This window comes from Macaca mulatta, chromosome 7, assembly GCF_049350105.2.
Source record: "Macaca mulatta isolate MMU2019108-1 chromosome 7, T2T-MMU8v2.0, whole genome shotgun sequence".
Lineage (NCBI taxonomy): Eukaryota > Metazoa > Chordata > Mammalia > Primates > Cercopithecidae > Macaca > Macaca mulatta.
Genome location: NC_133412.1, coordinates 73,099,082 through 73,387,439, shown reverse-complemented (window position 1 = coordinate 73,387,439; position 288,358 = coordinate 73,099,082). Strand labels below are relative to the sequence as shown.

At 41.8% G+C, this 288,358-nt stretch overlaps 1 protein-coding gene and 2 long non-coding RNA genes across 9 annotated transcripts; 1 reads left to right on the top strand and 2 right to left on the bottom strand.

The window, feature by feature from the left end:
• The first annotated feature begins 113,415 nt into the window (after positions 1–113,415).
• SH3GL3 (SH3 domain containing GRB2 like 3, endophilin A3) lies at positions 113,416–279,140 on the top strand. Of its 7 annotated transcripts, XM_077940158.1 has the most exons (11): positions 113,416–113,618; positions 150,938–151,088; positions 170,581–170,902; positions 219,048–219,116; positions 224,947–225,019; positions 228,329–228,472; positions 232,723–232,856; positions 237,107–237,265; positions 247,490–247,593; positions 249,171–249,280; positions 278,478–279,140. In XM_077940158.1, exons 4-11 carry the CDS (start codon positions 219,108–219,110, stop codon positions 278,681–278,683), a joined length of 939 nt encoding a protein of 312 aa, XP_077796284.1. In that variant the 5' UTR covers positions 113,416–113,618; positions 150,938–151,088; positions 170,581–170,902; positions 219,048–219,107; the 3' UTR covers positions 278,684–279,140. The 7 variants fall into 7 exon arrangements, 6 of the variants coding, with proteins under 6 accessions (XP_077796284.1, XP_077796285.1, XP_077796286.1 ...); XR_001446053.3 differs by lacking the exons at positions 150,938–151,088; positions 170,581–170,902 and adding an exon at positions 269,963–270,159; XM_077940159.1 differs by lacking the exon at positions 150,938–151,088.
• LOC144330053 (uncharacterized) lies at positions 227,788–229,675 on the bottom strand. Its single transcript, XR_013395906.1, has 2 exons — positions 229,381–229,675; positions 227,788–228,954 (listed from the first exon to the last, which is right to left on the bottom strand). It is a non-coding gene; the product is annotated as an uncharacterized LOC144330053 (long non-coding RNA).
• A 1,029-nt stretch (positions 279,141–280,169) lies between the features above and the next one.
• LOC114679265 (uncharacterized) lies at positions 280,170–286,778 on the bottom strand. Its single transcript, XR_013395904.1, has 2 exons — positions 286,698–286,778; positions 280,170–283,899 (listed from the first exon to the last, which is right to left on the bottom strand). It is a non-coding gene; the product is annotated as an uncharacterized LOC114679265 (long non-coding RNA).
• Positions 286,779–288,358: the final 1,580 nt, after the last annotated feature.

The window sequence follows — 288,358 nt, the reverse complement described above, 5'->3', positions numbered from 1 at the left end:
GTGGCATGGCATAGGGCCAGAAGAGGACATGGGGGTGATATAAACTCAAGACAATGACAGAACAAGATGCAAACAGCATGTGAGAGACTTCTTCTTCCACATACAGCTGAGAGCCTCAGTGGGGGCAAAAGTGGATGCGAACATCAGAACCCACTATGTTGTAGAGCATTTGCATTACAGCACATATATATATATATATATATATGATTAATCATTCTGGAAGCTGCATGGGGCACATTTTACAAGATGAATTTAATTCTCAGTAATATGAAGTGCTTGGGTAAGAGCAAAGAGCAGCCTGATAGATAAAAAGACCAAATGGAGTAATTCTTTCTGCTGCCTTTAAAATTCTGACAAAGTTCTGTCTCAGTAGATTTCTAAACAAGATAGCCTCTACTCAGTGACCAGAGCCCATTATGTAGACTGGCATGCCTGCAAGGCCCTGGTCTGAGAGTAAAGATCCCATGATACAGCAACAAGGAGCATCCCCAAATGTTCTCTCTCTGGGATGTTCTTGTCCTACCAAAGACCAGCCCCTGAAATACTACGAGGCTCTGGAAAGTCACTCTGCTGGCAATTGGTATGTGTGGACAGTGACCACCAAGAAGGAAAAGTCTACCCTTTTCACACATGGCAAAGCATGCCCTCTCCCTCCTATTTGTAGGAATTTTTGGTTACCTATGGAGTCCCATGTTGCCCAAGTCCTCCTGGAAGTGCTAAACACACAGTGGAAGTACAAAAACCCACACTCCCTACTCTAAGCCAAAGAGCTCTACATTTAGTCTTTTTATACAATAGCCTGGTCTCACTTAAGCATTGCATTTTACAGATGGAGAACTGGGGGTGGAGAAACTGGCCTATCCAAGGTCCCATTGAGCGTCAGTGCTGTACTTGGGCAGAAGCAGCCCTGGTTCCGTGGAGATTCCTTCTTCAGGTCTCTTCCATCAGCACTGCCTCCTTCCTGTGGGTAAGGCCCCCTTCCCCTGCCCCCCAAAACTCAACCCAAATCCTTCCCAGTGGTTGCTTTCACATCTAAAAATACAAGAAAAGTGGCAAAGAGGCTAATCCTCCAGAAAAGGTGTGTCCATGTTGCTAAGATGAGCATACCTCAAGTCAGTTCCTTGCAACAATGGGGATTTCTGAGAGAGGGCAGCTGGTCAGGCAAAGTGGGGAACTGTGCCCATTCAATCTAATGAAACAGCTGCTGAAGTTAGATATATGGTATCCGAACACTTAGAAGGGTTTAATCCTCTCTTCTGCAGCCTTTTCCCTTGGTATTTCCTGAGGACTGAATGGGGCCTGCAGCAACTAGCTTTGGGTCTGACTAAGCGGTTTTTTTTTTTTTTTTTTTTTAACTGGAGAGGAGCAAGCTGCAACGAGGGCCTTGTTCCTGGTTGGGTGTAAGACCTGGGAAGAGGCAGAGCAAGGCTGAGAGCTGGGGTTCGTGGCCTGGGGCCTGGGTGTCCTTCAAAGAGGGGAGACCTAAAGGCATGTGGCTGTACATTTACAAATGCATGAACACAGCTGCAAGATACTGATGGGCTTCAAAAACAAGAACAAATCCAGAATTCTCCCTCATCGCTAAAGACAAAAAAAATTTTCCTCCAGGAATAGGTTCTTCTTCAGTTGTGAAACACTGGATATAGGAAGAGATGATCCCCACATGCTGGAGCAGAGTGCTCCAAAACCTTTTCACCTGAAACTTGACTTTAAGTCCTTCATGCAAGTGCCTGGAAGTTTATAGAATGTTATGATGAGATGTCTGTTAAACCAGTAAGACCCCAAAATAAAAATGCCTCTGTGGTGATAGAGACCAGAACAGTGAGAACCTTGGCGGGTGGGCTGTCCACCGTGAAGGGAGGGGAATAAGGGAGTCTCTGGAGCGCTGGGAATGTCCTAAACCTTGGTCTGGGTGGTGGCTCCTGGGGTATGTGCATGTATAAAAAGTAAAAAGTCATCAAGGGGTACACTTGAGATTTGTGCATTTTACTCTATGTAAGCTATGCCTCAATAAAAAAAGAAAAACATTTTAAATGCTGTTTTCATTGCTTTGCTATGCCAGCAGTTTGGGAAGGTGCTTTTATTTCCAAAAGCTAAATCATGTATAAGTTATATGATATTTCAAGCCATCTCTGGGGTTCTCTCCTATAATACCTTTTGTGCCCAAGCTCTTACCTTATAAAATGTGACCAACTTCTAAGGGTCAAAGATGATTTTTCTCCATCTGTCATCCTTGTCCGTGGCAAATGTGGACATGTCATTCGGAATGTAGCATGGAGGCCCTGATGAAACTAGAAAAGCATGTGGAGATAAAATTCACTCTGGGATGAATCCAGACACTTCCTGCCATTGGCCAGATGTCACAGCGCTGGAAGCCACCCTCCCAGGGGAAGCAATTCAACCAGCATAAGCCAGATGTGTAGGAAGCTGCCTCGGACCCACATGCTAACACTATCCCAATTGTGTGGAGCATATGCTTTCAGTCAAGAGTGAAAAATGCAGGCAGGGGCACATGCCAGGAGTCTTTCAAGCATGGCCCACCCGTCAGCCTACAGCAGGATGCACTGATGCGTCCAGTCAGCAGATGTGTGTCACCACGACGCAGGCTGAGGCTGGTTAAACAGTAACAGAGCTCAGTGACCTAATGCTCACACTCAGCCCTTCCTGAGAACCTCGCGCCACAGTTATCATGCTGTGGGATGTGTCAGCTTGATTCTGAGGCTGCCTGGAACCATCTGTGCTTAAACTACGTGGAGTGGCAGAAACGCCCCTTCCTGTACCCAGCAGTGTGTCAAGAGACCTCAATGAGCTGCCAGGGAACATGGGTGCAGTGCGTTTTTGCTCAGTGTTATTTTGAATAATCTCAAATGCAACTGCATGGCAGGCTGTTTGGGAAAAACTGTTTAGTGACTGAGTTTTGTGTCCTGGTGTGGCTTTCCAGGAGCCCACACTGCCTGCAAGGATACCCCTCTGTGCCTCTTGGTAAGCCTCCAAGACCTCTACCTGCCCCTCCCCTTTATAGAAAGCTCTGAGTGTAGAATTTGTCCAGATGTTCTGAACTGAGTGAGACAGACTTTGCAAGAATCCTGCCTGCTCTGATTAAAGAGAAAGAAATGTCTATGCCTACTTGCTCACAAGTGCATGCGCGCACACACACACTTCTGTGTGTTTGAGAGGAAGCAGGCAACCACACACAATGTCGTTCAGAGAAAGACACATGGATGAAGAGACAAGGACAGAGACACCCCAGGGCAGCCTATATGTGCACACAACCCCTTGGTTGACCAATAGCAGCAAATATTGTACTGAGGCAGAAGTCATGGAATGTAGTTTGCAGACCTCCTAGCCTCTGCAGAATTCACTGATACTGCATGAGGACACCCTCGATGGACTTGTTAGGCTGCCATTTTTGGCAAAGACACACACCTGTTTTCCTCCTACCTAGATGCTGGGAAAGTCAAATCGACTTCAGTCATCACTTCACCTCATCAAAAACTATGGCCTTCCTGTCTACCCAAAGATCTTCCTTTATATAATCACAGTTCTGGTTGCTTAAAAGCTGATCCTTAGAACTGCAAGCACCAGAGAAACTATCATCCATAACGTATCTCTTTCCTTTAGGTCATCAGCAGTATGTGTGCTTGGACTGTGTGCATTGACCTGTCTGCCAGTCACCATTTCAGTACCAAGCACTAAAAATAGTCACCAAAAAGTTGTCTAAACCTCATATTTTTGGGGTGGATTCCCCTCCCTTCACAGAGAAAATTCACAGGGTAAAGCAATGGTCACGATAATACATACCTGTGGCTCATCACCAGTCATTTACTTGGCTTTAGAATTTGTCTTTGTGCTTACACTGGAATATGAGTCTGCCTAAGGCTGTGGGAATTCACAGCACTTTAGATAAACTAAATGATCTTCCCTTTAAAGGCCTGACTCAGGCAGAACCAAAGGTGGTTTAGTCTCCTGTTCTGCCTCCCCACTCAAAACCAGGCTCTGCACGCTGGATTCAGACACGTTGGAGCTAGAGGCAAGATGCCAGCCTAGGAGGAGCTTCCCTGATCACCTAGGTGCAATGGACTGAATAAATCCTTTTAGAGTTTCAGCTAATCTGCAAAGTGAGAAGCTTATAGTTAACCTTTTCTCATGCTCCCCACCCCTGTCCCATGGGTCCCTATCTACAAGTTTCTGTTTCCTCACTGTCATCATCCCAAGACTCCTTTTCATGCTGTTAATACCCATAGGACTTCAGTTAATTTTCACACGTGATGGTTAAATTTTATGTATCAACATGGCTAGGCTATGGTGCCCACTCGTTTGGTCAAACACTAGCCTAGATATGCTTCACATCTACAATTAGTTGACTTTAAGTAGAGGAGATTGCCTTCAATAATCTGGGTACCCTCATTCAATCAGCTGAAAGCCTTAAGAGTAAAGACAGATTTCCCAGAGATGAAGGATTCTGCCTCAACACTGTAACATAGAAATCTTACTGTAGTTGCCAGCCTGCCAGCCTGCCCTACAGATTTCAGACTTGCCAGCCCCTACAATCACGTGAGAAGATTCCTTAAAAGAAATCTCTTAATGTACCCACACACTCCCAACACACTATTGGTTCTGTTTCTCTGGAGAACCCTATTAGAACACAGTTCCCATTCCTATTTCCTCAACTTGTCTATTTCCTCCATCTCCACTGCCAGGTCTTCTTTTTGTTCTCCTCCCTAGACAATATGCACAGTCCCTTTTCCCCCTCTCTGTATGCATATGCATTTTAAGATCTCAGAGTAGTCTCCAAGAAGGTCTGGGTTTTACTTTTAGGAAACTTTCTTCTTTCAGCTCAACCTCACCACCTGGCTGAGCCATGAGTGGCCTCTCAGAGATCAGCTTCCATCTGGACTGCAGTGAGGGAGGCCCCTGTCTCCACATTCCAGAGAGTACAAATGGAGATGTCCAGGCTCTGGAAGCCTGAACCCTGAAGGGCATGAGATGAGGGCGGTGCCCTGTCTTTCCTTGGGTGGTTCAAACCATCTTTGGCTGCCATTGTGTCTAATGAGGTGATCAGAGCTCAGGGAAGGTCTCACTCACCATCTTACTGTCTGCTCTCCCTGCACTTCGAGGTTGCTGCCTTCCTCTGACACCTTGTCTCCTAAAAAACTCCTTAGTTAACAGCATGGATTTTGGGGGGGCACTGAAAGGTCAAAAAGGGGAGTCTACTATTTTACATATGTATTTATTTTATAGTTGTACCCTTGTTATTTTGTTTATTTGGTGGAAACTGGTTAGATGGTTTGTTGTCTTCAGGGAAAAGGGCTAGAGAGGAAAATATAAGGTAGGAAACTACGGAGGAATGCCAGTACCTGAGAAAAAATATCACCACTAGTATGTTTGTACCTTGAGAGCAGGTTTTTGTCTTTTTTGCTTCCCCAGCACCAAAGATAGTGCCCCGTACATCACAGAAAGTCAAAAAATGTTCACTTAATAAATGAGATGAATCATTTCATTAAAACACCCTGCCTGTCTCCAGAAATCCTAAGATGTCGTTTTCTTAAAAGCAACAGACAAACAAGAAAAAAAAATACCTTGGAGTATTAACTCTTGATTTTCTGAGGAAATGGTAAAGAAGGGCCATTTGAGTTTATTTGTGCATTCAACATACATTTCTTACACTCCGGTCATGTGCCAAGCACTGGGCCCAGAATCTCTGGGACTTAAGCTGATGAAAGAATACAGCTCCAACCTCGGGGAGTTCCCATCCAATGGCAGACAGACGAGGGCCCTGATAATTCCTACACAATGTGATGAGTGTTCTCAAGTCCTGGAGAGGGTCTCCAGGAGCCAGGGAGGGAGTGACTAACTTCTGACTGCCTGGGGGCCTGAGAGAAGGCTGGGACTTGAAGCCATAACAGGAGTTCACATGCCTGACAAGGGGCAGGGTGAGGGAAAGAGTCCAAATTCTACCTTGGACCATGGTTCCATCAGATTACACACTTACCAGAGTTGCTGATGGGGAGCCAGATGGACAAGCAAATGTTGGCTCTCCTTTCCTTTTTCTCCTCTACTCCTGGGAGAGATGCTAATGAACAACAGTGGCCAAGTGGCAGGTGAGAGGAAGGAAGAAACTGGATCATGGGCCAACTGGATAGCCATCCCCTCCAAATCATGTGGCCGTGGCTGTACTTGAAGTCACCAATGTGGAGCCAGGCCGATAACCCCATGGCAATCCCACGGCTACCCCATGAGGGTGGGCCCTTGGAGGAAGAGGTCCCATCTGTGACATTTACTTGGTTTACCACCTTGCGGAGAGCCAGCCACTGGGGGCTGCTTAATCAGGACAACTTGATAACACAATAGACAGGGATTCTTAAGACAAAAGGTAGCTGCTCTGAAGAGAGTGGGTGCTGCTAAAAACCTGTTGCCTGTTAATTGCTGTGGAGTGGAATATGCCAAGGTATCTTAATTCAAATCTTACCTCACCGTCCTGGGGACCTTTTGTTGCTGTAAGTAAGGATGGTCGTTGGTTCCAAGAAGAAAATTAAAGGCTGCTCCTGAGATGAGCACAGTCATTTGGATGAAAGAAAACACATGGTTGCATTTAGAGATCAGATCTCAACAAGACAGGGCACCACCTCCTGCCCAGAGAGGAACAGGCCACAGGATGCAAAACTGGAATTTATATGAGAATACTTTGCCCTTATTATAGCACCTCTAGCAGAGAATCTTGACACACGTTTCAGGCACTAATTAGTTCTTGCATCTATTGCCATGGGTGCACATTGTATTAATATGTGCCCATTTTCCTGATGGAAGAACTGACAAGGAGGAGATGGGCAGAAAAGATGTTCTTAGAGGAAGTCTGCTTGAGTGTGTTCATCCAGGGAGAACTGTGCCTTATTTCTTTTGCCTGAGGGCATTGTTTGCTGCTGAGCTCAGAGTCTCTGTCCTCCAGGGTTTGGCTTCATAATGTGCCCCTGAATTTGGAATAAAAATGGCAAAGCCCTACATTAGAAGCGAAATGTTCACTGGATCACTGCTTCTGAATAGTAGTGCAGCTATTAAGGGCATGATCTCTGAAACCAGCCTTCCTGGGTGTGCGTGCACTCACGCTGTGGCACTTAACAGCTGTGTGGCCTTGGTGAGTTATTCTTTCTTTCTTTCTTCCTTCCTTCCTTCCTTCCTTCCCTTTTTTCTTTCAAGATTTTATTTAAGATTTTTTTGGAAGGAAGGGAATGAGGTTTTTACAAATATTTTCTATAACATGTATATATGCTCATTTTAGACAATTTGATCAGTATAAATATTAAAGAAGAGAGTAGGCCGGGTGCCGGTGGCTCACACCTGTAATCCCAGCATTTTGGGAGGCCAAGGTGGGTGGATCACTTCAGGTCAGGAGTTTGAGACCAGCCTGGCCAAAATGGTGAAACCCCCTCTCTACCAAAAATACAAAAATTAGCTGAGTGTGGTGGTGGGTGCCTGTAATCCCAGCTACTCAGGAGGCTGAGGCAGGAGAATTGCTTGAACCCAGGAGGTGGAGGTTGCAGTGAGCCGAGATTATGCCACTGCACTCCAGCTTGGGTGACAGAGAGAGACTCAGTCTCAAAAAAATAAAAAATACAAAGAGTAAGAAAGTTAAAAACTCACTTGGAATCTTAGCTGTCAGAAGTAATCACTGTATTACTTTATTTTGGTGAATATCCTTTTGATGGTGTGCATATGTGTGTGTTTGTAACTTGAATTTTTAAAATTTGAGAATATACTCTAGTCATCTTTTTATGTCAATGGATTTAAGAATATATTATATCATTTTTGGTGTAATATTTGAATACACCACAATTTATTTAACCATTCCCCTGTTAGTGAATATTTAGGGTATAAAAATATTTTACAATGTGGTTATGAAATGTACTTTTATATCTATATTTGCCTACTTACTCAACTATTTCTTCATGATAAATTCCGAGAAATGAAGTTACAGAAAATGTTTGTTTGGCGGATGGATATACACACACACTATGTGTATGTGTGTATATACATATATTCACACATACACTCATACATACATGTGTACATGTACATATATAGTCATAAAATATATTTTAAACTTAAATATAGCCATTACTTCTTGAGAAGGGACTTGTATTGGGGATGCAGTCAAAGAGGAATTTGACTAAATCTGTAATGCTTTAGTTTTTTTTTCAGAGGGAGAAAATATATATGTAACTTAAAATTAGTTAAAATTAAATATAATAATAACAGAGGACAAAATAAGTAGTTATCAACTGACAGTCACATATCATATCAACTGACAGTCACATATCATTGGACATAAAACTACTTGCTTTGTTTGCTGAAAAAAAGGTAACTGTCAGGCCTCTGAGCCCAAGCTAAGCCATCATATCCCCTGTGACTTGCATGTATACATCCAGATGGCCTGAAGCAACTGAAGATCCACAAAAGAAGTGAAAATAGCCTTAACTGATGACATTCCACCATTGTGATTTGTTCCCGCCCCACCCTAACTGATATGGAATATTCTTCCCAGCCCTTAAGAAGGTACTTTGTAATATTCTCCCCCACTCTTAAGAAGGTACTCTGTAATATTCTCCCCGCCCTTGAGAATGTACTTTGTACACCTATCCCAAGCCTATAAGAACTAATGATAATCCCACCACCCTTTGCTGACTCCTTTTTGGGACTCAGCCCGCCTGCACCCAGGTGAAATAAACAGCCTTGTTGCTCACACAAAGCCTGTTTGGTGGACTCTCTTCACACGGACGCATGTGACGGTAACTACTAGACGAATAGAAATAGGATATGTCATTGTGAAACTGCCAAAACAGAAAAAAAAAAATCAGAACACCTAAACCCTTGATTAATCCAACAAAAGTAAGGAATGGAAAAAAAGAAAAGAAATAATAAGAAAGCACAGTAAATAAAAAGTACAAGTGTATGAAAAAAATAAGTCCAAATACACCACTATTTAGAATCAATATAATTTGGTTAATATTTCCATTAAAAGATAGCAACTCTCTGGGTAATAAAACAAAATGCAGTTGTATGTATCTCAAAAAAAAAAAAAAAGAAAAGAAAAATATATATTAACTCGGGAAATGCTAGCACCAAGAAACAGCTGTGTCAATATTAATATGAGATAAAAATGAATTCAAAGCCTAAAGAGTTAATGGTCAAAGAAGAATTTTTTTGTTTTGTTCTTGTCCATCCATGAACCTTTGTATACAGCTTCAAAATATATAAAGAAAGCACAAGTAGAAAAAAAAAACCCAAGGATTTAGAGGTGCACTGTCCAATATAGTAGTCACTAGCCACATAGTCACTAGGTTATTGACCATTTAGATATGGCTAGTCCAAATTGAAATGTGCTCTGAGTTGGAAAACATACATTGATTTCAAACACTTGGTATGAAAAAATAAAGTAAAATATCTCATTAATATTTTAAATATTGATTACATGTTGAAAATATCATACTTTAGATATGGTTAAAATTAGATATGGTTAAAATTAATCTTACCAATTTATTTATTTATTTATTTTTATTTATTTATTTAATTTTTTTTTTGAGACGGAGTCTCGCTCTGTCGCCCAGGCTGGAGTGCAGTGGCGCTATCTCGGCTCACTGCAAGCTCCGCCTCCCGGGTTTACGCCATTCTCCTGCCTCAGCCTCCCCAGTAGCTGGGACTACAGGCGCCCGCCACCTCGCCCGGCTAATTTTTTTGTATTTTTAGTAGAGACGGGGTTTCATTGTGTTAGCCAGGATGGTCTCGATCTCCTGACCTCGTGATCCGCCCGTCTGGGCCTCCCAAAGTGCTGGGATTACAGGCTTGAGCCACCGCGCCCGGCCCCAATTTATTTTTACATATCTTAAAGTAGCTACTAGAAAATTTAAAATAACATGTGACTTTGTTGGACAGCACTGAAGAGGATTTAAATTAATACAAATAAAACATTTGGACTAATAATTATATAAAAGAAACATTTTGACTTTATCAGAAATGTTATATTATTTTCAGTCATGCGACATTTATAAATTCATCAATTACCTGATCATAGGAAGATCTCAAAAATGTTTAAAAACTAGCTATTGCAGAGGCTCTGATATCTTTTTTTCTTTAATTTATTTTTTATTTCAATAGGTTTTTGGGGAACAGGTGGTGTTTGGCTACATGAATAAGTTCCTTTTTTTTTTTTTTTGAGATGGAGTCTCACTGTGTCACCAGGCTGGAGTTCAGTGGCACGATCTCGGCTCATTGCAGCACGATCTCGGCTCATTGCAACCTCTGCCTCCCGGATTCAAGCGATTCTCCTGCCTCACCCTCCTGAGTAGCTGAGACTACAGGTGCGCGCCACCACCCCTGGATAATTTTTGTATTTTTAGTAGATACAGGGTTTCACCATGTTGGCCAGGATGGTCTCCATCTCTTGACCTTGTGATCTGCCCACTTTGGCCTCCCAAAGTGCAGGGATTACAGGCGTGAGCCACTGCACCTGGCCTTTAAATATTATTTATACAATGATCATATTTATAATAGTTTATTATTGTTGTCAATTGACAACTTTATTATTATATTTATAATATGGGTTTATAAACTGTTCCCGTGATAGTGTATAAATCTCATGAGATCTGATGGTTTTATAAAGGGGAGTTCCCCTGCACATACTCTCTCTTGCTTGCCTGCTGCCATTCAAGACGTGACTTTGCTCCTCTGCCTTCCACCATGATTGTGAGGCCTCCCCAGCCGTGTGCAGCTGTGAGTCAATTAAACCTCTTTCCTTTATAAATTACCTAGTCTCAGGTATGTCTTTATTAGCAGTATGAGAGCAGGTTAATACAGATAAAACAATATTCACCCTCAATGAGTTGAGACTCCTTGGTGAGCCACTTTCTCACAGCCTTCTCTGTTCCTTCCTGTGAGCTGTGAGGTAAGCACTGTTATTATTTTCATTTTACAGACAAGGAAACTGAGTTTTAAGAGTTTAAATGATGTGCTCAAGGTCACCCACCTACAAGTGGTGAAGTTGGGTGTTCGAAGCAAGTTCTTTTGACCTTAGAACCTAAGCTTTGATCCTCTTCCTCATGGAGGATGTCAATATGAAGCTCACATACATGTTGCCATTTTTGGTCTAGTTGGCCTATGGAAGAAGATACAGTGTAGAGCTATGATATGAGGGAGAAAGGTAAGAAGATTCATGAAACAGAGGTGCATGTGATATTTTGAGTGGGTGGAGGATAGATAGACTCAAAGTTACAACTCCTTAAAATAATTAAAAAGGACAGGACTAAGAACACTACTACACATTGCAAAACAGTAATGGTGATGACACCATTTTCAGCCTTTACATAGCACCAGATTCAAAGGAAGGCTTAGTTAACCTAAGCTTCATGGTAACCTCAGGAGACAGGTGATATCTACTCCATTTTGTGGATGAAAACCCAAAGCTCACAGATGTTAATCGACTTACTCAAGGATGCACAGCTCATAAAGAGGTAAGTACAGATTAAAATCAGGTTTGGCTGGTTCTAAGCCTAAACCCTTTCCTCCAACATATGGCTATTTTCAGAGCAACACTGTCGTCTCCCCTCATTTGATTCTCATGGGGATCTGAAGCAGAGGAGGGACTGTTATTCCCACTCTACACAGGGCATAGCACTACAAAGGCTGTGCCCAAAAATTCTCTCCGGAGCTCAGACCTGCAGATACAACGGTCTCATGCACATTTCTCCACTCAGATATCCCACAGATTCCTTAAGCCTACCATGTCCAAAACTGAACACATCATTTCATCTCCTTTGATAATGATTGTCCGTATTCTTCCATTCATTCATTGATTCATTTAATAAATAGTTCCCAGGCTCTGGGAATAAACAGTGAACACCTCAGTAGCAAGAGACTCACTCTTCAGCCAGTTGCCTAAACCAGAAACGTAGAAATATTCCTGCATGACCCCAACCCTCCACATCTACTAATTCATCAAGTTTTTGTACGTCTCCTACTAAATATCTCTAAAATTTATCCATATCTCCCAGGCTTCTATTATCTCTCCACTAGAATTCTTTTTTTTTTTTTTTTTTTTTTTTAGATGGAGTCTTGTTTTGTTGCCAAGGCTGGAGTGCAATGGCGCGGTCTCGGCTCACTGCAACGTCCGCCTCCCGGGTTCAAGCAACTCTCCTGCCTCAGCCTCCGGAGTAGCTGGGACTACAGGCGTGTGCCACTGCACCCGGCTAATTTTTGTATTTTTAGTAGAGATGGGGTTTCGCCATGTTGGCCAGGCTGCTCTCGAACTCCTGACCTCGTGATCCGCCCGCCTAGGCCTCCCAAAGTGCTGGGATTACAGGCATCAGCCACCGCGCTTGGCTTGGCTAGAATGCTATATCAGCTTCCAGATGTCTCATGTCTCCCTATTCTATTGTTTGTCCTCCTCTTCCTTCTCCTCCTCCAATACATATTCCCTGCTACAAGTCTGAATGATCTTTCTAAAATGCAAATCTATGTCAATCCCCTCCACTGAATGCTCTTCAATAGCTTCTGAAACTGCTGAGGATGGCTTACAAGGCTCTGGGCCTGGCCCCACCCACCTCTTAAGCCTCAGTTGTAACTGTTCTTCCCTGGCATTTTCTACTCAAGTTTTGCTGCACTCATTTTGGTTTTTGGAGCTTCATCACAGTGGCTCTCACTCCCAGGATTTCATACATCCTGCCTCCTCTGGCAAAACATCCTTCTGATTTCTGTTCACCTGGCTGATGTCTACACATCCTTCAGATCTCAGTTTAAATGTCTCCTCCTCAGGGAGGTCTTTTTTGACCCCATGTATTAGGTATTTGTTCCCCTGTCCCAGCACATTCCCTATTTCACCAGCCATTGTTTGTTGATATACTGACTTATTTAACACACTTTTTCTGTGAAGATCAAGTTGTCCTGCCCACCAGTGATACATACTAACTGAACATAAACAAATGAATCAATTAATCCATGAATAGATGAATAGATGAGGGCCTAGAGTTACTAAAGAACATGGCAAAGTCTGGAAAGACAAAGTGTCTCTGGGGACTCCAGCAGGGAATTTCAGAGGCCAATGACAGCAGGTGATACTGGAGAAGTCATCAGGGACTGGAATAGGGTGGACCTTGTGTGCCTGTCCCTTTCTGGATCATCCCTGAAGGACAGTGGTCAAGGGAAGTCCTCCCAGTGGGCATAACTTTGAGTGATGTACCTGGTTGTTCACTTTGGTTGAAAGGAGGAATGGTCAGACATGTGGTTCTATACTGATTCATGGCTGTGCCCATGGTTTGGCTCGATAATCAGGGACTTGGAAGGAACATGATTAGAAAACTGGTGACAAGAAAATTTGGGGAAGAGGTATGTGGATAGACCTCTGTGAATGAGCAAAAAATGTGAAGATATTTGTATTCTATATTAATGCCTATCGAAGGGTGGCCTCAGCAGAGGATTTTGATAATCAAGTGGCTAAGATGACTTGTCTGTGGATATCAGTCAGCCTCCTTCCTTAGCGCCTTCTGTCATTGCCCAGTGGCTCCTGAATGAAGTGGCCATGGTGACAGGGATGATGGTTATGCATGGGCTCAGCAACAATGACTTTCATTCAGCAAGGCCAACCTGCCTAGAGCCACCACTGAGTGCCCAATCTGCCAGCAGAGGAAACCAACACCGACTCCTTGATATGGCACCATTCTCTGGGGTGATCAGCCAGCTACCTGGCAGCTGGTTGATTACACTGGACCCCTTCCATCATGGGAAGGCCAGCATTTTGCCCTTAATGGAATAGACTCTTACTCTGAACATGGATTTGCCTTCCATTGCATGCAATACTTCTGTCAAAATACCATTGGTAAACTTACAGGATGCTTTATCCAACATCAGAGCATTACACACAGCACAGCTGTGAGATTGAGGAACTGCTTCACTTGAATGAAGTGCGGTAATGAGCCCCATGCTTGTGGAATTCACTGGTTTTACCATGTTCCCCACCATCCTGAAGCAGCTGGATTGATAGGATGGTGGAATGGCCTTTAGAAGACTCAGTCACAGTGCCAGGTAGGTGACATTACCTCGCTGGGCTGGGGCAAGGTTCTCCAGGAAGTTGTATATGCTCAGAATCAGTGTCCAATATTAGCACTGTTTCTCTCATAACCAGGAATCGCAGGTCCAGAAATCAAGAGGTGGAAATGAGAGTGGCACCAGTCACTATCACCCCTAGTGACCCACTAACAAAATTTTTCCTTTGTCCCTGTGATATTTTGCTCTGCTAGCCTAAATGTCTTGGGTCTAAGTGGAGGAATGCTTTCACCAGGAGACAGCAATGATCTCATTCAATGAGAAGTTAAGGCTGCCACCTGGCCACTTTGGGCTTCTCAGACCGCTAAATTAATAGGCAAAGAAAGTTACTGTGCTTGCGGAGATGGTTGATCCTGACTACAAAGGAGAGATTGGACTGCTACTCCATAATGGAAGTAAGGAAAAGTATGTCTGGAATACATAAAATTCCTTACAGCATGTCTTAGTATTAGCATGCTCTGTGATTAAAGTCAATAGAAAATTATAGTTAGTCTCTGACTTATGATGGTTTGACATATGACTTTTTGACTTTACCATGCAAAGCAATAGGTATTCAGTGCTTTCCTCAACTTACCATGGGACTATATGCAGATAAGCCCATTGTAAATTGAGCACCATTATAAAGCCAGGAACATTCGTACAAAAACCCAATCCAGGCAGGACTACTCATGGCTCAGACTTTTGAGGAATGAAAATTTAAGTCAGCATCACCAGGTAAAGAACCATGACCAGCTAAGGTGCTTGCTGAGGGTAAAGGGAATATGGAATAAGTAATAGAAGAAGGTTGTTTATAAATACCAGCTGTGACTATGTGGTCAGTTACAGAATGGAGGACTGTAATTGTTATAAGCATTTCCTCCTTATTTTGTTATATGTTTATGTGTGTGTACAAATATCTTTCTTTCTTCCTCTTATTCTTTTTTTCTTTTTTGAGACAGACTCTCACTCTGTCGCCCAGGCTGGAGTGCAGTGGCAATATCTTGGCTCACTGCAAGATCTGCCTCCCGGGTTCATGCCATTCTCCTGCCTCAGTCTCCTGAGTAGCCAGGACTACAGGTGCCCGCCACCACGCCTGGCTAATTTTTGTATTTTTCAGTAGAGAGGGGGTTTAACCGTGTTAGCCAGGATGGTCTCGATCTCCTGACCTCGTGATCCACCTGCCTCAGGCTCCCAAAGTGCTGGGATTACAGGCGTGAGCCACCGTGCCTAGCCTCTTCCTCTTCCTCTTTGATCATGTAACACAAGATGTACTGACTTTATATCATAGAATTTAAGTATTGTTAGCTTTCCATCATAGTATTTAAGTTACAGAATATCAAAGAGTAAACATCACTTGAGGAGTTTGTATCATTTTCTGGGGAAAGGGTTAGTGCCTCTTTGATTGTATGCAGGATAGTTATATCATGTTAGGTAGAAGTATGACCTTTTACTGTCTTTATTTGGAGATAAAGTATGGTTCAAGGAAATGTGTATGGGTGCCGAGTTGACAAGAGGTAGACTTGTGATGATTAGTTTTCTGTCAATTTGGTTGGGCCATGGTGCCCAGGTATTTGGTCAAACATTATTCTGGATGTGTCTGTGAGGGTATTTTTTTGCGGGGTGAGATTAACATTTAAGTTAATGGACTTTGAGTAAAGCAGGCTACCCTCCATAATATGGGTGGGCCTCATCCAATCAGTTGAAGGCCTCAGCAGAACAAAGACTGACCTCCCACAAGCAAGAAGGAATTCTGTCAGCAGTGAACTTCTGACTTGAACGCCAACATCAGCTCCTCCCTCAGTCTCCAGCCTGCTGGTCCATCGTGCAGATTTTGGACTTGCCATCTTCCATAATCTATGAGATTTATTTTTCCTTAAAATAAATCTCTCAGCCAGGCATGGTGGCTCATGCCTGTAATCCCAGCACTTTGGGAGATTGAGCTGGGCATATCACCTGAGGTCAGGAGTTCAAGACCAGCCTGGCCAACATGGTGAAACCCTGTCTCTACTAAAAATACAAAAATTAGCCAGCGGTGGTGGTGCATGCTTGTCATCCCAGCTACTCAGGAGGCTGAGGTATGAGAATCGCTTGAACCTGGGAGGCAGAGGTTGCAGTGAGCCAAGATTGTGCCACTGCACTCCAGCCTGGGCAACAAGAATGAAACTCCGTCTCAAAAATAAATGAAATAAAGTAAAATAAAATAAAAATTAAAAAACTGTCTCACTCTCTATACATTCTATATGTCCTATTTTTCTGGAGAACTCTAATATAAGGGCCCCTGAGACAATGGGACAAGCTGACTCCTCATACTCTGAAGTAGATAAATGAAGTAGGGGTGAGGAGGCTTTAGAGTCACCTGACGACATTGCTGCACATCAGGGTATTTAAATACAAGGAAGAGGGGCTTTTGTTTTCACATCCCCTAGTCTGCCCACCTAACTCTAGGGCTAGCAAGGTACCTATGGGAGGCCATTTTCCTGGGGGCCAGCCTTAGGGAGTGAGTCTCCACTGCTTTCTCCACTAAGAGGAGATGTGCCCCTGATGTTGAGCTTAGGTAGACCCCTCCCTCAGAGATCACCTGGAATGTTCCTGTCAGGTCTCTCAGATGAGGAAACTGAGGCCCAGCAGGGGAAGGGACCTACCTAAGTTTGCTCAGTTACATTTAGAACTAAGGTAATTACGTATCAGAACTAAAACTGATTGTCAGGTTCTTACTCTAGTGCACTGAGCATGAACACACTATACTGTTCACCTATTTTTTACCTCAGTTTATTTATTGTATTATTCAGAAGAGGGCCCCATGCTGAAAAGCACGGAGATAAAAGGGAATTGATTTAGTTTTTTTGTACTCAAAAGGTGAGTTTTAAAATATTCAAGGGATGGTTATTGATCTAAAGGAATTTACTGTCCCATCAAGGTAAACATTTTCATGAACAGTGTGATTGTAAACTGTAATTCCTAATGCCGTGAGATGGTTAACAAAAATTTGAAAGATTATCAGTGACAAGTACTCTTACAATGGTTATTGTACATGCTTACATGCTCCATTTGGTGTTTTAATTGCAGAGGTGTTCAAAATTAGTCACATAGCACAGTAAAGACTTAATGCTATTTAGGCTATCACCAGAAATATGTACAAAAAATTACAAGGCTATACTGACAGTTTAATTGGTGACTGAGGAAATTTGGGGTGCTATAGTCTCTTCTGTAATATTTTCAGGTATAGTCAACCTTAAAGGTGAGGTCTAGATAAGAGGCTCTCAAGCTTTTTGGGCTTCTATACTGTATAATTTTTGGGATTTTTAATCTTTTCTGAAATCTGTTGATGTCCCTAGTTTACCAGATATTATATGCTGTGAGAAGTTTATTGAGTACCTTATTAAGCCAGGGTTAATGAAGTAAAATTTATATATCTAGGCTCCCATCTTAAAATAGAAAAAAAGCTGTTGAGGTCTTCAAGTAATTCTGCCATTTTTATTTCTATTTAAAATGTTTTCAAATTTAGCATCATTATTTTATATCATTAGATTGAGAGATTGCCTTGTTGAGAATTTTCATGCCTGTGGCAACTATAGTGATGTATCTTTTTCATTCCAGATATTGGTTTATTCGTGCCTTCTTTCTTGATTAATCTTGCCACACATTTATGAATTTTATTGTTCTTCTTATAGACTTAGCTTTTGGTTCTATTGATCTCTCAACTGTTCTTTGTTTCTTCATTAATTTCTACTCTTATTTTCATCATTTCCTTCCATTTCCTTCCTTCTACTTTTTTTTTTTTTTTTTTTTTTTTTTTTTGAGATGGAGTCTCGCTCTGTCGCCCAGGCTGGAGTGCAGTGGCGCAATCTCAGCTCACTGCAAGCTCCGCCTCCCAGGTTCAGCCATTCTCCTGTCTCAGCCTCCGGAGTAGTTGGGACTACAGGCGCCCGCCACTACGCCCGGCTAATTTTTTCATATTTTTAGTAGAGACGGGGTTTCACCGTGTTAGCCAGGATGGTCTCCATCTCCTGACCTCGTGATCCGCCTGCCTCAGCCTCCCAAAGTGCTGGGATTACAGGCGTGAGTCACTACGCCTGGCCAGACCTCTGTTTTTCTAATATATGCATTTAAAGTCATAAATTTCCTTCTAAGCCTAGCTTTAGCTGCATACCACACATTGTGATGTCATATACTTATTATCATTTAATTCAAAATATTTTATAGTTTCCACTGTGGTTCTTCTTTGACCTATAGGTTATTTAGACGTATATTACTTAATGTCCAAACATTTGGGAATTTTAAAAAGTTATGTTTTTGATACTAATCTATAGGTAATTTTTACTGTGATCTTAGAACATGTCCTGTATAATTTCAACACTCTGGGTAGGGTGTGGTGGTTTACACCCGTAATCCCAGCACTTTGGGACGCCGAGGTGGGAGGATCACTTCAGGCCAGGAGTTCAAGACCAACCTAGGCAATGTAGGGAGACCCCTGTCTCCACAAAAAATAAAAAAAAATTAGATGGGTGTAGTGGCACGCACTTGTAGTCCCAACTACTCAGGAGGCTAGGGTGGGAAGATTGCTTGAATGTGGGAGGTTGAGGCTGCAGTGAGTCATGACTGTACCACTGCACTCCAGCCTGGGTGACAGAGTAAGACCCTATCTCAAAACAAAAAACAAAAAAACAAAAACAAAAAACATGCCCCAAAATGCTGGAATTTGTTGAGACTTAATTTTTGGACATACCGGGTGTGGTGGCTCATGCCTGTAATCCCAGCACTTTGGGAGGCCCCAGCAGTCAGATCACTTGAGGTCAGGAGTTTAAGACCAGCCTGGCCAACATGGTGAAACTCTGTCTCTACTAAAAATACAAAAATTAGCCAGGCATGGTGACGCGTGCCTGTAATCCCAGTAACTTGGGAGGCTGAGGCACGAGAATCACTGGAACTCAGGAGGCAGAGGCTGCAGTGAGCCAAGATTGCACCACTGCACTCCAGCCTGGGCAACAGAGCAAGACTCTGTCTCAAAAATAAATTTTTTTTGAACCAGCATTATATGGTCAATTTTGGAAAAGTGTTCCTATGTACACTTCAAAAGAATGTGGATTTGCTATAGACAATAGGAAAGACATGAAATCAACCTAGGTGCTCATCAACAGTGGATTGGATAAAGAGAATGTGGTAGATATACACCATGGAATACTAAGCAGCCATACAAAAGAATGAGATTATGTGCTTTGCAACAGCATGGATGCAACTAGAGGTCATTATCCTAAGCAAATTGACATAGAAACAGAAGACCAAATATCACATGCTCTCACTTATAAGTGGGAGCTAAACATTGAGTACACACTAACATAAAGATGGGAACAGTAAACACTGGAGACTCCAAAAGAGGGGAGGTAGGGAAGTGGGGCAAAGGCTAAAGAACTTTCTATCAGGTACAATGTTCACCATATGGGTGATGGGATCAGTATAGCATAAGTATATACCCTTGTAACACACCTGCGCATGTACCCCCTAAATCTAAAATGAAAATTTTAAAAAGAATGTGCATTCTGCATTTATTAAAGTGCGTCTGTAATCAGATCAAGTTTGTTAAAACCTTCCCATCCATATTGTTACTTACCTTTTGTCTACTTATTCTATCAGTTACTACTACAAGAAGCGTGTTACTATCTTTTACCATGAGGCAAGGCTGGGCTCTTGTCTTGGTGAGTGCTACCTTATTTCCAAGTCTCCTTTATTCCTAGAGTCTCAGTTCTTCAGGGGCTTCAAATGAAATCCTGAGTGTTTACCATGCATAGCCGTTTCTTCCTGGTGGTCCTGAATATTTACTCCTCCCAGCTGTATGAGACTGCAGTAAGCTCTACCCAGCTTCTCAGCTGTTCCTTCATAGCTTTCTGTGCAGTGCCGAGTGCCCAGTCTCTCAGCTGTTGCCTTAGAGTTAACAAGAGCAAGAGTGGTGCCTCCACCAGGCTTGCTAGTCTATGTCTCCCTCCTCTCCGGGATCTTGGCCTCTCCGGGATCTTGGCCCCCCGGTTCACTGCCTGCATGGCTCTTGCACAACTTCAAACAGGTTTTATTTTCCTTACTATTATCCAGTTTTAAGCAGGTCTCCCCTTGCTGGAAGTGAAAAATCCTTTTTCAGAGAATTTTTATCTCTTTTAAAAATATGGTAAGAATTTAAAATTCAAAAAATTAAGAGTAAGTTGACCCCCAGTGGAAAGAAATACCTTCTTTACAAGGTTCAACTAAGAGCCCAAACCACAGATATGATTAACCGATAATTCATCTAGTGAGATTTTTCACTTTGTGTTCCTCCTCCCCAATTTTATTTATTATATGAATAACAGTAATAAAGAAGCAGTTAATAACCCATGATCTCATTCTTCTAAATAAAAACACACCTCTGTTTTTATTTTTATTTTGGAGTATGTACTTTTATAATATGCCCTTTGTTCATGCATAAATTCTATCTATGGTGCCATAGTTGATGTATTTTTTCCCTTAACATCACTTCATAAAAATATTCTATCAGGCCAGGCGCCATGGCTCATGCCTGTAATCCCAGCAATTTGGGAGGCGGAGGTGGGCAGATCACTTGAGGTTGGGACCATCTTGGCTAACATGGTAAAACCCTGTCTCTATAAAAAATACAAAAATTAGCCAGGCATGGTGCCACATGCCTGTACTCCCGGCTACTTGGGAGGCTGAGGTAGGAGAATTGCTTGAACGTGTGAGGTGGAGGTTGCAATGAGCTGAGATTGCGCCACTGCACTCCTGCCCAGTGACAGAGTAAGACTTCATCTCAAAAAAAATATATATATATATATATAAAATATATATAGATATATATAAAATATATATATAACAAAAAAATATATATATGTAACATTCTATCAGTCTATATAATCCTCATTTTGATAGCTATATCACATAGCCTGAATTATCTTATATACTTGTCTTGAAACTTGTCTTGAAACTCAGTAAATTGCCTGCATATCTACTTATTTGACCAATATTTATTTTTAAAATCGAGTCTATCATAAATACTTAAAAATGGCTTTCCTTAGGCCAGGCATGGTGGCTCACGCCTGTAATCCCAGCACTTTGGGAGGCCGAGGCAGGCAGATCACGAGGTCAGTAGGTCGAGACCATCCTGGCTAACAGGTGAAACCCCGTCTCTACTAAAATTGCAAAAAATTAGCCAGGCTTGGTGGCGGGCACCTGTAATCCCAGCTACTCGGGCGGCTAAGGCAGGAGAATGGCGTGAACCCAGGAGGCGGAGCTTGCAGTAAGCCGAGATCGGGCCACTGCAGTGCAGCCTGGGCAACAGAGTGAGACTCTGTCTCAAAAAAAAAAAAAAAAGAAAAAAAGAAAAGAAAAGAAAAGAAAAAGGCTTTCCTTTTAAATCTATGCTATTTTATTTCTCAAAGATTTTCCCCCATACAGTTAAATTTGAAATTTGTCACTCTTTTTCCCCTTGTGATTTCTTATATTGCAGAAAAGCCAAACCATAACTGGCTCTTGCATTCGCTGAGAATGTATTTTAGAGTGCCCACACAGCAAGAGTCTATGGTTATTGCACTAAACCACACCAAGCATTGTAAGGAAATGAGGATGAGGATATGCTCTTGCTCTCCAGTGGCTTGCGCCCTCAAGGGAGTGCTAAGTGTTCCTTGCACATAAGCTACTTGTGTTATTCCAAGTGTGATGAGGGGATTAATAGAGGCATCAAGAAAGGACCTGGGAAACAGTGTGAAAAGTCTAGGGGAAAACAAAGTAAGTATTCTCCTTCTTAACTGTCCTTCATATCTGGGGGAATCAGGCAAGACTTTGCTGAGAAGTTAAGTGAATAGAAATTGTTAGTAGAGAAGACAGTTCTAGGCAGAGGGAAACGCACATGTCACAATGTGGAAGCTTGTGAGAGCATCAAGTGTCAAGGAAGCAAGGCATGCTTAGCATGTAGGAGAATGGAGAGGAATGGAGAACAGTGGCCGCAAAGGTGGCCAAGTGAGGTTGAAGCCTTTCTTACTTCTTTGCCCAATCAAAATTCCTCTTCTCTGAGCGCTGATATCAGCAAACAACTGCCTGGAATGAGGTTTTTTGAGGGCTTTTGAATTTTCAACTGGATTAATCTAACTGGTATAGAGCATATGGAAAATCTTTTTTAAGTAGGGAACTTCTGTACCTATTCCAGACCATCAGCTCCTCCTCGCTGGGATTCCATTCCTATCCTTTCCTTTCTTTTGCAATTTGGCCTCAGTAAAAATAAGTATTTATTGCTTAAATTGGCACAGAGAACCATGAACATTTTCATCAGCCGGTTAATGAGAACTTCTGAATACCTCTTTATTAAGAGAACAGAAATTAAATATGAACTCAGATCAGTGTTCTCAAGTTGCATGTGGCTGTTTCAAGAACTCAAACCTCAGCACTACACCATTATGCTAGATGTGGAGCACAAAGAAATCATTTGATTACTGTCAATTACAGTTCTGAACTCTTAAGTTATGATAGCAGAGTATCATTTATTTGTTCTTTATGGAGCAAAATTTAAAAGGAATCAGGCCGGGCATGGTCACTCACGCCCGTAATCCCAGCACTTTGGGAGGCAGAGGCAAGCAGATTACCTGAGGTCAGGAGTTCGAGACCAGCCTGGCTAACATGGTAAAACCTTGTCTCTAGTAAAAAATACAAAAATTAGCCGGGTGTGGTGGTGCACACCTGTAATCCCAGCTACTTGGGAGGCTGAGGCAGGAGAATGGCTTGAACCTGGGAGGCAGAAGCTGCAGTGAGCCAAGATCATGCCATTGCACTCCAGCCTGGGCAACAGAGTAAGACCTCATCTCAAAAAAATAGAAAATAAAAATAAATAAAAGGAATCGGCACTGCATCTTTCACCCTAAAGGTAAACTTTCATCATTCTTAATTCTTGCTTTTTTCCCCATAAATACTATCCTACATGTGTCATGCCAATTATCCCTTCCTGTGTCCATGGCAGAAATTACCAGTTGATCCTGAGGACTTTACAGTTGAGCCACAATATGGCCTTAAAGCCTTCCCAACCTGAGTCCTAGGCATCACAATTCATGGATTGTATGTGTTTGTGAGATGAAACCTATTTACTTCCCCAGCATCATTTCTACTTTCTCCTTTTTTTTTTTTTTTTTGAGACGGAGTCTCACTTTGTTGCCAGGCTGGAGTGCAGTGGCGTCATCTCAGCTCACTGTAACCTCTGTCTCCAGGTTCAAGCGATTCTCCTGCTTCAGCCTCCTGAGTAGCTCAATTATAGGCACGTGCCACCAAGTTGAGCTAATTTTTGTATTTTTAGTAGTAATTTTGTATTTTTGTATTTGGGCCTCCCAAATTGTTGGGATTACAGGCGTGAGCCACCACACCCAGCCTCCTTATTTTTTCTGACAGAAACCCTATGCTTTGAACATAAGTCTCCAGCTCTGTGGCATTCATACATTTCTTCGCAGTTCATGACACATTTACAGTCTTATTTTCCTCCTCAATCTTTAGCAATGGAGGACTCGCCTCACGTCCCCATAACAGAAACATCAATGGCAAAATATCCAGCTTGGGAATTGCTATACCAGGAACAAATCACCTGTACAGCAGTCTTTTCCAAATGAGGAGAATTCTAAAAAGGAATTTGGAGAAAACAACACCGTTCCCAAAATTTTCTTATCTGTGAGATTTCCTGAAAGTTTTTTTTTTTTTAAGTGTAAATGATGGTAAAAAGATGGCCTTGAAATGGCCCCAACCTTCTGGCACAGAAAGCTTTTCTTTGTAGAGCTTCTGTTTGAGCTCACAGCAGACTATTTACACTACAAAAATAGCATATGCTTGTTTATTGTAAAAACAGTCACAAAATACAAAGCAAAATGTGAAAGTCCCCACTTTCCTTTCCAACTCCCTAAAGGTAATTACTATTAAAGGATTTTAAAGACAGTCTTCTATGCTTATATAAGTCTATGTGTCTCTCCGCATGTAATGAGAGCAATTTTTTAAACAAGAATGAGATCAGTTGGGCTTGGTGGCATGTGCCTGTAGTCCCAGCTACTCAGGAGGCTGAGGCAGGAGGAGCACTTGAGCCCAAGAGTTCAAGTTTAGCCTGGGCAACATAGTGAGACCTGCATCTCTAAAAAAAAAAAAAAGAAAGAAATATTATACCAGACATTATTCTGTGATTTGCTTTATTCCTCATATGATACACATGTGTACAGATATATATTGTATCTTTCCATGTCAATATATACAATTATACTCCTTTCTCTCAGTAGCTGAATAATTTTTCATTATGCGGATGTACCACAATTATTGAACTTTCTACAATTACTAGGCTTTATTACTATGCGTTATTAAATGGCATGATATGTTAAATATATTTATAAAATATATATTTATGTATGAAATATAAAATCTCTCTATATATTTAATGTTACATTTCCTTGATCATTATTAAGGTTTAACATTAACATTTCCCCACACACTGATTAACCATTTGCATTTCTTCTATAAACTGCTTGTTTATATTCTTTGCTATTTTTAATTTTAAATTTATTTTTATTTTTTGAGACAGGGTCTTGCACTGTTGCCAAGACTGGAGTGCAGTGGTGAGATCAGAGCTCACTGCACTCTCGTCCTCCCAGGCTTAGGTGATCCTCTCACCTCAACCTCACTTGGCTGAGTGTAGTCAGCTGGGACTACAGGCGCACACCACCACATTTGGCTAATTTTTGTATTTTTTTGTAGAGATGGGGTTCCACTATGTTGCCCAGGGTGGTCTCGAACTCCTGGGCTCAAGCAATCCTCTTGCCTCAGCCTCCCAAAGTGCTGGGGTTACAGGTGTGAGTCACCACACCGGCTTCTTTGCCTAATTTTATATAAGGTTGTCATTTTATTGATTTGAACTTGCTTGAGTGTGTTTGCAGTAATTTTCAATCATGGCCACACACTAGAATCACCCAGGGAACTTTTAAATAACAGGCCCCACCTTGTGAAATACTCTGATTCCAGTGGACTGTGGTGATGTCCAGGTGTTGAGTTTTAGATTTTCTGGGTGAGTCTGATGTGTAGTCAAGGTGGAGAGTCCCTAGTCCAGGTGATTTAGATAGCAGTGGGTGACTAGGTAGGATGGAATGCAGGGTCACAGGGAATAAGAAGACAAGGAGCTAAGAGGCCAGGGTGTTGGAATAATTGTGTATATGGTTGTATCAGTCTGCTTGCGCTGCCATAAGAAAATACCACAGGTGGATTGGCTTCAACAATAAAATTTATTTTCTCATAGTGTTGAAAGCTAGAAAGTCCAAGACCAAAGTCTGGCTGTTTTCCTAGCTTGCAGCCAGACACTTCTCACTGTGTTCTCAAATGGCAGAGAAAGAGGGTGCTCTGGTCTCTCTTTGTTTTCTTCTGAGGACACTAATTCCATCTTTGAGGTCCTACCCTCATGACCTCATCTAAACCTAATTACCTCTCCAAAGCCCCATCTCCAAATACACATTGGTGGTTAGGGCTTCAACATAATACATTTTAGGGGGACACGCACTTTCAGTCCATAACAGTGGTATCCACTGTTTCATTACTCATGTTGTAATTTTGAGCTTATTATCTTTTTGTTCTGAGACTTGTTGGTTTTGCTATGTTAATCTTTCTCCTATTGTGCTTGGTTTTCACCTTTGTTCTGAATATTCACTCCACTTTCATTTGCTCCTCTTCACAGTCATATCAAAGTCACAGGTTCAGAGGGCAGCCCATTTGTAGGACCCCGTTCATCAGTGTTTACCCCCAAATTAGGAGTAGAAACCACATCTAGACATTGGAGATTCATGGATAAAATGCTTTTATATTGCTTATTCTCAGGCACCCTCATTAGACCTTTATAGTACCCAATTTTTTGGAGAGTTTTTAGGAGGCTGGGTCAGGTAGGAGCAACTAGTTTTGAAATAGAAGTAGGTGTGCATGCCCTGGAAGCACAGGAAATCCTCAGATCTGACAAGTGATTTCATAATTTGATCCAAAGTGCCATAGGCTGAAGGCAAGGAGAACAAGTGCAGTGAAAATCAAAGGAAGAGGCAATATGGGGATGTGGTATGCACCCTACAGAGAAAAGTAGAGGATCATCCTATCCCAGTCTTGCCACCAACTTGCCAAGGGGACCTAGGCCAGCACTGGCCCACCCTGGACTCACTTTACCTTTTGGTGATAGAAGGGGCTGGAGAGGTTTCTGAGGTCTCTTCCAGCCCTACGTGCCTTTAACCAGCAGAACAACATCAAACCCCAAACTTTGCATTTAGAATTTAATTGTCCATGGATACAGTAAAGTCTCCATGGGTATCTTCTCTCTGGTTTATAAATCTTTTTTTTTTTTTTTTAAAGTAATTAAATTCTTAAGTCAGGAGAAAAGAATTGGGACAATTGGGTCTAAAGTGCGTAGCTTCCACATCTTTACATCTGCCTGTGGTCCTAGCCGTAGAATATTTGCCAAACAGTAACCACTTCGTTGAAGGGCATTTGACCAGGTAATGGTGTTTAAAGTGCAGCATAGTGGCGTTTAAACATGAATACTAAAACGTTTAAAATATGCACACATGACATATAGTTCTAGAAAATTTCAGAGAAAGGAGAGTTCTATAGTACCAAAATTTATTCACCAATTTCTTGCCTTCCTTCCTTCCTCCCTCCTTTCCTTTCACAAATATATCAGCATCTTCCACGTGCCAACCGTCTTAGTTTGCCCAGGACTTTCCCAGCTTTAACACTGAAAGTCTCGGGTCCTGGGTACCCTTTAGTTCTCAAGTAAATGGGGACAGTTTTGCAGGCACTGCACAAAGTCTAGAGCAGTAAACAAACAACCAAATAATTACAATAGCTCATCTATCCCAGGCAGTATTTTAAAGACAAAATTTATGAGTAACATAATACATCATCCTTTACTCTATCATATGCTTTTCCACAAAGAGCTCCTAAATTTGACTTCAAATACAAGTTCCCAGATTACCAAAAGGTAGTTCTATTGTATTTGAATAGGGTAAAATTAAAACACTGAGATTTAGGAAGTAATAATTAACAAAATGTGGTATTGTCTCAGTACAGTGAAATGGCTAGTTCCCATATAAACTCAATATCTATTCAAGACTGTATTAATGACTTAAAGCTAACTTTAAATCATTCTTTCACCTTTTTCTTCAGCAATCAGTTTTAACAGCCATGCAATTGAAAATGTCTGAATAAAGTGCTAATAAAGAACCGTTCACTGGCCAGGCGTGGTGGCTCACGCCTGTAATCCCACCACTTTGGGAGGCCAAGGCGGGTGGATCACGAGGTCAGGAGATGGAGATCATCCTGGCTAACATGGTGAAACCCCGTCTCTACTAAAAACAATACACAAAATTACCTGGGAGTGGTGGCAGGTGCCTGTAGTCCCAACTACTCGGGAGGCTGAGGCAGGAGAATGGCGTGAACCCAGGAAGTGACACTTGCAGTGAGCCGATATCGCGCCACTGCACTCCAGCCTGCAGCCTGGGCAACAGAGCGAGACTCTGTCTCAAAAAAATAAAAAAAAAAAAAGAAAGTAAAACCTTTCACTAAAATATAATATACATCCACATTTTAACTGTACAGCTCAATGAGTTTTACACGGTGCAAGCACTGCACCATTTTAAAGTACTTGCGTGTACACCATCTCACTTAACTTTCACAGCCATTCTGGAGATAGGCAAGCCAGATGGCATTATTTACAGTTCAAAAACTGAAGCCCAGGCTAATTCAATGGCTTGTGCAGGATCACTCAGCTAGTAAGGGGCATAGCTGGGATTTGAACCCTGGTCTCTGAGCTCTTATTGTCAACTCCTGGTCTCTATTTTCTATACTGGAGTAATAGGTAAACAGCAGAAAGAATGAAGAAGGAGGGAGGGAAGACAGAGAAAATTACCAAGTCATATTTCTGGGTGATAGGGCACTAAAGAGAAGTGCTCTGCTTGTTTGCTTTCAGTCAAGAAAAATGTTTAGATATTCAGCACAATCAGACTTAACATTAAGACTTCTTCCATTAAATTTCATCATATTCTATAAACAGTAATTTGTCCTCAAATATTCCCAGGGTGATGTAGACAGAGCAAACAAGACAGAGTCCTTCTTCAGTGTTAAGATAATAGAGGATGAAGATTATTAAGAATGCACAGTCTTTCTCATGAGGACTTTGCAATTTGTAGGTAAGACAGTATGCAAATGGCTGCATTTCAAGAGTGACGTAGTGCCAGAAAGGAGAAAGAAATTACCTCTAGAGAATACCATAAAGGTGGCCCTTATGGAGGTGAGGTAGCATGTGAGCTGGGCCTCAGAGGCATTTCATCTGAGAAGGCAGGGAATGGAGGTTCAGGCAACAGGCCCTGAGTGGGTAAAGGCATGGGAATGGGGGTGAGGGTGGGGAAAGAAAGTAAAGGACATTTGTTACAGAACAGTGACTTGTCAATTTAGCTGGGAAGTTGGGCTGAAGGAAGACCATACTTTGGTTCCTTTAGCACATCAAATGCTTTGCCTAGCTGCTCTGACTCGAGTTCTCGCTATACACACCTTCGTTTATGCAATCTACTTTCTCCCAAGAAGCTACTTGAGGGAACCATGGAATTATATACCTGGCAGTTTGAGAACAAAGGTAAACAAAGGGCAGACACAGCCTGAGGTGATACAGTGAGCTGGTAATAACATCACAAATTCCTAAAGGGAAGGGTAGTCTGATTGCAGCTGCAAACGCCTACAGGAAGGAGGTAGGCACCTACTCTGGTTCCAGCACGCTCCATTTAATATGCTTTTTCTGACCATGGCAGCAGATCTGGGTACCCAGGTGAGTCCTTCCTTGCATCTAGGTTTGAGTTATCAGTAAGAATCAAATTTCCTGCAAGGAGATTCCTCTCAGGGACCCAAGGGCACTTACAAATCATCAAAGTCATGAGCAAATTGTCTTCCTCCTGTTCCTTATCTGTCATGAAATAGTTGCTAATTCTGTCTCCCTTTAGTAGATAACCTTTTTGAATTAAATTGAGGGCATCTGTACAGCTACAAATTTAAATAGCCATGCACGTGAGAGAGATAATGATGATGTACATATATGTCAGGCAGTGCGCACTTCACTGAAAAACAGAAAGTAGGCCAGGTGCAGTAGCTCACGCCTGTAATCCCAGCACTTTGGGAGGCTGAGGCAGGCAGATCACGAGGTCAGGAGTTCGAGACCAGCCTGGCCAATATAGTGAAACCTTGTCTCTACTAAAAAAATACAAAAATTAGCCGGGTGTGGTAGCACAAGCCTGTAGTCCCAGCTACCCGGGAGGCTGAGGCAGAAGAATCGCTTGAACCTGGAAGGCGGAGGTTGCAGTGAGCCAAGATCGTGCCACTGCACTCCAGCCTGGGCGACAGTGTGAGACTCCGTCTCAAAACAAAAAACAAAATAAACGCCCCCACCACCAGAAACTAATATAGAACTCAGGGTTCATTAATGCAGCCCATGATAAAGTATTTTTTCGGCATCCATAAATAAAGTTTTATTAGAACACAGCCATACTTATTCATTTACGTATTGTGTATGGCTGCTTTTATTTTTATATTTTTTTTAACTTTTAAGTTCAGGGGTCCATGTGCAGGTTTGTTACATCGGTAAACTTGTGTCGTGGAGGTTTGTTGTGCAGTTATTTCATCACCCAGGTTTTTTTTTTTTTTTTTTTTTTTTTTTTGAGACGGAGTCTTGCTCTGTCGCCCAGGCTGGAGTGCAGTGGCGCGATATCGGCTCACTGCAAGCTGCGTCTCCTGGGTTCACGCCATTCTCCTGCCTCAGCCTCCTGAGTAGCTGGGACTATAGGCGCCTGCCACCACGCCCAGTTAATTTTTTTGTGTTTTTAGTAGAGATGGAGTTTCACCGTGTTAGCCAGGATGGTTTTGATCTCCTGATCTCATGATCCGCCTGCCTCGGCCTCCCAAAGTGCTGGGATTACAGGCTTGAGCCACCGTACTCGGCCCATCACCCAGGTATTAAACCTAGTTCCCATTAGTTATATTTCCTGATCCTCTGCCTCCTCCCACCCTCCACCCTCTAATAGGCCCCAGTGTGTCTTATTCCCCTCTATGTGTCCTTGTGTTCTTATCATTTAGCTCTCACTTATAAGCAAGAACTTGCTACCACATGGTTTTCTGTTCCTGCATTAGTTTGCTAAGGATAATGACCTCTAGCTCCATCCATGTCCCTGCAAAGGACATGATCTCATTCTTTTTAATGGCTGCATAATATTCCATGGTGTATATGTATTATAGCTGCTTTTATGCTGTAACAGTGAAGTTGAATAGTTGCAACAGGCCTACCAAGTATAACATATTTGCTCTGTGACCCTTTGCAGGAAAACTATGGTAACCTTGGTCTAAGAAAACAGTCAGTTTCAGTTAGGATCCTGTTTAATTCTCGTTACTTTACAGTTAAGTGGTATTAAGAACATTTTGTAAGCCTGGCACAGTGGCTCATGCCTGTAATCCCAGCACTTTGGGAAGCCAAGGCGGGCAGATCACGAGGTCAGGAGATCGAGATCATCCTGGCTAACACAGTGAAACCCCATCTCTACTAAAAACACAAAAAAACATTAGCTGGGCGTGGTGGTGGGCGCCTGTAGTCCCAGCTACTCGGGAGGCTGAAGCAGGAGAATGGCGTGAACCTGGGAGGCGGAGCTTGCAGTGAGCTGAGATCGCACCACTGCCCTCCAGCTTGGGCAACAGGGCGAGACTCTGCTTTAAAAAAAAAAAAAAAAAAAAAAAAAAAAAAAAGAACATTTTGCTAAAGAACAGGGTGAATAAATTGTCCAAGGTCACATAGCTAGTAAGGGGAAGAGCCAGCCTATCCCTACAGCCTGTTATCTTTCCAATATATCCCATTATCTAGTACTTATTGATTTTGTGGGGGTGTTATCTTTAAAAAATTTTAGAATTGGGAGTACGTGTGCCTAAGTTTTAATAGAATAGGAAACCAGAACTGAAAGCTTATATCTGTGTTCATAATAACTCTAAGCTTCATGGGCACATTCCCTGCTGTACCCTCAAGGCTTAATGAATGGTTGAATTACTGAATAATTCTAAATAGTGGAAATGATTCTAAGTAGTAGGAACACAGGGGCTCTAGTCCTTTCCTGACGCTTGAGGCTGGTGAGAACTTTTGGTTAGATTAGAACACATTCCATTATTCCTTTCCCTCCTATTTTCACTCAGTGGTTCACAGGCTTTCCATGATAAAACCAGTGTTTTGGGAACATAAAAAAGCATGTGCCGACTGGGTGGAGTGGCTTATGCCTGTAACCTCAGCATGTTGGGATGCCAAGGTGGGAGAACTGCTTGAGCTCAGGAGTTCAAGACCAGCCTGGGCAATATAGCAAGACCTTGTCTCTATAAAAAATTTGAAAATTAGCAGGGCATGGTGGCACGTCCCTGTGGTCCCAGTTTTTCAGGAGGCTGAGGTGAGAGGATTGCTTCAGCTTGGGAGGTTGAGGCTGTAATGAGCCGTAATTATGCCAGTGCATTCCAGCCTGGGGGACAGAGTGAGATCCCATCTTAAAAAAATAAATAAATAAATAAAGCATGTACACCACACCACACAGACAGGCATTCACACTCTGTCACGTGTTTCCAAGACTGGAGAGGTTGGAGTCACTGCTTAGTGGTGGTTCACATAGGATCCTATTTTTTTTTTTCTTTTTTTTTTGAGACTTAAGTCTTGCTCTTGTCCCTCAGGCTGGAGTGCAATGGCGTGATCTCAGTTCACTGCAACCTCCGCCCCCTGGGTTCAAGTGATTCTCCTGCCTCAGCCCCTGCTGAGCAGCTGGGATTACAGGTGCCTGCCACCATGCCCGGCTAATTTTTGTATTTTTAGTAGAGACGGGGTTTCACCACGTTGGCCAGGCTGGTCTTGAACCCCTGACCTCAGGTGATCCACCCACCTCGGCCTCCCAAAGTGCTGGGATTACAGGCGTGAGCCACTGCACCTGGCCTACATAGGATTCTTGACTGCCCAGCAGGGATGTCTGATTGGGATTCCTGGACACACTAGCTGCAATCAGAGAGCCTGACCTGCATGATGACAAAGGCTGACTGCTCACTCGCGAGAGCCAGCAGCTCCTCTGGGTTCCACTCAGGGGCATATAGGATCAAGGCTCTAATTCATGCCCCATAGGAGCCAATTCCTCACATTATTCTCTCCAGACCCAAGAAGATGCCCCGCCTACCCCCAAACTGAATTTAAAAATAGTCCAAAAAATACACTTCTTATTTTTCTTTCACATCATCCCGCAATTTTAGTTCATGCACATAGCACAGCATAATTAAAACCAAACTTAGGCCTTGCCTGAAAGTCGGCCCGATTGCTCTGAGTCATCATCCCCCAGCTCAGCTAACAGACCTTCATCTGGTGAGGGGTCCACCGGGAAGGGTTGAGGCAGGAAGGCAGGAGGAAGCATGGGTCGGGCTGGAGCCTCACAATCAAAGCCTCTGTTCAGTCCTACCTTCCCCTCTTCCCTGCTCCACCATCCTCTTCTCTGGTTGGGACTCTCTTAAAGCAATCATGTCTTCTATGAAAGGCAAGGCCTGTTGGGACATGAAGCAGCCACGGAAGGTCCTCCAGGCAAGACTTCCCATAGATAGTTTGGCCAAATTCATAAATTAAGTTGAAAATTCGATCCTGTTTGCTGCCAAGTGGGGCTAATTAATTTCTGTAGAGACTGATGAACAGGAAGCACACTATTCACATTATTTCATCAACAATTAATTCACTAAGCTCAGATTCATTAGTTTCCTGGCATTTGCCATCCTAAACAGTGTTGGGAAGGCATTTGTGGAGGGAGCCGGGCTATTTTAAGCCTCGTGGAGAACACCTTCGGCTCAGCTGCCTCCTTGCAGGTGACTTCACCCTCCCCTGGAGAGGACTCATTAGGGATTGTTTTGCAGCCCCAGGAGGCAGGCCTGGGTGGTGCCCCATTCCTCCCTGGGACGTTCTGGAACTTTGTGGCCTCCCTGGCAGGAAGAAGCCAAGCTCTGGGCCCCACATTAATTGCTACTTTACTAATGAGCTTCATAAATGCCCCAGGGCACTCCTAAGGACAGGAAACTGGAAAGAATGGAGTTCCAGCTCAGTCTCCCCCAGCCCCTCCTACCCTCAGACTTCCTTCAGACCAGAGGCACAATATTCTAGGGCATAAGGTCCCCAGGTAAGAGCTGTTCATTGGTCAGTCAGCAGGCACCTGATATAATTATGGTGCAGTCAGGGAAGGCTTCCTGGAGGAAGAACAATATACATGTTTCACAAGAGCAGGGACTCTCTTTTGTTACAGTTGTATACCCAGCTCCTAGCACAGGTCCTGACACAAAGTAGGTGGTCAATAAATGTGAGAGACAGGAAGAAAGAGAGGGAGAGAAGGAAGAAAGGACGATGGTCAGAAGGAAAGGAAAGGTAATGACTAAGCTGAAAACTGAGATGAGTATGAGCTACACCCAGATAGGGGAAATGGGGTGGAGATGGCAGTTGGAGCCATGCTGTGCAGTTGTATAAGTTGTACACTCTACATCTCTGAGGGCATCATATACATTTATGTATATAGATCTAGAATTATGCGGCATGAAACTTGCACAGCTGTACACGGCAGTCCTAGTAACAGGGCAACAAAGAGAGCATTTCAGGCTGAGGCCACAGCATGTGCAAACCTTAGAAGTAAACAAGAAAAAGGAGAAGCATTGAGTAACTAGAAGCTGAGATTAGCTAGAAATCCTGAGGGTGGAGACTATATTTTCTATATCTCTGTGTCTTCCGTGTGGTACCTCCCACATGGTGACAGGTTAGGGATGGTCCCTGAATCCAAGCGAACCTCAGGTGTTTTGCCAGTACAAAGGGAGCCCAGGCCTCCATGCTGATGTGCGGCCCCATGCCATGCCCAGCCCCATCAGGGAGGTGCTCACTGTATCATGGGAGACACAGATATCACTTCTAGCACTGTGCAATGGCCCTAGGGGGAGAAAGAGAACTTCCAATGGTGCCACATTTTCCCGTTTCCTCTTAGAACGGTGATTTAGGTGACTGTGAGTTTTTATGCACTGTCCTATCTTAGCGGGTCAGAATTATACAAGGCCGTGAAAATCATTTTGACTATTACCTATTTTACTATTGAAGAGAATGTGGCCCATAGAGGGGAAGAAAGTCACCTAATGCCACCCACCTAGTTAGTAAAGGAATCAGGGCCCCAAGCTTATCCTTTGGATGTTCCTGCACATCAAACGGCCTCAGCAAACATTTCTGTATTCCAGTGCCTGCCTCCCCGTGTTGGTGCATGGTCTGCCTGAAAGTGGGCAAGGTATAGTAAGGGGTCAGGCTCAGCCAAATACATAAATTAAGTTGAATTTGGCATGAAAGGAAAGGAAGATGCTCAACTTCCTGAGAAAGTAGCAAAGACCTTCTATTCCATGAGTTTCTCTTCTGTCATATCACGTAAATGGGTTCTATCTAGTCTAAGCCCAGAGGTGCTGACTGTCCTTAAGCTCTGGGTTACACTGCGTGGCTCCACCCTCGTTATGTGGGCCCTTAGTATCTTCCCCAGCAAGCCTCTTGACCTGAAAGGGCAGATGCTATGCAGACTGGCTGGACAGGCATCACAGGAAAAAATAAGGTAAAACAGTTTGGAGAAAGCCATGTCCAGCTTCCACACCCTACAAGGAAGGCATACGTATCTTCTGCCTGCACACCTGGATGGGCAGACTCACAGCATACACACAGCTCTGTGACAATGGGCATCCTCATTCAGGCTGAGGAGCCATAAGCAGCCCTTGCAAGCACTCACTTTCCCAAGCAAGCCGCACACTTGTACACAGAGGTGCTCAGGTTGGTTCACCTGGCCCAGCTCCACCCTCGTGAAAGTGGAAAGGCCAAGGAGAAGCCCGACCAGGAGATTCTGGCTCTCATTCTTGGCAGTGGCCATACACTTGACATGCTCTCTGTTCATGAATTTCCTTTTTTGTCTGGGCATAGTAAACTATTGTGGCTAAGGCAAGCCTTGGCCCACGGGGCAGGCAAGTCAGAGCCCTTGGCAGCAGCCTCCCTCAGAAGCCCTGACTTGCTTGGACCCTGCATCAGGGACGAGTAACCACTCACACTTCATCTCCTGTGCTCTCTTCCCCAGCAGAGTTTTACTCATTACTGCTTCCCCTAGGTGTTGCCAGAAATGGGATGTTACTGAGTCTCCAGTATTTGAAACATTTTGCAAACAAAATGTTACATTTCTCCCTCCCTCACAACTGCAAACAGGAAGACAAGCTGTGTTTCAAAGTTGAATAAGCGAAAAACATGGTAGACTCAGTTTTTAGGGCGACATGGCCCTTCTTCCCAGTCTAAAAGAAATGATAGAAGATACATAAAAATAGGGTAAGTCTGGATTGGTACTGGTAGCTGGGTAAGGGACCCAGCAAATATGGGAACATTTCAAGAAAATTCTGTTAGGTTGAAAATAAATGGTACAAAATCAAAGGAGGATGCCCACTTTCAACTTGTAACTCAGCTTCCTGAGAAAGTAACAAAGCCCCATTCTCTGAGTTTCTATTCTATCAAGTAACATAAACCGGTCCTATCAAAAGTTAGGTTTGAGGTATAGTTATTTTTTTTAGGAGGCAGGACTCTTAGAGGGATTTACCTTTCTTCTAAAAAAGAAAAGTTCAATACCTTGCATTTTCTGCAGGGCCCATGCCTCCATCGCCCTCAGCCATATGCACTGGCTGGATTTCCCTCCACCCCTCACCTTCCAGCTCCCGGGGTGGGCACTGGTTGTCTTCAGCTCCCTTTTCACTACGGGATTTAAAGCTGAGCTGCAGCAGCTGCCTTCTGACCCCGAGGGGAGATACTGTCTGAGAACAAAGTCAACACATGGGAAAAACAGAGCTGTGCTGAGTACTAATAATATCGTTTGACCCCCACATTAAGTTGCGCCTGACACTTAGCCCTAGCCCAGGACTATCCAGTCACATGAGCCAGCAAATTCCTTCTTTGCTTAATCCAACTTGAGTTGGGTTTTCTGTCACTTGTAACCAAGAGTTCCAACTGATTTGGTTAGGCAGAGTACATCAATAATACAGTCTAAAGGTAATCTTACTTCTCTGAGAATCTGCAGGCGTTGGATATTGATATGATTTAGCTTTGTGTCCCCATCCAAATCTCATCTTGAATTGTAATCCCATAATCTCCACATGTCATGGGAGGGACCCAGTAGGAGGTAATTGAATCATGGGGGCAGTTTCCCTAATGCTGTTCTCATGATAGTAACCGAGTTCTCATGAGATCCAATGGTTTTATAAGGGGCCTCCCCCTTCACTCGGCTCTCATTCTCTCTCCTGCCATCCTGTGAAGAGGTGCCTCCTTCCCTCTCCTGCTGCCCTATGAAGAGATGCATTCTGCCATGACTGAAAGTCTCCTGAGGCCTCTCCAGCCATGCAGAACTGTGAGTCAATTAAACCTCTTTTCTTTATAAATTGCCTGGGTTTGTCTCAGGCCTGTCCTTATAGCAGCATGAGAACAAACTAATACAAATATAACATTAATATTAACAACTGTGCTAACAATAACATTCTATCTTCACAAGATAGAACAACCAACAGAAGGGAAATCAATGAGCTGTACATAAATGGCACCTACATAAGCAGAACTTCTTCATTCATGTGTGCTTTTAGTATTTTAATTTTCCCGAGAGCTGCCTTCATAACCAGGTTACTGACCCTCAGGGCCTCAAAGACCAAAGGAAATAGGAGGCTGAAGGAATCAAAGGTGACATGAAGTGCTCCCCTGCCCCACTGCCAACCCCACCCAATCTGAAGATGAACCTTTTGGTTTCCAAATGGGCAGAAATACTCCATCTCCCACAAGACATTCTATGGCTATGTTAAGGAGAAAGAGGAAAAAAAAATGGGAAAACTTCCTTTGCTCATTTGACAACATTCTCCCACTCTCTCATTGTGCACACCCACGGCCTCCTTCCAATTCCTTAGATTTGCTATGCTTTTCCCTTCACATCTGTTTACCTTCATAGCACCACCTACCACCATAGGTCATAAAATGCTTGCCGATATGTTTTTTTGTGGAATGTCAGACTCTTTTCTCAGCTGTAGGGTGTGCAAGGCAGCGGCCAGGTTGGTTTTGGCCCTTACTGTATACTCAGAGGGTGGCCTAACACCAAATAAGTACTTGTTGAATAAATGAATGAATGAAGGTATGAATGAGTGCTCGTAACTTTCCTGGGTTAAGAGGGATCAAAGAGTGTGTTTCATCATACACGATTTTTGTCTGCAATGATTCTTTCTTCCAAAGTGTTTTATTTAATAAAAGGCTGTATTTTGTCAACTGATTCTGATCCTAGTTTTTTTTTAGAGTGGGGGGAATAGGGGGAGACCAGTAGAGGAAGGAAGAGGGGACTTGGTACTACCTAGAAACTGGTTCTGTGCATTGATCTTTCTTTGGATGCAGGAGTGGGCTGCTTAGAGGAAGAAATGAACGCTATGTTGATTCTACTTCTGGAAGGGAATTTAACAGCTGCTGCCAGGAGTCATGAGGCAGTGGCATCTGGTTGATGGTCCAAATTCTGATTTAGGGTAAAAGAGCATGAATGTATCTATCTTGCTTAGAGTGTTCCAGTTTTACCATTACCTGGAGACCATGGAGAACTACAAGGGGAGTGGAATGTGAAGCAAGAAGGAAAAAAAAAAAAAGGCTCTTTTTTTTTGTTTTAAATTTTTGGTAGATTCATCTTCAACAAAAGGGGCACAGTTAAGTCAATGATGCCTCATCCATTGGGGGTATATTATATATCCATTAAAATCATTTATATTAATATGACACAAGCTTATGCTATGGTATGACGTGCAGAATCTAAAATGAAATAAAACCAGAAAGACTCAGGACCCAAAGTTGTTGCTACAGAATATTAATAACTGGGTTGATAAGCTCCCTGCCTGGGGCCTGGCTTACCTCTGCAGCACCATCTCTTATCACTCCTTCTTCTGGAGAACCCTGCCCTCTGCCCTCCAGTCACCCCAAAGCCATGTTTCACTCACACCTTCCCCCCATTGCCACCCTTCCCATCTCCTGGACAATTTCCCTTGATTCTTTAGGTCTCAACTTAAATATCTCTCCCTCTGGAAACACTTTCCTAAACCCAGAGTCCTTGGAAGTGCCCTAAGGTCAAGTCCCTCCTGCTTACTTTTTGTACTTCCGGGTACATTAAGTCATCACACTTAATACAAGGTCTCTAAGCTTGAGAGGAGGATGCAGTCATTCATTGCAGTGTCACTAGCACAGTGCCTGGCAAAGTCTCAGTTAGTAAGAATACAGACCTGAAGGAAATAGGCCAGAATGTTGCCAGTAGTTGCCTCTAAGTGGGGCAACTCATGCAGATTTTTATTCCCTTTTTCAAGTTTTCTGTATTTTCCAAGATTTCCAAAATAATCATGTATTACATCATATTGTTATGATAGCAAATAACAATAACCCTTTAATTATCAAGTATCTGGAGAAGGCATAAATATAGGCAACATCAAACATGTTCTCTATTTTAACGGAACAGTGGGATTTCACTTGCACTTTTTAGGTCTTTATCTGGGGCAAAACATACAAATGCATCTGAATTACAAACCCATGAGAGAGTGTGGTGAGACCAGCGGGCCATGCAGGGCTGTGTCCTGACATTATGCCAGTGAGCTGCATATACCAGGGAACTTCACCCTGTTAGGGACCAGGCTTTTCATCTCTCTGTTTTCAGCAACTCTCCCAGGGCTGGGGCAGAGACATAAATGTTTGCTGAATTCCTTGATAGCAGAAGCTAACTTAAATTGATGCACAGAAAAGTGGAATGTATTTTGTGCCATTGTTCTGGAAATTTAGAGATGCACAGTAGGAAACATTTCCCTCTGCCTTGGAATAGCACAATTGGAAGGTGTGTATGCGTAGTTATACTCCATTTATCTAGAGATAAGGTTTAAAGTGACCTCAATTTTCCAGACTATGACCGAAAGCAAAAACGAGCCAAATAAATAAATAGGAGTGAGAGAGAAACAACAACAACAAAAAGAAGCCTGTGAGCATCCTAACAAGTTCACAAAGGCTGTCAAGTTCATGACCTGGAAACCTCCAAGAGCTTCACACAGCCTCCCTCAGAACATGTTTACGGGTACCTTGGACACAATTCTAACAAGTGCAGCCTTGATCCTAACAAGGGTCCCAGGTCCACGTTGTAAAGGTACTGGGACTTTACTGATGGCACAACGTAAGCAACAAACATCAAAACTAGAACAGGCCTTTAAAGAACTTCTAGTGAAGTCCACACCCTCCTTTTACAGATGAAGAAGCACAATTAGCGGGTTAATGGCCCCAAATCACACAGCAATAAAGATGAAACTGTGACATACAATAAACACACAAGTAAACAAAAACCTCCCAGGCACGACTCCCTGTATCAAAGCAACTGTAGTCAAGGGTCATCATGACCAAAGGAAAGGAAGGCAGAGGAGTAAGTGCTATATTTTAGAATGATTCCCAGCAAACATTCTTTTACAATTTTTAAATTGGTTCTTAAGAATGATTATCCTCAGTTATCTGAAGTACTGACTTCTGGCAAAGTTCCATTGCCCGATATTGCTGGACAGAAAAATAGCTCCCTTATATATATTTCCGCCTATTGTTGCAAAATAGACTCAGTACTCTAGCTGGCTACCAGCTACACACACACACACATTTTCATATCATCCCATTGAGCAGATAGCGTGCTTTGTGAAGGCAGGCAGACTTGTTCATTTCTATACAGTGCCTGGGGCAGTAGTTTTTCTGGCTGAATGAATAAATGAACAAATGAATGAACCTCAAGATTCAGTAGTCAAGCTGTCCTATTTAACTTTCAATGCAGCACGCCCATGTCTTAAGGCCAATTCTTAAAATCCATATGGTAGATGCATTTGGTATGACAGGAAGTAATTAAAACAAACCGTAAGCATTGAGGGAATGGTTGTCAACGCTTATTTTGATAACCAACAAACAATGTGGAAACTGCATTTTTCCCTGTAAATCGAGGCATGCTGAAAGGTGGAAACCCAAAAAAAAAGAAAAGAAAAGAAAAGAAAAACTTCAACACACTATGTAAATCCTAAGAGGGAAGAAAGAAATCACACGAAGCATTGATCTTTTACTTTTTTTTGATGCAAGATTTACACACATGTAGTTTTGTGTTTCTCTTGCTAACTCACCTGTTCCTCCAAGGAAAGCTGTTAAAATCATTCTCCCACTTAGTTCCCTTATTTAGTACCTCCTTAAAATTCAAGCTATTATTTCTTTTAAGGAGCAAAATTTGCGGATATTATCCTACTCATCTGCATCTTCTCCGAGACTATAAATTATCAGGATGCACCTCATGTCTAGACACCCGCAGGTGTCATTTGAATCCCTGATTTAAGCTGTTTACACCCCACGTTGTTTTATTTATCCTTCAACATCAGGTCTCTGTTTAATTAAAATTTACTTTGGTCCTCCTGGCGCTCGCCCGCACTACTCCATAGCATCACAGAAGTGGTTTTGCTCTTATTAATTCCACTTTTGCCTCTGTCTGCTCTAACCCAAGAACACTCTGCCCGCCCAGATCTCCAGCTTGAGTGTTGCAGTCAAAAACCACAGGCGAGGGCCAAGGATGCCTCCCGTTTACAAGCTGTTCTGCAGGCTAACGCTGATCTTCCCCAGACGCTAAATCATAATCTTCGTGTTTTTCGTATTTCACATTCTAGCCACAATTTCAACATCCCATCCCCGTGACATTAGGGAATGATAAATCAGCAGGCGGGACAGCTCCCCTGTACAGACTGGTACGGGCGGACCCGGCTTTGCCAACGCCCTCGCTCCTGCCAGATGTCGGCGCCCGCGGGGTTAACCCTTTCCGGCAGCGCTGCCTTCCCCTGCGTCGGGCGGCTTCCCCAGGCAGCTGTTTTTAAACACATCCGCCTCCCAGGTTCAAGAGCGAAACTCCGTCTCAAAAAAAAAAAAAAAAAAAAAAAAAAAAAGTTCGATAGCTTTTGTTTCTTTTCCAACTTTCCTCCTTTTTACCCCCTTCTCCCTCCTTTCCTTGCCTTGCCAGACTCAGCGTACTTGAAAGCAAATAAAAATGAAATGGTAGCAAACGACCGGCAATGGGAATATATACTTCTCTTAAATAAGTGAGTGTGCCTTAAAACCATTTTGCTTCTTCGTCTTCACCGGATATTACTAGAAAAGGACAAGGGTGAAATAACTTATTGTAAGGTGGAGAAATATTTAGTGCTAATTTTTTGGTTATTTGCTATTTTTAAGTAGCTTTATTGAGGTATAATTTACATATCAATGAATGCATTTATTTTACCAGTGCAATTAGATAGTTTTTGAATATATTTATAGAATTGTGCCACAATAAGAATAACCTAATTTTAGAACGTTTCTATCCCCTCCCCCCACCAAAACCCCGAAGTGTCCATTTGCAGTTATTTCTCTCTCCCACCCCAGGTAACCGCTAATTTACCTTCTGTCTCTATAGATATGCCTTTTCTGGGCATTTTATACAAATGGAATCATACAATAGGTAGTCTTTTGTGTCTGGCTTCTTTCACTTAGCCTAATGTCTTTGAAGTTCAGTGCTAATGGCTTTTACTGTATGGCAAAGCCCCTTGGAATGGCCAAACTGTCCCAGAAGGCTACATAATCTAACTGCACTAAGTGAGCTGTCATAGTACACACTGCATAGACATATGCCCTAAAATAGGGTGAGAACTTCGATTAGGGTCCAATTCTGAGGTGTGTGTCTGGGGATGGTGGGGGCAGGTCTGTCAAGGGCCATATGCAAATACAAAGCATCTCAATTAGTAGTTGTATTGGTTTTGTTTTAGAGACAGAAATCCAAAACATTCAATTTACTTGTTATTAAAATGGCATATCAAAGCCACTTAGCTTTCAGAATACAAGGACTTTTAAGCTATCTCCTTTTCATATTATGTAATAAGATTCCATATGTTAAAACTAAATACAGTGGACCCTTGAACAATGTGTGGGTTAGGGACACCTACTCCCATGCAGTTGAAAATTTGGGTTTAATCTTTGACTCTCCCAAAACTTTACTGTTGACCTGAAGCCTGATACCAGAAACAGTTGATGAACATGTATGATGTATGTTATATGTATTAGATACCATATTCTTACAATAAAGTAAGCTAGAGAAAATGAAATGTTATTAAGAAAATCATAAGGAAGAGAAAATATATTTACTGTTCACTAAGTGGAAGTGGATCATCATAAAGGCAGGCCTTCATCCTTGTCATCTTCACGATGAGTAGGCTGAGGAGGAGGAAGAGAAGGGGTTGGCCTTGCTGTCTCGGGGTGGCAGAGGCAGAAGAAAATCTACCTAGAAGTGGACATGTTGTTCAAGGGTCGACTATACATTTCAGTGTTTTACATACTAAAATGACATGCTCCTGTGGAAAGTGTTTTATATTAACTACTATATAATTAACATATAGTTATATAATTAGCTATATAGTTATATAATTATAACCAATTTTTAAATTAACTAATATTATATATCATTAAGGGGAGCGAAAGAGAAACTGAAAGAATGAGAAGTCAAAGGCAAGCAAAAGGAAGAGAGATTTGTGAGGTGAGCGGGGAGACGCATGAAAGAGAGTAATCTGCCTGCCCCTGCTCCAGTTCTGTTCTCAGCAGGTAGTGATGGCTTTGCAGCTTTTGGCTGCTCTTTCAAACTTCCATCGCAGAACGTTCAAAACAGTGTCCTGATGGGGAGCTCTCCTAACTGAGGGTGATACCTACAGCGGTGGTTCTCAGGCCTGGTTGCACATTACAATCACCTGGGGAGCTCTGAAACCATACCCATGCCCTGGCTCATTCCTAAATGAAGTGCATGACAGTGGGACCTGGGCACAAGTACTTTTGAAAAGCCTCTCCAGGGGATTCTAATGTGCAGGCCCAGGCTGGGAACCAGTAGGTTAGATAGAGCAGTGCTTATCAAACTTTTACACACATAAGGATCACCTGGAGAACTCGTTAAACTGTAGATTCTGGGCCGGGCGCAATGGCTCACGCCTGTAATCCCAGCACTTTGGGAAGCCGAGGCGGGTGGATCACGAGGTCAGGAGATCGAGACCATCCTGGCTATCATGGTGAAACCCCATCTCTACTAAAATACAAAAAATTAGCCAGGCATGGTGGCGGGTGCCTGTAGTCCCAGCTACTCGGGAGGCTGAGGCAGGAGAATGGCGTGAAACTGGGAGGCGCAGCTTGCAGTGAGCCGAGATAGCGCCACTGCACATCAGCCTGGGGGACAGAGCGATACTCCGTCTCAAAAACAAAAACAAACAAACAAACAAATTGTAGATTCTGAGTCAACAGAATCTGTGAGGTGGGGGCCTGAGAATCTGCTTTTATAATAAGCTCCCAGAAAGCTGTTGCTGCTGGCCCCTGGAACACGTTTTAAAAGGTGAGGAGCCAAAGGAAATCCAAGGTTTTTTTGTTTTTGTTTTTGTTTTTGGCATGGCATGGAGTATTGCATCATCTACTTCTGTTGCTTCTTAAAGTGGGGCCCCCAAACCAGCAGCATTAGTATCACCTAAGAACTTGTTAGAAATGCAAATCCTCAGTCCCTACCACAGATTTATTAAATCAGAAACTCTGGGGGGTAGGGCCCAGCATTTTGTGTTTTAACAAGCCCTGCAGGTGATGTTGATGGACATTTAAGTTTGAGAGCCACTGATCTACTTTTTCTTCCTAAGCATGTTATGCTTCTATATATGTATTCCTTCTAGCTGGCATCCCTCCCTTCTTCTTACTGCCTACTCCTCCACCCAAAGCTCTCGTCAAACTGAGATTTCCATTCTGCAAAACTCACATTCTCTCTGATGCTTCCTATCCAGTAGTATGCTGGTGTTTCATAATTGGCCTTCCTAGAGCCCTGATGCATAGCATTTGCTGATTTCTGTGGTGTGAGTACTCCCACCATGGCCACCTTCAAGCTATGAATGTGAAGATGCTGAAAGCAGAGTTGGGAAGAGATGCACACTCACGGTAGAGATGGGCTCTGGCTAACTGGTTCCAGCACACAACTATTCTGCTAGAGTTATCCCACTGTCTTACATATTTGGTTGTCTGTCTGTCTCCTGGCTAGATGGTGCATTCCTTAAGGTTAGTTTCATGTCATTTCTCTCTGCCCTCCACCATCTCTAGAATGGGGCCAATACATAGGTCTTTCATATCTCTTTATTGAATTGAACCCAATCTCCATTATGACATCATGAACTCACACCCACAAGTGAACTTTTCAAAATGAAAATTGTTCAATCAGGAGATAAGTGTTTTAGCTTTAAAAAATTAAAATTTTGATTGAGCATTATAAAATTTACCATCTATATTTTATTTCCAGGATTTGGACACATGTTAAAGTTAATTCTGATGGTGTCCATTAAGAATGAGCAGTACTGCTTTTGTTCAGTTTAAAAGTATGCATGGAGGCTGGGCATGGTGGCTCATTCCTGTAATTCTAGCACTTTGGGAGGCCAAGGCGGGCAGATTGCCTGAGCTCAGGAGTTCCAGACCAGCCTGACCAACATGGTGAAACCCCATCTCTACTAAAAATACAAAAATTAGCTGGGCATGGTGGTACATGCCTGTAATCCCAGATACTCGGGAGGCTGAGGTAGAAGAATCACTTGAATCCAGGAGGCAAAGGTTGCAGTGAGTGGAGATCACCACTGCACTCCAGCCTGGGCAAAGGAGGGAGACTCTGTCTCCAAAAAAAAAAAAAAGTATGCATGGAAGTAGAAGGCTCCAGATGATGGCCTCACATAGGGGAGCTCACGTAGGGGAGGGCTCTGGGACCCCAGGGAGGTACTGCTAGCTCTGCCATTGACCTGGGCTCACTGTTGCCCCATTCCACACTCATCTGTAAAGCTGCAATTGATTGCTAGCTCTAATGATCTGTTTGTTCTATCTCTGGTTATTAAGCTTGAATTTAGGACTTCAAATTCTCTTTAAACTGAGAAGAAAACATGAATTGTTTATATTTTATGATAAAGGGGTAAGTACCCACTATGCCCTAAAGAGTGAAGGCTTGTCTTGGCTTCTTGTCCTCCTTCTTCCTGATAAATTGCTTGACACTTCCCTGATCCTGTGGCTCTTTTCTTTAGAAAATAACATTTGGACATTTGGTTCTGGTCATGGAGAAGCTTGGGCTTTGCTGATTTAAGGCCATAAAGAATATAACAGCAAATATAAATGCTTTCATATCTATAAAAGCACAAGTCTTGAAATAACAAATGTTAACATAAAACACTCGGTGTTGGGTCTTTACTATAAAGACTCTACTATAGAGTTTTCTTTAATCATCAGTGGTTCAGTTGCTAGTTATTTCTAATTCTTTTGTAACTTTAAACCTTGTGTTCTGTTATAATTTTCTATATTGCTAGATCGTGTTAAGACTGAACTATAATTTTAGGGTTCAGATTTCAATGGATTAACTTCATAGTATAAACAATTAGGAAACACACTTTTTCTCTAATCTTGCATTTCAATGACCATGGCATTGATTCTGTAGAGGCAGACTTTATCAATACATTGTGTTGTCTTATTTTAAAATACAGATAAACATCTGTGCCAATACAAGAGACCATTTTCAAGAGACTCTCCAAGAAGACTTAAATTTTTTTGGCAAGTGGCAGGTGAGAGTTCAGGGGTACCTATCCCTTTTGCAATTCAAAAACATAAATTAGGATAATTGTTTTAGAAAATACTTAGAGAAAGAGATGTGCTGATAAGTTTGAGCTCTAATTAAGCAGCTTCTTTTACAGCTCATGCTTTAATTCAATTCCAGGTATTCTCCCCTTCTGCTAGTCAACACTGACACAGATCTGTCTACTTTAAGATCATTTGTATTATCCCTTCATTTGGGTTTACAACTTGGGTTTTAACATTAGGTGAAGGAAAACAATAAAAGATAGTTTTGAATTTACACAAGTGATTTCAGAAAGGACCTTGGCAATGTTTTTCATTCATTTTCTACTCAGGTCTCCTTAGCGTGGCAAACTGAAGGTGAAACAACCAAATCTAATGTCTTTACCCACAAAAAGTCATTTTAGGGCTCATATAGTTAACTCACCGGTATGTCATTCTCCCAGCCTCAAATTCTGGAGGGCTTGTCTTTCTTCCCTCTCCCTCACATTCTGTATCCAGACAATTGTTAAATCCTGCCCACTGGTGCTTGTAATTCATCTAGAATGTATCTTCTTTTTTTTCTCTTGTTCTCAACTTGAGAGGGCATTGTCATTACCTGGCGAGCTTCGTAAAAATGTACAAACAGGGCCTTCCCTCTCAAAATTTGAAAAGATGTTTGAGGTGGGTCCTGAAAGACCTTCATTTCTAACAAGGCAACCAGCTAATTTTGAGGGGCCTTCCACAAGGAGGCCCAAGAGGATGGAAAATAGGAGCCAGTTTAAGAGGGAGGAAGCCTGTTCCAGACAGCAGGGACAGCAGGCAAGGGGGCTGGGAGGCTGGGGAGCGAGGAACAGAGACCAGGAGATCGCCCTGGGTCTCCCAGGCCTTAGGAAAACCACTCTAAAACCCACCAAACCCATGAGAGAGTGTGGTGAGACCAGCAGGCCTGTGGAATCCGACAAGTGGAATCTGAGGTGCCCTGGGTCTCAGTTGAAAAGTCCCTTGGAAGCAGGAAATGAGGGTCAACAGCTGAGGAGAGAGATCTGGGCTGGATTTGATGGTGAACTTTCTTGGAAAGAGTCTGTTAATTGGGATGAGAAGAGAGTCAAGATGGAAGTCCACTTAAAAAGTGACTGGGCAAGATGAACCTGCAGAAGAGACGGGAGGAAGAGAGGAAAGTGCTGTAAAAGTCAAGAGCAAAGGGAATTTTAAGAAAAAGGAAGTGGGCCTGGGGCGGTGGCTCACGCCTATAATCCCAGCAGTTTGGGAGGCTGAGGCTGGCGGATCACCTGAGGTCAGGAGTTTAAGATCAGCCTAGCTGACATGGTGAAACCTCATCTCTACAAAAAAATAGAGAAATGAGCCGGGCATGATGGCAGGTGCCTGTAATCTCAGCTACTCTGGAGACTGAAGCAGGAGAATCGCTTGAACCCTAGGAGGTGGAGGTTGCAATGAGCCGAGATTGCACTACTGCACTCCAGCCTGGGCGACAGAGTGAGACTCCGTCTCAAAAAAAAAAAAAAAAAAAAAAAAGAAAGAGGAAGACAGTCACTTAAGGATTTCCTGTGTCCTGAACAGGGCAAGTATATAATAAATGTTTCCTGAACTGAACAGAAATGCTGCCCAGGCCAGGGAAGGTAAGAAGTATGTATGGAGAGGCTATGGGTCCCTATGTGGCCTTGGCAAGGACAGCCTTAGAGGGGTGGGGGAGTGGGCGAATTGGTTGAGGAGGGATTAAGTGGCAAGTGAGTGTAGACAGTGTAGACACCAAATAAACGTCACTGAACAAGGTAGAGGGGGAGGTGGGATGGTAGTTGAATGGGGAAGCAGGGTAGGGGGCAAGCTGGAAGATGGGAGAGTGGCAAAGAAGAAGAAGTGTGACCGCCTTCCATCTGTGGGACATGGGCTTTTAATACCTGAGCTAATGAGAGAACTTCCCACGTGGCTTTCCTAAATTGGTGCTAACTTGCATTATTCAAAACGTTACCTCCAGGATTTCCTTTTTCAAGAAATATTTTCCCTTAGGTAAAGCCATGGTTAAGCCTGTGTTTTCTCCATAGTGTTTGGCATTCTGCTTTCCTGACCCAAGGGATTCCTGACCTACTGTTGCCTGAGAGTGATAGGTGCTTCTGAGCAAGGTGCCTTGTCTGCACAATCTCATCACAGTCCCCAGGGTAGCTGTTATTATTCTGACTCCTCCAATGAGGCAACCAACCCTCACCCTGCCTCAGCTAACTGGTCAAGCTGGGATTCAAGCCTAGTTATGCTTCACTCAGAAACCTCCCCTGCTCAACGCAGGCTGCACTTGCTTCAACTATAAATTCCAAAATGACTTGACTACTTTCCCCCAAAGTTCCTGACCTTTCTACATTCCAGACAGTTCTTTTTAATTGAGGTGTCATTTCTTTAGTTGCTGAAGGCAAAGCTCTTACAATTCTGCCCTAGCCTCCCCCTCCTGCCTCAACCCCTTCACAAACCACATAGAGATCCAAGATTCAGCAAGGGGAGCTGCCTGCTGCTCACCCACTAAAACCACGTGTCTGCCCTGCCTTGCCCTGCACTGTGCCATCTGCTGTCTCTGCCTCACAAATGCAAAAGCATGCCCGAGCCAGCCTCGTGTGTGGTCCAGCACTCCTACAGAACCCCTTCCAGCTTAGGGAGAAATCACATCTTCTTAGCACCCTTGTTGAAATGCTAGGCACTGTGGTGGGTGCGTGGTGGATTGTGTCTGATTTAATTCATCCAGTATTGCAAGCTGGATGCTGTCCTTTCCATCACACTGTGCCTCAGAGAGGGGAGGTGACTTCCAGGGACTCCTACCTGGGGGTGTTGGAGCTTGGACTCAGCATAGGTCAACCTGCACTTTAAGACCACCTTATGACGCCATCTCCCTGCACAAGGGTGAAGTCACAGCAGCGGACCTTTTCAGGCTCAGAGCCAGGCTGTTCCAGGATCAGGAAAAGTGACTAGTGAACAGAATCTATTGCTGCTTTGCATGTTTTGATGAGAATTTAATGATTTAAATGATGAATGTATTAAATTCCACATTCCCAGTAGTAAAGGTTCCACTTAGCAGAGTGTCTCTGTGTGTCTCTCTCCATGTTGGTATTGAACCAATTAGGGATTTAAAAATACACAGTTCTAATTCGAGATGTTATGGATAGCTTTCACTGCCAAAAACATTTGTACAGAAGCCTCCAGAAAGCTGCCCACAGACCTGAAAACTTTAGCTTGAAGAGGAGACAGAAGTAAAACTACTGGAGGGGAAAAAATAATCTTCAGGTCAACAAAGCTGAGTTCCTGGGCTACCCTCAGTCTGGCTCATGCTAGAATTAGAGCAGAACTGCATGGCTCACAGCCTTTGCAGGTACAAAGACTCAGTGAAGATGCAGCTTAGATGGATGAAGGTGTGATCATGTTCCCTTCTCCTGGGGGGGTGCCAGTATACTTGGTCCCAGGACCCCTGCCTAATGCTGAGTCTCTCCCTGGCAAGCATGCGGCTGCCCCAGACCCAGAGCCCCCATTCCTGGCTTCCCTGCCAGACTGGCAGCCTCCTTTCAGCCAGTGGAGCAGACAGTGTTCAGAGCTGGGGGGCCAGACAAAATCCTCCATCATCTCCACCCACGTTTCAGAGAGATGGGGTAGGGCTGGGCCTAGTCACACCTGTGGCTGATTGAGAACCAGTTCCCAAACTTTTCTCTCCCCTAGGAAGCCCTTATGGATTTAACAAGGGAAGCAAGTAAATTTGTGAATTTGATAAAGCTTCCTTCCATGGGCTTTCTTTGAGCAATGAAGGAGTTTCTTAGGAATCTTCCAGACAACGTGTATTTAAGGCACCCTCTTTCTTGCAGTAGTAGTTGTGATTCCTAGCCTTGAGGTCAGGGATTTGTGTCTGAGCCCCGTTTGATTGATGTAATATTCTGTGCATCTGCGTATTATAGGCAGTTTCCCTTCCATAACTACCGTCAGGTTATCAAGGGGTTCTTGGACCAAAAAAAAGGTCAAATACTACTTGCCCTTGTGTTTCTGAGGCAATGACCAGGTAGGACTTTTTGGAGGGAAGAAAGAGGAAACTTTCAGAAGACTTGGATCTTCATACAAAGTATGATGTTTTGCTACACGGTCTTCCTTCTGTTGGGGGTCAGGTGGGGTGAGGAGGCCGGCCCAGGGTGATATTTCTGGGTGCATTTTGTTAAGCTGACTTCACTTCTGTTGTTTAGATGCCAGGTAGGGGAAGGAATGGAAGAGAAGGGCATTAGAAAAATGCCAGATGCCCTGAGAAATCCTGCTCCCTTTCTCCCTTCACAATGAAGCTTCTTCAAAGACTTGTCTATCCTGGATTCTCTACAATCCTGGTTCCCCATTTGTCTCCCAACCCACAGAGATCTGATCTCCTCTCTCAATAGTCCTCCTGAAACTGCCCTTCTCCCAGATCAACAGTGACCTCCGTCTGAAATATCCTAATGATGCCTTTCAACTCCTGCCCTACTTGATTGTAGTTCTTTATATGGACTTAAGTAATTAATCTTTATGTATCTTAGGCAAAGGATGTTCTATCTATGACACTATTAGCTATTATTAATATACTCTCTAGGAAAAGCAGGGGATTTTAAACACAGATTCTGACACTACTGAATGAGCTTGATGTCAACACTGGTATATTCCTTAAATATTTATTGAGGACCTACTGGGTGCCTATCACTGTGCTGGGTCCTGATGATGCAATGGTAGTTTGGCCTGTGCCAACAAGGTAGCTTTCTGGTTTTTTTTTTTTTTTCTGAGACAGTCTTACTCTGTTGCCCAGGCTGGAGTGCAGTGGTGCAATCTCAGCTTACTGCAACCTCCACCTCCCGAGTTCACGTCATCCCCCTGCCTCAGCCTCCCGAGTAGCTGGGACTACAGGCGCCCGCCGCCACGCCTGTCTAATTTTTTTGTTTTTTTAGTAGAGATGGGGTTTCACCATGTTGGCCAGGCTGGTCTCGAACTCCTGACCTCAAGTGATCCACCTGCCTCAGCCTCCCAAATGCTGGGATTACAGGCATGAACCACCATGCCAGGCCCACAAGGTAGCTTTCTACATGCTACAGGAAAGGAACAAGTGAGGTCCAGGAGGTCCAGGAGAATTACTTTGTGGTTAGGATTTCAGTTCCTCCTATTGGAACTACATTATTCATCTGGGGTGGTCTAGGGTCCCTGCAGACTTTAGTCCTTCACAAAATTAAGACAATCCAAAAGTACTTTCCCACCACACACACATACACATAGAGTCCACAGCCATTCCAAAGTTAGACTAAAATGATCAGCAGGACAGTAATTTTCTAAAGTGGGGTTAGACCCATGGTGCATATATACAGAAGAGAAATCTGACCCCAAGTACTAAAATAGTCATTAAATATTGCATAGTTGCACCTCCAACTTGCAAGTTTTCTAATCTGGCAGGGAGAGAAAGCTGAACATGCAGCTAGTGTGACTCTGAATATGTACCCACAGGTACAAAAGATAACTAATCAAGGCATTAAGATGATGAGAGAGAGGGATTTTCCTGTTGTCTTGGAATTGCAGTTAATAAGCATCTCAATCTTGAGTGAATCAAGATTGGGGGGCTGCCAGCAAGGGTGGCCACTAATCTTGGGACGTGCAAGGACCAATCCTGCTCCTGGAGACTACCTCTTCCTCCATCCCTCAGCAGAAGGAGCCATGAGAAGGTTGCTGGCCATAAGGGGAGTATTGTCTGCACCGGCTGTGCCTGCCTTTCTCCATGTGGAAGGGGAGGGGTACCTCCCCAAAGAAAGTTATGGAGACTCTAGAGAGTCACTAGTGAAGACTGCAGGTTCAAGGCAAAGGGAGATGATTGGCTTCCTAATTCTTTGGCTAAACTGTAGAAACTGTAGGCAGCGAGTGGGTGAGGGAGGGCCTGGGAATAGAGGTGGTGAAAATCCCTAGGAGAGCATCCTGGGAACCTCGGAGCTTGAAGTGTTGTCTTCTGCATTCTTATAAACCCACTTTTCAAAGTCCTCAAAACCTTAAGGTCCTATTCCCAGGCTATCAGCCATCCCCAGTTGAGAAGAGGCCATTCTACACAACTCTTGGGGTACTTCCACATAGACTACCACAGGAATTATATAACACGGTGGCCCTGCCCATTGTATCAGTTAGGATGTGTTCAGCTGGAAGTAACAGCTAACTCACCAATGGCTTAATCAAAAATCAAATTTATCATTTACTTAACAAGAAGTCTAAAGCTAGGTGGTACCAGGACTGGTGCAGCTCATCCATGCCATCGAGGACCCTTGGTCTTTCTGTTTCTATACTTTCCCATTCCCAGCACTTTGAATTTTTGTCCATTGCTTGTCTCCCTGCGGTTGCAACAAAGGCTGCTGCAGCTTCAGATACCATGTTTAGTTTAGTTTAGTTTTTTTTTGTTTTGTTTTGTTTTTTTGACACGGAGTCTTGCTCTGTCGCCCAGGCTCGAGTGCAGTGGCATGGTGCAATCTCTGCTCACTGCAAGTTCCGCCTCCTGGGTTCACGCCATTCTCCTGCCTCAGCCTCCCGAATAGCTGGGACTACAGGTGCCCGCCACCACGCCCGGCTAATTTTTTGTATTTTCAGTAGAGACGGGGTTTCACCATGTTAGCCAGGATGGTCTTGATCTCCTGACCTCGTGATCCACCCGCCTCGGCCTCCCAAAGTGCTGGGATTACAGGCGTGAGCCACCACGCCCAGCCCAGATATCACATTTTGACACTAATGGCCCAAGGTGGAAGGAGAGAGTAGACACAAAAAAACAAAAAACCCATGTCTTTTGACTGAAGGGCTGGGCGCCAGAATTCATTTATGCCTCATTGACCAAAACCAAGGAGAACAGCATTACTCTAAATGGTTTAGGCCAACCATGATGTTTGTCCTGAGGTCAAGGCACTGGGGTCCTTCTATTAGCAAACAGGTTTAGTAGACAATGATCAGAGTCCCCTACATCTGTCTTCAGTGGTTTTCTAGAGAATAGGTTCATCTCATGTATTCCTTCATGCATGCATCAATAAATATTTATGGGATCACTACTACATGCCAGGCTCTGTGCCAACTCCTTGAATTGGTGGTCAATCTCTTTAACAACACAATGAGAATTCTCTCTCTTAGGCCTGTCTCGTCCTCTAGCACCTCCCACTTTCAGACTAGCCCCATTATTTACCTTCTTAGCTCTCACTCCTAACTAGAACACTGTTGAGTGGCTCATTAAAATATTAGATTTTCAGCCTAATAACTGGGCTCTGGACAGATCCCATTAATTCTTATTCTTTTCCTGGTAGGTTTCTCTCCATCTCATCTCATGAAACTGAAGCCTACTCTGCTCATCAGACTTTTCTCTTTCTCTTTCTCTTTCCCTCCAAGGGCATTTTCTCTTTCCCTCCTTTGTCTTAGCTTTTCTCCTTCTACAGACATGCTTAGTTACCATAACTTCACTTAGAGTCACCAAGTTACTCTCTTTTTTGCTCCTTGTCCTCCTTTAAGCCATGTCACCTTCTCTTTAATACCTTAACAAGAATGCTCCTTTAACGAGAATCACTAATATTCAGTATCTGGCCCTGGCTGAGTATTTAACATAAATTATATCAATTTCATCTCACACCAGATTATGAAGAGGGCATCGTGTCCATTTGGTAGACAAGAAATGAAGTGTAGCTTAAGTAACTTGCCCAATGTTATACCAGGGTGGAGCTGACATTCAAGCCTGGATCTGCCTGGAACTCACAAAGTCCTGCTCCTAAGCACTGGGTGAGGTCTCCTTGGGCTCACACAGCCCCTGTCACTTGTCACTTGTGTCCCCCTGCACGGGCATGCACATCCTGTCCCCACACAGTTCACCCCACTGATGACATCTATCTCTTGTCCATTTTCCCCACTGGACTGGGAATGCCCAGAGGGCAGAGATTCTGTCTGACTCACAGTATCTGCCCCACTACCTGCCATTCCTGCAGCATGACAGCCATCAGTGGAATTTTATTTTATTTTATTTATTTATTTATTTTTGAGACGGAGTCTCGCTCTGTCACCCAGGCTGGAGTGCAGTGGCGCTCACTGCAACCTCCTATTAATGGCCCAGGGGATGAGAAGGAGTGGCACATGGCAGAGAGCTGGGCTGAGTCAGGGACTAGCTCACAGCAAGATGGTGACTCGGCTGAGAGATGGAAATAGGTGGGTCTGGAGGTTCTCCTTCCTTTTCATTCATTCATTCAACAAATAGCTACTGGGGGTCTTTTATTGCCAGGCACTATTCTAGTTGCTGAAGACACAGCGGTGAACAAAGCCTCGGGAAGCTGCAGGCGAGTGCTGGGCCTATTTGCTTTCTCCAGGCGCTTTGCTCAGATCTCAGTTACTGTTTCCTTCCCTATTTTTCCTCATTGCTTAGAAGAGTTACATCTTTTACACACATCACTCAGGTTAAGCATCTAAGGAACCAAAAATAAAAGCAAGTACTAAGCAGACAAAGTCTGAAGGCTTAAAAGTCACCTTCCCCTAACACCTCTGCCCAAGCATCAACCTCCCCAGGGTTCATTCTCTAGTCTGAGACACTCCATGCTCCATTTCCTATTTTTCTGTGACTGGAAGTTCTGAGTTGCCTTCCTGGGAGAGCAAGAGTGCTTTTACTACCTCTCTCTGCCAGGTCAGGTCACCGCTGACTCCACCTCTGCCCCTCCTACGTGTTGCTGGAGGAGTCAAGGAATTTGCTCCTGGCCCCTCTACCCTTCCAGGACTGGAAGATATGGGGAGGCTGCTTCCCCCACCTCTCCAGACCTGGACTGGAGGCAGGGAGGACAGTCAGTTCATCAGTCTATCTGTCCATCCTTAGGTCCATCTGTCTATTGTTGCATTCCTGCCACAGGCCAGTAGAGATCACAAACATGGAATGGAAGCCCACACCAACTGTAGCACTCTCTAAGCCCAGTTTGAGAAAGGAAGGCTCTTGTTTTGCGCCCTGCCCCACAATTCACCTCCGATGCTTAGTGCCCAGTGGCTTCTGTCATCTCACCGGGAAGGGGAGGGACCAAGGAGGACTGGAGAGCAGGGGTAGGGGTGAGGAGGAGGGAGATGCTTGCCCGGACAGGCCTGGACCGGTCTGCACTGAGGCACACACACCACCTGCACCTGGGAGTGGTGGGGGGAGGGGACAGGGCTTGAGATACGACCGCCTTTTCCAGGAGGCTCCCCTACCACGTCTCGTTCCCACTGGCACCCCCTCGCCTACCACTCGCCGGGCGATTCCAGGAGTAGCTGGCAACACCACCGACTGCGCGGCCCAAGCCAAGCCAAGCCAAGCTTGGAGACCGCGCAACCCCGCCCTTGGCCCCGGCCCAAGTGTCCCGGTCGCAGTCCCCAGTCTTGCAGGGAACGTTCCCGCGCTGAGCAACTCCTGATCGCGGACTCTTGAGTTACAGGGAACTGCCTGGTCCAAGGCGAGGACAGGGAGTGCACCAGCAGAGGGAACCCACTCTGCCTCCAAGCCCTGCGGAACTTGGGCTGCACGGGAAGGAGCTGGTTTTACAGCCCTGTGGGGTGCGGGATCCGAGTTCCCCTAGGCACCTGCAGGAGAGCCCAAAAACCTTACATGAGGACATGGAAGAAGGGGTTGGATGAGCGGTGGCCCGACTGAACGGGATCCTTGCTCTGGAGTCTGCAAGTAATTAAAGCTTCTAAACCTCCAGAGATGCTCCCCGCACCCTCCTCTGAGGAATCCGCGGGCCGTGGCCTCGGCCCTGTCCTGGGACAAGGCACTGCGTCTCTGAGATTAACCCCTGTCGGGCGCGGGCGTGCCCTAGCACTGTCAGCATGAAGTCATCCTGCCAATAGGAATTTCCTGTTCCTTCAACACTGACTGGAGACAGGCCCCACCCTATGCCCAGTCCTCGGGCTCCCGGACTTACCAAATACCTGGGTCGCTCATTGCCAGGCAACACCAGGCCCTGCCCTCCAGGCCTCATCGCTGCCGCAGACGTGGGACAGATTTCCCGATCAATGGCCGAAAGGGAGCCCAGGTCGGCGGGCATGCTCTCTGGCGGGCATTCTCTGCACCAGAGGAGCCTGCTTTCCTGAGCACTGGCCCCACTGTGCCCCGTCTTGGGTCCACCTTTCCAGTGCTTGGCAGTTAGTGTAGGAACCGAGATCTCTAGGGAAACTGAGGCCTGTTGGCAACAAGGTGTCCTGGGGGCTACCCTAAGGAAGGCACAGCTTCCTTGGAGTGAGGAGGTGTCACCTAGCAAAACTTGGACAACATTAGAAGATGCAATTAGCAGGTGAATCTTAGGCTAAGAATGTGGGTATTCACCACAAACTCTGTCTCTCCCTAGCCAGATGATGAATGTGACACAAACACCTCCCTGCTGGGGTGTGAGTCGGGTGGAAGTTCCCCGGGGCTGTGCTCATCCCCATGTCCAACGTCCTTTGCAGACAGTAGGAGTGCAATAAACCTTTGTCCACTGTCAAACTGGGAGAGTAATCATACGATTTTTCCTAGTGCTTGTGCCCTGTCTTTTCTGGCTACGGGACAGAGGGGTCTTAAGCCAGCATGGGAGGTGGGGGGGCGGGGCGAGAGGGAGGGTAAGAAGGTCTCAAAAACAGCAGGCTCTGATGGGGCTGGACTTCAGCACCCTTGTGTGAGGTTCATCAAAAGAAGGGCTGAGGACTGGAGTGGGAGGAATGTTTGGGGAGATGGTAGGGATTCTGGGGGATAATGGGGTCCAAGTGTCAAAGTGTGACCAGAGTAGGACAGAGGGACATCTCCTCACTTCTGGCAGGGGCTCAGCAGGTGAGGATACCAGGTGCCTTGGCTTGCTATTTGGAGCTCAAAGAGATATCGTCCCCAGGCATGCATCCTGTTTGGGCAGGTCCCTTTGGTCACAGTGTCACAGTCACAGTGGGGAGGCGCCCTCAAGTGGCTTCACAGCAGCAGACCTGGACGGGGATGGAGCTCAAGAAGGTGAGTCCCTGTGATACCCCAACTCTCTTCCCAGAAGTAACTCCATGAGGAGGTTTTGAGGGAACCAGGAAGAATAGCTCAGCAAACAGGTCCAGAGACTTTGAAACAGGAATGATGACTCATAATGTGTCTCTATTTATACCCACAGGTTGCAGAGATCTTAGAGAACTGGAATATTTAAGAGTATGACATTTTATTTCTCAAATGTTTGGTATCTCCAAAAATAGTAATTTTTCAAATAGCGGCCAGGCACGGTGGCTCAGGCCTGTAATCCCAGCACTTTGGGAGGCTGAGGCAGGCGGATCACCTGAGGTCAGGAGTTCAAGACCAGCCTGACCGATATGGTGAAACCCCGTCTCTACTAAAAATACAAAAATTAGCTGCATGTGGTGGCGGCACCTGTAGTCCCAGCCACTCAGGAGGCTGAGGCAGGAGAATCGCTTGAACCCGAAAAGGAGGAGGTTGCAGTGAGCCAAGATCACGCCACTGCACTCTAGCCTGGGTGACAGAGTGAGGCTCCATCTGAAAAAACAAACAAACAAAAACCATTTACTACGTATTTTTTGATTACAAATCAGTATTTATTTATTTAAAAAATGGACAATGTAAAGAAAATGCAAAAAGAAGTAAAAACAACTGGCTCCCCAGAGGTAAGCACTCTTTTACATTACATGTTACACATATTGTTTTGTAATTTATCCATGTAAGAATATATCATGAATCTTTTCACATGGCAGTAAATTTTCTTTTACATTATTTTTTAATGGTAGTTTAGTATTCCTTCCTGTAGGTCTGCCAAAAATCATTTAACCAATCCTACTATTGGACATTAAGCTTGCTTACAACTGTTATCCATAAACAAATCTACGCATGCATACATGATGAATTTCTTAGGATAAGTTCCTAGGAAGATAATTACGGGTCACAGGTCAAATGGTATGCACATTTTTAAAGTTTTTAAAAGATGTTGGCAAATTGCCCTCCAGGAAGATTGTTTTAATCTCTACCCTCACCTACAAAGCCTGAGAAAGCCTATTTCTCCACACCCCCACCCAAATTTGGTATTCTCAATCTTTTTAACTTTCTGTCAATGTGAAAGTAGAAAATAATAATCTTTAATTGTTTAAATTCCCATTTATTTGATTATTAGTAAGGGTAAGCAAAACATCTTTTCACTATTTTCATTTGTTAGTCTGTAAATTAACTGTTGATATCATTGTTCATTATTATTATTATTATTATTATTTTTTTTTTTTTGAGACATAGTCTTGCTCTGTCTCCCAGGCTGGAGTGCAGTGGCGCGATATCGGCTCACTGCAAGTGTAGCTTTCCGGGTTCACGCCATTCTCCTGCCTCAGTCTCCTGACTAGCTGGGAGTACAGGCGCCCACCACCTCACCCGGCTAGTTTTTTGTATTTTTAGTAGAGCCGGAGTTTCACCATGTTAGCCAGGATGGTCTCGATCTACTGACCTGCTGATCTGCACACCTCAGCCTCCCAAAGTGCTGGGATTACAGGCATGAGCTACCGTGCCCGGGAGAGAGAGAGAGAGAGAAAGAGAGAGAGAGAGAGAGAGAGAGGGAGAGAGACAGAGAGAGAGACAGAGAGAGAGAGGAGAAAGAAAGAAAAGAAGAGAGAGAAGGAAGGAAGGAAAGGAGGGAGGAAGGGAGGAAGGAAGAAAGGGAGGGAGGGAGGGAGGGATAAAAATTCCTCTCCACCTCCATGCTCTAGAAGAAATAGGAGGGCCGGACGCGGTGGCTCACCCCTGTAATCCCAGCTCTTTGGGAGGCCGAGGTAGGCGGATCACGAGGGCAGGAGATCGAGACCATCTTGGCTAACACGGAGAAACCCAGTCTCTACTAAAAAAAAAAAAAAAAAAAAAAAAAAAAAAAAAAAAAAAAAAAACCAAGAAATTAGCCGGGCTGTGGTGGCGGGCGCCTGTAGTCCCAGCTACTCAGGAGGCTGAGGCAGGAGAATGGCGTGAACCCGGGAGGCGGAGCTTGCAGTGAGCCGAGATTACACTACTGCCCCCCAGCCTGGGCGACAGGGCCAGACTCTGTCTCAAAAAAAAAAAAAAGAAGTAGGACCTGGCATCAGCATTTTGGGAACTGTAACGAGCATATTTAGGTTCAAATTCAGGTTCAGGATTCAGCTCACTCTCTCAGCCAGAGAAGATAAAAGAACCAAGATGGAGGAAAAATATTCATGTGGGCAGTCGCGTTTTCACCTGTATTTATTTATTTTAAAAATAGGCTGGGCACGGTGGCTCACACCTGTAATCCCAGCACTTTCAGAGACCGAGGTGGGCGGATCACGAGGTCAGGAGATCCAGACCATCCTGGCTAACACGGTGAATCCCCGTCTCTACTAAAATACAAAAAATTAGCTAGGCGTGGTGGTGGGTGCCTGTAGTCCCATCTACTCAGGAGGTTGAGGCAGGAGAATCACTTGAACTCAGGAGGTGGAGATTGCAGTGAGCTGAGATCGTGCCACTGCACTCCAGCCTGGGCTACAGAAGGAGACTCTGTTTCAAAAACAAACAAACAAACAAACAAACAAAACTGTTATCTTGGATCCAAGAACTTAACATTATTTGAGTCCACTGTAGGGCTCTGGCATGAGCCTTGTGTGCAAAATACACATGATGGGGAGGCTGCCTACAACACTGGAAAGTCACCTTAAGGGATTTAAGAGAAAGGTAGACCCTAGGCTTTCTGAGACCTTAATCATCATTTATGGCCAGGATACTGACATGTCTGAGAAACAGCAGGGCTGCTGCTGCCAAACAAGACGACATTTATAAGCAAACGGGGCATTGCTATGACAGTGTCAAACACTGGGCAAATTAAGTGTATTGTTAACTATTGAATCTCAGAGGCCTTAGCCAAGCCTCTTCTTCCTTCTATCTGCTCCCCAGACTGTATTTAGTCCTTTATGCAACACGTATTTATTTGAGGAGAAAGCACTCCGAAAGCCCACAGGGTCTGAGTACCCATTTTAGCTTCTTGAATTTAGGGTAAAATATGTAATTTGTTTGCTCAGACGTGATCTTTGATGGGGATGTTTAACTTGCCTGTGAAATGTTTGGAGGTAGGAGGTGTCCTCAGAGGTCAATTAGCCCTGTCTCTTTTCCAGGAAAGGAATCCCCCGTGTATAAGTTTTGTTCAAGGTCAAGAAACAAAAAGCCCAACTGAAAGTAGCCCAAACAATAAAGGGATTATTTGACTTTTGTAAATTGAAGACTGGCAGTAGTGTGGTGGGCTTCAGGGCTGGTTCGATCCAGTGGCTTGGTGAAGAAACGAAGAACGGTGTTTCTTGCTATCCTTATACTCTGACTCCACCCTCTCTGAAAGCTTTGTCTTAAATCTGGTCTCCTAGGTTTAATGCTTACTGCATTAGAAGAAACTTCCTAAATGATGACAATAGTAACTGGTAGATAGTAAAGTCCTTGGGAGCAGGCATCATTTTTTATATGAGTTTGTATCCCAGCACTTAGCATCTGGGAGTTAGTAGATGCTCAATAACTGTTGAAGAGGAAGAAAAGAATGAAGGTAGGAAATAGAGAATCTCTGTTTTGTTCCTTTGCCTAGAGGGACTACTTCTAGCTTTTTGCCATTTAACATAATTTTGGCTTTTGTTTTAGAGCAGACATTCTTTAAAGTATTAAATAAGTGCTTTTTATCAATATTTATGTATTTATTTTCTTTAAAGGCAGTCCCTTGATTGTATAAAAACGGATAGAGTAAAGTAAAAACACCTGGGCTCTCTCCCATATTTTTATTAAATACCCATGAAGATTTATAAATAGAACAAAATCTCCATCAGCTTCAGGAACTCAGGATAAGAATTAAGCATGTGTCAGAACCTGGGAGGAGTTGGTACTGAATACAACTCCAGTGGGGCTGGATTTACAGCGAATTTCTCTGTGCCTTTTAGTGTAAAAAGAACCCTAAGTGGGAAACAGCCTTGGCTGGTCCCCCACCAACCGCCCCTAGCTCACTGCTTTGCCAGCAGGACTAACCATTTCCCTCCCAGCGGCGCCTTGCCTCTGGCTTTCCCGCAGCATGTAAATGGCTGTCCCTACCAAAGAAAGGGGAGGTGGGAGGGTAAGACTGTTCTCTTCAGTAGAGGATGCCGGGGCTAAGATAAAGGAGACACCTAAAATCTACCCTTGGATCTTCCTTGCTGCTTTATGCACAGGCAGGACTTAAGCCCCAGAAGAGCATTCTGCTTTTTCTTCCTGATATTCTGAAAACAATATTCATACTTGCAAGGGAACATTTCTCCCTAGCAGTGCTGGGTTGAGGATCTTCCAGTTGCCTAGAGAATTGGGTTGGGGGCCTGCAGAGAACAAAGAACAGGAAACTTGCCCCCAGCCTCAGGTGTGAAAGGGAGCAGCTGCAGCCAGCACCCATGGGGCATGAAGGAGCTCTCCCAAGGGGCCGAGGACAGACAGCCCTGAACCCAGCCACTCTCCACATTGCAACACTGTTTGTTAAAAGATGGCCCACCAGGAAACAAAGAGGACACAGAAGCATTAGAAGAGATATGTGAACCCTAAAGTCTCAGAGAGAAAACTAAAGGCTTTCTCTAAAATACATCAATTGTAGTAGAATTGAAGTTCCCAGGGGCAGATTCTTTTACAATCATTGTTTCATCCCAACCTCTAGTACTGGGTTCGACACATACTAGTCATTTTCTAAATATGTTTTGAAAAAAGAGTGCCACACAAAAACAGTTCACAAAATACCTGCTTTATATTTATTTTATGTTTTTTAGAGATAGGGTCTCACTCTGTTATCCAGGTTGGGGTGCAATAGTGTGATCATGGCTTACTGCAGCCTTGACCTCTTGGACTCAAGAGATCCTCCCACTTTGGCCTTCTGAGTAGCCAGAATTACAGGTGCATGCCACCACACCAGCTATTTTTTGTTTTTATTTTTTGAGATGTGGTCTTGATATGTTGCCCAGGCTGGTCTTAAACTCCTGGCCTCAAGTGATCCTTCTGCCTCCACCCCACAAAGTGCTGGGATTACAGATGGGAGTCACTGCACCTGGCCATTAGTCACTTACTAAACATGTTTTGAAAAAAGAGTGGCGCACAAAAACAGTTCACAAAGTACTCGATTTGTATTTTTAATAAATGGCAGAAAGTCATTTCCTCTAATAAAAAAAGATCAGGCTACAGAAAGTAAAGAATGCCTGAAAAGGTCCAATCTTGGGACCTACAAAGTTGACCGTTTGTTAAAATGTGGGTTTTGGGCTGGGTGTGGTGGCTCACGCCTGTAATCCCAGCACTTTGGGAGGCTGAGGTGGGCACATCACGAGGTCAGGAGATCGAGACCATCCTGGGTAACACAGTGAAATCCTGTCTCTACTAAAACTACAAAAAATTAGCCAGGTGTGGTGGCAGGTGCCTGTAGTCCCAGCTACTTGGGAGGCTGAGGCAGGAGAATGGCATGAATCCAGGAGATGGAGCTCGCAGTGAGCCAAGATTGCGTTATTGCACTCCAGCCTGGGTGACAGAGCGAGACTCCATCTCAGGAAAAAAAAAAAAAAAAAAAAAAAAAAAAAGGGTGGTTTTATTCAGTAGATCAGGGGTGAGGCCCAAGATTCTGCATTTCTAACAAGTTTCCACAGGAAACTTAGAACCTCACAGTTTAAGTAGAGAGGATTTAGCATTCCTAAAAGTAGCTCTGTGCAGGAAACATTATTTATTTATTTTTTTCAGATGGAATTTTGCTCTTGTCGCCCAGGCTGGAGTGCAATGGCGCGATCTCGGCTCACTGCAACCTCCACCTCCTGGGTTCAAGATATTCTTCTGCCTCAGCATTCCAAGTAGCTGGGATGACAGGCACCCATCACCACACCTGGCTAATTTTTGTATTTTTAGTAGAGATGGGGTTTCACCATGTTGGCCAGGCTGGTCTTGAACTCCTGACCTCAGTTGATCCACCCACCTCAGCCTCCCAAATTGATGGGATTACCAGTGTGAGCCACCGCACCCGGCCAGGAAGCATTACTTCTGTTCTCATCTCTTCAGCACCAAGGTGAACAGCACACATTCCATGAGATACAGAGAGTCAGAGTGATGGGCCAGTGTGGAAGCCAATTACTCTAGAAATTCAACAAATATATAGAAAATGTATATTTTCTTTAGAATACAAAGACAATGATGTTCTCGGGCAGCCTTGCTGTTCAGAAACAAAGCTTTTCATCACGCTAGATCCATCCACTGAGCAGCTGGACAAATCTCAGTTTGGAAAATTATTGCCAAATGTTGTAGAATCTCCCTTGCCATGCTGGTTCTACAATTTGGTTGGAGTTCTGTACCTGGGACAGATGGATGTTTGGGAAATTACTTTGCTCCACTGAACATTGCAGACCCTGGGACTTGTGTGTGATTATTACCAAAACCATCGTTAACAAACACTTTTCCAAATTATGACTCATTCCCCTGAGCTGGCTCTTCACAGCGTCTGCTTAGCCGTACCCGTCCTGATCACCCCTTTTGTCATCTGACTTGCAGACGGGTGCCTGATCTCCTTTGATATACTGTACATGACATCCTAACAAACCCTTCTCTTTAATCAAAGGAATCAGACATATGCCACCGTCAGAAGTCGGGGTGGAGCGAACACGGAGCAGATGTGTTCCTGCAGGTCAGATGGAATGAGGGGATTTGGAACATACACTTGGCATAATCTTTAAATTAACCAGAGGATCTAATTTTAAAATAAAACCCCACATTTTTTGCGGGGCAGAGACATCAGAGCCAGCAGCTTTTAGCAGTAGCAAGAAAGCAAACGTTCTGAGGCTTTTCATAAATCCATTTAGAAGTATAGCATTATGTGTGGAAATTTTTGGGCCAGAGGGTCTTACCTTTTTAGATGCCTACGGAAGAAAGAAAACAATTCCACATTCAAAAGTCAAAAGGGATATAGATCTCTGGGTCGTTGTTTTTTTTTTTTTTTTTTTTTTTTTTTGAGACAGGGTCTCACTCTGTCGCCCAGGCTAGAGTGCAGTGGCCTGATCTCAGCTCACTGCAACCTTCGCCTCCCGGGTTCAAGTGATTCTTCTGCCTCAGTCACCTGAGTAGCTGGGATTACAGGCATGTGCCACCATGCCCAGCCAATTTTTGTATCTTTGGTAGAGTTGGGGTTTCACCATATTGGCCAGGCTGGTCTCAAACTCCTGACCTCATGATCTGCCCACCTCAGTCTCCCAAAGTCCTGGGATTACAGGCATGAGCGACCGCGCTGATCTCTGGGTTTTAAAGCAGCCTTTGAATAAAGGCAGTATACTACTTGTCTACACATGTTCGTTTTTAAAAATCACATTTCTAGGTGTACATTCACAGCAGAATAAAAATATGTGTGTGTTTTATTTTCTCTGTGTGTGTTTTATTTTTCACAATTCAGCAGGGCTGTTTTCTTTCCAAGGGGGAAAATGTGCTCAACAAAGGGCCTGTAATGATGGACATGCTCAAGAAGTGCTGGGATAAGATGCAGGTGTTGAGCCAGAGGTTGGACTAACTATTTAGGACAGACCTTGTAAGCCTGAGATGTCTGAGAGTCTGTGTCTGACACATCCACCTGTCTCCACTCCAGCTCAAGGTGCTGCATGGCTGAGGAAGGGCCATGCTGGATGTGGTTCCCTGGGTCCAGTGCCCTCCCACACGACCTGTCTGTTCTGGATCCCGGGTGCTGCCTGCCAAGACTGTGCCAGTAGACCCCCATCCTGCCCTGCACTGGCTCTTCACCCAGACCACCCTTCCTGGAAAACAATATCTGCTTCCTCCCAGTTCCCTTTTGGCTGTCAGTATCAGTTCTGGGAATGAAGAGACCGATTAAACTGCTCTCCCAGAATTTCTCTCCTTTATCCACAAATAGGTGCCTTATTTCCATTATTTTCACCGCTAGGAGACGGGGTAAGAAAATGGAAAGACTAGGCCGGCCACAGTGGCTCACGCCTGTAGTCCCAGCACTTTGGGAGGCCGAGGCAGGCAGATCACGAGGTCAGGAGTTCGAGACCTGACTGGCCAGCATGGTGAAACCCCATCTCTACTAAAGATACAAAAAATTAGCCAGGTGTGGTGGTGTGTGCCTATAATCCCAGCTACTCGGGAGGCTGAGGCAGGATAATCGTTTGAACTCGGAAGGTGGAGGTTGCAGTGAGCCGAGATTGCACTCCAGCCTGGGGAACAGAGCAAGACTCCATCTCAAAAAAAACCCAAAACAACAACAACAACAAAAAAACCCAAAACAAACAAAAAAAAAGAAAGAAAGAAAAGAAAAGAAAATAGAAAGACTATCTTTGTTTATATAGATTTCAATTCTAGCTCTGCCACTTTCTGTCCAGTGACTTGAAGCAGGTCAGGCAGTTTCTCTGAGCCTCTTAGCTAGCCCCATTCTTTATGCATCTATGTAATGTGTATTGAACTTTCACTGCATGTCAAGCACTGTGCTGGTTTGAAGGATGTGACAATGAATAAGATGTCATCCCTGCCCCAAGGAACTTATAATCTAATGGGGGAGATGTAAATAAACAGAAAATACCAATGCAGGGTGTAGGTGACAACAGAGTCAGTATAGGACAGAAGACAGCGCAAAGGAGGGGCACCTGTCCAGCCTCATTTTCCCTGAGGAGGCAGCTTCTGGTGAGGATGAAGGACCAGCAAGCATTAATTGGATGAAGGGTGAGGTGCAGTGAACAGTGAGAGTATGCAGAGTCCAGGGACCTGCACCGTGTTCACTGTGGCTACAGCTTGCATTAGGGGAATGCATGTGGAAAGGGACCAAGGGAAGAGGTGAGAAATGAGGCTTTCTAGGCAATTAGGAGCCAGAGGTTGAAGGCCCATGCAAGGTTTCACATAAGGAGTTTGGACTGAAGGACCTGGAGGGGGAAATGAAAGGTCTTGATTCCTCCCCTTCTCCATCCTGCCTCATTCACTTCCTTTTCAAGTCCTGTTGTTCCATTTCCAAAATACCATCCCAGATCCTTCAACTTCTCCATAGCCACTACCTTCTTCCTCTAGTTGATTATAATCCAAACAAGCCAAAGCTTTACTTCTCTGGCACAAGTGAGAGAAGGTTCTGGTCTGAGCTAAAATCGTGACAGTCGTGTAAGGAAAAGTGGATCCATTTGAGTCCTAAGAAGATAAACTCTTCCCATAATGAGTGAGGCACTTGGGATACAGATATGAGTAAAAACTGACACGGTCTCTGCTGTTACAGATGTTATCATCCTCTTGGGGGGACAGAGGTTAACAAATGATCACACAAATGGTAAAGTTGCAACAGGAACAAGTGTTATGAAGGTCTTGCCATGGTACCTGGTATCTGGTCCAATCAGGGCCTTTAACTGGAAGAGAGATCCTAGTGAAGACTGTCAGAGAATGTCAAGTTGTGCTTGAGCTGAAACCTAAGAATGAGTAGCAGTTCATTAAGCAGTTAGCTTAGGTGGGAAGGGGTGCCCATTCTGGTTAGGAGCACCAGGCAGTGAAGAGGACACTGGGCATGGGGGACTAGGAGAGGGGCAGAGAGAGCCAGGAGAGGAGGGATCGCTTGGTGCAAGACGAGGCTGGAGAGGAAGGCAAGAGGAGACTGTCAGGCTTCACAGGTCATGGGAGAGAGCTTCACCTTTCCCCAAGGAGCAACCGGAAGTCCCGAAGGATGTTCAAGTCGGCAGTGTGGTGGAGGTCGGTTTGTATTTTGAAAGGCACACTTTGCTCCTGTGTTGGAGACTGGATTAATCTACTTGAATGAATGACAGAGAAAATGACAGAGGAGCTGAAAAATTTCCCAGAGACAGAGGGATAATGCTCACAGCTATGACCTGGTTGTTAAGACTGGAACATACAGTACGTGTCACCGAGTTATGGTAGAAAAAATGGACAGAGAAGTAGTTGGTTCAGAGGGGAAGCCTTTGCAAAATCCACTTAGTGTAATAGGCAAATCAGCTGCAAAGAATATACTCTTTTTGCCTCTCTAAGAAAAACCGTGGGGACTCAATTCTACTATATGGAAGCATTTACAGATTACAAAAATTTTTCAAGAAAACAAAAAATGGTTTTTGCTAATACAGTAAAATGCAATGTAGATTTCCAAACACTGCTAGAATCACAAAATTTATTCGAAATTAAAACACATCCTAATAGCTTAAAAAAGAAAACCCAGGCCAGGCGCGGTGGCCCACGCCTGTAATCCCAGCACTTTGAGAGGCTGAGGTGGGCGGATCATGAGGTCAGGAGTTCAAGACCAGTCTGACCAACATAGTGAAACCCCATATCTACTAAAAATACAAAAATCAGCCAGGTGTGGTGGTGCGAGCCTGTAATCCCAGCTACTCAGGAGGCTGAGGCAGGAGAATCTCTTGAACCCGGGAGGCGGAGGTTGCAGTGAGCCAAGATTGCACCACTGCACTCCAGCCTGGGTGACAGAGTGAGAATCCATCTCCAAAAAAATAAATAAATAAAAAGACAGAAAGAAAAGAAAACCCATTTGGAATGGATAGGAGAAGGCAGAGAAAAGGTAATAATCTTTTTCTGTTACTTTCAATCCAGAAATCCCATGGCTGCTGCTGTTTCTATCCTGGAGCTGCAGCATGAGAAACTGTCTGCTCAGCATCTCCATGAGACTAAAATTTCAAAAAGTGAATACAAACTCTCAATGCCCAATTACTTTGTTTGTAGAAAAGATGACACCTGAAGCTTTGGAATGGAGTGGGGGACCCAACTATACTCTTGCAAAACCAACATACGTTTTCCAGAACACCACGGTCAATAGTGGGAAATGCCTGCTGGCAGGAAGCTTTTAAATTACTGATACCATTAGGCACAGCAGACACGATTCGAGCAAACATCTCTTAGAGTCAAAATATGAATGGATAATGGAATCTATGAAAGGAAGGATCAATGAGTATTGTAATTTGCAAATACAGAGAGATGGGCAGATGCCTAGGGAGACAGTTGAACATTGGGATTACACGTCATCCCCAGGTTTTTACAAAATCTTTGACTTGGGAGTAAATAGCCTGGCTATAGAGTGTGTAATAGTTACAAAATGTTTAAAATGTTTTCTAAGATTTCAGTTTAAGATGGTGGTTCTCAACCAGAGGCAACTTTGCCCCGAGGGGATATCTGGAACTATCTAGAGACATTTTTGGTTGTCATAAGTGGTGGGATTTGAGGTGCTTCTTGTATCTAGTGGGTAGAAGCCAGGGATGCTGCTAAACATCCTATGATGGACAAGATCTCTTCCATTCTCAGCCACAATGAAAGATTATCCAGCCCAAGATGTCATTAGTGCCAGGGTTAAGAAGCCCTGGCATAAGAAGAATGGTATGAAAGATTTTAAAAGGGACCGAAGTCCATAACTCCTTGAAACAGGATGTGTACCCCACAGCAGGAAGGAGGGCCCTGTTAAGGAAGAGGGAGGGAAGCTGTGTTCCTGCTGTAAAACTTGCCGGGACCAAGTGCAAAGAAAAGCCTGGAACCTCAGGCAGTCACTGTGACTGAATTATGTTGTTCCCCTCAGCCCCACTTTTTGTTGCTAGCTGGCTCTGATAAAATCAATTAGTTTTGAGAATCTTGAATATACAAGAAAGTAATAGAGAAAAATGTATCAATAAAACATGAAGAGTGTTGTTGTCAGTCTACATGGGCTGCTGCCAATCCCTCAGATTCAGGTTCAAAGGCAGACTGGAAAGTGACAAGAGCTGAGCTACTACATTGTCCTGATTCCAAGACAAGTTGCTCGCTGGGTTGTGATGTTGGAAAGGCTCACAGCTCTGCGTGGGGTTTGGGAGCCCAGCCAGGACTTGTGACAAGCCCACTCTTCACCAACAAGTGTCAGGGCCTCACCGCACACCACCTCTGGCATGTCTAGCTCCTTACCATGTCTTCTGTACCATGTGAAAGAAACTCACCTATGTTCACAAGTCACAAAATGAACTGGGATTTGGAACGGCAGAGAATTTTGTCTCAATTCAAGCATATTTTTAAGCTTTTAGATGTCCAAGAATCTGCAGCCCGATTTCCTTGCCTGCTATTTAAAAGTGCTTTATCTTCACTTTCCTGCTTAGCTTGGAAATGCATCTGCGTCTTCCTAAGTCTGTCCTCACACCTGCTTCTGAACTGGGTCTCTCTTGAGGATTTGTTATAACGATTCTGTTTTCTGTAACTTCTCTTGTTTCTTCTCCTGCCTTGGCTTGTTCCTTTCTGTTTACCAACAAATCTAAAACCCCAACCCTAAAATCAAACACGACAAACAACTCCCTTTGTCTGGATCAATGGTATCCACTGGAGTTGTGCAAGATGGTGGTACTGTATCTACCTTATGGAGTTAATGTAAAGATTAAATGATTTAGTATCTATAAAGCTCAAAACAATGCTTTGTAGATAACAATAAATGTGAACTAGTTACTGTTATTTAAATGATTTCGATGCTCAACATCAATCCTCTCGACATATTTTTCTATTCCTGGGTTGCTTCTTTTGACTCATTTCCTGGGTGTTATAATTCCTAAGTTTTTGCTTGTGTGCTTGAGAATGTTGCTCTGTTACTTTTTTATTTAGAGGACATTCAGGCTGGTTATAAATTTGTCACTAAATTTTTCTTTTCTCTACACTTTTGTAGACATTTCTCAAAAAAGTGTTTCTAGAGAAAATAACTTCATAGGAAAAAAAAGTTGATAGACACCTTCTTAACAAAGTGATCATAAGTTAACATCAATATCATCAATACTGGGACAGCCTGACTTCCTGTATCCATCCATGTTTATGATTGGCTTTTGCCATCTGGATGCCTATAAGATTTTTTTTTTTTTTTTTTTTTGAGACGGAGTCTCGCTCTGTCACCCAGGCTGGAGTGCAGTGGCGCGATCCTGGCTCACTGCAACCTCTGCCTCCCAGGTTCAAGCGATTCTCCTGCCTCAGCCTCCCAAGTAGCTGGGACTACAGGCGCCCGCCACCAGGCCAGGCTAATTTTTTGTATTTTTAGTAGAGACGGGGTTTCACTGTGTTAGCCAGGATGGTCTCGATCTCCTGACCTCGTGATCTGCCCGCCTCGGCCTCCCGAAGGGCTGGGATTATGGGCCTGAGTCACCGCGCCCAGCCAAGATTCTTGCTTTATAATTCCAGTTTATTATCTTCACCAGCATATGTCTTGGTATTAGTCATTCTGTATCATTTTCTTCCCTTGCGGGGGGGTCTTTGCATCTCAAGATTTATGTATTCAATGCAGACAGAAAGTTTCTTTGATATCTTGATATTGTTCTGTTCTCTTTTTTAGGAACACCGAATTAGTTATATGTTTGATTTCCTCTGCTTTTCATATCTATATTTCTGCAATCATTTTAAATATCCTTATTTTTTCTGTTTCATTTTGGATGATTTCCTTAAACGTATCCACATGAACTCTACCACATTTCAGCCAAAATTACATGGCCCTGTGTTTTTTTTTTTTTTTTTCATTTCTTTCCCAAGGTCTGCAGTTCATTTTTCATCTTTCTTTGTTGTCTTGTCATCTGCACTTTGAATGCTTCTGTCTGTTGCATCTCTTCTCTTCACTTTCTTTCTTTTCGGAGAAAGCATATTGTTCCGTAATTTTATTGAGATAATGGAAGACTGTTTGTAGAAACTCTTCCCCTATGTCTTTGGATAATTTCTATTGTGATTTACTTTGCATTTTTTATGCAAAGATCCTGTTTATATTTCATCTTTTTCTTTGAATGTAGTTATCTAACTACCAAAATGTAGTAGAAAGGTTAAGGGTCTCCAATTTTCTCTCATTTAATTTTTTTTTTTGCCCTTGGGGCAATTCTCCCCGCAGCTGTCAGCATTCAGGAGTCTGTGGTTATTAATGGAGAGTGCTTTAAGTCCCAGTCTCCCTCTGTTGTGATCCGACCATCACTGCTTTCCTCTATTACCTTCCTCTTCTTGTCGGCCATGTCATCAACTTAGGATGTAGAAATGGCCCATGGCATTGAACTAGAACCCTCTGGACTTCCACCTCTATCCCAAAGGACCTTTTCACAACGATGACACTTACTTTTGGGAGAATATATACTCTGCTCATTCAGAGGTTCTAAAAAACACATTGTAATGGACATGCCATCCAGCTCCCTGCTCAGGACTAAAGGACTTGTTTGTCCAGTGCCTAGGAGTGCTGCCAGCAAGCAGCCCTCAGCCATCAGCTTTCTTTGGAATTGCCTTGTCTGGAGAGAGTTGCAGTGCCCAGGGTCATGCCTTCTTCCTAGGGAAGCTTGTATGCAATGGGTGGTTGATGCAGGGATATGAAAGTCCAGCCCCAGCTGGGCCCAATGGCTTATACCTGTAATCCCAGCACTTCGGGAGGTTGTGGCAGGAGGATCACTTGAGGCCAGGAGTTCAAGATCAGTTTCAGCAATGTGGTAGGCACCCCCTCCAACCTCCAGCTTTACAAAAAATAATAATAATTTAAAAAAAAAAACAGCCGGGCGTGGTGGCTCACACCTGTAATCCTAGCACTTTGGGAGGCTGAGGCGGGCAGATCATGAGGTTAGGAGATGGAGACAATCCTGGCTAACACGGTGAAACCCCATCTCTACTAAAAATACAAAAAATTAGCCTGGCGTGGTGGCGGGCGCCTGTAGTCCCAGCTACTTGGGAAGCTGAGGCAGGAGAATGGTGTGAACCCGGGAGGCGGAGTTTGCAGTGAGCCGAGATAGCACCACTGCACTCCAGCCTGGGTGACAGAGCGAGACTCCGTCTCAAACAAAACAAACAAACAAACAAACAAAAAACCAAATTAGTCAAGTGTGGTGGCACTCACCTGTAGTCTCAGCTGCTGGGGAGGCTGAGGTGGGGGGATGTCTTGAGCCCAGGAATTTGAGGCTGCAGTGAGCTATGATCACCACTGCACTCCAGCCTGGACAACAGAACAGGACTCTGTCTCTTTAATAAATAAACAAACAAACAAACAAATAAAAAGTCCAGCCCCCTCACCTGAACTCAGGACATCTCTGAAGGGCCATCCCAACTCCAGACATCCCTGTGGGTAGAAATGAGGCCTTTGTCAAGACAGCATTACAGTCCAATTCCCTTCTCTGCCCTGTCTTGCTCTTTTTTCTCCCCTTCCCCAGGTGATGATTCCTATAAAAACACTCCCCAGTAAAGGTCCTGTATTTTCTTTTCTTTTTTTTTTCTTCTTTCTTTTGTTTGAGATGGAGTCTCGCTCTGTTACCCAGAGCAAGACTGCCTCAGCCTCCTGCCTCAGCCTCCTGTAGCTGGGACTACAGGCGCCTACCACCATACCCGGCTAATTTTTTTGTATTTTTAGTAGAGATGTGGTTTCACCATGTTAGCCAGGATGGTCTCGATCTCCTGACCTGGTGATCTGCCCATCTCGCCCTCCCAAAGTGCTAGGATTACAGGCGTGAGCCACCGCTCCCTGCCAAGGTCCTGTATTTTCAACCCTGTCTCAGATTCTGCTTCCCGGGAAACCCAGCTGGAGACTCTCATGTGTTGAAATACATGGTGGCTCTCGGCAGGATCTCTTGTCTCTATCTAGATTCATAGACTTGGACAGCGTGGACTCATCGAAGATAACCTCTTTTCTTTATTTTTTACCCCATGAGTTTGGAGGTATGGGAATGGAGTAAAAAAAAAAAATTCATTCTTGCTATATGTAAGAAGAATCCAGAGTCAAAAGAACTAATTTTAAAAACTTTTTATTTTTATATAATTTCAAATTTTCAGAAAAGTTGCAAACATAGTACAAAGAGCTTCTGTATAGACTTTAGATTCACCAACAGTTTGTACATTGCACCCATTTGCTTAATCACTCTCTCTCATATATGTATTATATATATGCTTATTACTATTATTATTTGAACCATTTGAGAGAAAGTAGCAGACACGCTGGTTTCTTTATTCCTAAATGCTTCAGTGTGTATTTCCTAAGAACCAGGACATTTTCTTACATGATCGTATTATAGTGATAACAATAGGGAAGTTAAACAATGTTACAAAATTATCTATCAATCCACAGTCCGCTTTCACTTTTGTCAATTGTCCCAACTACGTCCTTTGTAGCTATTCTTTTCTGGTCCTGAATCTAATCCAGAATCATTCTTTGCACTTAGTTGTCGCGAATCTTTAGTTTCTGTAATCTATGACAGTTCCTCTGTCTTTTCTGCTTTTTGTGACTTCGACATTTTTGAAAGGTAGAGGTCAGTTATTTTGCAGAATGTTCCTCCATTGAAGTTTGTTTGCTGTTTCTTTGTGACTGGATCTAGGTTTTTCATTTTTGGCAGACGCGCCACAGTATGATGCTGTGTTACTGTCTGTGTATCATAACATGATGTCAGTTTGTCCCAGTATTCATGATGTTAACTTTGGCCACTTTGTTAAGAAGGCGTCTACCAACTTTTTTTTTCCTGTAAAGTTATTGTTTTCCTTTTGTGATTAGTAAGTAATTTAGGGGAGATATTTTGAGATTAGGTAAATATCCTGTTAGTTATCAAACTTTCACCCAATAATTCCAGCATCCATTGATAATTTTAAAACTCTGTCTTTTCTTCCATGTTTATTATTTCCTCTATGTGTAAGGAAACATTGTCTGTGTGTATATATTTAAATCAGAGTGGACTTGTGGGTTCTTATTTTATTCAGTGGGCAATAATTCATCCAATTTGATGCTCAAATTGTTTTCTCATAATTATTTAGTTTGATTCCCAAGTTGTTTAATATTTGGCCAGTGGGAGCCTCTTCAGGTAGGCTTCTGTGTCCTTTAGACATGTTCCCATCATATTTAGAACACATCAGTCTTCTCTGTTGAAACAAGATGTTTCAGGTCCATATTACACTTTCCCTGCCCCATCCCTGAAATTAGCCTTTTCTCCAAGGAGCCATTATTTCTCTCTCTCTTTCTCTCTCTCTCTGTCTCCCCCCACCCTCCTATCTACCTATCTACCTACCTACCTACCTACCTACCTACCTATCTACCTATCTCTAACTGTATATTTATATCTATAAATTAAAAGGCATATAGTATAGATCATTGATACTGATACCTCTATTCCAATCCAACACTACAAGATTTATTCTGGGATTTCCCTTTCCATATTTGTAACTCTCTTCAGCAGTGAGAAATCTGGCTTTCATTTTCCTCAATAAATTTACTAATTTTCTCCAGCCTAGAATTCAGAAAGTAGCTTCTGAATTGCTAACATATCCCATTGTGAAAAAGCCAATCTACTAATTAGAATTAAGTATGTGTTTAATTCTAATTAATAGATTAGATTAATAATTAAAAAGGGTCTTTTTCTTTGCTAGGTAAAATTTACATACAGCAAAACTGAAGAGATTTGATCAATGTCTATACCCATGTAACTATCATACAATCAAGATATAAATAAAATATTTCCATCGGTCCATAAAGTTCCCTCATGCCTTCTTTTAGTAAATTCCTGTGCCCCAAGGGTAATTACTGTTCTGAATTCTATCACCACAGGTTAATTGTGTCTCTTCTATTTTTGTAGAGACAGGGTTACTGTAAGCTGGAATTCCTGGGCCCGAGTGATCCTCCTGTCTCAGCCTCTCAAGTAGCTGGGACTATAGGAACACACCACCATGCTCAACTAATTTTAAAAATTTTTGTAGAGAGAGGATCTTGCTATGTTGGCTAGGCTGGTTTTGAACTCCAGGCCTCCAGCAATCCTCCCACCTTGGCTTCCCAAAGTGCTGGCATTACAGTCATGAGCCACTGCGCCCCACCAATTTATGCCTGTTCTTGAACTTCATATAAATGGAAAATATTGTATGTGCTCTTTTGCATCTAGCTTTGTTTATGCAAAATAACATTTTTGAGATTCAGCCATGTTTTGACATGTATCAGTTGTTACATTCATTTTTATTACCAAGATATAGTCCATTATGTGAATATATTACAATCGGCTTATCCATTCTCCTATTGATGGACATTTGATTGTTTTGGCTATTGAAATAAAGTTGCTATAAACATTCGCATAAAAATCTCTTTAAGGAAAAGTGTTTTTGTTTTTCTTGAGTAAATACTTAGCATGTCATAGAATGGTTGTATGTTTAACATTATAAGAAACTGCCAAACCAGTTTTAAAGTAGTTGTTTCCTTTTATCTTCCTACCCACAATGGATGAGAGTTCCAGTTGCTCCACATTCTTGCCAAAATTCGGCAGTTGTAAATCATTTTCACTGTAGCCATTCTGGTGGATGTGCGATGTTATCTCATGACGACTGTCACTGCATTTCTCTGATGGCAAATGATGCTGAGCATCTTTTCATGTGCTTAGTGGTTATTTGCATACCTTCTTTTATGAAATGTCTGTTCAATTTTTTTTTTTTTTTTTTTTTTTTTTTGAGATGGACTCTCGCTCTGTCACCAGGCTGGAATGCAGTGGTGCGATCTCGGCTCACTGCAACCTCTGCCTCCTGGGTTCAAGCAATTCTCGTGCCTCAGCCTCCTGAGTAGCTGAGACTATAGGCGTGTGCCACCACGCCCAGTTAATTTTTGTATTTATTTATTTATTTATTTATTTATTTATTTATTTAGTAGACACAGAGTTTCACCACGTTGGCCAGGATGGTCTTGATCTCTTGACCTCATGATCTGTCCGCCTCGGCCTCCCAAAGTGCTGGGATTACAGGTGTGAGCCACCACACCCTGCCTGTGTGTTCAATCTTTTGCCATTTTTAATTGGGCTGTTTGCCTATTCACTATAGATTTGTAGGATTTCTTTATATATTCTGAATATGTCTTTTGTCAAATATATGTATTGTAACCATTTCTCTGAAAAATAATTACAATACAGTGGAGAAAAATAATTACAATACATATATTCTCCTTTTCATTTCATTTTCTCAGTGGTGTCTTTTCTTTTCTTTTCTTTTTTCTTTTTTTGAGGCAGAGTCTCACTCTGTCACCCAGGCTGGAGTGCAGTAGTGCAATCTCAGCTCACTGCAACTTCCGCCTCTTGAGTTCAAACAATGCTCCTGCCTCAGCCTCCCAAGTAGCTGGGATTACAGGTGCCCGCCACCATGCCCGGCTAATTTTTGTATTTTTGTGGAGAGGAGGTTTTGCCATGTTGACCAGGCTGGTCTTGATCAATGGTGTCTTTTGATAAGCAGATTAGTTTGATTTCAATGCTGTCCAGTTTTTCAAAATTTCCTTTTATGTTTAGTGATTTCTGTGTCCTTTCTAGGAAATCTTTACCTATTTTTTTTTTTTTTTCATACTAAAAGCTTGGTAGCTTTAGCTTTTATATTTAGAGCTATAATCAATCTCAGTTTAATTTTATGTGTGGCATACAATAGGGGTCAAGGCTCATATGTTTTTCTGTACGTTTATCCCATTGTTTCAGCTCCATTTATTGAAAGATTTTCTTTGCCTCCATTGAATTACCTTGGTGCCTTCTTTGAAAATCAATTGTCTGTATATTTGTGGGCCTATTTATGGACTCTGTTCTCTTCCATTAACCTATTTTTCCCTTATTACATGACTACCACATTATCTTGACTCCTGTAGCTTTATAGTAAAATTTGAAATCAGGTAGTGTGTGTTCTAAAGCTTTGTTCTTTTTTTTGAGACAGAGTCTCGTGTTGCCCAGGCTGGAGGGCAGTTGCGCAATCTTGGCTCACTGCAACCTCTGTCTCCCGGGTTCAAACCTTTGTTCTTCTTTTTTAAGATTGCTTTAACTACTCTAGGTCCTCGCATTTCCACATATATTTTATAATTAGCCCATCTGTTTCCACAAAAATGTCCTTTGAGATTTTGATTGATATTAATCTATAGATTAATTTGGGGAGGAATTAAAATCTTAATAATAATGTCTTCTAATTTATGAACTTGATGTAAGCTTGAGTTACAGCAAGTTTACAGACTTTGACCCTTTGACTTTCTCTCGTGCAATGCATATATGCATGCATGTATGTATATGTAAGTCTATATATGTTGGACAGCTGTAGTCAGTAGACAGCTGTAGTCAGTAGAAAGTTCTTTGCTCTACTTCCATTGAGTTGAAAATTATAACTTCAACCTCCAGCAACTGGATAAGAGCAGAGAATCAGAAACAGGGATATTGTGTATATAAGCTGATTCTGGGAAAAGTTGGCAATAAGGATGATGAGGAGAGAGGCATGGGCTCCTCTGTACTTGGAGGCAGCATAGAACCTGGCTCTCCTAGCTGTTGGTCCAATGTGGCTCACGGCACTGGTGGGAAAGTGATGGTTAGAAATGGGGAAAAACATCCAGAGCTGATATTATGGAATGCTTGGAGGAGAGATAAATGGCCTAAATTCTGGCTGAAGAGGCTGGTTATTTCAGGAAGCTGATGAGAAAAGTGGCCATCATAGACAGATACGTCCCATGTAAATAAGTCTTCCCTAGAGTAGCATATGTCCCATTCAGGACTAGGCTGAGTCTTTGAGTCTGAATGATAAACAAATCTTCACTTCTCAGGGCTGGTAAATTGTGTGAATATTTCACTGCCGTAGAACATATCAACAACAACGTAATCTAAAAATAACCACCATTGATTGGGTAGTCATTTTGTGCCAGACTCAATACTACCAATTTACATATATTTCATTTTTCACAACAATCTTTTGAGTTAGGTAACATTAGCTATATGTTACAGATGAAGAAACTAAGGATTTGAATGGTGACGTGGACCAGGACCACATGCCTAGCAAACGGGAAAGCCCTTATGTTAACCCCCATACCTCCCAGTCTCTCTGCATAGCATTGATCTATAGTCACTTCCAATCTCACAGTCTTAATGTCCCTGAGACCTTGTCATCCTGGGGGAAGCCCCATTGATGTCTAATTTGCCTTCTTGGCAACTTCTCTTCCCCATAAATCTAGACTAAGGCCAGGGTGAGCCTCTCTGTCAGATTCTGTCTCCACCGGGCCCTAATTAGCCCAATGGAGATGGAACACCATGCCATCAGGGGTGGAAATTAGACTTGGGAAATCCCTGGTGGTGTTTAGGCCATTATTACTCAGCCAGGGCTTGCTTCTGGGCTTTTAAGTGCATTAGTGCACTCTGCATTGACTTGACTGGCTGCTCTGTGCTGACTGACTTGTCAAATTACCTCTCATTTGTACAGCTCACCTGATGTTGTTGAAGCACTTTCCTGGCATTGGGACCTCCTGGTTCATCCTGAGGGATCTGGGGACTGGGCCTAGTTTTACAGATGGAGAAGCTGAGACAGAGCTCTTTTGAGTAAGTGTGTGGTTGGTTTCCTTCAAATGTTTAATGTTTGCAACTGCAGTGATTTTTTTTTTTCATGTGGAAAGATCTAAAGTTTCAATTTGGCTACATAATGAGCCTTAGAATGAGGCCATGTTTCAAGGTATCAAAGTGAAGCATAGAGGGGATCAATTTGTTATTGAATATGTAAGCCACCCAAAGGAATAGCCAGGATCTAGGGGTTGACAGCCATTATCTCCATCATCTGGAGTCACAAGCTAGTGGTCTAAAGTTACACAGCTGTTCTTGTTGCCCTAATGGAAGTGGTTTACCAGAGGCTGCCCAAGAATGACAGCAGAACCAATACAGAGCTATGGTCTTGTGAATCCACCTTAGATCAATGCCATGTCCCCACCTGGTAGGCAAAGGGGCTAGTTAGAAGGGAAGGGAACTCATCAATTCATCCCATCAACCCATCCATCAATTCATCCATCTATCCATGCATCTACCCATTCCTGCACCCATCCTTCCCACACATTTGAATGAGCAACTACTAAGTACTAGGTTTCACACTTGATAGGCACTTAGGATGAGGCTGGTTGGATGGAGTCTCAAGCAAATATTCAGCCAGGCAAAGAACAGTCTCCAGACGTGGTTCAGATGAAAAGAACTCCAAAAGGCAGCAGTCGAGGCCAGGGCATCAGCTCCCCTGCACCAGCAGAGAGACACACAGAATGGGAGTCAAAATAACCCACTCAACAAGCTGGAGCAAACAGCCCAGCGTTGGCATGGGAGTACCTCATTGTAGGCCAGTCTTCCAGGAGGAGTGACCTTACTCTAAGTCCCTATGTAGTTGTGGGAGGAGAATCTGAGGACTTCCCACCTCATGTCTGGAATGCAGGAGTCAAACTGAGCCCTGGGTAGGAATACCAGGAGACCAGGAATGGGGAGCTTGGAAAGGCTATGTTTCGGGCATGAAGCAGGGGTTTATGGACAAAATTTTCCAGCTTTGCTATATTGGAAAAGTATTTCTCTTGATTGCTGTTTTGATATCAAGACTACCCCTCTACCTAGGTGCATCTACTTACTTTCTCTGAAGGTGCAAACCTCTACTTCAGAAAAGTTCTAAAAATTTGCATACATAAAAATCATTGTGGGGGTGCTGTGACAATGCTTTTACTTGAGCCCTGACCCTACAGATTTGGATTCATTGAGTCTGGTTGGGGAAGGTGGCTCTGGATGAGGGATAGCTCAGGAATCTATATTTTAAATAAGTCAACCAGGAGAATGAGAAGCCATCAGGGGATCCATGGAGACATTTTTAGAAGCACTGCCAAATCCCATCAGCACTCAGCTTCAGTCAGGGCTAGGTGCAGAAGGGAGTCCCTGCCATACCGGTCTCGTTTTCTCAAATTCTTAGCCCTGGTTCCTTTGACCCCACCCCTTACCCACTCCCGTCACCCTTTTTGCCATCATTTGCCCTAGTTGCTCTCCTGGGACTTGACCACCATTTAGGTTTAGGTCCATTCTCAATCTGCTTTCCGCAGCTCCATCCTAATGGATGATCAGGCCACATGAAGTTGGCTGCTACTTGTTACAAATAAAACCTTGAAATCAGAAACTTCTAAAAGCTGGTAATCTGGGAAAGACAGGGCTTTTGTACCCAACTTTAAATTGGTGGTAGGAGATAGAAGCTCTATATTGTGATATTTCTTTGGCTTTTTCTTTTGGGGAACATAGTTAAATTACAGTACCAAGAGAGGCACAATTATAAAGAACTTGTGAATTTTGCTTTTTGCAAATCTAGGAATACATCAGGACCCCTAGATTAAGGTGCTGTTTCGAATGAGAAGTCCACATATTGATGATGACTCTGTATTTTACACGAAAAAATCCTTTCCAGGACTTTTTCGTGCTCAAAGAGTGAGGTAGTCCAATGAAAGTTTTAAGTTTGTGAAACTCTTGCACCTCACTTCCCTTTTGCTTGGACTTTCCCCACAGTCTCTAGGACTCTCTGATTCTCCTACAGAGAAAAAAGAAGGCAACCAAGAAATTAATAACATAGTAACAATTAATTCCACCTGCGACCACTACTAGGTGTGTGTGTGTTTTAAAAGAAGGTGTATAGCAGGAGATGCTCTAAAAAGCAACATGCCAAGAGTATATTTGAGGCATAGTGAACGGTTGTGGTCAAGTGGGACATTTTGGGACCTTGTATGTCTTCCTGGATTTCCAGAGTCCACTGGTCATTGACCGTCTCACCTGTTCATGTAAGTGGCTCTGCTCTGGGTGGCACTTTGGAATGTCAGAGAGTAACAAATGTCAGGTGGGAACTCTGGCTTGTTTTTTTTTTTTATTGTTGTTGTTGAGAGGGAGTCTCCCTCTGTCGCCCAGGCTGGAGTGCAGTGGCGCGATCTCGGCTCACTGCAAGTTCCGCCTCCTGGGTTGACACCATTCTCCTGCCTCAGCCTCCCAAGTAGCTGGGACCACAGGTGCCCGCCACCATGCTCAGGCAATTTTTTTGTATTTTTAGTAGAGACGGGGTTTCACCGTGTTAGCCAGGATGGTCTCGATCTCCTGACCTCGTGATCCGCCCACCTCAGCCTCCCAAAGTGCTGGGATTACAGGCGTGAGCCACCGCTCTGGCCTCTGACTTTTTTTGTTGTTGTTGTTTTGTTTTGTTTTTGTTTTTGTTTTGAGATGGAGTCTCGCTGTGTCGCCCAGACTGGAGTGCAGTGGTGCGATCTCGGCTCACTGCAAGCTCCGCATCCCGGGTTCACACCATTCTCCTGCCTCATTCTCCCGAGTAGCTGGGACTACAGGCGCCCACCACAGAACGCGGCTAATTTTTTGTATTTTTAGTAGAGACGGGGTTTCACGGTGGTCTTGATGTTCTGACCTCGTGATCCGCCTGCCCTGGCCTCCCAGAGTGTTGGGATTACAGGCGTGAGCCACGGCGCCCGACCCCTCTGGCTTGTTTTAAAGTAGCAAGTTGAGTGTCAGTGGCAGGTAGCACCTTTGGTAGAGAGTGTGGGCATTTTACCCAACCTGAGTCAATCAGCCTGCAACACCCTTCAAGTGATTGGTCAATCAATGGAGATTTGACCTATGTTGGACCCACCTGTACCCTTTTTTGGGACACAAAAGTCGCCAGTGGCCATTTTTCTAGGAAAGTCAACAATTGGGAGACATGAAGATAGAAGGTGAGAGTGAGTCTTGTGTGATGTATTTTTGTTGTTGTCATTGTTTTTTGAGAGGGAGTTTCGCTCTTGTTCCCTAGGGTGGAGTGCAATGGCGTGATCTCCGCTCACTGCAACCTCCGCCCCCTGGGTTCAAGCAATTCTCCTGCCTCAGCTTCCTGAGTAGCTGGGATTACAGGCATGCGCCACCATGCCCGGCTAGTTTTTTGAATTTTTAGCAGAGACGGGTTTCTCCATGGTGGTCAGGCTGGTCTTGAACTCCCCACCTCAGGTGATCCGCCAGCCTCAGCCTCCCAAAGTGCTGAGATTACAGGCGTGAGCCACCGCGCCCAGCCTCTTGTGTAATTCTTTAGGTCAAATAGGGCTGCTTCAGGGCTCTATTTGTTTACCTGGACTGCCATCACAACGTGCCAGTGTGGGTGGCCTAAAACAACGGAAATTTATTTTCTCAGTCTTCCAAGCTGAAGTCTGTGCTGCAGGTGTTGGTAGGGCTGGTTTCTCCTGAAGCCTGTCTCTGTGGCTTGCAGAGGGCTGCCTTCTCTCTGAGTCTTCACATGGTCTTCCTTCTGTGCATGTGAATGTCCAAGTTTCTTCTTCTCGGAAGGACATCAGTCATACTGGATTAGGACACATCCTAGTAACCTCATTTAAACTTAGTTAACTCCTTAAGGACACTATCCCAAATACAGTCATATTCTGAGGTACTTGAGGTTAGGACTTCAACATATGAATTTGGGGGGAAGGTGGGCACAGTTCAGCCCAGGACAAAGGCCCAGCGATAAAGCATAGCTCATGGATTCTCCCACCTCCACCTGTTCCTCAGCCTTTCTCTGGCGCTCCGATGCACCAGTGGCTGCTGCAAGTGGTATTTCTTTTTTCTTAGTATATTACTACTTAGATATTGTTGGTGTGTAGAATTTTTAGGGTCTCGATGTATTAGGCATGGAAACCCACTGTCTGTAATAAAAATTGCAAATATTTTTCCAGTTTGTCTTTTTTTTTTGAGACGCCGGATCTCTGCTCACTACAAGTTCTGCCTCCCAGGCTGGGGTGCAGTGGCATGATCTTGGCTCACTGCAAGCTCTGCCTCCTGGGTTCACACCATTCTCCTGCCTCAGCCTCTCGAGTAGCTGGGACTATAGGCACCCACCACCATGCCTGGCTAATTTTTTTGTATTTTTTAGGAGCGATGGGGTTTCACCGTGTTAGCCAGGATGGTCTCGATCTCCTGACCTTGTGATCCTCCCGCCTCGGCCTCCCAAAGTGCTGGGATTACAGGTGTGAGCTACCACATCCAGCCCAGTTTGTCTTTTTTAATTTTTTTATCATACAATTTTAAAAAACAATTGTAAAATTATAATTATTTTTAAAATTGCATCTGGATTTTGAGTGATAGTTGAGTTCTTTCTTGTGATAGAGGAAAAAGTATAAATATAAGTAAGATGCCAGAGAATGTAGGGAGATAGGCATAGCCAGATCTGAGAATACCAGGTGGCTGGGAGTGACTTGGCTGAAGCAAGTAAACTTCTGTGGGCCTTGTTTCCCTTCCCACGTGATGGATGCTCCCCCTCTTCCCTGTCCCCAAGCCCACACTAAGAGTAACTTTTTTAAAAAAAGCCATAAACTCTCAGTACTGGTAAGTGCTGTTTTATACCCAGGAACATATAGGAAAGCAGGCGGGAGTGGGTGGGTGGAAGATGGACCATGAATAACAACATAGTTAACAACATGCCAAACTTTTCCAGTTTTCCATCCAAGTGAGAGTGGCCCAGAATGCAGATCCTGTAATGGGAGATGAGTTTGGGTTAGGGTGGGAACCAAGCTTGGAAAATCATTCGTTGCCCTCCTGCTTGCTGTCTGGGATTGTTAGATATGAGCAGAACCTGCCAATATGCACTGTTCTCTTAAGTAGGCTCAGCTTGGGGAGAAATAGTGATTATGACCACAGTTGTCCCTGTTTCAAAAGTTATTTTACGTTTGAAAGAAGTGATACAGTTGATGAAAGAAGATAAAAATATCTTTATGTGATATGACTTTGTGTTCGTGAAACCGTGTCCTAAAAAAAAAGAAAAAAAAAAAATACTGCTGGAGTTGTGGTGATTGCTGTTGCCTCTCAAATAGTCCCTTGGGAGGGGTCTAGATGTTTATCCCAAGAGGCCGCCTCACTTCTCAAACTGCTCCTTAAAAGTAATGTGTTCACTCTGATGTTGGTTTCTTTTGCTGTGCAGAAGCTCCTTAGTTTAATTAGATCCCATTTGTCAATTTTAGCTCTTGTTGCAATTGCTTTTGATGTTTGAGTCATGAAGTCTTTGCCCATGCCTATGTCCTGAGTGGTATTGCCTGACTTTCTTCTAGGGTTGTTATGGTTTGGGGTTTTACATTTAAGTCTTTAATTCATCTTGAGTTAATTTTTGCAAAAGGTGTAAGGAAGGAATCTAGTTTCAGTTTTTGGCATATGGCTAGCCAGTTTTCCCAGCACCATTTATTAAACAGGGAATCCTTTCCCCATTGCTTGTTTTTGTCAGGGGTGTCGAAGATCAGATGGTTGTAAATGTGTGGAGTTCTTTTTGAGGTTTCTGTTCTCTTCCTTTGGTTTATATGTCTGTTTTGGTACCAGTACCATGCTGTTTTGGTTAACATGTCACCAAGTATTATCAACCTTGTTGCTGCCTCTCCGCACCCACTGCAGGCCCCTTTCTCTTCTCATTCTGTACCGTCACCCAACCTGCTCCAAGAGACACACTCTTCTATACAATCTGTGGTTTGTGTGAGTTTCTTGGTACCGCAGAAGAGTTTTTAAAGTCATTTTCCAGTATCTTGGCTCCTGTACTTGCACAAACAAATGACGCTCAGAGACCACTAAGGTACTTAGTCAGGGACGGTGCTGGTGCCCTCATAAGGAGGAAGCATGAGAGGGATTTGCCTGAACAAAGAAAAATGTCTCTGAATCTCAGACAACCAAGAATAGTCATCTTTTTACTTTTAAGTAAGAGGCTATCCTACTTCTCACATTATTCTTTCTGAAAGGTATAAAAGCCCAAAGCGAGTGAAAAGCCCCTATTCTGTACAAATTCATTTTTGGATCTTTTTAAAAGAAATTGGGAGCCTATCACCTGAGGACCTTTTACTGTTTCTTATGTCTTTCAGGCAACCTATAGATTGGGAGAAAATTTTTGCAATCTTCCCATCTGACAAAGGTCTAATATCCAGAATCTACAAGGAATTTAAACAAATTTACAAGAAAAAAACAACTCCATCAAAAAGTGGGCAAAAAATGGAACAGACAATCTCAAAAGAAGACATTTATGCAGCCAACAAACATATGAAAAAAAGCTCATTATCGATCGGGCATGGTGGCTCATGTGTAATCCTAGCACTTTGGGAGTCCGAGGTGGGTGGATCACGAGGTCAAGAGATCGAGACCATCCTGGCCAACATGGTGAAACCCCATCTCTACTAAAAATACAAAGATTAGCCAGGTGTGGTGGCGGGCATCTGTAATCCCAGCTACTCGGGAGGCTGAGGCAGGAGAATTGCTTGAACCCAGGAGGTGGAGGTTGCAGTGAGCCAAGATCATGCCACTACACTCCAGCCTGGCGACAGAGCAAGCCTCAGTCTCAAAAAAAACAAAATGATGATGTTTTGCTATACATATATTATTATGAAATGATTAGCACAGTCAAGCTAATTAACATATCAAGTACCTCACATAGTTACCTTTTTGATCATGTGGTGAGAACACTTGAGATCACCCTCTTAGCAAATTTCTTTTTTTTTTTTTTTTTTTGAGATGGAGTCTCGCTTTATCACCCAGGCTGGAGTGCAGTGGCACAATCTTGGCTCACTGCAACCTCCACCTCCTGAGTTCAAGTGATTCTCCTACCTCACCCTCCCAAGTAGCTGGGATTACAGGCGTCTGCCACCACGTCCAGCTAATTTTTGTATTTTTAGAGAGACGTGGTTTCACCATGTTTGTCAGGCTGGTCTTGAACCCCTGACCTCAGGTGATCTGCCCACCTCGGCCTCCCAAAGTGCTGGGCTTACAGGTGTGAGCCACAACGCCCAGCCAGCAAATTTCAAGTATACAATATTAACTGTAGTCACCATGCTGGACATTAGATCTCCAGAACTTAACCATCTTACAATGGAAAGTTTGTACCCTTTGACCAACACCTTTTCCCCTAGCCCCTAGTAACCACCATCCTACTCTGTTTTTTTATTTGACTTAAAAAAAAAATTCCACATATAAGTGAGATCAGGCAGTATTTGTCCCTCTTTGTCTGGCTTGTTCCACTTAGCATAATGTCCTTCAGCTTCATCCATGTTGTTGCAAAGGGCAGGATTTCCTTCTTCTTTTTTTTTTTGAGATAGGGTCTTGCTGTGTTGTCCAGGCTAGAGTGCAGTGGCGTGATTTTGACTCACTGCAACCTCTGCCTCCTGGGTTCAAGTTATTCTCCTGCCTCAGCCTCCTGAGCAGCTGGGACTACAGGCGCGTGCCACCACATCCAGCAAATTTTTGTATTTTTAGTAGAGACAGAGTTTCACCATGTCGGTCAGGCTGGTCTCAAACTCCTGACATTGTGATCCGTCTGCCTCAGCCTCCCAAAGTGTTGGGACTATAGGCGTGAGCCACCGCGCTTGGCCGATTTCCTTCTTTTTAAAGGGTAAATAATATTTCTTTCTTCTTTTTTTTTTTTTTTTTTTTTTTTTTGAGACAGAGTCTCACTCTGTTGCCCAGGCTGGAGTGCAGTGGCACCATCTTGGCTCACTGCACCCTCCTCCCGGGTTCAAGCAATTATTCTGCTTCAGCCTCCTGAGTAGCTGGGATTACAGGTGTGGGCCACCATGCCCGGGTAATTTTTTTTTTTTTTTTTTTTTTGTATTTTAGTAGAGATAGGGATTCACAATGTTGCCTAGGCTGGTCTCGAACTCCTGAGCTCAGGAGATCTGCAAAGTGCTGGGATTACAGGTGTGAGCCACCACGCCTGGCCAATATTTCATTGTATATACACACCATCTTTTCTTTATCTTTTTTTTTTGAAACAGAATCTTGCTCTTCTACCCAGGATGGAGTGCAGTGGCATGATCTCAGCTCATGAAACCTCCACCTCCAGGGTTCAAGTGAGTCTCCTGCCTCAGCCTCCCGAGTAGCTGGGACTACAGGCGCCTGCCACAATGCCTGGCTAATTTTTGTATTTTTAGTAGAGACAGGATTTTGCCATGTTGGCAAGGGTGGTCTTAAACTCCTGACCTCAAGTGATCTGCCCACCTCGGCCTCCCAATTTCTTTATCTGTTCATCCACTGAGGGACACATAGCTTGATTCCACATCTTGGGTACTGTGCATAATACTGCAATGGACATGGAAGTGCAGGTATCTTTTGAGATCATGATTGTATTTCCTTTGGATTTATACCTACAAGTGGGATTGCTGGGGACATGGTAGTTCTATTTTTAATTTTTGGAGGAACCTCAATACTGTTTTCCATAATGGCTGTACTAATTTACATTCCCACCAACAGTGTGTGAGGGTTCCATTGTCTCCACATCCTCATCAACCACTTGCTATCTTGATTTTTTGATATTTTGATAGTAGCCATCCCACCAGGAGTGAGGTTATCTCATTGTGGTTTTGGTTTGCATTTGTTTCAGTTGTCAGTTTGTTGCCTCTCAGCTCTCACCCACCCTTCTTTGTTCTGCCTTATGATCCTGGAACCAGACCCTGTTAATATGGCTCCTTTACCAGCTGGCATAATGTGGAGTTTTGCCAGAGAAGGAAGCAGGAGGACAAAGGAGCTTCTCTTCCTGTTTCTGGTGCATTTTCTTATTTTCTTATTTCTGGGGCTTTTGGCCATACCCCATGGTGCTTAACCCAGCAAGTTTCAGGGACATCCTAGTGGGTAGCTTCCAGTGAATTCCAACAGGGTTGACAAGGGGTGGACTTGTGATGGTTAATACTGAGTCATCTTGATTGGACTGAAGGATGCAAGGTATTGTTCCTGAGTGTGTCTGTGAGGGTGGTACCAGGGTGCCCAGGTACCCTGATAGGCAACCTCCCAGTACCCACTGTGGGTGGCTTCCCAGCAAGTCTAGTCCACACTTGGGCAGGTGGTTTTACTGTTTGCCAGACTGGGCCTGTGACACCTCAGCAAACAACACCAGTCAGTGGGCCACACCCACGGCACTCTCTATGGAGGTCTGAATCTCAGCCCTGCAGGGGTTCTTCCAAATTTGTTTTTTTCCATGAGTACTCTCAGCTCTGGAGGTCATGGCTGTGCTCTTTAACCATGATCCCTGTGTTCTTTAGTGTTCTCTTTACCCCTTAGTGGTTAATCACTCTCTGTATTAAACTTTACCTGTCCAAATCCTTTTGTGAATTGTTCCTTCTGTCTGAACCTAGATTAATCTAGATATGTATGAGCTCTTAAATTTGAATTGTTGACATTTCCTTTTCCTTTCTAACTGTTTTTTGTCCTGTGTTATTCTTTTTCTTAAAGAGATATAAGAGATGTAACTTTCTCAAGTTATATAAGCTTCAGGTCCATGAAACCTGGATCTGCCACCGTGAGGCTGGAAGGGGCTCCGGGAACATCAGATTGTGTAGAGTGGCTGCCTCAAAGTTTCCATAGAGCCTGATCAGATTTAGTCTCTGGTGTCAGAGCCAGTGGCAGAGACTACAGAACGTGGCTCACACAGGGGTCTGACGGATCGTGGGCCACATCACCCCAAACAAACATCACAGTGTACCTGCATCCCACCTCACACCATGAGGCATTGGAGGAAGACACCACATGGGAAAACAGGCTCCCAGTGGGGAGGGGACGCACATGCCCAGGATCATGGGGAAGGTTGGGGAAGGTAAGTGGTAGGCTCTGGGCAAGGATTTGCGTCTCCTGACTCTCAGAGCTCAGTAATTGCTGTGAGGGAGCAGAAAGAGAGGGAGAGAGGGAAATCTCTGAGCTGGACACAGACTACGTAGGCTGCATTTTCCATTTCAGGTAAGGACAGGCCAGGCAGCCTAGGCCAAACCTCCCCCATAGACAACTAGAAAAACTCGACTAAGTATAAAGTTTTCTTGAGGCATTGGAGACCCCCCAAAAAGCAGTGAAAAATGACAGTGCCGAGATCTTGGAGGCAAAGGAACACCTGAAACATGAGCTTAGCATCTGGGGCTACTTTTCCCTTTGGAGGATCTGCCTGTTCCAGAAAAGGCAGCTGAGAAGGAGAAAAGCTGAGCTAAGCTCTTGGCAGCCTCAGGGGCGAGGAATCATGGCTGACACCCCCTTTCCTTCATTCAATCCATCACCAAATTCTGTCACTTTTACCTGAGACTGTCTCTGGAATCCGTCCACTTCTCTCTACCTCCCAGACTGCCCTGGCTCAACTCACCCACCCTAATGTCTGAAACATTGCCTCCACACCAGCGCCCCTCCAATCTGTTCTCCATCCCAGAGTTCCTCCACAGAGGCTGCCAATAAGATCAGGCCACTCCTCTGCTTACTGCTTTACAATTTTTCAATGATTTCCCTTTATATTTTGTGATCAGACCCAGGTCTTTAACGGGACCGATACTGTCTGGCTCCGTCTACTGCTCCAGCCTCCTTTCACACCATACTTCCTCTGACTTTGTGGCCCAGGACGCTGATTTTCCTTCAGCTCTGTAGCCTTTTCTGCCACAAGGCCTTTGCACGTGCTCTACTTCTGCCTGCAATGCTTTCCAATCTCCATCTTTCAGATCATTTCTTAGCTCTACTGGGAGGCAGGGGTGAGCATACTTGATGGGAAAAATGAGTATTTCTCACTCATCTAATCTGCTTCCCATGATGTGTGAACCATGGAGACAAAACTAAGACACCATCATCCACCTGCTGCAGGGGATCTTAAAGGAGGATTACTCAGAATTGAAGCGAATCCTGTCGGGTTCCACAATGAGACAGTAAATATTTGAAGTGGGTTCGCCTTTCTTGGGAGAGGTCTGGTATTCCCTCTGAAAGTCAATGGTTGTTGTTCACAGAGTGTTTGTTCTCTGCCCAGATAATCGGGTTGATCTGAATTGTCCTCATCCCAGTTGAATTAACAAGGCCCCTATCAGGTTGTAGGGTTGCAGGTAGAGCAAAACGTTGCAGGAAGCCTGATAGGTACGTCTGCAATGGAACGTTAAGGAAGAAAATTAGGTGAATTAAATACTCCTGGTTCTTTGTTTGGCTCATGGGATTTGGTTCATTGTTAAGGGATTTGGGACATGTACGAAATCGGGAGGAGACTTCATATTGGGCAAAGTTTTATCTAATAAAATCCTTGTGAATGTTTCCCTCTTTGAGGGCTTGAGTTTGTGCTGGGACATTGCTGCCTTCTTCAGGAAGAGGCAGCACACTATGGGCAACAAAATTTTCTAAGACCGTGCAGGTCAAACAGTAAGGCACACTGGGAAATGAACAGGCCACAGCGACTGTTGTGAGAGGGAGAGCAGGGAGGCAGGAAAACTCACAGGAGGAAATGGATGATCCACCCAAACCCGTAAGGTGACCATGTGTGTGCACCTTAGGGATCGTGCTAATTGGGCTTAATGAGTTTGGTATTTTTGGCATGTTCGTGTGTGCACATGTAAGTAAGGATGCTCACATCCTTAATAGAAAAGCAATTGACTGTGCTGTTGCCCAAATGCAGTCCTCTGTGACTAAACTCTTAGGGGGATGACAGAAATCACTTGGAATGGGACAAGCAGGTCTTGATGAATTACTGAGACAAGAAATAAATGGACACAGCGTTGGGAAAGAACAGTGCCAACACAGAAAATTAATGTTTCTAGGTGTCAGATTTTTCTATTCCATTCTAAAATTTTAGTATCCTTGCCATTTTCTCTGAGTCTACTGAGAACTGTTACACATCCGAATGGGAGCATTAAACCAGTGTCTGGCTTTCATTCACTCTTCATTTGGGACATCACAGTTTTGGGCCCTCAGAGGCACGAGGGCCAGTACCCTCTCCCACAGTCATTTGCTTACAGCACCGCGAGCTCTCAGTCTAGAGGCACAGTCCACACAACCTATCACATAGGTGGCTGGTCCAGCCTTGCAGATTCTTCTAACAGTCTTTTGAAGGTCATCTAGATGTTTGTCTCCTCACTTAGGTGCTTAATCACATTTTTTTTTTTACTTCATTGATTCCTTTTCCATGGATCAAGTCCCATCTTCAAGCAGTACCTACTAAACAGCTGCCAGACTCACCAAAATGAGGCTACAGTAGATGCAACTACATTAGCATAACAATGGAACAAGATTGGACCAGGTTAAAGGATCACAGTCTCCTCATCCTACCTGAATTATAATCCCCTCAACCTGATCCTGAACTTTCTACTCAGCTCTCTCCCTCTAAACGACTTCCCATTTCCTGAACGTGCCTCTTTCCAACTTTCTAGTATCATTTCCACCACCTGAGGCCCCTCACTCAATTTATATGTATGAAAAGCTGCCTACTCTTCATACAAATTTACACATATGTGTGCATATGTACATGTGTGCACAACAGGAAAGTGTAAAAAGTCGGGCAGACTCACTGCAGTTAGGGCTTTTTATTTGTGGCAGTCATGGCAAAAACCATGTTTCTGGTTTGGGCAGCCAGACAGTGACATTTACTGAAATAGAATCAAGTTTGGGAGAGAAGATGATGAGGTCATTAACAGACATGTTGGGTTTGAGATGCTTATGAAACATCCAAGTAGTGATATACAGCACTCTCGCACCTGTAAATTACAGCTCAGGAGATCGCTCAGAGCTATGACAACAACAACAATATTAATCATGCCTAACGCTTATGTAGTACGTATTAAGAGCTAGGTATTAATTTGAATATTTTGTTAATTCTCTTAATTCTTACTATGTCCCCATGAGATAGTACCTCCAATTTACAGACAAAGAAACAGAGAACAGGAGATTTAAGTAACTTGCCTATTATCACCACCAGACATATAGATTTGTGAACAGTGAACAGTATATAAATAACAATTAAGGTCCAAGAAATAGATGAGATGTTTCCAAATAATAAGAATATAGAGTGAAAAGAGCCAAGGAAGCATCCTGAGAAATCCCAATATTTTAGGAATGGAAAAAGAAAGAGGAGCTTGTGAATGAGACTAAGAAGGAGCAAGCAGAGAAGGAAGAAAAACACAGAACTCGAGGGAAATTTGCATTTCAAGAAACAATAAGGAAGCTTAGCAGGTAAAAAGCAGAGAACAAGATAATAAAATTAGTTTGAGTGTGGTGGTTCACGCCTGTAATCCCAGCACTTTGGGAGGCCGAGGCAGTTGGCTTACTTGAGGTCAGGAGTTTGAGACCAGCCTGGCCAACATAATGAAACCTCGTCTTTACTCAAAATACAAAAATTAGCTGAGCATGGTGGCAGATGCCTGTAATTCCAGGTACTTGGGAGGCTGAGGCAGGAGAATTGCTTGAACCCAGAGCAGAGATCGCACCACTGCAGTCCAGCCTGGGCAACAGAGCAATACTCCATCGAAAGAAGAAAAAAGAAAAAGAAAGGAAGGAAGGAAGGAAGGAAGGAAGGAAGGAAGGAAGGAAGGAAGGAAGGAAGGAAGGAGGAAAGAAAGAAAAGAAAAGAAAGAGAGAGAGAGAAAGAAAGAAAGAGAGAGAGAGAAAGAGGGAGGGGGGGAAGGAAGGAAGGAAGGAAGGAAGGAAGGAAGGAAGGAAGGAAGGAAGGAAGGAAGGAAAAGAAAGAAAAGAGATGGTAAAATTAGACCCAGGTATGCCAGTTGCTATAAGTTTAAATGTACAACTAAATGTTAAACTCCTTTATCAAAATATCGATTCAATACATAAAATCCAATTTTGTGCTATGACAAGAGACAACTTAAGGTATGATGTATTATGAAACAATTAATAAAAGGGTAGGAGAATATATCAGGCATTAAAACAAAGAAAGGGTGAGGGTCTGTGGTTTCCAGCTACTTGGGAGGCTGAAGTGGGAGGATCGCTGGAGGTTGGGAGGTCAATGCTGCAGTGAGCTGTGATTGTGCCACTGTACTCCAGCTTGGGCAACAGAGCAAGACCCTGTGTCTCTCTCTCTCTCTATATATATATATGTAAATAAATAAATAATCAGAAATGTGAATATCAGATAAAATGGCATTAAATGCAACACATTTTAATGGAGCAGGCTGGGCATGGTGGCTCATGCCTGTAATTCCAGCACTTTGGGAGGCTGAGGTGAGTGAATCATGAGGTCAGGAGATAGAGACCATCCTGGCTAACACGGTGAAACCTCATTATAATACAAAAAATTAACTGGGTGTAGTGGCACACGCCTGTAGTCCCAGCTACTCGGGAGGCTGAGGCAGGAGAATGGCATGAACTTAGGAGGCGGAGATTGCAGTGAGCCGAGATTGCGCCACTGCACTCCAACCTGGGTGACAGATCGAGACTCCATCTCAAAAAAAAAAAAAAAAAAAGTAATGGAACAAAGAACATATTTTCACATAAGTAAATGGTGTAATTGCAATGAAGATGTAAATTATAGAAGGCCATGCATTACATAATTGTTGGACAGAAGATAGAAATCTTAAAAAATAATCAGAAATGCAAGGTAGTAACTTTTTTTTTGAGAAGGAGTCTGACTGTGTCACCCAGACTGGAGTGCAGTGGCATCATCTCAGCTCACTGTAACCTCTGCCTCTCAGATTTAAGTGATTCTTCTGCCTCAGCCTCGGAGTAGCTGGACTATAGGCATGTGACACCATGTCCAGCTAAGTTTTCTGTTTTTTGGTAGAGACGGGGTTTTGCCATGTTGGCCAGGCTGGTCTCAAACTCCCGACCTCAAGTGACCTGCCTCCCTCGAACTCCCAAAGTGCTGGGATTATAGGTGTGAGCCACTGTGCCTGGCTGCAAGATGGTAACTTCTGGTTCAAAATTAATGTCTGGTCAGCAATTCCCAATGCGGCCTCTACTGGCTTCTCGTTAAAGTATTTTGAAAAGGCTGGGCGCGGTGGCTTACATCTTCACCCCCAGCACTTTGGGGGACCAAAGTCGGTGGATTACCTGAGGTCAGGAGTTCGAGACCACACTGGCCAACATGGTGAAATCCCGTCTCTACTAAAAATACAAAAAAATTAACTGAGTGTGGTGGCACATTTCTGTAATCCCAGCTACTCGGGAGACTGAGGCAGGAGAATCACTTGAACCCGGGAGTCGGAGGTTACAGTGAGCTGAGATCGCACCATTGCTCTCTGCCTGGGTGACAGAGTGGGACTTGATCTAAAAAAATAAAATAAAATAAAATAAATATAAATAAATAAATAAATACATTGAAAATTTGAAAAAATGGGGAAGGAAAACTCACCACTATATTGAAAAAAAAAATTGTGCAGAAAACTCAGTAAATGATTCTAAGAAAAAAAATCACTCTAGCTAGAAGGCAGACAGAATTGCACTGAGAAAAAGCCTGTGAGAATTGTGTAATAGGAGTTGCAGAAAGGGAGAGGGCAATAAAAAATATTTGAAGCAATAATGTCCCAAATTTTCCAAATTTATTTAAAAATATAAACATACATATCCAAGAGGTTTTGCGTTATGTACTGAATGTGTTCCCCTCAAATTCCTATACTGAAGCCCTAATCCCTAATGTGATGCATTTGGAGGTGGAGGCCTTTGGGAGATAATTAGGTTTAGATGAGTTCATGAGGGTGGGCCCCTTATGATGGGGTTAGTGTCCTTATAAGAAGAAAGTCACCAGAGTGGGCTTGCTTTCTCTCATGTGCAGCCTCTCTTTCATTCTCTCTCTCTGTCTCTCTATCTTCAATGTAAAAACATTGCAAGAAGTTGGCTGTCTGCAAATGAGGGAGAGAGCCCTCACCAGGAACCAAATCTACCAGCACCTTGGTCTTGAACTTCCCAGCCTCTAGAATAGGGAGAAATACATGTCTTTTGTTTAAGCCACCGATCTATGGTATATTGTTGAGCTAATACACTCAACAAACCCCAAAAAGGACAAAGAAAACTACAGTAAGGAGCATCAGAGTAAAATTGCTGAAAATGAGGGATTAAAAAAATTCAAAAGAAATTAGAGGAACACTACAAACAAGGGAACAAAGCTAGGAGAAGAAAAATTGTAGACTACTGGGTTATAAAATATGCAAGCCAGAAGAAAATGGAATGGTTTGTTTCAAGTGCTGAAAGAAATCTGTCAACCTAGAATTTTATACCCACTGAAGGTATCTTTCATAAACAAGTATGGAATAAAATTTTTTCCCACACAAAAAAGCTGAGATAATTCATTGCCAGTAGACCTGCACCACAAAAGATGTAACAGGAATTTTTTTAGACAGAAGGAAAATGACACCAGATGGAAATTGAGACTTGAACAAAAGAAAAAGAAAAAAGAGCACTGGAAATGGTAAACATGGGTAAATATAGGATACACGGCCGGGCGCGGTGGCTCATGCCTGTAATCCCAGCACTTTGGGAGGCCGAGGTGGGCGGATCACAAGGTCAGGAGATCAAGACCATCCTGGCTAACATGGTGAAACCCAGTCTCTACTGAAAATACAAACAATTAACTGGGCATGGTGGTGGGCGCCTATAGTCCCAGCTACTTGGGAGGCTGAGGCAGGAGAATGGTGTGAACCCAGGAGGTGGAGCTTGCAGTGAGCCAAGATCGTACCACTGCACTCCAGCGTGGGCAATAGAGCGAGACTCCATCTCAAAAAAAAAAGAAAAGAAAAGAAAAGAAAAAGATACAATTTTTTCATTAAAAATTTATTTTGAAATAATTGACTGTTTAAAGCAAATAAAATAAAGTATATTATGGAGTTTATGATATATATAGACATAAAAAGTAAGAAAAGAAGAACATGAAGGATGGGAGGGAAAAATAGAAGTACCCTGTTGTAAGTTTCATACGTAATATGTGAAGTGGTAGATATTATTTGTAGGAGACTGTGATGTTGTTAAAGATGAATATTATAAACCTAAAGCAGCTACTAAAACAAAACACAACGAAAAGCTATAGTTGATAAGCCACTTGTTGAAATGAAATGGAATCCTAAAAAGTAATAATTAACACAGATGAAGATGGAAAAAGAGGGAAAAGAGAATGAGGAACAAATGGGAGAAATAGAAAACAAATAGAAAGATGGTAGATTTAAACCCAAACTTATTAATGATTACATTAAATGTAAATGGTCTAAGCCTCCAACTAAAAGATATTGTCAGATTGAATTTTAAAAAGGAAGAACCAATTATATGTTATCTATAAGAAACTCCCTTTAAAATGAATATATATATGGGTTAAAATCAAGGATGAACAAAATACTGTGTAAACACTAATTAAGCACCCAAGAAGCCCACTTAGTCAGTACACCAGCAAAAGTGGAAGGCCAGCTCAATTTTGTTTATAGATTTGCCATCCTTCTAGAAGTTGACTCAACTTTTAAAAAAGAGTTACACCCTACAGTGAAGTTGTACCCACTAGTTTCTATGGACTACTTCCTCTTGCATATGTTCTGGGAGGCCTGTGTGGGAAGCATCTTCCATATTGCAAAATAAGGTGTGATCCCAGTCTTCAATTGACACATCCATTCTCAAACCAGGTGCCTTTTCAGTAGCTCTAGCACAGATACCACTGCTATCTCTAAATAATCTTTTCTCCTTCCATGCAACATTACCACCTGTCCTGGGGCTATTTTCACCCCTGAGAACCAATCTGTTTAACTTCCGAGGCAGGTACCGCTTGGCTCAGTTCGATGGAATTCAAACAAATACAGCTAGACCCTGCAACACAGCTCTCTAATTCTAGGCAGCTATGCACTTTAAGTTATAGAAAAGGAAGGAGTAGCCGGCAGACCAAATCAGTCTTACTGGTCCGCTGCTAGGTTGGTCACATGTTGTGGTCTCTTCCAATCCTCCTCTTATACCATGAAGAACTCCACACATCTGCTGGTGATTAGGAGCAGCAAAGTAGTGGTCTAATTCTTTCTCAACCAAAAGCACACATGCACGTGCACACACACTTAATTTTAAAAAAGCCTAACAAATTCCCTTTTAAAAAGTAATTTAATTCTGACCAAAGCAATATATGCGTATAATTTTAAAAGACAAATGATACTGAGTGACTTATAGGAAAGTAGGTAGTCCTCTACTCTAGTCTCCTGGAACCTCAGTTTCTGCTTTCCATCTTCCCTACTCAGAAGAAATGCTTTAAACTCTTCTAAGATTTTCTTCTGTCTCTCTTTTTCAAATCTTAATATTTCTGTACAACATGTTTATACTACTGCTTATGATTTTTGAAATTTTAGAAATCATCTATTGACTTTATGATTGGAATTCTATTATGCTTTCTAAACCACCATACATTCCCTCTCCCCATCCTCCCAATGAAGTTATATCACTTTTATTTTGAGACGGAGGCTCACTCTATCGCCCACCCTGGAGTGCAGTGGTGCTATCTCAGCTCACTGCAACCTACACTTCCTGAGTTCAAGTGAATCTCCTGCCTCAACCTCTTGAGTAGCTGGGACTACAGGTGCCTGCCACCACACCTGGCTAACTTTTTGTATTTTTAGTAGAGATGGGGTTTCACCATGTTGGCCAGGCTGGTCTAGAACTTCTGACCTCAGGTGATCTGCCCACCTTGGCCTCCCAAAGTGCTGTGATTACAGGCATGAGCCACTGCTCCCAGCCTATATCACATTTTTTTTTTGTCAAGTGAAGATGTTGTGTTGTCATTATGATTATGAAAATACTGTTCATAGCTAGAGCATGTATTATGATTTTATTTAACTTATACCATTTTAAATAATTGTCTTACTTTTTATTTGCTGAGTTTTATAGACATTAATTATCACTGATTCAGCCCCGAACATTCTGAAAAAAGTCTTACACATTTCTGATGCTGTCACACACACTCAAGTAACATCCGAGTTTCCTGGTTTTCCCTTACAGACAGCCCTCCTGGAGTGAGTTCTGCTTTTAGGGACTCACTCGCACTGCTTAACCTGTCCTGTCCTTTCCCTTTGCAAATGCTTGTGTCTCAATTCCTGAAACTTCCCAGGCTTCTGGGCTGGGAGTCAGTTCCTTTTTACCAGTTTCTCTTCCCCTGCAGGCAGTCAGATTTCTGCTTTCACAGCTAAGTCGGTACCATTCATACAACTGCTTTACATTTTCCCAAATTTGATTGACATCTCTGGTCTGTCATCTCTCTCATTCTCCTTCTTATTCCTTTAGTGTCCTTCTATGAGATTTTGGGAAGAAGTGGCGGTAAACATGGTGTTCCATCTGCCTTGGTTAAGTGAAAAACCTCCTTCAATCAATTCTTAACTTCATTGTTCAAGTGATAGAATCAGTCTAAAGTCATGCTTAATTAACAATGAGGTTCTGAGAAATGCATCATGAGGTGATGATGAGGGTATGCGTGTACAAACCTAAATGGTCTAGTCTACTATACACCTAGCCTATACAGTGTGGCCCATTGTTCCTAGGCTACAGACCTGTACAGCATGTTACTATATTGAATACTGTAGGCAATTATAACACAATGGTAAGTATTCGTGTATCTAAACATAAATAAGGTACAGTAAAAATACAGTATTAGGCCTGGTGCAGTGTCTTATACCTATAATCCCAGAATTTTGGGAGGCGAGGGAGGAGGATCGTTTGAGGCCAGGAGTTTGAGACCAGCCTGGGCAACATAATGAAACCCCATCTCTGCAAAAATGTTTTAAAAGATTATCTGAGTGTGGTGGCTTGCACCTGTAATTCTAGCTACTTATTGGGAGGTAAGGTGGGCAGATCGCTGCAGGCCAGGAGTTGGAGGCTGCAGCGAGCTGTGATCACATCACTGCATTCCAGCCTGAGTAACAGAGTGAGACTTGTCTCTAAAAACAAACAAGCAGCAAAGAAACAAAAACAGTATTAAAATCTTATGGGACCACCATTGCATATGTGGTCCATTGTTAACCGAAATGTTGTTTTGTCATGATTATATTTGGGGTAAAAGGAGTGGTTAAGGATTAGTCTACTCAGCTTATCCCCATGTACCATTTCTGAGTAGTAGGCCTTATTCCAAGTTTGGGGGCATCCTTTATAGTCAATCATATTTCTCTGTCTCCTCAGTATCTCTTCCACATGTGCCCATAGTCCATAATGACTCTGTCAGGGCAGAGGCAGAAAGAGATGCCCTTGGATCTCTTCCGTTCCATCTCTTGCTCTCAGCCCTTTTACCCCTCATCTTTTCCCTGGGCCCTGGCCCTGGCTGTGCATTGTCAATCTGTGGATTAGCCCTTTGGAGTGGGTTTTCCTGTTTTGTCCAGATCCACTGCTGGAGACAGGGTAAAGGGAGCCTCAGATCCTGCAGGTGGGATGGAAAAAGGCCATTATGGTCATCTGGTTTCCAGGTGGATTACCTAAAATATATCAGATATCTTGTGCTGTTGGCATATCTCCTGTGTTTTATTATCCTGAAAAGTGTCTATCTTCTTCTAAGACTTGGGTAATATTATTAGCATCTTGTTCAATTATCTTAGCCTAGAGGGAGTGGGCTCTAGGAAGAAAATAGAGGAGGGAAAAAAATTACAAAAATATTTTTAAAATTTAAGTAAATAATGTTGGATGTATCAATTTAGAATTTTATGATCCCTAATTCTTTGTTTTTAAAGGTACACAAATAAATAAATAAAAGTGCAAAGGAGCTGAATGAACTTATGTGATAGCTCTTGCCTCTTTTCATTCTATTTGGGCAGGCCTCATTAATTTGGTATAAACCCTCTGTATGCCACGACTTGCTTAATAGTTTTCTAAGGTGTAGCAAGTTCTATAAAATCAATTTTTAGGCAGCAAAGTGGAAGTAAGACACTTCAAAGAGATATATCTGATATATTGGATATAAATTCTAGGAATTTGTTAAATGTGTACTAGAGACAAAAGTTGAAGTACCCTTAGAAGGATTGGCTAAAAAATAGTCATTGATATGATCAAAAGTTACCCAAAATCTCCAAAAGCATGGGTTGTGCATTGAACAAGGTGCCTACTCAAGGAAGCACACTTACACTTCACTCCCTAGGTTAAGTGCCTGTGGGAATCTTATGTCATATGTGAACTAGATCATACAACTGTAAATTTTAGAAAAATGTGTCATTAAGGGAATCGATGCTTTGGCTTTTACACGAACAGCTTCTCCAGGGCCCTCCAGCAAGTTGGGACCCAGATCGGGTGGCAACTAGTACTTCTCTCCTACGCACTTTATCTGGGTCTTGCGAAGAACAGAAAAACAAGAGCCGGACCTTGGACTCTGAGACTGCATAGCCAAAGTACTCAGTTTAGAGAGTTAAGAAGTTTCAGGTATTCAGGGAAACTCGAGTGTTTCAGTCCATTCAATCAAATTATTTGCAAGAGCCTGAACATCCAAACTTCCAGAGCCACTTAAAATAGACCCCATATTGGGAAATCAAGAAAATGTAAGACAAAAATCAAAGGGTCAAGATTGTATAAAAGATAAACTCACAAATCCCAGGAAAGAACCCTACCAATGTCCTTCAAAGGTAGAGAAGAGTCTCAAATTATTTTCCTGAAATTGAAGAACTTGGAAAATGAGCTGGGGCCAGGTCTGGAACATTCAGCATTTGTTGCCTTAGGGTGGGCGTGCTCCCCTCCTAGGGGGAGGTGTGAGGGCCAAACTTTCCTGGAAATGAGCTGCAGAGAGAAGATGAGATGGGGGTCCCTTTCCTCACAATCAGAAGGAAGTATCAGAGGAAAACACGCGTTCCCAGGATCACATTCAAGTGGAGATGAGCGGGCTGGAGGGAACTAACACCAGCTGGACACAATTTTCTATATAGAAATCAGGTGAGGTCATCCAACAAGTATCAGTCGGGGGAAGGGCAAAAGCAGAATGGAAAACAGGAGAGGACGGGTTGTTTTTGAAGTTTTGAGCCTTAAATGTATTGCACGGGGTGGCCAGGATTAGGTGATTGGTGATTTGTTTTGTTTTTAAACAGAAGTGATGGACCTGCAAAGGAGAAAATTCAGGGCATTTGTGCATTGTCATTGATTTAAGCATTGTTATTTAATTCCTCTTTTAAAACTTGCTGCTAGATCTAGTCAAAAGCTATGAACTTAATGTAGTTTCTTCACGCATATAGAAAAGCGCACATATTTTAAGAATAGGACACAATGGACTTTCACAAAATTAACCCTCGTGTGCACACAGACTGAGAACTCAAATATTAGCAGCACCCACGGCTTCATCCCGACCCGTTCCTGTCACGACTGCCTCCCCTAAGGGTAAACAGTATCCTGATTTCATACAGCTTACATCAGTTTTCCCTAAAATGAAATGAACTTTAAAGTCAGTCCCTTCCTGCTCTGCAAACCCATGGTTTAAGTCATTCAACGGCTTCTCAAAAATTGTTTTGTGTGTGGGCAGAGTTTGTCAGGTTCTGTACTAGCTAGGGGTGTGTGTGTGTACAGAAGCAGGCAAGGTAAACTTCGTCTTCCAGAAGCTTGATCAAAGTGAGCTGGCAGAGCACGAGGAGGCTGGGTGTGGAGTGTGTGCGTCGGCACCCTGAAAGTCCTCCATCACTTCACCTGCACTGGCTCTCCTTCCCCAGTGGGAGTGGGTAGGAAAGGGTCAGGAGTCAGGCAAAGCCACAAGGATAGGACAGTGCCAGTGGGTCTAACACAGGTTTACTAAGCCAAATTTTCCAGCTCAGGGTCTGGTAGGGAGGAGAAATAAAGTGAAATAAAGATCACATTAAGGCACAAAGTAATCCAGTCTCCAAATACATACCATGTAATACCAAATGAATAGTCTTGCATTTCTCTGGTCAGGGAAAAGCACTTGAAGGAGTCAGAGGCAGGGACTCACTAGACTCCAGCCACTTCTCTAGACTCTTGCTTTTCCTAAGACCACATGGGACACTTTACGGAAACCTGCCCATGTGTTTCAAATGTGAGCTTCTATAGAATAAAAACCTTCATCTCTACTGACTTGGCTCCCAGCACAAGGCCAGACACTTTTAGGCGCTTAATAAATGTGTGTCAAATAAATGAACCAATGAATGAAACCTAGTGTGCTTTAGAGCAAGGAATAATCAAGTGCACCCAGGTCCTGGTTCTCTCTAGGTCAATGTGCGGGCTTCTGTAGCCACAGCCTGTGAGGCAGGTCAATCACATTTTGTTGCGTAACATTTCATCTTTCTGAGCTCTGTCTCCTCATCCCTGACTTGGTCACGCATATCTCAAAGAGTGGCCATGAGAGTGCACCATGGACCTGGCATGTTCTGTGCACACTGTGAATTCTTTCCCCTCGCACGTCCAGGGGCCTCCTATGGCCTGGGCTGTGGAAGGTGGCTGCAGGCCACTAGTTCTGTGCTTCATGGGTTGGGGCATATTCTATTCCTTGGAAAAAATCTGGCAAAATCAGGCTCAGAATTTTATATTCACCAGGGACAGAGTGATGATGATATCAGCCTCTGAAGTTTACCAGCAGAGATGCTAACCCAGAAGAGAGAAAATGCCATCCCCATGGCCAAGGGAAAGACATATCTGGTACTCAGCTGTTTTCCATCCAGTCAGTTTATTGAACTCAGGAGCTCTTGGCTGTGCATGTTCACTATTCACGTAACGAAGGTATGTTAAGTAGAAAAGCTGCATCCTGGGTTTCTGTGAGACTGATAGGGACTTGTCACATACAACCTTGCTACTAACTGTGGTCCCGGGCCGGCAGCACTGTCATCACCTTGGAGTTTGGTAGAAATGCAGAGGCTTAGGCCTTGGGCCCTTGTGCAGACCCAGGGAATCACAACCTGCATTCTAACCAGTGCCCGAGGGAATCCACGTGCACATTAAAGATTGTAAAGCACTGCTTTAGAGAGCGATGGAATCACCCCAGACAGTGTGCATTTTAAAGCTCCACTGTTTCACTTTCAGGTCCCTCGCTGCCCCCTATAGACCATAATCCTAACAGCAATAGACTAACTAAAATGCAAATCAACCCAGGGATAGACACAGTCTAAACTTTTCTTGTATGATTAGAGGCACACATAGCACAAGGGGGAGATTCTTGAAATACCAGATGCTAAGTACATTGCTGCTACCTTTGCAAATGCCGCAGCATCTTACACTAAAAGAGAACCACAGTTTCTTTTCATAAGGACAGTTGAAAAGAGAAATACAAAGTCAATCTGGGGATTTATTTATTTTTTCTATGACTCATAGAAAAATGGGTGGAAAAAGCACACTTTTTAGTAGCTCAGCAAGCATTTTGGCCTTAAAATTAAATGTGTCATTCTTTCTGGATTTTCTTAGAATAATTTAGTAAAATACAATTCCATATCTATTGCCTCTGAGTCTTGATGATTGGTGTCTTCAATGAATTCATTTAGCGTATTTTATAAAAAGAATTTGACATTTTTTCTCAAAGGGAAATGGGGACAATGGGCACAGTTAAAGCATTAGTCCCAGTTGGTGCCTGGAGTAGACAGGTAGAGGAGTTTAGCAAGCTTGGACTGTTGGGATCTAGGGCAACAATCTCCCATGGCCAATGAAGGCTACAGATTTCTATGCAACCCTGACCAGTGACCTGAGAAGGATCAAGCCATAGGTAATAATGCTACTAATTAAATGTCTCGTGCATTTAACAGAACTTCCTTGGGTCCTACACCACCTGTGAGGACACTGTTATCAATCTCATAGTGCTCTTAAGGGGCCAGGACTCCCACAAGATCAGGGACAAGGCCACATTAGATGGGAACTTCCTGTTTTTCGTGACGGCTGCTGTGGACACCTAGCCAGATGTTCCCATGAGAAGACCCTATTTCCTGTGTTCCCTCCCCTGCTGACCATCACGGCAGGATTCCCAGCTGTTAGTGCAACCTCTGGCTGCAGAGCAAACACACCGTTCCATGGAGGTCAGTACTAGCAGGACCACTGCTCACATCCCCCTGAATGCACAACATGACAATGACCTCTCACATTTTCTTGGCCCTTCAACACCACCTACTTTTACCACTACTCTTCTTTAATCATCACTCTCAACTTCATGTTAAATCTGATACATTACTTTAGGTGCTCATCTGCTCTATTCGTGGTTAGTTACTTATTCATTAACTGAATATTTATGTTTATTGAGCAGCTCTAGGACTCCAGCTATTCTCTGGTATTGGGAGGCTGCAGTAAATAAAGCAGATTAATTCCCTTGCCCTTCTAAAACTGCGTTGTCCAACACAGTAGCACTAGCCACGTGTAGCTATTTAAATTTTAATTAATTAAAATTAAATTAAAAATGGAAAGCCTCCATTATCAACTTTTCAGTGATTGATAGCCACAGTTGGGTAGTGGTTGCCAGTATTGGACAGCAAAGATAGGGAACATTTCCATTATCATAGAAAGTTCTATTGGGCAGTGCTGCTTAACAGTGCTTTCACTCACTCTGGTAGTGGGACATAAATGACAACCTAAAATATATATATATGTATGTGTATATATGTACATATATATACTAAAACATCAGGTAGATAAAGTGCTACGGAAGGGAATAAAGTGAGTAGAAGGAATAGATAGAAAATGATGGCATTGTGTGCTTTTTGTTGTTTTTGTTGATTTTTAGAGACAGAGTCTCTCTCCATTGCCCAGGCTGGAGTGCAATAATAGCTCACTGCTGCCTTGAACTCCTGGGCTCAAGTGATCCTCTTGCCTTGGCCTCCCAAAGTGCTGGGATTACAGGTGTGAGCCACCTCACTATACCAGGGGCTGCTGTTGTAACAATTGACTCTAGTAGTCACTTCCTTTTTCTCGGAATTCTTCCTCTGGTAGCATGACACCATTCTCTATGTGTTCTTCTACCTATCTGGCTAATGCCACAGGGATGGGACAGCCCTTCTTGAGATTCTTCCAGTAAGAACTGAAAATTTCTGTGGCAACGTTTTTGCACACCACACCATTAAAATGAGCTGTTGTGTCAAGACTCAAGATGCTAGTGTGCTTTTTTTAAAGGTAGAAGTAAATGTCATGAAACTAACCACTATAGACTCATGGTTCAGAAAGGCTTACCTCTGTCGCTTCTCAGCAACACCACAAGGTGGCAGCAGGGGTTTATGAAGGCCATCTGCGTCGCTCGGCTAATTCCTGATCCCCAACACAAACTTGATGCTTCTCTATTAGAAGTGAAAAATAAATCCTCTGGGGTAAAATATGGAAATGTAAAACGGCACCTATGTAACTGACAAAGGCTAGTTGGAATTACAGCATGACCCAGAATTCTAATTGAATGTTTGTTTATAAATTCCAGAAAAGCAGAGTCAAGTATTGTAGATAACTGTGATATGCATTAATTCCCTTTTGCCTTTACTATTGAGATGCATAGCAGTTGTGCAGGGTGCCCTTTACCCCATCCTTTGTTTTTTTTTTTTTTTTTTTTTTTTTTTTTGAGACAGCGTCTCGCTCTGTCACCCAGGCTGGAGTGCAGTGGTGCTATCTTGGCTCACTGCAACCTCTGCCCCGGGTTCAAGTGATTCTCATGCCTCAGCCTCCCAAGAAGCTAGGATTACAGGCAAGTGCCACCACACCCAACTAATTTTTTTTTTTTTTTTTTTTTTGAGACAGAGTCTCGCTCTATCACCCAGGCTGGAGTGCAGTGGCGCCATCTCGGCTCACTGCAAGCTCCGCCTCCCAGGTTCACGCCATTCTCCTGCCTCAGCCTCCCAAATAGCTGGGACGACAGGCGCCCGCCACCACGCCCCGCTAATTTTTGTATTTTTTAGTAGAGATAGGGTTTCACCTTGTTAGCCAGGATGGTCTCAATCTCCTGACCTCGTGATCTGCCCGCCTCGGCCTCCCAAAGCGCTGGGATTACAGGCGTGAGCCACCACACCCGCCCTCACCCAATTAATTGTATTTTTGAGTAGGGACAGGGATTCGCTATTTGGCCAGGGTGGTCTCGAACTCCTGGCCCCAAGTGATTGACCTGCCTCGGCCTCCCAAAGTGCTGGGACTACAGGCGTGAGCCTCTACACCCGGCCCCATCCTCATTTTTAAACAAATAAAAATACTTCAGATTTTTCCTCTACATTTTAAAATGAAAAGTCTTTCTGGCCTTTTCTTAACAGTCAATTGATTTTCCCTCAGCTTCATGTAAAACAATAAGCAAAGAAAATCTATACATTTGCTCCCAGTTGTGATCTTGTGAGTTCAAGGCAAATTGCCATGTTCAACATCTGGGATTCATCATGTCTGCTGTTACCTCATCGGTGGGCACACATCTTTCCCAGATGTTGGGGGGGAAAAAAACCCACTTACGAAGTTACAAGGAAAGCAAAAACGGTATCTGTGCTTTCAGCTTTCTGCTGCAGCCAGGTATGTAAGGGAATTCAACTGAGAGAAATAATGCTTCTAGATCTGGTTTATCTAAATACTTGGCACACTGCACAACTGTTATGCAGTTAGTGGGCCAAAGCCCCACCCTTTCATGCACAAGTAAGCCAGGAGGCCTCCTGAGAAGAAAGTTCGGGTGAGAGATTTTTTTCTTTTTTTTTTCCAGGAAAAAAAAGAGGGAGAGAAAGCTAGAAGTAGAGAGGTCAAGGTTAGCCTAACATTTTAAGGTTAATAGAAGGCATCAGTTCATATTTGAACTTGGCTCTCCGAGGTCTGCCAGGCACTGCAATCTGGAGCTTGTGTTAGGCTACATGTTGATGAGTTGTTGTTGGTTTTTTTTGTTTTTTGTGTTTTTTTTTTTTTTTTTTTGAGACAGGTCTTACTCCGTCGCCCAGGCAGGAATGCAGTGGTGCAATCTCAGCTCACTGCAACCTCCGCCTCCCAAGTTCGAGTGATTTTCCCACCTCAGCCTCTGAGTAGCTGGGACTACAGGCGTGCACCACCACGCCCGACTAATTTTTTTGTATTTTGGGTAGAGATGGGGTTTCGCTGTGTCCGCCCAGGCTAGTCTCCAACTCCTGGCCTCAAGTGATCCACCCGCGTTGGCTTCCCGAAGTACACTGGGATTACAAGTGTGAGCCATTGCACTTGGCCAATGAGTTTTTTAATGACATTAAATTCAATTCAGGCAAATAGAAGACACAAATCCCATATCCATGTTTCTTTGCCTCCTTTCTTCTCCCCCTGCCTTTTTTTTATTTTTTTTTACAAGATGCTTCTCTAATGACTGTGTATCATGGGAGCAATGAAAACTGCCTTTTTTATATATATGTGTGTGTGTGTATATATATAGTATTTAGGATTGTTCAAATTCTTTGATGCACTGATTTTACATCTCAGAGTGGAGTCCATTCTGAAGAAAGTCCATTCCTAAATATAGAAAGAAAACTTTAATATGGAAAAAGATGTTTAATGTGGCATTATTTAAATCATGAAAAATATGGGGGGTGGGAACCTTTAACTGTGTATTAATGGAAAATAAACAATTATAATTTGATATATCTACATTGGTTTAAATGGTCATTAAAATGTTGTGTGTGAAGACCAGACAATATAGGAAATGCTCAGTTAACTAGGAGAACAAAGAAAATATAGTATGCATAGTCATGACACTGTTATGCTTAAATTTTGCACAGGAAGAATCTCTACAATCTCTTAATCTCTACAAAATATTAAGAGCGATTGCTTCAGATATGATTCCAAAGGTAGTTTTTCCATCCTTTTACTTTTTGATAATTTCCAAATTTTCTTTAAATGTTATTGTATAATAGAAAATATATACTTATGAAAATATTTTGAATTTAAAACAAGTTCACAAATCTTTTATTTCAAAACTTGTTTTTAAATTGTCTTCACTCCATCTTTGCCCTCATGTCTTAAAACCAACACTCTGCACCCTAGTCTCCTCCTGGTTCATTTGCTGTTTCAGACAAAAGGTACTGGGCCCATTCTGGTCTCTGCTCAAGGCTTCTCATATGGAGCAGGAGGCGGCCTGAGTAGAAGGAGGTGATGAGGTGGCCCTAGTGGATGTGCCCTGACCATGGCTCATTCTAGTCATGCTGTGGCTTCCATAAAGTGTTTAATTATTGATGCTGATAGAGAATATAAATTCAAATATATTTTAGGTAAGTGGTAATCACTCATTGAGTAAAGATTAGATGAACAATTTCCAAAAGCAAAGAGGAAGAAAAAGCAAAGAAAATCTGAATAATAGATAGATAATAATCATAGAAGAAAGAACTATGGCTGGGCATGATGGCTTATGCCTATAATCTCAACATTTTGGGAGGCCAAGGCAGGAGAATCACTTGGACCCAGGAGTTTGAGACCAGCCTGGGCAACATAGTGAGACCCCATTGTACAAAAAATTAAAAAGTTAGCTTAGTGTGGTAGCATGTGCCTGTAGTCCCAGCTACTTGGGAGGGAGAGGTGGGAGGATCACATGAGCCCAGGTTGCGGCTGCAGTGAGCCATGATTGTACCATTGCACTCCAGAGCCTGGGTAACAGAGCAAGATCCTGTCTCAAAACAACAACGACAACAACAAAACCCCCCCCAAAAAAAAACCGCAAAAAGGAACTATGTAGAAGAAAAATAATAGCATACCACACAACGACAATATTTTCCTTTTTTTTTTTTTTTTTTTGAGACAGAGTCTCGCTCTGTCGCCCAGGCTGGAGTGCAGTGGCCGGATCTCAGCTCACTGCAAGCACCACCTCCCGGGTTTATGCCATTCTCCTGCCTCAGCCTCCCGAGTAGCTGGGACTACAGGCGCCCGCCACCTCGCCCAGCTAGTTTTTTGTATTTTTAGTACAGACGGAGTTTCACGGTGTTAGCCAGGATGGTCTCGATCTGCTGACCTCGTGATCCACCCGTCTTGGCCTCCCAAAGTGCTGGGATTACAGGCTTCAGCCACCACGCCCGGCTGACAATATTTTTCTTTTTGTAATAAATATAAATGCTTAAATCTCTCTAGGAAAAGGCAAAGACATATTTTGGTCCAGAAACAAAATTAAATTTTATTCTGTTTATAAGAGCACGTGTCTACAACAAAATGAAAAGTAAAGCACCAATTAAGAGATAAGCACATATACACAAAAAGTAAGGATACAAATATGGGTATGCGGCAAAGTAAAACAGAAAGCAAAAAGCTGTAAGTAGGAGAAAATATGTTTTTTTTCTACAGATAAAAGAAAAAATCGACAAGGAAAATATGACAATAATAAATACCCATAAGTAGAATACCATAGCACTGAAATGTTTAGAGCAAAAGTCCCAAATATAACATGCAACAGACATAATCACAATTGTAGCAAGAGATTGTAGAGAAGAATATCATACCACTCTATCTTTGACAAATAAAGTAGAAAAATATTGAAACACAGAGCATTTGAACATGCTCAGACCTGATTTATGAGATATATGATGGGATATTTTGAACATCAATAAGCATGCTTCCCTCCCTTTCTAACTCCTACCCAGAATTCTTCTGCTCCCCGACCCTGCCCCCCAGATAGATATGAGTCACTCGCTACAGAATGCAAATACTCTTCAGACTCAAAAGCTGGCCTAGGCATAAGACAGATGAATGTCAATGTGTACTAGCATAGCACTCTGTGGACCAGAAAAGAGAAAGGAGGTGAGTCAAAGGCCACAAGAAAAAGAGCATAGGCTGGGAGCAGTGGCTCACGCCAGTAATTCCAGCACTTTGGGAGGCTGAGGTGGGCTGATTGCCTCAGCTCAGGAAAACCTGGTCTCTACCAAAACACAAAAAAATTAGCCGGGCATGGTGGCGTGCGCCTGTAGTCTCAGCTACTTGGGAGGCTGAGACAGGAGAATAACCTGAACCCAGGAGGTGGAGGTTGCAGTGAGCCAAGTTTGCGCCACCTCACTCCAGCCTGGGCAACAGAGCAAGACTCCATCTCCAAAAAAAAAAAAAAAAAAGAAAAAAGAAAAAGAGCATAAGAGAACACTCAAACCTCTGCCAGAATATGGGCCATCTGGCAGAGTGCCAGAGACAACCACAGTGTCCTTCTTGTCATTGACTTGTGAAGATCACCAAATGCCCAAAATTCCTTCAGTTCATAGGGATGTGTGTCTGTGCCTCAGGACACTTCCCAGTCCCCATCAGTTTTATTCCATATGTAGACAAATCTGTCAAACAGTCTAGGATACTTGTATACACTTGTACACCCCTTCCGTAAACAGAGGAGCTGTGGGCCCTTGGTGATTGAAGGGTGATGGTGATGTGAAGGGGAAAGCCTTGAGCTGGCCAAGGGGGCTCTAGCTAGCATGACTTGGAAATCTTCCTCTGAGCTAGAAGCTGTGTAGAATACACACTCCTGTTACAGATGAACTAAACATCTGTATGTTTGAAATGGAAAATGAACAGTATTTCCAACCCCTATGATATGTGTTTACAATGAAACAACAGGCTATGTTTAAAAAAAAACCTTTTCAAGATATGTTATTTAACAATAGTATCACAAGTCTAGAATTTAACATAGAATAAAATTTAAAAAATCAAACCACCTAGAAAAGGTTTTTTGGTTTGTTTGTTTGTTTGTTTGTTTTTAGACAGAGTCCCACTCTGTCACCCAGGCTAGAGTGCAGTGGCATGATCTCGGCTCACTGCAACCTCCACCTCCTGGGTTCAAGCGATTCTCCTGCCTCCTGAGTAGCTGGGACTACAGGCGTGCACCACCATGCCCAGCTAATTTTTGTGTTTTTTTTTTTTTTTGAGACCGAGTCTCACTCTGTTGCCCAGGCTGGAGTGCAGGGGTGCGATCTCCGCTCACTGCAAGCTCCGCCTCCCAGGTTCATGCCCTTCTCCTGCCTCAGCCGCCTGAGTAGCTGGGACTACTGGTGCCTGCCACCATGCCTGGCTAATTTTTTGTGTTTTTAGTAGAGACAGAGTTTCACTATGTTAGCCAGGATGGTCTCGATCTCCTGACCTCATGATCCGCCTACCTCGGCCTCCCAAAGAGCTGGAAATTGCAGGCGTGAGCCACCATGCCCGGCCTAGAAAAGCTTTTTAAAAAATTGTCCTGAATAACATTTGGATCAAAGAGGAACTCAAAACTATAATGGCTACAGGCGTGTAATTAGAAAATAGGAGATCCATATTATTCATGAAAACAAGGTATGAAACCAAAGCCATACTCAGGAGGAAAATTTATAGTTTTGAAAAAATAAATAAAAGACATAGGAGATTAAGGATACCCAAATATACTTTAATGGGCATTTGTTGTTGCTCACATATAATATTTTTATATATATTATCTAATATCTATGTTCTCTAACATATGATATATATTAAAGAATGTATATATTATATATACATAAAATTTGGCTGCCTAACCTCTGAAGCTTCTTCCTATAGTACGGAAATCTGCCATGGAGTGAATCCACCAATCAGATGCTGCCCCTGCTACTTTGCAGCTGGACTCACTGCCTGAAAGGGCAGCCTTCATATTCTGGTAGCCATGGCCAGTGTTCAGTGACAGAGCCAGCGCATCCCAATAAAGCTGTTCCTGGACACCCTGTGGATCTCAGTGCTCATATTCCTACTTGCTGCTCATCCCCTCCACCTTGTTCTGTACACCCCTCCTGTGAATCTCTGGGCTGCCTGACATCCTTCTCCAATACATTATTTTCCAGCGTACGTTAGCTAGAGTCAGTTTCTATTGTTAAAACCTTCAAACTCTCACTAGTCTTCTGAACAACACTGAAGGAAGGAATGTGTAAGAATAATGAAAGAAAAATCAATGAGAGAGAAAATTCTATAGCAATGATTGAGTACATTCAAAAATATTTTGAAAGACCAATAAAATCAGCAAACCTCCAATGAATCTATTCACTGCAAAAATTAAGACAAACCACAAAAACTTTTACAAAGAAGAAAATGTATATGAAAGATTCTGAAGTTTAAAAAGTATGATCTGCAACTCTATACTTGATTAATGAAGAAGATAAATTACCAAAATTAACTGAAGTGGGAAACTTGAATGTACTAACGACTGTGGAGGAAATGCCAATAAGCTATTTAAAAAAAGCACCCCCCCTCCCAAAGGGCACAGAGCCAGATTGGTCTAGGGGGAGGCACCATAAAACCGGTGCTATTTAAACCCCTCTGGAGCATGCAGAAAGAAGAAGCTGAGCAGCCCTGAATAGCCCAGGACAAGAGAGACCCGCCAGTCCTGGACTCCAGCTGCAGCTGGCTTTCTGCCTTACATAATGGTTGGCCTGCAGTGCAGCCTACTGTTGAGAGGCATTTGGACTGTTGTGTGGACAGGTCATCTTGCTCTGCCATTCTGACCCAGCTGTCACCACCCTCACACTTTTTAGTTATCTATCAGTGGCTGGTGTCAGGCCGGTAAGCCCACAGCACTCACCCAAGTCATGCTCATTAACCCTCTGACTGGCTGTCCTTATCCCAGGACCTCCACTAAGTTCAAGCATTTTTTTCCCAGTATCAGAGGAGGAACACTGTTTATTCCAGTCTACATGCTCCAAATGGAAGTGAGGAAACCAAGGCCCAGAGAGGTGTGTACTCACTTGCCCAGTTGTCATTAGGATGAAGTCAGGGTTAGGACTAGCTGGGCACTGGGAGCTAACGGCTAGGGTAGGAACTGCATGACTTTTGTCTGGAGAAATGTTATGGCAGGTGGACACCAGGGCACAGGCATATACCTGAAGTGTCCAGGGCAGACAGGACTGCTGGTCACCCCAGATGGGACCTGGTAAGGGCCCAAAAAGAGACTGAAGGTGGGAAATGTTTTTGTTTTTCAGTGTGAAGCGTTGTCAAATGTATGTTCTAGGTCTTGGGAATCCTCGGGACCTTTGGAAGCCAGATTCAGCGAAGATGCTGTACCTACTGGGGACAGCTCTGACAAGAGGTCAACGCAATGCTCCAGGTCCCTGGCTGGGTTTGGCTGTCGAGTGCGCCGACCTCTGGACCCTGTGCAAATGGACTGTAACTGACACAGCTGGTAGGGGTTACTGAGGGAGCTGGGACCCTGGTCTGGTGGACTCCCCCGGATTTGCAATGAGCTGTTTACAGCACCTTGGAGATAGTTGCTTTTAGGGCAGTTGACAGTGGGCTCAGAGCACTAAGTGGGCTAGCACCGTATTTATTAGAAAATTACTCCGTAACTCTAGGGCTCCCAGAAGACCAAAATAATCTGAGCAGATTGCACCCAGAGCACCGCGCGGAGAGAGAAGAAAGCCTGTCACCCACAGACCGCTTCCTCCTCCCACAGGTCCCCGATCCAGTTGCATTTCTCCCTCCCTAGGCGCATTTCGGAGCCTTCCTTTCTTTTTTTTTTTTTGTCTTTCAAATAAATATATTTATTAGACTTTAATATGTAAGAAAATAATCAAGAAGTTTATGATTTACTTCTAAGGTTTTTAAAAAAATGTCTAGATATAGCTATAAAAGGTACACACACACACACAGAGTGAATTAAAGCAAATTGTGTTCCAAAATGTGGCTTCTTTTAGTACAAAATTATCTTCCACTTTACTTTCTTTTTTTTTTTTTTAAATTTATTATTATTATACTTTAAGTTCTAGGGTACATGTGCATAACCTTTGTAGGGACATGGATGCAGCTGGAAACCATCATTCTTAGCAAACTATCACAAGAACAGAAAACCAAACACCGCATGTTCTCACTCATAGGTGGGAACTGAACAATGACATCACTTGGACTCGGGAAGGGGAACATCACACACCGGGGCCTATCATGGGGAGGGGGGAGGGGGGAGGGATTGCATTGGGAGTTATACCTGATGTAAATGACGAGTTGATGGGTGCTGACGAGTTGATGGGTGCAGCACACCAACAAGGCACAAGTATACATATGTAACAAACCTGCACGTGGAGCCTTCCTTTCTTAAACATACACCTAGCGAAAATTCGCCGGAGGGAGGCGATGTTGCCTGTGAGCCAAAGCCGGTTTCGCACCAAGACCCAGAAGCAGAGAGAACTGATCTCTCTCCCGGTACCCATGACAATCTCAGAGCTAGATCTATACCGTCCCGCGCCCAGCAAGAAGCACTGTGCGGCTGTGCTCCCCCGACCCCCAAGACATCCATCCCCACGCCCAGCTTCCCAGGCCGGTCTTCTGCGCGGCTCCAGTCGCCCAGGTCTCAACGCAACAATGAAGCGTGGGCGGCCCCAACGGCTTCATTTGCATATCGCTGCGGCTTGGCCAATGGGCTGTGCAGGGGCTTTGGAACGCAGTGTTGCCATCGGCGTGCGCGCGTGTGTGCGAGTGTGACAGCGGCTGTGGCTGTGGCCGTGGCCGTGGGAGGCGGGCTCGGCGGAGCCCAGCCGCGCGGGGACCGGCCCGGGCTCCCGCTCCCCGAGCGTGTCGCGGCCGCGTGGCCCGGCCGAGCCTTGAGACCACCTCGCCCCGGCCGGTCGCAGTCGCGATGTCTGTGGCCGGGCTGAAGAAGCAGTTCCACAAAGCCAGCCAGGTAGGGAGGCGCAGAGGAGGGAAGGAGGGAGGGGGACGCGGAGGCTGCGGCCCCCCCGAGGCTCCCGGGCCTTTGGGACTCCTGTTCCCTGAAGGGCCTCTCTCGAGGCTCAATTTCTTCCCGCCTAGGAGGGCGCGAGGGTGGGGTGAGGGGCCGCCTGTTTCTCCTCGGCGTCTTGGCGCCTTCTCCTTCCCATTCCCTGGCCCCCGGCTTTGCCCTGGGCCGTTGTAAATCGGAGAGATTCTGCGTCGCGGAGGGCAGAGGTGGCGGCCGCGGGGACTCGGGCGGCGGAGACGGAGTGGGCGTGGGGAGGCCCCTACCCCGCGCAAGGGGAGGACGACCACAGGGAGTTCGATGCCTACAGGGCCTCCCCCTAGTCTCCAGCCGTTTGGTTGGGAGCGCCTCGTGGGGGGCCCATCCTCCACCGGCCACCGGCATCTCCAGAGATGCTGTGTATTTGGCGCTTGGCTGGGTCCCGCTGAGCTCCCCGCGCGCGCCTCGAAATGGTCCCGGCTGGACTGTGCCCGGCTCCCTGGCTGGGGCTCTCCACCGCAGTCCTTCCCCTCCCCACCGTCTTCCCGGTGTGGGCCTGAGGCTGGGCATTAGGCTTCTGCTCTCAAAGAGCTGACAGCCTGCAGGGGAGACACGGAGACAGACACGTAAACAAACAGTGCTAGACACACCTCCACGCACAGAGGATGGCATATAACACAGTGGGGGCGTCAGGGAGAGCTTCCCGGAGGAGGAGACATGTCATTTGAGAATTAAGTATGAGGAGGAATTATGGTTGAGGGTGTGGGAGGATAGGAGGAAAGCCGTTCTGAGCAGAGGAAACAGGAAAACAGGCGGGGAGACATGAAATTGGTGTGTGTGTGTGTGTGTGTGTGTGTGTGTGTGTGTGTGTGTCATGAAATTGATGTGTGTGTGTGTGTGTTGATGACAAGCAAATTTGTTTTTCAACATCAACATTGCAGGCTCTTCCAGCTATGGCAGAGCTCATGTTGTAAAACCTGTTCCCCACCAGCACCGCTGGGTCTGTTGCTTCTCACCACCTCTCTCCCCAACCCCAGCCCCCATTTTGCTAGAGCCAGGGTAGACAGATTTCATTCAACGTCCACATTTGTGGTGAGGTCTCATCCTGCTTCTCCCACAAGTTGGCCCATAGAAAGCAACTGGAATTAGAAGATTCTCTTCCTCTAGCCCCAATTCCAGGTTGAAGGGCACTGCTGTCCCCTCACTCCCACTCTTTCCATATGGAAACTGGGTGATGCTGTTTATGGCTGTGGGCACTGGGTAGACAGTGCTGCTATTCAGGGTGTTAAGGGGCCCTGGAGGAGAGGCTATTCATGCGAGGGTGGAGATGATGGATTCACCGCTGAACCCAGGGACTTTGAGGGGTCTCTGGGACATTCAGATGTCACTGGCCTGGGTTGGGGTGCATATCCTGACCTGGAGCTCAGGGGGTGAGGCTGGTACTGGAGCTACAGATTTTTGGTGATTTCCAGCCTAAACGGAGATTTTAAAATGTGTGTGTAGACAAAAGTGAGAAAAGGCACAGTGAGTCAAAGACAGACTCTAGAGAGCACCCACATTTAGGGACAATGTTTAGCCCAATACTTGATGAGCAGTGACGACTCAATAAATATTTATTGAATAGATGAAATTTTGGGGTGGCACAACACAGGAAAGAAAAAACTGGTAGGTTACAGGAGAGAGAAGAACATCATGGAAGGGGGGCATTTAAAGGCAGGAGCAATCAACAAGTGCTTCTGTGAGCTAGGTATTGTGGAGTGCTCTCAGCTGGTACAGCCAGGAGGCCGAGTGCTGCTGTGGGCAGAGCAGTGCCAGAGTAATCGCTGGCTGTGCTTGTTACACTGGCTTCCTTAGCATTGGCAGGAAATAAGCCTACTCTTTCAAAAACTTTTCCTTTATTGGTTATGGACTTCATAGGAGCAAATCTGAAAGATAAGCAAATCTCAGAGATAATGTAAGCCCTTGGGTGATTTAAGTTGGTTTCTGACCAGTAACCAGAATGAATGATTGAAATCCTTGGAAGTTATTGGCATTGGAGAAATATTTTGCTAGTCATGGGTAGTTTGGTTTAACTATCTGTAATCAGTCCATTAAAAATGAAATGAGCAGAAGGTCTAATTTAGTCTTTTTTTTTTTATTTTTTGCAAGAGCTGAAATAATTTATGTCTTAACCTGAAAGGAGAGACATCACAGATTCTCTCTGGGCTTCCTAGCCATGTTTTGTGGTTAAAAGTACTCAGTAGATATGTTTTAATATGTTCTAGAAGTCTTTCTAAGAAATCTTGCAATGCAACAATTTGGTGGAGAAATCAGATCGGTTTAATATAATATGAGGGAGCGCAATAATAAAAAATGCCAGATGTTTTTCTCAGACAACATTTTAACAGCAGGTTTTAATTCATACAGAATTTTCCCCAGGCAGGGGAAGGGAGCCCCAGATGATGTCAATGGCTGAAATAATTTCCAGGGATCTAGGTCTGGCTCAGCCACTGACCAGCTCTGTAACCTTGGGAACATAACTTAACCCATGTGGACCTTGGTTTCTATCTGTATGATGACTCAGGGAATTTAGAAGCTATGTTTCTGTTATAAAATTGATTGTGGCAATGGTTTCACAACTCTGTGAATATGCTAAAAACCATTGGATTTTACACTTTAAGAGAATTGTATGGTATGTGAAATATATCTCAATAAAGTGATATGCGTATGTCTCTGTGTCTCTGGGTGTGTATGTATGTAGACATCTGAGTGCTGAAATTCTTAAGTAATTTAAGCATGTCAGAGTAAGACAAAGATGATAAAGTGGACCTTTTACAGATAAGGGATCCAGGACCATGGCAAACTGAGATTAGTTTTCTGAAAGATAGGCAAGGTAAAATTAACTATAACCTGGTTAACTGTTCCTTTTTTCCTGATACTTTCCCTATCTCTGGGGGAAAAAAACCCTGCTTTACAGAGAATGAACAACCGTAAACCCTGGGGATTATGCATCATTTTGGCAGCACACGGAGACCAACAGGAAAGAGGAAGAAATATGCTAAAATGAGAAGAATATAAGTTGAGTTAACAAAAAAATTTAATTCTAAGTTTCAACATTTGAGACTAGAACCCAAATTTTTCAAGTGCATAGTTAAATATTTTTTCTCTTGACAAGATTTTTTTTTGACAGAGCTGTTTACTCTTCTGGTAGAGATGTAGCTTGAGCTGTTATAAATGAATACAAATAGCATAGCTATGGCATTGTGGTTTCTTGTTAAACGTGGTGCCTCACCAATAAAAATATAGCTTACAATAATTACATTTGTGTTTCCACTCACTGATTTGTATTTGTATGCTTATTTCATAGTAATTTTTCTTGACAGCATTTATTGTTGAAGAAGGAAGTTCAGGGCACACCTGTGTGTGCTCTGACCTGGAAAGTACCAATAGCCATATTCTTTCCATTTCTGGACCTTCTTGTCTTCCAGCGTTCTTGTTCCGCATCCCATAAAAGCCTAGGGACCAGTTTCATCTCTTCTCCTCCTCTCCTTCTCTCCCAAGACTAACCATCTACTGATGACATTTGTGGGCTCCATGCTAAATTTACTTCTTTCTGCCTTTTAACTTCCGTCATGTGACTCAGCAACACATGCCAGAGATTAAAGGACAGTGCTTGTAGGGCAGAAAGAAGGGGAACTTTGAACACAGTGCTTTTTTGCAACTTTTCCCCCTTTCTCTTTTAATGCATTAGCCAGAAAAATGATAAGGGGTCAAGAGGGGCCTGGACATATTCCCTGTAATCACTGACTGTACAGCTGGCCATTTAGGGGTAAATGCTTCAGGGAAGGATATTCTTTGTAAATCATGGGATTCCCTAGGGAGGCAATGAATGTCTCTTGTTTCACTATCTCATTAGAGAGAAAGATAAAAATGCACTTTGCAAAATCCATAATGATTTATTTTTTTCTCTTAGACGCATCAGAAAATATATTAAAGCTAAAACATTCTTGCTCCTTTTCACATAGATTGCTTGATAAATTAATTGATCTGTTTTTTTCTTTAAAGTCAGGGTGTGAAGATAGCTGTTTAAAAAGAATTTTTTTTTTTTTTTTTTGAGACGGAGTCTCGCTCTGTCCCCCAGGCTGGAGTGCAGTGGCCGGATCTCAGCTCACTGCAAGCTCCGCCTCCCGGGTTTACGCCATTCTCCCGCGTCAGCCTCCCGAGTAGCTGGGACTACAGGCGCCCGCCACCTCGCCCGGCTAGTTTTTTGTATTTTTTAGTAGAGACGGGGTTTCACCGTGTTAGCCAGGGTGGTCTCGATCTCCTGACCCCGTGATCCGCCCGTCTCGGCCTCCCAAAGTGCTGGGATTACAGGCTTGAGCCACCGCGCCCGGCCTGATTTTGATTTTTTAAAATATCTTAAGGATATAATACAATCTAAGTATTTCTTACCACTGGGGACTTTTTGTTCTATAAAGTAAATGTAACTCACGGTATCACTTGGAATTTGATTAAAAAATGCATTTGAAAGCAGGGATTTTTTTTCCTATTGCTTTAGTTTAATTTTTCAGCTTTATTAACAAATTGAATGTAAATTAATTTCCCAAAGTTAAGTGTGTGTGGGGGTATGTCATGTGTATTTGGGGAAGCTATTATTGACATGCTTTACCCAGAAAATAAAACTGTCAGGAAACAAGTGACACAGTGTTCGGCTAAATGGTGAACATATTCTGGAGAATCTTTATCAGCAAAATGTGGATAGTTAGCTTTTGCTTTTCAGTAGAAACCTGGAAAAGTGTTGAGCTGGGGGGAGAGTCTGAGAGAAGTACTATTGACGAGATCAGGGAGGCATTGTTTCCAATTCTAACTATTCCATTTCTTTGAAATGCCTTCCTCATGGGAATTCCTTCCCAATTTCCAGGGTCATCCCACTGTTTTTACCACACACAGCACCAGCAGCTAGTGACCTTCCTGAGCCAGGTGTCGCCCCTTCTGACTTCCAAATCCAGTGGATAATGGGGTCTTTTCCCTGTCCCTGGCTACATCTTCCTCAAACAGTATTGCTACTAAGTACTTTACCTGTTCAAATCATCTGTCAGTGGTAGAGGCTGCTGCTTAGAGGCTGCTGCTATTTCAGGCTGGATGACTGAGTCCTCCCTAGTGAATCTGATATCCGAGTCACATCTCATCCTTGTCCACCTTTCTTCCTTGTGGGCTACAAATCAAAACTCTGGAGGGTCTTGTGAGCTCATATGTAGTGCTTCAGTGCTTCTCCAGTGCAACAGTGGAAGACACACCTGGCTAGTCACACCACTGTGTTTCCAATCCCATCTCCTCTCATTTTCTCAGGGACTTTGCTCTTGTTGCATCTCTTCTCTGCACTATTGTTTCTTCTCTCCTGGATGAATTTCACTGTAGGACAAAGAAGGGTGTATTCTCCAGAGGGATAGTACTAATAGGCTAGATGTATATATGAAAGGGAGTTTATTCAGGAGTATTGACTCACACAATCACAAGGTGAAGTCCCACGATAGGCCATCTGCAAGCTGAGGAGCAAGGAAGCCCGTCTGAGTCCCCAAACCTGAAAAGTAGGGGAGCCAACAGTGCAGCCTTCAGTCTGGGCCCAAGGCCCGAGAGCCCCTGGCAAACCACTGGTTTAAGTCCAAGAGTCCAAAAGCTTAAGAACTTGGAGTCCAATGTTTGAGGGCAGGAAGCATCCAGTATGGGAGAAAGATGAAGGCCAGAAGACTCAGCCAGTCTAGTCTTTCCACGTTCTTCTGCCTGGTTTATTCTAGCTACTCTATCAGCTGATTAGATGGTGTCCACCCAGATCGAGGGTGGGTCTGCCTCTCCCAGTCCACTGGCTCAAAAGTTAATCTCCTTTAGCAACACCCTTATAGACACACCCAGAAACAATACTTTGCATTCTTCAATCCAATCAAGTTGACACTCAACATTAGCCATCACACTAGGGTTTAAGAAAATGATGGCAGGTCAAACAAGTCGTGGAGGATTTATAAAAGATGGGTCTTGTAAAGGGAGTTTTGTGTATAATCAGGTTGGCTGGGATTGGAAGGGAATTTAAGAATTTAGCCTTGGTATCAGGGATAGACTGATGCAGGACCAGAGCAACAAGATTTTCTCAGAATGTTGATCTACTCCTTGTAAAAACTTGCAACAGGATTTGATTTTAATTCTGAAATCGATTTCTTTGTATTTTCAACCGTCTTCTGAACTACAGCTTTTTTCATGTTTTACGATTTCTGCCTAATTTCAAACTGAAAGTGCTGCCTTCTTCATTTAAAGTGATAATTTCATTTCTTGAGATAGAGTTTTGCTCTTAAAGCTTTCCAGAGTCACATCTCAAGAGTTCGGCTTTTTGCCACATCTCACGACATACAATTTGCAGGTCATGCATTATTGCCTTCTGCTCTTCTTCCTTCTCTCCTTGAAAAGGTACACCTTCTTGTTTAACTGGAGTGGTGACTCTCTCACTCACAAGTTTTTCATCAGTTCCTGTGGCTGTTTCCCCTCCACCCCTCCAGTTCTCACTCTGTTATTGTGGCCTCCCCTCCCCTCCCCTCCCCTCATTTCCCCTCCCCTCCCTTCCCTTCCCTTCTCTTCCCTTCCCTCCTTTCTCTCTCTCTCTTCTGTCCCTTCCTTCCCTCTGTTCCTTCCTCCCTCCCTTCCTTCCTTCCTTCCTACCTTCCTTCTTTCCTTCCTTGACTGGGTCTTGCTGTGTCGCCCAGGCTGGAGTGCAGTCGTGTGTTCATAGCTCACTGCAGCCTTGACCTCCTGGGCTTAAACGATCCTCTCACTTTAGTGTCCTAAGTAACTGGGACTAAAGATGGATGCCACCACGCCTGGCTTTGGCTTTTCTTGATGTGTCTAAATTGTTCCATATAACCAGGCAATTTCATGTGCCTTTAATTTTTCTAAAAGCCATGCATTCCACTGCTCAAGGTACTGGTTTCCTTGTTTACATTATTCTTCTATAATATGATATATACTCATAACCTTGGACACATACTTTTCCAGTGTCTAATTGAATTCGAATACCGTTTCATCAGGTTTGACTTCCAGTTTATCTAAATGGGATTCCCAAAGGAAGAAGTACTCATATCGCAGGAGGTTTTTCTTTGCCTTTTCAGTAAATGGCCTGGGAAACAGAGCTTTCATGTTTTATTAAGAGTTTACTGTGCTTTGTGCTGTCTTTATTAGTTTTTTGATTATTTAGAAAAACTGCATCATCTTTAATAAGTGATGTTCATCTTTAAAAAACTCTGTGTGGATGTGTTGATATGAATATTCTAAAAACTATGTAAACTGTATGAGAGTCTGATGGTCTTGGTATGATGCTGTGAATCATAATTCTGGTTGTTATCTTAAAATATTGTACCCAATAGAAGTAACTAAATTTCCTTGTTAATTGTTTGTTACAATGAATTCTCATCGAATTTTTAACCATGGCTATTCTAAATTTTTGTCATCCACAGTTTTAATTTTTCTCATAAAGTCATCTGCAGTCAGATTCATGGAAAAGACTAAGAAGTAGCCTTGAATATGTTACCGATAACTTAAAAATCAATGGATTAAGTACAAAATTCCAAAACTCTAATTAAAATAACTGACATATTCATGAAACTGCTAACCGAGATCAAACAGAGCAACAATGAATTACATGGGACTAAACTGATAATGGATTATGATTTTTATTACTTTCATTTAAAATATTGCTAATTCTTTAATATTTTATTTTCCGGATTTAAGGAAACTTTTCTCTTAAGGTACCTATAGCAATTTGGTTATGTTTACTCTTGTAAATAATATTAAAATGTTTGCTTTTTCTCCCTACCTTATCTCTCTAAAATTAAAAAAAAAACTATTCATGAGTATTTTTTATTTTATGACAATGTATTTACATAATTTTGATAAAAATCTCTTTTTTAAATAACAAGATACAATTTAAAATATTAATTGTATTAGCAAGGTTTGACTTAGACATCATATTTAAAAATTCTTGTAGGTACTTCGGATAAAATCTGAAGCCCACCTTGATTTGGCCTTCTTGCTTCAAAAGTTAAAAAAAAAAAAGTTCAATCTGAGATTCAATCACTGTTCTCACTGTACTTATGTAAATACTCAGAACAAATCTGATAAGACTAATTTATTTTACATACAAATTAATCTTGCTCTGAGTACTTTGGTAAAATTAGGATGACAATTGATATACCCTTTATTAGATGTAGTCTTGTGAATTGTTTTCAGGTTTAATTATATACTTGTAGAAGGGATTGGATCTTAAATTCTTCTAGGTTCCTCTAATCCAATTTTCTCCTATAGAGTTTTTAAATAGAATTACTAACAATGGAAACCGTTCTTTTCTAAAGTGCTGTAAGCTAAAACTAAACAACTTAATATAAATTACAAGGGACAAGCCTTGCGCCTGATATGTGGGCCACACAGAAAGTTCACCAAACAGCCTGATGCCATAGCCAGGGGCATTTAGACTGCAAAATTGCTGACTTCATGCTGTGGACAGTGTTTCCCAAAGCCGTTGGAACAAGACATCATAATGAGATTCTTACCCCTTGTAATGCTTCCTTTTTTGACTTGACAGAATAATGCCATAATTAAAATTTCAAAATCAGTAACAATTACGGGTAACTTAACAAAACCTGATCTAAGAAATCCTTTAGTCCACCTACTGAGTAGCTTTGGCAATATCCCTAACAACTTTTTGTTCATATTGTACTAGTGGTCCCTTTTACAGAGTTAGCACTGTCTGCTTTAATTTAACCCAGTCATAAAATACTACTCAGTGGCTATGGCAAGTCTTACCCAGTTTCTCCATGGTCTTTTCATTTGTTTGGTTGATTGCCCTTAGGCTTGGCAGAACCATTGCATAAAGTAGATTTGTCATACTCCTGTTGTTTTTACTTTGTATTTTCCTTTTAAAAATATGTACCTAATGTCTGTCAAATTTCTGCAGAAATGCAGCTTCTAATAGAGTGATGTTTGTCCAGTGTCTTAAAATGATAACCGACATCTATGGAATAGACAAAATCAAACTTGATGACATCCAGACAGACAAAGCCTGAGAGCTTCTCCTTATGGCCTTCTTGTTGCTCAAATGTGGCTAAAATGGCTTGATAACTGACTTCCAACTGATAATCACCTGCCCCTGATGTTGTATAAGAGTATCTATCCAGGACAGGTCCATCCCAGCACCCAGGGGCATTCAAAACCTGACTACAGGCTGATTGATCTTTCTCCGAAGAAAGATCTTCATTAAAGGGGGAAGTGTGAAAGTTGCAGATATGAGGAAAAAATCTGTTCTGTCAGACTCAGACAAATTTGAGACAGGGAAGCATTAAGGAGAAGGGCTCATGCTTGCATATCCGAGATAAAGCTATGTCAAGGACTTTCTAAAATAACTCCACAAGAAATTCCTTCACATCTTTCACATATCTCATTCTTTTCATGACTGAATGTTCTGCACATATGCTTACATTTCTATGACCAGGTTTATCATTAGACATTCTTTAGAACTGTAGCAATTCAGATAAGATGCTCTTGAAAGAACCCTTGCCTAGTAATGGCATCTCCACCAATGAACTGATGCCGAGTCTGGCTTTGAGCTTCTGGAAAAAATGAACTCTTTCCAAGCAGCTTATATGAGCTTATCCTTTTTGTCAATAAAAGCTTCCCCTTACCATCTCCTCTTTGGGTGTATCTGTGGCTTTACTATAGCTGTGCTATGGTAAGATTACATTACAGTAAGGTTATATTATAGTCTGGGCAGATTATAATATAGTATAATTTGTGCCCAGATTATAGTTCTTTTTACTTACTGCTGGAAAAATACATTAAATTGGGAGATAATTTTCTCTGATGTCTTTTTTAGCTTGATGCCATCAGCATGCAGACGTCCTCTCTAGTATCTCCTGTCTTGAAAAAGGAAAGGAGGAAACCCTCCCTTGATCTTAGGTCCCTCTTCACCCCTGTCCTATTTAAATATGTGAGAAGGTTATTTGCTGTCCCATGTCTGCTTTCTTTCTTTCTTTTTTTTGAGACAGAGTTTCATTCTGTTGCTTAGGCTGGAGTGCAGTGGCACGATCTCAGCTCATTGCAACCTCTGCCTCCGGGTTCAAGCGATTCTTCAGCCTCAGCCTACCTAGTACCTGAGGCTACAGGCATGCGCCACCGGCTAATATTTGTATTTTTAGTAGAGACGGGGTTTCACCATGTTGGCCAGGCTGGTCTCAAATTCCTGACCTCAGGTGATCCGCCCACCTCGGCCTCCCAAAGTGCTGGGATTACAGGTGTGAGCCACCGCGCCCGGCCATCTGCTTTCTTATCTATTGTCTTCTCAACCTATTCAAATTGGTTTTCTTTTCTTGTGCTCTGAGACCATGCTTGCCTAGGTCTTGAGTGACCTCTACATTGTCAAATCTCATGGTCACTTCTCCATCTGAGCTCTCAACAGCATTTGACCCAGTGGACTATTCTCTGCTTACAACTCCTTCTATACTTGCTCAGTGTTCCTCTGGACTCAGTGGCTGTTCCTTCAGGTGTCTTTGAATGGGTCCTTCTCATGCCCTTGACTCTAAATCCTGGAATACCCCAGGCCCTGGCTTGGGCACTTTCTCTTTTCTAACTTTGCATGCTCCCAAGGTGGCTTCCTCAACTGCACAGATTGACACACAATCTATACATTGATTTATCTCTAAATTATATTTCTAGCCCAGATGCTTCTCCTGGATACAGACTCATAAATCTAAGTACCTGCATCACCTCTGTCTTTGGATATTTAAAAAATCTCAAATTTAAGATGTTCAAATATGAACTCTTAATTATCTCTACCCCGAACTGTTTTTCTTCTTGTGATTTCAAAGTAAAACAAAAACCAGGACTCATCCTTGACATTTCTTTCCCTTATTCCCAATTAATCAGCAAGCCTTTCCTCTTGGTTCTACTTTCAAAATACAACCATTTGCTTTTCTCCATCTCTGCTACTATCATCCTGGTCCTATCCATCATTTCTTGCTCCCATGATTGTAGCAGCCTCCTAACCAATTTCCAGACCAGCTACAATTCATTTGCCCACAATGGCCAGGATATTCTTTTAAAAAATGTATCTCAGGCCAGGTGCGGTGGCCCACACCTGTAATCCTTTAGAACTTTAGGAGGCCAAACATGTCTACATATGTAACAAACCTGCATGTTGTGCACATGTACCCTAGAACTTAAAGTATTAAAAAAACAAACAAACAAAAAACAGCTCATGTGGAAAAAAAAAAAAAAAAAGAACTTTAGGAGGCCAAGGCGGGGAAATGCGAATCACCTGAGGTCAGGAGTTGGAGACCAGCCTGGCCAGCATGGCGAAATCTCGTCTCTACTAAACATACAAAAATTAACCGGGCATCGTGGTGCGTGCCTGTAATCCCAGCAACTCTGGAGGCTGAGGTAGAAGAATCGCTTGAACCCGGGAGGCGGAGGTTGCAGTCAGCCAAGATTGCGCCAGTGCACTCCAGCTTGGGTGACAGAGGAAGACTCTTGTCTCAAAAATAAATAAATAAATAATAAAAACATGTATCTCAGACCATGTCATTCTTCTGTTTGTATGTCTTCAGTGGCTTCCAGTTGAATTTAAAATAAAACCTAAGCTTCCTCTTTGGGCCTGTGAAACTTCACTTGACTTGGCCTCTCCCATTCCTCTCCTGATGATGTTTAGCCTCTTTTTTCTCCCTCGGTATTCTAAGTAAGGTCATTCTATCTTGGGGCCTTTGTGGTAGCTGTTCCCTTAGCCTAGCATGCCTTTCCCCTTGATCCTTGCAAAGTAGTTCCTTCTTGTCATTCACATCATAGCACAGATCAAGGTCTGCTCTTAAGAGAGGTCTTTCCTGGCTATTCAATTCAAATAGACATTTGCCCTTTCTTGTCTGTTATCCAGTTGGGTGGATTTTTTTTTTCCTATCACAAATATTTTAATATTTTCAATATTTTGATAATTGTTTTTTAATATAATTGGGTTCCTTTATTCTATGTGTTTTTAATTAAACATTTTATTTTGAGGTAATTGCAGATTCACACACAATTATAAGAAATAATACCAATCTTGGCCGGGCACGTTATAAGAAATAATACCAATCTTGGCCGGGCACGGTGGCTCAAGCCTGTAATCCCAGCACTTTGGGAGGCCGAGACGGGCGGATCACGAGGTCAGGAGATCGAGACCATCCTGGCTAACACGGTGAAACCCCGTCTCTACTAAAAAATACAAAAAACTAGCCGGGCGAGGTGGCGGGCGCCTGTAGTCCCAGCTACTCGGGAGGCTGAGGCAGGAGAATGGCATAAACCCGGGAGGCGGAGCTTGCAGTGAGCTGAGATCCAGCCACTGCACTCCAGTCTGGGCGACAGAGCGAGACTGCATCTCAAAAAAAAAAAAAAAAAAGAAATAATACCAATCTCTTGTATCCTTTGTTCAGTTTCCCCCAGTGGTAACACTGTGAAAAACTATTGTACATATCACAACTAGGATGTTTTTATTGATACAGTCAGGATATAGAACAGGTCCACTACCACAAAGATCCCTTGTTTCACCCTTTATAGACATACCCACTTCCCTCCTGCCTCCACTCCCTCCTTAACCCCTGGCAACTACTATTTTTTTCTTTATTTCTATAATTTTGTCATTACAGGAATATTATATAGATGGAATCATACAGTCTGTGACGTTTTGTGATTGGCTTTAAAAAAGTGTCAGTGTAATACTATATTCACTCAGGTTGTTGTGTATATCAATAGTTTGTTCCTTTTTATTGCTGAGTAGTACTCCATGGTATGGATGTATCACAGTTTGTTTAACTATTAACCTGTGGAAGGACTTTAGGATTGCTTCCAATTTGGGGTTATTATGAATAAAGCTGCTATAAATATTTATGCACAGATTTTCCTGTGAATGTAAGTGTGTGTTTCTCTGGTGTAAATGTCCAGGAGTGCAATTGTTAGATTATATACACACACACACACACACACACACACACACTCGGGGAAAGGCACGCTAGGCTGAGGGAACAGCAACCACAAAGGCCCCAAGATGGAAACACGCACCCAACTGGATATATACACACACACACACACATATATATATGTTAGATATATATATCTATATATAATCTAACATTGCACTCCTGGACATTTATCCCAGAGGAAAGGAACTACTTTGCAAGTATCAAGGGGAGATGCATGCTAGGCTGAATCTGTTTAGGTTTTTAAGAAACTTATCAACCTCTTTTCCAGAGTGGCTGTACCATATTACATTCCCATGAGTTATGTGTGACAGTTTCAATTTCTCCACATCCTCTCCATTATTTATTGTCATTCTTTTTAATTTTAGCCTTTCTGGTAGATGTGTAGTGATATGTCATTGTGGTTTTAATTTGCATTTCCCTAATTGCTTGTGATGTTGAATAGCTTTGCATATGCTTATTGGCTTTGTGTATCTCCTCTTATAGAAAATGTCTGTTCATGTCTTTAGCCTGCTTTCTAATTGGGTTTTTAAAAAACTGTTGAGTTGTAAATTCTTTATATATTATAGATATTAGTCCTCTGTTGGATATGTGTTTGCAAATGTTTTCTACCAGTTTGAGTCTTGTCTTTTCATCCTCTTGAATCAGATCTTTTATAGAGCAAAAGTTTTACATTTTGATGAAGTCCAATTTAAGAATTTCTCCGTATATGGCTCATACTTTTGGAGTCTAAGAACCTTTGCTTAGTCAGAGATCATGAAGATTTTCTCCTATGTCTATTTCTGAAAGTTATATAGTTTTATGTTTTACATTTTAGTCTGTAATCCATTCTGAATTAATTTTTTTTAATAAAGTGTGAGACTTAGGTTTTTTTCTTTGCCTGTGGATGTCTACTTACTCCAGTACCATGTGTTGCAAAGGCTATCCCTCCTCCATTGAATTGCTTTAGCATCTTTGTCAAAATCAACTGGGCATATTTCTGTGGATCTATTCATGCCTTCCCTATTCTGTTCCATTGACCTATATATCTGTCCCTTGGCCAATACTATCCAGTCTTGATGACTGTAGCTATATTCTAAGTCTTGTATCAGGTAGACTGACTTGTCCCACATTATTCTTTTCCAGAATTGTTTTAGCTATTCTAGTTATTTTGTCTTTTTGTGTAAATTTTAGAATAATCTTGTCTATATGAAAAAATCTTGCTGGAGTTTTGATAGATGGGAATTGCATTAAACCTGTATATCCATTTGGAAAGCATTGATAAGTATTAATGTGTTTCCTGTTGTAAGTCTTCTAATCAATGGATATGGTGTATCTCTGTGTATATTTTGCTCTTTGATTTCTCTCATCAGCATTTTGTAGTTGTCAGCACATAGATCGTGTGCATGTTTTATTAAATTTGTAGCTAAGTATCATGCCTTTTTTTTTAGTGATTGTAAAAGGTATTGTATTTTCTTTTTTCTTTTTTTTTGAGACAGAGTCTCGCTCTGTCGCCCAGGCTGGAGTGCAGTGGCACGATCTCTGCTCACTGCAAGATCCGCCTTCCGGGTTCACGCCATTCTCCTGCTTCAGCCTCCTGAGTAGCTGGGACTACAGGTACCCACCACCACACCCGGCTAATTTTTTAAAATATTTTTAGTAGAGACAGAGTTTCGCCATGTTGGCCAGGATGGTCTCCATCTCCTGACCTCGTGATCTGCCCGCCTCAGCCTCCCAAAGTGCTGGGATTACAGGCGTGAGCCACCGTGCCTGGCCAGGTATTGTATTTTCAATTTAGGTGTCCATGCATTTATTGCTAGTGTATGAAGATATAATTGTTTTTGTATGTTTATCTTGTGTCCTGTGACCTTGCTGAATATATTTATTAGTTCTAGGATTTTTTGTTTTTGTTTTTTAGATTCCTTGGGATTTTCTATATAAACAATGATGTCATCTGTGAATAGGGACAGTTTTATTTCTTCGTTTCCAATCTGTAGGCTATTTATTTCATTTTCTTGCCTTATTGCACTGTCTAGAACTTCTAGCATTATTTGAATAGGAGTAGTGAGAGTTGACATCTTTGCCTTGTTCCCCATCTTAGGAGGAAATTATTCAGTCTTTCACTATTAAGTGTGGTGTTCACTGTAGGATTTTTGTAGATGCTCTTAATCATGGTGAAGAAATTTCCCTCTATTTCTACTTTTCTGAATTTTTATCATGAATGAGTATTGAGTTTTGTCAAATGTGCATCAATTGATATAATTGCATAATTTTTCTTCTTTAGCCTGTTAATGTGGCAGATTGCATTAATTGATTTTCAAAAATCAAACCAGCAAAACCCACTTGGTCGTGATGTCTACTTTTTTAAAGATACTGGTCAATTCTGTTTGCTAATGTTTTGTTGTATTTTTTTGGTGTCTATATCCATGAGGGATATTGGTCTTTAGTAGTTTTTTTTTTTTTTTTTGGTAATTTGTCTAGTTTTAATACCTTAATAAAATTAACTGGGAAGTGTTCTTTCCTGTTCTGTTTTCTGAAGGAGATTATGTGGTATTGGTATTAATTCTCTAGACAATTCAGAGAATTTTCCAGTGAAACCATCTAGGCCTGGTGATTTCTCATTTGGAAAATTTCAAATTACACGTTTAATGTCCTTAATAGTGATATAGTGTTATTCAAATTATCTATTTTTTATTGAGTGAGTTTTATCAGTTTGTGTTTTTCAAGGAATTGGTTCATTTGAATTAAGTGATCAGATTTAGGCATGAGAGTTATTTATAGTATTCCCTTATTATTGTTTTGTTGTCTGCAGGGCTATAGTAATATCTCATCTTTCATTCCTGATATTGGTAATTTTTGTCTTCTCTTTTTCTTTTTCAGTCCTGGTAAAGGTTTGTCAATTTTATTGATCTTTTCACTTGACTAGCCCTTTGTTTTATTTTCTCCATTGTTTTGCTCTTTTCAGTCTCATTGATTTCTGCCCTTATCCTTATTATTTTCTTTCTTCTGCTTCCTTAGTTTATCTGCATATTTTCCTTCCACACCAAGTTCTTGAGGGAAATGAGAGTATTGATTTGAGACCTTTTCTGTCTTCTAATGTACAAAGTTAGTACTATATTCTTTCCTTTTATCTCTGCTTCAGTTGTGCCTCATTAATTATGGTATGTTGTATTTTAATTTTCATTCAATTGAATGTATTTTTGACTTCCCTTCAGACTTTTTATTTGATTCATGGACTATTTAGAAGATTTTTTTTAGTTTCCAAGGGTTTGGGATTTTTCTTATTATCAATTTCTACTTTGAGTTCATTGTCATTATGTAACACATTCTGTGTGATTTCAGTTCTTTTAAATTTTTGGAGGTTTATTTTATGGCTCAGGATATGGTCTATCTTGGTATATGTTCTATGGGTACATTAAAACAATGTGTATCTGTTGTTGTTGAGTGGAGTGTTCCAAATAAATCATCTAAATATTGATTAGCTCTTGTTGGTTGATAGTGTTACTGAGTTCTTCTATATCCTTACTGATTTTCTGTCTAGTTCTATTAATTGTTGAGATAAGTCTCCAACTATATTATGGATTTGTCTCTTTCTTCTTTCATTGCTACCAGTTTTGCTTAACATAATTTGCAGCTTTGCTGTTTGATGCCTACACATTTAGGATTGCTATGTCTACTTGGTGCACTCACTCTTTTATTGTCATATAATGTTCCTCTCTGTCTCTGATAATTTTCTTTCCTCTGAAGTCTACTTTATCTGATATTAATATAGCCAATCCTACTTTCTTTTTCTTTTCTCCTGTTGTCTTTGGATTAATGCTTGCATACTGTATACATTTTTTGACTTTCAACCTGCCTATGTTGCTATATTTGAAGTTTTTTGTTTGCATTTTTGAGCGGAGTCTCACTCTATCACTCAGGCTGGAGTGCAGTGGCGTGATCTCAGCTCACTGCAACCTCTGCCTCCTGGGTTCAAGTGATTCTTCTGCCTCAGCCTCCCAAGTAGTTGGGATTACAGGCATGTGCCACCACATCAGGCTAATTTTTGTATTTTTGGTAGAGATAGGATTTTGTCACATTGGCCAAGGATTGGTCTTCAACTCCTGACCTCAAGTTATCTGCCCACTTTGGCCTCTCTAAGTGCAGGGATTACAGGCATGAGCCACTAAGCCCAGCCTGAAGTTTGTTTTTTATAGACAGTATATAGTTAGGTTATGCTTTGTAATCTACTCTGCCTGTCTTCCTTTTAACTGGTGTATGTAGACCACTTACATTTAATGTAATTACTTATATGTTAGCACTAAAGGCTGCCATTTTATTTTGGGGGTGTTCATTTGTTTGTTACTCTGTTTTTAATTTCTTTTCTTTCCTGTATTCCTGTGTGTTAGGTGAAATTTTTTAGTATTCCATTTTGGTTTATATAGTGTTTTTGAGTACACCTCTTTGTACTGCATTTATCATGGCTGACAATGAACTTATTATACACTGTATATATACCATGTGTATATATACATACCGTAGACTTATCAAAGTCTACTGATGCCATCATTTTATCAGTTCAAGTGAAGTGCAGAAAACTAACCTCTCTTTGTCTTCCATTGGCCTTTCTTATTTATAATATAATTTCATTAAATATTTCTTCTATATACATTTAAAAACACATTAGACAGTATTATAATTGGGCTATAACCATCAAATATAATTTAGAATACGTATGGAAAGGAGTCTGTTATGTTTACCCATACTTTTGCTTATCATGTACTTTTTTCTTTCCCGATGTGCCAAGATTCTGTTTTTTATTGTTACTTTTAGTTTAGAGAACCTTCTCTAGCCCTTCTTTTAGGGTAGGTCTGCTGGTAACAAATTCTCTTAGTTTTCCTTCATCTGAGGACATCTTGATTTCTCCTTCATTTCTGAGGATATTTACTTTGGATATAAGATTCTGGGTTGATGGTTCTTTTCTTTAAGCAATTGAAAAATATTCTGCCACTTTCTCCTGGCTTTTGTAAGGTTAAATTAAATAAGCAGGAGGTTATTACCTTGAGGCTGTTTTCATTCTTTGAGTTTCTACTTGATGAACGACAACCAAACAGTATGTAAACAAATTAAAAGCTAACTTAGAACTATAACAAACAGCCAAGTTTCAGCCAATCACAGGCAGCTAGCTGATTAGATTATACTCAAATAAGGCAAGTAACTCATCACACCCGGCTCAAATAAAGCAGATGCCTAGCTGTAGCCAATCCAGTGGTTTCATGACTTTGCTTCTGTGTCTGGCCTATAAAATTGACTAGTCATACTACTGGACAGAGGTCTCTGAACCTTTTCTGGTTCTGAGTGCTGCCTGATTCATGAATTGCCCTTTGCTCAAATAAACTCGATTAAATTTGTCTACAGTATTTCATTTAACAGTGATTTCTGATGAGAAGTCTGCTATAATCAAATTGTTTTTCTCTGTAGGTTACGTGTCATTTCTCTCACTGGTTTCAAGATATTTTTTCTTTGTCTTTAGATTTTAGAAGTTTGACTATGATGTGTCTTGGTGTGGATTTCTTTTCTCTTTTCTTTTTTTTTTTTTGAGGGGGACAGAGTCTCGCTCTTGTCACTCAGGCTGGAGTGCAGTGGTGTGATCTTGGCTCACTGCAACCTTCGCCTCTCTGGTTCAAGCGATTCTCCTGCCTCAGCCTCCTGAGTAGCTGGGATTACAGATGCATGCCACCACACCTGGCTAATTTTTGTACTTTTAGTAGAGACGGGGTTTCACCATGTTGGCCAGGTTCATCTTGAACTCCTGACCTCAGGTGATCCACCCGACTCGGCCTCCCAAAGTGCTGGGATTACAGGCTTGAGCCACTGTGCCCTGCTGGATTTCTTTTGCTTTATCCTGTTTGGGATTTCCGTAGCTTCTTGAATCTGTAGGCTGTCTTTTGCCAAATTTGGAAAGTTTTCAACCACTGTTAAGTGCTTTACCAGTCCTGTCTTTTTTTCCCTTCTCTTTTTGGAATGCTAATAACATGAATGTTAGGTCTTTTGTTGTGGTGCCTCCTGTCCCTGCAGCTCTGTTCTTTTTCTCATTTTTTCCCCACAGTTTATTTTCTCTCTGTTGTTCAGATTGGGTAATTTTTATTGTTCTATCTTCCAGTTGACATTTTTTTTTTTCTGTTTCTGCATTCTGTGGGTGTGATATAAGCTAATTTTTTATTTCAGTTATTATATTTTTCAGTTCTAAAATTTCCATTTAGCTCTTCTTCATATGTTCCATTTCTGTGCTAGGACTTTCTATTTTTCACTGCTGCCAGCATCTTCACAGTGGCTTGTTGGCTTCTTTAGAAACTTTGTCAGATCATTTTAATGGTTCTGTGATCTTGGTGTTGGCATCTAGTGATTGTCTTTTCTCATTCAACTAGAAATCTTTCTGGGTCTTGGCATGATTTTTTTTTAAATTAACATCTGGGCATTTGGGGCTATGATATTATGAGACTCTGGATCTTAATTAAATTGTCTGATTTTGCTTGTTTTCTTTGACATTGCTCTGGTAGGGGACATGAGGGGCACTGCCTTGTTACTTCCAGGTGACGGAAGTCTCCTCTCAGACTCCACTGACACTCAAGGTGAGGTCTCATTATTGTTGAGGGGGAGTGAGAGTTCCGGCCATTAGGCCATCACTCCAGGTCTCTGGTTGGGAGGGGTAGGAGTGCCTTGTTACTGCTCTGCATTTGGCCTCAACTGACACCATGGGAGGGGCAGCCTCATTACCACCAGGTAGTTCTGACTCTCCACTAGGCATCCTCTGACATCACCGCAGTGGGAAGGAGGAAGGGCACCTCATTACTGCTGACTGAGCCGAAAGTTCAGGCTCCCCACATGCTCTCCACCACCACCAAAGGTGCAGGGGCCCGGGGGTGGGTGTTGTTACTGCCTTATGGGTCTACTGGCCTTCTCTGACACTGCCCCAGGGGTGAGGAGGGGAGGGGACTGTTGGTTACCTCATTTCAGCCTGGCAAGGGTAGAAGTCTGGGCTCCCATTCATCCTTTGCTGGTGTGGATGGGGGTACGGCCACATTTTGTTTTCTTTGTGGTGTGTGGCTGGAGTAGAGCAGTTACTGTCTAAATATTTTCTTTATTCTTAGGCTGCCCCTTGCTTGGTCCCTTGGCTAGAGACAGCAGATCTTTGTTGGGGCTTTTGTTTTTTTTTTGAGACGGAGTCTCGCTCTGTCGCCCAGGCTGCAGTGCAGTGGCCGGATCTCAGCTCACTGCAAGCTCCGCCTCCCGGGTTCAAGCCATTCTCCTGCCTCAGCCTGCAGAGTTCCTGGGACTACAGGCGCCCGCCATCACGCCTGGCTAATTTTTTGTATTTTTAGTAGAAACGGGGTTTCACCATGTTAGCCAGGATGGTCTCAATCTCCTGACCTCGTGATCGGCCCGTCTCGGCCTTCCAAAGTGCTGGGATTACAGGCGGGAGCCATCGCGCCCGGCCTGTTGGGACTTTTTTTTATGCCCATGGGTATTTCCATGTTGCTGGCTTCTTCAGCTCCAAATCTTGGACACCTGAGGGAAAAATAAAACTGAGGGAACCCATGACCATGTCCTTTCTTGGGTCCCAGGGTCCCAAGCTGGTGTGCCTTCTTCTGTCCACCTTTCAGAGTCGTCTTATGTTTGTGTTCTATATAATGCCCAGGGTTTTAAATTGTAGTTAGTGTGAGGAATGGAGAAAAGTGTATCTACTCCGTCATCCCTGAAGCAGAAGTCCTCTGTGCTACCCAATTTTAAATCCCTTCTTAGCAGACATTACTGTCTGATAATCTCTTGTCCTATTTATCCCTGTGGTATCCCAAGTCCCTCAAACACTGCCTGGCACATAGTAGTTGTGCAGTGATTATATGCTAAATGTCGAATGAACATTCAGCAGGTAGCGGTGATGGTGAATTGGGGCCTGAATGTCCTACTTCTATTTACCTTCAGCTTATTCTTTGCCTAGATCCTCTTGATTTTTTTGGAGCGGGGATGCTAAAAATCCAGATTTTCTATGAAATGTCCTAGTTTTGAAATATTGGCAATTAATTTAAATTTTTAAAAAGCTGTGCAGGCCAAAGAAACGTGTGATTAATTATTATGATCCACTGCCAAATGGCTGGCACATTTTTTTTTTTTCCAGAGTGTTAGGTAAGCGTATATTGCTTGGATAGTTCATCTTCAGGTTGCCTTTTTCTCAATTTTGAATAGTGGAAGGAAATTACCTGCTCACCCATAGCGTGGCCAGTATTTGCTCAGGAGCTGCATGTGGTCTCTGTAGAGATAATTCCTGACTTTTTGTTTGAGGATGTTCCTGTAAACCTTATTGGAAGGCAGATTGGCTAGTAATGAACTGAGCGCTTGTCCATGTACTGTTGTGTTAATCCCTTGAAGGAGCTTGGCTGGCAGAATGTGAGAGCTATGGCATGATAGGAGATAAGGGCAGAGAGCTGTCAAGTCATGATACAGATTTGTCGATGCTGGGTGGGCAGAATAGCAGAAGGCAGGCTTTGAAATGGGTGGGCAGCCTCACAAGTAGGCTGAGCAAAGGCTGGCAAGAAATGAGATGGAGGGAGTGCTTTGCTTGTAATGACCTATTTAGGAATCTTTTGAGAACAGGATGCAAGAATAGGTATTCTCTAGAATGTTATAAGGCAGATATAATTCCATTCTTGGTGGTCTCATTGAGCCTTAGCTCAATGTAAAAGTGATGCATCATAAAACCTATTTTTATAAATTTATATAACTGTAATATAACTATATATATAACACTATAATTTTTTGTAAACATCTGTTTTAAAAAAGTTAACCAGGCTGGACACAGTGGCTCACACCTGTAATCCAAGCACTTTGGGAGGCCGAGGCAGGCAGATCACATGAGGCCAGGAGTTTGAGACCAGCCTGGCCAACATGGTGAAACCCCGTCTCTACTAAAAATATAAAAAATTAACCGAGTGTGGTGGTGTGTGCCTGTAATCCCAGCTACTTGGGAGGCTGAGGCAGGAGAGTAGCTTGAACCTGGGAGACAGAGGTTTCAGTGAGCCTAGATCACGCCATTGTACTCCAGCCTGGGTGACACAGCGAACTTCCGTCTCAAAAATAAATAAATAAATAAATATATAAATACAAAGTTAACTAGCATTCTTGAATTTTACCCATCCTGGATCTCTGCTATTCACATTGAGGTCACCAAGTGCATTTTGCAAGAAAAAACAGTCATTGCCTAAAACAAATTGTCACCTGTTGTATTGAAATTATTTTGGTTACTTCCTGTGCCTGTCTACCAGATGCTGCTTATACAAGTCTTGAGGAATGCTTGCTGAGTGAAGCAATGAATGCTTGCATTCTTTTCTCATGACTTTGCACTCACAGCGCACAGAAATCTGAGGTCTGTAGACTACTGATTGCTGAAGAGTTGGGATGCTGCACCAAAATTAAAATTTTCTTTATTGTATTCGTTTTTGTATTTAACTCTGGCATCTACTTTGTTTGGAGCTTTGTCTTTTATAAATAAATAATTAGAAGTCAGGATTTCTAAACATTTTATCTTCATATCCAGGAAAAATGTTTTGCAATTAACCAACCATTAGGTAAGTATTGATCATAATACTGGTTAGATTTATTTTGCAGATGTAGTGGATGCTATACAAAGTGTTTGAGTGGAAGGGTCTCATTTAATCCTCATAATAACTATCAAAAAATAGTATAAACTGTCAAATAGTATATCAAGTAGTATAACTATCAAAAAATAGATAAAAATAGTATTATTTTTATCCTCCTACGAAGGAGGGAATTGAACCTTGGCAAGGTCAAGTAAAATTTGCTGAAGGTTATACAGTTGGAAAGTGGTCTTTCCAGGACTCGAGAGCAGGCTTGTGTGATTCCAAGGCAAGTACAGTACAGTATTTGTTACCATTGCATGAGATAAATATTTGTGTTTGTATTTGTCACCGTTGCATGAAATAAATCTGTTGCTAATTCTCTAGCCTCTTTCCTATGAATCTAAATCCTTATATACATTTGAGGTGCTTTCATCATTCATTGGAGCCAGATGTCACCTGTTTACACTCTGTATTACATAGAATATTCTAAAACAAGGGTTGGCAAAATTTGGCCTGTGGGCCAGATATGGCCCACTGCCTGTTTTATTGTACAGCTTGTGAGCTAAGAGTGGTTTTTATAGTTTCTTCTAATGGTTGAAAAAAATCAAAAGAATGAAAATATTTAAAACACATGATAGTCACATGAAATTCAGATTTCAGTGTTCATACATAAAGTTTTATTGGAACACAGCCATGCTCATTTACCTACATGTTGACTGTGGCTGCTTTTGTATTACAAGGGCAGAGTTGAGTAGTTGTAACAAGAGACTGCATGGAGCACAAAGCCTGAAATACTACTATGTGGCCCTTTACAGAAAAAGTTTGCCAACAGTTTTTCTGAACTATAAGTCTGGGGAATTGGTGGTATGCATGCTTCTGAAGCCCTGGATAGAACACTAGAAGCGTTTTGTCTGAATATGCAGTTTGGTTGTGCATTTTTGGAGGATCCTCAATGCTTAACAGTTCTTTTTCATCCTGGTGACCTGGGGAGGGCCTCACTCTGGAATACATTCTTACTTTGTAGTTCAGGAGATACAAGTACCAAAAAGTCACCTCTGCTAATGCCTCACTTGGCTGTCCCACACCAAACTCTTCTAGCCAGATATTACAGTACTGGGGAAGAATGACCGTGATATGTTGACTAGGATGGGGACTCTCATTTACTTAGATGGAGGAACTCAAGAAGCATTTTTGGGTTGCAGGTTGTTTGGCATTTTGCTGTGCATTTCATTGTAATTTCTCACCAGGGAAACACTGCTTGCTCTCCTGGCTGGGTTTACTTCATTTCTATCATCTTTCCTTTCTTGTTTTAATAATTCCAACTTCATCTTGCCTTCTCCTTCACTTCATTTTGAAAGAGTCCCAATTTGCTTTTCTTGCCAATTCTCTACTTACTTTTCCCAGAGCTGGAAAATTATTCTTGGGGGTGATGTCATTTTCATGTTTATCTTTCTTCTCTCACGTGACTTAATCAAATAAGTATGTAGATTATAATTTGTGAGCTGTGTTCTGAGGGAATTAATTGATCTTCATATTCTTTTAAAAGGACCGTGACCAGTTTTAGCCTCAGTTAACTTCAGTCAGTTTGTACAATAGCAATGGAATGTTTTGGCGTCTATTGGAGCAGGCGTGGACCATATATGTTCTATAGCCTTTTCAGAAATTCTATGCAGAAATTATGTGAACCAGATGGTACCCTTTTGATTTGCCAGACATGCATACTTAAAGAAATATGGAGCATTTATTCTCCTTAGGAGACTTAGAAGGGGTTCTTTTTGAATGTAAATCAGCCAAAATTGTCCTAATTGAAAAATTTTTTGGAGTTTGTCATCAAAATAAGGAGTGTACTATCAGAAGACCAGCGTAGATTTTGCGGCAACAAAGATGACTGGATTTATTTGATTTACTTCTCTGAGAATGAAAAGCCGCATAGACTTAGGTAAAAGAAGATATAATCCATGAGATATTTTTATTTTGATAGGGCTATGGATTTGCTCACTTAGGCCTCTTTGGGGAGACTTTCAGCAGTGAGAGTATGTGGATGTGAGGTGGGTGAGGGAGATGGCATGGGTCCCAGGGAATGAACAGAGAATGAGGGCCAATTCATTAAACCAAAAGCTGAAGGGACAAGGTCTAGTAATTCTGAGAAGATGGGACTTTAGGGGAACTTGCAGATCATGGCAGGGGCTGAACATACAGGAGAGCAACTGTTGGGCTTCCTCTGAGCAGGTAGAAGGTGTACATGAGTCATAGTTACGTCTAAGCACAGAGATTTGGGATTCAGCAAGGATTGCAGAGGAGGAGATAGTGTCTTTCTGCAGGTAATATGAAGAGCACAGTGGAACTGGAAGCCCCAGCCAGGTGGGGAGAGCTAAGTCTGGTTTGCTGTCTGCACTGGCACTTGCTGGGGACTTTGGAGAAATGTCTTTCAGTGCCTCAGTTTTCTTACCTGCAAATTGGAGTTAATACCTCAAAGGGCTGATGGGTTTGTGCCGCTTACAAAGTGTTTGGCTCAATTCTAACTTGTAATGTTGTGCTGAAGCTTAGAAATTGTGTATCTTAGGTGCTTTATACATGATATATGGTTTAATTAATGGGAGCTTTAGTATAGTAATCATTTAGCATATTGGTTAAGAGTTGGGTTCAGAATCAGAGAGATCTGGCTGGATTCCCAGCTCAGCCATTTTGGTAGCTGTGTGATGGTGAACAAGTCACATATCCTATGTAAGCCTCACTCTTCTCTTCCATATACTAGGGTAAAGAGCAGCTCCAATATGGTGGACTCAACTTTGGGGATTAAATGAGCTAATGCACGTGAGGTGCTTGGCACAGGGCTTGGCCTGCAATAAACATATAATAAATGCTAGCTGGTAACTTTCTGCACTGACCTCCTGCCTGGAACAGAAAATGAAATTCTGCTTCTTAAAACCAAATGTTACCAAGCTTCATCTGTATAAACCAACTGTCTTTAAAAATGTCCTCTTTCTACTCTTCTCTGGGTCCCTGGGGAGCAGAAAGCCTGCTTAGGTGATGACTTATGTCTCTCAAATCCTTTCTACGCCTCCATGGTATCACACATTTCCGTACTGCATGAACTAAGGTCTGCACTTAATTTATGATGTAAGGACCAGGTGCATATTTTCAGGACCCTTTAAAGGCTGATATATTTGGGATTGGCTCTGAAGGGGGAATCCCCTGTTGTTTCATTCATATAGTAGGTATAGCCTGATGGTTAGAGTGTGGGGTAGTATAACTGGGCTGTGCAGCTTGTTTTCTTGGTTTGTGCTCTACTGTAAGCAGACCTTGATTTGTGTAGAGGGAGTGTGTGTGTGTGTGTGTGTGTGTGTGTGTGTGTGTGTGTGTGTGGTGTTGATGTTATTCTTGCAGTGATCCCAGGAAAACTAGCATGGGAGTAGGGAGAGAGACGGGGAGGAGATGGAAACCAATCAAGGTGCACTATTAATCAAGTTACTTACCGTGGATGGTAACTGTAGCTCATTCTTCCTAGGGAACTCTCACGGACAGCATAGAAGCCACCAGAGAGTTATCCCAGCAAAGGCAGGAAGCTGGGGGATTTATCCACCAACTGCCCTGCCCATCATTGGCTGAGGAGTGCTTCTGGGACGTTAACTCTCTGGCACTTCCAGTTTGCCTGGCACATGGGCTAATGTTGTTCCTTTGGTTAGGGGGTAAAAAGGCCTCCAGACTGAAATTTGCAGGTGTTTGTAGTAACAGACTTGATCTTGTAGAAGTGAGTCCTGGGGCCATCGGTGGGGCACTGACAGCATCTGCCCCCCTGTCTAAGGTGGAAGGCTGTCTCTGCCACCTACCCACTCTGTGATCTTGGGCACACTACTTATTATGCCTGAGTTTCCTCATCTCTAAAATGAAGATAATAATAATACCTCCTTCCCAGACTTGTGATGGGAATGAATTGAACTGATATGTGTAGAGCACTTGGTAGAATGCTTGCCATGTTGTAATTGCCAAATAAATGCTAATTTTTATTATTTTGTGATTATTCATTGAGTTTCTTCAGCTTCTTTGTCAGTGTAATAAAATTTACCGTGTTTATTGTGATATAAGATGAAGATTCTTTGGATGGAAACTACTTAGTTGTTTCTTTGGGCATCAAATTATTTCCCCAATTTTTATTTATTTGAAAACTGTTACAACAAAAATGCAATCTATTTTAGGGTTAAAAACATCCTCTTTAATTCTATCACCCTTCAATTATTACTTTCATCTTTTTGTTCCTTTGGAGTCTGTTAATATAAATTCATATTTCTACACTGTTATAATAAATAATGGCAAAACTCCATTTTTATCACTGTTTGTTCTAAAAATAAAATAGCACCCCTGTACCCAGCATACTTTACAGGTTTTATAAAGTTCTCACAGTTTATGAAGAAGATGCTGCCCTCCCAATTTTATAGATGAGAAAACTGAGGCACACGGACATTATGCAACTCTTTTCAAATCACACAGTTGTTACCTTGTGGGGCCAGCATGAGCCTGGGAGGATTGCAAGGCTCGGGCCTCCCCTCTGCTCTGTGCCTCTCACAGTGGCTGACGTGGAATACAACTTGGAAGTTCAGCCAGCCCTCAGTATCCATGGGTTCCACATTTGTGGAGTCAACCAAAAGAAGGTCAGAAAAATTTGAGAAAAACATCGAAACATCTGGGTTGAACATGTGCAGACTTTTTCTTGTCATCATTCACTAGACAATACAGAATAGCAACTATTTATATAGCATTTACATTATATTAGTTATTATAAGTAATCTGGAGACAATTTAAAGTGCTATATATGCAAAAATGTGCATAGATTATATGCAGGTGTGGCTCCATTTTACATCAGAGGCTTGACCATTCAAGGATTTGGGTATCCCATGGGAGTCCTGGAACCAATCCCTCATGGATATTGAGAGGCAGCTGTACATTTATTGGTGCGTGCCTTCTTGCCTGGTGCCTGTCTGTTCTTTTTGGATTAAGAGAAATAATTGCTGGATGGGTATGGTGGCTCACGCCTGTCATCCCAGCACTTTGGGAGGCCGAGGTGGGTGGATCACCTGAGGTCAGGAGTTCGAGACCAGGCTGGCCAACATGGCGAAACTCCATCTCTACGGAAAATACAAAAATTAGCGGGCGTGGTGGCAGCCACCTGTAATCCCAGCTACTCGGGAGGCTGAAGCAGGAGAATCGCTTGAACCCAGGAAGGGGAGGTTTCTGTGAGCTGAGATCGTGCCACTGCACTCCAGCCTGGGGGATAGAGAGAGATTCTGTCTCCAAAAAAAAAAAAAAAAGAAAAGAAAAAAAAAAGAGAGAAATAATTCCTATCACAGGGAGTGGAAACATGCTGAAATAATTATTTGCTGAAATTGTTTTTCAACAGATGACTTTAGGAATCAGGAGATTTGACACTAGGGCATTAGGTGGGTAATGGATTTCTAGTAATTTGTCATTTTTGTTTTATTGAGGTGGAGCCGCATTTAACTTGCTACTTCTCCCTGCTGATTTGGTTTAGTTCTCTTTAGAAATGGCTTGCTTTATTTGTACTTGACTTGAGTTACATTAAACCAGGCAAAAATATTTCTTAAGAGCTGAAATTTCAGGTTGGCAAAAGGAAACAATGCAATCTTTAATCATATATCTGAAAGAGCACAGTGGTGCATTATGATGGCAGAACTTCATTCCCTAACCCTGTACAAAGATTTTGGAGACTAAAGGATTGATCATTTTTTTCCCCTGACAAAACACCTCTTTTGACATGTGCAGAGAAATATGTAATTTGGGTTGCATTGAAAGAAAGCTACTCTTGCTGTTTCTCTCTCCAAAAGGCTGTGCTCTTGGATTTAATATTTTCTACTGGAGACAGTTCTACTTGAAAGGTAAATATTACAAAAAACCACTAGAGAGGCACTGAAATCTGTTGTGGGAAGGAGTCATTTTAAATTTTCTTATTAAAAGAAGATGGCAGTAAAGAGGGGGGAGTCATTTCCAATTTATTACTTAACAGAAAGATAAGCAATTTGTCTTCTCACCAATAGTGTTTCTGTCAGAGTTTGCCATTTCCTTGCCAACACTGGGTCTTGCCAATCTTTTGAAATGTTTGCTCTTGTGATCTATTTAAAAAATTTGTATATATTGATTTTACGTATGTGCTGATCATTTGCATTTCTTTTGTGAATTGCCTTTTGATATTTTCCATTTTTAAATTGTCATTTTCAAATTTACCTTTATATATTAAATATATTAATCCATCATCATGTATCTTGTAATGGTTTATTTACCTGATCCTTTGTGGTTGTTGCAAGCTTTTTTGTGTATTGTTTTACAGTTTGCAGTTTTTGTCACAAATTAAATCCATTTTTGGGGATATAAAGTAGACCTTACTTTTTATACATTCTGTTCTTTTCTATACCAGTGGAAATCTTGTTATTAATGTATACTGCCTTCCCCAGGGTTTATTTTCCAAATCTCTTTTCTTTCTACAAACATACTAATCTGTTGAGCCTTCTTAAGGTTTTTTTTTTTTTTTTTTTGAGACAAAGTTTTGCTGTTGTTGCCCAGGCTGGAGTGCAGTGGCACGATCTCGGTTCACTGCAACTTCTGCCTCCCGGGTTCAAGTGATTCTCCTGCCTCAACCTCCCGAGTAACTGGGATTACAGGCACGCACCACCATGCCAGGCTAATTTTTTGTATTTTTAGTAGAGATGGGGTTTCATCATGGCCAGGGTGGTCTTGACCTCCTGATCTCAGGTGATCCACCCGCCTCAGCCTCCCAGAGTGCTGGGATTACAGGTGTGAGGCACCGCGCTCAGCCGAGCCTTCTTAAGTTTTGAGAGAATTTTCTCAAGTTTGCCTTCTAAGTCTCTGATTTGGTTTCCTTTGATATGCAAGCTGGTTTTTCTATGCTATACCATTTTTAGTGTGAACAATTCTGTTCTAGGAATAGAAATCTTGATCTCAATTTTTCCTTCTTCCAGGGGGCAATGTCATCAGGAATCCAGCCTGGAAATCGGAATCAGTGCACTGTTTTGACTTTTCCTTCCCTTGCCTTCTATGAGTTTGTTTCTTATGGTCATACTTACTTTGATTTCTCCAATTGGTTCTCTTATTTTAAATGACTGAGTTTCTTCATGTGTTGGATTATTTTCTCCTGTGCTCTTCAAAGAAAGTGACTTTAGTGTGTCTAGTTTCAGCAGGTGAGATATAGTCTGTTGTTAGCCCAGACAGGGTGAGAAGGGAGAGCTTCAGATTGATAGTTTAGCTTTCTCAAAGGAAGGTTGCAAATGGAGGGCCTTGCTCTGGACCAGTGTGGCCCAATGCAAACTTTCTGTGCTGATGGAAATGTTCTTGGATCTGAGCTGCCTGGTATGATAGCCACTCAATATGCACGACTACTGAGCATTTGAAATGTGGCTAAGTGCAAGTGAGATGGATTTCTAAACTTGTATTTACTTTTGATAAATTAAAACGTAAATTTAAAAGCCACATGTGGCCAGTGGCTATGTGTTAGATAGCACCGTCATGGTGAGGACAGGCTTCCTGTGTGATTTGTTTACTTTTGTGTTCCCAGCCCCAGTACTTGTCACACAGTAGACACTCAATATTCATAGAAATTAATAGATGCAGCCAGAGGAAATCTCTGGTAGGGCTTCTTTCCTTGCTGTGCCAAGAGTTCCTTTTCTTTTTGTGGGTCTGCCCAAAGTTAGAGAAGTCATGCTACCCTTATCAGTAACTACCACAAGTGCTGTTGATAGGGGCATCTGTAGGATTCCCACCCCCATGGCCCTTTTTATGTCCCACCGTGTATGCCAGAATGACCAGTGAGATCAATCCTTAGGAATTCCTGCCTGCTTTCTGTCTTTCAGAAATTTCCCAAAGCTGCTGCCAGGTAGTTGGGAGTTGTCCTGGTTTGTAAAGCTGATCTAGATACTTCCCGGTTTTATAGTCCTATGGCCGTTCCAGGGAGAATGTTGGTGCTAGAGAGAAAAGGACTGAGATCTGTGTTTTGAATCAAGAGCCTATTGTCATCTTTGTGTGTTTTAATGGCTTACCATGTCTTGATGCAAAAGCTTCAGTGTTTACAAGGCTCCACTACTGATGGTATCTTTCAGCAATCTCAAGTGACCCTCTTTAACCCCGTTTTCTGCTGTCTTCTTATACTCAGAATGATACAAATATTGCCCCCTAAGTTAATTTTTTCTTCACATTTGCCCTCATCTTTTGGTGTAATACTATGGTGTTACTTTAAAGTGTTTTTAAGGAGCAGGTAATTTATGTTTGAACCAATTTTGATTGTCTTTGCCTATTATTTAATGAGGAAATCTAAACCATATGTACTATTGACATAGTGGTATGTCTTGTCATCTGCCGTTTCGTTTTCCTTGTTTTTTGCTTTCAGTTCTGTCTCTTGTTACATTATCATTACATTTACTTTTAACTTGTACTTTTGTTTGGATCATAGTTATGCCATTTCTAATTCTAGTAGTGGATCCTATTAAGTTTTTTAAAAATCCGTATTAAATCTATATTTATGAAATTGGTGAAGTCAGTAAAAATAGTTTTTTTTTTTTCACTCTTCCTGATAGACAATCCCACATTTCTTTGTTTTGATTGTTTTTCTGTATGTCTTTTCTTTTCTTCCATTTCCTGAGACTTTTGGCAATCCAATCTAGTACTATTCAAGTCAGCATTTCACAAATAACCTCAGTGATTTTCTTTTGTATTTCTCTTCATGATCCTGTTATAAATTATGCATGCATTTATATTAAACTTAGTTGATGCTCACTTTGCCATTTTGAGTTCTTAGGTTTTCCAGCTGTCTCTGACATGAAGCACATTTTCAAGTACATTCTTCAAGAAGGGTACACCATATGTTTTCTGAGACTTTGCATATTTAAAACATTTTTTTTGGTTGCCTTCTGTTGAGAACAACAATGTTTCTTAATATAGTAGTTTTAAAGTCACAAGTGTTTAAATATTAAAATGTAGATATTGCTGCATTATCTTCCAAAACCTCGTGTTGGGGGTAAATATTGAGGCCATCCTGATTTGTATTCCCTTGCGGATAATCTCTCTCTCTCCTATTTTCTCACCTTTGAATTCTGATGACTCCTTATGTGTCCTTGAGGCTAAAATATGTCACCAGAACATGTCTAACAGTGAATCTCTTTCCATTGATTTTGCTTAATATACGATGAACCATGCAAACTGAAAAAGTCTGTTTTCAACTGAGGAAAGTTGTTTTTCTGGTAAGTGCTTATTTATTGTTTGGATACTATTTGTGTGAGTTTTATTTTGGGAGGAAATAGTTATACATGGGTTGGATGTTTCTTCCGTGTTCCTTCATCTGTTAATGTAGTTGCCTTAACAAATCTGGGAAGAATAACAAAAAAGTGTTGTGTTCTTTGCGATGATTTTTGTTTTTAGGTAATTTTTTGCTCCGTTTCTGAATTCTCCTCTTTTTCCATTGATTGCATTTTTTAGCATTGTAAAGTGTGTGAAGTTTAGTTATTCATTTATTTTTTTGAGGTGGGGTCTTGCTTTGTTGCCCAGGGTAGAGTACAGTGGCATGATCGTGGCTTCCTGTAGCCTCCACCTCCCAGGCTCAAGCAGTCCTCCTGCCTCAGCCTCCCAAGTCGCTGGAAGTACAGGCTATGCCACCACACCTGGCTAGTTTTTTTTTTTTTTTTTTGCATTTTTTTATAGAGTTGGGTCTCCCTGTATTGTCCAGGCTGGTCTCGAACTCCTGGGCTCAAGCCATTCTCCCTCCTTGGTCTCTCAAAGTGCTGAGATTATAGGCATGAGCCACCATGCCTAGCCAGAAGTTTACTTTTTACTGGCTACCCTGTGGATTTGTTTTTTACTTCCTATTATGAGAAATTATATATATATACAGAAAACTAAAGAGAAAAATACTATGAGTACCTCTACCCCATAACATAGATTAACAGATGTTAACATTTTGCCATCTTTGCTTTATCTTGTTTTATTCTTGAAGCATTTTAACAGACCACATAACATTTCATTCTCAAATACTTCAGTATGCACGTCTGAAAAATAAGGGCCTTTCTCTTCTTAACCATGCTACCATTATCTCACCTAACAATGATTTTTTATGTCCTCTAATGCCCAGCCTATATTCGAATTTCCCTAATCTTCCCCAAATGTCTTTTATGGCCAGCCTGTACAAACCTGGATCTAACCAAAGACCATACATTGCATTTGGTAGTTATGTCTCTTATACTGCTTTTTTTTAAAATTGAAATTTACGTAACATAAAGTTTGCCATTTTAAGATGGATAATTCAGTGGCATTTAGTACAGTCACAGTGTTGTACAATGATCATCTCTATCTAGTTTGAAAACATTTTCATCACCCAAAGTAAAACCTCATACCCTTTAAGCAGTTACTCCTCATTTCCCCCTCCACCCAGCTCCTGGGAATCACTAATCTATCCTCTGTCTCTGTGGATTTACTTATTCTGTATATTTTATATGAATGGAATTGTACAATATGTGACCTTTTGTGTTTTGCTTCTTTTACTTAGCACAATGTTTTTGATATTCATCCATATTGTAGCCTGTTTCAGTATTTAATCCTTTTCATGACTGAATGATACTCCATTGTATAAATATACTATAATTTGTCTATTCAATTATCCATTGTGGATATTTGGATTTTTCTCCCTTTTAGTTATTGGGAATAGTGTTGCAGTGAATACTTACCCTAGTCAGCTCAGACTGCTATAACAAATACTGGAAACTGGGTGGCTTAAATAACAGATGTTTATTTTTCAGTTATGGAGGCTGGGAAGTTCAAGATCAAGGCACTGGAAAATTTGGCTCTTGGAAGGGGCCTTCTTATTGGCTTGCAGATGGCTACCTTCTCCCTGTGTCTTCACATGGCAGAGAGAGAGAGAGAGAGAGAGAGAGAGAGCACTCTGAGAGAGAGAGAGAGAGAGCACTCTGGCTTCTCTTTCTTTTCTTTATAAGCACACCAGTCCCATCATGGGGTCCCTACCCTTGTCCCTCTTCTGAATCTGATAACCTCCCCAAAGCCCTGCTTCCAAATACAACCATATTAGGAGTTAGAGCTTCAACAAATGAATTTGGGAGGACATAAATATTCAGTCCATACAATACTCATGTACAAGTATTTGCATCCTGTTTTCAATTATTTGGAGTATATACCCTTGGTGGAATTGCTGGGTTATTCTTAAATGTTTTAATCTTGAAGAATTTTTAACCAGTTTACCTGTTTTTTTCTTTCTTGTTCCTTCTTGTTCTTTTCCCGCAATGACATCAATTTGATAACATGACTAGTTCAGTCGTCCCATCTTTTAGCTTGGCCTGATTGTTTCCTCTTATTCGTCTTCAGTGTGTTCCTCTGTGCCTTGCATGTCTTATAATTTGGGTACCATGTTTTTATTTTCTCTGCAGTCTCTTTTTTCCCTCAGTCTACTGTTTGATATGTTTGCCTCTTGTGTTTGGTATGTGGACTATTTTGGGGGAATGTGCCCTTATTTTCTATTGGGAACCCAAAGAAGTTTCTATACTTTCCTGCAACAAATCTATGTGCAGGAATGTTTTTGCTTTTTTTTTTGAGGAACTGTTTTTGTCCTCTTATGCTTCAAATTCTGGTCATAGGCATCAGACTGTTGTGTTTCTCCTTCCTTATCCATGAATAGACCTAGTGTTGACACACGGACATGATACACTGGCTATTTACAGTGTACCACTGACCCTGGCACAATGCCTTCTCATATCTGAGGCCAGGGGCTGAGTTGGTGGCACCGCCAATGGGATATTCCTGGTCTGCGGCCCATCCCAGGAAACTCTTTTTGGCTGACAGTTTTTCTCTCCTCTCACTGTCCATTTCTTTTTTTTCTTTCTTTCTTTCTTTTTTTTTTGAGACGGAGTCTTGCTCTGTTGCCAGGCTGGAATGCAGTGGCGTGATCTCCGCTCACTGCAACCTCCGCCTCCTGGGTTCAACCGGTTCCCCTGGCTCAGCCTCCCAAGTAGCTGGGATTACAGGCACTCGCCACCAAGCCTGGCTATTTTTTTTTTTTTTTTTTTTTTTTGTATTTTAGTAGAGATAGGGTTTCACCATGTTGGCCAAGATGGTCTTGATCTCCTGACCTCATGATCTGCCTGCGTTGGCTTCCCAGAGTGCTGGGATTACAGGCATGAGCCACTGTGTCTGGCCTCTTCTCTCACTATCCATTTCTGATAAATAAAAAATAGATGTGGGTCCTGCAGAACCCGAGGCTGGCTCTGACCAGTCTTTCATGGATCCATATACCTGCCTGGTGAGGAGGTTGCATGCCTCATAATGCGGTTAGCCTGGGCATCTGTGCACCAGGCTGAGTTCCTGCCTAGGAGCTGCAGATTTGTGATGAATGTGGAACTAAAGTTATTGGGGAGACCAAGAGACTTGACCTGGGAGTGCTTATGTCATTTGGATGGGATTCCTTGAGGCTTTTGTGGAGGAGCAGTCCATGGGGTCAGGGTGTCTGTGGGTCACTGTTAGCCAATGTGGTGCTCTTTGCATGAATTAGAAAAAGACGCCTCTTCCTCAATACACTTTACTTCCATGCGTGGGAAAACTCTCCTATCCTGAGTTGGTGAGAGCTGGTGATTTGACAGCCGCCTGCTGGAAAATTATATGGTAAGTACACAAATCTGCTGCAGGACGGTGTGCTCCCTTCCATGTGGCACAGTTGTCACCCCCTGCCTAGCTACCTCTGCAGCCACTTTGGGTTTTGTGGCTGATGTTCACTAGCCACTGACTATACATCTGAATTCCTTCCTGTCAGTAGAAGATCCTTCTGATTCGGGCATATGGCCAACGTTTTATTGTTCATAACTGCTGCTACCCCTTCCCTTCACTTTTATTAGTTTTCATGGGACTTAAGTGAGCATCCAGGCACTGTTGCTGATCTGCCTCCCTGACCCAGAAGACAGTGTTGGCTTTTGGACAAAGATTCTGGATAGTTCTGAAGCTATAGTGCTGTGCACCAGGGTTGAATGGGGGTCCGGAGAGTCCAGCTTTGCTTGTGCTAACAGCTTATGGCAGCTCAGCTTGTGTAGCAGAATGGGTGCCTTGTAATAGATAGCCATCTGTTTTTCAGTTTATGGAAGGCTTCATTTCTTCTGACTACATTCTGACAGGCAGGTGTTACATCTTTTGTGACTCGAAGGTCATGAGGCTGGTTCTTGGGTTTGACTCTGGGAATCATGCTCATTGATCTGCTTTTCTTATTCATGTCAATGAATACCTACATGTGAAGAAAACTCAAGCTGCACAGTAAACCTAAAGGAAGAAGGTAAAAACCACCTCAAATTTCCATGATCCAGGAGTAACTGCTGTGAACCTTCACTTCCCCATCCTGGTCCCATTTCCCGTTTCCATCCTCATCCGGTTTGCTTTTCCAGGATCTTTACTGCTTCCTTTGATGGGGGTAAGGACTCTCCCTAACCACCCCACCTCCTGCGGGAACTGTTACCCCATCCATAGCCAGCATTTGCTAGCCCAAGGGCAAGTTTATGTTTGCAAATGACATTATTCTTCTATAATTAAAAACATAAAGATCCTTTAGTATTAAATAGTCCAGTGTCCTTAGGGCACAATACTTTTGGATTTCAGCCTGCTTCTGCTGTGTGATCTTGGGAAAGTCACTAACCCCTCTGGGCCTCTATCTCTAAAATGAAGAGGCTGAACCTTTCCAGGTGAATGCAGGTGGGGAAGTTAGGCCTATTTAGGGAATAGAGAACAGCCTGTGGGACAAGTTTGTGCCTATTGTTGGTGCAGTTTAGTAGGAATTGTCAGAAGCTGATAGATGACAGATAGATGATAGATGATAGATGCTTGATAGATAGATAGATGGATAAAAGGGAACCAAATACTGTCTCTGTGGCCTGGGCATTTTTGCCAGGCAGGGGGAATCGCATCGTTGGTGACAGAGTTGTATGGCCCACAGAGGTCAGCTAAGAGATTGGGAGGAGGTTGACGACCTTGTGTGGGAACCGACCTCAGGGGGATGGATGAGGTTGGGGCCCCTTAGGGGTCTCGGCGCTTGGCGTTTGGACTCCCCTTCTCTGTGGGTCTAAACTGGCTTCCTTCTGCTGTGGGATTTTGTTAACACTACCCCTTTAGTGATTTTGCATTTTTTTGTTTTGTTTTGTTTTGTTTTCTGCTGACCCTCATTAGCAGAGGTTTTGCTCTTACACACTGCATTGTCCCAGTGACTTCTTATATGCCAGTCACTGGTGGGTAAATGCCAGAGGGACACTGAGGACTCATCAGGAGGGCTCAGCCTCCTCTCAGAGAGGAAGCCAAGGTGGCCAGATTACAATTTGTTTTTTTCTGGTAAATGTCATGGATAGGAAATGTTATTTGTGAGTCTCAAATATCCACCAAGGGCAAAGGATGCCCTGAAGACAAACAGGAATTGAGTGCTCATTTCCTTGGCCCTGAAGTGATGCATTGCCTCTGTGATGTCACAGTTGGCCCCCTACAACCTAGTTCAGCCTAGCACAGTATATGACAGTGGTCACCGGCTTTTTACCTGGGCAGGATAGCACCTGCACATCAGGGAAAACAGACCAAGCTCTCACAAGGGCAATATCATCCTTTGGAATTTGTTTACTTTTAGTTACATACTGGTCAGGAGCTTTTAAGTGAATAAGACCATTTTCCCAATGAGCAGTGTCATAGACATTGAGGACTCTCTTAAATCAGAAGATGAATGAATGGATTGAATCTTTGCTGGGATAATATGCAAACCAGCTAATATGTGCCTTACCTGGACATCCCAACAGGTAATAAATGGGAAAATGTTAAAGGGGAGTAGTTGGGGAAGAACAATGAACTTGGAAAAGCCATTCTCATCAGCACAGAAGCACTGAAAGAAGGTGTAGATCTTCATGGTGAAAAGTGGGAAGCAAGGAGTGATGACTGACAAAGACCTAATGTCTAACGTCTAATGTGTGCTGGGGACAGTCGGAAAAGCCTGTGGGTACAGAGAAAAGTAAGACATTACAAGTCCTTGTGTATATTTTGGAGACAGAGTCCCTAAGCTCACCTGGTCAGTAAGTGTCTCTTGAATGAGTGAATTGGACAGTGTGGACTCCATTCTGCAAAAAGCTTGATTGGAGGCAAGTGGAAAGGACCTTGGAAAATTAACCAAAATACAATGAAGCTCCTTCCTAAATACCGATGGCTAAAGAACTTCAACTTGTCACTTTTGTATGAAACACTTCATTGGACCGAATTGTCCTCTAAATTTAATGTTAGCATTCCTTCAAGAGTCTTCGCTTTCTTTTTTTGCCTGCACTGTCTGCATTACAGTGCAGTAAGACAGACTTTTCTTGTGAAATGATATAGGTAAGATTTAGAAGATCTGAACACCTCTCTGCTTTGGAATTCGTGGTAGCTAAAGTGTAAATAGATTCACACATCTGACAACCAAAGTCAGAAATTCACGTGGTCTTGCACTGTTCTGGTGTACAAGTTGGTTTCAGAAGGGGCTTGGTGTTTGAAAGGTGCTGTAAGGAGTGGAAGAATCAATGCCATCTTCAGATGTTTGTTCCAAGTCACAAGCAAACCCTGCTTGAAATCTGCTGGCAAGGCTTTGAATGACACAGAGCCTGACTTGTTCACTTCATGTTTGTCCAGCTTCCATGGCATGCGGAAGAAGTTGGTCGGCTTGGGAATATGCTGAATCAAGCCACATAACCAACCAATGAGAGGGGGCTCAAGCTTCTTTCAAGCCGGGCAAACCTTTAGTTGTTAGAAGCCCATACTTCCTATGTAGTGGTTTAGGAAGGACACAGACTTACCTGTAGGTTTCTTGCCAAAAAATAGAATTGTGATCTGATCAATCTTCCAACTATTTAATTTATAGAAAGTATGGGCCAGCGCGGTGGCTCATGCCTGTAATCCCAGCACTTTGGGAGGCCTAGGCTGGCGGGTCACGAGGTCAGGAGATCGAGACTGAGACCATCCTGGCCAAGAAGGTGAAACCCCCATCTCTACTAAAAATACAAAAATTAGCCGAGTGTGGTGGCACGCACCTGTAATCCCAGCTACTCAGGAGGCTGAGGCAGGAGACTGCTTGAACCTGGGAATCGGAGGTTGCAGTGAGCCAAGATTGCCACTGCACTCCAGCCTGATGATACAGCAAGACTCCTTCTCAAAAAAAAAAAAAAAAGTATGGAAGATAGGGGTTCATATCAAACAACACTATGGGAATGAAATCCACTGGATTCAGAATGTGGAAATTCTAAAAGAGGCCACATTTCTTCAGTAAATACATGGGAAAAAAAAGACGGGGGGGAAGTGGTGTTAATGAAAGAAACTTTGAAGGGACTGTAGCAGATGCAATTGATGTTCTGCCTACCTTCACTCCACTTCTACCTCTACAGCTTGCTGGAGGCTGTGTGCCAGGAACACCTGTGACCCTTTCCCCGAGGGCATTTATTCTTTCCCCAAGATTACACATGGTAAGTGGAGCAGAGTGCCGGAGAATTAATGACCTAGAGAGTTAATGTCTCTGGAAGCAGTGCTGGGCCAAAGATGGGTGGAGAGCTGGTGGACAAATACCCCAGCTTCCTTCCCTCTACCCCCAGGGTTGGGAAAACTCTCAGTGATGCCCCACACTGTTTTCCAGAGTTGCCCAGAGAGACTGAGCTTCATTTGCCCCCAGCGGTAATGCACCCTTTGTTGGTGCTCCTCCCACTGTCTCATTTTCTGGTTCCCCTACCAGTTTCACTGGGGTCATCTCCCAAATAAACCATTTGCACTGAAATCATTGCCTCCGGGTCAGTTTCTAGGAGAAACCAAAGTGGGACAGGGACAAATCAATCCAGTGCAACAAGTGAACCTTATTTTCATCTGGATTCAAACAACCCATCTGTCAAAAGGCATTTATGAGTTTAATATGGAAACAGGATCATAGATGGAATATTAGATGATTTTAAAGATTGTTCTTTAATTTCTTTAGGTTTGATTGTTGGTTCTTGGTTATTTTTTTAAAAAAGAGTGCTTATCTGCTAGAGATCCATGTTGCAGTATTTACAAATGAAATGATAACGATGTCCGTGATTTGCTTTAAAATAATCCAGTGGTGGTGGTGGTGGTGGTGGTGGAGGGGCACCAGGGAGGGGATCCAGGGGATATAAGGGGGGCAAAACTTTAATAACTGTTGAAGCTGGGTGATGGCGACATGGCGGTTCATTACAAAGGTTTTGTGGTATATTTAAAATCTTTCATAGTAAAATGTTAAACAAAAAAAAACACATGTACACCTTTCTGGTCTCCCTCCTCTGAGGCAAGATTAAATGATCCTCTTTCCAGCCATGTCACTGTGACACACCAGCTCTGTCTTGGGGGATCCGTGGCTCAGCAAGTGAGTCCTTAGTGTCTTAGTTCATGGCCCTCCTCCATGCTGGTGACCTTCACCTCCTCCATTACATCCACTCATCCCATAGCCAGACTGGAGCTTTGGCACCACCCAGACCTGCTTTAACCTGAGTTCTTAAATTCCATCCTGTGAGCTCCTGCCCTGAGCTATTCCTCTGGTTCTGTTGCAGCAACTTTCCAATTTGTAACCCCCCATGTAATCATAACTCATGTGGTCTTGACTGTTAAGTACCAGAACTGCTGGGCGGCAGGGAGGGGAAGCCTGGAGACCAGAGGTCAGGCCAGGTTGTGGGGCTTCTCCTGTAAAGAGTCTTCAGCAATTCTAGTGGGATATCCAAGAGGATGTTGTGACTTTGGCCTTGGCCAAACACCCCAGGGGTATTATAATGGGGGCAGCCACTGGGAGAGGGAGTGCCACCATGGCTCTAAGAGGAAGAATAGAAACTTCAATTGGGAGGGATCCAATAGGGGAAGAGTTCAGTTCTCAGGGAGAGAGGATTGGAGAAGGCTTGAGTTGTTGTTAGGGCATTAGCCAGATGGCCAGGACTTTTCCAGAGGGAAGCTGGGATATAATCAGGAAACTAGGGCAGAAGCCTAATTCTGCATACTGGATGCATGGGCCAGGTTTGGGTGGGTCTCCTGCCCAAGGCTTGCTGCAGCTATGCCAGGCTTTGGGTGGCAGGAGGAATAGCAGAGCTCAGCCACTGGAGGGAATGAGCCTGTGCCCACGGGGCTAGTTTCTCATGGGCTCGGTCACTGGAACAGGTTGAGTGAGGGTGACCATGGAGAACCTGCAGCCTGAAGATCTTTTATATTTGGCTTATTTATTGAGAGGTCTCAGCTCTGCACATACATAGGAATTGGTTTTATTTTTGCTAATCACTGCTTTCCACTGTGCTGAAGCAAATTCTTCTCTGCTTCTGTGGAGTAGGACTCTTGAGAATCCTTTGACTGGAGCCACGTATTTCCTGCCATGTTTAAGTTTTAAAACCTTTTTATTTCTGTATGACTTAGTCCCTTTTTTTTTTTTTTTTGAGGTGAGTCTTTCTCTCTTTCTCTGTCACCCAGGCTGGAGTGCAATGGTGCCATCTTGGCTCACTGTAACCTCTGACTCCCAGGTTCAGTGATTCTCCTGCCTCAGTCTCCTAAGTACCTGGGACAACAGGCCCGTGCCACCGTGTCTGGCTAATTTTTGTACTTTTAGTAGAGACAGGGTTTCGCCATGTTGGCCAGGCTGGTCTCGAACTCCTGGCCTCAAGTGACTCGCCTGCCTCAGCCTCCCAAAGTGCGGGGATTACAGATGTGACCCACCATACCTGGCCCCTTTTTGTTTTGAAAACATCAGTTTCTACCCTGATTGACAGTTTGTCCTCAGCAGCATGGGCAAAGATGGGATCCTGGCTGCTGGTAGCGGAAGAGGGTGCTGTGGTCAGGCTGTGTGCACCTCCTCCCTCTCCCTTTTCCAGATGCTCCTTCCCTTGGTGCTGGGCACAGGAAGGACAGCTGGAGAGGCTTAGTTCTATGTGTCTCCCACCTGCGGAGGGTGTGTTGGGGTTCCTAGTCTTGCTCTGATCCCCCCAGTTCTCCTGGTGTGGCATCTGTGTCTTCCTGTGGTCCCATCTGTGGTATATAGTCCCACCTTCTTTTCCTGGTGCTGTTTCCCTTACCCTTGAAGCTGTCTGGACAGGCCATGGCTCCTCTCCTGCTGCTCTCCCAACCTGCACCTTCTTGTTGACTCAGGGAAACCACTGGAGTCTTCTTTCATACCCTCTGAGGGCCATAGAGAATGGTATTCCTTCCCTGAAGGCAACTCTAGTCTTTGCAAGTGGTTTTCTTGGAGTCCCTCCGAATTGGCTTTGAGAAAGGGAAAGCATCCTCATCAGTTTCCTATGAGAATGTGAGGGAATAAGAAAAGTAGCTAATAGTTCAGGTGTGGTGGCTCATGCCTGTAATCTCAGCACTTTGGGAGGCCGAGGTGGGCGGATCACTTGAGGTCAGGAATTCACGACCAGGCTGGCCAACATTGCAAAACCCCGTCTCTACTAAAAATACAAAAATTAGCTGGGCATGGTGGTGTGTGTGCCTGTAGTCTCAGCTGCTCGGGATGCTGAGGTGGGAGAATCGCTTGAACCCAGGAAGTGGAGGTTGCAGTGACCTGAGATTGTGCCACTGCACTCCAGCCTGGGCAACAGAGTGAGATTATGTCTCAAAAAAAAAAAAAGAAAAGAAAAAGAAAAATAGCTAATATTTACATAGTGCAGTTGTAAGAATGTTAAATATTTTAATTGGTTTAATCTTTGTGATAACCAATTCGAGTAGACATTATTCTCATTTTATAAATGAGGAATCCGAGGACCAGAGTGGATGTATATATATAGCCCTACATCACATGGTTTATAAGTTGGCAGATCTGGGACTTGAACCTTGTCTTTCTGGCTTAGGTGTTACATGTCACTCTTGTCACACTGAAGGGTCCTTCTTTTCCTCTCTTTATGTTGATTTCCTCTCTTATATTGATTGAGTGGGAGGCAGGGGAGTGGTAAGAGCAGGGGACCAGTTTTGACACCTCTTGGAAAGTTGTGCTGTAGTAGCTGGCATCATGGCTAGAAACTTGTCGGTGACTCTGACTGTGGACTGTTGTGAGCTTTCAGTCATTAGCTTCAGACCTTAACTGTGATTCCAGGTCAGGAGGAAAGTTCCACTCAACTTGCTATTTGTCCTGTAGCTCAGCAGTATTGACAGGCCTGGCTCTTTTCCTGAAGCTCTTTTCCCCAAGCTGGATATCTTAGGACTTCTCTTCCTTTCCTGCCTGCCCAGATCCCATGCAGGGCAGCTCCCTTTCTCACAGACCCCTGCAAACTGCTCCCTCCACTATCTTTCCTATGTCTTTTGCCAACCTCAAGCCTTGGAGCCCTCTAACATCTGTCTTCTCTCCTATCCAGGGGCTGCCAGGAACTGCTGGAGAAAATCTTATAATTGTGCTAATGTTACATATTTATGGCTTCAGCTTCAAGATAAGTCATTAATCCTTTATTATGTTCTTGAATGGCTTCCTCTTCCACTCTTTGTCATGGCTCTTGAAGACCCTTTACAGCCCCAAGACCCCATGGTATTAGTCCTACCTTCTTGCCCATCCCCCCATCTTCATGCTCTCCTTTACTGACACTTACCTTGAGGTTATCTACTGGGTCATCTAGAGCCTATTGTTCAAGGAATGCAGTCTTGCAAGCCTACTCTGGACCTCTGGACCTGAGCAGCTGACCTCTTCTTCCACGCCCCTCTTCTCGCTATCTCTTTTATCAATAAATACAGAGAGCTTTGTAAAGCTCAGGGCCCTTCTCCACTAGAGGCAAGGTGCCCCCGACCCCTTCTTCCAAACATATTTTTTTGTCTCTTATCTTTATTCCCACATTCGAACTCCTTTGTTCAGTCCCCCAAGGTCCATGCAGGTTACAATTTAGCAAGTTTAAATCTTATTGTTTAAATCCTCCCCTTGACTCTGTCTCCCCTTAGGCCTCCCGTGTCTCACTCTTTTCTTCATTGCTGGACTTTTAGAAAGCATATCTCTACCCACTGCTTTCACTTCCTGATCATGTATCACTGTCAACCAATGTAATCTACTGCCCCCTCCGTCACACAATGGATCTACTTCAGTTAAGTTACCAACGTCTTCTTAAAAGATGAATCCAGCAGGCATTTGTGTCTTTATTTTTCGCAGCTCTGCTTTGTTGTGCATTTTGACCATCTTCTTCTGGAAACGTCTTCTACTGTGATTCCTACCACACCACTGCTGGTTAAACTCTTAACTCTCTGTTCACTATGTTTTATTTTCTGGCCTCTCTTTCTCTGTCCAACTTTTTAAAATCAGTGATCACGAGGAGTTTGCTATTGGTCATCTAGTCTTTTCACTTGGTTCATGTTTCGTGTGTGATACCATGACTCTCATGATAACCCATGTGATCACCTGTTCATAATTCCTGTCCTGACATTTCTCTTGAGCTTTAGGCAGCCCATCTGGACAGCTCTACTTGGACACCCCCACACACCTCAAATTAGTTTTCAAAAAATATATTTTTTAAATCCATCCAAACATTTTCATCACTCCAATTTACTAGAAACTATAAAACCAACCTTCATCTTTGGGCATAGCACTCTGGAGCTGATTACCCCCGCTTCAATCCCGACTCCTCTCTTGATTAGGTGGGTGAGCTTGGGCAAGTAATCCACCTTTCATGTGTCTTAGTTTCTGGAAATTAAGCATATCTTCCTTGAAGGATGGACATGAAGATAAAATTAGATAATAAAGGCAAAGCTCTTGGCAAAGGGCTCAATATATAGTAACTTCCACCAAATGCCGTGTTTTGTTATTGTTGCCATTATTTTATTCATTCAACACTTTTGAGTGTCCTCAGTGATTCACTTGGCATTGTGCTAGGGACTCACTCCACACCCTTATCTCTCTACGTTCTGTAGATTTTTACCTCTTAAGTGCTCTAAGATCTGTCAATCTCTCTCTGCACCACCATCACTCCTCAGGGTGGGGCCACATTACTTATCATCTACATTGCCACCTCTCCCACCTATTTTCTCTCCCACTCCAGGCCATCCCACTGTGGCCAGAGGGATCTTCCTAAAACAGGAATAGTCACCCCCTACTGAAAATCCTTCAGTGGCCCTTCAGTATAAACTTGTACTGCTTCCCATTGGTTGTCAAGCCCTTGTGTCTGCTGGCCTAGCTCTAGCCATCGGAGCTACTTGGCAGTTTCCATACCATGCCCTGTTGGGTTATCCCTCTGGACCAGGCCCATGTTCTTCCTTCTGCTGAAATAAGCTTCTCCTCCACCTCCCTCTATTGTCCTCCTGGTGTTTTGCTTTCTCCTCCTTTAAGATTCTGTTGAAGCATTACCTGCTGCTTTAGAAATTTTAGGAATTTTTACCCCCTTTTCCTTCCTCTTCCCCCACCTGCTCAGGGTGGGGGATGGGTTGCTTCATTCTCCGTGTTCTTACAGCATTTTATACATATCTTGCCTCTCATGATAAGGGTCTCTATCTTTCTTACCCCTAGGTTTTTTAATGTCTAAGGCCTAGAAAGGGAGATTTACAGTTAGCAGTATTTTATTAAATACTTAACTCTTTGAAGTCATAAATGTGAAACTGATTCTACATTAAACTTTAAAAAATAACTTACAAATCTTATAAATTCATTTGTAAATCTGATATTTGTTAAAATGAAAAGCACTTGTCTTTGAACAATGTTTAATTTATAAATTTAACCAATTAAATCCCTCAATTAATACTATTTATAAATTCTGTTAATTTCCCTTAAACATTTTAAAGGGTAGTCATATATGTAATCATATTTCAATTAGTCATCCGGTTCTCACTAAGATCCAAATCTGACCAAAGAAACAAATGTCATTCACTAAATAAATGTTTACTGAGTGCCTAGCATGTGTGGTAACTGCTCTAGCCTTGGAGACTCAGTGATTAATAGTCAATGAAATGACCACTGAATGATAAATACCAAGAATCGTGCCAACTGTAAACCTTAGTAAATGATTATTAGTGTTTTAACTAGTGTCACTGCAACCTGAGTAAAGTATATAAAATTCTATCAGTACACAGGACCTTAGAACAAACAAATACACAACAATTACACAGTAGGGCCTGGCCACAGAATGAGATCTGAATAAAATCCTGGAAGATGACACAAGAACCCCAAAGCCTCGCAACTCCCTGATACTTAAAAGCTGCATTATTTCAGGAAAAGGTACCAGTCTGCTGAAAAATGGACACAGGACACTGGAGAAGATCATCTGAAAGGGAGAGGGTTGGGAAGTCCTGTTGACTGCTAATGTGGCAGCTACTTGATTATAATGAGGGGCTGAACAAATGCCAACTCAGATGGAATCATTCTGGAAGGTGCACCCATATTCTGAGTCCAGACCCTAATCTCCAGTCAATAACATGGAGCTTGGCTTTATTGTGGTTCCCAATATGTTACAGAGTAACCACAGCTGGCCTGAGGTGGTCATTGTGCTGTCCTTGATTGGGCAAATTACTTGGAAATTTGAGATAAGGAAATAAATCCCTGGTGTCAATGCTTCTGTATTGGATATAATGATAGTAATAAGGTATATTGATAGTAATAAGCTTTGCAGGCATTTTTAGGTGTGTGTTTTGTTGCTGCCTTCTTTTGAGACCCTCCTCCCTGACCACACTTTCGCTGGAGTTTACAGAGCAGGCTGGAGTTCATCGATGAAGCCCTGGACCAATGTGGCCTTCAGGCCCCACATGCTGAGCCCTGTCAAGTGCCACATCTCTCTCCACCATTGGTCTTGGATGAAGTGCTGCACCAGGGGCCTAGAACCTGGCTTCTCCAGTGGCTGTCCAAGGGCTGGAGGGTGAAACCCGGAAGTGTTGGGTCTTTGGCTCCTATGGTGAATCTTAACCAATGGGAGAGGATAGGATGGCACTGGACAGATCAATTTCCCTTCCTTTCTCCCTTCCAGGGACTACTCTAAGGTGCAGTTTCTTCTTGCAGCTCTTTCTAAGAAAGTCCTGTGTGCTGATAGACATACTTGCCTAGTGGCCTGGCTTGTTTTGAAGGTGGCTGGTGCAGTTATACCCTTTATCACACAATCCTTGGACTCTTTCTTGGCCTTGCTCTCTCTTTCCTCACTCTTACTGTTCTGGGCTAGTACCTCGCACAATAAGTTGTCATCACTTTAATCCTTGTCTCAGGCTCTGCTTTCTAGAAGACAGGGGCTAAGAAGGCCCTTTGAAAAGAGTTATAACTGTGGATTTTGGGATATTTTTTCTTGTCCTCTGTGTATCCTTGAAACTTAGTACTTTTTGGAATTGGCTTATGCTGTTAATGACCTTTAGACCAGAAAATATTACAGTTTTAAACTATTTTCACCTGAAGTTTTTAGTGTTCCAGAGTTATATGCTTCTCAGAAATAAGCAAGAACTCTGCAATTCTTTGAAGGCCAACAGCTTGTAACACTGTTTATAGCATAATTAACAACTTTATGACATTTATGAAAGTAAATGGATTAAATTTTTGATTATTGTCTGGAAAAACTATTTTTGCATTTTATGAAACTTAAGTAACTCAAGTTATGCTATATTTCATACATAAACTGAACTTTAATTTTAGATTCGTGAAGTATTAATATATCATAAAAGTACTTCCTGTGCTAATATTTTTTTCTCTTCCTGACTTATATATTTAAAAAAAATTCAATTTGCTAATCATGATCCTGTTTAATATTCTTGGGAAGGTTAGAGGTGGAATTCAGAGTGAGATTATTAGCGTCACAAGAGGAACAGGTATTGAAAGGTCAGTTTATTCAATTTCATGTTTGGATGCAAGATCTCAGTTACTCATCCTACACATGAGAAAACGCATCTTGCATTTAAGACTTACTGGCTTCTGGCCAGGTGCGGTGGCTCGCGTCTGTAATCCCAGCACTTTGGGAGGCCTAGGCGGGCAGATCACCTGAGGTCAGGAGTTCGTGACCAGACTGGCCAACGTGGTGAAACCCCATTTCTATTAAAAATACAAAAATTAGTCAAGTGTAGAGGCCCACGCCTATAACCCCAGCTACTTGGAGGCTGTGGCAGGAGAATCTCTTGAACCCGGGAAGCTGAGGTTGCAGTGAGCTGACATCGCGCCACTGCACTCCTGCCTGGGCGAGAGTGAGACTCCGTCTAAAAAAAAACAAAAAACTTACTGGCTTCTTTTTAGTCACAGTTTGCAGGAAAGGAAGGGAACCTAATAACTCATTAGAAAAATAGGTGTTTTATAAATAATGTTAATTGCAGCTATTTGACTAAGCTTTACTCTAGGAATAATATAAATTTAATCTGAAGAATAGTTTCAAGTTGTTGGAAGAAGTGATGTATCTTTAGATGAAGTGACAAACTATGTGTCTAAATTATAGCCTTTTCCCAAGGGTCTACTGACTTTTTAGGAATGCCCTTCACCTGGGTGGGATGCCTTTCCCTCATCAGTGTGTGGAAATGGACAGCAGATTAGCATCCCGGAGCCTAAGGGTTTGCTGAGTTGGTGATCACAATCAGCAGCACCTTCCTTCGGTGTCCCAGGGCAAGCGAGTAACCACTGTCATGTTTGGTGTAATGGTGAGTGGAGGCACCCCACACACAGTAGGAAACAGGGGAGGCCGAGGCCTCCACACCCACGTGTGCATACTTCCTGGATTCAGCGTGTGTCTCCCAAATTACCCAGGAATAGGACTTAATGCCTTATATCTGTGACTTTTGGAGCACCCAGCTGTGCATATTTGGAGGTACCTTATATATGCCTGTGTGAATGAATAAACGGATGGATGTGAATAAATGAATGGGCCTGAGGTTTTTGTTTTGTTTTGTGGCAAAGTCTCAGTCTGTCACCCGGGTTGGAGTGCAGTGGTGCCATCATGGCTCACTGTAGCCTCGACCTTCTGGGGCTCAAGAGATCCTCCTCCCTCAGCCTCCCGAGTAGCTAGGAGTACAGGCATGCTCCACCTTGCCTGGCTAATTAAAAAATACATATATTTTGTTGAGAGGAGGTTTCACTATGTTGCCCAGTTTGGGGGCTCAAGGTTTTCTCATGGGTTTATTTGCTAATTGTATTTCTCCTGTTATGACTTGTTCATACCCTTGGCCTAGCCATCCTTTGGAGTATTAGTATTTTTCTTATGAATTCGGATCAACTCCCCATATATATATGAGAGGCTTATGTGACCAGAGACTTGAAAGAACCTAACTTCTATTTCCTTTAGGCTAAAGCAGTGGTTCAGTATTCATTAACTGAGTGTTTGTAGTGACTTAATAGAACATAATTACTTTTAATAATGAAAATCCACTGTATTTCATACCTCTTGATTTTTCTGTTTGTTATTTTGGATTGTTTTTAAATTAATCATGTATTTCATACATCACTTATGTTCATTGATGAAACATTATAAAATACAAAAACAAAGAAAAAAAAAACTTTATAAAATACAAAAAAACCCCAGCAAAACCATTATCCACATCTCATTACCCTATATTGTTACTCTTAATATTGGATATATACCCAATATTATTATATTTACATATGTTTATAAAAATGCAAAAATTAAATGTACTGGCTTCTAACCTGCATTTCTCACTTAATATGTTGTGATGATATTTCTATGAAAATATAGATCCACATCATAATTTTTAGAAGCTGTATAATATGGAAAAACTACAATTTATTTAAAGTTTTCTAATTGTTGGATATTTAAGTTGTTACCAATTTTCACTAATAACAGTAAGTAAGATTTATTGAGTACTTGCTGTCTCAGATTATGAGTTTAAGATGTTTTTATGCATTATTTGACTTAAGCCTCAACAACCTTACGGGGTAGGTATTTTCTTCTCCCCCAGTTTTACAGATGAGGGGACTGAGGTACAAAATAATATACCTGAAGTGAAAAATAAGTATTGCAGCTGGGATTCCAGTCCTGGAAACCTGATTTCACGTTTGTGTTCCCAACTAGAACAAGTATAATTAGTGATTTCATGCTACTGTTTTTGGCAATTTCCTAGAGAAAAAAAGTAATCCTGAAATAAAGTTGCTGAGTCAGCATTGGATATTTTAAGGACTTTTGTTATGCATCACCAAGTTATGTTCCAGAAAATTTCCCCCTCAAATAGTGTAAGAAAAGGCGGATTTCCCCATGTCTTTATTAACACTAGGCTGGATATAATATTTTAAAATCACTATTTTAATTGTCATTTCTTTAACTGTAAGATGAAATGTTACATTCTTATCCACCTTTTTTGTTATTTTATGAATCACTGTTTATTTCCATTGTGGTGTTTGTCTCTTACTGATTTCTAAGAACTCTTTACACATTTTACATATGATTGTTGAATTGCTGCAAATAATTTTCCTGTTAGTCATTTGAAATTTAAATAGGCTTTTCTGTTTACATTTTTATTGTGGAATCTGACATAGATTTGGAACAGTGCATAGAATATAAATGTACAGTTTATCAAATAATTATGAAGTTAACAACTGTACAACCACCAATTCAAGCAACAGAATCTTGCCAGTTTCCCAGAAGTTCCCTGTGTGTTCCTTCCTGATACAATCTACACCCAACTTTCTAGAAGAAGTCACAATTGTGGTAGCCAACTTCACAGATGGCCCCCAGTGATTCTCTCCTTCTGGTCTTCATACCCACCCAGGATTGTTCCAAGGTGGGCCAGTGTGACCAACAATATGACAGAAACAGTGGGATGTTACATTCCAGATTGGATTATAAAAGACTGTGGCTCCCATCTTGGGCTCACTTACTCTCTCGCCGATGAATCACTCTGGGGGAAGCCAGTTGCCATGTCTTGACAACACTCAGGCAGCCCTGTGGAAAGGCCCCGGTATCCAGGAACTGAGGCCCTCCTTCCAAAAGCCCTTGGAGAACTGAGGCCTGCCAACAACCATGTTGGTGAGCTGGGAGGCAGATGCTCTGCCTTTCAGATCACTGCAGCACTGGCCCACAGCTTAACTGCAGGCTCATGAGAAATCCTGGGCCAGAATCACCCACCTAAGCTGCTCTTGGATTCCTGACTCTCAGAAACTGTGTGAGATAACAGCCATGTGAGCTGTTTTAAGCTGCTGAGTTTGGGGGTAATTTTTTAGCAGAGTAATAGACAACTAACATAACTATCCTGACTTTTATAATAATTTCTTTCTTTATAATTACAGTTTTACCACCAACACGTATGCATCTCTAAACAAGATAGTTTAGTTTTGCCTGTTTTTACCCATTTTATACATGGGATCATACCGTATTTTAAAATTGGGTCTTATCTCGATATTAGGCATATCCATATAGTTGCATATAGCCAGAGCTCATTTAATCGCAATCTAGAAATTCATTGTATAAATACACCGCTTACGTATGTATCTGTTCTCCTGTTCATGGTCATTGGTATTGTCCTGGGTTTGAGACTATTATGAAAACTGCTGCAGCAAATATTATGGGCGTGTTTCCTGGTGCACATTCCACAGGCTTCTCTAAGTTGACCTTGTAGTGCACTCACTGGCTAAAGGACATCGGCGTCTTCACTTTTTCTTTAACTTTACTAGATAATGGCCAGACCTCATCAAATAATATGGGATTGTACTCCAATCTGCAGGACGTGAGAGTTCCCATTATTTTACATCCTTGCCAATCCGTGGTATTATTGGTCTTTCTGATTTTTGCCCATCTGGTGAGTATGTAAGTGATATCTCATTGGGATTTTAATTTTGCATTCCCTGGCAGTCACAAGGTTGTACATTCTTTCATTTATTTATTGGCCAGTTGAATTTCCTTTTTTTTTTTTTTTTTAAAGAGATGGAGTCTCACTCTCTCGCCCAGGCTGGGGTGCAGTGATGCGATGTCGGCTCACTGCAACCTCTCCCTCCTAAGTTCAAGTGATTCTCCCACCTCAGCCTCCCAAGTAGCTGGGATTACAGGTGTGTGCCACCACACTCAGCTAATTTTTGTATTTTTTAGTAGAGACATGGTTTCACTAAATGTTGGCCAGGCTGGTCACAAACTCCTGACCTCAGGTGATCTGCCTGCCTTGGCCTCCCAAAGTGCTGGGATTAGAGGTGTGAGCCACCGTTCCTGGCCTGAATTTCCTTTTTAGTGACATGTTTGTTCAAGTATTTTTCCGTTTTTAAGAAATTAGTTTTCTTTTATTTATTTGTAGCAGTTCTTTACATATTCTGGACACTAGCCCTTTGTTGTTATATGTTGTACAAATATCTTCTCTTGTTCTATAGTTTATCTTTTCACTCTCTAAAGCCTAAAGATGTCTTTTGGTAAAAAGAAATTATTTTACTGTAAAAGGGTTTATTAATCTTTTCCCATATTTGTTTTTTAACATATAGGTTTTTTTTTTTTTGTAGTTGATTTTATTAGCCTTTGCCATTATAGGTCTTGACTTCTGAAATCCTGTTTAGAAAGGCATTCCTACTCTGAGATTACACAAATGTTCACCTACATGTGGTGGTTTTATTTTTATGCTTTCATTTAAAAATATTTAAACCATTCATCTGAAATTTTTTTAAAGCTTTGGTTGTAACATTTTTTTTTCCCTGAATGTGATGAATATGGTTAGCAAATTTATGGGATAATCTGACCTCTTCCTATTGTAAATGCTACCTGTATTACGAAGTGGGATCCTATATATTGGTTATATTTCTGAGCTTTCTCTTTTGTTAATTGCTCATTCTGTTGATTCTGGCACTTTCTGCCACCTACTTGTAGTTACTGTGCTCTGCGGGACACATCTGATAGGGCCTGCTCCTGCACGTTACTCTTGTTTTTCGGCATTTTCCTGATATTTTTTACATTTTTGTTTCTAGATGAGCTTTAGGATTCCTTTAATATTAACATACTTATTTTTGGCTGTGTTGTAGTCTTGTCTGTGACTTGTTAGAAATTAGTCTTCCCACTTAGGAATGTGGCATGTCTTGCCACTTACTTTTGAATCTTTTTATGTCCCTCAGAAAAATTTTGTAGGTTTCATTTCAGTAGAGGTCTGGCAAATTCTTAAATATTCTACGTTTTTAAAATTTCTTGTTTCTGGTGTGAATTGGCCCTTTTCTCCTATGCGTTTTCTGACGCATAGGTTTTCAAACTTCCACTCCTTTAGCGATAAAGGCTCCCAAGGAGTGGCTGAGGGCTGGGGAGCATCGCAGCTCTGCCCCATCTCTTTACCATAACAGGTTTTGCTTATAGAAATCATTCTGTTTTGCTAAAAAAAAAAAAAAAAATCACTTTCCTGATTGGTTATTACTGAGGTTTGAAAACCTGTTTTTGTGTACACTTTTTTTTTTTTTTTGGAGACAGAATCTTGCTGTCGCCCAGGCTGGAGTGCAGTAGCACGATCTCCGCCCACTGCAAGCTCCGCCTCCTGGGTTCACGCCATTCTCCTGCCTCAGCCTCCCAAGTAGCTGGGACTACAGGCGACCGCCACCACGCCCAGATAATTTTTTTGTATTTTTTTAGTAGAGACAGGGTTTCACCATGTTAGCCAGGATCTCGATCTCCTGACCTCGTGATCTGCCTGCCTCGGCCTCCCAAAGTGCTGGGATTACAGGCGTGAGCCACCGTGCCCGTCCTTTGTACACTTATTTTTAATGAATGACCTTTACTGATATCTTTTGTTGGTTTTCATTACTTTTTTAGTGATTCATCTTGGATCTTCCAGGTATTCATTCCTTTATTATTATTTTCTTTTATTTTTTTGAGAGTCTCACTCTGTTGCCTAGGCTGGAGTGCAGTGGTGTGATCTCAGCTCACTGCAACTCCGCCTCCTGGGTTCAAGTGATTCTCCTGCCTCAGCCTCCCGAGTAGCTGGGATTACAGGTGCATGTCACCATGCCTGGCTAATTTTAGTAGTTTTAGTAGAAGATGGGGTTTCACCATGTTGGCCAGGCTGGTCTCGAACTCCTGACTTCGGGTGAGCCACCCACCTTGGCCTCCCAAAGTGCTGGAATTATAGGCGTGAGCCACTGCACTTGGCCTTATTCATTTATTTATTGAAAAAATATTTATTCAGTGCCCACCCACTATGTACCAGACACATTTCTAGGTGCTTGGAATATATCTATGAGCAAAACCCATGTATATCATATGGTAAGCTCAAAATGAGTATATTACACAGTAAGTACTTTGGAGGAAAAGAAAATGGATCAAGGGTGCTAGAGGTGGGATATGGGGTCCAGGTGCAATTTTATTTTATTTTATTGATTGATTGATTGAGACGGAGTCTTGCTCTGTCACCAGGCTGGAGTGCAGTGGCTCACTGCAACCTCCACCTCCCGGGTTCAAGCAATTCTCCTGCCTCAGCCTCCCGAGTAGCTGGGACTACAGGCACACACCACCACGCCCAGCTAATTTTTGTATTTTTAGTAGAGACGGGGTTTCACCATGTTGGCCGGGATGGTCTCGATCTCCTGACCTCATGATCCGCCTGCCTCGGCCTCCCAAAGTGCTGGGATTACAGGCGTAAGCCACTGCTGGGCTTACATTTTTAAAAGATCATTCTGGTTGCTCCTTTGAGAATAGATTTTAGAGGGGCCGAGGTAGAAACAGGGAGACTGATTAGAGGTGATTGTAAGGCTTCTCACCCAGGATCTTACTGTGCATTGAGCAATTGGTAAGGCTTATGGAATGAATGTTTTTACATACATTGAGCATTTTAGTGTGCATTAAGAAACTACACATTTAAAAAATACATATTTTTCTTGAGAAAGTGATGGGACAGAAAAGTGAGAGCAGGGGAATTGCCTTTGGAACAGGCCATTTTGGTCAAGCCTTGTCCTGGATAAAGAAGATGGGGAATGAAGGCTGACCTGGTGTGGAGGGGAGAAATGGGCAGGCATGCCCTGCCTCGTCTTATGGAGTGAGGGCAGAATCCTGGGAGCACGTTCTTAGATGTCCCACCGACTTTGGAGAGGACTGGAGGCTGGGAATAGACAACGACTATTATGATGAAGGAAGCTCATAACTTCGTGTTTTGCTTCTAAATGATTGCTGTGGCTTTCTGGCTTTAAACTGGTTTATATTTTCTGCAACCTCACTTCTTCCTATTTAGTAGACCAGAACTTCTCGGTAATTTATTGCTCAATAATGGGAGAAAGGAAGAACTTAGTTTTCAAGTGAAGACTTCATATGTCAAATCCAGTTTTATTGGTGTGATAAACGCTGGTTTCTGTTAAATTGACCAGGTTGGTCAGTGCTGGTTCCTGATATAAGAATCGTATTAACCCTTTTAAGAAGATGATTTAAACTTCTGGAGAAAGGAAGAGGGCAAAGATCTTTAAAGAGTATGCTATTTTTATGATGCCTCCCTAATTATTCAGAAATATGAATACTTCAGGGATTTAACTCTAGAATAAGTATAAATTACCCAGTTAGTGCCTTGAAGGAGTTTACAATCACTTTGAAGAGAATCCTCCCCTCATCCCCACCAGTTTCACAAAGCCTATTTTAAATTATACCCTTGGAAAAATTAAACCAAAACACTGCACAAATATGTTTGGTGTGGAGTTCATTTCTTTGATTTGGGCCTTTCACTTTGGGCCCACACACTTTTGCCATCCTTTAGGGAGCATGCCCAGGGCTAGATTTGAAGTAAATATATTAATGTATGTGTTCACCCATCAATGCCTTGTGTTGAGGGAAAAACAGAAGAGAGTGTCATGGAAGGCTTAAGGATTCTTTTTTTTTTTGTTTTGTTTTTGCTGATACAAAGTGCTTTTTGTTATTCAACGCATGTGCCATCATCAGACAGCTTCATCCAGAATGCACAGCAATTCTGTAATATAGCTCTGCCTGGTGCAAAATACCTCATTTTGTATAGAAATGCAGGATTGCTTCATGTAGATAGAATAGAAAGAATCTTTGCTTTATTCATGTATGAATAAAACGTCTTTGTTCGTGGAAGAGAAAAGTGCCTCTTATTGTTTGGAAGCTGTGTGAATTTTAAATTCAGCTGATGGCCCACTATATTATATCTTTAGGGGGAAAAATTAGCTTTGCTTATATAAGTTTGGAATCTAATGTCTAACCTAGTGGCCTAAATAATTTTTGCTTTGCAGTTTGGTTACTATGTAAAGACATTGTGTTTGCCACAGCCATTGCCTATCAGTGAATTGCTTTAGCAAAATTTTATAGTCCTAATTTTAAAAAATTTTATTTATTCCCTTGTCCCACATAAGATTTAAAGCAACTTGTTAAAAATTAAAAAGTACAATGTAAATAAGAGTCATAAATCATGATCCGGGAACATATAAATATTTTATGGAAAAGTCAAAGCTTGTAGAGGCATGTGCAAGTGTATTTGTGTGTCAATATACATGTAAAAGGGTACATGATGTTGCTATGTGGATCCTCAGATTTGATGTTGAGCTTCCTGTCAGCCAAAGTGAAAAAAGGAAGGCAATCAATTAATCCTTTCTCTGGGTTTGCAAAGGACTACTTAGAGCATATTCACCACCAAGCAGGGGTACAGCATTCAGGCTTTCCCAAAAGAAAGCTGGCCAATCAGATGTTCTCAATCATAGGTGGGAATTGAACAATGAGAACACTTGGACACAGGGTGGGGAACATCACACACCAGGGCCTGTCGTGGGGTTGGGGAAGGGGGGAGGGATAGCATTAGGAGATATACCTAATGTAAATGATGAGTTAATGGGTGCAACACACCAACATGGCACATGTATACATATGTGACAAAGCTGCACGTTGTGCACATGTACCCTAGAACTTAAAGTACAATGAAAAAAAAAAGCTGGCCAATCAGAAGAACGGATTAGGTAGGTCCTGGGATGCCCGTGATGGTGCCTTAGGCTTTTCTCTTTATAGAAGGTACTGCCTCTGGCAAGTGACCTGCAGGATTACAGGCAGAAATAGGGCTGGCAGAGTGCCTGGTGTGCAGTCACAGAACCCTCCAGCTCCAGATGTAAACTTTTGGCTTTCTTCAAAGTGTTCGCTGGTTCTTAACAAAATGAGAAAAAATAAGAACAAATAAGGCAAAAAAGTAAATTTCCTTCAAATCTGAATTTATGTGATGTCAGATATTATGTTCCTCCTATAATTTTAGTATTAAAAGTTCCTTTTTAAAATGAAAGCAGCAATAGTTAAAAAGGTTGTGTCCTTTCCTGGGAAAATGAAAAAAGTTGAAAATACTTTGTATACAGTAATAATAATAACTATTACTACTACTGTGGGTATTTACTACTTATGAAATCTAAAAGTCTAGAAACTCCTATTTCTCTTGGGCTCTAGAGCATCTCTGTCAGCTGCTTCGTCTCCAGGATCACAACGTTTCCAGTTTTCTCTCTCCCAGGGTACTGCGCACCTGCTGGTTCCCTCCCCCAGCACATCTTGGCTCCCAGGAAGCCGCACCCTTGACGTTTACCATGCTTCCTGGGCATTTCCTCCTACCATCTCCACCCTGGACAGGGCTGGTATGGTATCAGACCTTAGTGTTGCACAAGCTTTCAGGATACAGGGTAAGAGGGGAGTTTGACACTTGGAACAATACTGGACCTACTAGGAGCCAGACCTTGGATGGACAGTCACTCTGAGTTTTTGCACCATGTCAGCACTATAAACTGCAGTGGAGTTTCGTACTGACAAGGGTCTTCAGACCTAGGTCACCTCAGAAGGCAAGGAGAGCCTTGACAGGGCCTCTCAAGGGGGATAAATACCACCTGCTATTTAAGGTGACTTGACCCCATCCCTGCTTCTATCCATTAATGGGTGATTTTTAAATTCTTCTGGAACTCTTATTGCCAAGGTCTTGGTGGGACTGAGGGTGAGATCGCTTTTCTGTAACCCAGATGCATTGCCATTAGCTCCTTGATAGTGTAAGATAAAGATGTTTAAGTCAATTAAGAAAAAAATGTGCTTAATACTCTTTTCATTTGCCTTAACAACTCCGTTTATTTAATATCAATTTAATTCTTTGCTGCAAGGTCTGGGTAGTTTTCATTTCGAAACTACTGCTAGGGTGAGAAGTCTCATAAGTGCTTGTGGTGTTCCCAAATAATTTGCTTTTGTGCGGCAATCAGAGCCTGGAAGTGCGCTGCTTTCTTTGCTCCTGGTGTCAGAAAAGCTACTCCTGGTTTTCAGATTGGGCTTTCCTGCACATTAGAATTGGAAAGGTCCTCTGTTCCTGCCCGTGTAAGGGAGCCAAACAAAAGGTGCCAGGCAGAGTGGTGGTAGGGCAGCATCATTGCTTCCTAACCTTTACCCTCCTCCTTCTGTCTTCCTTCCTTCCCGTCCCTGCCTTCCTGACCTCCCTATTCCTCCATCCCCTCCAAGACTCTCAGTGTAGTCAGCGCTCTATTTTCCCACCTTTGCCTGGCTGCCTCCCTCCCTGCCTCTCCCTACCAGCTTCCTCCAGATGAGGTGCTATTCTGGATGGACTCCTTAGAGTACTCATTAACTAGATGAATAAGCTGCCAGCAATATTGTTCCTGCTTCCCACATTTTAAAAAGGTTATATCTTTTTTTTCCCTTCTAAACTGTAGAGCCATTTGAAAATAATCTTTTGGAAATATATTTACATAGGTCCTCATGACAAATCCACACACTCCTTTTCAGACAGGTTTCAACCACTGCATAATGAGATGGTCTGGGTCAACTTTGCACAAAAGTTGTACTTTTCCTGCTGTGAATCCGTGTTTTTCTGCTGTGTGTATTCGCAATGCCTTTCCCGCCCTACCTTCTGCTAGTGATGCATTTATCACAGCATGGAGCTGAGAGGTGTGGGGTTGGAAGGGTCTTTGAGAAATTGTTTAATCGCTAGAACGAGGTCAAGGTTTTGAACATTTAACTTGTGGGATGTTAATTACTTGGCAATGAAAAGGAAATTTGTTTTCCGTAAGTTCAACTATAGCTACAGAATAAAGACCATGGAAAGATAAGACATGGTGTCAAGAGGTTTCATGATCTTATTCCACGTCCTTTTCAGGCCCCAACTACACTTAAACCCTCCACTGTTGAGCCACACCGGATTAGTCACCCTCTATCCCTAGACGTGCTGGACATCTGCATCCTGTGGTGCCTCGGCTCAGGCTTCTCTTTCATCTGGGGAAACGCTTGCCCCTCTCCTAGACTTCCCAAATGCTGCTTCAAGGCATCATCCCTGCCCTCCTTCCTTTAGGAAGTCTTTTCTACCACTGAGAACACTTCCCTCATGCTCTACTGCAGACTGTACTTCATGCTGCTTTTCTCTTTGTGGTTGACGCATCTGTCTCTCCCACTAAATCATGACCCTCCATTCATTTCTACTTCCCACTTGACCCAGGGCACAGTAGGTGCTCAATAAATCTTTGCTGAATGGAATTTTTCCATCTAACCCTAAGAGCAACCTGAGCAGAAAATCATAAATGAATAAGGATCGTAAATGGATGATCATCATAAATGACTGATCATCGTAAATGAATGATTATGGGATACACACAATTGCAGAACACTGATAGCTATGGCATAGCTCTTATCCTAGAGGGTTTCAATTCACTTTATGTTAGGACATAGAAAAGACAAGGAGAAACAACTAGTCCACGAGGATTATTTTCCATGCTTCGTTCCTTCCATCTGTGCTGTTCAGTAGCCAGTTTCACTGCGCTTCCCTGTAGTGGATGTGTAGAGATTGTGTATTATAAGTACTTGCTCATCAGTGGATCAAGGGCAAAAATCTCAGTGCCTGGAGTTTGGGATAATATTATGTGAAAAATAATTTTTTGCAATACAATGAGATGTGACACTTCCCACTTTCCAGAACAAGGACTTGTCTCCTTTGGATTTCCAGACCCAAAGAAGAATATCTCCCTTGGAAACTTTTCCCACTGACAATTCAGCCCTCTGTTTTCCAAACCCGCTTAGAAGCTAAGTTGCACTGGAAATACACAATGAAATGTTTAGGGGGAAAGGGGGCATCATATCTGCAATTTGTCCTCAAAATGATTTAGTGGAGGGGGAGAGAGAGAGGGTGGAAAGGGTGGGTTGGAGGGAGAAAAAGAGAGAGAGAGAAAATTGATAAAATAGACGAGATAAAATTGAGGGAATCTAGCGAAGTCTATTGGAGCATTCTTTGTAGCATTGGGGAATTCTTTTGTCATATGCTTGCAACTTCTCTGTAAACCAGACATTATTTCAAAATAAGTTTTTCAAAAGCAGAAGCAAATTCTCTGAGTTCTTACCCAGTTTAAAAGGATGAGATGATTGCAGAAATGTTGTGTTTCTCTATCTATAGGCATAGATGGTAGTGCTTTGCAGTTTAGGATCCATTCACACAGAAACTGCATGAGGCAGGTGTTTGTGAGCACCTTTTGACCCCTTGACATTTAAGCAAAGGAGAAGTGGGTCCCTCTTATTCACAGCTGTCATAGGTCAGACTCTGCTTATTGGGTGTGTCAGACTGGGAAATTCCCCTCACCCCCAAGATGTCCATGTCCTAATCCCTAGGACCTGTGAGTGATATCTTATATGAGAAGGCAATGTGAGGATGGAAGCAAGAGATTGGAGTGATGTGAAGGAGAGATCAGGGTCCAAGGAATGCACATGACTTCTAGAAGCCAGAAAAGGCAAGGACACGGATCCTGTCTCCTGGAGCCTCCAGAAGGAACCAGGCCTGCCAGCACCTTGATTTTAGCCCTGGAAGACTGATTTTAGACTTCTGACCTCTAGAGCTGTAAGAAAATAAGTCTGTATTGTTTTGCCACAGAGTTTTTGGCAATTTTTTATAGCAGCCAGAGGAAACAAATCTACCTGGGTGAGTGAATTCTATGCCCGAGTTCATAAGTGAGAGTGAAGTCAAGGCATGAGTTTTGGATTATTGTCATTAGCATTTCAAAGAATTGTCCTCTGGCCCAAATCAGCGGTGTTCACACTTTGCTTAATTACCTGTGTCTTATTTTGTTCTCCAGCTTTGATCACATGTATGACAAATGGAATCGGAATGAATTCCAGAACTAGCAGGTTGAGTGCTTGACATCACTTCACAGAGATGTCACGGATGCTTTGGGAAGTGCTTTTCTTGATGGTGCCTGGATTTATGTAGCAGGATATTTTGTCCTGGGGTAAAGGGAGCCCACGCAGGTGGGATGGGGAGGGGAAGGGAATGGGAGCTGATGCCTAGGCAGGTTTCTCAAACCTATGTGAATTAAGGACCCCTTTCCATAAGGGACTTTTTGGTGTATTGACTTAAATTTAGTTTTATTATATTGCTACTTAAATATGTATAAACATAAAACTAAGTGTTAATTTATGCTTATAGCTTTAAGACAGCTATGAACTCCAAACATTTCAAATTAAATGCAAATAAAATTACAAATCTAATAAAATTCAAATTATCATCACTGAGTTAATGTCATGGATAATGTTTTGCTGATTTTAAACTGGTGTTCTCAATGTGTCTTCACACACACTCGTGAAGTTATGGAACATTATCTTTGTTTCCGCTGAACTATGTTTAATTCACATATTTAAAAAATATCGTTATGTTGAAGGAAACATATACATCACAGTAATAAATTGATTTATCAAGAATGGTTTTCAGACTCTAATGCAAATATTCAGTTGGTTTCATTCCAGGAAAAATAAAAAACAGACCAAGATAAATCATGGTATTTAGTGATGTACACTTAGGGAATTAAAGTCAGCGTAGTAATAGGCTATGAGAAGAGGTGGGAGGTTGTGTTAGAAAGGGATCCATGGGGGGCTTCTGGGGTACTGGCAAGGCTCAATTTCATGATGAGCATGCATTTCTTGAGTCTCTTGTTTTCTGTGGGCATAAAACATAAGTGTACAGACTGTTGGATTATTATAAAGTGAACACTAATGTTACCCCATTAAGGGCAAGAACTAGGACATTGCCAGCATCCCAGAAACTCCCATGTACCTGTTTATAGTTACATCCTCTTCTTTCCCAGCAAAATAACTACTAATAGTATATTTTCTGGCAATGACTTACTGCTTTTATCTATAGTTTTACAACCTAAGTAGGTGTATTACGCCATTCTTGCATTGCTATAAAGAAATACCTGAGACTGGGTACTTTATAAGAAAAGAGATTTAATTGGCTATAGTTCTGTAGGCTGTACAGGAAGCATGGTGCTGGCATCTGCTTGGCTTCTAGGGAGGCTTCGGGAAGATTACAATCACAGCGGAAGGCGAAGGGGCAGCAGGCACGTCACATGGCAAAGCAGAACAAGGGTGGGGGAAGGTGCCATACACTTTTAAATGACCAGATCTCACGAAAACTCACTATGACCAAGACAGCACGAAGCCATGAAGGGCTGCCCCATGATCCAGCACCTCCCACCAGGCCCCACTTGCAGCATTGGGGATACTATTTCACATGAGATTTGGATGGGGACAAAGACCCAGACTATATCAGGAGGCATTCCTAAATACTGTGAATTGAATTTTGCCTATTTTTGAACTTCTAAAAATAGGGCCATATGTACTTTTACATTTGACTCTTTTCACTCAACATTTTTATTTTTTTAAGATCCATCCATGTTGTTCTGCATAAGAGTAGTTCATTTTTATGGTGGTATAGAATACCATCGTATAACTATACCATACTTTATTGAGCTATTTTCCTGTTGGTAGGCTTCTGGGGTCTTTTCAGTTTTTGGCTATTACAAATAATGCTGCTATGAACATACTCATACATGTCTCCTAGAAGACTTGTGTCTAAAAATAAAATTGATGGTTCATCTGGTGTTCATTGCTAGATGATGACACAGTTTTCCATGTGACTTTCTTTTCTTTTTTTTTTGAAATGGAGTCTTGCCCTGTCGCCCAGTCCGGAGTGCAGTGGTGCGATCTCGGCTCACTGCAAACTCCGTCACCCAGGTTCAAGCAATTCTTCTGTCTCAGCCTCCCGAGTAGCTGGGATTACAGGCCCCCACCACCATGCCTGGCTAATTTTTGTATTTTTAGTAGAGACAGGATTTCACCATGCTGGCCAGGCTGGTCTTGAACTCCTGACCTCAGGTAATCCACCTGCCTCACCCTCCCAAAGTGCTGGGATTACAGGCATGAGCCACCATGCCTGGCCATGAGTTTCATTTGTGTTTCCCTCATTTTGATTGAGGTTGAGAACCTTTTCATATGTTTATTGGTCATTTGGATTTCCCCTGTTGTGAAGGGTCTGCCCAACTATTTTGTCCATTTTTCTCTTTTTCTGTCTTCTTACTGATTTGTAGAATATATATTCATTCTGGATATAAGCCCTTAATTGGTTTTATGTCAAAATTATTTATTTTGCAGATCGATCTCTCTTCTTTTAAAAATAATTTTAACCTTTATTTTGGATTCAGGGGGTACATGTGCAGGTTTTTTATATGTGTATATTGCATGATGCTGAGGTTTGGGGTACAGTTAATGCTGAGGTTTGGGGTACAGTTAATCTTGTCACCCAGGTACTGAGCATATTACTCAAAAGTTAGTTTTTCAACCCTTACCCCCAGTTCTCCCTGCCACTTCTAGTAGTCCCCAGTGTCTATTGTTACCATCTTTGTGTCCACGAGTACCCAATATTTAGCTCCCACTTTAAGTGAGAACATGCAGTATTTGGTTTTCTGTTCCTGTGTTAACTTGCTTAGGATAATGGCCTCTAGCTGCATCTGTGTTGCTGCAAAGGACATTATTTCATTCTTTTTATGGCTGCATAGTATTCCATGGTATGTAAGTACCACAGTTTCTTTATCCAATCCACTGTCGATGTGAACCTATCTTTGCTATTGTGAATAGTGCTACGATGAACATACATGTGCATGTGTCCTTTGGGTAGAATGATTTATTTTCCTTTGGGTATATGCCCAGTAATGGGATTGCTGGGTTGAATGGTAGTTTCATTTTAAGTTCTTTGAGAAATCTCCAAACTGCTTTCCACAGCAGTCGAACTAACAGTGCATAAGTGTTCTCTTTTCTCCACAGCCTCACCATTATCAGATGTTTTTTGACTTTTTAATAATAGCCTTTCTGACTGGTGTGAGATGGTATCTCATTGTGGTTTTGATTTGCATTTCTCTGATGATTAGAGATGTGGAGCATTTTTTGCATGTTTTTTGGTTGCTTGTACATCTTCTTTTGAAAAGTGTCTATTCATGTATTTTGCCCATTTTTCAATGGGGTTATTTGTTTTTTGCTTGTTCCATTGTTTAAGTTCCTTATAAATTCTGGATATTAGACCTTTGTTGGATGCAGTTTGCAAATATTTTCTCCCATTCTGTGGAGTGTCTGTTTACTCTGTTGATAGTTTCTTTTGCTGTGCAGAAGCTCTTTAGTTTAATTAGGTCCCACTGGTCAAGATTTTGTTTTTGTTGCAATTGCTTTTGAGGACTTAGCCATAAATTCTTTCCTAAGGCTGATGTCCATAATGGTGTTTCCTGGGTTTTCTTCTAGAATTCTTATAGTTTGAGGTGTTATATTTAAATCTTTAATCCATCTTCAGTTAATTTTTGTATATGGTGGAAGGTGGTAGTCCAATGTAATTATTTTGCATGTGGCTAGCCAGCTATCCCTGTGTGTGCAGCTTTATTTCTAGGTTGTCTGTTCTATTCCATTGGTCTACATATCTGTTTTTGTACCAGCACCATGATGTTTTGGTTACTGTAGCCTTATAGTACTGTTTGAAGTGTGGCAATATGACGCCTCCCGCTTTGTTCTTTTTGCTGGTGATGCTTTGGCTATTTGGGCACTTTTTAGGTTCCATATGAATTTTAGAATAGTTTTCTCTAGATCTGTGAAAAATGATGTTGCTAGTTTGATAGAGATGGTGTTGAATCTTTAGATTGCTTTGGGCAGTTTGGACATTTGAACGATATTGATTCTTCCAAACCATGAGCATGGAATGTTTTTCCATTTGTTTGTATCATCTATGATTTCTTTCAGCAGCGTTTTATAGTTCTTCTTGTAGACATGTTTCACTTTCTTGGTTAGATGCATTCCTAGGTAATTTTTTGTGTGACTGTTGTAAACAGGATTGCATTCTTGATTTGGCTCTCAGCTTGAATGTTATTGGAGTGTAGAAATGCTACTGATTTTTGTGCGTTGATTTTGTATTCTGAAACTTTACTGAAGTTGTTTATCAGTTCTAGGAGCCTTTTGGTGGAGTATCTAGGGTTTTCTAGGTATAGAATCATATCATCAGTGAAGAGAAATACTTTCACTTCTTTTCCTATTTGGATTTCTTTTATTTCTTTCTCTTGTCTAATTGCTCTGGCTAGGACTTCCTCTTCCACTCTGTTGGTGGTATCTGTTGGTCAGTGGAAGTTCTTAATTTTAGTGTAGTCAAGTTTATCCTTCTTTTCCCTATATGGTAAGTAGCTATACATATAAGTATTTATATGTATCTATTTTAGACATCTTTTTCAATTCCAGATTATGAAGCTACTCTTTATTTCATCTTCTAAAGCTTTATAGTTTTGTTTTTCACATTTAATATTGTAAGTCAAGAACTGTGGAGTGTCTGAAATTTTGCCTTACTTGCAAGCTAACAAGTTAGCCTGCCTCAGTGTCACAAATGTTGGCAGAAGACACAAGATTCCCAGGTCAGAGACAAATGACTTGGCCAGAGTATCAGCATCTTCTTGTGCCAGTTCCCAGAGCCCAAATTCCCACAGAGCAAATGTGTAGAGGGTCATGTGACTTGTACACCTGGAGTGAACTGTGTTACAGGTGAGGAGCCCTGAGCCTAGGGAACCCAAGTCTTTCATAATGGGCTGCAAGCTTGCCTGACCTTTGCCCAGAGGGAAAAATTGTCTTTGTATACTGGACAGTAAACAAGTTTGTCATTTTCCTTGGGGAGAGACACTGTATCTTCTAAGACTGTTTGCCATACAAATATCCGTGAAGAGACAGTAAAGAACACAAAAAAAGCAGAGCTTCTGCCTTCAAGACTTGCAGAAACATGAGAGATTTAGGGAAAACTATCTCCCCTAAGGTGTAATCTACCTGTTAATAATTTGTGTGTGCTGAGAGGTAAGTTTCATAATTTTCTTTGCTGAAACTAAATTATCCCAGCATCATGCCTTGGAAAAGTGGGAGAAAGCTGTCTTCCAAGGCATAGGTGCTGGTGAATTAGACTGAGGTTGCTGCAGTGGAGGTGAGGAGTGGGTACAGACAGCTACATGCTTCAGAGATGACAGAGCTCCATGGGCTGTTGGGTTGTTGAGGAAGGGGCTGAAGGAAGGACAGGTGTCAGGAGTAAGAGTCTTCTTTGTTGAGTCTTAAAATGTATTGTGTCCCTAGAGAGGAAAAACAAACATTTAAAATAGGCATTTACTATATTGAATACTGGAAATTTGCTAAGATGGTAGATTTTAGATGCTCTTACCCCTCCCACCCACCCTCACAACACAGACAACTATGTGAGATGACAGATACGCTAATTGGCTTGAGTGTAGTAATCATTTCACTATCTATATATATAGTAAAATATTATGTTGTATATCTTAAACATATGCAATAAAAATTAAGCAAAAAATAAAGAGGCCTGTATTTCTCTTAACCTGTTAAATACTCAGTATAAATTTGAATTTAGAATCTGAAGTGGATCATGCCCCCGAACTTCCTTCAATTCCAGCTGGCCTCTTTCTGAGGTGTGTTTCCTCTTACTGATATTTATTCTTCCCTTTCCAGTCTGAAAAGCAGTCTCCATGGCAGAATAATCGGTAACCAAATGTAGGGCTATCTGCAATGGAAAGTGATATTTTATGAGCAAAACCTCAACTTGTTTTTTTTTTTTTTTTTGAGACGGAGTCTCGCTCTGTTGCTCAGGCTGGAGTGCCGTGGCGTGATCTGGGCTCACTGCAAGCTCCGCCTCCCGGGTTCACGCCATTCTCCTGCCTCAGCCTCCCGAGTAGCCGGGACTACAGGCGCCCGCCACCACGCCTGGCTAATTTTTTGTATTTTTAGTAGAGACCGGGTTTCACCCTGTTAGCCAGGATGGTCTCTCTCTCCTGACCTTGTGATCTGCCCGCCTCAGCCTCCCAAAGTGCTGGGATTACAGGCGTGAGCCACCGCGCCCCGCCAAAACCTCAACTTCCCCCCCCCCAGACGGAGTCTCGCTCTGTTGCTCAGGCTGGAGTGCAGTGGCGGGATCTCAGCTCACTGCAAACTCCACCTCCCGGGTTTACGCCATTCTCCTGCCTCAGCCTCCCGAGTAGCTGGGACTACAGGCGCCTGCCACCTCGCCCGGCTAGTTTTTTGTATTTTTTTTAGTAGAAACGGCGTTTCACCGTGTTAGCCAGGCTGGTCTCGATCTCCTGACCTCGTGATCCGCCCGTCTCAACCTCCCAAAGTGCTGGGATCACAGGCTTGAGCCACCGCGCCCGGCCAAACCTCAGCTTTTCAACAAAAGAAAACAAACCATAGAGGAAAGGAGATTTTCTTTCATTAGCCAGGGTGAACCTTGCTAAGTATTTTACATGGAAGAGATTTCATACAGGGATCTGGCTCTACAGGGTCTGGAAGTTTGAAAAAATTAAAAATGGACACTACCTCTAGGTGCTGGGTGATAAAAGGGAAGAGGTGGCGATACAAAATCCAGGTGCTCAGAGGAGGAGCTACCTTGGGTGGTACTGACGAGGGGGAGGGGAGAGCTGGGAATGGAATGGCGCAGGAGATACCACAGCACTCCTGCTTTACCCACTGCTAGAAGGATGACTGTCAAGGCTAAAAGCAGGAGCAGAGTCCTTTCTTCCCAGCTCTTTCTTTCCACTGTCACAACATAACCAGAAGCCAGCAGCAAGGAAGCCTGATAAATGTAGATTGCAGAGTAGAATCACTGAGTGGAGGCAGATGAGTGGGGTTGGGGCTGAGAGACAATAGGCAAATAACCAGCAGAGTCTAAGCAGCCAACTGTTCAGATTAGCTCCTCCTACAACAGTGTGAAAATTGAAATGCTCATTTTGTTGCTACTTCTAGGAACTGTGGCCCGTGGGTCAGTTGGGAATTAATGGCAAATAAAGGAGATTCTGGGACAGTGTTTGCTTATGTGTTGTGTCTGATTAATTTCCAAAGTCAAGTTGAACTAATTTTGGATTTACATGCATTTTTGAGGTCAAGGCTAGAGGTCATAATATCTGAGGTCTCATTCTAGCCACTTTTCCTATCACCTGAGTAGTTGGTGCTATGTCGGGGAGAGGACACAGAGAGGAACAGGCACTGAGAAAGGGAGGGAAATAATGGGTTCAGAATTGGGACATCCAGGAGGCAGCTGGAAACGTGGGTGAGATTTGGGGCTAAAGATCACAATCTAGGTATTTGATGGTAAGCACATCCTTTGAGAGTGTATGCAGTTTCCCAGGAGAGAATGTGGGAGAAGAGATGAGGGAAGGGTTGAAAACCCTGGAGGACACCAACATTTTCAAAGTTAGAGGAGTCATCAGAGGCGAGCTCATCCTAATGGAGAGCCAGATTATTTGCTTGAAACTTTCATCTTTGGTATTATTTGCACTTTAGTGGAATGAACAACCATAATGAGAGTTTAAAACCCAGATACCAAAATATTGTTTGTTTATAGTTTCCCTCAAACTCCATCTTCCATAAATGCTGGCGTGGAGATTATGTACCTCTTCACTTCCCTTCTCTGCACAGTTGATAAAGGAAGAGGCAGGCTTTGCTGACCTCATTTTGGCAAATCTGTTGGCTCTTTCTTGGGCGTTCCCATGCTCATGGTCACAATACTGTTACTATGTTAATTTAACTCTAGAATTGAGTTTAAGCTACTGATCAGAATTTCTTTTTCTTACTTTGTCATTATAGCTGTTTTTTGAAAAGCAAAATTACTAAATTTCTTAAGTCAATAATTTCAGTTTGACAAAGAAGAGGCAAAATATATGCAGGCTTTAAAACATGCTCTGAGACCACAAAAGGGTCTTTTTCTGATCCAAATATCCTATTGAAACTGTGTGACTGTAGGAAAAGAATCTGTGTAGGCTAGAGCAAGTTCAGTTGAAATCTATTTTTAAAAACACTTAATTACCTTTCATCCTAAATCATAGACATGTTCAGCATTTTAAGAAAAGCTTCTACACCCAAATCTGAATATATACGACGAAGAAATCATTAACGCTCTTTCATTTTACCAAAGGATTCTTTGATGATGCCTTTCAACAAGCCAGTTTCTAAAGTAAATTTAAAATGTTTTGAATTATAAAAAATAGATTTACTTGTGATGTTTCAAGGACATATCTTGTAAAGGAAGTACAGTTGTAAAGTGTTGACCAAGGTCATGAAAGTTTTCACAAGAAGGAGAAGAATGACGTTTATTTCTACCTTTTCTTTTTTCTTATCAGCATCTCAAAATAGACCAACAGTATATTCCATTGTTACTATTTGTTTGCTGCAATATAAATGACATCTCATTTGATTTTAGCCCTTTAACCTTGGGCTAAAACAACCTCGTGGAAACAAATGAGCACTGTAGAGACCCCTGCCCCTCAGAAGAGTTTGGAAGGGCAGAGTCCTGTGGGAGAGTTTGCCTAGAAATTGGTGCGGGGTGGGCTGCCCGGGAGGGGTGTGTGGAGTAGCGACCAAGAAGGTGCTGAATGCCATCTCCCAGGAACCTGCCCAAGACTGACTTTTCTTATATGAGGCCCCCAGGCAGAGTTGGGGAAATCCCCAAGCCTTCCCAGAGGGCAGTGAGGCTTTCTAACCTTAACTTTTGAGTTAGGAATGGGTTCACATTAGCAGTTTTTGGCTCCCTGAGGCTGAGGTTGGGAAGCTTTTATGAAACAGTGGAAATGTCCGGCCCTTATCTCTAGATGGAGATCCAACCTTAATTTATGCATCCAACATAGCCTAAACTATTGTCCTCTTTTTCTCTCTGTCCTCCTTCTCCCCTGCCTCCCTCCTTCTCTCTCCTTTCTTTCTTTCTCTTCCTCCCTCCCTTCCCTTCCCTCCCTCCCTCCCTCCCTCTCTTTCTTCCCTCCCTCCCTCCCTCCCTTCCTTCCTTCCTTCCTTCCTTCCTTCCTCTCATTTCCCAGTGGCCTGGTCTCCAAAAACAAATGAGTGTGTGAAATCAGTGAGGATTCTCCTCCCTGAAAACAATGTGTTGTTGGCAAAAAGCAACAACTGCCCCTGCAACACCAGAACCCTCCAACAGAGTGAATGGGGAAGATCATATTTGGTGTTCAGCAATCTTATATTAAAAAAACAGCAAAAACCCAGAGGAAGTGAAAAAAAGTTAGTAGAAACTGGTCATACTATACAGATGATTTCTTCTCCACCTGTTTGGAAGTTTTGCTTAAGTCTGGCTTTTCTTGTAGTATTGGGAAGTGAACATCGTTGGTGTGAGAGAATGTGACAGTGAATACTATACTATACAGGGAGCTCTGTGGAGCCTTGCAGCCCTGAAAGTTTTTATTTGCAAGGTGTTGGTTGAATCATCCTTTCCTCCTAAAAGTTTCAGCACATACAAGTTGCTGACTTATTGGCTGTTTTCTTCTTTTAACCCAAATTCTGTATTCTTAGTTGTGTTCTCATGAAGAATGCATCTTCTCATTTTCAAAGTGAAATCAAATGGATCCATGCCTTTCACATGTAACTTTCTGTTCAACTGCTTAAAATTATTTTTATTGATCCATAACATTTGTACGTGTTTATGGAGTACATGTAATATTTTGCTACATGCATACTGTAATGGTCAAGCCAGGGTATTTAGGGTATCTACCGCCTTGTGTATTTATCATTTCCATGTGCTGGGAACATTTTGAGTCATTCTCTTTTGCTGTTTTGAAACATACAATACATTGTTGTTAACTATAGTCGCCCTACTCTGTTAGCGAACATTAAAACTTATTCTGTCTAACTGTATGTTTGTACTCATTAGCTAACCTTTCTTCATCCCCTCACCCTGCAACACACCCTTCTTAGCACCTAGTAACTGTTATTCTGTTCTGCCTGCATGAGATCAGTTGTTTTAGCTCCCACATATGAGTGAGAATATATGATGATTTTCTTTGTGCCTGACTTATTTTACTTAACATAATGACCTCCACTTCCAACCATGTTGCTGCAAATAACAGGATTGTATTCTTCTTTATGGTTGAATAGTATTCCATTGTGTATATATTCCACACTTTCTTTATCCATTTATTTGTTGATGAACACATGATTCTGTATCTTTGCCATTGTGAATGATGTTGTAGTAAACATGGGAGTGCATGTATCTGTTTGATAGACTGATTTCTTTTCCTTTGAATAAATACCAAATAGTGGGATTGTTGGATTGTATAGTTCTATGTTTAGTTTTCTGAGACATCTCCATACTGTTTTCCATAATGGCTGTATTAATTTACATTCCCACCAGGAGTGTATGGGAGTTCTCTTTTTTTCACAATTTATTAGCATCTGTTATTTTTTGTCTTTTTGTTAATAGCCATTCTAATTTAATAAAATATCTCCATTGTGTTTTTTATTTGCATTTTCCTGATGATTAGTGATGGTAAGCATTTTTTCATATATCTTTTAGCCACTTGTATATCTTCTTCTAAGAAATGTCTACTCAATATGCTATTTTAAATGAGATTGTGTGTGTGTGTATGTTTTGCTGTTGAGTTGAGTTTCTTTGTAAATTTTGGATGTTAGTTTCTTGTTAGATGAATAGTTTGTGAATATGTTCTCCCATTCAACAGGTTGCCTCTTCACTCTGTTGATTGTTTCCTTTGATGTGCAAAAACTTTTTACTTTAATATAGTTCCATTTGTTTACTTCTGTTTTTCTCACCCATGCTTCTGAGATCTTAGCCATAAAATGTTTGTCTAGAACAATGTCCTGGAGTGTTTCCCCTAAGTTTTCTTCTGGTAGTTCATAGTTTTGGGTCTTATGTTGAAGTTTTAAATCTATTTTGAGTTGATTTTGCGGTATGGTGAGAGATAGGGGTCCAATTTCATTCTTCTGCATATGGATACCCAGTTTTCTGATCATCGTTTATTGAAGAGGGTGTCCTTTCCCCAGTGTATGTTTTGGGCATCTGTGTCAAAAATCAGTTGGCTGTAAATATGTGGATTTATTTCTGGGTTCTCTATTCTGTTCCATTGGTCTGTGTGACTGTTTATATGCTAATACCATGATGCTTTGGTTACTATAGTTTTGTAATGTATTTTGACATCAGGTAGTGTGATGCTTCTAGCTTTGTTCTTTTTGCTCAGGATTGCATTGGCTATTTGGGCTCTTTTTTTGGTTCCATATGACTGATGTTTCTATTTCTATAAAAAATGTCATTGGTATTTTAATAGGGATTGCACTGAATATGTGGATTGCTTTAGGTAGTATGTTCATTTTAACAGTATTAATTCTTCCTGGCTATTATTAAAAAGTCAAAAAATCACAGATGCTGGTGAGGTTGCAGAGAAAAAGGAACACTTATATACTATTGGTGGAATTAGTTCAATCATTGTGGAAAGCGGTGTGGTGATTCCTCAGAGAGCTAAAAATAGAACTGCCATTTGGCCCAGCAATCCCATTCTTGGGGTATACCCAAGGAAACATAAATTGTTCTGTCATAAAGACACATGCACACGTATGTTCAGTGCAGCACTGTTTGCAATAACAAAGACATGGAATCAATCTAAATGCCCACCAACCAGTGCTAGATTGAATAAAGAAAATGTGGTACATACATACCACGGAATACTATGCAGCCATAAAAAAGAATGAGATCATGTCATTTGCAGGAACATGAATGGAGCTGGAGGCCATTATCTTTAACAAAGTAACACAGGAACAAAAAACCAAAACCACATGTTCCCACTTATGAGTGAGAGCTAAATGATGAGAACACATGGACTCTTAGAGGGGAACAACAGACACTGGACCTTCCGGAGTGTGGAGGGTTGGAGGAAGGAGAGGATCGGGAAAAATAACTAATAGGTACTAGGCTTAATACCTGGGTGATGAAATAAACTGTACAAAAAACCCCAGTGACAGGAGTTTGTCTTATAACAAACCTGCACATGTACCCCTGAACATAAAAAAAAAAAAAAAAAAACCAACAGCAGTATTAACCCTTCTAACTCATGATCATAGAATGTCTTTCCATTTACTTGTGTCCTCTTCAATTTCTTTCATCAATGTTTTGTAATTTTCCTTGTAGAGATCTTTCACCTCCTTGGTTAAATTTATTCCTAGGTATTTCTTTGGTAACTACTGTAAATGGGATTGCCTTCTTGATTTCTTTTTCAGCTAGTTTATTATAGGTGTAAAGAAATGCTACTGATTTTTGCAGGTTGATTTTGTAGCCTGAAACTGTACTGAATTTATCAGATGTTAAAGTTTTTTTGGTGTAGTCTTTAGGTTTTTCTAAATATAAGATCTTGTCATCTGTAAAGAGGAACAGTTTGACTTCCTCTTTTCCAATTTGGATGCAGCTATTGGGTGAAATTTTCTGTAAATGTCTATTAGGTTCATTTGGTCTAAAGTGCAGTTTAAATCCAATGTTTCTTTGCTAATTTTTTGCCTAGATGATCTGTCTAATGTTGATAGTTGGGTAAAGTCTTCCACTATTATTGTATTGGAGTCTAACTCTCCCTTTAGATATAATAATATTTGCTTTATATATCTGGGTGCTTCAGTTTTGGTGCACATACATTTAGATTTGTTATTTCATTTTCTTTATTGATCCCCTTATCATTATATAATGATGTTCTTTGCTTCTTTTTACTGTTTTTGACTTAAAGTCTGTTTTATCTGACATAAATATAGTTATTCCTGCTCACTTTTGGTTTCTGTTTGTGCAGAATATCTTTTTCTATCCCTTGACTTTTAGTTTATATGTGTCTTTACAGGTGAAATGAGTTTCTTATAGGTGGCATATAGTTGGGTAATGTTTTTTAATTCAGCCAGTCTGTATTTTTTAAGTGGAAAATTTAATCTGTTTACTTTCAAGGTTATTATTGATATATGAGGACTGATTCTCATCATTTTGTGAATTGTCTTCTGGTTTTGTGGTTCTTTGTTCCTCTCTTACTGTTTATCATTGCCACTTGCAGGTCTTCTGCAGTGGTAACATTTGAATCTCTTTTTTTTTCCTCATTTGGGTTTTTGCTCTACCAGTGAGTTTTATTCTTTTGTGTGTTTTCATGATGGTAGCTATCATACTCTCACTTCCAGATTTAGGGCTCCCTTAAGCATTTCTTATAGAGCTGGTTTAGTAGTGATGAATTCTCTCTGATTTTGGTTGTCTGGGAAAGACTTTATTTCTTCTTATTTTATGAAAGATAACTTTGCTAGGTATAGTATTTTTGGCTGTCAGCTTTTTTGTCTTTCAGCACTTTGAACATAAACCTCAAGTTCATTCTCTCCTTGCCTGTTGTCTTTCCACTGAGAAATCTGTTATTAGTCTAATGAGGGGCAGTTCCCTTATGTAACTAGATGCTTTTCTCTTGATGTTTTTAGAATTCTCTATCTTTGGCTTTTGGCAATATGCTACAGAGAAGACCTTTTCAGGTTATATCCATATCTATTTGGGGATCACTGAGATTCCTGTATCTGGATGTCTTAATCTCTTGCTAGACTTGGGAAGTTTTCAGCTTTTAACAAGCGTATTTAACAAAACGTATTTTGTTAAATACGTTTTCTATGCCTTTGTCTTTCTCTTCATTTTCTGGATCATCCAAAATTTGGATATTTGATCACTTTATGGCATCCCATATGTCATGTAGGCTTTGTTGATTCTTATTCATTCCTTTTTCCTTTTTCTTTTTTGTCTGATTGGGTTATTTCAAAACACTTGTGTTTAAGTTCTGGAATTCTTATGCTTAGTCTATTGTCGAGTCTCTTAAATGAATTTTTTATTTCATATATTGAATCCTTCAGTTCCAGGATTTCTGTTTGGTTCTTTTTTTCATATATATCTCTTTAGTGAATTTCTCATTCACATTCTGAGCTGTTTTTCTGGTATCTTTGTATTGTTTATCTGTGTGCTGTTGTATCTTACTGAGCTTCCTTAATATCATTATTTTGAATTTTTTTCTGGTATTTAAAAAATTTCTATTTCATTGGAATCTGTTACTAGAAAATTATTGTGTTCCTTTGGAGGCATCATATTTCCTTGCTTTTTCATGTTTCTTGTGTTTTTATGTTGATATCTGCACGTCTGATGTAACAGTCACTTCTTCCATTTTTTTGGATTGACTTTAGCGGGGGAAGACATTTTCCTAAAAATATGTTTATGTTGATGGTTAGGTATAGTGCTTTAGTTTTGATTCTGGGTGCAGACAATGGTGTAGTCTCTGTATGATTTATTTGATTGTGAACAGCATGGTGTCTGTGATTTTCTCAGTGGCCAGGCTGTGGTTGTTAGTGAAGGCTGTGGTGATGCTTTGCTGGGGATACCTTTGCTGGCCCCAGCACGTGGGCCAGTCCTTTGTGCCCAGTGGTGGCAGGGGTGGGCCAACTATGCTGGCCATTAGGCTGCTGGGCAGTGTACATGGGCACCAGTGTTAGCAGGTCCAGGCAGGCCGATTCTTGGGCCTCCAGGTGGCTTGCTCAGATTCCAGCAGTGGCAGCAGTGGGCTGGATGGGTGGGCAGGTCCTGAGGCCCCTGGGCAGTGTGTGTAGCATGGGAGATAGTAGTACCAGTGGCAGGACAACCCTTAGGCTTCCAGACAGTACTTGCTGATGTTAGTGATGGCTGCGATGGGCTGAGTGGCCCCTCCTCAGGTCGCCAGGAGTACAAAGATACCAGTGGTGGTGGACTGGGAAGAGTGATCCCCAGGCCCCTGGGTGATGTGCTCAGGCACTCAGGTCAGGGGGTGGTTGTGCCAGGCTAGGTGGTCCTGTCCTTAACCTTCTGGTGGTATGCACAAGTTCAGGCTGTGGTGGGGCAATCTGTGGTGGTGGGTGGGAAGAGCTTGTCCCCAAGGTTCAGATAATTGCACAGCATCCCTGCTGCTCAGTGGGTGGGGCGAGGTGGGGGGTGGTGGCTGTTAGTAGGAGTGACCCTAGGCACTTGGGCAGCTTTCAGGCTCTTGGGAGTGTACACATCAGTCCTCAGCAGCAGCAACAGCAATGATGACAGTGGGCAAGGGAGCCTATCCTCAGAGTGCATACTAGTGCACAGTGGCCACACAGGCAAACAGCTATCAGGCTTTGGGGAACATGCACATTGGCTCCCCTTGTTTCAGCAGCACAGCAGCGGCTTCCCTGGTGTGCTGCACCACCCATTCCCTGTGGTGTGGGACTCTTGAGTGGACTAGAGTGCTAGGGACTCTGCTGCACTGCTGGGTCCAGCCAACATTATGCTGCTGCAGTCCTCCGGTGTAGGGGGTTGTTAGTGGTGCTTCAGGCATGTTGAGATGCAGGGGCTATGGCGTCCCGGGGCAGGATGCCCTGGTTGAGGTTAGGCACTCAAAATGGTGCTGTTCTGCAGTTGCTTAGGTATCAGGGGAGTGTGTAGAGCACCGTTAGTTCCCTTTCTGGAGCAAGGCCTTTGCACAATCTCTAGGCAGCTCCTTATGCTAGTCTCAGGGCCCGGGAGTGTAGAGAGGTTCTTCCATGGCTAAGATTGCAGGAGTCAATGGTGGGAATGTGGACTTCTTGGGATTTCTTACCCTTTCTCTGCACTGGGAGCCTCTCCAGGCTCCCAGCTGATGCCAGCTGAACTGGCCGTCTTGCTTTCCCTTACTTTCTGTGCCTCAGGTGGTTCTTGTAACTTCTCTGCTAAATTCCAGTGTTTTCTTTTAGATATTCTATTTGAAATGTGATTCTCTGTTTCCTATTTTGGTTCTTCTTTGGGGAGGTGGCAAGTGCCAGATACCTCTAGTCAGTCATTTTGAACCTCCCCGGCCCCTCCTCAGGTCAACTGTTTTTTTTTTCAATAAGAGGATTTTTGCCCCCTAATTTTCTGGGATTATGTCCCATGTAATTCTTGTAAGGCAATCTAGACAAAATTTTAAGTCACTAATTTTGTGCTTTTTTCTTACACTGAAACTACTAAAACGACAGGTTGGCTTTTCTTCAGTTAATCATCATGATTCCTCTTTTTCATTATTTGTTAATTTGCCATCTAGCAATTATACGATGAGAAATTCTTTTTTACCTTTTAAACTTTACTGAAGGCACCTAGGCCAGGAGATCACATGGTTACAGACATTACATTTATTTCCTTCCAAAACAAAGAAAGACAGCAAATAGTAACAAACCCTCACCCACACCTATACTCAAGCAAAACAATATTATCATGTTTGCTATCCTACAAGATCCAATTTTCTTTGACTTTTATTGGAGAAAAGTGTTAGTACTAGAAATTCAAACAGAATCCTTAACATGCCCACAGATTATTTCAGGGATCCTTCAGTTCATCTTCTAGAGCAGTCGCTGGTCAGAGGGCCTACTACTTGGTGTGCACCATTCTAGTGCTGAGGATACCATAATGAGTAAATTCATGAGTAAGACCATCATGAGTAAGATCCTGTCCCCAGGCATCTCATAGGCCACTGTGGGAAGCACATCAATAAATTTCAGTGCAGAATGGTTATGTGCTGTGTAAGTCTTTAATATATTAAGGAGATTTACAGAGGGGGCAGCCAACTAGGTGTGAGGAGTCCTAATGACCTTCAAAGGCTGTGCAGGAGTTAGCTATATGGAAAAACTTCCAGGCAATGGGAACAGCATATAAAAAGGCAGAAAGGAATAGGGTGATTCTGAGTGAAAAGAGTTTAGGAATGGAGAAGTGTGAGGTGTTTATGAGGAGGGCAATGAATGAGACTTGACAGAGGTAAGTGGCAGGCAGAGCATGGAAGGCATAGTACACTGTGTTGAGTATGGATTTTATTTTAAAGGTGATGAAATCACTGAATGACTTTGGGGAATGGCATTATTCAATGTGTGTTTTGGATAACTCGTTGGCAGTGGTGTGGAGGAAGAATTTGAGGAGTCAATTAGGAGGCTGTTAGAGCAGTTCAGAGATGAGATGATGGTAGCCTGGACTGAGGATGTGTTTATGGGAATGGAGAAAATAAAATGGAGTCAAGAGATGTTTGGGATGTATAATGGATAGCACTTGGGGTGATGTGTATGTGTGTGTGTATGTGTGTGTGAGAGAGAGAGAGAGGGAGAGATGGAAGACATATATGTTAGGGAGCTCTATGCAGCATTTGTGGCCCTGAAATTTTTTATTTGGAAGGTGTTGATTGAATCTGTCTTTTTTTCTGAAAACTTCAGCACATACAAGTTTCTGACTTATTGGCTGTTTTTAAAAACATCTAAATTCTATATATATTTCTGAGAATCCGTTAAAATTTTCTTAGGTCTAGGACAGCTTTTAGTTTCCAGACATTATCAACTGTGTGGGTGTGGTGATTCCACTAATTGAGAGAAGGGAAGATAGGCAAACAAGTGGAATGATGAGTTTATCAATTGTGTTTGAAGTATCTTTGGAATATCCAAAGAAAATTTCCAAAAGGCAATTGGATGTGAAAAAATTGAAGTTTGAGAAGTTTGAGTTGGAGTTACGGATTTTGAAGTCAGTAGCAACACAGGTGATTAACGAGTTCATGGTAATAGACAAAATCATCCAAGGAGATTTAGGGCAAGCATGATAGAAGGCCAAGGTTATAACACTGGTTGAGAAAAAGAAATTATAAAGGTAATTGAGATGTGTCTAGGGAGGAAAGGATGATATTTAGACCACAGAGGCCAAGGGAAGGGGTGGTTTCAAGATGAGAGTGGACAGTAGATTTAGAATGTCTCAGATAATCTAAGCTAGGAGCCTGAATGTATCCTGGGTATGAAGGAATTGGATGGTCAATGATGAGAGCAGTTTTAATGGAGCCAGATTGTAAGGTGTATCAGTTAGGAATGAGTTTGGCTGCAAGTTAAAGAAAATCTAACCATAGTAGTTTACAGAGCTAGGCTCATTTTTCCCATCTAGCATGAAGTCCAGAGATAGGAGGCTGCTGGTGTTTTTTCAAGAACTTAATGATCATCAGGGTCTTCTTGCAATTCTTGAAGCTTGTTCCTTATGATCTCAAGCTGATTGATACGTGTTCATGTTCAAGATAGGAAGAAGGGAGGAAGAGTGGCATCTTCAAATCAGGAAACCAGTAACTTCCAAGAAATCCCCACCTGCAGCTAACTACTTAGGTCTCATTGGCCACAATGAGACATATGACCTGTAGTCACAGGAATGCTGGGAAAGCAGGGATTGTTCTGGCATAGTGATCCATTGCCTGGGCTGGGCACATTGGCACTGTAAGCAAAATTTGGGTTCTGTTAGTGAGGAAGAGGAGAGTGTTTATCAAGTGGCCAGCTAACAGTGTTGGACTTACATAGGTTGAGAAATGAATGGGAAGTGAGAAAATGGGGACAGTCCATGCCTATGGCTCCTTAAGAGGCAGTTCTGAGGAATATGGACTAGAGAAGTTGGTAGCCTGAGTAGAATATGGGAAAATAATGGAAGGTTACATTCTAGAATATGAAAGGCTTGAGTACATGTAAATGTTGATGTGAGTGGGAAAGGTTGAAGATGCATAGGAGTTTTCACACCCCAGGACAATACCTAGAAACTTGGAATGGGCGAGGGCTGTGCTTTTATTTTGTAAAATGATGGAAGGGGTTAATATAGGAGCTTCTGAAGACGAATCGGTTAATAGGAAAGAGCATATACAGAGGCTGAGGATCTGGAAATACATCCACTTAAAACTATTCATGTTCAGTATCCATGTGTTTCCAGTTTAAAGATTACTGCTTTAAATCATATAACAGTTTCAGTTCAGTCATTAGCATTTCCACTTTTATGTGATAATCACAAGTTGAGTGCTGACTTGACATTAATTTTCTCCCCCTCCCCAGCTGGGTTGGCCTCAGGTAGGGCATTGCCACAGGGAGGATGTGTGCTCCCTTTGAGTCTTCTACCCCAGAGTTTCTTGCCCTCTGGGTTTGAAGTGTAGGATGAAAGGAGGGGAAAGTGGGGCAGGGAAGTTTCTACTTCTTTGGTGATTGCAGTATGGCTTTGATCTCCCTGGTGCCTGGCAGGTGTTCAGAGCTGACTTATTCGCAAGTGTCCCATTTCCTTGCTGGGCCAATTTGTCTTCCCTCTGGTTAGTATTTACTTGACTCATGCAATGTGCTTTTTTTATTTCTGGTGGCACTAACCTCTTTAAGGATCCTCTTGGGAAGTATCTCCTTAACTTGGGACCCACTTCTGGTCCCAGGGTTTACCAGCCTTTGATCTGCCTTGATGTTGGGGGTGCTGTGTTTCAATATGTTCCCATAGATTGTGTTGGAAACTCAATTGCTACTGTAACAGTATTAAAAGGTGGGCCTTTAGGAGGTGATTAGGTCATGAGGTCTTTCTCCCATGAATGGAGAGAGTTTGGCCCGTATTTTCTCTCTATCTCATGTGCTCCCTCCCACCTTCTGTTTTCTGCCATGGGATTTACCCATGCCAGATGCTGGTGCCATGATCTTGGACTTACTGGCCTCCAAAACTGTGAGCCAAATAACTATCTTTTCTCTATAAATTACCCAATTGCTGTTATTCTGTTACAGTAGCAGAAAATCGGTCAAAACAGAAAATCGGAGTTACTTCTAGTGCAGCAGTCTCTCTGTGTCTTCCCCTCTCTCCCTCTCTCCCTCCCTCTTATTGGCTTAGGCCAAAAGATTCTAAACCTTTGTGTCTATGTATTTTTAAAAATTCACAGATCCATTGACCTGATTCTGATATTCATAGGGGCACCCCACAGACCAAGCAAATTTAATGGGAAAAGAACACTTGACTTCATAAAGAAGAAATTTAAAATATATTTTATAAGAAAAATGAATAAAATTTAAGACAATAAAAATTAACTCCAGGTCCTAAAAACAAAAAATTCAGAAAAATAGTTACTTACACCTGTTCCCCTCAGACTTGTTCTCAGCAACATTAAATGTCAGAAAGCAGCAGAAATTGCAGTATTTCCAGAGTATTGAGGAAGGAATAGAATGACCTTCAAATACTGTACTTAGCTTGATGCATAGAAGGCACTAATTTTGTTGTTGTTGTTAAACAAATACCAGAATGCAAAGTCTTTTCTCTGGGGACGGTTGCAGAAAAGTATGTGTAACTTATTGTACTTTTGTAAAAGAAAAACATGTGTTTGTATATGTAAATTTAGGTAAAAGGTAGAAAGAATTGTCTCAGATTGATTAAACCCAGGAATGGAGGAAACTTTGCCTCTTAATTCTTATAATTAAGTCAAAGTTTTGATAAAATTTGGTAATATTTTACATTTTGTATTTTTTAGTTTTTGAAAAATACCATCTATGTTAAAAAAAAAAGCAGACATTATCATAGATCAAAGCCTAATTATACAGTTTTTTAATTTAAAACAAGTTGTTCTTGCATATTCTTTAAAAAAAACCTCAGGTATATTATTTGTGCCAGAACAGTCTTTAGACCCATATTTATTGGTGAACTTTAAGAATAAAACATTATCAGCTTCAACCTTCTACGTCCTTTTGAAGGTGATTAAACTTTCCTAGGTTGGACAGGATGGCTTGAGGAGAATGACATACCTTTTTCTAGCCAAATTATTTCATGTGGCTCAAAACCCACTCAGTCATTCTATTATACAATCTGATCTTTTAAACTCATCTAAAGAGCTACTCAACATTGTCCTTATCAGGCCTAGGTTAATGAACAAGGTACGTAACAGAATAAATCTCCCCAAAGGAAGAAAGGAAAAGATTAACTCTATCCCAAATCCCCATGAAACTTCATGTTCCTACATGGACACGTTTGTAGTCTGGCCCCCAGACACAGTTGAGATCTGGGAACACGAGGTCCGAGAAAGAAAGCAGCCTTCATGATTAATTCACTTTCAAAGGCTCTGCCTTAACCATTCAGGCTGTTCTAAAAAGAATCTCCTGAAAGACCACATTTTGCTATGAAATGAATCAAAAACAAAATACCACTTAGAATCAAACTTTTTAAAAGGTCAGATTCGTAGAACCTCCAATTAATGATCATTGGGTACATGTTGACAAGCTTTTTAAGAAACATAGAAATTTATGGGGAAGACATCAATCTCATCTATCAACCGTAATTGAAAATGGGCAAAAAAATTACAAATATTTTAAAACTGGCATCAGTGCTGGAAACTAGAGAAGGGCATTGCCCAACTGGGAGAGGTTTTGCTCAGTATGATGCAAACTGTAGGAAGCCACACGGGCCAAATCGTAGATGTCCTTTCTGAAAAAAAGATAGGATGTGCAAAAAGTAAGTACAAGTAGATCCTACCAGACCAGGCTGTTACTGAGCAGCTACTAATTTCTATTTGTGAGAGCACAAATTGGGAACATTTATTCTAGTTGGAACCCGTTTTCCCAGAGTGGGTCCACACTTAGAATCAGCTCCTGCAGGAAGCCCAAAGCTGAGCCTGAGGACAGCAGGACTTTTTCTGGATATGGTGGGCAGGGCATCCAGAAAGTGTGGGGTCCTGGGCACACTCAGCCAAGATAGGGTGGGGCCAAACCTTTTTCTATTTCGTCTCATGTTCCTATGCTGGGACATGTTCTTGATTCTGCCTTTTTTTTTTTGAGACAGAGTCTTGCTCTGTCGCCCAGGCTGGAGTGCAGTGCCATGATCTCGACTCACTGCAACCTCTGCCTCCGGGTTCAAGCGATTCTCCTGCCTCAGCCTCTTGAGTAGCTGAAATTACAGGCATGTGCCACCATGCCCAGATAATGCTTGTATTTTTAGTAGAGATGGGGTTTCACCATGTTGGTCAGGCTGGTCTCGAACTTCGGACTTTGTGACCCGCCCACCTCAGTCTCCCAAAGTACTGGGATTACAGGTGTGAGCCACTGTGCCCAGCCAACTCTGCCTTTTTAATAAGTAATTCTGATTTCAATTTTATCCGTTCTGTGCTCACTCTTTTTTTACTGAGTTTTCCTCCCTTCATTTTTCATAGTAGTCTTTTCTTGTTTTGTGCATATGAAATCTTCTCAAATTTTCCTATTAGGTATTAATGAAAACTTTAAAAAGTTCCCCTCTATACTTTGATTATCTCTATTTCCTTTGGGTCATTCTAAAGTTCCCTCTTTGACATTTCCTGTCATGCTCCTGGTTTTCCTAAAATGTCTGTGGTTTCTGATTGTCAGTGTATTGGAATGAAGGACTAGACCCATCACTGTAGGTAGCTGGGGTAGGTTTTGGTCTGTTTACCTAACAGTCTTCCTTACTTACTGGAAGGACTGAGTATAGGGGTGGGTGTGGCGATCAGTTTTATACTAGGGTCAGTGGCCAAGGGGGACTCAGACAGGAAGGCTGGAAAGAAGGGTTTTACCCTGGAATGCAGGGCTTGGCTCTTGGGCAGGGCTGCCTCTTCATGTTGCCCCTTCTATCTGTTGGAATGTTTGGAAGGATTCTCTCAGATCTTCACATCCACTTTGGGGCCATCAGCAAAGTCCACTCTCTTTAAAGTGTGGGTGCAGACTTCAGTCTGGGGACAAACACCCCAGCTGCCTGTTGCTTAGTTGATAATATAAATGGCTAATATTTAATGGGACTTAACAGTGTCAGATACTGTTCCAAATGCTTTCCATACAGTAATCCTTACAAGGCAGATACTGTTATAATCCACGTTTTGTAGATAAGGAATTGGAGGCACAGAGAGGTTCACAGTTGCAGTGGAGCAGAGATTTCAATCAAGATGCTGTAACTAAAGAATTTGCCTTTGGGTATAGAGATGGCATGTGGGGATGGGGGTGGAGGGGCTCTGTTGATCCTTATGGCTTTCCACCGTACTGTTATTTTATTAAGTCCCCTGATGATTCTCCAGGCTTACTCTGTTCTTTTTATTTTTACATTGTTTAGACTTGGAATTTCTCTGTATCAACTTTTATCTTGGGAGCAGTTTTCTACCATGCATATATTGGTTGGCTTTACCCTCAGCTCTCTAATCCCATCTGCTTTCTGTCTTCTAGGAATTTCTCACCATTTATGATCTGTTGCTGGCACCCTTTCTTGTTTTTCAGCTGTTATGGATGTGTCATATGCCTCTCTCTATATAGATATAGCTATATAGATATATATAGAGAGGAATGTGGTACACAGAGAAGATATGTGTATTTGGTCCACCATCTTGATTCAATTTCTGTAATATTTACTGTATGCATTTTATCTATTTACTTCCTGGAAGTGAGATTAATTAATTTTTTTATCATGTTGCTATAATGATTAAATTTTGAGGTAGCATTTAGTGTGCAGGGAGTACAGTCACAATGTAATAGACCCTGGAATTTTTGTTCCCTTGAGTATAGGTTATTAGACTCTGTATGGTTTTGTTGTGATTCTGCTGAACAGAGACTTCCAGATGCGGAATGTCAGACATGAACATTATTTCTACTATTCAGACAGATAGGGACGAAGTGGTCCAGCATTGCTTGTTAAACATCCTTCTAGAAAAATAAATCAGGATAAAAACAATCAATGTAAATTTTAAAAACATTGAATGCAAGGTTCATGGAAGGGGTAGTTTAATATTTTAAAAATTGAAATAAAATGTACATACAGGAAAGTGACAGACCGTAAGTGTACAGTATGATATATTTTAACAAAGTGACACATTCATGTGATCAATTCAAGATATAGAACATTAGTGGCACACAAGAGGATCCCTTATAACCTTAATTTACAAGTAACTACCACACCAGCTTCTATCACCGTGGATTAGTTTTTCCTGTTTTTGAATATTGTGTGAATGGAATAATGCAGTATGTTCTCTTTTTTGAACTTTATGTAATTAGATGTAAATATCTTGAGCTTCTTTCATTCAATGTTATGTCTGAAATTTACCCATGTTGTTACATACTATATGCTCCTGGTTTAATTCTTTTTCATTACAATACTTGTAGAAATAGCCACAGTATAATTATTAATTAGTATGGGCATTTGAGTTGTTTCTAGTTTTTGGTTACTGTGAGTAATACTATTTTTATATGGATTTTGGTGCACATATGTAGGAATTTCTGCTGGGTATATACTAGCAGAATTGCTGAGTCATAGGGTATGGTTATTTTTATGTTCAGCTTTAGTAGATTCTGCCAAACTGTTTTACAAAATAGTTGCACCAATGTATACTCCTACCAATAGTGTATGAGTGTTCCAGTTGCACCATTAATTCTTGGAAACACTTGTGTTGTTGTTTTAAAGTAATTTTGGCCATTCTGATAGTAATGTAGTGGCATCTCATTGTGGTTAATTTGTATTTCCATGATTATAATTAGGTGAAAACGTTTTCATATGCTTATTGGCCATTTGGATTATTGTCTTAGTCGCTGCAGGCTGCCACAACAAAAATACCATAGACTAGATAGCTTAAATAACAAATATTTCTTAGCTTCTGGAGGCTGGTAAGTCCATGATCACTGCACTAGCAGATTTGGTGTCTGATAAGGGCCTTCCTGGTTCATAGATGGCAATCTTCTTGCTGTGTCCCTCTATGGTAGGAGAGTGGGAGAGCTTTCTGAAGTCTCTTTTATGTGGTCACTAATTCCATTCCAGAGGGATCTATAATACCTTCATGGCCTATCATCTTCTGAAGACTCTACCTCCTAATAGTATCATTGGGCAGTTAGAATTTCAATTTATGAATTTTGAGGGGACGCAAACATTCAAGCCATAGCAGAAATCTTCTTTTTGTGAAATTGCCTATACAAGGCTCTTTTGACTGTTTTTTGTTTGTTTGTTTGTTTGTTTGTTTTGAGACGGAGTCTCGCTCTGCCGCCCAGGCTGGAGTGCAGTGGCCGGATCTCAGCTCACTGCAAGCTCCGCCTCCCGGGTTCACGCCATTCTCCTGCCTCAGCCTCCTGAGTAGCTGGGAATACAGGCGCCCGCCACCGCGCCCGGCTAGTTTTTTTTTGTATTTTTTTAGTAGAGACGGGGTTTCACCGTGTCAGCCAGGATGGTCTCGATCTCCTGATCTCGTGATCCGCCCGTCTCGGCCTCCCAAAGTGCTGGGATTACAGGCTTGAGCCACTGCGCCCGGCCGACTGTTTTTGAAAATATTGAATCTATTTGCCTTTTTCTTCGTGACTTATCGGAGTTCTTTTTAATATTTGAATGTGATTCTTTGTCAGACAGATGTGTGGAAAATATCTTCTACTCTATGGCTTGATTTTTCACTCTCCCAGTCTTCTCTTAGGTTTAATGAAGTACAACATATGAATCCTTTTCTTGAGAGTTAGTATTTTGGGGTCTGGTTGAGATGTCTCCTATGCTGGGGTTACGTTATCTTGTATATATCATAAGATTCTAGAATCTTTAAGTTTTTACCTTAAACATTATTTTAAGGTCAATGAGGAATTATTTTTGACGTATGGTATAAAGCAGGGGTCTTAAATTATTTTTTAAGAATAGAAAGGATACCTGAAATCAAATAATTTGAGAACTGGTGATTTAAAGCTATAAAATTCCCAAACAACAGCTTTAGCTGCATCTCACAAGCTTAGGTATATCTATATATTTGTATTCCTTATTTAAAAATATTCTCTAATCTTCATCTTTGACTCAGGCTGTTTATGCATGTGTTGTTCAATTTCCAAAAATTGGAAAATTTTCAGATACTGATTTCTATATTAATTTTTGTGGTCAGGGAACCTACTTTGAATGATTTTGGTCTTTGAAATTGTTAGAAATGTGCTTTCTGATTCAGCATATGGTCCATTTTGGTAACTGTTCCATGTCTCCTTGAAAATAATCTTTATTTTGTAGTTATTTGCTGTAGTGTTCTACATATGATGGGTCAAGTCATATTCATCTACCGATTGTTTTCATCTACCGATTGTTTTCATCTGCTTGTTTTATAAGTTGCCGAAAGAGGTGTATTAAAAAATTTAAAAATATTTGAAATTGTTTCTAGTTTTAGTTTTATAAGATTATGCTTTATACATTGTAAGGCTACGTTACTAAGTGCTTAAAGATTTAGGATTGGTATGTCTCTTTTAAACTGACTTTTTACAATTGTTTAAATGTTGTTTATTCTAGTAATAATGTTTTCTGTATAAAAGTCTATTTTGTACAGTATTAGTATAGATTCTAAAGGTTTTTATTGTTGATGTTAGTGTTTTCTTTTTTCAGATTTAAAATTTTTATGGGTACATAGAGGTGTAAGTATTTATGGCATATATCAGATATTTTGATATAGGCATACAATGAGTAAGAATTATTACAATGTGTAATGATTGTCAGGGTAAATGGGGTATTCATCACCTCAAGCACTTATTTCTTTGTGTTACGAACATTCTAATTGTACTTCCTCAGTTACTCTAAAATGTACAACAAATTATTGCTGACTGTAGCCACTCTATTATGATATCAAATATTAGATCTTATTCATTTTATCTGACTATGTTTTTGTGCCCATTAACCATCCCGATTCCCTCTACTCCCCTACTACCCTTCCCAGCCTCTGGTGACCATCCTTCTACTCTGTCTCCGTGAGTTCAATTGTTTAAATTTTTAGTTCCCACAAATGAGTGAGAACAGGTGATGTTTGTCTTTCTGTGCCTGGCTTATTTCACTTAACATAATGTCCTCCAGTTCCATCTGTGTTGTTGCAAATGACAGGATCTCATTCTTTTTTATGGCTGAATATGTACCACATTTTCCCCATCCATTCATCTGTTGATGGACACTTAGACTGTTTCCAAATCTTGGCTATTGTGAATAATGTAGCAATAAATATGGGCAGCAGATATCTCTTTGATACACTGATTTTCTGTCTTCTTTCCTAGCAGTGGGATTGCTGGATCATATGGTAATTCTATTTTTTTTTTTTTTTTGAGGAAATTCCAAACTGTTCTCCATTGTGGTTGTACATCCTTACTAAGGGTGTATGAGAGTTCCCCTTTCTCCTTGCCAGCATTCGTTATTGCCTATCTTTTGGATAAAAGCCATTTTAACTGGGGTAAGATATGTCATTGTAGTTTTTATTTGCATCTCTGGTCATCAGTGATGTTGAGCATCTTTTCATATACCTGCTAGCCATTTGTATGCCTTCTTTTGAGAAATGTCTATTCAGATCTTTTGCTCATTTTAAAATTTTATTAGATTCTTTTTCCTAATAGAGTTGTTTGACCTCCTTATATTCTGGTTATTAATCCCTTGTCAGATGGATAGTTTGTAAATATTTTCTCCCATTCTCTGGGCTGTCTTTTCACTTTGTTAATGTTGAAAAGCCTTTGCTATGCAGAAGCTTTTTAACTTGATGTGATCCTATCTGTCCATTTTTGCTTTGGTTGCCTGTGCTGTTAGGGTATTACTCAAGAAATTTTTGCCAAAAAAGTGTCCTGGAGAGTTCCCCCAATGTTTTCTTATAGTAGTTTCACAGTTTGAGGTCTTAGATTTAAGTCTTTAATCCATTTTGATTTGATTTTTGTATATGGTGAGAGCTAGGGATCTAGTTTCACTCTTCTGCATATGGATACCCAGTTTTCCCAGCATCATTTATTGAAAAGACTGTCCTTTCCCCAATATACGTTCTTGGCACCTTTGTTGAAAAGGAGTTCACTGTAGATGTATGGATTTATCCCTGGGTTCTCTGTTCTGTTCCATTGGTCTGTGTGTCTGTTTTTTACATCAGTACCATGCTGTTTGGTTACTACAGCTCTGTAGTATAATTTGAAGTCAGGTAATGTGATTATTCCAGTTTTATTCTTTTTGCTCAGGATGGCTTTCGCTATTGTGGGTCTTTTGTGATTCCATATAAGTTTTAGGATTATTTTCTCTATTTCTGTGAAGAACGTCATTGGTATTTTGATAAAAGTTGCATTGAGTTTGTAGCTTGCTTTGGTAGATATGAAATTTTAACAATATTGATTCTTCCAATTCATGAACATGGACTATCTTTCTATTTCTGGTGTCCTCTTCAATTTTTTGCATCAATGCTTTTATCTTTTTCAATGTAGAGATATTTAACTTCTTGGGTTAATTCTTAGGTATTTTATTTAATTTGTAGCAATTGTAAATGTGATTACTTTATTGATTTCTTTTCAGATTGTTTCTTGTGGACATATAGAAATTCTACTGAATTTTGTATGTTGATTTTGTATCCTACAAGTTTATTGAATTTGTTTATTGGTTCTAATAGCTTTTGGTGGAGTCTTTAGATTTTTCCAAATATAAGATCATGTTATTTGCAAACAGATAATTTGACTTTTTCCTTTCCAATTTAGATGCCTTTTTTTTCTTTATCATCTAATTACTCTAGCTACTTTTTTTTCTTTATCATCTGATTACTGCAGTACTATGTCGAAAAACAGTAGTGAAAGTGGGCATCCTTGTCTTGTCCTTTATCTTACAGGACAGACTTGCATTTCTTCCTCACTCAGTATGATACCAGCTATGAGTCTGTTGTATATGGCATTTATTGTGTGGAGGTATGTTCCTTCGATATCCAGTTTTTTGAGGGTTTTTATAATGAAGGGACATTGAATTTTATCAAATGATTTTTCAGCATCAATTGAAATGATCAGTGGTTTTTGTCCTTTATTCTGTTGATATGATGTATCACTAATTGATTTGCATATATTGAACCATTCTTGCATTCCTGGGGTGAATCCCACTTGGTCATGATGAATAATCTTTTTCTTGTGTTGTCAAATTCAGTTTGCTAGTAGTTTGTTGGGGATTTTTGCATTGATGTTCATGAGAGATATTGGCCTGTAGTTTTATTGTTGTTGTTTTGTTTCTTTGTTTGTTGATGTATCTTTGACTGGTTTAGGTATCAGGGTAATACTGGCCTCATAGAAGGAGTTTGGAAGTCTTCTCTCCTCCTCTATTTTTTAGTATAATTTGAGCAGGATTGGTATTAGTTCCTCTTTAAATGTTTGGTAGAATTCAGCAGTGAAGCCATCCTGTCCCAGGCTTGTCTTGCCAGAAGATTTTGTATTTCAAACGAGATCAAATGAGAGGTTTGATCTCGTTACTTGTCATTAGTCTACTCAGACTTTGGATTTCTTCATGGTTTAATATTGGTAGGTTGTACATGTCTAGGAATTTATCTATTTCTTATAGGTTTTCCAATTTATTGGCATATTATTGCTCACAGTAGTCTCTAACGATCCTTTGAATTTCTGTAGTATTGGTTTTAATGTCTCCTTTTTCATCCTCGATTTTATTTGGGTCTTCTCTCTTTTTTTTAGTCTGGCTAAAGGTTTGTCAATTTTGTTCATCTTTTCAAAAAACCAACTCTTTGTTTTGTTGACCTTTTATATTACCTTTTCTGTTTCAGTTTTATTTCTGCCTGATTTTTATTTTTTTTCTTTACTAACTTTGGGTTTGGTTTGCTCTTGCTTTTCTAGTTATTTAGATGCATCATTAGGTTATTTATTTGAAATTTTTCTGCTTTTTTGATGTAGGGGCTTATTGCTATAAATTTTCCTGTTAGTACAGCTTTTGCTGTATCCCATAGGTTTTCATGTGTGTATTTCCACTTTCATTTGTTTCAAGGAATTTTCAAATTTTCTTCTTCATTTCTTCATTGACCCACTGGTCCTTCAGTAGCATATTGTTTAATTTTCATGTGTTTGTATAGTTTTTAAAGTTTCTATTATTGATTTCTAGTTTTATTCCATTGTGGTCAGAGAAGATACTTGATACGGTTTATCCTTGAGAATGATTGCTGAGGAGAAGAATGTGTATTCTGCAGCTGTTGGATGAAATGTTCTGTAAATATCTATGAGGTCCATTTGTTCTATAGTGCAGATTAGGTCTAATGTTTCTTTATTGAAATGCTAATGAGTAGTTTACACACCACAACTACAGTGTTATTATAGTCTGTATTTGTCTATGTACTTACTGTTACCAGTGAATTTTGTTCCTTCAGATAATTTAGCTCATTAATGTTCTTTTCTTTCAGATCGAAAAGCTCCCATTAGCATGGTGAGTATTAGGGAGTGAAAAGCTCCCATTAGCATAGGTCTGGTGTTGATGAAATATTTCAGCTTTTGTTTGTCTGGGAAAGTCTTTATTTCTCCTTCATGTTTGAAGGATATTTTTGCAGGATATAATATTCCAGGATAAAATCTTTTTCCTTCAGCTCTTTAAATGTATCATGGCATCTCTTCCAGTCTGAAAGGTTTTTACTGAGAAATCTGCTGCCAGACATAATGGAGATTTTTTATATGTGATTTTTTTCTTTTATCTTGCTGCTTTTAGGATCCTTTTTGTATTCTTTACCTTTGGGGGTTTGATTATTAAATGTCTTGAAGTAGTCTTATTTGAGTTAAATCTACTTGGTGTTCTATACCCTTTTTGAACTTGAATATTGACATCTTTCTCTAGGTTTGGAAAGTTCTCTATTATTATCTCTGTGAATGACCTTTCTATCCTGATCTCATTCTCTACCTCCTCTTTAAGGTCAGTAACTCTTAGATTTACCTTTTGAAGATATTGTCTAGATCTTGTTAGGTTTGCTTTATTCTTTATTACTCTTTTTCCTTTTGTCTTCTCTGTGTATTTTGAAATAGGCTCACTAATTCATTCCTCTGCTTGATCAGTTCTGCTGTTTAGAGACTGATGCATTCTTCAGTTTGTCAGTTGAACTTTTCAGCTCCAGAATTTATGCTTGGTTCTTTTTAATGTTTTAATCTCTTTGTTAAATTTATCTGATAGGATTCTGAATTCCTTCACTGTGTTATCTTGGATTTCATTGAGCTTCTTCAAAACAGCTCTTTTGAATTCTTTGTCTGAAAGGTCACGTATCTCCATCACTCTAGAATTGGTCACTGGTACCTTATTTAGTTCATTTGGTGAGGTCTTGTTTTTCTGGATGGTCTTGATACTTGTGGATGTTCATTGATGTCTGGGCATTGAAGAGTTACATATTTATTCTAATCTTCACAATCTGGGCTTGTTTATACCTATCCTTCTTCAGAAGGCTTTCCAAGTATTTAAAAGGAATTGAGCATTTGATCGAAGTTTTTGGTCACTGCAGCTATATGTTCATTAGGGAGTGCCCTAAGCCCAGTAACTCTGTGAGTCTTCCAGTCTTGTAGAGGAAATGCCTCAGTGGTCTTGGGTAAGATCTGGGAGAATTCCTTGGATTACCAGGCAGAGTCTCTTGTTCTCTTCCCTTACTTTCCTCCAAACCAATACAATCTGTCTCTCCATGCTGAGTTTCTTGGAGTTATTGGAGGGGTGATACAAGCACTCTTGTGACCATCACTGCTGAGATTGTGCTGTGTCACACCTGAAGCCAGAGCAGTACTGGGTCTTGCCCAAGTTCTATTACAACTATTTCCTGAATTCTGCTGATGTTTATTCAAGGGCCAAGCAAAAGTTGATTCCTGCCAGAACTGGATCTTTTCCTTCAGGGCAGTGGATTTCCTTCTGGCCGAGGGTGGATCTAGAAATGCAGTTCAGGAGCTAGGGCCTGGAATCGGGGGCTGTAGGAATCTGCTTGGTGCTTTACTGTGGCTGAGCTGCTACCCAAGTTGCAAGACAAAGACCTCTTTTTTCTCTCCTTTCCTGAAGGAGAAGGAGTCTCTGCCCAGACAATCACTGCCCCAGGCCCATGGCAACTATAGCTGGGCTACTGCTGATGTTTATTCAAGGCCCAAGGGCTCTTTATTCAGCAGATGGTGAGTCCTGCCAGGTCGGGGTTTCTCCTTTCAATGCAGTGGGTTCCCTTCTGGCCCATGGTGGGTTGAGGAATGCCCTCCAGCAGCTAAGGCCTGGAATTGAGGAAATGAGAAGTCCTCTTGGTGCTTTAGTATACTGTGGCTCTGCTGGTACCCAAGTCACAAGATGAAATTGTTTTTACACTTCCCTTTCCTTTCTTCAAGCAGAAGGAGCCTTTCCCTGTGGCTACTGTAGCTGAGAATGTGCTGGGTCACACATGAAACCAGCACAGTACTAGGTCTTGCCTGTGATGACTGCTGCCTGGCTACAGATGGTGTTTATTCAAGGCCCAAGGGTGTTTGTTCAAGGCCCAAGGGCTCATTAGTCAGCAGGTAGTGAATTCTGTGACACTGGGTCCTTTCCTTCAGGGTAGTGAGTTCTTTTCTGTACCAGGATGGGTCTAGAAATGTTGTCCGGAAGCTATGGCCTGAAATGGGGGCTTTAGGACTTTGCTTGCTGCTTTATTTTACTGTGACAGAGCTGGTATCCAAATTGCAAGACAAAGTCCTCTTTACACTTCCCTCTTCTCACAGAACTGTGAGCTGCATTGCCTGGAGTTGGGGAAGGGGTGATGCAAGCCCTCCCTTGGCCACTCCAGCTGGTGTCTCCCTGGAAAGTTCTCTATTAATAAAGTTTCCTGGGTTGCATGCACCCTAGTTCCACTGGCTGTAGGCCCAGCATAGCACTAGTATTTGTCCAGGAATTGCAGTCCTTGTGGCCTAGACTGCCTTTTAAGTTTACTTAGGACCCCAGAACACTTTATCCCACAGTGGTGGGGCTAGCCAGAATTCAGTTTCTGTTTCTGACTGCTGGGATGGATGATTGCCCTTTGGCTAGGGCTAGTCTAAGTGCTCCCTCCATGGGCACTGGCCAAAGCCGGTGGGAAACACTGGGAAAGGCCTGTGTTGCTTTCCACTGTGACAGGGCAGCACTGAGTTCCAATGCAAATTCCCAAAATTACTTTGCCCTTCCTCCCCCAAGTGCACAGATTCTCTCTCCATGCCATGCTGCACTGCTGGGGGATGGAGGAGGAGTAGTGTCAGCAATTCAAAACTGTCTTTCCTACCTTCTTCAGTGTCTCTTTCTTTGACACAAAGTTATAATCAGGTACTGTGATTGCTCACCTGGTTTTTGGTTCTTATGAAGATGCTTTCTTGTGTGGATAGTTGTTCTATTTGGTGTTCCTGCAGAGGAGATGATTGTTGGAGGGTTCTTTTGAGCCATCTTGCTCTGCCTCCTCCTCCAGAAATCAATGTTAGTGCTTTTCTGATGTATCTTTTCGCACCTGTTTATTTTCCTTTCATGTTATTACCTTTAGTGTGCATCTCTTATTGGCAGGATATAGTGTAGCTTTAGTGTAGCTTTTTTTTGTTTGTTTTTAAATCCTGGCTGATGCTTCTTGTCTTTTAATTGGAATATTTAGTCCATTTTCATTTAATATAATTATTGATATTTTTACATTTAAATCTGCTATGTTATTATTTGTTTTCTATTTATCTCATTCATTGCTTCTTTCTCCTTTCTTGCCTTCATTTGGATTAATCACTTTAAAGAATTATTCCATTTTACTACTGTAGTAGTTTGCTAGTTATATATTATAATTATTTAAAAAGAAATCCTAGAAATTATAACACACATTTTTTAATGTGGAGGAGTCTTCATTAAATTAGTACTGTATCACTTCCAAGCAATAGAATAGACCATACAACAAGAGTCTCACTTAACTCCCTTAGTGGTGGCTTTTGTGCTATCATTTTTATGTTTTTGAAATTCTACATACATTTAAAACCTCATAAGACATTACTTTTATTTTAAGCTGTGAATATTCACTTAGATTTAACTTTCTGGAGCTCTTCATTTCTTTCCCTATTTTCTTATTTCCATCTGTTTCCATTTATATATGTGCATGTATATATAATACAAAATTTTATGTATGTGTGTGTTTCCATTTATATATTGTTTTATATATAAATTCACATATATTACATAAATGTGTGTATATATAATACATACACACACACTAGATATATAACTTTTTAAATAACTCCTTTTAGTGTTTCTTTTAATGTTTGTTGTGAGGAATTCTCTCAATGCTTTTTTATGAAGCATATATTCATTGACAGGGAATAGAATCTTAGATTGGCAGATATTTTCTGCCAGCGTTTTAAAGATGTGATTTCATTGTTTTGTAGCTCCTTGGTTTCTCTTGCAACATCAGCTAAGAATCTTTTTGCTGCTTCTTTGAATGCAATGTGTATCTTTCTCTTTGATTGCTTTAAAATTTCTCTTTGTCTTTGGTCTTCAGCAGTTTAACTATAATGTGCCTAGGTATGTTTATCTTCATATTTATCCTGCTTGGTATTCATAGAGAAGTTTCAATCTGTAGCTTGGTGTCTTTTTTCTATTTTGAATAATTATTGTCCATCTCCTCTTCAAATATTGTTTCTCTCTCATTTTTCTGAACTCTAAAATACACTTGTGTTAGGTATTTTCACCATGTCTGATGTGCTTATAGTGCTTTTTTGTGTTTTTCATCTTCTTTCCTTTTATGTTTCAATTTAGATACTTTCTACTGACTGAACTTCCAGTTCACATATTCTCTCAGTTGTCATGTCTAATTGTTATTAAACACTTCTGTTGGGTTCTTAATTTTAGTTATTGAATTTTCATCTGTAATTTTCATTTGCTTTCTTTTTATGTATTCCAATTTTTGATAAAAATTTTACATTGTCATTTATTTTATTCAACATATTTATCATAGTTACATTAAAAATCATTTCAGATGTCAATATTGGGATTACCAGTTGGATCATCTATTCTTTTCTTAGTTTTCCATTGTTGGTTCAGTATCCTGGTATGCCAAATGATTTTTATTTGAATGACACATATTGTGTGTGAAGAATTGTAGCAGGTCTGAATAATGTATCTTCCTCCAGAGATTATCTAGTTTTATTCTGGCAGATAATGAGGGTAAAGGCTTATAACCTTGCTACAGATGGACTGAAATGATTGAAGTTTGCGTTCCAGGCTTTCTGAGGGCATGTCCCCTTGCTTGCTTTTGCTCCTAGGGTTTAGGCATTCAGGAATGAATTAAAATCTCCGGATGTTTTTCCTTTTTGGGCAGTCCTGAACTCCAATTGTTGTCTCTTGATCACTGTGATACTGCAGAAATATCTGTTTAGGTATTTAGCCTTCTAGGAGCCTCTTTGTGCTGGTTTCTTATCATTCTGCCTTGTGTATTCAGCTTAGGAATTGTCAAAAGCCTCAAGAGGAAATTGAACATAGCTTGTCAGGCTTGCTTCTTTACGTTTCCCTTTTTCCCAGAAATTTGGCCTCTTATATCCCGGTTCCCTTGGTTACAGTGTATTCAAATTTTTCTCTTACACAACCTAGTGAGACTGCTGCAAGTTCCAGGCTGGTGCTTTCTGCTCAGACTTTATGCCCTATGTTGTAAGACAGAACATTTCCCAAAGAGAACAGTCAGCTATAGATGTATCACTCACCTCAATTCATTTCCCTTCCTCCCGATTTTGGCCCCTCAGATCCTGGCTGCCTTGGTTGCTCTGATGACCTCAGAGATCTCTTTAAACTTTGAAATTTGAAAAAATTTTAGACTTACAGAAAGGGAAGTTGCAAAACTAGTACAGAGAGTTCACATATACTCTTCACTCATCTTTCCCTAATGTTAACAACTTACGTATTACCTTTACTATTGATACTTAAAATTGCATTGCCATATTCTCCAAGCTGATAACAACAGAGCATGACTGCCAACTGGTTGAAAGAAGAAAAAGGAACCTTTCAAAACGGTGACATTTTTGGCACAGGGCTTCTCAAAGTGTGTTCCTTAGAACACCAGTCCTTGGAGATTTTCCTATTAGACAATTTCCACAGCCCAATGATTGTGGAAAATGCCACATCTTGCATATATGTGCCCCTTTGGAAATCCACAGTGCCCATTACCATTTTATTTTATTTATTTTTTTTGAGATGGAGTCTTGCTCTGTCACCCAGGCTGGAGTGCAGTGGCGTGATTTCAACTCACTGCAACCTCCGCCTCCCGGGTTCAAGTGATTCTCGTGCCTCAGCCTCTTGAGTAGTTGGGACTGCAGGTGTGCACCACCATGCCTGGCTAATTTTTGTATTTTTACTAGAGATGGGGTTTCACCATGTTGGCCAGGCTGGTCTCAAACTCCTGACCTCAGGTGATCCGCCCACTGCGGCCTTCCAAAGTGCTGAGATTACAGACATGAGCCACTGTGCCCGGCCCTCCATTACCACTTTAAAGCCTCTGAAAATGTTTTAGTAAAGAAATCTGCTTAATTTTGTTTTCCCTGTGTTTCCAAATATATATAGTCAAGAGCTCTTTTTGGTTTTTTGTTTGTTTTACTTTGCCTGGCCCTTAGGTACATCCCATGGAGCTAGTGTTTTGTGGCACACATACTGGAAAATACTATTCTAGAGCATTTTCTAAAATCCTAAGTTATAAATTTTGCTTTTTTACATTTTCTTCTGGGTTCTGGCTTTCTTGCTGTTTAATTTCTTGCTTCATGAAAGGGAAGAAGATGGAGACGCCAAGGTTTCTTTGAAAACAGATATTTGCACAAGAAGGCAGCCAAGGCTGTGTTAACATTTACCATTAAAAATCCAACACATCTAGACAAAACACCAAATGCAAAAGCTTCATGTTTCCCAAATAAATTTCTTTTATAATTTGTCACTGCTCAGTTGTAGTCTTTGAAAATAGTTTTCATTTTCCTGTTACTGAGAAAATTAAAGCAGCCAAGAAGTAGATGGTGAACAAGGGTTTTATCTCTGACTGTAGCACCAAGGCAACCTGAGAGAGGTCTAATTTGCAGCATAAATCTTCTTTTCCACTGGGGGAAGAACACACGAGCCACGTTGAGTAGCCACCCATTTGTATTTTTGATTTGCAACTTCTGTCTAGTGAGCAAAGGTCAGGTGTAGTATTTGTGATGGGGAAGCTGAATAGGTGAGTGAGGGTAGCTTGTGTTTCATGCTGAAGAAGGTAATTAAGAGGGTTTTAGAATGTAATTTTGGCATTTTTCCCCACTCCACCTTCACCTCTTCAAACTATGTGTCCCCTGTCATTGCCTAACCGATCTGCCTGTCTACCTTCTGGTTCCTCTCCAGTCCATTATCTCATGACCCACTTGACTAATCTTTCTGAAACTCAGATCTGTTCTTATCACTTACCTTTCTAAAAGTCTCCATTGTCCCCAGAATTAAGTTTAGCCCCTTGGTCTGGCCCCTGCATGTATGCCTGTCTGCTCCTTTTCATTTAAGCTGAGTCTTTCATATCCGTTACCCTTGCTGAATTATTATGCTGTTTCCTGTTATGTTGTATGCATCTCTTAGAAGCTGCATATAGCTGGATTTTTAAAATCCACTCTAGTATTATTTAATATGTTGAATGTAATCCAATTATGTAGATAATCATTACTGATCAATTTGGACTCTATTTTTTAATCAACCATTTCTTTGCTTATGCTATTCTTTCTGATAAAATTGCCACTTTTCTTCTTATCTCCCTGTAGAACTCCATATATCCTTCTAGGCTTTGTTCTGGAACTTTCTTGGCACATTCTCATTTATATAATTGCTTCCTTCCATCTGGGTTTTAATGGCAAGTTCTGCATCTCTATTACAGAATAGTATTGATCTCATTGTGGATTGCTGTTTGTGTTTCTGCTTTCCAGTGGGCCTGTAAGAGTGACTGATCTTTGCATCTCTAGCAAATTGGCAGTTGGTAGACTTTCCAACTTGAGATATTAGATGTCTTAGAACTTAGATTGGATGACATGGTGTCAGTTTGAAACATTAAATTGAGGTGTTCTTTGAAATGTATTTAAGGTTATATGTTGATTTCTGAATACAGCTTTAGCTGTATACCACAGATTTTGATGTATAGTATTTTTGTTGTTGTTAAATTTTTTGGTAATTTCTGTTGGGGTTTTCTTTTTAATCTGTTTAGTTGCATACTACAGATTTTGATGTATAATATTTTTATTGTTAAATTTTTTGGTAATTTCTATTGGAGTTTCCTTTTTAATCTGTTATTTAGGACAGAATTTTAAAATTTTGTGCTGACATACTTATTTTTATTGTTGGTTCCTAATTTAATTGCATTATGGTTAAAAAACCCAAAACCTAATAAACACGCTCTATATGGTATTGATTGACTTTGTTACCTAGTATTAGGTTGGTGCAAAAGTAATTGTGGTTTTTGCCACTACTTATAATATTTTGCAGCAACATAATATATGGTCAGTTTTTGTAATGTTCTCTCTGAATATACATTTTTTAAATTTATTGGCTGAGGGAATATATGTATATGTGCATAATATTTGACCAAGGTTATTATTTTGGTCATTCAGATAATCCATATCTTTTTCAATTTTTTATCATGTTTGATATGTCAGTTTTCTGATGAAGTTGTATTAAATCTCCTGCTGTAATTGTGGGTTTATCAGTTTCACTATTTCAGTTTTGCTTTATATTTTTTGGAGGTTATACTATTAGTGGAAACAATATCATTATTATAACAATTTTGGTGGATTGCTCCTTTTATTATTACATTGAGTCTCTATTCCTATTAATGCTTTGCCTTAGGAAGGTATTTCTTAGGTCGGGCACAGTGGCTCACATCTGAAATCCCAGCACTTTGGGAGGTGGAGGCAGGAGGATTGCTTGAACCTGGGAGCTCAAGACCAGCCTGGGCAACATAGAGAAATCCCATCTCTACAAAAATACAAAAATTAGCCAGGCATGCTGGTGTGCCCTGTGGTCCCAGCTATTCCTGAGATCACACCGCTGTACTCCAGCCTGGGCAACAAAGCAAGACCCTGTCTCAAAAACAAAAACAAACAAACAAACAAACAAACAAAAAAATGAAGAAAGGTAGTTCTTGTCTGATATTACTGTTACAGGCTTTATTTTGATTAGCATTTTCCTAGTATGTACATTTTGTCTTTTCAGTCTTTCTATGTGTTGTGTTTTAGTTGTGACTCTTAGAAGATATATATAACTAGCTTGTTAAAATTCACTCTATTATTGTTATGTTGAATTTAATCCAATTATATAGATAATCATTACTGATCTATTTAGACTTATTACTATCTGATTTTGTGGTTTCTATTTGCCATTCCTTCTTCCTCCCTCTCCCTCTATTCTCCCTTGTTTTCTTTTGGATTGAAAAATACTGGTTTTCTAACAGTGTGCTGGTATGGATACTATGTTATAACATGCATAGTACTATATGGGTATCATAGTTTTGTGTTTTTAGGAGTTACCATTAGTTATATAACACAGATACCTGCTGTGCATTATTTTAATTATGCCTAAAGTTATACCCATTTCTCACCTCCTCCTGAACACACATGGATCTTAGTGTGCTTGAAATACTCACTCAACACCCTTCCCCATTTCTGTGTTATTATTGCTTAAGGTTTTAATTTTACCCTTGTGTAAACTCAGACACATTGGTTTTTGCTTGTTTGTTTGTCTTTACTCAATGATAAATTTACCACCATAGTTTCTCAATTTCTATTCTCACCATTGTTTCCTATGGTCCATACTTTCCCTCTTAGTTTGGTTTTTATTTCCTTGATGTAATACTTTAGCATCACTGTTATTTGAGTCTGTGAAGTCTGAATATGTCTTTATTTTGTAGTGTGATCTCAGCTCACTGCAACCTCTGCCTCCCGAGTTCAAGTGATTCTCCCACCTCAGCCTTCTGAGTGGCTGAGATTACAGGCATGTGCCACCACATACAGCTGATTTTTTTTTTTTTTTTTTTTGAGATGGAATTTCATTCTTGTTGCCCAGACTGGAGTGCAATGGCGTGATCCCGGCTCACCTCAACCTTCATCTCCCGGGTTCAAGCGATTCTCCTGCCTCAGCCTCCTGAGTAGCTGGGATTACAGGCATGCGCCACTACGCCCAGCTAATTTTGTGTTTTTAGTAGATGGGGTTTCTCCATGTTGGCCAGGCTGGTCTCTAACCCCTCACCTCATGTGATATGCCACTTTAGCCTCCCAAACTGTTGGGATTACAGGCGGGAGCCACTACACCTGGCCTTGCTCTTAAACAACAGTTTAGGGAGAGAGAAAATTCTAGATTTTTATTGCGCCACCACACCTGGCTAATTTTTGTATTTTTAGTAGAGACAGGGTTTCACCATGTTGGCCAGGCTGGTCTCGAACACCTGACCTCAGGTGATCCACCTGCCTCAGCCTCCCAAAGTGCTGTGATTATAGGCATGATCTGTAATCCTGTGCCTAGCTGATTTCTTTTTAGCACTTTGACGCTGTTCCTTCATTGTCCCTGGCATCTGCTGTTGCAGAAGAGAAATCTGCTGTCAGTCTTATTGTTGCTCTGGATGTTTTTTGCCCCTGTGATAGTTTTAGGATTGTTTATTCTTGAGATTTTGCTGTGTCTGGGTGTGAGTTAATATTCATCTTGCATGGTACTTGAGTGTACTTCCAAACTGTAGACTCCTAACTTCCTTCAATTACAGAAGAGAAAAGAGCCATTTTACTCGTAAATATTGATGCTCCTGTATTCTGTTCTTTTTTCTGGAGTGCCTGTTGGATATATCTTGGAATCTCTCACTTATCCTTCATATCGATTAACTGATATTTCATTAAAAAAACTCTTCGTCTCTGTTTATGTTCTTTGAGTAAATTCCTTAATATTTTCCAGCTTGCCAGTTCTTTCCTGATTGTGCCCAGGCTGGAGTTTGTCCCATCTATTGGGTTTTTCATTTTTATGACTATATAATACTTTTTTTTTTTTTTTTTGAGACGGAGTCTCGCTCTGCCACCCAGGCTGGAGTGCAGTGACGCGATCTCGGCTCACTGCAAGCTCGGCCTCCCGGGTTCACGCCATTCTCCTGCCTCAGCCTCCCAGGTAGCTGGGACTACAGGCGCCCGCCACTATGCCCGGCTAATTTTTTGTATTTTTAGTGGAGACGGGGTTTCACTGTGTTAGCCAGGATGGTCTCGATCTCCTGACCTCATGATCTGCCCACCTCGGCCTCTCAAAGTGCTGGGATTACAGGTGCGAGCCACCGTGCCCGGCTACATAATACTTTTTGTTTCTAATGTTTTATGTCTATCTTTAAAATTTCTGTCCTTTTGTATAATTGCTTGCTCTTCATTAATAGAAGTTATTCCTTTATCATTTTAATAATATCCTAAACACACATTAAAAAGTCTTTATTACATTGTTTCATAAAATCGTTTTCACTAGAAGTGAATTCATGTTATGTTACGTTATGTTATGTTATATTATGTTATGTGATTTTGTTGGCTCTCTTTCTTGGTGTTATATTTTATTCATGTGCCTTAGAATTTAGATCTAGGATGAATTTTAATTTTAACCTCTTTTGTGCTCACTTCTGTCTAGTGATTGTGGCTTCTTCCACCCAGCTTTCCAAGGCCCCAGTACAAAACTGTGGTTTCCGTTCTGTGGTGATACTGAGGATATCTGGATCCAGTCACAGAGCTGGAGTGGGGAGGAGGTGTGACTTGACTTATTCTTTGTCCTTCAGTCTCCTTGGGCCTGCAGATTGCCACATGTGGTAGCATCAGACAGAGATTTACATCTGAATTTTTTTTTCCAGCCTCATTTGCTTTTCCATCCCCAGCTGTAAGCAGAACTTGAACCCAGACTCTGGTCTCATGGAGCACTATTTTATATCGATTTGTATTCAGCAGGAACCAGACTGCTGGCTGTCATAGCCTGTGTGCAGGCAAGAAGCCCAGCAGGCCTGAGGCCTCAACCTTGTTCATCATGTTGTGTTTCTGTTCATTTTCAGGTTCACAAAAATGTTTATTCTGGTTTTGAGCATTGCTTATCTTTCTGGTTTTCTTTTTTTGATATTTAATCTATCCTTGCTACATATTGAAGGCATAAGGAGTACATATTTTGATATTTAATCTATCCTTGATTTGTATTCAGAGCATAGGGAGTGCATCAGAGTTGAATTTGAATAGTCGTCTTACCAGAAATAGAAGCTTGAGTATTTAGATTTAGCTTCCCGCACCTAAAGGAAATAACCCTGTAACCCTGGAATGAGGCCAGGTGCCCTGTAGGAATCACGTCTCTTTTTTATCTTTCTATCCCAAGTACCAGTCATGTCCCTGCACATAGTAGATGCTCAACAAACAATATTTGTTCCTTGACTGACCTCTGAAATATAATTGAGTGGCCTAAACAGCTAATGCTATGTGTGTATTTATACTTAATGTATCAAAACAGCTAAACATCACTGGAAAATTCAGGAAAAGCAGAAACGAATGATGACTCTTACCTGTGACTCCTGTTGAAAATGATCCCATATGTTGTCTTTTCAAATAAGATATATTCATGTCACTAGTTTCTGTTCTTGAAAGTAGAAACACTACTCCTTCTATTAGACATTTTGGTTTCTGAAAATAGAACAAGTAAAACCTGAATGAGTGAGAACTGGTTCGGATTAAAGAGATTTCGGGTCTAACTCTCCAAGCCAAAGGGATTTTCAAATAGTTATTTTAAAACGTGGATCTACGTGTGGGCTTCTGTGGTTTCAATAGTCATAGGAAATGGCAGGCCTCTGTATCAGTTGGCTTTTGCTATATAACCCACCATCCCAAAACACAGTGACTTAAGACAAAAAAAATGTCCATTTAGTTTATGATTCTGTGGGTCAGCAATTTGGGCTGGGAGCACTGGGTGGGTGCATGTGCTGGTGTGGCTGATCGCTGCTGGGTTCAGTCACCTGTTGCCGGTCAGCTGCCAGGTGAGCTGAGGGCATGATGGTCCGAGGTTGCTCAGGTGGGATGGCTGATCTCTGATCCACATTATCTTTCATTCTCCAACAAGGCAGCCCAGACTTAGGTGGAAGTAGTTACAGTGGACCTCACAGAGTGAGCAGAAGTATCTGTAGAGCCTCTTTGTGAGTACTGATTGGGACTTTATAGCTATACAGTGTGGTTTACACTCTTCTATTGGCCAAAGCAAGTCGAAGGTGGAAAAATAGACTTCTTAATGGGAGGAGGTGCAAAGCCTGTGACCACCTTTGCAATCTACCATGGCAACAAAACGTGGAGGTGCCACTCCTCACCCCAGGAGAGATTGTGTAACTTTCCTTAGATTCTCAGGCTATTACCTCCAAAGTTGAGAACCAATATGTTGGATGATTTCACTACTGAATAACAACAACAAAAATGTTTAGGAGAGTTAACTGCTGATGGATACATCTGTTACGACACTGCTTGGTGTGTGGAAATGAAATTCTTGATTTTTTCTATTGGAAGTTATGCCTTGTATCAAGGCATTAGGATAATTCTCTCTGACTTCTGTACTCAATCTGAAAAGTAAGGATTCTTGTCCAGTGTACCAGATAACTTCTATTATGTAGCAAACCACCCCAATTCAGTGGTTTAAAGCAATACCGTTTATTGGACTCCTGTTCCCATGCCTCAGCAGATGGGGCTGATCTTGACTGGGGTCTCTTACGTTACTGCAGTCACCTGCAGGTCAGCTGAGTGGCTCTGATTCTGAGGGTGGACTGGTTGTACCTTGGGGGGTGTCTGGGCCACTTGTTTCTCTCCATTCAGTTAATTTACCTGGGCTTGTTTACAGGGTAGCAACAGTGTTTCTAGAGAGTGAGTGGAAGCACACAGGATCTTTTCCTGCCTAGCTAGGCTTGTTTCTGTGGGGTCAAAACAAGTTACAAGCCCAGCCCAGGTTTACTAGGTGGGGAGATAGACTCCAACTCTAGCTGGGAGAAACTGTAAAGACGCAGGACAGGGAGGATGGAGAACCCTGGCCAATTTTGTAGTCTTCTCTAGCTATTGTCTTCAAGAAATTCCTTCTCACACTTCGAATTTAAGTAAAATACTGTCTCCACTTATATTGTTCCTATTAAATAGTAATACCGCATGTGTGTAATAATAGTAGTAACTACATTTGCATTTAAAACAACCTGCAATCTTTTCACCATTAATTGATGGCACCTCCCTTACTATGAATTTGAATATTCATATTACTATTTTAAGGGCATAGATTATGTTAATGTATTTTGCTAAAGAAAATGATTGAACGTATTTTTTTCTTCCAATTTGTCTTCCTTGTTCTTTAATCCAACCCTACTGGTGGCAGACTTGCTTTTCTAAAGGGTTTCTCTGTGTTTGATGAAGACTCTTTAGGGATCTCTAACTTGTACCCTTTAGCTTGGCATTTGAGAATCTGTGTGCTCCGGGCGTTTCGTAAGTTTCAGATTTTATTTTCGTCCATTCTCCCTTGTGCGCTAGTTTACACAGTTAAACACAATTTATTGATGTTTTTTGAGCACATTGGCCATACACAAATTGTCCTCAGCTCTTGGGCAACATTTTTGGTTGTTACAAGTGTGTGTGTGTGTGTGTGTGTGTGTGTGTGTGTGTGTGTGTCCATGCTTGCAGTACTGGCCTTTAGCAAGTAGAGACCGAGGATGCTGCTAAACATCTTGCAGTGCACAGGACAGCCCCCACAACAGATAATTATCTGCTATAAATATCATTAGAGCCGGGGCTGAGAAAACTTGCCGTATCCATTCCTGCCCCTGGCTCTTTTTTCCATGGTGCCTCATCCCAGAAGGCCTTTTCTTCAATGCTGCCCGATGAAATGTTCCCTGTCCTTGAAATGCCAGCTCAAATGCCACATCTTCTAGGAAACAGATCCTGCATGAACCCACTCCCAGTGCTTCTCAAAGTCCATTCTGTGCATCACTGAAGTGACTACCACTTAGTGCATTTACAATAATTTGTCTCTAGTACTATTATTTTTTAAGGGTTCTTATTCTTTCCTTGTTTTTTAGTCGAATGTGTGTTGACTCTTTGGGTGAACTGTGTGTTCCTTGATGACAAGTATCTCTCGTGTCTTTGTCCTACAGCACTTACCATGTGTTTTACACATAGTAGGTGCACAATAAATATCTGTTGACTGCATGAGAAATGTATGTCTTCCTATGCCTTTAGATATGGTTACCCCTTCCAACAATTTTCTTAAAGGACTTAGTTCAAAAAATCTAACAAGTTGAATCCAAGTTTGTTTCTGTTTTTAATAATTTAGGTAAAAAACTGTGACAAGAAATCATTGTACAGTGCAATTATTTATGTTTATTTCTGCAGCTATTTAGTGAAAAAATAAGTGGTGCTGAAGGAACTAAACTAGACGATGAATTTCTTGACATGGAAAGGGTAAGAGAGCATTTTAATTTGTAAATTGATTAGAAACTGACTTTCATTGTGATATGAGATATACTGCTATTGTAAAGGATATTCGAGTGGAAATCTAGGATGTTTAAATATAGGTGTGGATTATGCAGTCTACGAGGCAATGCTTTCCCACGTCCCAGCCCAAATCAGATCCTCCCCCTGTAGCTATATCCAGTTTGCGCAGGTCGAGTAATGAGATCGATGTGGCTAACTGGTACCCTCTAGTGGACAGAAGTCTGAATGTGCAAAAGATGGGCAATCTTGGCAGTTACTGCAAGGCCAAAGTAATTGGTAGTATATATTTTGGAGAATCAAAATGTATTTCTGGGACAAGATTTTTCAAATGCATAATGATTTATTTACCATGTGGAAGACTCGGGTTCTGCTCCCATGTGTTGCAGGAGCTGCATAGCAAACAACTTTTATCCTGGTTCTGCCACTAGAACCAGAGTGTGGGAACTTGGATAAATGAATTCATCTTTTTGAACTGATACAGAGATGATAAGTGTGCCCTGCTTGTCTCAAATGGATTTTGTGAGAATTATGCAAACATTAACATATTTGAAATAACTTACAAAAAATATGAAGGGCTTGGGACAGAAATGATTGTAACATGCTCCAAAGAAAAATGGTATCGTCTCTGTCCCTTAACATGTTTCCCAGTCAGCTGTGTGTAGTTGCTCATGTGGAGGCAGAACTAGAACCACCAGTATTAACAACATACTGTTTCTTTTCTCATTGTCTGGGCCCTTTAAACATAGCCTTGTTTTAATAATTAGACACCCGCCCCGCCCCCTCTGTCAAAGGAGAGAGGGAGGAAATGACACAAGGCGTCCACCCTCAGGTGTAACATCAAGGCTGCAGACACAGTAGGTAGCAGAGATGTCAGCAGGTACTGGGGGAGGAAGTCCAGCCCCAGGCTGTCCACCGCCCAGGAGAGTATCTCCTCAGGATACCTTGGCTCTGGCCAGCTCATCTTCCAGGGAGTTCTCTGTTCTCTGGATGAGAGCTATTGAGTGTCTAGAAATGTTAATGCCTTGAGGGGGAAAAGCTTATTTTGTTTTTGCTTTTGAAAAAAATTAATTTCTGAACCTTTAAACCATGGAAACATGTTCACACCATTGACATACTTTAAATTACTTTAAAAAACTCTTAATATACAAATATGTGATGTATAGCTTTGTTACTAACAAAATGATTTAGTTGAAATGTTAAATTTTAAAGCATTTTTCAAGAGTTTCAGTTTCAGTTAATGGATTGAGATCCTTCTTGCTTACCTGCTTTTACCTCCAAAAACCCCAGTGAGTTACAGAAGAAACATAAAGTCTATTATCTGTTTTATTGCAGCAGTGAAAAGCATGGAAACATAACAGATGACCAGAAGTTTTAAAAACCTTCCAGAAGAGATGCATTAGATGATATTAGACCCACCTAAAAATGATACAGAAATGCCAAAGTAGTGGGAAAAAATATTCTATAATTAATGCTAACAATATAAAAATAGAGGAACAATAGTAAAATCATAATAAAATTTGATGCAAGAAAAGCACTAAATTTAAAAAAGCTTTTTAATTATAAAAAGATACAGTCAATGTAGTCTATCAGGAAGTTATAATGGTTATGAACCATTCTGCACTACATAACATAGCGTTTGAATTTGTAAGGTAGAAGCTGTCAGAAATAAATGGAGAGTTGATAAAAATATAAGTAGACTTCACATACCTCTCTCATAAAATAATAGATTAAACTGACAATAATCAATAGGCTCATGGAGGATTTGCATAAAATATGATTAATAACTTTGATTATAAATAAATATAGATATCTGCATTCCCCAAATGGAGAATGTGCATAGTTTTCAAATTCCTTTGGGACAAATACGGTAATCAATTATGTACTAAGTTATAGAAAAAAAAAAAAACTCGATAAATTTCCCCAAGTGATACCATAGAACACAAGAAGTATAAGGGAAGGTAGAGCTTCTAAATTCTGGATGTTTGGAAATTTAAAAATATGTAAGAGTAATTCTTAAAGAGGAAATGGAAAGTAAAATGACGTTATTTAAGCATGAGTGACAATTATTTATGTCAAAGCCTGTGATATGTGGCTAAACTGTAAATGTATTTAAAGAAAATAAATGTTGGGAGAAAGTGAATAAATCATGCAATCCAAGAAGCTAGGAAAATAACAGCAAGTTAAATTACTCTAGGTAGAAGGTAGAAATCAATATGGATAAAAAAAGAGATTAATAAAATAGAAAACAATAATCACAAAAGATCGAAACTACAAAGCCAAGAGCTTTAGAAAAGCTGTAAAGCAACAAACCTCTACCGAGTGTGGCCAAGAGGGAGAAAAAGGAAAAACACAAATAAATTACATAAAGAAGAAGAAAGAGGATATGCCCACTGATAGCATTTTTTAAAGAGAATGCCGTATGTAAGTGTCAGAAATGAGAGTTGCTAGCAGCTGTCTTACTCAGGGGCTGGGCCTAAGGGAGTCAGTGGCACAGCCCTTGGGACACCTCATGGGCAGGGTGCCAGCATTAAACAGAAATTCCAGATTTAACTAACCAAGATGCTGCCATACCAGGTTGACTTCACAAAAATAATTTTTACCACTCTGCTTTCCTCTATTTTTCTTAATGGTTTGGCAAGATATTTTCATAGCATTTGGTAGATGTGAACAGACACACACACACACACACACACACACACACAATAGTGTCCTTAGTTATTCTAGGAGGGAGATTTTGTTTGTTTTTAAGCTACATGAGTTTTTGTTGTTTTTTTGTTTGTTTGTTTGTTTTTAATGCTCATCTTGACTCCACATTAGCCAGCATATTTACTCTTCAATTTGTAAAGGGTTTATTTCTAGTTTTGATGCTTGAGCTGGTGTGGAGGCAGCTCCAGTATGTGCATGTCAGGGCCTACGAGGCCCTTGCAAGTTTTTGGTCATTTGTTTCTTGGGCTTTTTTGTTTCAAAAGATATAAAAAAAGATCTGAAGTAGAAAATGTCCCCATTCTAATTCCTCTCATCATCATCATCATCATCATCATCATCTTCTTTCAGAAGTGACTCAGCTTTCTGATGGCTTTTCATGTCCAAAAAGTGTTGTATATATCAAAGGGAACACTATGTTTTAACTAATATCTAATTTGTTACATTATAAATCTAAAATCCTCAGTTTTCTTAAGCTTTAAGCTGAACTTACGAATCTTATTTCCAAATTTAGTAATTTTGCTATAAGATGATAATCATTATAGTTAATTTTCATTCAAGGTTGCATTAATTAACACATAAGCTTAACAGATTCAATCCTTAAATATTTACCACCAGTTCTATAATTAAGTAAATTCCCTTAGACATTTCAAGCTATAATCACAAAGGCAATGTATAGGACTCCCTCAAACTTCACATAAAATCTATTAACAGCATTTTCCTAAGCCCTTAACATTTCTTGTGACTAATAAGACATAAATATCTAGGTTATCGGATTCTCTTAAACATTTTAATGATCTTGGCAAATAGCTGAACGTACCAAAGAGATCTCAAAGTCACAAAACTTGTTACTAGGCCAAACGCACACGCACATGCCCACTTGCACACACAGCACACACGTATCAGTAATATAGGTTTGACTCCTTTTTTTTTTTTTTTTATCATTTCTATACTGTCTTTTAAAACTTTCCTGGGGCTCCAGATTAATTTATTTAGTCCAAATTAATGTATTTAGCTAAGGGGAACAAATGCGATTTCAGGCAGGATAAGATTGCTTGCTTGCAAACTTGTGACCCTGGCAGGATCATAGTTCTCTAAATTACAAAAATGATCTGTCTTCTATTATAAATCACTCTGCAGCTTGCTTTCTTCCTTTGTATGTACTTTGAATGTCGATCCTCCTTATTTTTTTTCCTTATGATGAAAGAATATTCCTTTACTTGGATGTTTCATAATGTATCCAATCAGTCTCCTATTGATTTCCATTTTCAATATTACATAAGATGGTCTAACAAACATGTTTTTCCTTCACTGCAATTTGCTGGTGTGTTTCTAAAAGGTTAAATCCTTAGAAGTATAATACCTGGCTCATTAATATGTCCATTAATAAGAACTTCTCCCTTGACCTCCAAAAACATATCATTTTGCATTCCTGTTGTATATGAAATGACCCATTACTCCACACCCATATAATACCTGATATTGAGTATAACTGATTTTAAAAATGCTTTTATCAATCTGGAGAATGTAAAGTATCTCCTTTTTATTTACAGTTCTGAATATTTTTTTCAAATCTTTGTAGGCAGCTTATGTTTTTCCTCTTTACCTTCTTTCTTTTTAAGACATGGAGTCTCGCTCTGTTGCCCAGGCTGGAGTGTAGTGGTGTGATCTCGGCTCACTGAAACCTTCTCCTTCCAGGTTCAAGCGATTCTCCCACCTCAGCCTCCCGAGTAGCTGGGATTACAGGCACCCATCATCATGCCCGGCTAATTTTTGCATTTTTGTAGAGATAGGGTTTCACCATGTTGGCCAGCCAAGTCTTGAACTCCTGACCTCAGGTGATCCACCTGCCTCCAGCCTTTTCCTTCTTTCTTGTTTGTTTAAATGGGAGTTTTGAATATTATGGATACTAACCCTTTGTCCTTTGTATATTTTTGTTTGCCACTTTTGGCAAATGTCACATACTGTATCTTTTCGTGTTCAGTTTTTGAGTTTTTATGGAGTCGGAATTTTGGTCTTTTTATTTATGACATTTGAATTTCAGGTCCTGGTTAGAAGTTTCTTCCCACTCCAGTATTTCAAAATACTGTCCTCTATATGTTAGTCGTTTTATAGTCTGGTTTTTTTAGGTTGATATTTTAAATCATGTATATAGTATGAAGACTCACTTTATCAGTTTGCCAAATTTTAACAAAAAAAAAAAAAAGAAAAAATTGAAATTATGATGGGATTTGAATGAATTTTGCATGTTAATTTGGGAAGAATGCATATCTTTCCAAAATTGAGTTTTACCATCTAAGAATGTGGTTTTTCAAATAGGTGTTGTGAATTTCTCATAATGGTTATTCTTTGTTATTACATTTTTATTGCTTTTATGAATGAGATATTTTTCTTTACATTTTCTTTTGGCCTATTGATGGTATAAATAAAGCTATTGCAACTTGCATTTTAACTTTATTGTTTATTCCCATATTAGCTCTCTGGTTAACTAAGAACCAGAAAGCCCAGGAATGGTTTTGCAGAAGGAAAGATTCAGTCTTAACCAGAAAGGGTTAACTTTCAGGGAACGTTTGGAGAAAACTTTGATGTTAACATCTGACCTAGCACAAATGAGTATGTTCATTGTATTATAATACTAATGATTATGATTCTTTTATTGTTGATTACTGAGGCAGTTGCTAATATGGATCATTATTGTGGCATCCTTATATAAGTATAGAAATTCAAGTTCACCCAGCAGATAAGGAGAGTTTAGTTCATGTCTAGTGTTAGTTTTGAGAGACTTCCAAGTATATCTGATAATCTAGTGGAGCATAATAACTTTTCCAGATTTTCTAAATATTACCTTAATATTCATTTTAATGTTAAAAGGAAAAGTAAATTAATGTTCTCCAACATCACTGGAAGGAAGTGATGTTCCAAAAATCAGAAAGTGAGAAAATATTGCATCTCCCAAAAATGTTGAAAATGCTCATTTGGATTAAAATCATCATAATGGTGTTAGAAAAATTAAATTAATGAAAATTACTCCTCTGTTCTTTTGTGAATTTATTGAGTTTGTCATTTACTAACTTTTTAAAATTTTGCTTTTAAGAAAATAGATGTTACCAATAAAGCTGTTGCAGAAATTCTTTCAAAAACCACTGAATATCTTCAGCCAAATCCAGGTAAAGTTGAAATATTCTCTTGTTCATTTGCTGTCACAGACCCTAATAATCCATGTTTGCTTGGTGTTTAGTTGACATAATGTAGAAACAATGTCATCTGTGTCCCAATAATGAAATTCAGTTTTTAAAGCTGAGTCTCCAGTGACCAAAGGTAGTTGCATTCAGTCCTATTGATGAGAAACAGAACAGCTATATTTGTGAACTTCAGTTGACGTCATCCGAATGGAATGCTGGTCGTAGCAACAAGGGAGCACTGAGCAAGGGTTTTTTTATGAGTTGCTTCAGAAAGCCACTAAACATTTGGCAAATATTTCCTTGCTCCCTTATTTCCTCTTTATTCCTCTTCATAATTTTTTTAAAAAATTCTGCCCTTGTGTACCATATACATAGAGGTATATGTTAATTTGAAAGCGCTTTCTCTTCATGGCTTAAATGCTGGAGAAACAAGATGTAGTGAATACGAAAGACTGCATAAATCCAGTGTCACATCAGCTTCTCCACTGAAGGTCTGGGTTTCTAGGTCCCCAAGCAGCATCTATTGATGAGATTTTCCCAGGTTGTAAATTATAAGAACCAATAGAGGGCGCCCAAGCCTTGAATTCTGTGGATTTCTGAAGCCGCCTTTCCTTTTTAGGTATTTATTATTTGCGTGGAGTTCCTGTGATTCCCTTGACTGTAGGAATCAGCACAAACCTAACCATTTGAAAACTGAGAAAGTAAAAATTTAAGAATATAAATTTTATCAGATGTATCCAGGCAGGTCTAAAGTAGTTCTTTACCATTGTGTTGATAATAGCTTTGAAAACCGTAAAAATGTATCTTCTCCTCCCTGGCCACATGAGTGATTGAAATCAGCCCCACAGATTGCTTTTCCTGATATATCAGTCAACAAATATTTATTAAGTGCTTTCTCTGCACTAGAGGATTTTGGGGTGCTGGAATACACTATGAAATCAAACAAATGTTTCACCCTCAACCAGCTGACTCTTGAATGGGATAAGGAGGTGTTGGCCAACAATGAAAGTGTCCACTGGCTAGAGGTCTCTGGTTATTCCTAGAGAAGAGGCAGCCCTAGCAATCTCTTATCCAGTTTAATGGCTCTCACCCATATACCTGCTGCATCCCACACCCCACTCCAACAGCGGGAAAGATGGGCAGAGAGAGAGAGAAAGAGTGTGTGTGTGGTGTGTGGGAGTGAAGCCTTTGGGCCTGGGGACCTGGAGGATAAATGCTTTGAGGATAAATGTGAGGTTCAAAAGTCCAGCACTGGCCAGGCACAGTGGCTTATGCCAGTAATCCCAACGCTTTGGGAGGCCAAGACATAATGATTGCTTGAAGCCAAGAGTTCAAGACCAGCCTGGACAATGTAGCAAGACTCTATGTCTACAAAACATTTTCAAAATTAGCCAGATGTGGTAATGCGTCTGTAGTCCTATTTATTCAGGAGGCTGAGGCGGGAGGATCGCTTGAGCCCAGGAGTTTGTGGCCGCAGTGAGCCGTGATCATACCACTGCAGTACAGCCTGGGCAACAGTTGTTGTTTCAAAACAACAACAAAAAAGGCTAGCACTGTGAATGTCAGGTGAATGTAAGTGGCATTCACAGCTGGCACTGTGAATATCACTATTCACAGTGCGGTCTATTGCTGGAAATGTGGAATCTTAAGCTCAATCCAGACCGATGGGAATCACTCTACATTTTAACAAGATCCTTGGATTATTTACGTACACATTAAAAATTTGAGAAGCACTGATTTAACATACGTTAAAAATAAGTACAAAATTATTAAAGTAGGAAAAAAAATGTATCTCTTGACTACCTAAAAGTATCTCAAATACCACAAACTAGTATGTGATTCACTCTCTCACGTACAGGATGAAATCTCAAATCCTTAGCTTGGTCACATTTTCATAGTCACATCTTCAATCATAGTCACATTTTCCCATAGCTGTCTCCCACTTTGTCCTATATTAATATCTTTTTAGGTCAAACAAGCCTTCTCCTTGTCTACTGATTATGCCACAGTATTCCTTCTTCTACACGTTACTGACACTGTTCTCTGTACTATTCTCTGTACTTTCCATCTTTCTTCAGCATATTGCTGCCTTTCCCTTGCTCTGCACCACACGGGACTTTATTTTCATAATTACGTCCTGTATATTCTGCCTCCCAGTAGCTAGACTTTGAGCTCCTTCAGGGCAAAGGCTGTCTCTGGAGTCTCGGTAATGAGCACAGTGTGTTGTTGCACAGGGCCCAGTGCAACAATGAGTAAATACTCAGTGCCTGAGTCAGAGGAAGGAAAGGAAGGTAAGACGCAGTGATGCCCATCACCTCCCTAGGGAGCAGGGGCTGAGCTGCACCTTGGGACCAGCCACACAAGGCTAGCATTCACTAAGGGTGAGTGGTCTGTCTCCTCCTATGATTCTGCCTCCTAAACAGCAGCATCTGCCTCCCATAATACTGAGAATCATTAGGCTGAATCAGTCCTTGGGAGCACAATGTGTGTGTGTGTGTGTGCGCGCGCGCGCGCGCGTGTGTGCGTGCGCATGTGGTGTGTGTTAATGACCGGTTGCTTGTTTGAAATATCCTCCTCGGCAATTCCATTTTTGTTTACATTTAAACAAAAGAAAAAGCATATCAGTGTCACACAGGTGTCAGTGTCTGACTTCACGTGTTAGCAGCTGCAAGCTTTCCAAAGGGTCTCACTCAAGGGGTGGTGCTCACAAAAGCCTGGTCACTATTATTTGAAGTCAGCAATGTGCGCCATCATTTCTTTTTTTTGAGACTAAGTCTCTCTCTTGTCCCCCAGGCTGGAGTGCAATGGGGCGATCTTGGCTCACTGCAACCTCCGCCTCCCGGGTTCAAGTAATTCTCCTGCCTCAGCCTCCCGAGTAGCTAGGATTACAGGCATGTGCCACCATGCCTGGCTAATTTTTTGTATTTTTAGTAGAGATTGAGTTTCTTCATGTTGGTCAGGCTGGTCTTGAACTCCTGACCTCAGGTGATCTGCCCGCCTTGGCCTCCCAAAGTACTGGGATTACAGGTGTGAGCCACTGCGCCCGGCTGATGTGCGCCATCATTTCTGTGGTTCATCGTGGCTGTGGAACAGTGCGCTTAGCACCCACCTTTGTAAAGAACCTAGAAAATTAAGTGAGAAAATTAAATAGTTTACACACAATTGTTTCAGGCCTCAGGTCTCTGGCATTTTGTTTAAGGTGACCTCAATTTTGGCAGCTGCATTTATTAAATGCTATGTACCTGTCACTCCAACTTGTAACTTTAAAGAATTACAAATGACGATGTTTTTAAGCATACAGAGCTAAGCTAGGAATGCTGAACACTGTGTCAAAGATCCGAGGGCAGGTGAAGGCCACAGGATACCCGCAGACGGAAGGCTTGCTGGGGGACTGTATGCTGAAATACGGGAAGGAGCTTGGGGAAGACTCCACCTTTGGTGAGTTATTCCGAGATCACCTCAGGGAGCTGAGAACTCCTCCAGTATGGTTTTAGGTTATGCACAAACCCTTCAGTTTAACAACCTTTATTATTTTTCCATATTACCAAAGTAATACATGTTAATTGCAAGAGGTTTAGAAAACATAGGTAAGTAAAATAAAGAGAAATGCTAACATCACCCATAATCCCATACTCACTGATAGGCCCAGTTAAACTCTGTTGTGTGTCTTCTTCTTTTTTTTTTTTTTAGGAGACAAAGTCTATGCCCAGGCCGGAGTGCAGTGGCGCGATCTTGGCTCACTGCAACCTCTGCCTTCCAGGTTCAAACAATTCTCATGCCTCAGCCTCCCAAGTAGCTGGAATTATAGGCTCAAGCCACCATGCCTGGCTAATGTTTTGTATTTTTAATAGAGACAGGATTTCACCATGTTGGCTGGCTGGTTTTGAACTCCTGACCTCAAGCGATCTGCCCACCTCGGCCTCCCAAACTGCTGGGATTACAGGAGTGAGCCACTGCACTCGGCTTGTTGTGTATCTGTTATGCCTTGTTTGTTCTTAAATGTGTTCATATGTACTTTAAAAACCACACTAAGGCTATAGTACGTATACTCCTCGGTAACACTGACTATATAATGATCCATATCATAAAATAATTAATCTTCCATGATATTGTTTTTAATGGCTACATAATATTTCATGTATCATAGTTTGTTCAGTCAATCCCATTTACTAAATAAATGTTTCTTTATGTAAAAACATTTTACATAGCATTTACAATAACTGTTTTGGTAGGTAAATCTTTGGGGATATCCAAAATTATATTCTTTGACATAATTTAGATAACATTTCTAGTATAAAATTGCTGAGTCAAAGGTATGCTTCTTTCGGCCTGGTGCGGTGGCTTACGCCTGTAATCCCAGCACTTTGGGAGGACGAGGCGGGCAGATCACGAGGTCAGGAAATCAAGACCATCCTGGCTAATATAGTGAAACCCCGTCTCCACTAAAAATACAAAAAAAATTAGCCAGCGTGGTGGTGGGCACCTGTAGTCCCAGCTACTTGGGAGGCTGAGGTAGGAGAATGACGTGAACCTGGGAGATGGAGATTGTAGTGAGCCGAGATCACGCCACTGTACTCCAGCCTGGACGACAAAGTGAGACTCCCTCTCAAAAAAAAAAAAAAAAAAAAAAAAAGGCTATGCTTATTTTTCAGGTTTTGAAAGCATAGTCCCAACCTACCTTCAGAAGGGTTACACCCATTTGACACTGTTGCCAAGAGTGAGTGAGGGTGTTTCCCTACACAGTTCCTAACCCTAGAGGTTATCTTTTTAATTTACTTTTAAATGACTGATCATTTGATATGTAGTATACAAAAATGATATCTCATTGCTGTTTTAGCTCCATCTTTTGGATCACGTGTGAGGTGGAATTTTTATTTGTGTTTGTCATTATTTTTGTGAATTGTGTGTTTGTGTCCTTGGCCTGCTTTTGCATTAGGAGGTCCATTTTCCCCCCTCCTGTCTCATGAGCTCTTTAAATGGTCAGGATATTTGCTCATTGGCTGTCTTGTATGTTGATGAAATTTTGTCCCAGGTAAGCATTTACCTTCGGACCTTGTGTATGAAGGTCATTTCAATGGAGAGATATTTTTATTTTTTATTTAGTGAAGCTCTTTAGTCTTCTTATATGGTTTCTAGCTTTTTGGAATCATGTTTAGACAATCTTTTTCATCCCACTCCCTGGCAAATGATATACATATTTATTTATACTTGTTTTTGAATTCTATATTTTCTTTTCTTGCCTTTAAATTTCCAAGCTCCTGCATTTATTGGAGCTACAGTGCAATAGGGTTCTAATTTTGTTTTCTAACAAATAAATAGCTGTTTCAGTACTTTATTGAAAAGTCCAACTTTCTCCTGATGATTTGAAATGATTCTTTTGTTATAGACTAATTTTTATAAGTTGTTTGTTTATGGTCTTTCTCTTCTGTTTCTTGATCTATATCCTGTTTTGATTCAGTGTCATATTGTTTTAAGTATTAAAGTTTTAAAACATACTTTAATATATTTTACTAAAAATTTATCTAGGTATTGTATTGTAAAAAGTTTACGGACACACTTACTGGTTTTATTTTTCCAGGTGAAACTTAAGTACCTCTTATTTAAAAAAGTCATTACATTTTGATTGAGATTCATTTAAATTAATAAATTAAATTGAGGATTAATTGGATTTAATATACTAAGTATTCCAAAAGAATTTGGCATAGTTGCTATTCATGTAGTGGTAACAAGGCAGGAGATGGAAGTTGAGAAATCAAATATTTGGCCACAGTAATCATTCTAGGAAATTGAAGGAAATATCTTTTGAAAAAAATGTTAAAACTCAAGCATTAAAACATGAATTAATTAGTGACAAAGGGTAGCATTATTCCTCAGAGCAGTATAATGTGAATTTTATTTTCTTCTAAGGGCCAATGGGGACAAGATGGCCTATCTCTTACTCTGAAGGCACATCAGTGAAGGGAGCAGGTGAAACTGCCAGGCAGGCCCTGACATCCAAGGACACTCCTGCCGTGCATCTGGCCTTGGTGACAGCCAGACAATTTGGTAGCTTCCCATGTGCCCAGCAACCTAAAGAAACTTGGGGTAAGGAAGAGAGCTGATGTCAGCAGGGCGTCAGGAACAGATGGATTTCTGCTGTTCCAAGGAAAAGGCTGTGCCGTTGGATGTTTTCTTTTGGGGGGGCCACATGCTGGGACTTCCTACAGTGCAGAAACCTCAGTGGGTGGAGGCTGAGCCCCACACCCGTGGAATTGGACGGCGCCAGTCTCAGGCAAGGAGAGGGAATGTCGATTCCAGGGAGGTGGCGGCCCATGTTCAGAGCATCATCTTTGGAGTCTCCAACGTATTTGAAAATGTTTCCGTCAAGGTGAAATGAGCTGACATTGTGAGGCACTGGCACTGGTGGCAGAGGGGCTGGGTGTGGGGTCAGTATATGGTGACCATTTCTATCACCCAAATGGGACACTGATATTTCTCACCATTTGGGCAGGAAATAGTCCACAGGCTAGGAAGGGATATTTCATCTTCATTTAGGAATTATTTAGACACACTTTGGAGAGTTGAGCTAAGGAAATTTAGCTTCCAAGGAGGAATGAAGCTACCACTGGGTCCGTGTAGAGTCCTGGGAAGCCTTAGTTTAGAGTAATGGTTCCTACTTCTGTTTTGCAAGGTCCTATCTAGTATCTTTCTGTTTATTTTTTTATTTTTTTTATTTTAAGGGAGGTGAGGCACATGTTGCCATCTCTGTTTTACAGGTGAATAAGTTGTCCATGCCCTCGCCTGGTGGGTGAAACAACTCAAAGGTCAGACTTAGGCTGGGCTTTACAGTCTTCTTTAAGCCTAGGAATTGAGCAACCCCAATCTCCATCTTTTTACAAGATCAATTTGGAAAAACTCAAATATAGGAAAAATAGTTCATTCTAGTGCAGCATTTCCCAGGGATGTTTTCTAGAGACCCTGCAGCCCTCATTGTACAGAGAACTAGAGGGCACGTGGTCTGCAATAATATGGCAAATTACTGCCGATTAACTGGACTGAGATACCACACTGTAATCCAGGAAAAACTACCTGTCACTACCCAAGCCAGGAAGTCTGGCCTGGGCTCTAGTGCACCAGCAGACCCCCACCCCACCCTGCTGACAGGATGTCCCATGTGACACCAGCAGGCTTTCTTTGACATCAGAGAGGGCAGGGAGCCTTAGAACCTTCTAGAAGGATACAGGGAGTAGCCTTGAGAAGATCCCACAGCTAGAAGCTGAGATGTTTTATTGGTTTATTTCTATTGTAATTTTTACTGGTTAACAGCCCCATGAGTGAATCCTTTCATTGTTTACAAGGAGATTTTATTCTTAAGCTTCTAAGGAACCCTCCGTGCCAGATTCCCAAATTACCAGTTTTTTTAAAAGGATCTTTATCCCCATCTAGTGGCCCAAATGGTAAGTACTTCGGTCTGCTAGCCTCAGTTGTATTTTCTGTGGTGGTGAAAGTGCAGAACATAGAGAGGAAAATGCAGAAAATAGGAAGCCTTGCTTTTTCTTTTTCATTCTGTTCCAGGATTCAGAGGTCCTGGAGCAAGGACCTTGCTACACCATCATCCACAAACTTTTGGTAAAGAATGAAATAAATAGCACTGTTAAACCTGGAGTAGTCTCCCAAAGAACCTTTTGTATTTATGTTTTCTATTCAAGGCAATGCATTGATAGAAGTTGGTGAATCCATGAAGCTAATGGCTGAGGTGAAAGACTCTCTTGATATTAATGTAAAGCAAACTTTTATTGATCCACTTCAGTTACTACAAGATAAAGATTTAAAAGAGATTGGGGTAAGTCTTCCAGGCTATAAATATACCTGTTGCTACTTAAGATGCTGTTTATATTTAAAATCATTAGAATGTTTCAGCAGGGACTCACTGAAAGCATCATCTTATGATGCTTGTGGGTAGGGTAAAAATAACCCAGTTCTATTTTCCTGGGCTCACTGGGAAAGAGTGCCAGGATCTATCTGCCCTGGAGATGAAGCAGGATAATGGGAGGGAATGTAAGCATGTTCTTTCAGCTGGAAATTCTGTATCTAGTTGAAGCCAGCTCAAAGCCAGGCTAAAAATCCATATTTCTGCAGCCATTTATCACATAACAAAGTAATTACATAACTTTGTAGTGCATTTCTTATTATCAAAATCATACCATAGTTGCATATTTTGATGCATTGCCCTGGTGGTCATTATTTTCCATTACTTCTCAAGAAAATCAACACCTAGAGACTGAATTTTTCATTTGGAAAACTGTTAAAAATGATATGCATAGGAATTTTCAGGTACCTGGAGATAATTGCATGCCACTTGCATGGTGGCATTTTTGTAGATGTGGGAAAACAGCCCCGAGACTTCTACCCCACCAGGGACTTCTACTCTGGAGGTACAAGCACGTTCTTATGGATATGTACAGAAGATGTTCCTCCGGGTACCTTCGAGCATGATCTCAACTTGGAGGTCATTTGAACCTTGGGCATATCCTGTTTTCCCTTCTTCAGACCTATTGATTCTCGAAGTGTGGTCCCTGGACCAGCAACATCAGCATCACTTGTGAGAAATGCAAATTCTTGGGCCCCATCCCTTACCTCCTGAATCAGAAATCTTGGGGGTGAAGCCCAGCAAGTCTGTGTTTTATAAAGTCCTCCAGGTAATTCTGATGCATACTAATGTTCAAAAACCACCGTTCTAGCCCATTTTTTCCAGAACCCGAGGGGGAAGTGTGAACCCCCACTGGTCTAGCCTGTGTGACAGAGATGAGGCTGATGGGATGTGTGAGCTTGGGTGGCCTTCCCTGCTTGGACCGTGGGCCTTGAGATGGCTTCATATTCCAGGGGCCAGAGAAGGAACTGATGAATGTCAGATTATTGGTTCTTCCTTTGTTCATTCGTTGATGTATTTATTCATCCATCAACTGTGTATAGAGGGCCTGCTGTGCCTTGCCACTGTGGTGGGCAGTGGCCATATGTGGCTAACCAAGACCTGGTGCATGCCCTCGTGAAACTCACAGGTGTAGGGTAGAGAGACAAGTCAACAGATATCATGCACTTTGACAGTTGTTGGAGAGATTAGCCCAGGGACATGAAGGAGAGGCACCTCCCTCAGCCTGGCTGGGTCAGAGAAGGCTTCCCAGAGGAGGAGAAGCTGGCTATGCAGACTGGGAGACTCAGGTGGGCAAAATATCCAGCACAAGCTGACCAGAGGGCCAGGGCTGTGAGAGCAGGCAGGCTCTGGAACCTCGATTGTGTGGTATGGCCAGGGGATAGGGTGTGTAGGGAGAGAGGTGCTATGGAGGGAGGAAAGACTGAGAGTCACGGAAAGCCCTGGATGCCTGTCCAGGCATTGCATTTAGAGTTTCTGCTGAAAGCAAAGGGTATGAGGGAGAATTCAGGAAGTCTGAGTGAGAAATGAAAGCACCCATTCAGGAGCTCCCTAAACATCCCACTCCCCACCTGCACAGCCCTTGGCCCCGTCATGCATACCATCCTCTTCTTCCATCTCAGGGGAAACATGTTCCTGTTGCTGTCAAGCCAGGGACATGTTTGTTGCTCTCAAGTCCTCTACTGGGCCGCCGGGTTTGTCATCTCTCACTTCCTCAGGGCCGTTGTGACATCCATCGTCCTCTCTGCTGTACCTTCATTCTTTCCCTTTCTATCTGTTGGCTTCTTCCTGTTAACATTTACGCACATCAGTACAGCTGCCCTTGACCCCTGGCGTCACATCTCACTCCCTCCTGTCCATTCTCTAGCCCACAGCAAGGGCATCCTTCCTGAGCTGCAAACCTTCCTGGCTGCCCACCGGAGGTGGGGTGAAGATACAGCCCCTCAGCCCTTCACAGCCTGGCCCCTCCTTTCCTCTGTGGCCTTATTGCCACCCCTTCCCCATGTGAACTCTGTCCAGCCTCACTGAATCATTTCCAGCTCCCTGGTGACATTTTGCTTTGTGCTTTCTCGCTATTTGCTGTCTTTGTCCTTTCACCCCATCTCCTGGCTGTGTCACCTCACCCCTCAGCTCGGATGTGCTTTCCTTTGGGAAGCTGTTTGTTCTTTTGCTAGACTCTGTGGGGTACCCCTTCTGTGCCCCTGTGCCATGAGCACTGTTGCTTACCTTCTGCTCATATTGAGCAGTCCATTCCTTGGGGTGAGGGATCGTGGTTTGTTCCCTGTAGTCACAAGCCTGCCACATGGTTTGTGCTCACACACATTATTTTATTTTTTATTTTTTATTTCTTTTGAGACAGAGTCTCGCTCTGTTGCCCAGGCTGGAGTGCAGTGGCATGATCTCGGCTCACTGCAAGCTCCACCTCTCGGGTTCACGCCATTCTCCTGTCTCAGCCTCCTGAGTAGCGGGGACTACAGGCGCCCGCCACCACGCCTGGCTAATTTTTTTGTATTTTAGTAAAGACGGGGTTTCACCATGTTAGCCAGGATGGTCTCGATCTCCTGACCTCGTGATCCGCCTGCCTCAGCCTCCCAAAGTGCTGGGATTACAGGTGTGAGCCACTGCGCCTGGCCTATTTTATTTTTTTTTATTTTAATTTTTGTGGGTACTTAGTAGGTGTATATGTTGGTTGGGTACAGGAGATGTTTTTCCAAATTATTTTTGAATGGTTGATTCTAGAGAAGTGACAGTCTGGGTTCTGGGGATGCCAAAACATCTCCCCCAAATGCACAGCTGTAAAACCAAATGTCTCCTTTGCTGACATATAGCAAGTTTTATTTCTTCTTGTGCGGTCATCATGGAGGAAGGTCATATGAAAAGTCAGCATTGCTCCTCCACCTGGCCAACCACAGACACATATGTGGTCCTGAGTAGTAAGTGGGTGAAATGTGTAAAATACACTTATTCTGAAATGTTGCAGTTCCCTATGCAAAAAAATAATTTTCTAAATGCCATTTTGTTACTCAGATGCTGTTTGATATAGAACTGTAAATCTAAACTTAAATTATGTGGATGATGGAAAGTTAAGAGTCCAAGGTTTAGGAAGCCTTTCACAGTCTCGCCTATGCTCCATGTCGCTCAGAAATCAGGGGTTGGGAGCCTGTTCATTTGACATATGACTGACTTTCAGGTGTTCATGTAGAGGTACAGAGGGATTAGGGACCAGCCCAAAGTCACAGCATAGGAGACAGATGCTTCTGACTCTCTGGGTGCTCTTTTCACCGAGTCATGAAAGTTAGAAGCAGTGCTTCCTGCTAAAATGAATAGTGCAAGCTATCCTCGTGCTTCAGTGGGATGATCAGTTTCTACATACACTTTCGATACCCAGTGTCTGATTTCTGAGGATTATAGCCATAAACTCTCCAGGGACCCCTCCCTTGTCCTGTATAGCTCTCCCACTCGACACTGTTCTGACACGGGGTCTCTCTGCTTGGACACAAACTATGATGGGAAACCTGCTACACAAGGCAGCCTGTTCCATGAGTAGACAGTTCTGTTAGATTTTGTTAAAGGGGTTATAATATTGTTTAGAGTTTTTCCCATTTCAGAGGTTGTCTGTGAATCTCTCTCCTTTGCATTCATTAACAGCATTTTATACAACTTATTTCTTGATTGTTTGGGAACTTTATGGAGATCCATTAATATTCTAAGGGATTGTAGAAGTTTGTGATTTTATAGTCTACTACTTAGTCAGGCGTTGACAATAGTGCCAAAAGAAATGTTTCTACTATGTTTTGTTTGGTTAACCTGGTTAGAAATTATCTGGACATTAAGAAGGCTGAAGTGAGGGATCGTATAAAGAACATTGGAAAAGAATATCTGAGCATGGCTACTGCATCTTTATGTTCCATACAGACACTCATTTATTCTATCACCTATCTGTCCATTCATTCATTCATTCATTCCACAAATATTCCTTGAGCACCTGAAGTGAGGAAAGCCTCCATCAGGTGCTGAGGTGCTCCCAACAGCAGTGTAAGGTGGGTTCCTGCCCTCTGGAATCTAGGCCGAGAAAAAGCAATGACCATTTTAATAGAAATAATTTTTTTGTGCCACGTTTTGAATGTAGCGCCTCTCTGAGGGACTCCCTTCTCTTTTTTTAGCATCACCTGAAAAAGCTGGAAGGCCGCCGGCTGGATTACGATTATAAAAAGAAACGAGTAGGTAAGATACCAGACGAAGAAGTCAGACAAGCGGTAGAAAAATTTGAAGAGTCAAAGGAGTTGGCTGAAAGAAGCATGTTTAATTTTTTAGAAAATGATGTAAGTATTTAAACCAAACAGGAGATTTTAATGTAAATGAATGAAACATTGAATATATGACTATGACCAGCATGTTGAAAAGCTCTAAAGCAGGGGTGCCCAATCTTTTGTCTTTCCTGGGCCACACATAAAATACCCTAACAATAGCTGATGAGCTTAAAAAAAAATCGCAAAAAAAAAACTCCATAATTTTTTTTTTTTTTTGAGACAGAGTCTTGCTCTGTCACCAGGCTGGAGTGCAGTGGCACCATCTTGGCTCACTACAACCTCCGCCTCCTGGGTTCAAGCAATTCTCATGCCTCAGCCTTCTGAGTAGTCGGGATTACAGCCACGCGCCACCACACCCAGCTAATTTTTATATTTTTAGTAGAGATGGGGTTTCACCATGTTGGCCAGAAGCGTCTTGATCTCCTGACCTAGTGATCTGCCCACCTCGGCCTCTCAAAGTGCTGGGATTAAAGGTGTGAGCCACTACGCCTGTCCAATCTCATAACGTTTTAAGAAAGTTTATGAATTTGTGTTGGGCCACATTCAAACCCATCCTGGGCCACATGCAGCCTGTGGGCCACAGGTTGGACAAACGTGCTCTAAAGCCTTAGCTGTTATGCAGGTTTCCAGAATTTTCTCCTATGTCCTGCCTCAGAGATTGCTTCAGACATCCAGCAAGCCCTGACTCACATACTTTTTTGGAGACAGGGTCTCACTCTGTTGCCCAGGCTGGAGTGCAGTGGCATGATTGTGACTCACTGCAGCCTCGACTTCCCAGGCTCAAGTGATCCTCCCACCTCAGCCTTGTGGATAGCTGGGACCACAGGCATGCCACCAAACCCGGATAATTTTTTGTCAAGATGGGAGTTTTGCCATGTTGCCCAGGCTGGTCATGAACTCTTGGGCTCAAGGCATCTACCTGCCTCAGCCTCCCAAAGTGCTGGGATTACAGGTGTGAGCCACCATGCCTAGTCCCTGGCTCAGTATCTTAAATCTTGAGGAGTCCTGTTTATCCCAGGATTGCTTCAGAGGTTGTCTCTGAAGATTGCGAAGTAGACTGACTTTTGTATGTGAGGCCATAGCATTTGTGGTTTCACAGGAGAATGAAAAGTCCAGGTCAGGTGGTAATTTGCCATTTTGCTAAGACTGAAAAGTACTTGGCAAGGCAGATGTTTAAGAGAGAGCAGCTCTGTTAGCTGGTGGAGGGGGTGGGGGAGAGCTGCTGTCGTCCCCCAGCTCTCTGATGCCTTTACCTGTCATAGCCCACATTCAAGGCACCTAAATTTTTCAGCTGTTCCGTAGTGGTGCTTGTGGGCTCGGGAATTGTGAAGGTCTTGGATCTTATCCCTCAGAAGTACCAATCTTCTATTGTAGTGTGGTTCCTGCCATTTGCTTTGATTTTATTTGTCCAAGTAAAGTCAAATGAAATGGAATTAAGGAGGACGGTGACTCCTGACCAGGCAACACGCAGCTGGGGGTGGCCTTCCTGCTCGGCCTTGGGTTTAAGGGGCCATTGGCACTTTGACTGCCTGAGTGGAAGAGGTGTCAGCCACCTGCCTCCCTCCTGAGTCCCTGCCCTCAGCCTGGCCTCAGCAATGCCAGGAGCTGTCTCAGCCCCAGTATTAGCATGGGACCTAATTGTTAAGTTTTTAAACCTGTGGGAACAAGTCAGGAGGTTTATTTATCCTCAAGACCATGCTGTACTTATAACAGTTTATTTAAAGGTACACTGAGGTCTTACTTCTTTTGAGACAAGTCAAAATGCATTGAGCACCTTTTATTTACCATGGTGATATGTGGAGGGATTGTGTCCAATACTGACAAGACATTCATCCTGGAGAATGAATTCTCCCAATTGGAGATGCCAATTTGAAATTTCCCATGGCCATTAAACCACTGAGGCCTGAAAAGTACTCTACTGTGTTTCTCCTTTTAATTTTTTTTTTAGGAGGAGGGGGAATAGGAGGAGGTGTGACAGTTTGGTATCTCTGTTTTTCTTTAAATATATGAATTTCCTCTTGAAATTGTCCCTAAGCAACAGCCATTTTGTTTTGTTTCAGATTGCCGTATTGTTTTGAAGTCTTTATAAAATGTAATTTGAAGTGTGACATGTATCAGATACTCTTTGAGGGGCCATATGGAATGTTGCCCTGCTGGCTCCAGGCCCATTCATGGCTTAAACTCTGAGATTGTGTCTTGTGTCCGATGTGCTGTCTGACCCATTTGTGCCGTTTATTACCCATGCGGGAACCACGATGATGGGTTTTCGCAAAGTGCTCCGTGAGGGAAGCCTGTCTTAGCCACGCTGGCCTTAGCAGTTGACTCAAGAGACCTTAGTTTTCCCCCTCAGTGTCAGTCAAAAGTCAAAAAGGATCCCTTCATTATAAAAGCTCAATCAGTTGTCCATGTTTTGACAGTGACACATATTCTGTCTGTCACAGATGGGTTAAGCCCTCCCACCCTGCCCCGGCAGAAGTAAGAGCTGGTTCCTAGCCCAAGCTCCGCAGGGGCCCTGGTGCTGGCCTTGCTCCGGCCTGGTTGTCATGTTTCCTCCAAGGCTTCCTGTGGGAAATTGACCTGTGGGTGAGTGGAGGTTTCCCCTGTTCAGCTCTGGGGAGTCGGGGCTGCTCCCTCAGCCTGGATCCTGGGGTCTTCACCTTCACAAGGAGGGGTTTTCTGGCTTCTACTTCTGCCACTGAGGTGGGAGGAGACCAGTGTTATGAAATGGAGAGGGACCGCCCAGGCTGCCTGGAAACTAGGCTCTTTCCTTCCTCCCTTCTCCCTCCCTCCTGCTGTGTGTAGCTGCAGTGGCTACTAGGGGTGCCCTGGCTGCTGGTTCTTGCGGTAATGGTGGTGATAGTGATGGTGATGATGATGATGACAATGACAAGAGCTACCATTCACTGACACCCCATGATAAAGAGGCTAAGGGGGTACTGTTGATGGTCCCTGTCATGGCGCCCTTGCATTTACCTTTTCCCCTACCCAGGTTTATAGCTGAGGAGACTCAGAAGTGATTGTGTAGGCTTCAGAAGCCCATCTTACTCTCTTCTTGGGGTAAACAACATTAGATCAGAGGGCACCACCTCAGTCTTTCCCATGTCAGTGTGTCTGTGCCATAGCCAGGTGGTCTGACTGTCCTCTCCTGTTGACCAGGCAAGGTAGAGAAAAATCTCCTCCGGGTCACTCCTTGGACCTGACATGCAAATGCCAATACTGCCGGGTGCTTGGGGATAAACAGAGAATGTGACTTGCTGGGAGAAAGACAAAATGCCAATACATGGTGGATGGGGCGTACTTGAATCCTTGGCCCTGCATTTGATCCATCTCCAACAACCAGGCCAGAGCTGGTGGCTCTGCAGCCCATGGGACTCTGGCTTCCTGCTCCCTCTGAGTCACCACCCGCACGTCCAACCTTGGTCACTCAACCTCTTGTTGCGATGTTGCTTCCTTTCCTGTGGGGAAGTCCTGCATGAGGAGCTGTGCTTCAGGGTGGCGGGGGAGGGCTGGATTTCCTGGCAGAAACTAAAGATGGCTGGGACCTGTTCTAATCGCCATGTCAAACACAGTGGGTCTTCGGGTGCTGCTGCCTGATGGATTGGACGGTGTTTCCACTTGATCCGGTACCTGCTGGAGACAAGGTGTACAAACTGTCAAATAAGCGGCTGCAAGGGAAGCCTGGTGGCAGGCAGCGGAGGCCCTGACACTTCCTCCAGACACAAGTAGAACATGCTTCTGTTACTGTGGGGATATCACAGTATCAGATATCTGTGGGGATATCAGTCCCAGCCATTCACCCTTTGGATTCTGACCAATGGAGGAAGTGACAAAAAAGCCAGATTGGAATCAAGGGACATCTCTTTAACTGATGAGAACACTTGAAAGTTGTAAAATACAGACCTCCTGGTCAACTTTGCTGAAGGACATGGCCTGGACTTAAAGTCCCGATGACACTTTCTCCTCCTTGCACCTTCTTCGGTGGATGACAGCCAGCTCTAGGGGAGAGCCAGCCTGTCCTAGGTGGTGACCTAGACACAGCCTGAGACGCTGAAGCTGGGTGAGTGGGAGCCTTGCTGGCCGCAACCCTGCAGAGCCAGTGACTGAGGCAGAGCAACCCATCCTACTAACTAGGGAGCATCCCCAGCCTCATCCATGAGAGGAGGAGGAGGAGGAGGAGGAGGAGGGCCTGGTGAGAAGACTTAGAAGCATTCACTCCAAAGAGAAAGTGAATAAGCAGAGAAAAGCGAATGAAGGGAAATCCTCTGAGATGGGTGTGCTTGGTGCTCTGGTGCTACCTGCCCATCTCTGTTTGGCACTGACCATTCAAAGACTGAAATCTCACCCTGGGGGAAGAGCTGGTGCCTTCTCTAGCCCTCATGTCTCTTCGTCCTGCCTTAGACACAATAAAAGCTTCACTGGGGAATGCCTCAAAAGAAACTGTTTGCCAAAGCTCTGTCTGATGTGAGGAGAACCCTGACTGGAGTTAACAGACTTGGTCTTTCCTGGGTCTCCAGATGTAATACTTCCTAGGGTTTTCTGGCCAACAGGCCATTTGCAGGGATTTCCAGGGTGTGGTCTTTCATCTGTCCTCACCTCTGCATTCTCCCAACTGAGAAACAAACCGGGGGAGCCACATAGGATCACATGCCAGCCCCTTGCTCAGAGAGCAGGGCTCTCTAGAAAGCCATGTTGGAAGGGGCAGCTTGGGCCTGGGTCCACAGTAGAAGTCCAGTGAGCTATTCCTGGCCTGAAGTCTAGACCTTGGAGCCCCTGCAGGGAGAGCGGGTGCAGAGACCACAAAGCCAAATGACACATGATCTTGTGGCCACTTCACAAACCCACTTTCTTGAGAAATCCGGAGCCCACAGCCAGGCCCCTACTGCCTTTCCTTGCAGTGTCCAGATACCCTGGTTATTAGGGCCAAGTGGGTGCCACTCCTGCAATCTCACCAGTTAGATAAATCACCAAAGGAAGGGGAGGTGGAGAGATATGATGTGCTCACTCTAACATTCCTAAGCAGAAGTTGTATCTATTTTCTTATCTATTTTTGGCAGAACTGGGAATGGGAGAATGAAGAAGAGTCTCCTTTGGCCCCACAATGTAGCCTTTGGTTGTGTTGTGAGTGGCAGCTGGATTGGAGACATTGAGCATTTCTTCACATTTTGCCTGAGGCTGAACAGCATCATTATTCTATAGGCAATGATGCAAGCCAGGAGGTGTTTTTGTTCTCCAACTTTCCAGGGATCCAGGAGGGGCAGTCCCATGACTAATTTCTCACCAGGCCAAGTTGGGCCTGGCAGGGTCCTGAGAGGTACCCAGGGCAGCCCTCCTCTTGGAGAAAAGTGTGGGAAAGTCAGCAGACTGGTTACCAGCCTTCATTGCCATTTCTTGGGAACAGTATATCACCCATAGGTTTGTTAACACACTATCACCTTTTCTGTCTTTGCAGAGAAGTTTATTCCTCACAACTTACCATTAGCAAATGTAGGTCTTTGACATTAGCAGAAATCAGAGATTATTCCATAGAAGATGCTTATTTCAGTCCAGTGAGTAAAGGCACCTGCAGTCCTGGCTCTCTTGGTATACATTCCCCAGCTACAGGACCCTCCCTCCATCCATGGGTTTAGACCCATGGAATTACTAGATTCCAGATTCCTGGGGTCTTTCCATTGGTCTAGGGTAGCATTTTCCAAAATCCATCCCATGGGATGTTAGTGTGTTTTGCATTAATAATGTCTCTGTGGTCAAACACGTTTGGGAAACCCTGGGTTAAATAAAACTAAACAGAATTTCTTTATCACAAGACTTTTCGGAGTCTTTATTTGATAGTAAGAAAGATTAATTCCTAAGAGAAAATACAGTTGGCAGTTTACCAAACTTATTTGACCACAGAATTCTGTCACATTATTATGTTATTACTAATGTTTCAGAGACTGTAATGTGTGGAATAAGATACATTAGGAGGTACTGAACTCATAGAAAGCATATCCAGCAAGGAGTGTGATACCTGAATTCTGTTTCCAGTTTTGCTTCTGCTAAGCCTCTGGGAAAATCATTTCACCTGACTGGTATCAGGCAAATTAACAACTGCATTTGAGAAATTCTTTAAAAGGATATCAGTGGAGAATAAAAGTGTAAGGGATTATTATCCATGTTATTAATTTAATTGCCTTACTCAAACTTTTCTCAGAAACTCTGAATAAAGGCTTTTGCCCCATTGGAAAATGCATCAGTTTATAACCAGACTGCAAAATTCATGAGAAATTTTCCATAGCTTCTCTGAGGAATCCACAGAGAGTGGAGGTCTTTGATATGATAGAGCAAGAAATTACTGGTATTATTACACTGTAAATTGAAGATGACCTGTATGGGAAATGTGCCTTTTCAGTTGTTAAAGAGAATGACTTGTCGTCTTTTGAAGATGTATACTTCTTTATTCATGCTTGCCAAACACACTTGCAGACCCCAGGTGTCTGGACAGGCATCAGCTGCTCACATCACAGTTCTCTCTCTGTCCTCGCCATGGGCTGCAGGGTGTGCTACTCTCTGCTTACTCACCCGGCTGCTCACCAAGTCCCCTGGTAAGTGATTGCTAAAGGGTCAGAGGAGAGTTCCCAGCCCTGCTCCTTCTGGCCACCCCAGTTTCCATAGTCCTCTTGCAGAGTTGACCTAAGACAGTCTTTGTTACAATATGCAGTCCTTTGAGCCATTCTTCCTTTGGGTACAGCCTAAGCCCTTTGCAGTTGGCCCTGAAGGCCAGGCTAATGGCTCAGATCTTATGCAAGTGTCCCTGAGGTTTCCACAACTCCTAGAAACTTCTAGTATCCTTAGTCCACTGTAGTTGGGGACATCTATTCTCTGTTTCCATCCTCAGGACTAAAGTACTCCCAACGGCCATACATGCTGCTAATTATCCATTAGTTTCCAGCTAAAGAGAGGTTTGGAGTGAAATGTATCCACAGGGGACACATGTGTGTCACTTGTGGATTGTACATTGTGTGTAGTCTACCATGGGAGATAAATTGAGTTAATTCCTGTTTTGGGGTTATCCCTCAGAAGAGAGTGAGAAGCCCTGGGATACAGCCAAGCCAACAGTGAAGTCCCCAGGCCCAGTCACGATGGGTCCATTACCCCCTGAGTTTGGTTCCTATGTGTCTCCAGGCAACAACTCCCATCACCATGAATGGGGGACCCTGGGCAGCACTAATCTCATTGTTAGGTTTTTGCGTAGTTTGAGGATGGGCTAAAATAGCTCTGTATCAGTTTCCTGTTGGGGCCATAACAAATGACCACAAACTGTAGCTTAAAGCAGCACACATTTATTGTCTTCCAGCCTAGAGTCCTAAAATAAAGGTGTGGGTAGGGCCACGTTTGTTCTGGAGGCTCTGGAGGAAGAAGCTGCTTCTTTGCCTTTTCCAGCTTCTACAGGCCACTTGCATTTCTTGGCTCATTCTTCGCTTCCTCCCTCTTCACAGCCAGTGGCACAGCATCTTCACATACCTCATTCTGACCTCTGCTTCCATTGGCACATCTTCTCTGACCTTGGCACTCCTGTCTCCCTCTTAAAGGACCTCATGATTACGTTGAGCCATTCAGATGTTCCAAAATAATCTCCTCATGTTAAGATCCTTAACTCAATCATAACTGCAAAGTCCCTTTTGCTATGTGAAGTAACATATTTGCAGGTTTGGGGAATTAAGATTTGGACATCTTTTCAGGCTCCGTGATTCTGTCTACCTCAGGCCCCCTCTGGTTTTATGGTTCTGTGCATCTCCCAGGTAGCTTCACAGCCCTCACTTCACACATTTGTCAGCCACCAAGGCCTGTGCCTCCTTGACCTTTAACCTACGTGGAAGTCTGCTTGCATTATGAGTTTCTCACTTCAAACATCAGCTGAGTGTGAGCCCATCTGTAGGAGCTAGAGTGCTTCATTTTCAGAAAAGGGAGTGGATTCTCTGGAAATCCAGTTCCTCGGCATATATTATGTGAACATTTTTATGGGTGAGGTCACACTTTGCTCTGAATAGATGGTACCAGCAAAGTGTCAGCCCAGGTCTCAACCTAGAAGTAGAATTAAGCCTTTCTTCCCATCCCAGGTGACTTTCTCTGATTCCACAGATGGACTGCTAAAATTCCAACAATGGAAGAAATGTTTTACCTTTTGGTCAGGTTTTGGCTCTTGCTAGGCCTGAGTTTATTGCTTTATCTTGGTTCTGCCTGTCTAGGTATTTATTTCTAATCGTTGTTTGGGAAGCTCTATCCACCTGTGTTGGTCCCCGTGGTCCCCAGCACACATCTCAATGCTCATGATCTGGGGGACAGCTGGAAGCTTCCATTTTTTTCAAGGAGGAAAATAATCTACTCGTAGCACACCTGGTCTTCACAGTCAACAAGAGACTTACAGCCTAGTAGCCACCCCTTCAAGACTTGTACTGAGCACCTACTAGGTGCAGGCATTGGGCAGTGCTGCCATTATTTCCCAAGGTTTAAGGGCTTTCAGGATTCATTTCCTTCCCAGAGTCAGCCACCCAATGAGCAGTTACAAATGCATCTCTAGATTACATCACCTTGTGTTTTAGCCACGACAGAGAGGATAGCTCGTAATCCCTTTGCCCCCTTCCCATTCCCCAACCTCAAATATGTTTCAAGAAATACTCATTTAGTTATCTTTCACAATTTCTTTAAAAATTATAAAATACAAGCATTTTATAAAGTGGGTAATAAGACAGGACAAATAAATTTTACTAAAGGCAGAGAGGCATGGCATAGATTTTACCAAGCACACCACTCTAGCACTGTAAGGAAGAAAAATTGTTTCTATAATAAATTCTACTCTGTGCTAGGCCATGGCCCTGGACTTATTTAAAAGTATGTGTAAAAGCCAAAGACGTGAAATTTAAGAAATCCTTAGGATTTGGTAGGGGCCAGGCTGTCTTTGTTTTGTTTATTGGGTTTTTGGAAATTTAAGGCTAGGCTTGTTGCTTTTCCAGCCACAGAGCATGGTAAAGTAAATGAAACTCGACAGGATTTCATTGTTCGAATGCTGATCGCAGCTTGGCACACATGGAGTTCCATGTATACCTTACATGCATATTGAGCCCGTGTTTAAAATAGTATAAGTGGGTATGAAAAATTTAAGTACAGGCAACTAAAGAATGATTTGCAACTACAAATGAAAGTAGCTTGGATCTTTGAAGGCTGCCAAGTCCATGATTGGTTAGGCAGGGTGAGATTATGTGAATGAATCAGCAGGCAGACTTTGCCCTAAAGCTGAGTAGAAAATGAAGTATGGAAATGATGCATAGGCTTTGGGGAAACCTGCGAAGTGTAGGATTGATTTTGATTTGTGTCTTTGTCCAGCTCTATAGTTGATTGGATTCTTGCTGGGGGAGGCCCATCACCTCAACCCTCTGGGGCTTGCCTCTGGGGCTTCCAGAAATAAGCTTAATCTCTTTCCTGTAGCAGCCCCTCAGACACGTGGGGGAGCAGGAAAGCTCTCAGGCCCTCCTCAGATTGCTCTTCCTCAAATTATACAGCCCCATATCATCCAGGTTTTTATTATAAGACACAGCTTTAAAAAATTCATTGTAAGTTAGTCATTAATTTCATGAATGTCTTGATTTGTGGGAAACAGAGATGCCAGTGTCTTTATTCCCTTTAGCTCTATGTTTCAGGGAAAATATGTTGAGTGGATAGCAACAAAAAGCGTATAGGGGACAGGGAAATCGCCCCCATTCACATATTGCTCCCAGCCCCCTTTCTTATGTGTTTCATTTACAGTTCTTAACTGTTTAATTTACTTAATGTCTTGATTTGGCTTAGCTAGAAAGTGCGTGTAGAGACACTTGACTAAGTAGGCAGTTCCTTTGCTAAATGTTGGCTTCATTTATAACTGGAAGAGCTTTATCTCTCTGTTTTCAGATCCATGAGCTTTATAGCATAGAAAATCTCCTGAGAAAAATCATCATCTAATTGGAAAAACAGGCATTTTATTGAGTTAAATCAAATTCATAATCACAAATAATTTTGAACATGTTTTTCCAGCATTTATAGCTCCATACCATGACCTATATGATTATTATACAGAGCTCCTAGATGAAATTAAATGAAATGGACCAGAGCCGAGGCAGACGCTGGCCTTCCCTGCAAAGCTGGGTCTTTGTTGCTGGTCTCCTCTCTTTCTGGACATTACATAGGTTCTGGCCTCCATGGAGTAATTTTCCACTTCTGCTGCAGGTAGAACAAGTCAGCCAGTTGGCCGTGTTCATAGAGGCAGCATTAGACTATCACAAACAGTCCACAGAGATTCTGCAGGAGCTGCAGAGCAAGCTACAGATGCGGTAAGCGCCTCCACGTTTCTTACAAGCCAAGGGCTGCGGAGGTAACATCTATTGAAATCCATGTGTCTATCTCTCCATCTCTCCATCTCCCCTTTCCCCCACCTCATTCTGTTCTGAATTTTCTTTCACCGGCTTTCATGGTTGGATGTGGGATGGGACTGAGATAATAAGTACTGGCTTTGGCCAATAGGGTAGAACTGGGAAAAGGGACCTGGCAGCTTTTCTCCTTTTTCTTTTCATTAAATCCCTTTTTTGGTGACCTGTGTTTAGGGCAACTAACCAAAGTTGCTCTCCCACCTGGGACATCAACTCCTACAGAACTACCCTGGCTTCACTGCTGATTTGATGAGAGTTTAGCTCTCCATTCACAAAGAGTTGGAAAACATCCAGAGCTATGGAAAAAAGTGAGATGCTCTATGGAACATATGTAAATATCTGTTTTTTAAAAAAAGATAATGTTTTCACTTCACCAATACGAATTTCAGGCTATGTTCATATTATTGACTGGTATTGAAAGAGTCAAAATATTGACAAATTTGAGGCTGTGTTCATAATATTGACAGGTATTGAAAGAGTCAAAAATATTTTCTGAACAATCAAAGAAAGGTTTCTGTGTTCCTTGTGACTTTAATAATAGATGTAGTCTATACTTTTCTGAAAATTAGTAATATCATATCCTGTTTGCATGGCAACCCTACTTATTAGAATATTGGGTTAAAAATACCCTGTTTTTAAACTAGATTTGATAACAGAAAATTGTTTTACACAGGATTATGGTAATGCATAAATTTCGAGGGATTTTTACTTAAATCAGTGACATAGTTACACAGGGAAGACAAAGATGTGTTAAGTCCCTGAAACATCCACTTCTGCAGGCAGATAGTTTACCTATTACTCACAGGAGTGTATTTTCATAATTCTATTGTAATCTATAAGAGTAGAGTGAGGGAGAAGGCAGCTCCCATCACTGGATGCTGGCTGCGTCCCAGGCACTTGCTGGATGCCTCAGAGACTTGATGAAGAAAATTAGTCTTTGTTTTTGAGATGAAGTCGTGCTCTGTTGCTCAGGCTGGAGTTCAGTGGTGCGATCTCAACTCACTGCAACCTCCGCTTACTGCAACCTCTTGCCTTCCGGGTTCAAGAGATTCTCCTGTCTAAGCCTCCCGAGTAGCTGGGATTACAGGCGCCCACCACCATGCCTGGCTAATTTTTGTATTTTTAGTAGAGATGGGGTTTCGCCATGTTGGCCAGACTGCTCTTGAACTCCTGACCTCAGGTGATCTGCCTGCTTTGGCCTCCCAAAGTGCTGGGATTACAGGCATGAGCCACCATGCCTGGCCCAATTAGTCTTCTTCAAGATGAATTTCACTCACAAGCTCAAATAGAGAGTTGAAAAGCTACATTTGTGATATCACCTCCATCACTTTCGGCTACTCAAGAGTCAGTGTGTAAAAATCATCCCTTTCATGACCACTGGCTGTAACCTAAGTTCCTATACTCAACAAGGCAGAGAGAATGTGTGTTTGGAAAGCTTTCAACATCAGATTGTCTGGCTCATCTTATGATGTGTGTTACAGAATATCAGCTGCATCCAGTGTCCCCAGACGAGAATACAAGCCAAGGCCTGTGAAAAGGAGTGCTAGTGAGCTCAATGGGGTTTCCACCACCTCTGTAGTGAAGACGACAGGTAAGTTTACCATTCTAATATGCTAAGTGTGCCTTTAGTAAAGCACTTCTAGAAACACACACTTAACGCTTGTTTCTGGGTCAGTGAATACACACAGACCCTGGATATCTTTCTTTGGTTGTTTGGTAAGTTCCCTTTTCCCCTAAAAGTGCCCCTTTTTTTCTGTTCCCTGGGGAAGAATTCTATCACTTATATAATGTGGCATTTAGAACCTTGGCCATAGAACCATTATTGCTACATCATCCTTTATTTTTTTAACTCTTTGAAAATATTTTCTTAATTTATTTTTAAGTTGAAATTAGCATTTTTGAGCAACTGCTATATGCTAGATACTATCTTAAGTGCTGCATCATTATTTTTTATTAAACAAGTGACGCAAATGTGTCTTTTAGTAAAATAATCAAACAAAAAAATTGGTAAAATAGTCACACAGAAAAAAGATTTAATGGTGTAAGTCATTCTATAGTCTCTTGTGATTACCCACACTATCCCAGTTCACTTCCTAGATGTAGCCACTGTTAAAAATTTGGTATAACTATTGTCATATCTATTGATGTACATAGATATGCACATAAATACAGCGTTTTGGATTTTTTTCTGTTTTTTCTTTTTTTCTTTTTTGAGACAAGGTCTCCAGGCTGTAGTGCAATGGCATGAACATGGCTCAGTGCAGCCTTGACCTCCTGGGCTCAGGTAATGCTCCTGCCTCAGCCTCCCATGTAGCTGGAGCTACAGGCATATGTGACCCTGCCAGGCTAATTTTTTTCTTTTTTGTAGAGACAAGGTCTCACTTTGTTGCCCAGGCTGGTCTGCAACTCCTGGGCTCAAGCAATCCTTCCGCCTCAGCCTTCTGAAGTGCTGGGATTACAGGCATGAGCCACTGTACCCAGCCTTGTTGCTGTTTTTTAAATGCGAGATTATACTAGGCATATTGTTCGGCAGTTTTCTTTTTAAAATGTATCACTGTTTCTTGGAGTTATTTCCATATCATGCATATAGATCTATCCCACTGTTTTAACAGCTTCATAGTTTTCTATTATACCATTTCCCTATTAGTGGACATTAAGGTTTTTTCCAGTTATCCACTGTGCTGGCTATGCTACTATGAAAGCATGAACACCTGCTTCTCCACACCCATGCCAGTAGACTTCCATTTCTGCCAAGCACTCATGAGAAAAAAATGGTATCCCGTCTTAATTTGCATTGCCATGATTATTAGTGAGGGTGAACTTTCTTTTCTGTATTTTAATTTGTATTTCCTTGTGTCTGAATTGTCTGTTTATGTCATTTATTTGTGTTTTTTGGGGGTAGTTTGCTTTATCTTGTTGTTTTATAGGAGTTCTTTCCATATGGGAATATTAATAATTTTTTTCCCAATTTGTCATTTATCTTTAAACTTTGCTTATGGAGTGCCTTGTCTCTTTGTTGCTTTTGCCGTTGTTTGCTTTGTTTAGTTTTTCTTCCAGTATACAGAAGCTTTTATTTTGATGTAGTCAAATGTATCTGTGTTTTGCTTACGACTTTTACATTTTGTGCCCTGTCATGATGACATTTTGTGCCCTGTTGTGAAAAGTCTTCTTATCCCTGGAGTTACTTTTCTATAGTTTTCTACTACTTTGAATAATCTTTTCTTAATATTTAGATCTTTATCATGAGGATTTCTTTTTGTAAATGAAAAGAAATTCCCAAACTATCTTTCAGAGTTGTGCTACTGTTTCACATCCCCACCAGCAATGCATTAGTGATCCAGTTTCTCCACATCTCTGCCAGCATTTGGTGTTGTCACTATTTTTTATTTTAGCCACTTTGATAGGTGTGTAGTGAATCTTATTGTGGGTTTAATTTGCATTTCCTTAGTGATTAATAATGTTGAATATCTTTTCATGTGTTTATTTGCCATCTGTGTATCCTCTTTGGTGAAATGTTTCTTAATGTCTTTTGTCCATTTTCTAATTGGATTGTTTACATTTTGACTGTTGAGTCTTGAGAATGCTTGATTTATTCTAAATACAAGTTCTTTCTATATATGTGATCTGCAAATATATTCTCTCTGTAGCTTATCTTTTTATCCTTTTAACAGGGTCTTTCACAGATCAAAATTTTTAATTCTTATGAAGTCCAGTGTATTCATTTTTACTTTTATAGATTGTGTGAAGTCTAGGAATTCTTTGCCTAACCCTAAATACTAAAGATTTTCTTCTATTTTCTTTCCTTTTTTTTTTTGAGACGGTGTCTCACTCTGTAGCCCAGGCTGGAGTAGAGTGGTGCAATCTCAGCTCACTGCAACCTCTGCCTCCCAGGTTCAAGCGATTCTCCTGCCTCAGCCTCGCGAGTAGCTGGGACTACAGGCGCACACCACAATGCCCAGCTAATTTTTGTATTTTTAGTAGAGATGGGGTTTTGCTATGTTGGCTGGGCTGGTCTCGAACTCCTGACCTCAAATGATCTAGCTGCCTCAGCCTCCCAAAGTGCTGGGATTACAGTTGTTGAGCTACCATGCCCGGCCTCTCCTATGTTTTTTCTTAAGTCTGTGATCCAGTTTGTGTTAATTTTTGTATAAATGTGAGACTTAAGTTGAGATTCATTTATTTTGCCTAGGGGTGTCCAATTGCCCTTTCAAACACACATTGCTCATATAAGCTGCACAGTGTGAATTTTCTTCCATCCCTATTGCTATCCTTAAAGGTTTTTGGTTTTTTTTTCCATTTAAAAACAAAAATTATCAGAGTAATATGTATATGTAGTTTAAAAAGAAAATGGTAATATGCGTATGTGGTTTTACAAATGCAAATGTAGTTACCTCTACCTCTGTGTGAAAACATGGGCAGGCCCCATTAATTTTCTCATTAGTAAAACTATAAATTATCAGAATATATGTGTATACATTTTTAAAAAAAACATGGTGCAAGCTTTTCCGTGAGAAATGGTAGTTTCCCCTTCAACTCCTTTCCCAGTGCTTATTTTCTGCTCTCAGAGGAAACACTTTCAACTCTTTTACATATTTATTTGGTACTTAACTTCATGATGCTTGTTTTTTACAATTTCTTGATTTTTCAGTTTTGGATAAATGTATTGATTTCCTGATATGGAAGATAAAGGCTTAGCTTTGTAACCCTTGGTCTTCCATAGACTTCTCCCTCCTTTCACCCTTCCAATTTACTTATAATCACTGTTATTGTTAAATAAATATTCATTGTATAACCATCACTTCCATCATGTGGGACTCTTAAAATGCCCTCCTCCCCTTTTTCCCTGCTCTTATTTTGAATTGCCTGCTTCTGGATGAAAATGTGAGCAGTCTCCATGGCTTCTCTGACCACTCTTGGTTCACATAAGTTCTCCAGTCACTTGAGTGTGTAAGTGCAGGCTCGTGCAGTAGTCAAAATGCTAAGACCCATGTCACAGTCAAAGCTTTCATCTTGATTTAAAGTTTGGCTTTCACTCCTCCCCAAGCTCTGGCCTGTTGCAGTGGGAACACTGGTGTCAGGGAAGAGGTTGTCTTTGGCTTTTTCTCTTTCCCCATCTACCCCTTCTGTTCTTAAGTCCCCAGAGAATGTATTTTAAGCTCCCTGAAGAATCTTTTAAAAGTCCTTCTCTCTTGATTTGGTGTGAAATGAAAAGGTCACAACACATCCTGCCTCCTCCACACTCTCTCCAAACATTTTTCTAAAAATCCTTTTTAATGTCCATCTTCTGACCTGTTAATGCCATAGATGTAGGCTGGGATTGAAAGTTACAAAATTGGCTTCCCTCATCTCTTCTCTTTTCGTTTGTTTCCAAATCCTGCATAAGTTGTCTTCTGCACATCAGTTAAAACAAAGAAACAAACAAACAAAAACAGTTCTGGGGCCTCATCCAAAACTTCCATTTTTCCATCCTCTAACACTTGTTTACAATGTCGTGAGCACAGAAATAATATTCACAGCAGTATCACATAGTATACTATCATTGCATTTCTATTCTTATACAATTGTTGTTGTCTTGATGACTGTAGCTTTGTAAGTTTTGAGGTCAGGTTCTGTTAGTCCTCTAACTTTGGTCTTCATTTTAAAAATCGTTTGACTATTCTAGTTACTTTGCATTTTCATGTGAGTTTTAGAGATCAAATTTTCAATGTTTCAAAAAAATCCTGCCCAGATTTTTATTTGGATTGGGTGAATCCGTAAATCAATTTAAGAGGTATTGATAGCTTAACAATATTGAGTGTTCCAGGCTGGGCGCGGTGGCTCACGCCTGTAATCCCAGCACTTTGGGAGGCTGAGGCGGGCGGATCACAAAATCAGGAGATCGAGACCATCCTGGCTAACATGGTGAAACCCCGTCTCTACTAAAAATACAAAAAATTAGCCAGGCATGGTGGCAGGCGCCTGTAGTCCCAGCTACTCTGGAGGCTGAGGCAGGAAAATTGGGTGAACCTGGGAGGCGGAGCTTGCGGTGAGCCAAGATTGCACCACCACACTCTAGCCTGGATGACAGAGCGAGACTCTGTCTCAAAAAAACAAAAACAAAAACCAAAAAACAATATTGAGTGTTCCAGTCTTGAACACAATCTATTTTATTTCCCATTTATTTAGGTCTTCTTGAATTTCTCTCAGCAATGTTTCACTATTTTTAGAATATATACAGGTCTTTTAAATTTTTGCATCAATCTCTAAGTATTTTATATCTTTATGCAATTGTAAACAGCATTTTAATAAAATTTCCATTTCTGAATTTTTGTTTCTAGCGTTCATAATATTCCATTGATTTTTGTATAGTGATCTTGTATCCTGCCATGGTGCTAAATTTACATCTTAGGTCTAGTAGTTTTTTAATAGATTCCATAGTTTTTCTACATAGATGTTCATGTCCTCTGTAAATGAAGACAGTTTTACTTGATATCTGCATACCTTTGTTTTTCTTGCCTTTTTTCACTTGCTAGAACATGCTGAGTACAAAGGGTTAGAGTGGACATCCTCGCTTTGTCTCTGATTTTAAGGGAGAAGCATTCAATACTTCATAATTAAGGATGATTTTAGCTGTAGAGTTTTCATATAATTTTTTTTTTTTTTTTTTTGAGACGGCGTCTTGCCCCGTTGCCCAGGCTGGAGTGCAGTGGCACAGTCGTGGCTTATTTGCAACCTCAACCTGCCGGGCTCAAAAGATCCTCCCACATTAGCCTCCTGTGTAGCTGGAACTACAGGCACACACCACCAAGCCTGGCTAATTTTTGTATCTTTCGTAAAGATGAGGATTCTCCCTGTTGCCTAAGCTGCTCATGAACTTCTGGGTTCCGACTATCCGCCTGCCTTGGCCTTCCAAAGTGTTGGGATTACAGGCGTGAGCCACTAGGCCTGGCCTTCATAGATTTTAAAAATCAGATTGAGGGAATTCCCTTCTAGTCATAAATAGTTTGAAGAGAGTTTTAATGCGAAACAGTCTTTGAATTTTGTCAGATGCCTTTTTTTGGTATCTGTTGAGATGATCATTTGTTTTTTTTTTAGTTTGTTAATATGGTGAATTACACCTTTCTTCCCTAGGATAAACTCTTTGTGGGAAAGTTTTTTAAAATTAATTTTAAATTTTAGAATAGTTTTAGACTTACAGAAAAGTTGTGACAATAGCACAGGGCATTCCCATATACTCCTCCATTCTTCTATGTTAACATTTTATTAGTATGGTACATTTACTATAAATAATGAACATATATTTATATTAACTAAAGTCCATACTTCATTCACGTTTCCTTAATTTTTACCTACTGTGCTTTTTCTGTTCTAGGATCCTATCCAGAATAGCACATTGCATTTGGTCATCACATCTCCTTTGGCCCCTCTTGCTGTGGCAGCTTCTAAGACTCTCTTTGTCTTTAATGAACTTGACAGTTTTGGGGAGTACTGTTTACATATTTTGTAGAATGTCCCCCAATTGAGATTTGTCTGATGTCTTTACATGGTTAGACTGGAGTTGTGGGTTTCTGGGAAGAAGATCACAGAGGTAAAGTGCCATTCTCTTCCCATCACCTACCATCTCACACTAGTCAGAATGGCTGGTATTAAAAAGTCAAAAAATGATAGATGCTGGCAAGGCTGCAGAGAAACGAGACAGCTTATACACTGCTGGTGGGAATGTAGATTACTTCAGCCACTGTGGAAAGAAGTTTGGCAATTTCTCGCACAACTTAAAGCAGAACTATCATTTGACCCGGCGTTCCCCTTACTGCGTATATACCCAAAGGAATATAAATCATTCTACCATAAAGACAGATACACGTGTATGTTCATCACAGCACACAGCACTATTCACAATAGCAAAGGCGTGGAATCAAACTAAATGCCCATCAGTGGTAGACTGGATAAAGAAGACGTACATATACACCATGGGACACTACACAGCCGTAAAAAAGAATGAGATCATGTCCTTTGCAGCAACATGGATGGAACTGGAGACCGTGATCCTAAGTGAACTAACTCAGGAACAGAAAACCAAATACTGCATGTTCTCACTTGTAAGTGGGAGCTAAACATTGAGTACACATGGACACAAAGAAGGGAGTAATAGCCAGTGGGGACTGCTTGAGGGTGGAAGGTGGGAATGGGTGAGAATTGAAAAATATGCTGATCACCTGAGTGTCAAAATAATCTGTACACCAAATCCCCATGACACACAGTTTACTCATGTAAAAAACCTGTGCATGTACACCTGAACCTAAACGTTAAACAAAAAAATATGCGCTATCAACAAGATTAATCACTGCTGATACTGATCTGGGTCAGCTGGCTGAGGCAATGTTTGTCAGCTTTCCTCTGTAAAGTTACTCCTTTTTTTGTTTATTTGTTTTTTTCTGCATGAAGGCTTTAAACTATAAATTCAACATCTTTATAGATAGAAGGCAATTGAGGTTATCTGTTTCTTCCTGAGTGAACTTTAGAAGTTTGTGTGTTTCAAGGAATTTATCCCTTTCATCTAAGTTGTCAAATTTATTGCATAAAGTTGTTCATAATATTCCGTTATTATCCTTTTAAGATATATAGAATTTGTAGTGATTTACTTCTCTCAATCATTTTTGAAATTGGTAATTTTTGTCTTTTTCTTTTCTTAATCATTTTAGCTATAGATTTATCAGTTTTATTAATCTTCTTAAAGAGCCAGCTCTCTGTCTCATTGATTTTTCTCTGTTGCCATTGAGTCCTTTTGCCTTTTCCGATATGTTAAGTGCTCTCAATTTCCCCTTAAGTACCACTTGAGCAGTATCTCATGCACTCTGATATGCTGAGTTTTCCCTTTCATCGTTTTTACAATTGTTTCTAATTTTACTTTTGATAACCTCTTTAACTCTTGGTTTCTTTTGAAATGTGTTATATATCATTTCCACATATGTGGATATTTTTCAGATCTCTTTCGGTTTTAGATTTCTATTTGATTCCATTTTTAAATTTATTTTTATTTATTTATTTATTTATTTTGAGACAGAGTCTCGCTCTGTCGCCCAGGCTGGAGTGCAGTGGCCGGATCTCAGCTCACTGCAAGCTCCGCCTCCTGGGTTTACGCCATTCTCCTGCCTCAGCCTCCTGAGTAGCTGGGACTACAGGTGCCCGCCACCTCGCCCAGCTAGTGTTTTGTATTTTTTAGTAGAGATGGGGTTTCACCGTGTTAGCCAGGATGGTCTCGATCTCCTGACCTCGTGATCCACCCGTCTCGGCCTCCCAAAGTGCTGGGATTACAGGCTTGAGCCACCGCGCCCGGCCTGATTCCATTTTTTTTTAATCAAATAACATACTTCGTATGAATCATACCCTTTAAAATTTTTTGAGACTTGCTTGATGGGCCAGAATATGATCCATCTTGGTAAATAATCTGTGTACACTGGAGAAGAATGTGTGTTCTATTCTTGCTGGGTAGGGTGTTTTATAAATGTCAATTAGGTGAAATTATTTAATAGCGTTCTTCAAGTCTTCCATATTCTTAACTGATTTTTTAGTCTATGTTTTCCTATTAATTTTGTGGCAGAAGGTATTAAAATCTCTGATTATAGTTATGGATTTGTCTATTTCTCCTGGCAATTGTATCCAGAAGTATGGGAAGTGGGCTACATTCCCTTCCCTATTCCTCATTTGCATTGACCCTTTTAGTCTGATTACTTGCATTTTTTAAAACATGGAAAGCGTGTGTGGTTTTTTTTGTTTGTTTGCTTGTTTTTTTAAGATACGGGGTTTTGTCATGTTGCTCAGGCTGGTCTCCAACTCCTGGGCTCAAAATTCCTTCCACCTCGACCTCTAAAGTGCTAGGATTATAGGCGGGGTTTATTTTTGTTGTTTTCTTTCTTTCTTTCTTTCTTTTTTAATGCCTTAAATATCCTTCTCTATTCCCTTTCTTTTTGCCCTTGTAAGCAACTACTAGAGGTTGAAACTTTTGGTCCTTCCTTTGCCTCGTCTTTTCCTCCTTGCTCTCTGTACTTCTGTCTTTCTATTCTGCCCTCTGAGGACATTTCACCTTCTTACTTTATTCCTTGATCCATTTATTTATTTAGCATATCTATTGAATTTCTTACTCCAATTGTATTGTTCTCTATTGATGCTGCCATGAAATACCACAAACTGTGTGGTCTAAAATAACACAATGTATGATCTATTTTACAGTTCTGGAGGTCAGAAATCCCAAAATCAAGGTGTTCGCATTCTAGACAGGGTGAAATCCATTTTCTTGCCTCTCCTGACTTCTAGAGGCTGCCTGCATTCCTTGCCTCATTGCCCCTTGATCCAGCTTCCCAGCTGGTGCCATGACATCTTCAGATCTCCCTGCCTCCATTGTCAGATCTCCTTCTCTAACTCGGATTCTCCTGCTTCCCCCTTATAAGGACTGTTGTGATTATACTGAACCTACCCACATAAACCCAGGTAACCTCCCCATCTCAAAATCTGTAACTTTATCACATCTTCATATTCCCTTTCGCTGTGTAAGGTAACATATCCACAGGTTCTGAGGATTAGGAAGCAGACATCTCTGGGGGAGGCTATTGCTCTGCCTACCATGATAAGTGTTCAAATTTACATTTTTAAAAAATTTTACAAGTAACTAGACCCTTCATATTCTTATGAGAATATTAATTATACTTCTTCTTCTTATTATTATTATTTGAAATGGAGTTTCGCTCTTGTCACCCAGGCTGGAGTGCAATGGTGCGATCTTGGCTCACTGCAACCTCCACCTCCCAGGTTCAAGTGATTCTCCTGCCTCAGCCTCCTGAGTAACTGGGATTACAGGTGCCCATCACCACACCTGGCTAATTTTTGTATTTTTAGTAGAGACGGGGTTTCACCATGTTGACCAGGCTGGTCGTGAACTCCTGACGTCGTGATCCACCCACCTCGGCCTCCCAAAGTGCTGGGATTATAGGCGTGAGCCACCACACCTGGCCCTTAATTATACTTTTTAAAAAATCTCCTCTTAATTCTTATCTCCTTGAGTATTTGCTGGGATCTAGGGTCTACTTTATGAAGTTGTTTCTCATACGTTGATGATTCTTGGCTCTGTGCACAATTTTTTATTTGAGAGTGCTTATGAGGTTGCCTCCTGTGGTTAAGGGGGAATAAGGGATGTTCTGTTGAGTGCAGTGGACTGGTTTCTGGTTTTCAGTGCTGCCCTGACTTTCTGTTTCAGGTGCCCACACTCAGTCAGTACCCCTTCCTGAAGGCAGTTGCCAGGGCTCCCGGCACTGGTACAAACCCAGGATGAATGGACTCACCTGGCTGCTCTTTTCTCAGAAAGCCAGCCAGTTTTTAGGATCCACTAACACTGAGCTTTGGGCGCCCTTAGACTTCACTGTCATGGCATTCCGCTTTGGGAGCCATGTTGAGCCTCATTTCCTCCATCTGCTGCTTTCCGTCTTCCAGACATTCTTGTGTTCCTCATAATTTCTGGTCTACCAGCAGTATTTAGTCTCATTTTCCAACATTATTTGCAACCTTAAAAAGTCCTATTTTATAAGTGATAGGGATTTGATACATGAAAGGAAGGCTGCAGTCTTGTACTTCATCGTGCCATATTAATGGAAATTTCCCTTAAGACATTCAGTGCCACTTATCTCACTGGTTGCATCTTTGCTCTTCCCCAAGATGGCTTTAGGTGCTGAATGGATACAGGCAAACAATCTGAAATCACATGATGAGAAAATATTCTTGTTTTCAATTCTCTTTTATTCATTCCAATTTCAAGAAGATAAGCTACAGTTTTGTGCTGGAGTATTTTTAATGCTCAATTTTAACAGAGAGGAGAGGCCTCCGGTTAAAAGTCATTTACAGACTAGAGAATGTACCTTTTGGATGTAATAAAATTGTCTATTTTCCATTATATTATTCCATAATTATTTTCATGGTTACAGTCTCTTTATAGCATGTGGTACTAGTTTTCAGTTTACATTTTTTGATGTAATGTTTCAGTGAAGGTTAATAAAATTGATTTTATAAAAAATGTATCAAGATGATACTCAGCTACAATTCTCTGAAGACTATTTTTTGTTGTTTGTTTTTTAAGATTTTAATGAAGCAGATATATTTTCAAGGTAGAATTCATTGGTGCCATAACAATTTTCTATCTCTTCTTATTTACTTATTTTTTCACCCTGTATATTTCTGTAGTTGGGGGAGAGATTCAACTTTCCATGTTAAGCACTCCCCCTTTCCTTTCTTTATTTTTTTGATATTTTAATTTTTTTCCATAGGTTTTTGAGGAACAGGTGGTATTTGGTTGCATGAGTAAGCTCTTTAGTGGTAATTTGTGAGATTTCAGTGCACCCATCAGCCAAGCAGTATACACTGAACCCAATTTGTAGTCTTTTATCCCTTACCCCCTCCCACCCTTTCTCTCAAGTCCCCAAAGTCCATTGTATCACTCGTATGCCTTTGCATCCTCATAGCTTAGCTCCCGCTTATGGGTGAGAACACATGATGTTTGTTTTTCCATTCCTGAGTTTCTTCACTTAGAATAATAGTCTCCAATTCCACCCAGGTTGCTGCAAATATATGACACACACACACATCGCCCCCCCCCCCCCACAGTTTTTTTATCCACTCATTGATGGGCATTTGGGCTGGTTCCATATTTTTGCAATTGCGAATTTCGCTGCTATAAACATACGTGTGCGACTATCTTTTTTGTATAATGACTTCTTTTTCTCTGGGTAGATACCCAGTAGTGGGATTGCTGGATCAAATGGTAGTTCTACCTTTGGTTCTTTAAGGAATCTCCACACAGTTTTCCATAGTGGTTGTACTAGTTTACATTCTCACCAGCAGTGTAGAAATGTTCCCTTTTCATCCATCCACGCCAACATCTATTATTTTTTGATTTTTTAATTATTGCCATTCTTGCAGGGGTAAGTTGGTATCGCATTGCGGTTTTGATTTGCATTTCCCTGATCATTAGTGATGTTGAGCATTTTTTTCATGTTTGTTGGCCATTTGTATATCTTCTTTTGAGAATTGTCTATTCAGGTCTTGTAGATTCTGGATATTAGTCCTTTGTCAGATGTATAGATCGTGAAGATTTTCTCCCACTCCGTGGGTTGTCTGTACACTCTTACTGTTCCTTTTGCTCTGCAGAAGCTCTTTAGTTTAATTAAGTCCCGGCTATTTATCTTTGTTTTTGTTGCATTTGCTTTTGGGTTCTTGGTCATGAAGCCTTTGCCTAAGTCAATGTCTAGAAGGATTTTTCTGATGTTATCTTCTAGAATTTTTATAGTTTCAGGTCTTAGATTTAAGTCCTTGATCCATGCTGAGTTGATTTTTGTATAAGGTGAGAGATGAGAATCCAGTTTCATTCTCCTACACATAGCTTGCCAATTATTCCAGCACCATTTGTTGAATAGGGTGTCCTTTCCCCACTTTACGCATTTGTTTGCGTTGTCGAAGATGAGTTGGCTGTAAGTATTTGGGTTTATTTCTGGGTACTCTATTCTGTTCCACTGATCTATGTGCCTATTTTTATAACAGTACCATGTTGTTTTGGTGACTGTGGTCTTATAGGGTAGTTTGAAATCAGGTAATGTGATGCCTCCAGATTTATTCTTTTTGGTTAATCTTGCTTTGGCTATGCAGGCTCTTTTATGATTTCACATGAATTTTAAGATTGTTTTTTCTAGTTCTGTGAAGAATGATGACAGTATTTTGATGATGGGAATTGCAGTGAATTTGTAGACTGCTTTTGGCAGTAAGGTTATCTTCACAATATTGATTCTGCCCATCCATGAGCATGGGGTGTGTTTCCATTTGTTTGTGACATCTATGATTTCTTTCAGCAGTGTTTTGTAGTTTTCCTTGTAGAGGTCTTTTACCTTTTTGGTTAGGTATATTCCTAAGTTTTTGTTTTTGTTTTACAGTTATTATAAAAAGGGTTGAGTTCTTGATTTGATTCTCAGCTTGGTCTCTGTTGTTATATAGCAGAGCTACTGATTTATATACATTAATTTTGTATCCTGAAACTTTGCTGAATTCATTTATCAGTTCTAGGAGCTTTTTGGAGGAGTCTTTTGGGTTCTAGGGTTTTCTAGGTATACAGTTATATCATCAGCAAACAGTGACAGTTTGACTTCCTCTATACTGATTTGGATGCCCTTTATTTCTTTCTCTTGTCTGATTGCTCTGGCTAGGACTTCCAGTACTATGTCGAACAGAAGTGGTGAGAGTGGGCATCCTTGTCTTGTTCCAGTTCTCAGAGGAAATGCTTTCAACTTCTCTCCATTCAGTATTATGTTGACTGTGGGTTTGTCATAGATGGTTTTTATTATATTAAGGATGTCCCTTGTATGCCTATTTTGCTGAGGGTTTTTAATCATGAAGGGATGCTGGATTTTGCGAATGCTTTTTCAGTGTCATTGAGATGATCATGTACTTTTTGTTTTTAATTCTGTTTATATGGTGTATCACATTTATTGACTTGCATATGTTAAACCATCCCTGCATCACTAGTATAAAACCCACTTGATTGTGGTGGATTATCTTTTGGATATGCTGTTGGATTCATTTAGCTAGTATTTTGTTAAGGATTTTTGCATCTGTGTTCATCTGGGATATTGGTCTGTAGTTTTCTTTTTTTTTTCCTATGTCCTTTCCTGGTTTTGGTATTAGGGTGATACTGGCTTCCTAGAATGATTTAGAGAGGATTCCTTCTTTCTGTATCTTGTGGAATAGTGTCAATAGGATTGGCACTAACTCTTCTTTGAATGTCTGATAGAATTCAGCTGTGAATCCTTCTCGTCCTGGACATTCTTTTTTTTTTTTTTTGGTAATTTTTAAATTACCATTTCAGTCTTGCTGCTTGTTATTGGTCCATTCAGGTTTCTCTTGCTGCTTGTTATTGGTCCAAAAGACTTTTTGTATTGTATTATGCTAACACTAGTTTCTGTTTCCAAAAAAAAACAACAAAGAAACCCACAAAACCGAAATGCAGTAAAATAGAATTTCCTCACTCCTGCCACAGTCCAGGGAGAATATTCCAAGAAGATAGGTGGTTCTAATGCATAAAGTCTCTCAGGGGTCTAGGCTGATGGCAGCTCTGCCATCTTCATCATATGGCTTCCTAGTTATTGCCACTCAAGCCAGCAGGAAGGGGAGAAGGAACAAACATTTAGGCTAGATATTTCCTCTTATACCCACAGGTGGAAATGACACAGACATTCCAGGGATGAGCGCTCAAACAGCCACACCTAGTAGCAAAGCAACTTGGGAAGTACAACCTCTAGCTAGGCAGCTGCTATCCAGTTGTAATGGCATCTTTGTTTGGGCTGCTGTAACAAAATACCTTAGAGTGGGTAGCTTTTACTTACAGTCTGGAGGCTGAGATGTCTAAAATCAAGGTGCCAGCAGAACTGGTGCCTGGTGGAGGCCCATTCCTCATAGATGATATCTTCTAGCTATGTCCTCACATGGCAGAAGGAGCAAATGAGCTCCCTCAGGTCCCTTTTATAAGGGCACTAATTCTACTCATGACCTAATCACCCCCAAGTCACTAATTCTCATTACCTAATCAATTCCTAAAGGTCCCAGCTCTTAATACTATTGCATTGGAGATTACATTTCAACAGATGAATTTTGGGGGAACACACACATTCAGGCCATAGCAAATAGAACTACACTGCATACACCAGTCCATAACAATGATGGACTCCTGCTGGACAGAAATTTCAAGGACCCCTACCCTGGCAGTAAAGAAAGTGTCTTGATTAGACCCTGGTTCTGCTCTCTGGATTTTGGATCAGGGAGATGCTTTTGTCTTTTATTCTGTGAGCTCCTAGATTTGCTTTCTGAGAAATGTGTCTTCCAAGACCACATTGTAAGTGGGCTTTGGAGGGCTGCCTTCTTTGACATCTGTGCTTATTGCTGCTCAGGGACCTTGTGGGTTCCTTACAGTTTAGTAGATACAGATGTCTTCAGGTTAGGTTTACACTTCTTATCACAACTTGATTTCTTTTCTTTTCTTTTCTTTTCTTTTTTTTTTTTTTTTGAGATAGTCTTGCTCTGTTGCCCAGGCTGGAGTGCAGCGGTGGGATCTTGGCTCACTGCAACCTCTGCTTCCCAGGTTCAAGCAATTCCTGTGCCTCAGCCTCCCAAGTAGCTGGTATTATAGGCATGCACCACCACACCTGGCCAATTTTTGTATTTTTAGTAGAGATGGGGCTTCACCATGTTGGCCAGGCTGGTCTTGAACTCCTGACCTTGAGTGATCCACCTGCCTCAGCCTCCCAAACTGCTGGAATTACAGGTGAGTCACCACACTGTCCACAACTTGATTTCTTAAAAAACATAGTGATCTTCTGATCTATATACTTCCAGGCAGTTCCATGTGCCTGTAAATACATTCAAGGTTCTTTCTTAGATATAGCTCTTAAAACGTTTCTTTCTTTCCTTCCTTGTCTCACCCATGCTTCACTTTCTTAACTTACAGAGGCTACCTTGAGACCACCTGAAACAGCAGATTTGAGTAGGAAGGTGACACCTTTCATTGCATCTTTGCCACACAACTGAGTTCCTTTGGTTTAGGGAGGTCTCTGAGAATGATTCGGAAGAGCAATCTGCTTATCTTGTTTTCTTTGGGGTACAGAAGTTTGCTTTTCTAATGCATTAGGAACCAACCTCTGCTCTTTCTTTTATCTTTGCTTGCAGACTGGGCAACTTTTGTCTTTCTTATAATAACTTGCTACACATACCAAGGTTTAGCTAACATCCAGCCTTCTGATTTTATTCACCTTCTTTCTTTAGCGCTGCTGGTATGTGGTCTGCTTCCAGAGTTATTATAGGCAAAAAGTTTTTCAAATGTTTTGCCATAATCTAACGGTCACTGGGTTTCAGCCTGTTGTGGTGGCTGATGCTTGTAATCCCAGCACTTTGGGAGGCCAAGGCGGGTGGACCACCTGAGTTCGGGAGTTTGAGGCCAGCTTGACCAACATGGAGAAACCCCATCTCTACTAAAAATACAAAATTAGTCAGGCACGGTGGTGCACGCCTGTGATCCCAGCTATTTGGGAGGCTGAGGCAGGAGAATTCCTTGAAACCCGGGAGGCAGAGGTTGTGGTGAGGTTGCGGTGAGCCGAGATCGCACCCTTGCACTCCAGCCTGGGCAACAAGAGTGAAACTCTGTCTAAAAAAAAAAAAAGCAGCAGCAGCAGCTAGGTATAAGCAAATTAACTAAAACTTTTCACAGTGAGTTCAACCTCAGCTTCCCTCCTTCAATGCCGGTAGGAAAGGAGAACCCAGAACCCCAGGGCTCAGTCCTTGCCCCATTGTCTCTACCTTTCCAGCTTGCAGCCGAGTAGTTCTTAGAGATAGGACCTCAGGTCAAGCTCCCAAGACACCATTCTCTCATTTGCCACCAAAGAGAGAGCTCAACTTTCCTTTGATTGAGCTCACAGACTGGCAGTGTAGAGTGTGTTAAGCCTTATAAAAATGAAAAGGTATTTGAATTAAAGTATCCCTTAAGGTCATAGGGACCTAGCATTTGAGTGCCAACAGTATGCCAGGAGTTAGTATTTGGTGCTGTGTAGACATAGACATAACTCATTTCATCCTCATAACAGTACTCCAAGGAAGTGAAAATTAAAAAAAGTAGTAAATAATAAGATAGTGATAATAGCAACTACACTTATTGACTACTTACTATGGGTTAGATATTGTATAAATACTTTGTATACATCTCTAGTACTATTTTTATTCCCCATTTTACAGATGAGTAAGTAGAGGCTCTGAGAGGTTAAGTGAGATCTTCTCAAGATCAGAGAGCCAGGAAGTAGCAGAGCTGGGCATTTTACCTTATAGATATTTCATGTTATGTCATTAAGAAAGAATACTAGGGAATGTTATGAAACGGCCAGGAGCATTGGGAATGATTTATTTCCAAGATTCATGATTATGGGGAATCTGTGGTCAGCAAGTGGTTGCAAAGGGAGCCCGCTGAATGCATCTGACTTGGAAGGGAAAAACAGAAGACAGTGAGGTCTTTGGCTTCCTCACTGAGGTCGCGCATGTCAGTACTTTGTCCCCTCTTTCTTGGCCAGTAGCTGGGTCCCTAGACTGATTAAGTTCCTAGAAGGGCGATGTTCAGACAGAGATCACAGATGTGCAGAAGCTGGCTTTTAAGAAGGCTCAGTGTCCCATATGCTCCACTGCAGCAAACTACTGTGTGCCACTGTGTGTCTTTTGCCTGTGCCTGTCCCAGGCTGCCTCTTCTAAGTTTCCCTCGGTGGTAGCTTCAAGTCCCCATCTCACACACCTAGCACTGGGCTTCCTTGATTTGTGGGTGGAATTTGTGAGTGTAAAGGGGGTCCTGTACTGTTTGTTTTTGAGGCACAGTTTCAAAAGAAAATGACATTTATAGCCTGCATTAATGGGAAATTACTTTCCATTAGGATTCTGAATGATTTGCACATAGTGTTTATAAAGTAAAGGAAAAATGTCAAGCATTTCTCTAACAAATGAAAGCAAAGCTCATGAGACTGCCAGAAATGAATTCCAAGAACATTTTCTTCATCATTTCTTCTTTCTAAAGAAAAAAAGAGAGAGATGAGAGAACATAAGTCAATTAAGCAGAATGCATCGTGGGACTGAGATGGAATCTTTGATAATATCATTGCTAGGTAGTTAAGAGAATGAGTAAAGTGAGCCAAAATGGAGAAGGGGGAGAATCACATCTTGAAATGACAGATTGCAGACAAAATCCAACTCTAGGTTCTGGCTGGGAGAAACGACTGCCTGTTCAAGCCCACGAGTGTAGGGTCATGCTGTTTCATCAGTGTAAGCTGCCCCTCTGTCCCCAAAGAGAAAAGGAGGCCAAGAAACATCCTTGAGCTGAAACGTGTGCCTGTGTAGCTCCCAGAAAACCACTGATTTTGAAGAAAATAGTGTAGGAACTTGTGACCCAGGCTCAAGTATCTTCCCCGCCCGTGAGGAATTTTTATTGGGTCCCAGGTTGTCACCTCCTGAATTATATATTTAAAGACTAAGGACAAAGTGTATTTTATCAACTCATTTTTTATGAAGTTTTTTTTTTTCTTCTTGCCGAAACTCTTAAAAGGGGTACCACTTTGTGTAATCACAACTAAGGGTTAATATGCCCCAAACTGGGACCTGCTTTAAACATATAGGAGACTGAAATTAGTTAACAAATATGCATTCCAAATGTGTGCTACAGGCACATCAGAGTGAGGTGAAATAAATTTCCCAAATGGCTTGTATTAAGACATTCTAACTCTCTTTAGGTATAAAAGAGACTTTTATAAATTTCTTGACACTTCTAAGGCAGCTTGGAAGTAATTTCTAGAGCCTAAGTCATTCCCCTCATTGGCACAAAATGTCTAGGATTACATTAGAAAATAAATATTTATTCAAAAGTGAAATATGAAGTTTGAAAATTGAAGAAGATGAACACTTTACAAATAGAAATATATGCAATTTTTTTAACCTACATTTCCGTAGAGGAAATTAAAATTTCACAGAGCAGTGACAATGGTGATTGTTCGGTCAGCAGGTTGTTTCTTACATTTCTTTCCTTCCACCTCTTTTCTTCTATTCCCCTTCCCCACTAACAGCCTTCCCCCCAGATCCATTTCTAGGTATTATCAGTAGTGCTTCAGAGTCAGAGTTATTGGCAAGAGAGAAAAAAATAAGGAAACAGGAGTCCCATGTTGTAGTTCAGATTCTGGAACTTCTTAGTTGTATCAGTTGGGGTGAGTTTCTTAGCACCTCTAGACCGATTTGAACTTGTTCCTAGAGGAAGTGATTGGACTTAATACATTCCAAGGTACTTTCTAGCTCTAAATTCTGTGGCTGCAGTAGTTATCTTTTGTGAGTACTTAGCATTCTTAATAATTTGAAACGTGGATAGGTTGAACATTTAATATTTTCTATATTTTAAAAAATATTTTAAAAGTTAAAGTTGAAATATGATTATTATTGCTGATCAGTAGCCATTGGTGAGGTGAACAGGAAGAGTCTCTCTGTTATTTTCCAGTCTGAAGGGAGATTTAGAGAGGGAAGTTTTCCTCACTGCAGGGAATGATTTTCTGCAATTATTCTAAATAGCCTGTAAAAAGAGTTTTGAAAAGCCATAAGACATAAATTCCGACTTAGTTGTGGGAATTTTGACTTTGCTGAAATGATCTCCGATGCTGCATATTTTAAAATCTTAACATATACTTTATAATGATACATTTGATCTGTAAGCTAAAATGTAAAATACCATCATCTAAATATTAATTTATGTACTTGTTTTAAAAAATACAGTAGAAGTCAGTTGTTTCCTGGGATTACAAACCAGGCAACAATGGTGTTGCACCATCCAGGGGACTCTGAACCCATATGAATGACACCCCTTAGAGTTGTCCAGTGGATGTGGCTGCAAGTGCAAACTTGAATGCCAGATTATAGGAATGAGAGACATAGGAAAAGTGTAAGAAGGTAGTGCAAGGCTGGTGATAAATGGCTGACTCTAAGCTTCCAAGTCAGGATCATGACAGAGAGAGGTGTGTCCTTCAACAACTAGAAAACACTTGTTCTTTCTGAAGGGGATGGCCAATAGTCTACGACAAGTGCCTTGCCTGAGAATGTGGGCCCATCATAGCTAGCCTTTCTGATTTTTCAAGATTAACCAGAAACCCTATGTTTATGTGACATCTCCTGACTTTTAGATGTTGGCAACTAATCCACATTGTGAAAAAGCAAGGAGCAGGCCAGACAAGGTATCATCTGCAAGCTGATCACTATGCCAGTGGCCAGAAAGCCAACTCTAATGAAGGCTGCTGTTTGCATTTTCGTTTTCCAGAACTCAGAGTGGCAAAATAATAATAATAATAATACAAACAACAACAACAGCAACAAAAACAAACCACACACATTGGATCTGGTTGCAATAGAGGGGTCACCTGCCAGAAAGTTTATTTTGATAAATAAATGGGCCGCAGGTTTTGATATTTATCTGCAAACGTCATCTCAGTAGACAAGTCATGGTTTTGTAAGGTGGAGGAGGGCACAACTTTATTAATTAAACCCATCTAATATAACTCGAGTAAATTGAGGAAGATTGGCATTAAGCTTAACATAAAGCACACATGCTTATTTTTACAGATTTTAATGGTTAAGCTTGAGTTCCATTGACAAGTAATTTCAATAAATCACATCTCCTGTGGATAAATACAGGGCTGTTATTTCTAGAAAGACAGTTCATAGACTTTTACTAGATTTTACTTGGTAATGTACAACTTAACCATCATAGACCAACACTTAAAATTTCCAGATAAGGAAATCAGGACCCAAAGATGACCTAATCCACAGCAAAGATGCAGAGATCTGAAGCTTCTGTCCAGTGCGCTCTTACCCATGGAGAAAAACAATATGTTAGAGATGTTGAATTAGATAGTGTCGGTGGTATCTATCAGCATTGGACACCAGTGTTGTGTCTGGGTTAGATAGCGAGAAAGTATGTGCTTCAAATGAATTCTGCCATAACAATTTGAGATTATAAATGGGAAAAGAGAAACTTTTTGAAGGGAGTTTGAATCAGATATGCTTGTTTGAACTCAGAGGAGATGGTATCTCACAGATTGAGCATGGTGCCTGGCTCCATGCTCCTGGCTCCATGCTTTCAAACACTCGGTGAGAGTTTGAAAATGAATTGGAACCAGAAATAAACCTGAAAGTTCCAAATCAGGTTTCTACCCCACCATGGTAGGAGATGAACTCTCTAGTCGGATGGCGCAGGTACAGTCAAACCTCAAGGTCACCTGGGTTCTGGAACCGAAGCTTCCAGGATCCTTGGGGTCCCATTCCTGACTGGGGTGTGGACTCCCCCCACCTTCCTGTCTGTTCCTCAGCTGCTCTACAACTGGTGTAAGTAATAAGGGAACACGTTTGGATTTCCTGACTTCAGGCCAGAAAGTGAGCAGAATATGAGCCCACCCAGCCCAAAGGGGTGTTACCTGCCTTACTGCAAAGTGGGCTTTGGAGTCAGAGGGAAGCCCGAATCCTGTCTCAGTTCATACCTTTGGGTCTCAATTTCGTCATCTAACGAATGCGGATTCTCATTAGTACCTCACAGGATTATTCTAAGGATTAAATTGGATCTTGTGAATTAGGGGTACTGGGCAAGGGACTCGGTACAGAGTAAGAGCCCACAATGCAGCACTGTTAATGTTATATAATCGGTTATCTGATTTCCCAGCCTACAGCAGACTGGAACCAGCAGATTAGGAAGGCCCAAGGGACTGCTTCGGGAAGGCCATTGACGGCAGAAAAAAGTGACAGGTCGCAGCCAGACTACAAGGGAGGCAAGAGAAAAACTATAAAAAGCAGGAACAAAAACACTCAAAAGACACAACAGTCTGGGGGATTTACTAAAAGACAAAGAGCCCTTCTCAGGTCAGTAGCTTCTGGGAGACTCCATACCTTGTACCCCAACAGCAACTTATGTTGACAACATTGTGTGAATTACTTCTCTCTCCATCCCCTTTGCCCCTCAAAATAGCTGTAGGGGTGGGTCATAGTTTGCCTTTCAGTGGGGATGCTCTGACTGAATGCTTCCAGATCACGAAGTCCCCACAGTCAAGGCCAGCAAAGGAGTGAGCACAGTGGGCTCCTTCGGTGGTCTGAAAAGAACCCAAGTTCCACAAAAGAAATGTGATTTTTAGTGCAACAGAGAAAAGGACGCCCCTTTCACCACTGACCAGTCCTTCCACCTTCACCTCCCTTAAAGTCAGGGTTAGAGATGGAGCCCTGGAGAACAGGCTTCCAGATCCTGGCATATGGGAGAGAGAGAGAAGATGAGAAGGCCAGGCTGCAGACATGCCAGTCCCTTCTGATGCCATCTCTACTCTGGGGTCTAATTCACCACCTGGAGTGGGCACTATTTTTAACTGAAGCCTGAGCTGCTCACTTTGAAGCTGGAACTCAGGCTGAAGAAGACGGGATAGAGACTAAGTGCCCGGAAGTTATCTTTCAGGTGTGCCAGGCAAGGCTAGGTGGGACATGGACAGAGCTTCCTGGGGATCTGGGTAGGATTTAGGTAGATAATGCTCTTAGAGATCCTTCTAAGGCCTGGGAGCATCCTGAGGTATGCCAAACTGAGGACCCAAAGGCTCATTCCAAGCCCAGCTGATGGGCCACCCCATTGGCTGGAGTTGGCTCAGAAATGGTGTGGGAGAAGGCCGGGCATGGTAGCTCATGCCTGTAATTCCAGGCCAAAGCAGGAGGCCAAAGCAGGAGGATCACTTAAGCCCTGGAGTTTGAGACCAGCCTAGGCAACATAGTGAGACCCCACCTCTATAGAAAATACCAAAATTATCCAGGCATGATGGTGCCTGTAGTCCCAGGTACTTAGGAGGCTAAGGCGGAAGGATTGCTTGAGCCCAGGAGGTCAAGGCTGCAGGCCGATAGCAGGGCACTGTACTGCAGCTTGAGGGACAGAGCAAGACAGTCTCAAAAAAAAAAGGAAAACAGGAAGAAAAGGAGTAGGGATAAAACCACAAACTAACCATTTTCAGAGCGGTATATGGCATAGCGATCAAGAACACGGACTCTCGACCTGGCCTGCGGTCAAGTCTCAGTGCTGTGGCTTAATTGTGTTAAATTTGTATGCCTCAATTTCTCCATCCCTCATATTGGGGGAAATAGTGGTACCTACTCATAGAATTTCTCTGGGAATTAAATCCATAAATCCACTAATATCTCTGAGGCACTTAGAATATTGTCCTGGCACATGGTAAACACTAACACCTGGGAGTTATTATTTCATCCCTGTAGCTGAGTGGGGCTGAGGAATTGTAGACTGGACTGCCTCTACCTTAATAAAATGTGCTCAGCATTTCTGCATATGCAAGTAACCCTTTGCAGCAGCAGAGACTTTAGCCAAAATATATATATGTGTATATATATATATGTGTGTGTGTATATATATGTGTGTGTGTGTGTATACATATATATATATATATAAAATTAGTGGAGTTGGGGGAGGGGAACTGCAAATAATTTTCCTGCTGTTAAAATAAGAGGGACTGAACCATATTAATGCCAAGAGGGAAGTTCAGTTTATTTCAGGGGGAACGTGGTTTTCCTACCTCCTACTGTGTTACTGATACAGTACTTACTGACCAGCCATCTTAAACTCTTGGGGTAGGGTCTCTCTCTCTCTCTCTCTTTCCTAATGGTGTGGAACACAGCTTGAATAATAAATATTTAACAGGGACACTCCCTTTTCTCTGTTAAAATAATCTTTGTTTCAATACTTTAACAAGGAAGACTGTGTTTTCCCACCTTGGCTGTCACGTTTGGTTGAAGTCAGGTCTCAGGAGTAAGAGAAAATAAACACAGGGCCACTTGGGGAGGGCAACCCTGGCTGAAGCCGTCTCACTGGACGGCCCAGAGTCAGGGGTTTCAGCCGCCTGTTCAAGGGCACCCAGATCCACAGCAGCCAGCTGGGAGCTCCTGTGCAACTATGCCCAGTGATTCCAGGTGCCAGCTACTGAATGCGAGAGAGCAAGGAGGTGGAGGTAGATGAGGAACTGCCAGTTGCAGGACCACAGGGGAAAAACGGGAGGGGGTTGTCAACAAAGATGGGACACTGGTTAGGACCAGTCTTTTCTTACGAGATGTTTTCAGCTGAGGTGCTGGCTTCTGATGGTGGGAAACCAGGCATTCAGCTCTCTTGGAGAGGCTCATATCTAACAGAGTTGGAAAGCCTCCATTGAGGAAATCCAGCCCATTCTGCCTGGACTCTGGGGCTCCATCCGTGGTGACTTTTGTGTCAAGGGAAAATTCACACACTGTCACTCAGGCGGGCAGCAACTTAATTTCTCTTTAGCTGAACTGAACTTGCTTGCAAGCCTCTATGTAGACCAATGGCGGAAACAACTTAATCTTTTTTCCATTTCTGCTGTTGACCAAAAAAAAAAAAGTTTTAAAATCTTTTTTCCATTTCTTCTAATGGTGGAAAAAAGCACAACCTTGCCATTTCAAGGTAGCTCAGTCTCTTCCAATAGAAAGCATAGACTATCCATTTATGACTTAGGCGATTCCGGATTTAAACAGTCAATTCAGAGTAGAAACTCCCTATCAGGGCTGTTGGTTTTTCTTGAAGGTTCTCTCCTCCCACTGATCCAGTCCTAAGATGTTGCCTGGATGTGTGGGGAGTTTACAGAACGTCATGGTGTCAGGTAGGGAAGCTCGCTTCCACAGCTGAGGTGACTCGTCACAGGAGGCCTTGGGCCTGGGTCAGGACCTGCTGACATCTGTGGCCCAGGCCTTCTTCTCTGGGTTGCTGAATCTCTGCATTTGGAACCCTGTGTCACTGCCCCCAGGCTGCCTCTGGCCTCAGTGACCCCTCAGCATTCCTGCTGGGAACTTGAGGGAATTTGTTCACAGTTCACAGGGAGCCACCAGCCTTCAGGCCCCATCTCTACTTAGTGACACCACATGGTTTCCACTGGGCTGCAGCCCCCGTGTTAGTCCAGAGAACTTTGATAGCTGCCTTCTCCCAGAATTTCTGTGGAAAGTGGAGTCTAAGACCCCCTTCCCCAGGGTGGCATCCAAGGAGCATTTCAATTTTCTTGCTCATCCTCTTCTTACTCCAGGCCCCTTCCCTACTTCCTTGCCTCCAGGAAGAGCTTGTATCTCTTCTCTGGATGGCAGGAAACAGCTCCTCCTTCTCCATGGCTTGTAATCAAAATGCTAGGCTCTGAGTTCTTCAAACTCTAGTTCCTTGGAACCCAGGAGTTTCTCTCTCTCTCTCCCTCTCTCTCTCTATTGCTCTCGCTCTTAAATCTTATAAAAGCCTACCTGGCTCTAGCATGAAAGCCTAAAAGCCTTGGCTTTCACAATGTGTCACAATGGCTTTATTTGGGAACTTAAAAGCTAAACATTGACTGCTTTGTTCATGTCTGGGTTCTACCCTCCTCCTCAAGTAAAAGAGGCAAGCCCCAGCTCCTTGGGTTGAGGGCCCCAAGCAACAGAAATGACCCAGAATGAAAAAGGCATTGATACTTCAGAATATCATCTGGCTGCATTGTGTAATTCAGGGCAGCCAGTCTGAGCTCTGGTTGGGGTGGATTTACCAAGTGCCTACTTAGCAAGTGCCAATTGCTCTTAGTGTTTTAGGCAGCCCAGTGGTGGCTGGTGGGCCAGGTGCACTTGCACTGCGTGAGTCAGGGGGCTCTCGAACAGGGTCTTTCTACTCAGTGGTCTCTGGAGAGATGCCCTGTCTTGGGTTTAGGTGCTGATGGAGTGTGATAGGAGTGCTGGTCTCTTTCCAGCTCTCAGAATATCAAAGTGGGCAATGTGGCAGTGGTTCCTTGCCAAGAATGAATGACATGAGAAGTGAGTAATGCAGCTTTTCCATGATTTGTTCTGTGTGTGTGTGCAGCAAGAACAGGTTTACACATGGAGGTGGTGGCCTGGTTTACACATGGAGGTGGTACATACACTTGGACAAGTGTATGCCTGCCACTAAGCATTTTGGTCATTACAGGTGGCTTATAGAGTAAATAGGAGGGAAATATATAAATGTATCTATCTATCAATCAATCAATCAATCATTAGCCCTGTAGTCAGTGTATCAGCCTATGAAATGTCTTGGCAACCCTTAGTAGTATCATGTAGGAGGTGACATGGAGCAAGGTAGGTGATGGCCTGGGGTCTGGAGCCCTCCTGTTTCTGGCTCAGCCAGTAGCCCTGGGGCCAGGCCATTGTGACTTCTCAGAGGCATTGATGGCTTCTATTTGAAAAGGGGAGGACTCATGGAGGACTGCCAGATTCCATTCTAGCATTAACATTCTGTGTTCAAGGAAATGTTTCCCAAGACTACCATGTGGTTTGGCACCTGACTGGTAAAAGCTAGTACCTGACTCTGTTAAAAACTAGTACCTGACTGTTAAAAACTAGTAGTGGGAGAAATGCTAAAAGAATAAGAATTATTTTTATAATCCACATTAAAACAGTATACATTAATAAAGTAGACTTTGACTCACGGCTCAGGTTGCCCTTTTCAGTGCTCAGCCCCCGCCTATCCACCCATATATGTACTCCATGACCCAAGGAAAATGAAAAGTTCTGTATTGTAAGCCCTCTATTCCCCTGTGCTTTGTTTGAAATCGTTGAATGTTGTTCTGTTCAAATTCAAAATAGTGAACTAAACCCCGATATTCACAGCCTTCTACCCCCTAGCTTTCATCATTATGACAAGAGGAATACACAGACTTAGGGAGGGGTGGGGTCTGTCATGGAAGGAGCCATCCAGAGGCGAGAAACATCATGTAGATCGTAGAGGTTATATTGCAGGTGGGTCCAGAGTTTCAAAGTCATCACCCGGGACAGGAGCTGCCTCCCTGAAGAGGAAGAAGAGCTCCCCTACCATTACCCGCTTCCCTTTCCTCGCCAGCTGAGTCTCTTTAACCTTTAACGCTTCCCTGGGGGAAGGAGGGGGGAGGATCATTTCACTGGTAGTTGTCAACCTCCCCTGGACATTGGAAGGACCTGAGAAACAAACAATACTGATGCCGGAGCTTCTGATTTCATTGGTTTGGGGTTCAACCTGGGCAGTGGGCTGTTTAGTGTGCCACCAAGTTGAGAACCACTGCCACAGGAAGGCAACAGGAAGCCACCTTGGTACAACCTGTGGAACTTCGCTGATGAAGGCTCCTTAGAGTGCCCTGTTCCTTAGAGAAACAGGCGCTACTCTGTGAATTTCAAGCTGTCTAAACAAACGTATTATAATCCTTCTCACACCAGGAATCTCCACTGCCCCAATCCTTCTCTTCCTCCTCCCACAATGCTGTCACCTCTCTACCTCTCCCCAGGACAAAGGGGCATCTCATTTGGACAGCCATAGAAATACCCCATACCTTCGGTGGGGAAAGAACATAATTTCTGGCAGAACTTGCTTCAATTCTCACTTGAAGTCTAGAGGGAGGAAAATGTCTTATAACAGAAAAAGGAAATAAAAATGGAAATCATCAAATAGGATGGCAAAAGTCATTTATTAAGAAAAAAAACTCCTAAGATTAATCTTATTAATACTCAAAGAAAAAAAATATGAACCAGTCAAAACTGAAGTGAGATTTTTGTGAGAGAAACGTGTCACATTAATACTAAAATATACCTAGTTAAATGAATTCATGAGAATAGCAAGGAAATATTGAAATAGAAGAGTAATGACTATGAACTGGTTTTACTAGTTATTAACATTTTATTTATTTATTTATTTTTATTTTTGAAATGGAGTCTCACTCTGTCACCCAGGCTGGAGTGTAGTGGTGTGATCTTGGCTCACTGCAACCTCCACCTCCCAGGTTCAAGCGATCCTCCCGCCTCAGCCTCCTGAGTAGCTGGGATTACAGACATGTGCGACCACACCTGACTAACTTTTATATTTTTAGAGATGGGGTTTCACCATGTTGGCCAGGCTGGTCTCAAACTCCTGGCCTCAAGTGAACTGCCCACCTTGGCCTCCCAAAGTGCTGGGATTACAGGTGTTGAGCTACCACACCTGGCCTATTAACATTTATTATAAAGCTACAGTATTTAAAACGATATGGTACTGTTACCAAAATGAGTCAGTGGGACAAAATAGAAAATCCAAAAATAGATCTAAGTCCCATGATAATTAAATATGTGATAAAGATAAAGGCAATACTTGAAATCACTGGAGAAAATATGGATTATTTAATTATGTTGGTATAACTGCATAAGCATTATTAAATATAATAGATATTTACCTCTTTTTGCCAAAATCCAAACGGATTATAAAAGTAAAAGTTCTGACATGAAAAATAAATAAATAAAAATACTAGAATAAAATTTAGTTGAGTATTTATATAGAACTGTGGAGAATAAACCATGCATAGAAAGTGTGATCGGTTTGACTGTTTATACTCTTAAATTTGTGCATTCATGCCACAACAAAACAGAAACCCTTCTCTGCCCTACCGCCAGCACAAACTTCAAAAACAAAATGAGAAAAAAAAAAAAAAAGAAGAGATGATAAGTTGGGAATAATGTTTGTACCAGAAATGACAGATAAAGGGTAAATATGTGTAGTATAAAGGGACTTCTAAACATTTTAAGAAAAATAGTGATATCAGGTCGGTGCAAAAGTAATTATGGGTTTTGCCATGGAAAGTAATGGCAAAAACTGTGATTGCTTTTGCACCAACCCTAATAGAAAAATAAATTGACACTAAATGTCAGATATTTTAGAACAAATTCATGTTCTATGACCATGAAATCCTTTTCTTGGAATTTATCCTCAGGAACTAGTTGTGCACATTTGTGGATATTTATGTGTAAGCTTTTTTTTTTTTTTTTCCCCCAAAGAATTGTCTATAAAAGCCAAGGGGGAATAAAAGAGACAACAGAAAGAAATGAAGCAAAAGGAAGAGAAGTCGAGAAAAACAGGGAGGGAGAAGGAAGGAAAGAAGGAAGGAAGGAAGGAAGGAAGGAAGGAAGGAAGGAAAAGAAGAGATGAAAAGAAGAGAAGGAAGGAAAAGAAGGAAGAACCATAAATGTCCAACAACAGGAGACTAGTTGAAGAAATGTTACATTGTTAGAGTTGACAGCTAGTCAGTAACTAAAAGTAAAATTGGAATATATTCACTCTAGTGGGTACAAGAAGAATCTTTTATGAAAACAACTATATGTAAATATATGCACAAATGTAATCATGAAGACATCTGGAATCTGAAAGCTAGCCCAGTTATCTCTGGGGTAATGGGTTACAGCTTTGATTTTTCTTTCTCCATTTTGCATACATGTATTTTTTCTTTACAATTAGCATGCTTTTGTTTTGAAAAAAATTGTTTTTGATGTTATTCTGGGAATAGACGTCAGTAAATATTCTTGTCTGTAAATATTCTTGCCTTTCTTGTCCTGGTTTCTCTCCTCCCAGCCCTCATCCTGCCCATGCACTAGGAAGATCTTGCTGACCACCAAGGTCTTCCCTGCTACCCTCTCCCCAGAGCTCCTGAACCATGAGTGATATACACTTCATATTTGTTCTCTAAAAGTATTTTGGCCATGCACAGTGGATCACGCCTGTAATCCCAATACTTTGGGAGGTCGAGGTGAGCAGATCACTTAAGGCCAGGAGTTCGAGACCAGCCTGTCCAATATGGTGAAACCCCACCTGTACTAAAAATATAAAAATTAGCCAGGCGTGGTGGAGCACACCTGTAGTCCCAGCTGCTTGGGAGGCTAAGGCACAAGAATTGCTTGAACCTGGGAGCCAGAGGTTACAGTAAGCCAGGATCACACCATTGCACTCCAACCTGGGCGACAGAGCAACACTCTGTCTCAAAAACAGATTAATAAAAGTTTCTCATGTATTTTCCAATCCCCACAAAGAAACTGTAAGCTCCCAGAGAGAAGGAGGTGGGCCTTGTGATTCCTCTGTCCCTCCCTTAGGACTTCAGTTGGAGCTGAGTGACTGCTTTTGGGAGATGGGCTGGGCATGACTTCTCTGCCTGGGAGTATTGAAAAGACAGACACTGGGCTTATGGGGTCAGCGCAGGCAACTGGGAGAGCTGAGGCAGCCAGAGACCACAAACAGCACCCGTGAGCTGGGTGGAGCTGGCCTTGTTGTGGGAAGGAAGCAGGACCTGCTGTTAAGGGTCTAAGTTTTTCCACATTTCCAATTTCCCATGGATAATCTATCATGTTAACTTGTACTTTTTGTCTCCATATCATGCGGACAGGTTCTAACATTCCCATGGACCAGCCCTGCTGTCGTGGTCTCTATGACTTTGAGCCAGAAAACCAAGGAGAATTAGGATTTAAAGAAGGGGACATCATTACATTAACCAATCAAATAGATGAAAACTGGTATGAAGGAATGATACACGGGGAATCCGGATTCTTCCCCATTAATTATGTTGAAGTGATCGTGCCTTTACCTCAGTAAATGTGTAACACACTCTGGACATACTTTCATAACTGAAATGAATTCACACCAATGTGCTCTCAGTGTGGTGTTCTGTGACATCCTTTGCTATTTGACCAACTTAATGACTTTTGTATGTGTGTTCTCTTTATAATGTATTTTGTATCACTTTAGTTTGTATAAATGATTTTCTTGTCTTTGCTACATGAAAATATTGTTTTCTTTTTTGCTTCTTGTGCTAAAAGTCATTGGTTAAACGTATATGCTTCCTGTTACTAAAAATAAGTCTCACCCATTGCAGTTATGTCAATGAATGGCCTGTATTCCTCAGCTGCAATGAAATGGTAACATTTGAAACTAAGAAATGCTAAATATTTTGTTTCTCGACATTCCTGATGACATCTGGTCTTTTTTCTTCATTGTATTTTAAGCTTACCTGTGAATAGCCCAATAAACATGACACACTGTGTTGGCAAAAGGCCTTGGTTATTTTTAAGTTGAATTGTTGATTTTTAAGTCTTCCAGCTGCAAACTGACACCCCATGGCCAACCAAAGTGTCACAGCGCGGATGCTTAGATGATGCCTCCTGATGGGAGCCTTCACTTTCCACCTGATTCAAACATGACACTCATCCTTCTTCCAGTTGGGGGATGGAAAGCCCTTCTGCCTACCTTCAAGTTTATTTATGGAAGACCCCAAATCAAGCTTCTGCTGCTGCCACATTTTGGATAGGTTTTTTGAGCAAGTTGTGTTATGGATGCTCAGGAAGTAGTATGGTCAAGAGTTGGTTGAGTCCCCAATAACATCCTCTTAGGCTCAGTGAACCAGTGCCTGGCCTTGCCTACAGTACCCACTTGTCACATGCTTTGGCCCACTGGAGTCTACAATCCTATTATGGGAAGGGGCAGGTATTATTTCCCATTTGAAAAGAAGGAGGCTCATTGACTGACTTACCTAGGATCAAACGACCACATACAGGCACACCTCAGAGATATTGCAGGTTCTGTTCCAGGCTACTTACTGCAATAAAGCAAATATTGCAGTAAAACAAGTCACACAAATTTTGGGGGTTTCCCAGTGTATAGAAAAGTTGTGTTTACACATAGACACAAGGAGGCGAACAACACATACTGGGGCCTGTTGCTGGGGGAGGGGAGGAGGGAGAGCATCAGGAAAAATAGCTAATGTGTGTCGTGCTTAATACCTAGGTGATGGGTTGATAGGTGCAGCAAATCATAGTGGCACACATTACCTATGTAACAAACTTGCACATCCTGCACATGTACCCTGGAACTTAAAAAGAAGAAGAGTTGTGTTTACACTATGCTGTAGTCTATTAAATGTGTAGAAGCATATGTCTTAAAAAACCAAAATACACACCTTAATTTAAAAATACTTTACTACTAAAAAATGCTAATGATTATCTGACCCCTCAGCAAGTGGTAATATTTGTGCTGCTGGAAGGTCTTGATATTGATGGCCACTGACTGATCAGGGTGGGGTTGCTGAAGGTTGGAGTGTCTGGCAATTTCTTAAAATAAGACAACACTGAAGTTTGCTGTATGGGTTGACTCTTCCTTTCACAAAGGATTTCTCTGTCACATGCAATGTTGACAGCATTTTACATACAACTTCTTACAAAATTTGAGTCAGTCCTCTCATCCTACCACTGCTTTATCGATTAAGTGTACATAATATTCTAAATCCTTTGTTGCCATTACAATAATGTTCACAGCATCTTCACCAAGAGTAGATTCTATCTCAAGAAATCACTTTCTCTGTTCATCTGTAAGAAGCAATTCCTCATCTGTTCAAGCTTTTTTATGAGGTTGCAGGAATTCAGTCACATCTTCAGTCTCCACTTCTAGTTCACCTGTTATTTCCACCACATCTGCAATTACTTTCTCCACCGAAGTCTTAAACCCTTCAAAGTCATCCAAGAGGGTTGAAATCCACTTCTTCTAAACTCCTGTTAATGTTGTTATTTTGACTTCGTCCCATGAATCACAAATGTTCTTAAAGGTACTAGAATACTGAGTCCTTTCCAGAAGATTTTCACTTTACTTTGCCCAGATCCATCAACAGAATCACTATCTATGGTAGCTGTAGCCTTACAAGATGTATTTCTTGAGTAATAGACTTGAAAATAGAAATTACTTCTTAATCTGTGGGCTGAAGAATGGATGTTATTTTAGTAGGTGTGAAAACAACATTCATCTCCTTGCATATCTCTATCAGAGCTCCTGGATGACGAGGTGCATTGTTAGCAGAAATATTGTGAAAGGAATCTTTTTCTCTGAACAGGAGATCTCAACAGTAGGCTTAAAATATTTAGAAAGCCATGCTATACACAGATATACTGTCATCCAGACTTTGTTCCATTTATAGAGCACAAGCAGAGCAGATTTAGCATCATTCTTAAGGACCCTAAAATTTTTGGAATGGTCAGTGCGCATTGGCTTCAACTTAAGCTGTATTAATGCCTAACAGGTAAGTTAATCCATCCTTAGAAGCTTTGAAGCCAGAGATTGACTTCTCTAACTAGGAAAGTCCCAGATGACATCTTCCAATGTAAGGCTGTAGCCTACATTGAAAACCTGTTGTTTATTGTATCCAACTTCATCAATAATCTTAGCTAGATCTTCTAGGTAACTTACTTCTCCATCAGCACCTGCTGCTTCACCTTGCACGTTTATGTTATGGGAGTGGCTTCTTAAACCTCATGAACCCACCCCTTTTCTTACTAGCCTCAGACTTTTCTTACGCAGCTTTCTCACCGCTCTCAACTCTGGGTTAGGCTTTGGCTTCAGGTAATGCAGCTGGTTGTTCATCAGACGACTCAAACTTTCTTCATATCAGCAAGAAATCTGCTTCGCTTTCTTATCATTCGTGTATTCACTGGAGCAGCACTTTTAATTTCCTTCAAGGACTTTTCCTTTGCATTCACGACTTAGCTAACTGATGCAAGAGGGCTTTCAACCGACCCTGGCTTTCAAAAAGCCTTCCTCACTAAGCTTAATCATTTCTAGCTTCTGATTTAAAGTGAGAGACCTGTGACTCTTCTTTCACTTGAACATTTAGAGGCCATTGTAGGGTTACTAATTGGCCTAATTTCAATATTGTTGTATCTCAGGAAATGGGGAAGCCTGAGCGGGGGATGGCCAGGCAGTGGAGCAGTCAAAACACACACAACATTGATCAGTCAAGTTCACCATCTTATATAAGCATGGTTAGTGGCACCCCAAAACAGAATAGTAACATCAAAGATCACTGATCACAGATTACCATAACCTATATGGTAATGAAAAAGTTTAATACATTGTAAGAATTACCAAAGTGTGACAGACAGAAAGCACGTGCCGTTGGAAAAATAACGCAGATAAAAATAGGGTTATCACAAACCTTCAAAGATTTTACAAACCTTTCTAAAAATCACAGTATCTGTGAAGTGCTATGAAAAGAGGCATCCCTGTTGTGGCAGAGGCAGAGTTTGAAATCAGATTGTCTGCTGTACCTCACTGCACACTTAAGTGTTCACCCACGTCACTTGGAAATGCACTGCTGTCCATTGACTTTGTAACAAATGCCCAGAAGCCAGACTGATCACCTAAATCAGGTAACTTAAGCCAGGTTTCTCGGTCTTCTGATTCCATGGTACATCAGTAAATTCACGACAATATACTTTCCCTCCAGCCAGCTATACACACACACACACACACACACACACACACACACACACACACACCCCACTTCTCCAGAACAGTTGTACATTCAGTGTCTTAACCAAATAATGATGATAATAATAATACCTAACTCTTGTAGGCTTATTATGTGCTAGGTGCTCTTCCAAACATTTTGCCTGAATAAACCCATTTAATTCTCATTAACAATCCTCTGAGGCAGATCTTATGCCCGTTTTTCAGATAAGGGAACGGCAATGCCATAACACTGAGTAACGTCCACAGTCATACAGTTAATCAAGTGGCAGAGCTAGGATTCTAACCCAGTCTCCCTCTCATGCCCATGGTCTTTGCCTTTCTGCTATACTACATCCCACTATGTGTTTGTTCATGTATATTCACAAAGCAGCCTTTTTCCACCCTCCATCAGCATTCATTCTCTAGATGTCACATTAGAAATTTACCAAGGGGCATGAGAAATGCGGGACTATTCTCAATGCTCATGATATGCTGAGCTGTCTTGTTTGGTTAATAAATAGTAAGTGAAGTTTATTGGGAGCTATAGATTAAACTAATGATAAAAACAACAAAAAGGTTCAGCAATTTACATCGGATTACTGACATGGAATTGAAATGAGACTTGTGTCTGTTGACAGATACCTGCCAAGGAGGAGATACAAGGATCATGACCTGGCAGTGACTGTAAATGAAAGTGTTTGTATGTACAGTGCTTCTTCCCTGGCTTCTGGCCTCAGCTGTAGGGCAGGATGTTGTCTCTACAGAGTCTGCACCCAGTTAGTGTCTCACACATGCTCAGGGAAAAATTGGGCCAGTTGCAACATGGCAGTAGCCACTGTCTTCCCTTCACCCGGCTCTACTACTCCTAATTCCATTATACCCTTGCACGTCACTTCTTCTGGCATTGCCTCTGCTACTGGCCTCCTCTCCCTTCTGTTGGGCATGGACTGGTGCCCACAGGCATTGCACCTGAGGCAATGGAGACTTTGACACACCAAAGCAACACCATATTCTGTTGGAAAGTGCAGAACGCCCCTCCTGCTGCCTGCATTGCTTCCTGGAGATGGGATCCCAAAGCAAGTTTGCTTATCCTCTGCTATTTCCCCCAGACTAATAACCAATAATTCTATTGGTTCTGCCTTAAAAACATCCTTAATATAGGTTTCAAGTATGAGTCCAGATAGAAGCTAGACCAGAAAATGAATACGGTTGGTAGATATCACCATACCTTAATAAGATTGTGCTACTGTTTCTCTCATAAGATTGTGCTACTGTTTCAATTATGTATTGGCACATAATGCTGTGTAAAAAGCCACCCCCAAATCAGTGACTTAACATAATACATATTTACTGAGCTCACAAGTCTGCAGTTGGTGATGTAGTCTGGGTAGCTCTTCAGGCCTCATTCACAGGACTGGGGGATAGCTGGCGTTGGTTGGAGCTGCACAGGTCTGGAGGTTGGCTGGGGTGAATCAGTTCTGCTCCACATTCTCCCTCCAGCAGGCTAGCCTGGGCATGGTCTCAAAGCGAAGGCAGAGCTAACAAAAGCACAGGTGGAAAGGTCAAAAAGTTTACTCAAGTCCCTGTTTACATCCAGCCTGCTACCATCTCACAGGCTGGGCCCAGCATCAGAGTGGGAGGGTTTTTCAGCATTGCATGGTAAAGGGTAAAGAAGTAGGGACATGAATGTATCACAGTTCTAATATGAATAACCATTAGCTATTCTCCCATAAAGCTTGTCTGTCTGGCTTCCCCTTCCTTGAGGATATATTTTCTTCTGAGGTTCCTGTCCCTCAAACAAATAGGCTTTTTTTTTTTTTTTTTTTTTTTTTTGAGATGGAGTTTCGATCTTGTCACCCAGGCTGGAGTGCAATGGCACAGTCTTGGCTCATTGCAACCTCCGCCTCCTGGGTTCAAACGATTCTCCTGCCTCAGCCTCCCGAGTAACTGGGATTACAGGTGCCCACCACCACACCTGGCTAATTTTTTGTATTTTTAGTGGAGATGCAGTTTCACCATGTTGGCCAGGCTGGTCTCCTGACCTCAGGTGATCCGCCCACCTTGGCCTCCCAAAGTGCTGGGATTACAGGCCAAATAGGCTCTTGACGGGCACATTTTCCAACTCTACATATGTTGCCAGATGTGTTTGACCATCAGTATGGGCACTGCTTAGCTTCAAATTGGTATGCAATCCCTCACCTTTGCACCCCCTTCTCCAATTCTCCTTTCTCGTTTTACTATAGAGACAAATAGATTGGGTCCCAGTAGAGTCATGCAGTGTCTGTCTTTATGAGACCATGCCTGGCCCCAGTGTATAACTGGATTTTGTTCAAATCCCTCCCTACGGCACTGAGCAGGGCTAGCTACAGATCTGACCGATGAGCAACACCAGGGTTCAGCTCAAGGGGCTGATTGGGGAGAGTGTGATCCTACTTGACGAAGGTGAAAGCACGAAGAGCAGGAAGCGGGGATAAAAACCTATTTATATGAGAAACAACAAGAGATGAGCTAACGGGGACAAATATTAAATCAAGGTGAGTTGCAGAGGGCAGAAGCAGGACCATTAAAGAGATGTCAGAGCATAGAGGCAGGGGACTGATTGAGGACAAGTACGGTGAAGTGGGTCTAGTAGAAAGAAGCACTAGTGTTTTAAGATGCTGAATTACTGGGCCTTTGACCTAAAGATTCCTCTCTGCTTCAGAGGTAAGCCAAGGGCAGGGGTCTAGGAATAAAATATCTGGGATGTTAAGGCTCCTTGGGAGGCCAGGACTTTGAAACCAGGCTGGGCAATATTGTGAGATCCCATCCCTACAAAAAAGTTAAAAATTAACCAGCCATGGTGGTGTGCAAGCAACAGTTGTTCCAACTTCTGGGATTGCTGTGGGACCAAGGAACCCTGGGATCCTTTGGACTTGGAGTGATTCAGGCCTGAAGTGCTCCTTTTAGGAGCTGCTTTTCATCTCCCACTCCACCTGAAGGAAGTATTTGTTATGTTCGCTTCCATAAGAAGAGAGCACCAGGCCAGGTGCGGTGGCTTATGCCTGTAATCCCAGCACTTTGGGAGGCCAAGGCGGGTGGATCACGAGGTCAGGAGTTCAAGATGGTGAAACCCCGTCTCTACTAAAAATACAAAAATTAGCTGGGCATGGTGGCACACGCCTGTAATCCCAGCTACTTGGGAGGCTGAGGCAGAGAATTGCTTGAACCCGGGAGGTGGAGGTTGCAGTGAGCTGAGATCATGCTACTGCACTCCAGCCTGGGCAACAGAGCGAGACTCTGTCTAAAAAGAAAAAAATAAGAAGAAGACAGCACATTCCCAGAGCAGCTGTGTCATTTACTTTATACATATTTTCTTGTTTAATATACCTACTAACACTGTAAGTCAGGTTATAATGTTTCTATTTGCAGGTGAAGAAATTGAGGCTTAGAGATGTTAAGCAACTTGACGAATATCAGAACTGTGCTCTAAAGGCCATGCTATTTCTGTACTACTTTATCATTCTGTCATATTTACCTTTTTGTAGTGTCTGCCCTGCATGTAACTTCTACTTTGCCCACTGTAGACGGAACCTATCAGTCACATTGTACATTGTGGCCCTACCCCACTGGCCACAGCTAATTGGACCAAGGACATGCAGCCAAACCAGAGAAGGCCAATCAAATTCTTCCTGGGAATTTAGAATTTTCCATTTGCTGTTGTGGTTATATAATCATTCCAAGTTTGATTCCAGCATTTTTTCCCTCTGTTCTCTTTTACCTAACTACCTAAATTTCAATTTTATATTTTATTTTTATAGCTTATCTACTGTTATCTTTTATTTTAAGTCATTTTATTGGAATTTTATCCATTTTTTCCCCTCTTTAGGTATATATAATGACTAATTTTAGCCTTTATTTCCATCACTTAAATTTTATTTTTCTTAAATTTTAAAATTATTTCTGTTGGAATTAATTTTTTGTTTTGTTTTGTTTTTCTGTTTTTTTTTTGTTGTTGTTGTTGTTGTTTTGAGATAGAGTCTCACTCTGTCACCCAGACTGGAGTGCAGTAGCACGATCTTGGCTCACTGCAACCTCTGCCTCCTGGATTCAAACGATTCTCCTATCTCAGCCTCCCGAGTAGCTGGGATTACAGGCGCCCACCACCACGCCCGGCTAATTTTTATATTTTTAGTAGAGACGGAGTTTCGCCATGTTGGCCAGGCTGGTCTTGAACTCCTGACCTCAGGTGATCTGCCCACGTCGGCCTCCCCAAGCGCCGAGATTACAGGCATGAGCCACCGCACCCAACCAATATTTTGTTTTTTAAACACTGTGTGACTTTCACTTTTTTTCTTACCATTAAGAGGTTCCAGATTTTTCTCCTAAAGAGCTCCATTACCGCAAGACTCCTGCTTCTCCCCATCTCCCACTAACTCTATCCTGGAGCAGAAGAAGTAACAATCTGATTCATTGGTTTAGAGAGAGCATCATGTGCCAACCAGTAACAATCCGATTCATTGGTTTAGAGAGAGCATCATGTGCCAACCAGTCACTTCCTCTCCTCTTCTTCTCTAACTTGCAGAGCTCATGTTCTGAATCACTCCTGACCACGCCATGACTTTAGTGATAAAGATTCTGCTCTGTGGGTGAAGCCAGGGTGGTCTGAAGCCTTTGATGACTGGGTGGGTAAGTCTGCCTGTTTCTGAGGTTCAGAATATGGAAGCCCCTTTGCCAAGAGATCTGAGTCACATTTTCCATTATTGGCTTCTCCAGGAATGAGATGATATTTTGGTTTCCAGATTTCTTATCTTTTGTCTTACTTCTCAGTTGATTCTTAATTTGGGGCCTTGTTAAATGCTAACAACTGGCATGTTTGTGCAGGAACTTTGAGAACGAAGTAGGAGGGAATTCAGGGATTAGAGTAGCACTTGGTAGAGCCTCACAGTGGGACTTGGGCATGTGTCTTTGGACATTAGCATGTGGCATTTGTCTCTTTGTCCTTGACAGCTTTCTGTAATTTCCATTAAGGCCCACTTTGGAATAGCTTCTGTGTTCAGCTGTCAAACGTGATACAAGTTGAGCAGTTTTTACTCCCTCTATTGTGTTTTGTCAGTTAGGCCCATCAACAATTAGGGTATTTTTCTCTTCTGGATGATAAACACTGATTTTCATCCAGGTCTAAGACAGGTTGATCCAGAAATATCATGACCTTTCTGTATTAACATTCCCTCTGTGGCTTTAATTCTCCCAGATGCTAAATTATACTTATCAGTCCTGAAGATGTAGATTATAGCTTTACCTATAGAAATGTGGTGGACTTTATTATCAGATAAAAAGAAAAGGGATGTTCTACTTAACTATAAAAAGGCAGTATTTCATATGTCCTAGTGTTGGAAATTAGGGTGACCCAGAAACTATACAAGGATCTAAAGTAGAGACAGAGGCCTTGCAGAATAGTTTAAATGGGTTAGATGGGTGGTTCTCAGATCTTCCTGTTCATTAGAATCTAGACACTTTTTTAAAAATAGTATGTCTGGTCCTAACCCCTACATTTTGATTTAATTTACTGGGGAGAGGCTAGGGCCTTGGGCCTTTGTATGTTTTTAAAGCCCCTCAAATTATCCTAAGGTACATCCATGATTGAGAAAAAGTCTTTAGATAAACAGAGGATGGTGCCTTAGGCAATACTGGGCAATACAATAGGGAAGTACTGACTTTGAGAGTCTTGTTCCAATAAAGCCACCCCTCTTTTTCATCTGAGTTCTAAACAAATTGAGGCATAAAACAAGGATTAGAACAAATGCCAGTCAGTATATGATCTGAGCTGTAAAATGTTAAGTTACAGTATGCTACTTAGGATGACAGCCTATAGACTCTACTAAATGAACCCCAAAGTAATCAGATATACCTACCTATTCCAAAAAGAACTGAACTACCACAGCCTCTTCCTACAGGGACAGAGCCTGTAACACTGAACTTACCACAGGGCTCAGGGCACTCAAACACACATTTTCTGCA

Bases quoted from the DNA above. Each gene is read 5' to 3' on its own strand.
- SH3GL3 (XM_001111376.5), top strand. From the start codon at position 113,574: ATGTCTGTGGCCGGGCTGAAGAAGCAGTTCCACAAAGCCAGCCAG. The intron at 232,857-237,106 runs GTAAGTCTTCCA...CTCTTTTTTTAG, and splicing joins AAGATTTAAAAGAGATTGGG to CATCACCTGAAAAAGCTGGA. The intron at 237,266-247,489 runs GTAAGTATTTAA...CTTCTGCTGCAG, and splicing joins TTAATTTTTTAGAAAATGAT to GTAGAACAAGTCAGCCAGTT.